This window comes from Haliotis cracherodii, unplaced genomic scaffold (assembly GCF_022045235.1).
Source record: "Haliotis cracherodii isolate W230 unplaced genomic scaffold, xgHalCrac1.p SCAF_10, whole genome shotgun sequence".
NCBI classification, from domain to species: Eukaryota; Metazoa; Mollusca; class Gastropoda; order Lepetellida; family Haliotidae; genus Haliotis; species Haliotis cracherodii.
In genome coordinates this window covers 644,031-932,388 of record NW_027266265.1, presented here as the reverse complement: position 1 = coordinate 932,388, position 288,358 = coordinate 644,031, and the positions used below count along the sequence as shown (strand labels likewise).

Below are 288,358 nucleotides of genomic sequence, written 5' to 3'. Positions count from 1 at the left end.
CTTGTCACGTGTATCCAGCATTGTTGGTTGTCTAGAGCTTGCCACGTGTATCCAGCCTTGTTGGTTGTCTAGAGCTTGTCACGTGTATCCAGCATTGTTGGTTGTCTAGAGCTTGCCACGTGTATCCAGCATTGTTGGTTGTCTAGAGCTTGTCACGTGTATCCAGCTTTGTTGGTTGTCTAGAGCTTGCCACGTGTATCCAGCCTTCATTCTTGTCTACTGTTTGCCACGTATATCCAGCCTTCATTCTTGTCTACTGTTTGTCACGTGTATCCAGCCTTCATTCTTGTCTACTGTTTGCCACGTATATCCAGCCTTCATTCTTGTCTACTGTTTGCCACGTATATCCAGCCTTCATTCTTGTCTACTGTTTGTCACGTGTATCCAGCCTTCATTCTTGTCTACTGTTTGTCACGTATATCCAGCCTTCATTCTTGTCTACTGTTTGTCACGTGTATCCAGCCTTCATTCTTGTCTACTGTTTGCCACGTGTATCAAGATGTTGTGTGGATATCGGTTGTTCTGACCACCGTCCCTAAAACCACACCAGGTCTAGTTGATCAAGTTCGTGGAGTGTGTATTCACGTAGCAAGATGTTGTGTAGGTATCGGTTGTTCTTGGCTTTGATGTTGTTTTCAATTTCCAGTTAACCTTTTTAGAATATTACTGATATGTTTTTGATTCTTTTATCAAATAAATTTATGTCATCACTGTATCTTAGTGAATCTTAAACACATGCTCATGATGTAGTCTGAATCTTACAATCGACTCTGCTTTATGCAGAGATTTCTATTGGCTATGGAACGGTTTTTTCCGCTTTTATTTTTTTGACAGGGACCAGAAACTTTGATAATTTCTGGATCTTACATATAATGTTAATATAGATGTTATTATTCAGACTTAATTTGGAGAAATAACTTTGTAATCCATTTTTTATCAGAACAGCAGTAAAATATGATGATGGACAAAAAAGTATTATAATGAAATGTGAAAGATTATCAATGAAAAACCCATTGTATAAAGTGTGGTGAAAGGGTTCTGTCACCCCACCAGCTTGTTATCATCAACACAAGTGCCCCTTGTTTAATAAATTAAATGCTGCTTGTTTTTTCTGTGGTTGGAAGAAAGTTTATTAAGGTAAAAGAAGGCCAACAATAATAACTAAGCATGCAACAAAGTCTGGACATCTATGCGACTGTTTCATGCAGATATCGAGATTCCAAATGATGCTGACGTTGGTCACCGTTGTTGTCTTGGCAACCATCCTACGTGGAGCTAGCGCTGCTCAGTGCGCATGCGCTACTGGGAATGTCCATGTCCGGTCAGGTGTGGGAACGAGTCATGCAATCCTCGGTACTCTGAACACCGGAAGTTGCGTCACTTATAAAGGTGACGAGACCAGTGGCTGGGTGCACGTGGACTTCAACGGCCAGGTAGGTACAATGTAGTTGACCTCCAACTGACAGGCAGTGTGATATAACGAAAACAAGGTTAAAATCGGCGTTGAAGCTCAATCACTCAATACATGTAAGGAAACCGATTCCTCAACCCCTTTAACCTCCTTTATGCCCTCAAACTCCTTTACCCCTTAACCCATTTTGCCTCTTTTTTTACCTCCTTAGCCGCCTTAATCCCCTTACCCTCTTTTTAACCCACTTAACTCCCTGAGCCTCCTTAAACCCCTTAGCCTCCTGAGCCCCCTTATCCTCTTTAACCCCCTTAGCCTCCTTAACCCCCTTAGCCTCCTGAGTCCCTTAATCCCCTTAACCTCCTTTACCCCCTTAACCTACTTAACCCCCTAACCTCTTTTTTAACCCCCTAAGCCTCCTTAACCTCGTTTTTACACCCTTAGCCTCCTTTATGCCCTTCGCCTCCTTAACCCCCTTAGTCTCCTGAGCCTCCTTAACCCCCTTAGCCTCATTAACCCCTTCGCCTCCTTAATCCATTAGCCTCCTTCACCCCTTAACCCCCTTAGCCTCCTTAGCCTCCTCACCTCCTTAGCCTCCTTAACCCCTTCGCCTCCTTAACCCATTAGCATCCTTAACCCCCTTCGCTTCCTGAGCCTCCTTAACCCCCTTAGCATCCTTAACTCTTAGTCTCCTTAACCCCCTTATCCCCTTAGCCTCCTGAGCCTTCTCAGCCCCTTAACCTCCTTAACCCCCATAGCCTCCTTAACCTCTTAACCCCTGAGCCCCCTTAACCCCTTTGCCTCCTTATCCCCTTAGCCTCCTTAACCCCCTTAGCCTCTGAGCCCCCTTAATCCCTTAGCCTCCTTATCCCCTTAGCCTCCTTAACCCCTTAGCCTCCTTAGCCTCCTTATACCCCTTAGCCTCCTTATCCCCTTAGTCTCCTGAGAGACACGTCTTCATGTTACCTGCTACAAATTGGTACATTTACCCTTGGTGAGTTGATGTTGATCTAATACATCTGATTGGCTGGTACTTGTTTCAGAGCGGATGGATCGCGGGAAATTACGTCAACATTCAGACTTGCTCGGGGGGTTCCGTCACTTCAGGTAAACATCACTGTCCCAAGGAAGGCAACATAATTTGCCAATGCACTACCAAACTCCTGGCGCTTCCTCATCGTCTACTTGGATATCATAAACTAATAATTAATCATACCGTTCAGGTTTGTAAGTAGCATCTACAGTATATACTACAAATATACATCTGTCGTAAGAGGCGACTAATATATTACTTACAACGGGGCACGGGTGGCCCAGTTGTCTAACGCGCCGCGATTTGTCTCCTGGGCACACCAGAAACCTAGGATTATGGGTTCGAATCCCGGTTCGCCCCGATTATGTTTCTAGGTTTGTCAGCACAGAGCACTGTGGAGTTAAGTGTATCATCTGTTGGGGGATATCATCACTGGAGACATTGTGTGATGCAGATCAAAGAGTGTGTATGTGCAGATGTACTAAGTGAAACTTGACGCCATCTTGTTTTGAAGGCGGAGGCAGCCTCGACTGTTCAGGGGGACACCGGTACTCCGCACGTGGCACGGCCTACTATCCCGCCAACAACGCCCTGGAGGGGGGCTTTGTGGACATGAGGGGGGCAAGACTTCGGACGCTACAGGTAAGCATGGCCCCGCCCCTCACGCCCGCCAAGTAACACATGCTCACTACCAGTATTACTTGAACATAAAGAAACGCAACACTTACGTTATGTGAGAACATGGGGGAATATGGGTTTGAAATGTCACAGAGTGACTTAACTGCACTCTGGACAACGCAATGTTAAAGAATTGTAGCTTCTGAACAACAACCCTTTTTGTACAGTATCGTTTAGGAAATCTGAACTATTTTAACATGATGTAATCCATGCGTAACGGCGGTCAGTTGAACCATTGTCTAACACAGCATTTCACATTATGACATTTATAGCCTTAATTCATTTTCCCCGGGCCGTGTCTGTAATCACATCCATAAGCCCCATGTCAAGGGCAACGCTATTGTCTCTTTGTCTGTCTATTGTTGTCCAATAGTGTATATATATGTTTTCATCTTTACTGTTAGTCAGTCTGGTATTCCGACAGCACCTGTATGTACAGCCGCGAGTAGGATACGCCTGCTTGCTGGATTTCACTTGTACTTGTTGAGTTGGAATCTCCGCTCGACATATTTCTATCAGTAATTGTATTTTGTTTTATTGCCAACTAAAGAAGTTTGGACTCAACGTATTCTTCGTCTTCAATCTGAGCTAATTTCCCCGTCAACACATGCGCGTTGACAACTGGTGTTAGAATCCGGCTGGAGTAACTTTTGAGCTTACTCCCGATCCCGTAACCTCTCCACTTGCCTACCATCTACTTACGTGTATAAATCGAGGATGAATCCCCAAGTCCTGTGTCTACCCCATGAAATCGCTAGCGTCCTGATCAACATGGATCTCCAGCACCTTCATCTTGAATGGACCATCCAAGAAAGTATGGACAACCTTCAAGTGAACCTAAAATGGAGAAAACAGCCAGCAGCCACAGTGAGTAATGTCATAATAAAGTCGTCAACCATGAAGTCGCGGGCCAAAATGGAGCGAGATAGGAAACGCCATAACAGTTATATGAAGAGAAAGTGTGCCCAACTCCATGCTGATGAATGTCCCTCGCTGAGCACCCCAAACGTAAATAGTGTCAGTACAGTTGCCAAGTGTATCAACAAGAAGGCAACAGCTACGTACAGTGATGTGTCATGTCAATCTGAGAAGTCCCCATCAGTTAACACTGGGACCATGACGAACCCGGTCTCGTTTGCCAGTGTTGGTTCTCAGACCTCAACTAAAATAGAAACTGCAACGTCAGTGCTGAAAACTAAAACAACTACACAGTCGCCACCTAACCAACCCAGATCTACCCGAATTACAGAAAGAGTTCTTAAGCGGCGAGTAAAAAACAACAAACCCGAATTTCTCATCAAATGGCAGAATCTACCCAACAACAAAAACACCTGGATCCCTAAGGCTAAGCTTGATAGTGTCGCCGTAGCATACCTGGACACTAATGAAAAATGTGTACCTGGGCCTAAACCATATGAAGAATCCCCATATGATGCCCACGTTGCCTACATGCAGGAACACCGGGCCAGAGTGCAACAGATCGTTCGCATTCGGGATAATTATTTTTAATATTATGATAACTGACAATTTCACGTTTATATTTGAACATTTGAATAGCGACTTATCTCGACATGAGGACATGTCTTTCTCGAGAGGGCGGCAATTGTCACAGAGTGACTTAACTGCACTCTGGACAACGCAATGTTAAAGAATTGTAGCTTCTGAACAACAACCCTTTTTGTACAGTATCGTTTAGGAAATCTGAACTATTTTAACATGATGTAATCCATGCGTAACGGCGGTCAGTTGAACCATTGTCTAACACAGCATTTCACATTATGACATTTATAGCCTTAATTCATTTTCCCCGGGCCGTGTCTGTAATCACATCCATAAGCCCCATGTCAAGGGCAACGCTATTGTCTCTTTGTCTGTCTATTGTTGTCCAATAGTGTATATATATGTTTTCATCTTTACTGTTAGTCAGTCTGGTATTCCGACAGCACCTGTATGTACAGCCGCGAGTAGGATACGCCTGCTTGCTGGATTTCACTTGTACTTGTTGAGTTGGAATCTCCGCTTGACATATTTCTATCAGTAATTGTATTTTGTTTTATTGCCAACTAAAGAAGTTTGGACTCAACGTATTCTTCGTCTTCAATCTGAGCTAATTTCCCCGTCAACACATGCGCGTTCTGTAACACATGTATTGTTTTTTGCATTGTATTACCATGTCTGTATCAACGTTACCTAATTATGTCAATTCTATTTTTGCTTTTGAGGACAAAAGCTTCCTGTCGCAGAGGGGTATTGTCATAGCTTTCTTCTAACACCAAATTCCTATTAGAAAATATATATCAATCAATCTATATCGGTAAACTAATCTGACTATTCTTAAAGTAAATTCAGTATAGCGAATGCACTAACTGACCGTCGCATACAAGATATTTTATGTTTCACATATGCGGCTAAACTCACGGTCACTCCAGCTGTGAGACAGTGGCTCATTATGCAAGTCTGCCCAGCCAGGCTGACACAAAGGGTCACTCTCTCTGAGAACCAGTGATTAGTGAGTTAACTTCACGTCACAGGGCCGGCACACATGGTCAGTCCGACTGTGATATAAGGGTCAGTTAGGCAATATAACAACCTACTTGAATAAATCCGTAATTAATGACACACCCACCCATGGTTACAGCCGATCAACCGCTGCCACCTGGGATGTTGTGATCATTAGTTATGTAACATAATGAAGGCCTGAGTTGTATATATACGGCGGTCGGTGGTAGCAAACTTCACTCTGCTTCCACCAATAAACGTCACCAACTCAACAGCCTTCTCTGTCATTCAAGGTAAGTCACTATTTACTTAACTGTTAACTTATTTTGTCAGCTACGATCTTAATACGTTAGAGGTAGGTTAGATCTATTTCGACTATATCGTAGCGTTGTGAAAATTATCATGGACTTAATATCCAGACAATACTTCCTCTCGCGAACATATATTAGTATTTTAGTATACTAGTTGCACGGCAACATCCCAATATGAGTATGTGTACCAATGTCAATAACTTGTACGTTCCTACATTCAGTGACACATACTCATAGCAATGATTTGCCTGCAACTTAGTAACATTGAAAACTGAGTCGGCCGACATGTATTTATATTGTCTATCCATGCGTTACTGTTTTTCTACTGTTTTCTACCAGACATATTTTCACGTAATTAATGCCTTTTAATAACCATCCGTTAAACAAATATATTGTACATCTTTACAGTCATGTTATTATCGGTTGTATGCCGATTGTATTATTATGATCGTACGTGTTGTACACGTATTGAATTGTTTTAATCATATGTATGCAATTAGATGAATATGACTCAACCTCTTATATATATTATCATGCCATTACAATTAAATGTACTTCTATGTAAATTCACTCTGCTTCCACCAATAAACGTCACCAACTCAACAGCCTTCTCTGTCATTCAAGGTGATAGCCAGTCGTGACCGCTGCTACCGACTAATTCCCCCAATTAAGTAGTACACCCAAAAGACAAGCTACGTCACCCCAAAAAGACCGCTACGTCAGAAACAACAAAGAAATGGTATACGATTAACAATTTTATTATAAAATGAACTGGTTTTACAAATAAATGCAAATTAATGCACACCAATTACAGCGGCAGTACTTAAGAGAGAGGCAGTTCACAATAGAGCGGCAGTACACAATAGAGTGGCAGTTCACAATAGAGTGGCAGTACACAATAGAGTGGCAGTACACAATAGAGTGGCAGTTCACAATAGAGCGGCAGTACACAATAGAGTGGCAGTACACAATAGAGCGGCAGTACACAATAGAGTGGCAGTACACAATAGAGTGGCAGTACACAATAGAGTGGCAGTACACAATAGAGTGGCAGTACACAATAGAGTGGCAGTACACAATAGAGTGGCAGTACACAATAGAGAGGCAGTACACAATAGAGCGGCAGTACACAATAGAGCGGCAGTACACAATAGAGTGGCAGTACACAATAGAGTGGCAGTACACAATAGAGCGGCAGTACACAATAGAGTGGCAGTACACAACAGAGTGGCAGTACACAACAGAGTGGCAGTACACAATAGAGCGGCAGTTCACAATAGAGCGGCAGTACACAATAGAGCGGCAGTACACAATAGAGTGGCAGTACACAATAGAGCGGCAGTACACGATAGGGTGGCAGTACACAATAGAGTGGCAGTACACAATAGAGTGGCAGTACACAATAGAGTGGCAGTACACAATAGAGTGGCAGTACACAATAGAGCGGCAGTACACAATAGAGTGGCAGTACACAATAGAGTGGCAGTACACAATAGAGTGGCAGTACACAATAGAGCGGCAGTACACAACAGAGCGGCAGTACACAATAGAGTGGCAGTACACAATAGAGCGGCAGTACACAACAGAGTGGCAGTACACAATAGAGCGGCAGTACACAATAGAGTGGCAGTACACAACAGAGCGGCAGTACACAATAGAGTGGCAGTACACAATAGAGCGGCAGTACACAATAGAGTGGCAGTACACAATAGAGTGGCAGTACACAATAGAGCGGCAGTACACAATAGAGTGGCAGTACACAATAGAGTGGCAGTACACAATAGAGCGGCAGTACACAATAGAGTGGCAGTACAAGTGGCAGTACACAATAGAGTGGCAGTACAAGTGGCAGTACACAATAGAGTGGCAGTACACAATAGAGTGGCAGTACAAGTGGCAGTACACAATAGAGTGGCAGTACAAGTGGCAGTACACAATAGAGTGGCAGTACACAATAGAGCGGCAGTACACAATAGAGCGGCAGTACACAATAGAGCGGCAGTACACAATAGAGCGGCAGTACACAATAGAGTGGCAGTACACAATAGAGCGGCAGTACACAATAGAGTGGCAGTACACAATAGAGTGGCAGTACACAATAGAGCGGCAGTACACAATAGAGCGGCAGTACACAATAGAGTGGCAGTACACAATAGAGCGGCAGTACACAATAGAGTGGCAGTACACAATAGAGTGGCAGTACACAATAGAGCGGCAGTACACAATAGAGTGGCAGTACAAGTGGCAGTACACAATAGAGTGGCAGTACAAGTGGCAGTACACAATAGAGCGGCAGTACACAATAGAGTGGCAGTACAAGTGGCAGTACACAATAGAGTGGCAGTACAAGTGGCAGTACACAATAGAGTGGCAGTACAAGTGGCAGTACACAATAGAGTGGCAGTACACAATAGAGCGGCAGTACACAATAGAGTGGCAGTACACAATAGAGCGGCAGTACACAATAGAGTGGCAGTACACAATAGAGCGGCAGTACACAATAGAGTGGCAGTACACAATAGAGCGGCAGTACACAATAGGGTGGCAGTACAAGTGGCAGTACACAATAGAGTGGCAGTACACAATAGAGTGGCAGTACACAATAGAGTGGCAGTACAAGTGGCAGTACACAATAGAGTGGCAGTACACAATAGAGTGGCAGTACACAATAGAGTGGCAGTACAAGTGGCAGTACACAATAGAGTGGCAGTACACAATAGAGTGGCAGTACACAATAGAGTGGCAGTACAAGTGGCAGTACACAATAGAGTGGCAGTACACAATAGAGTGGCAGTACACAATAGAGTGGCAGTACACAATAGAGTGGCAGTACACAATAGAGTGGCAGTACAAGTGGCAGTACACAATAGAGTGGCAGTACACAATAGAGTGGCAGTACACAATAGAGTGGCAGTACAAGTGGCAGTACACAATAGAGTGGCAGTACACAATAGAGTGGCAGTACACAATAGAGTGGCAGTACAAGTGGCAGTACACAATAGAGTGGCAGTACACAATAGAGTGGCAGTACACAATAGAGTGGCAGTACAAGTGGCAGTACACAATAGAGTGGCAGTACACAATAGAGTGGCAGTACACAATAGAGTGGCAGTACACAATAGAGTGGCAGTACAAGTGGCAGTACACAATAGAGTGGCAGTACACAATAGAGTGGCAGTACACAATAGAGTGGCAGTACAAGTGGCAGTACACAATAGAGTGGCAGTACACAATAGAGCGGCAGTACACAATAGAGCGGCAGTACACAATAGAGTGGCAGTTCACAATAGAGTGGCAGTACACAATAGAGTGGCAGTACACAATAGAGTGGCAGTTCACAATAGAGCGGCAGTACACAATAGAGTGGCAGTACACAATAGAGCGGCAGTACACAATAGAGTGGCAGTACACAATAGAGTGGCAGTACACAATAGAGTGGCAGTACACAATAGAGCGGCAGTACACAATAGAGTGGCAGTACACAATAGAGCGGCAGTACACAATAGAGTGGCAGTACACAATAGAGCGGCAGTACACAATAGGGTGGCAGTACACAATAGAGCGGCAGTACACAATAGAGTGGCAGTACACAATAGAGTGGCAGTACAAGTGGCAGTACACAATAGAGTGGCAGTACACAATAGAGTGGCAGTACACAATAGAGTGGCAGTACACAATAGAGTGGCAGTACAAGTGGCAGTACACAATAGAGTGGCAGTACACAATAGAGTGGCAGTACACAATAGAGTGGCAGTACAAGTGGCAGTACACAATAGAGTGGCAGTACACAATAGAGTGGCAGTACACAATAGAGTGGCAGTACAAGTGGCAGTACACAATAGAGTGGCAGTACACAATAGAGTGGCAGTACACAATAGAGTGGCAGTACAAGTGGCAGTACACAATAGAGTGGCAGTACACAATAGAGTGGCAGTACACAATAGAGTGGCAGTACACAATAGAGTGGCAGTACAAGTGGCAGTACACAATAGAGTGGCAGTACACAATAGAGCGGCAGTACACAATAGAGCGGCAGTACACAATAGAGTGGCAGTTCACAATAGAGTGGCAGTACACAATAGAGTGGCAGTACACAATAGAGTGGCAGTTCACAATAGAGCGGCAGTACACAATAGAGTGGCAGTACACAATAGAGCGGCAGTACACAATAGAGTGGCAGTACACAATAGAGTGGCAGTACACAATAGAGTGGCAGTACACAATAGAGCGGCAGTACACAATAGAGTGGCAGTACACAATAGAGCGGCAGTACACAATAGAGTGGCAGTACACAATAGAGCGGCAGTACACAATAGGGTGGCAGTACAAGTGGCAGTACACAATAGAGTGGCAGTACACAATAGAGCGGCAGTACACAATAGAGTGGCAGTACAAGTGGCAGTACACAATAGAGTGGCAGTACACAATAGAGTGGCAGTACACAATAGAGTGGCAGTACACAATAGAGCGGCAGTACACAATAGAGTGGCAGTACACAATAGAGTGGCAGTACACAATAGAGCGGCAGTACACAATAGAGTGGCAGTACAAGTGGCAGTACACAATAGAGCGGCAGTACACAATAGAGTGGCAGTACACAATAGAGTGGCAGTTCACAATAGAGTGGCAGTACACAATAGAGTGGCAGTACAAGTGGCAGTACACAATAGAGTGGCAGTACACAATAGAGTGGCAGTACACAATAGAGTGGCAGTACACAATAGAGTGGCAGTACAAGTGGCAGTACACAATAGAGTGGCAGTACACAATAGAGCGGCAGTACACAATAGAGCGGCAGTACACAATAGAGTGGCAGTACACAATAGAGCGGCAGTACACAATAGAGCGGCAGTACACAATAGAGCGGCAGTACACAATAGAGTGGCAGTACACAATAGAGTGGCAGTACACAATAGAGTGGCAGTACACAATAGAGTGGCAGTACACAATAGAGTGGCAGTACACAATAGAGTGGCAGTACACAATAGAGTGGCAGTACACAATAGAGTGGCAGTACACAATAGAGTGGTGGTACACAATAGAGTGGCAGTACACAATAGAGTGGCAGTACACAATAGAGTGGCAGTACACAATAGAGTGGCAGTACACAATAGAGCGGCAGTACACAATAGGGTGGCAGTACACAATAGAGCGGCAGTACACAATAGAGAGGCAGTACACAATAGAGTGGCAGTACACAATAGAGCGGCAGTACACAATAGAGTGGCAGTACACAATAGGGTGGCAGTACACAATAGAGCGGCAGTACACAATAGAGAGGCAGTACACGATAGGGTGGCAGTACACAAGAGAGCGGCAGTACAAAATTCAAGCAGCAAGAGTGGTCAAGCTTCTAAAATAGGTACAATGTGTGAAGCTCATTTCTGGTGTCCCCCGCCGTGATATTGCTGGTATATTGCTAAAAATGGCGTAAAACCATACTCACTCACTCACTCACTCTGAAATAGGACTAGGCTGGATATCAAGGGTGAAAACAAAGTTCTTAGCACAACCGCTGGTCTAGATGTAATGTGAGATGAGAGAGACACGCTCTTGTCACCTTATATAGTCTAAATCCCTTCCAGAAAGTCCTTTACAGTGCTGGATTAGTTGAGTGTTATAGAAGGTTCCAGATACCCTTCACTTCACAAGCATCTACACATAGTATCTTCCACACAGCTGCTTACATTATTTAGTACTACTTTCTTGACAACTAACCATTGTCAAACACAATGCTAAGAACTTCCATTGAATCTCAACAGGAACATGATTGTTTTGTTTCAGCAATATTTGGCTGGTAGTGCGAGCTATGTCAGCGTTGCCATGGACAACCATGCGGGCATTGCCTACGGTACCGCCATCTGCATCCCCGAGATGAACCACAGATACAACAAACACATTGTCTTTAAGGTGAGTCAGGTAACTTGGCCTACCTGTATTACAGGTGGGATGTACACGGCGTCTCAGGTAGCAATGTACATCAGTAGAGGCATCACAGACACAACAAACACTTTGTCTTTAAGGTGAGCCAGGTAACTTGGCCTACCTGTATTACAGGTGGGATGTACACGGCATCTCAGGTAGCAATGTACATGTGCCTCAGTATTGTGCTGAATTGAATGAGATTGACCACAGAAGGGTGTGGCTCTTCAACATTCCCAATCAAATATTGATGTTGAGCTTAAATGGCTTCAAAGCCACCTACAGTCTAACCCCACTATCACATTATTTTTAACTTAAAACCTAGTACCCTTAAACGTTGAAATCAAAATGATTGAAACCCACATTTAGAATGTGTATCCAGTAGAATGCCCTGAACACCATATGGTGTGAAACATCAACGACAGGAAGTTTTACATGAGTCGGATATGTCCAGACCTGGGTAAGTCGATATCAATGTTTTTCAGCAATTTTTTTTAAACATTTTTTCCCGAATTATCGTGCAATTTACGGGTATAAATTACGCACGGATCTGTTCCCTATCGTTTGTTGCGATGATTAACACCAACGAACTTGCCAAGACTGACCCCTGTCCAGAGGGAGAGAGCCATAGGTATGCTGCAGATGGGAGCGACACAGAGAGCGGTTGCCATCAACATGAACTGCTCCAAGATGACCATTACCAGACTGGTCGCACGTCTCCGACAGACTGGCAGAAGCGCAGACAGACCACGGAGTGGCAGACCAAAGGTCACGACCCCGCAGGATGACCGCATTTTACGAGTACTTCATCTGAGGAACAGATTTCTTACTGTGACGTCATCAGCTGCCAACAGCTTAGGACATCCGGTTAGCAGACAAACAGTGACCAGACGACTACGAAATTAGGGTCTCCGGGCTTATCGCCCTTTCAAGGGCATGACCTTGACCCGTCAACATCGACTTGCCAGATTGAGGCAGGCAAACTCAGCGATGGCAACAAAGGGAATGGCGGCGAGTGCTGTTCGGTTCGAGAGCAGGTTCGAACCCTTCAAACCTGATGGGCGGACGCGAGTTTATCGACGACGTGGGGAACGTACGGCTCCTTGTTGTGTCCAGGAGGTGGAACCTTAAGTGTGATGGTCTGGGGCGGAATTTGCGACGACGAGAAGACGGAACTTGTCATCATCGAAGGCAATCTTGTGCTACATTGACAATATCTTACGGCCAGTGGTTCTTCCTTTCATCCAGCGTCAACAACGGACGGTGTTCCAACAAGATAACGCCACATCCCATAAAGCCCGTATTACTGGAGACTTCCTCGACGCCAACAACGTGACTGTCCTGCCGTGGCCAGCTCTATCACCAGATCTGTCACCTATAGAACATCTCTGGGACCAGCTGGGGCGTCGTCTTCGGAAACGTCAACATCCTCCCTTCACGAGACAAGCGTTGATCGTTGCCCCCCGTGAGGAATGGAATAGGATACCTGCAGTCGATGTGAGGACGCTTGTCTACTCAGTTCGACGCCGCATTCGAAGATGCATTGCCAATCATGGAGGTCATATCCCGTTTTGAACGGTCTGGGCCGTCGTCACCTTAAAGTTGCAACCAATGTTGTTGATCGAATACTGGACGAATGACCCCTTGTCAAGTAATGTCCCTGATGGAGGTCAAGGACTTTGTTGTTGATTTAGTAAATTCGCATTTTACTGTTCTGAATGATGAATTTTTACAATACAATTGTTATATCTGCTTCAAATTGTGTTGGTCATATTTTATCCCAGAAATATCGTTGGTAACGTTTCTTTTAGCCGTCAGTTTATATATCTGGATAATCTGGTCCCCAGGGGCCGAGACAATAGGGCTCGACTGTATATGATTATTTTATGTATTGTTGCTGTTGATGCTTTAAATGCTATGCATGTCGATGAAGTATCGATATATTTGCTACATATATGTAGGGAGTATCGATCTCCTAGTTACACATATGTTGGCAATATCGATCTCTAAGTTACAAACATGTAGGAAATATCGATGTCTTAGTTACACACTTGTAGGAAATATCGATGTCTTAGTTACAGATATGTAGGAAATATCGACCTCTTAGTTACACATATGTAGGAATTATCGATCTCTTAGTTACAGATATATAGGAAATATCGATGTCTTAGTTACACTTATGTAGGAAATATCGATCTCTTAGTTACAGATATGTAGGAAATATCGATGTCTTAGTTACACAAATGTAGGAAATATCGACCTCTTAGTTACAGATATGTAGGAAATATCGATGTCTTAGTTACACTTATGTAGGAAATATCGATCTCTTAGTTACAGATATGTAGGAAATATCGATGTCTTAGTTACGCTTGTTTAGGATTTCTCCTTATCTGCAGGTTGTGGACACAGGGTCGGCGTTCTCTGGTAAAGGTCACGGCCGTATTGACATCTGCGTCAGCTCACAGGCCAACTCGTACGACTCCACCATCAACGGCCATCTCACCCTTGTCTTCCCCTGACCGCCACGTCACATCCGGTCAGCCCAGTAACATGTATATCTACCACCGTGATAAAGGCGCCGTTGTTTTGTGTGGTTTATCTCGTGTTCTTCCAGTTTGTCTTATGTGGGGCAGCCTAGAGGTTCAACAGGGCGGGTTCAGTACCTCAACATGAAAAGCCCTTTTCACACACAGACCCTGACTCCAGAAGACACAGACCCTGACTCCAGACACAGACCCTGACTCCACACACAGACCCTGACTCCAGACACAGACCCTGACTCCAGACGCCGGCCCCGGCTCCAGACACAAACCCTGGCTCCAGACTCAAGATACAGACCCTGACTCCAGACACAAATCCTGACTCCAGAGACAGACCCTGACTCTAGACACAGACCCTGACTCCAGACTCCAGCCACAGACCCTGGCTCCAGACGCAGACCCTGACTCCAGACTCCAGACACAGACCCTGACTCCAGACATAAACCCTGACTCCAGACGCAGACCCTGACTCCACACGCAGACCCAGACTCCAGACACAGACCCTGATTCCAGACACAGACCCTGACTCCACACACAGACCCTGACTCCACACACAGACCCTGACTCCATACACAGACCCTGACCCCAGACACAAACCCTGACTCCACACACAGACCCTGACTCCACACACAGACCCTGACTCCACACACAGACCCTGACTCCAGACACAAACCCAGACTCCAGCCACAGACCCTGACTCCAGACTCCAGACACAGACCCTGACTCCAGACATAAACCCTGACTCCGGACATAAACCCTGACTGCAGACACAGACCCTGACTGCAGACACAGACCCTGACTGCAGACATAAACCCTGACTCCAGACACAGACCCTGACTCCAGACACAGACCCTGACTCCAGACACCGTCCCCCAGTACCCGATACATTTCTGAGACCAGCATAGCTTGCCATGGACGGCCAGGTCTACTTTCGCCCACAGAGCAGTTCGCCTACAGGTTCGCCAGGTCTACTTTCACCCACTGGGAGTTCGCCTACAGGTTCGCCAGGTCTACTTTCGCCAACAGGGAGTTCGCCTACAGGTTCGCCAGGTCTACTTTTGCCCACAGGGAGTTCGCCTACAGGTTCGCCAGGTCTCCGGGGAACTATTCTAACGCATTGTATATCTTTCCCTTCTTAATGACGTAATCATTTAACCACGGGATGACATCAAGATGCTCTAACCTTTACAACAACCTTTCGAATATTCATATCAGCTTTTATTTCGGTCACAATGCATCACGGGAACACCAGAGTCAGCGGTCCATTGATCGTCTTGTCGTACGTTTCAGCGCGGGTGCGCACGCAGATATCTATGCGACTGTGGTTCTTGCCGACGAAGGCACTTCCGGTGTCAACCATCTGAAGAAAACAACGAGCCCATATAATGACACATCGACAAAACGGAACCTCGACAAAGCGGGACCTGAGGATACAATTGAAGCTGAAGCATACTTAAGAGTCCGAAGTTCGAGTCGGTGTCGATCGAGTCAAACATCACACCTCACCTTGAACAGAATGTCCTTCTTGTACTTCTTGTTCATCTCGGGGATACAAATGGGGGTTCCGTAGAGGATTCCCGCACGGTTGTCCATGGCAACGCTAACATTCAAGGCGCGGCCTTCCAAGAAATCCTGACAAGAAATACATCCATATATATACAATGAGTCCTTCAGTCAGTCTTTAACCCTTCGGTAACTCACTCACTCGCACAAACACCACCAGCAACCCTTCGCTAACTCACTCACTCGCACAAACACCACCAGCAACCCTTCACTAACTCACTCACTCGCACAAACATCACCAGCAACCCTTCGGTAACTCACTCACTCGTACAACCACCACCAGCAACCCTTCGCTAACTCACTCACTCGCACAACCACCACCAGCAACCCTTCGCTAACTCACTCACTCGCACAACCACCACCAGCAACCCTTCGCTAACTCACTCACTCGTACAACCACCACCAGCAACCCTTCGCTAACTCACTCACTCGCACAACCACCACCAGCAACCCTTCGCTAACTCACTCACTCGTACAACCACCACCCACCCAGCAACCCTTCGCTTACTCACTCACATAACCACCACCCAACAGCAACACTTCGCTAACTCTCTCACACAGCCAACCCACTAGCAACCCTTTGCTCACTCACTCACACAACCACCCCACCAGCAACCATTCGCTAACTCAATCACTCGAACCACCACCAGCAACTCTTTGCTAACTCACTCACTCGCACAACCACCCACTAGCAACCCTTCGCTATCTCACTCACTCGCACAATCACCATCCAGCAACCCTTCGCTATCTCACTCACTCGTACAATCACCACCCAGCAACCCTTCGCTATCTCACTCACTCGCACAATCACCATCCAGCAACCCTTCCCTAACAAACTCACTCGCACAACCACCCACCCACCAGCAACCCTTCGCTAACTCACTCACTCGCACAATCACCACCCAGCAACCCTTCGCTATCTCACTCACTCGCACAATCACCACCCAGCAACCCTTCGCTATCTCACTCACTCGTACAATCACCACCCAGCAACCCTTCGCTATCTCACTCACTCGTACAACCACCACCAGCAACCCTCCGCTAACTCACTCACTCGTACAACCACCAAACCAGCAACCCTTCGCTAACTCACTCACTCGTACAACCACCACCAGCAACCCTTCGCTAACTCACTCACTCGTACAACCACCCACCCACCAGCAACCCTTCGCTAACTCACTCACTCGTACAACCACCACCAGCAACCCTTCGCTAACTCACTCACTCGTACAACCACCCACCCAGCAACACTCCATCAATTCACTCGCGCAACCATCCACCCAGCAACCCTCCACCAACCCAGCAACCCTCCACCAATTCACTCACGCAACCACCAACCAAGCAACGCTCCACCAACCCAGCAACCCTTCACCAACCCAGCAACCCTCCACCAACCCAGCAACCCTCTACCAACCCAGCAATCCTCAACCAACCCAGCAACCCTCCACCAACCCAGCAACCCAGCGATGTTATACTTGCTTCACCTGTAGAGTGCGGAGTGGTGCACCGCGCATGTCCACGAACCCTCCTTCAATGGGGTCATTGGACGGGAAGTAGGCGGTGCCCCGGGCGTGATACGTGTGGGACCCATGGCAGGCACCTGTAGGTACAAGAACTCGGCCTGCTTCAATGTTCAACATGGTATATAATCACTGGAGCTTACTTTCATAGAGGGCGGTGGGATAGCCTAGTGGTTTAAGCGTTCGCTCGTCACACCGAAGACCCGGGTTCGATTCCCGACATGGGTACAGTGGTGTGTGAACCCATTTCTGGTGTCCCCCGCCGTGATATTGCTGGAATATTGCTAAAAGCGGCGTAAAACCATACTCACTCAATCACTCACTCACTCACAGGCATCCTGTCACAGGAGGTGAAATCCACGTGATGTCAAGTACACTCAGCACAAGTAACTGCAACGACCGGGATCCGGGTTAGCACAGCGTCCCAATCACTCTACTGCCGTAGTGCGTGACTACCGCTGTGACTGTGATTATCTATAGGCAGCTGTGACAGACTCGGTTATCTACAGGCACCTGTGACAGACACAATTATCTACAGGCACCTGTGTCAGACATAATTATCTACGGGATCCTGTGATAGACACAAGTATCTGCAGGCAGCTGTGACAGACACACTTATCAACAGGCATCTGTGACAGACACAATTATCTACAGGCACCTGTGACAGACACAATTATCTACAGGCACCTGTGACAGACACAATTATCTACAGGCACCTGTGACAGACACAATTATCTACAGGCACCTGTGACAGACACAATTATCTACAGGCACCTGTGTCAGACATAATTATCTACGGGATCCTGTGATAGACACAAGTATCTACAGGCACCTGTGACAGACACAATTATCTACAGGCACCTGTGACAGACACAATTATCTACAGGCACCTGTGACAGACACAATTATCTACAGGCACCTGTGTCAGACATAATTATCTACGGGATCCTGTGATAGACACACGTATCTGCAGGCACCTGTGACAGACACAATTATCTACAGGCACCTGTGACAGACACAATTATCTACAGGCACCTGTGTCAGACATAATTATCTACGGGATCCTGTGATAGACACAAGTATCTACAGGCATCTGTGACAGACACAATTATCTACAGGCACCTTTAACAGACACAATTATCTACAGGCACCTGTGACAGACACAATTATCTACAGGCATCTGTGTCAGACATAATTATCTACAGGCATCTGTGACAGACACAATTATTGGAAGCTTTGTTACTTGACTATTTTACTATGAAGCGCATCAATATAAAACCTGAACATTTCATAATATGTTAAAACACACGTACCATCAACAACCGCAAGACAAGCAAGAGCGTAGACCAGGCGAAACATAGTGTCGGGTCGCCAAGTAAGATTTTATTTCAATTCTCGCACAAGTCTGTGTTTCCAGCCCGACCACGCCCACTTGCACGTGACCACCCGCTGCCTTTGTCAAGCAAGGAAGTCGGGTGCTTGAAAATGAATGTAGCTATTTATAGAAACACGTCACCAATCCCATGTTGTTTTGTTATCAACGTCTGGGTTTTTTTCAATGAAGAATTTAAAAGCAGCATCTCCTATTACTGTATAAACAGTTCCGCGACATGACGCCAGCCCGGGTGTCCATACACTGACAAGGAGATCCAGCACCAGTGATACGATCACATGACCATTATGATGATGACAATGGCTGGTGCTTGTTTTCCTTGTTACATCAGGAAGTTCAATTAATTAAGTCATGACAGGGAAGTACCGGCTCCTAGTGGGATCCTTCCTCCTGCGTGAGTGAGTCATATAATTGCCTGTATTATTGCTTCTGCCCAACTCCACACAGATTGTCTCCCTCATCCGTTAAAAATTGAAAAACTTGTTGTAGTTAGTGAATAAATGTAGTTTAACGCCTCCGTCAGCAATTTAAAGGTACACACAACTCACACGCAACCAGCCAAGGTTAACCGTACTGACCACCTGACCCTTTAACACACCTCACTCACACACAACCAGCCACGTCACCGTCACACACCCGACCCTCTAACACACCTTACTCACACACAACCAGTCACGTCACTGTCACACACCTGACCCTCTAACACACCTTACTCACACACAATCAGTCACGTCACCGTCACACACCTGACCCTCTAACACACCTCACTCACACACAACCAGCCACGTCACCATCACACACCTGACCCTGTAACACACCTCACTCACACACAACCAGCCACGTCACCGTCACACACCTGACCCTCTAACACACCTCACTCACACACAACCAGCCACGTCACCGTCACACACCTGACCCTCTAACACACCTCACTCACACACAACCAGCCACGTCAACGAGCCTACACACCCGACCCTCTAACAAACCTTACTCACACACAACCAGCCACGTCACCGTCACACACCCGACCCTCTAACACACCTCACTCACACACAACCAGCCACGTCACCGTCACACACCCGACCCTCTAACACACCTCACTCACACACAACCAGCCACGTCACCGTCACACATCTGACCCTCTAACACACCCCACTCACACACAACCAGCCACGTCACCGTCACACATCTGACCCTCTAACACACCTTACTCACACACAACCAGTCACGTCACCGTCACACACCCGACCCTCTAACACACCTCACTCACACACAACCAGCCACGTCACCGTCACACACCCGACCCTCTAACACACCTCACTCACACACAACCAGCCACGTCACCGTCACACATCTGACCCTCTAACACACCTTACTCACACACAACCAGCCACGTCACCGTCACACACCCGACCCTCTAACACACCTTACTCACACACAACCAGCCACGTCATCGTCACACATCTGACCCTCTAACACACCTCACTCACACACAACCAGCCACGTCACCGTCACACACCTGACCCTCTAACACACCTCACTCACACACAACCAGCCACGTCACCGTCACACATCTGACCCTCTAATACATCTCACTCACACACAACCAGCCACGTCACCGTCACACACCCGACCCTCTAACACACCTTACTCACACACAACCAGCCACGTCATCGTCACACATCTGATCCTCTAACACACCTCACTCACACACAACCAGCCACGTCACCGTCACACATCTGACCCTCTAACACACCTCACTCACACACAACCAGCCACGTCACCGTCACACACCCGACCCTCTAACACACCTTACTCACACACAACCAGCCACGTCATCGTCACACATCTGACCCTCTAACACACCTCACTCACACACAACCAGCCACGTCACCGTCACACACCCGACCCTCTAACACACCTTACTCACACACAACCAGCCACGTCACCATCACACACCTGACCCTGTAACACACCTCACTCACACACAACCAGCCACGTCACTGAGCCTACACACCCGACCCTCTAACACACCTTACTCACACACAACCAGCCACTTCACCGTCACACACCCGACCCTCTAACACACCTCACTCACACACAACCAGCCACGTCACTGAGCCTACACACCCGACCCTCTAACACACCTTACTCACACACAACCAGTCACGTCACTGTCACACACCTGACCCTCTAACACACCTTACTCACACACAACCAGTCACGTCACTGTCACACACCTGACCCTCTAACACACCTCACTCACACACAACCAGCCACGTCACCATCACACACCTGACCCTGTAACACACCTCACTCACACACAACCAGCCACGTCACCGTCACACACCTGACCCTCTAACACACCTCACTCACACACAACCAGCCACGTCACCGTCACACACCTGACCCTCTAACACACCTCACTCACACACAACCAGCCACGTCAACGAGCCTACACACCCGACCCTCTAACACACCTCACTCACACACAACCAGCCACGTCACCGTCACACACCCGACCCTCTAACACACCTCACTCACACACAACCAGCCACGTCACCGTCACACACCCGACCCTCTAACACACCTCACTCACACACAACCAGCCACGTCACCGTCACACATCTGACCCTCTAACACACCTCACTCACACACAACCAGCCACGTCACTGTCACACACCCGACCTTCTAACACACCTCACTCACACACAACCAGCCACGTCACCGTCACACACCCGACCTTCTAACACACCTCACTCACACACAACCAGCCACGTCACCGTCACACACCCGACCTTCTAACACACCTCACTCACACACAACCAGCCACGTCACCGTCACACACCGGACCCTGTAACACACCTCACTCACACACAACCAGCCACGTCACCGTCACACACCCGACCTCTAACACACCTCACTCACACACAACCAGCCACGTCACCGTCACACATCTGACCCTCTAACACACCTCACTCACACACAACCAGCCACGTCATCGTCACACACCTGACCTTCTAACACACCCCACTCACATACAACCAGCCACGTCACCGTCACACACCCGACCCTCTAACACACCTCACTCACACACAACCAGCCACGTCACCGTCACACACCCGACCCTCTAACACACCTCACTCACACACAACCAGCCACGTCACCGTCACACACCCGACCCTCTAACACACCTCACTCACACACAACCAGCCACGTCACCGTCACACATCCGACCCTCTAACACACCTCACTCACACACAACCAGCCACGCCACCGTCACACACCCGACCCTCTAACACACCTCACTCACACACAACCAGCCACGTCACCGTCACACATCTGACCCTCTAACACACCCCACTCACACACAACCAGCCACGTCACCGTCACACATCTGACCCTCTAACACACCTTACTCACACACAACCAGTCACGTCACCGTCACACACCCGACCCTCTAACACACCTCACTCACACACAACCAGCCACGTCACCGTCACACACCCGACCCTCTAACACACCTCACTCACACACAACCAGCCACGTCATCGTCACACATCTGACCCTCTAACACACCTTACTCACACACAACCAGCCACGTCACCGTCACACACCCGACCCTCTAACACACCTTACTCACACACAACCAGCCACGTCATCGTCACACATCTGACCCTCTAACACACCTCACTCACACACAACCAGCCACGTCACCGTCACACACCTGACCCTCTAACACACCTCACTCACACACAACCAGCCACGTCACCGTCACACATCTGACCCTCTAATACATCTCACTCACACACAACCAGCCACGTCACCGTCACACACCCGACCCTCTAACACACCTTACTCACACACAACCAGCCACGTCATCGTCACACATCTGATCCTCTAACACACCTCACTCACACACAACCAGCCACGTCACCGTCACACATCTGACCCTCTAACACACCTCACTCACACACAACCAGCCACGTCACCGTCACACACCCGACCCTCTAACACACCTTACTCACACACAACCAGCCACGTCATCGTCACACATCTGACCCTCTAACACACCTCACTCACACACAACCAGCCACGTCACCGTCACACACCCGACCCTCTAACACACCTTACTCACACACAACCAGCCACGTCACCATCACACACCTGACCCTGTAACACACCTCACTCACACACAACCAGCCACGTCACTGAGCCTACACACCCGACCCTCTAACACACCTTACTCACACACAACCAGCCACTTCACCGTCACACACCCGACCCTCTAACACACCTCACTCACACACAACCAGCCACGTCACTGAGCCTACACACCCGACCCTCTAACACACCTTACTCACACACAACCAGCCACGTCACTGAGCCTACACACCTGACCCTTTAACACACCCCACTCACACACAACCAGCCACGTCACCGTCACACACCCGACCCTCTAACACACCTCACTCACACACAACCAGCCACATCACCGTCACACATCTGACCCTCTAACACACCTCACTCACACACAACCAGCCACGTCACTGAGCCAACATGAATTTGTCTTTAGTTTCAAAGACACTCCATTGAGTCACGTGACAATACCGTTGTAGACAATGTTTAGCACTTGTTGTTTTTCATTAATGTCAACTGCAGTCGGAAGTTATAAGTAACTCTTGTATCTGATGATATTGCAAAGTAGAAGTGTATCTATCCTGTGACCATGAACCTGGTATACCCATGTGGCTGGTGAGACAAAAATGTTTTTTATCGACGGCAGTTATCAGAAGTGTGCGCTCAGTCCAGGGAATCTCACACAACTTGGAGAACGAAGTAATATTGAACTTGTTGATAATGTTTCACGTAATTTACATTAATCAAGCTTGACTAATATGTTTAACATGGATTCTGTCGTGTAAGTGTCGGGATTGAATGCGTAGGTGCGGTGTATATGCCCTACAGCTCTGAATAGCAACATACATGGATGTAAAGGGGAATTCCCTACAATATTATTATAGGGAATTCCCCTCTACATCCCTCTCATGTCACGTGACATATGCTCTCATATTGCTCTTTTATTTGTAGCTGGAGTCATGAATTGGTCAGATTTTGGGGGGGGGGGGGGGGGGGGGGGGGGGGGGCTTTGAGGGACCGGGCATGCCGTGATATATCAGAATGCTGTTAAAAGCGGCGTTAAACCCAACTCACTCACTCACTCACTCACTCACTCACTCACTCACTCAATCACTCACTCAATCACTCAATCAGATGTAAGTGACAGTACCATGACAACAGGGGAAACTTCCTTTGTTGAAACTAATGTTTTACACTCTCGTCGGGATTCACACTTAAATACATAAATAGTTGTCAACCAATCTCTATGGTCGAGGGGCATATGGTGCGATGTAGCCTGTGTGAGAGCCTGTGTCCCCCGAGTTAGCAAAACTCGTGAACGAAATGAGTTACTTCCCTTTACCCTATGCATTCGGATAAAAATCGGTTCAATTCAGAAACTCAAAGATACATTTGCGAGATAATAGAATAATGTTATTAAAAAAGAAAAACGGGTTTCGCCGGCTCGGCTTGGGTCGGGGAAAAATGGAGTGAGTGAGTGATTTAAAATTTAACCTTGCATGCAACGGCATTATCAGGCCAAAAAAAGATCCCACCTTTGGTTATGTTATTACTGTTGTTTTTCTTACATGTATATATATATATATATATATATATATATATATATATATATATATATATATATATATATATATATATATATATGCTCTCTGCCTCATGACATTCATCACGTGATGAAGGAGTAAGCGTATACTCCGAAACGTTGTGTTCCTCACAATTAAGAGGTTGACATCCATCAGTTGTCTCCCCTATATGAATCACTTCCAAATGCCTTTCAAAGACTTAAAAAGATGACTGTTTAGGTTAAATTGCCCGATATTATGTGTCATACTGGATTGGTTAAATGGTTAAATGGGGTGTAATTAAGACAGTTTATAAGAAGGGTAAGCCTTAGTTACCAAACAAGTTACAAACCACTTCCATGAACACTTGTAAGATGCTTGGGTAAAGTTCTTACTTCTGTTGTTAACAATATCACCACTACTTTCATTGAAGGAATGGATATTATATTATAAACAGGTTTGAGCAAGACTGAGGGTGCTGGCGCCAGCCTATAGGATTTCTGCTACTACACCAAATCCGAATCAGTCGTTCGGCCAGCAGCTTTCGAAGAGAAAGACTGAATGTAGATTGAGAGATCTGCATGGCAGCTGTGATTGGATAATCTCGTGTGAGATTTGTTGATGTTTTCAAACATCATTTGTCATATCAATACTATGATTAAGAATTATTGGGATTAAGCAATCACAGGTTTTACAGGATAACGCATCATAAAAGATCACGTGATTAAGAAATCATCGGATAAAAAAAGGATTTACGAATCCTGGTATTCAGCAATTCTTGGATTGAGTGATACTTGAGTTTAACGCCGCTGTGAACAGTATTCCAGTCATATCGCGGCGTGCCATCTTAATGTGTGAGGAAAGCCCGAAGTGATGCAGGTCTTAGACGTTTACCACTTCGGTGATACCCACAAGCAGGGCTATGAAGCTGACAAATCTAGAAACATAATCAGGGCTATCAGGGATTCAAACCCACAATCATAGGTTTCTCGAGTCCCAAAGGACGCAACTCTGCACGTGGAATTGCTGCGCCCTTGACGACTGTGTATTGTCTGGCCTTGTGGAAGATAGCCCACCAAGTTGACACCATCCCAGAACGCAGAGGCTATACCCTCTCCAGCTGACGGGGGCGGTCGAGTAGTGGTTAAAGCGTTCACTTGTCACGCTTCAGATACGGGTTCGATTACAGACATGGTTACAATGTGTGAAGCCCATTTCTGGTGTCCCCCGCCGAGATATCGCTGGAATATTGCCAAAAGCGGCGTAAAACCATACTCACTCTACAGCTGCCGGGACAGTCTTTGCCGTCTTTGGTGGTGGTGATGTTTATGATCAGGTGAACCCAGGTATTATCCTGTCAAAAATCATTGCAATAACCTTTCTGAATCAGCTTCAAACAGAGCTAGATTATTACGAGACCCGGTGTGTTGTGTTGTGCCTGGTGTGTTGTTGATCATATGTCATAGGCTTTAGGGATGATCCTTCCTTCTTTGCTAAAGTGTCTGAGATAATGAAATGTACTCTCTCCTGGGAAATGCACACGGAACTAGCATTTGGAGGCTCATTCATTCGCCAGTCTGCCATCCTCATGATCTCTGGATCATCCTTGTTCTTGCTCAAGCGACAGAGTCGTCTTCAACACTCTCCCCGCTCACGCTTGGTGCCCACCTCGTGACGATAGCATAGGAAAGGGAAGCATTTTCTAGTCTTGTACTGTGGAATATTCATATTTTCTAGTGTTGTACTGTGGAATATTCATATTTTCTAGTATGGTACCCCCTTGGTGCTGCACTGTTACCCCTTGGTGCTGCATTGTTGTGTACCCCCTTGGTGCTGCACTGTTGTGTACCCCTTGGTGCTGCACTGGTGTGTACCCCTTGGTGCTACACTGGTGTGTACGCCCTTGGTGTTGCACTGTTGTGTACCCCCTTGGTGCTGCACTGTTGTGTACCGCCTTGGTGCTGCACTGTTGTGTACCCCCTTGGTGCTGCACTGTTGTGTACCCCTTGGTGCTGCACTGGTGTGTACCCCTTGGTGCTACACTGGTGTGTACGCCCTTGGTGTTGCACTGTTGTGTACCCCCTTGGTGCTGCACTGTTGTGTACCGCCTTGGTGCTGCACTGTTGTGTCCCCTTGGTGCTATACTGTTGTGTACCCCCTTGGTGCTGCACTGTTGTGTACCTCCTTGGTGCTTAACTGTTGTGTACCCGTGGTGCTGCACTGTTGTGTACTCTTGGTGCTGCACTGTTGTGTACCCCCTTAGTGCTGCACTGTTGTGTACCCTATTGGTGCTGCACTGTTGTGTACCCTATTGGTGCTGCACTGTTGTGTACCCTATTGGTGCTGCACTGTTGTGTACCCTTGGTGCTGCACTATTGTGTACCCTATTGGTGCTGCACTGTTGTGTACTCCCTTGGTGCTGCACTGATGTGTACCCCCTTGGTGCTGCACTGTACCCCTTGGTGCTGCACTGTTGTGTACCCTTGGTGCTGCACTGTTGTGTACCCTATTGGTGCTGCACTGTTGTGTACCCTATTGGTGCTGCACTGTTGTGTATCCTATTGGTGCTGCACTGTTGTGTACCCTTGGTGCTGCACTGTTGTGTACCCTTGGTGCTGCACTGTTGTGTACCCTCTTGGTGCTGCATTGTTACCCCCTTGGTGCTGCATTGTTACCCCCTTGGTGCTGCATTGTTACCCCCTTGGTGCTGCATTGTTACCCTTTGGTGCTGCACTGTTGTGTCCCCTTGGTGCTGCACTGTTGTGTACCCCCTTGGTGCTGCACTGTTGTGTACCCCCTTGGTGCTGCACTGTTGTGTACCCCCTTGGTGCTGCACTGTTGTGTACCGCCTTGGTGCTGCACTGTTGTGTACCCTTGGTGCTGCACTGTTGTGTACCCTATTGGTGCTGCACTGTTGTGTACCCCCTTGGTGCTGCACTGTTGTGTACCCTTGGTCCTGCACTGTTGTGTACCCTCTTGGTGCTGCACTGTTGTGTACTCTTGGTGCTACACTGTTGTGTACCCTTGGTACTGCACTGTTGTGTACCCTCTTGGTGCTGCACTGTTGTGTACCCTTGGTGCTACACTGTTGTGTACCCTCTTGGTGCTGCACTGTTGTGTACCCTCTTGGTGCTGCACTGTTGTGTACCCTTGGTGCTGCACTGTTGTGTACCCTCTTGGTGCTGCACTGTTGTGTACCCCCTTGGTGCTGCACTGATGTGTACCCCCTTGGTGCTGCACTGTTGTGTACCCCCTTGGTGCTGCACTGTTGTGTACCCTCTTGGTGCTGCACTGTTGTGTACCCCCTTGGTGCTGCACTGATGTGTACCCCCTTGGTGCTGCACTGTTGTGTACCCCCTTGGTGCTGCACTGTTGTGTACCCTCTTGGTGCTGCACTGTTGTGTACCCCTTGGTGCTGCACTGTTACCCCTTGGTGCTGCACTGTTTCCCTTGGTGCTGCACTGTTGTGTACCCCCTTGGTGCTGCACTGTTGTGTACCCCTTGGTGCTGCACTGTTTCCCTTGGTGCTGCACTGTTGTGTACCCCCTTGGTGCTGCACTGTTGTGTACCCCCTTGGTGCTGCACTGTTGTGTACCCCCTTGGTGCTGCACTGTTACCCCTTGGTGCTGCACTGTTGTGTACCCCCTTGGTGCTGCACTGTTGTGTACCCCCTTGGTGCTGCACTGATGTGTACCCCCTTGGTGCTGCACTGTTGTGTACCCCCTTGGTGCTGCACTGTTGTGTACCCTCTTGGTGCTGCACTGTTGTGTACCCCTTGGTGCTGCACTGTTACCCCTTGGTGCTGCACTGTTTCCCTTGGTGCTGCACTGTTGTGTACCCCCTTGGTGCTGCACTGTTGTGTACCCCTTGGTGCTGCACTGTTACCCCTTGGTGCTGCACTGTTTCCCTTGGTGCTGCACTGTTGTGTACCCCCTTGGTGCTGCACTGTTGTGTACCCCCTTGGTGCTGCACTGTTACCCCTTGGTGCTGCACTGTTGTGTACCCCCTTGGTGCTGCACTGTTGTGTACCCCCTTGGTGCTGCACTGATGTGTACCCCCTTGGTGCTGCACTGTTGTGTACCCCCTTGGTGCTGCACTGTTGTGTACCCTCTTGGTGCTGCACTGTTGTGTACCCCTTGGTGCTGCACTGTTACCCCTTGGTGCTGCACTGTTTCCCTTGGTGCTGCACTGTTGTGTACCCCCTTGGTGCTGCACTGTTGTGTACCCCTTGGTGCTGCACTGTTACCCCTTGGTGCTGCACTGTTTCCCTTGGTGCTGCACTGTTGTGTACCCCCTTGGTGCTGCACTGATGTGTACCCCCTTGGTGCTGCACTGTTGTGTACCCCCTTGGTGCTGCACTGTTGTGTACCCTCTTGGTGCTGCACTGTTGTGTACCCCTTGGTGCTGCACTGTTACCCCTTGGTGCTGCACTGTTTCCCTTGGTGCTGCACTGTTGTGTACCCCCTTGGTGCTGCACTGTTGTGTACCCCTTGGTGCTGCACTGTTTCCCTTGGTGCTGCACTGTTGTGTACCCCCTTGGTGCTGCACTGTTGTGTACCCCCTTGGTGCTGCACTGTTACCCCTTGGTGCTGCACTGTTACCCCTTGGTGCTGCACTGTTACCCCTTGGTGCTGCACTGTTACCCCTTGGTGCTGCACTGTTACCCCTTGGTGCTGCACTGTTGTGTACCCTCTTGGTGCTACACTGTTGTGTACCCTTGGTGCTGCACTGATGTGTACCCCCTTGGTGCTGCACTGTTGTGTACCCCCTTGGTGCTGCACTGTTGTGTACCCTCTTGGTGCTGCACTGTTGTGTACCCCTTGGTGCTGCACTGTTACCCCTTGGTGCTGCACTGTTTCCCTTGGTGCTGCACTGTTGTGTACCCCCTTGGTGCTGCACTGTTGTGTACCCCTTGGTGCTGCACTGTTTCCCTTGGTGCTGCACTGTTGTGTACCCCCTTGGTGCTGCACTGTTGTGTACCCCCTTGGTGCTGCACTGTTACCCCTTGGTGCTGCACTGTACCCCTTGGTGCTGCACTGTTACCCCTTGGTGCTGCACTGTTACCCCTTGGTGCTGCACTGTACCCCTTGGTGCTGCACTGTTACCCCTTGGTGCTGCACTGTTACCCCTTGGTGCTGCAGTGTTGTGTACCCTCTTGGTGCTGCACTGTTACCCCTTGGTGCTGCACTGTTACCCCTTGGTGCTGCACTGTACCCCTTGGTGCTGCACTGTACCCCTTGGTGCTGCACTGTTACCCCTTGGTGCTGCACTGTTACCCCTTGGTGCTGCACTGTACCCCTTGGTGCTGCACTGTTGTGTATCCCCTTGGTGCTGTGCTCTTGTGTATCCCCGCGGTGAGGCGCCGTTGTATATCACCTGGTGCTGTGATGATGTATATTTCGTAGTGGAGTGCTGTTGTTTATTCCTTCTGTTGTACTGCTGTTTATTCCCGAGTGTTGCACTGTGCTGCTGTTTATTCCCGAGTGTTGCACTGTACTGTTGTTTATTCCCGAGTGTTGCACTGTACTGCTGTTTATTCCCGAGTGTTGCACTGTACTGTTGTTTATTCCCGAGTGTTGCACTGTACTGTTGTTTATTCCCGAGTGTTGCACTGTACTGCTGTTTATTCCCGAGTGTTGCACTTTACTGCTGTTTATTCCCGAGTGTTTCACTGTACTGTTGTTTATTCCCGAGTGTTGCACTGTACTGCTGTTTATTCCCGAGTGTTGCACTGTACTGTTGTTTATTCCCGAGTGTTGCACTGTACTGTTGTTTATTCCCGAGTGTTGCACTGTACTGCTGTTTATTCCCGAGTGTTGCACTGTACTGCTGTTTATTCCCGAGTGTTGCAGTGTACTGTTGTTTATTCCCGAGTGTTGCACTGTACTGTTGTTTATTCCCGAGTGTTGCACTGTACTGCTGTTTATTCCCTAGAGTTGCAGGTACCTGATCACGGCGAGTTTCTCACGTTTGTCCATTTTCTAAGGATCACACACCACTGCGCATTTCTGACTTGTCACAGAAAAACAATTTGCTCAATTGACTTAAGTGTTTGTGGATTTAACTACATGACATCATGTAAAGTCCACAATTCTCAATTTGTCTACCATATGCCTCCGTGGTTGTTCAGGTGAGTAATCACCTTGCCTTTGCGTGTGTTTGTGATGAGTGCCAGGCTCACCCGTTACCTCACTTACATCACTATTTCATTTGTGGTTCATACACACATGGTCTTGCTCTAGTCGGAATCGTACTATGGACTCTGGTTTATGCAGAACTCCCTCACGGTTATGGAAAGTTTCCATATATTTAAAATGAGATCGGCATATCACGTGCCTCTGCGTGCGTATTAAGCAGTGTGTTACGAAATAAATGAAGAAGTTATGTCCTTAGTGTTAGCAGACCAGCGAAGACGTCAAACAATTGGACTGGATTCACTTGCTTCGATCATTGATTGAGACGATTCAACCCTCACATTTCTACAATTGTACATGTTTGTTTGTTTGTTGTTTAACGCCGACTCCAGCAATATTCCAGGTATATGGCGGCGGTCTGTGTAATTAATCGAGTCTGGACCAGACAATCCAGTGATTGATCCCAAGCAAGTGGGATACGATGACATGCATCAACCAAGTCAGCGAGCCTGACCACCTGATCCGGTTAGTCGCCTCTTACGACAAGCATAGTCTCCTTTTAGGGCAAGGTTGCTGAAGACCTATTGTACATGTAGGGTATTGTGTGACTTCAAACGAGTCAAAACAATGATTCTTGTTATCATTGTAAATGATAAATTCATTTTGTATGTAAATTTTTATTCTTATCAACCCTAAATTGTTAGATAGGCATTACTAACAAGAGTTTGACAGTAACGTGGCTATATCCCCCGCCCCCGTTGCAGAATTTATCACATAATTAAATCTAAACAAACCCTGACCTTATTTAACCGAGGTGAAAATTGTAAAACAAAAGAAGAGTTTGGAACCTAAGTTCATCTTGCTGCCATTGAAACGTAAAATATAAAAACTTCTAAAATTTCTTTATAGCAAAAGGCACCAGTTCAGCATGTACCTGACAAACCTGCAAAGTTTGATGAAAAAATATTGAACGGTTTATGAGTTATGTTCCGGAAACGAACCCTACCCTCACAGAACCTAAGTCCATCTTGTTGCCATGGAAACGTAAAAAAATAAAAATTCTAAAATTTCTAAATAGCAAAAGGCACCAGTTCAGCATGTACCTGACAAACCTGCAAAATTTGATGAAAAAATATTGAACGGTTTATGAGTTATGCTCCGGAAACGAAACGTGACGGACGGATAGACGTACGGGCGGACGTAAGGATGGACAGACGGACGGACGGACGGAGCCCGTTTCTATATCCCCGCCAAATTTGTTGGGCGGGGCATAATAAGTTGACGAATGACAAGGTAGACACAATTGTATTGATAACAACTTCTTAAAAAGCGACGTTTCAGTATAGATCCTTATAAATACTGTTGTCAAGCAAGGCTGAATGAGGGACATAGTACAGAATATATAGAGGCTATTTAATGTGTTTTTTCAAATACCACTTTTATCTCATCGAGTGAAGTGGGGAGAGTCTAATATTTTCACGAGTGACGCAGTTATAGAACCCCGAACATTTTAACTGAAACATTGTTGCTTGCTCTCATGAATTAAATTAGGAAAGTTCTGTTCTCGGAAAATTCAAGCGGGCGCTTCTCGCCTCGGCAGTACGTCTCGCTGTCGCCAGTTGTGCCTAATGTCTGGCGAAGCATGTCCGGCGCAAGAGTGATATTAACATTGCCATAGATGTTATTTCCAGACATCAGACACGTCAAACAGTTCCTGTGGTCAGTTGAAGAGAAGTTATGCACCTGCTGTTGAGACAGTCGGCATCTGACGTAAACGCAATGTTTTGATTCAGGAGAAAGTAGTTCCGGCACCTCGTTTATCACCAGTGACTGATATCTTGATCTATCGTCAGTGATAAATTCCCGTATTTCATTCATATGTATATAATATATATAGTAGGTGGAGGATTGACAGTAGAGGATTAACAGTAACATTAATAGCATACATGAGTGGGATAACATAGGTAGGTGTGACAACAAAGGGATAATACTGTCACAACATGATGGACTGATAACACACAGGTGGAAGCCAATAGGGACATGAAGCCAATTAAACAGGATAAGTGATTATTGCTTGATGAGTTGGTGATTGATGGCTTTTGGCGGCGAATGTGGACTGCTTCTGTTAGTATTCTTTTACTGAAATCATGGAGGTTGTTGGAGAGGAGTTGGACGTTGTCCGAGTTGATGTTGTGATTAGGACTGTTGCTGATATGGTCCGAGATGGCTGATTTACTATCGGATTTAATGATGGAGGTTTTGTGCTCTTTCATTCTGGTGTTGATTGGGCGGGATCACGTTGATGAAACATCTCACTGAGTGGAAACCTGGTCACACAAGTAACAAATATCGCGGGAAGGTACTGACGGCAGGTACTTGCTTCCTTGTTATAAGGGACGTCAGTCTGAATTTTCTATCTTAAAAGCGAGAATTTGAAGTTTCTATCTTAAAAGCGAGAATTTGAAGTTTCTATCTTAAAAGAGAGAATTTGAAGTTTCTATCTTAAATTTGAGTTCAAGTTGAGATCGGTCTTCAGGGAAAGTAACGGCAGATGAGGGTTGTCTTAGTCTTTGCCTCTGATCTCCACCACAGCGATGGCGCAGATCATCACCTTTCCGTCCTGATTCTTGATATTCACTTTGGCTTTGTACACCCCCTGGAACAGAACACGTTCCACTTTAACCAATCACAGATGTCAGTATCGAGTGGGCTTACGTTCTGGGTGAATCCATTTATCGCCAACGAAGTTCCAATGAATGAACACAATCTCGGAACGACTCCTATGCTACACTACAATGTGTAATATATGGCGGGGGTCAATTGTTAGTCAATTGTTCAATTGTTATTGAAGTGTTATTAAGTTCAATTGTTATTAAATTTTATGTCAGACAATTGTTATATCGACTTCAACCCTTTGTTTCCAGGTCAGCTGATCCTGACACTTTAAGTGGAGTGAGTGAGTGAGAGTATGGTTTTACGCTGCATTAAGCAATATTCCCGCAATATACCACGGCAGGGGAACCAGACATGGGCTTCACACAGTATACTCATGTGGGGAATCGAACCCGGGTCTTCGGCGTGACGAGCGAACGCTTTAACCACTCGGCTACCCGATCGCCCCACTTTAAGTGGACAACCAGGATAAAATCGTTTATACTCGCCCGTCGTTCATTATTCAAGTGGTTTCCTCAGACTAAAGGCAATGAAACCACGATCTAACAAGCATCATCTTTGGACATTGGCAGAAGAATCGAGACATGCAATGAGATGATGGGTTGTCCATATTAATGGTAAATGTGGTTTTAGGGTTCAATCATTGTTAAATGATAGAATTGTTCTTCAGCAACCATGCTTGTCGTAAGAGGCCACTGACGGGATCGGGTGGTCAGGCTCGCTGACTTGGTTGATGCATGTCATTGTATCTCGATTGTGATGATCATGATGTCAATCACTAATTGTCTGGTCCAGACTTGATTATTTACTCACTTCTGTCATATAGCTAGAACACTGATGAGTTAGGGCGTTAAACAACAATCTCACTCACTCACCCTAGAAGTTCTGTGTAGCAGCATGATTTGAATGACTGAGCTTTATAAGGGAATTCATCCCCTAATTAATATGACCGCAAACATGCTGATGCGACAATACGCCGCCTTCAGTAACAAATATACGTACATCATAACCTTTGAGGATGAGCAGGTTAGAGTAGGGGTAGCTTCCATGGATAGTCGCTGTAAAATCAAGAACTGAACATTATAGAATCACAAATGCATAGTAAATGCATTTAAATACTTAATGAAACATCAGGAGAAAGTCGCTAGTTGGGTAGCCTAGTGGGTATCGATTCGCACAGAAGATCTGGGTTCGTTTCCATACATGGGCACTGTGGTAGATGCCTTGTGGGCCCCGGTCGTGATATTTCTGAATATTACTATAATGTGTATCAATCAATCACTCGCCCATCCACAAACCCACACTCAATCACTCACTCTCACACTAATTTACCTACCCACCCTCATTCAATCACTCATTTACCCACCCACCCACCCTCATTCAATCACTCATTTACCCACCACCCTCATTCAATCACTCATTTACCCACCCACCCTCATTCAATCACTCATTTACCCACCCATCCTCATTCAATCACTCATTTACCCACCTGCCCTCATTCAATCACTCATTTACCCACCCACTCTCATTCAATCACTCATTTACCAACCATCCTCATTCAATCACTCATTTACCCACCCACCCTCATTCAATCACTCATTTACCCACCCATCCTCATTCAATCACTCATTTACCCACCTGCCCTCATTCAATCACTCATTTACCCACCCACTCTCATTCAATCACTCATTTACCAACCATCCTCATTCAATCACTCATTTACCCACCCACCCTCATTCAATCACTCATTTACCCACCCATCCTCATTCAATCACTCATTTACCCACCTGCCCTCATTCAATCACTCATTTACCCACCCACTCTCATTCAATCACTCATTTACCCACCTGTCCTCATTCAATCACTCATTTACCCACCCACCCTCATTCAATCACTCATTTACCCACCCATCCTCATTCAATCACTCATCTACCCACCTGCCCTCATTCAATCACTCATTTACCCACCTGCCCTCATTCAATCACTCATTTACCCACCTGCCCTCATTCAATCACTCATTTACCCACCCACCCTCATTCAATCACTCATTTACCCACCCATCCTCATTCAATCACTCATCTACCCACCTGCCCTCATTCAATCACTCATTTACCCACCCACCCACCCTCATTCAATCACTCATTTACCCACCCACCCTCATTCAATCGTTCATTTACCCACCATCCTCATTCAATCACTCATTTACCCACCCACCCTCATTCAATCACTCATTTACCCACCCACCTTCATTCAATCACTCATTTACCCACCCACCCTCATACAATCACTCATTTACCCACCATCCTCATTCAATCATTAATTTACCCACCACCCTCATTCAATCACTCATTTACCCACCCACCCTCATTCAATCTCTCATTTACCCACCCACCCTCATCCAATCACTCATTTACCCACCACCCTCATACAATCACTAATTCACCCACCCACCCTCATTCAATAACTCATTTACCAACCATCCTCATTCAATCACTCATTTACCCACCCACCCTCATTCAATCACTTTTTTACCCACCCATCCTCATTCAATCACTCATTTACCCACCCACCCTCATACAATCACTCATTTACCCACCCACCCTCATTCAATCACTAATTCACCCACCCACCCTCATTCAATCACTCATTTACCCACCCACCCTCATACAATCACTCATTTACCCACCCACCCTCATTCAATAACTCATTTACCAACCATCCTCATTCAATCACTCATTTACCCACCCACCCTCATTCAATCACTCATTTACCCACCCACCCTCATACAATCACTCATTTACCCACCCATCCTCATTCAATCACTCATTTACCCACCCAACCTCATACAATCACTCATTTACCCATCCATCCTCATTCAATCACTCATTTACCCACCCAACCTCATACAATCACTCATTTACCCACCCACCCTCATTCAATCACTTTTTTACCCACCCATCCTCATACAATCACTCATTTACCCACCCACCCTCATTCTATCACTTTTTTACCCACCCACCCTCATTCAATCACTCATTTACCCACCACCCTCATCCAATCACTCATTTACCCACCCACCCTCATACAATCACTAATTCACCCACCCACCCTCATTCAATAACTCATTTACCCACCCACCCTCATACAATCACTAATTCACCCACCCACCCTCATTCAATCACTCATTTACCCACCCATCCTCATTCAATCACTAATTCACCCACCCACCCTCATTCAATCACTAATTCACCCACCCACCCTCATTCAATCACTCATTTACCCACCCACCCTCATACAATCACTAATTCACCCACCCACCCTCATTCAATAACTCATTTACCAACCATCCTCATTCAATCACTCATTTACCCACCCACCCTCATTCAATCACTTTTTTACCCACCCATCCTCATTCAATCACTCATTTACCCACCATCCTCATTCAATCACTCATTTACCCACCCACCCTCATTCTATCACTTTTTTACCCACCCACCCTCATTCAAACATTAATTTACCCACCCACCCTCATTCATTTACCCACCCACCCTCATTCAATCACTCATTTACCCACCATCCTCATTCAATCACTCATTTACCCACCCCTGCTGCCTTCACACTTCGTGGTTTCAAAACCCAAACACAGGACCTCTGAAAGGCGCTCAATAACGTATGTATAGAGAGGATTACCGCCCTCTTGTAAAAGATACATATTCAAGATACATACGCATTTGATAAATTTAAACTAAGTTGATGACATTCATTAATATGCAAATAGTCATTTTTTTACAAAAGATTCGAAATTTAGAACTCTCATTTTGAGTAACGAAAAAAAGTGATATTAATGAATACTTACGTCCGGCCATGAAAGGGCAGTGGAAGTATTTTTTTATGTCCTTACAGGAGAGAGGGAATGTGTCGTCAAAGATAGGGTTTTTTATCTTGTTGAAGTACAGTGCCACGTCAGCTGTTCCCTGTTTGAAGTCGTGAGCTTAAACATAATGGGTATACAAACATGAATTAATGGGATGGTGCTGACAAACCTTGAAACAACATAAAAACGAACCTGGATACGAATATGAAGGCAGTTTCCTTTGCCCTGATACGTTACCAACGTCTGGCGTTAACCCTGCATGGAAATGATTGACATCAAATCACATGAACAAGAGTCTTACTTGGGCGTTGCGGATGGTACTTACGGACTTTATAGGTGTAGTTGACAACGATGCTGCCCTCGGGGTCGAGAATCTTGGGCTCCCACGACACAGAGAAATTAGCATCAGGTGGGCCTGGAATGTAACGGGATAGTGTCCTAGAATGAGTGAGTGAGTGAGATGGGTTTAAAGCCGCTTTTAACAGTATTCCAGTTATATCACGGTGTATCAGCTGAATGTGGGAGGAAAGCCCGAAGTGATGCAGGTCTCAGACGTTTACCACTTCGGTGAAACCCACGGGCACGGGTATGCTGCTGACAAACCTAGAAACATAATCGGGGCGAACCGGGATTCGAACTCATGATCGTAGGTTTCTGGCGTGCCCAAGAGACGCAACTCTGCACAGCGAATCGCGGCGCGTTAGACGACTGGGCCACCCGTGCCCCCCTGTCCTAGAGTGACTTGTTTGAATCAATACTGGACGTCTTCTGATCCCTAACCCTAGTCGTTTTTATACTCCTGAAACCTCTTTATCTTCCAGTACCCAACCCTGTTCGTGTTTATCCTCCTGAAACCTCTATGTCATCTTGTTCCTAACTTAGTCGTGTTTATCCCCCTGAAACCTCTATGTCATCTTGTTCCTTAGTTGTGTTTATCCTCCTGAAACCTCCATGTCATCTTGTTCCTAACTTAGTTGTGTTTATCCTCCTGAAACCTCTATGTCATCTTGTTCCTAACTTAGTCGTCTTTATCCCCCTGAAACCTCTATGTCATCTTGTTCCTTAGTTGTGTTTATCCTCCTGAAACCTCTATGTCATCTTGTTCCTAACTTAGTTGTGTTTATCCTCCTGAAACCTCTATGTCATCTTGTTCCTAACTTAGTCGTCTTTATCCCCCTGAAACCTCTATGTCATCTTGTTCCTTAGTTGTGTTTATCCTCCTGAAACCTCCATGTCATCTTGTTCCTAACTTAGTTGTGTTTATCCTCCTGAAACCTCTATGTCATCTTGTTCCTAACTTAGTCGTCTTTATCCCCCTGAAACCTCTATGTCATCTTGTTCCTTAGTTGTGTTTATCCTCCTGAAACCTCCATGTCATCTTGTTCCTAACTTAGTTGTGTTTATCCTCCTGAAACCTCTATGTCATCTTGTTCCTAACTTAGTCGTCTTTATCCCCCTGAAACCTCTATGTCATCTTGTTCCTTAGTTGTGTTTATCCTCCTGAAACCTCCATGTCATCTTGTTCCTAACTTAGTTGTGTTTATCCTCCTGAAACCTCTATGTCATCTTGTTCCTAACTTAGTCGTCTTTATCCCCCTGAAACCTCTATGTCATCTTGTTCCTTAGTTGTGTTTATCCTCCTGAAACCTCCATGTCATCTTGTTCCTAACTTAGTTGTGTTTATCCTCCTGAAACCTCTATGTCATCTTGTTCCTAACTTAGTCGTCTTTATCCCCCTGAAACCTCTATGTCATCTTGTTCCTTAGTTGTGTTTATCCTCCTGAAACCTCCATGTCATCTTGTTCCTAACTTAGTTGTGTTTATCCTCCTGAAACCTCTATGTCATCTTGTTCCTAACTTAGTCGTCTTTATCCCCCTGAAACCTCTATGTCATCTTGTTCCTTAGTTGTGTTTATCCTCCTGAAACCTCCATGTCATCTTGTTCCTAACTTAGTTGTGTTTATCCTCCTGAAACCTCTATGTCATCTTGTTCCTAACTTAGTCGTCTTTATCCCCCTGAAACCTCTATGTCATCTTGTTCCTTAGTTGTGTTTATCCTCCTGAAACCTCCATGTCATCTTGTTCCTAACTTAGTTGTGTTTATCCTCCTGAAACCTCCATGTCATCTTGTTCCTAACTTAGTTGTGTTTATCCTCCTGAAACCTCTATGTCATCTTGTTCCTTAGTTGTGTTTATCCTCCTGAAACCTCTATGTCATCTTGTTCCTAACTTAGTTGTGTTTATCCTCCTGAAACCTCTATGTCATCTTGTTCCTAACTTAGTCGTGTTTATCCCCCTGAAACCTCTATGTCATCTTGTTCCTAACTTAGTTGTGTTTATCCTCCTGAAACCTCTATGTCATCTTGTTCCTAACTTAGTCGTGTTTATCCCCCTGAAACCTCTATGTCATCTTGTTCCTAACTTAGTCGTGTTTATCCCCCTGAAACCTCTATGTCATCTTGTTCCTAACTTAGTTGTGTTTATCCCCCTGAAACCTCTATGTCATCTTGTTCCTAACTTAGTCGTGTTTATCCCCCTGAAACCTCTATGTCATCTTGTTCCTAACTTAGTTGTGTTTATCCTCCTGAAACCTCTATGTCATCTTGTTCCTAACTTAGTCGTGTTTATCCTCCTGAAACCTCTATGTCATCTTGTTCCTTAGTTGTGTTTATCCTCCTGAAACCTCCATGTCATCTTGTTCCTAACTTAGTCGTCTTTATCCTCCTGAAACCTCTATGTCATCTTGTTCCTTAGTTGTGTTTATCCTCCTGAAACCTCCATGTCATCTTGTTCCTAACTTAGTCGTGTTTATCCCCCTGAAACCTCTATGTCATCTTGTTCCTAACTTAGTCGTGTTTATCCTCCTGAAACCTCTATGTCATCTTGTTCCTAACTTAGTCGTGTTTATCCCCCTGAAACCTCTATGTCATCTTGTTCCTAACTTAGTTGTGTTTATCCTCCTGAAACCTTAAAGCTTGCAGTATCTTCTTTAAAAAATTTATTTTCATATCTGCCAGTCTCAACGACAAGTTTGAAATTGCAACAGCTAAATCTAGAATAGAAAGTTCTCAAATGTTGAGAGTGAGTGAGTGAGTGAGTATGGTTTTACGCCGTTTTAAGCAATATTCCAGCAACATCACGGCGGGGGACACCAGAGTGAGTGAGTGAGTGAGTATGGTTTTACGCCGTTTTTAGCAATATTCCAGCAATATCACGGCGGGGGTCACCAGAAATGGGCTTCACACATTGTACCCATGTCGGGAATCGAACCCGGGTCTTCGGCGTGACGAGCGAACGCTTTAACCACTAGGCTACCCGACCGCCCCGGGGGACACCAGAAGTGGGCTTCACACATTGAGAAAGATCACCTATGCTTCAATACTTTTAAATATATAAAGGTCGGAGCTTTGCTCCAGAGTAACTTACGGGTGAATGCAAGTCCCAGGTACTTATATAAAGATACTGATTCTATAGGTGCACCATCAAAAAGCCATTTTTCATACGACCTTAAGGGACGACCATTTCTAAACACAACAATCTTAGTTTTATTCAGATTTACTTTCATGCCAGTATGGACTTTGCTGAGACATCTTCAGCAAACAGTAGGGAGCACAGATCATTCATAGACGGGGTAACAGTGATACCTTGCCCACCCTATCTTAGGGGAGATAACTTGTTTATTGATATAATAAATACTTGTGGACTTAAAACACATCCTTGACGGGTGCCAATGTTAAACGTAAAACACTTAGATATACCTTTGGGGGTTCTAACATAAGCAGATACATTATTATGCATTGATGCGACTGTATTCAAACATTTACCCTCAATACCAGCTTCACACAAAGAGTGCAGGAGAATATCAAGTCTTCGAGTGTCAAATGCCGTGGAAAAGTCAAAGAAGAGGCAGTAAAATCTGACTTTTCTTACAAATGTATTTTTTAGCCACAGCTTGTAATGAAAACATAGGGGAGTAATGAGCCCTTAAAGGACACCGGCTTGTTGTCCATTAATCATATTATGGTTGGTTGATTAATTTCTCCAGTGGGTCGTTCTGTAGAAGGAAGCAAATCATCATCAATATCGGAGGGGGGGGGGGGGGGGGGGGGGATGTTGACTGGTTCCACAGACAGGAGTGACATGAAGTAATCCATCCACTGCTGACGAGATACTGACTGTGAGATGACACGACACATATTACACTGTTGAAGTGTTCTCCAGAATAGTTTAGAGTCCTTACTAGCTGTTACTATTTTAGGATGAGATTGCCACTATTTCAGGATGGGGTTGCAACTATATTAGGATTAGGTTACCACTATTTCAGGATGAGGTTGCCACTATATTAGGATGAGGTTGCCACTATATTAGGATGAGGTTGCCACTATTTCAGGATGGGGTTGCCACTATTTTAGGATGAGGTTGCCACTATTTCAGGATGAGGTTGCCACTATATTAGGATGAGGTTGCCACTATATTAGGATGAGATTGCCACTATATTAAGATAAGGTTGCCACTATATTAGGATGAGGTTGCCACTATTTTAGGATGAGGTTGCCACTGTTTTAGGATAAGGTTGCTGCTATTTTAGGATAAGTTTTCCACTATTTTAGGATGAGGTTGCCACTATATTAGGATAAGATTGCTAGTATTTTAGGAATAGATTGCCACTATATTAGGATGAGGTTGCCACTATATTAGGATGAGGTTGCCACTATATTAGGATGAGGTTGTCACTATGTTAGGTTGAGGTTGCCTCCATATTAGGATGAGGTTGCCAGTTGCCACTATATTAGGATGAGGTTGCCACTATATAAGGATAAGGTTGTCACTATATTAGGATCAGGTTGCCACTATATTAGGATCAGGTTGCCACGATATTAGGATCAGGTTGTCACTATATTAGGTTGAGGTTGCCACTATATTAGGATGAGGTTGCCAGTTGCCACTATATTAGGATGAATTTGCCACTATATTAGGTTGAGGTTGCCAGTTGCCACTATATTAGGATGAGGTTGCCACTATATTAGGATGAGGTTGCCAGTTGCCACTATATTAGGATGAGGTTGCCACTATATTAGGATCAGGTTGCCAGTTGCCACTATATTAGGTTGCGGTTGCCACTATATTAGGATGAGGTTGCCACTATATTAGGATGAGGTTGCCACTATATTAGTATGAGGTTGCCACTATATAAGGATAAGGTTGCCACTATATTAGGATGAGGTTGCCACTATATTAGGATGAGGTTGCCACTATATTAGGATAAGGTTGCCACTATATAAGGATGAGGTTGCCACTATATTAGGATGAGGTTGCCACTATATTAGGATGAGGTTGCCACTATATTAGTATGAGGTTGCCACTATATTAGGATGAGGTTGCCACTATATTAGGATGAGGTTGCCAGTTGCCACTATATCAGGTTGAGGTGGCCACTATGTAATCCAGGGCACTTATTATGTGCAGCACATGTGAAGCGACCGGACTTATCAGGCATGCACCTCATGCAACCTACGACTGAGTGTATGGATACCAAGGCTTACAATGCCATGCTAGTCAATCGTGGACGTCACCACATCCGTTGTGAGTGACATGGCAGTGTCATATCCTCCGATCAGCCTTAAGCACTGTCTTCAATAACTAGGACAGGCTTCAAATCACGATGTTGATTTTGCTTCATGATCAAATGTAAAGATGGAGATGAATGGATAATCAAAAATCAAGCTAAGTTGTATTTATTTGAACACAAAATCTATACCGTCACATGCATGCAAAAGAATGCGCATACGCAAAGGCACTCACACGCGCACGCGCACACGCATCCGTATATCACCCATCGATCTTACCGCAGCTCTGCACATGGCCGGCATCAGTGACCTGTGTCCTGACGTCACGGCCATTGAACAAGCCGTAGAACGCGTTCCGAACAGCCTCCTTCAGTAACAGGTTGCCTTGCGCCGACGTCAGGAACGCAAGGAAAAACACCAACGTCAGCGTGATCAGCGACTTCATCTGCAAAAATAAATGCTAACAGATAAGAATCATCAGGGGAATTAATGGCGTGCCCTATGTTCTTTGGCGTTCGATATATATATACTCTGCAAAACACCCTGCAAAAGTGATTTTAAATGTATATGTTATATATCATATAAATAAACAACAGATGGTAATCGATTGTTCAAAATTGACACGCAACATTGTCTTGGACCCAGGTTCTATATGGAGCACGTGGATCAGTAGATTTTCAGGGTGAAGGTCATCGGCTCTCAATATCTTGTATGGCCACCAGGGTCCGAAACTGGCTGGCATCGTCGTCCCATGGAAGCAATCAGATCCCGAATTGTGGCCTGGGGAATGTTCACCCACTGTGCCTGCTTGTGCCAACTGTCGTAGGTTCTGTGGTTGTTGCTGACTTGCTCGCAGTCGTTGATCCAGTACATCCCATAAACGTTCGCTGGGTTTAAATCTGGAGACCCGGAGAGTCATGGCAGGACCTGGATATTGTGAATCCTGAAAAAGGCTGTTGTCAGTCTTGTCGTGTGAGGTCGGGCGTTGTCTCGTTGGAAAATGACGTTCGTTTGTTGCATAATGGGAAGGACATGTAGGCTAAGAATATCATCCGTGTAACGTTGTGCCGTTAAATTCCCCAGAACTTGCACCAAGTCTGTTCTACCATTGTAGGAGATGGCTACCCACATAATCACACTACCACCACCAAATTTGTCCACTTCATGTATGCAGTTTCGTGCCTAACGTTCCCTGCGACGCCTGTAAACGCGACATCTACCATCCGCATAGCGAAGTATAAAACATGACTCGTCACGAAACCAAACTTGTCTCCATCGCAGTTGTGGCCACACTCTCTGACCTTGACACCACTGACGTCTAAAACGACGATGCAGGTCTGTCAAAATGACACCTCGAACTGATCGTCTTGCGCCGTAGCGGTTCTTCCACATAAGTGACTTAGCTGTATGAATCTGTCCCGTTCTTCTAGTAGTGATACGTGGTCGACCGGATCTGGGAAGGTCACGTGTTGCCCCGTGTGTCTGATAAATGTTCCACAGTCTTGTAATGGTGTTTGGTGCTACGCTGAAAAAACTGGCTACAGCTGAAGATGATTCTCCTGTTTGCAGTCGGCCGATGGCGTTGTTGCGTTGGGCTTCCGTCAGTCGTGGCATGTCTTCGCTGTTCCCTGGGTGTACGATTGTGATGACATGCAAATGAAAACCCAACGTTTTTATAGCCCAACAAGTGATGTTGCACGTGCATGTCATGTTGGTGTGTTTCGGCGCCAGGCTCTCACGTGGTTTTTGTTTTTTTGCAATGTTTCCATCTTTTCACCAAATGTCTGCAGTACCCCATTCATCCCAGACAAATCAACCCCAATCCATGCAAAATCACCAAATCATTTTTGGTGGTTTTTTTTATGGATGTCGGTAACACTGTCAGATATTTACGATTTTAGTACTTTTGCGGGATTATTTTGAGAGTATAGATGTATAGAGTATAGATTATGTTAATTGTGGTTTATTATCATAACTTTCCATCGTAACTGTTTTTTGTTTTGTTTTTATATGTTTTGTAAATATTTGTTCATCGTCTTGCATTTTAACATGACAGGAAATCTACATAAGAAGTTACAATAAAAGGGCTTATCGTTCTCCAACTTGTCCATCTATTTTAAGGTGGACCGAATGCTTGGCTTGTACATCGTCTCTCCAGTACAGGTCCTACAAACTAAACAATCGGCACAAGGATATAGTTCCCTGAACTGTGGACCAGGTCGTCAACCCATGTAATCTGCGCCTTATTAGCTCTATCATATACCCTCGCAGTCATGTCCGTGTCGAAACGCATCCTGGTAACGTAAGACAAGATAACAGTCTGGGTGTTGTTGTACGCCGCAGACAGCAATGTTCCCGCTGTATCACGACTGACTGTACTGACAGCGTCACGCCTTGACCGTGCAGACCGGCGGGCGACAGCACGAGCACCTGTCCACATGGGCTCAACTGGGTCACACGGTGCGGCTCATCAATCGGCAGCTGGAAGATGTGGTTCTGGGGATGTGGCCCGGAATCACCAGGAAGCAAGACAAGCTTCAACAACACATATCAAACACATAAACCTGCCTTACATGTTGAAGCCCCATGAAGATCCGGGGTAGAGTAGGTCTTTAGCAACCCATGCTTGCCGAGAAATGTGACTATACTTGTCGTAAGAGGAGACTAACGGGATCGGGAGGTCAGGCTCGCTGACTTGATTGACGCATGACTTCGTGTCCAAGTGTGTGGAGTTGATTACCAACCAACACTCCACTATACCCAGATTGACATAGCTGAGCGTTGAAGGGTGATAAACTTCGACTAAACGCAGTAGCCCAGTCTTTGTAGAAACTGATCATTATGTGTACTGGAAGCTTGTGGTTATATTGGAATGTCATCGTACAATAGGGTAACACATCACTGCTGACATATACAGTTTATAACCTGGAAGTGTATCAGCGTAAGTACGGTAATACTGTGACAACAAAACGACTAATTTACTTCCTTCTCTGAATATGTGTACATGACACAGAATGAATACCGGGTGTGTGAGTCATAGCGAGCCATACATACCCTTACCCTATCCCCATAAATGTACCCTTTACCATACATTACCCCTTACCCTTATCCCAACAACAACAATATACCCCTGGAGCCGTTGAGGCAAGAACCACATGTAACCCTAGTAACGGCCCCCAGGTCACACCCTTTACACTATGATCACGTGACAGGGTGTGGGTAGCCGCTGGAACAGTGATGGGTGTGATTACATCTCGGGTGGCGTGAGATCATTCCGTGTATAACTCTCAGTATACTAAACACGGCCAAATAGGACCCGTTATGTCTCGACTTGTACCCATGTAATGGCGTGTCCTTACCGTGGTAGGTGGTGTCGTGCAGGGCGCCCGTCCAGAAGTGATCTAGCTGCCTGTGTGCGTCAAGTGGTATGCGAGCTTATGCAGGAAGTAGATGCAAATTCTGGGTTTCCCCATTTCAACATACTTCCTGGTTGGAATGTCATGTGATATGCGATAGACTGGGGTCTTTTGTAAATCGTTGTCAGTCGGGTGTTGTGGGGACAAAGGCATGGGTGAACACTGGCATTGCATTGGGGGACGCGTTAAGATCCGGGCTAGAATAGGGGTGTGTTTCTCAGTCTGGTAGACCTCCATTCACTGCTGTGTTATATGTCCGTGTCTTCATTTGGAACACAAAAAGAACAAGTGACCAACTATATATATTAAGCTCCACTTGATTGTATGGGGGGGGGGGGGGGGGGGCGGGTGGCCCAGTCGCCCAGTCGCCTAAGGCTCTCTTGAAAGACATGTCGATTCGGGGAACTGACTAAACCTACTACAATAAACCTGTTCGAAGGCCACGTCAATTTTCGAAAACTAAAAACTCGACCAAATGACCAAATCTGCTAATGATATTATTTATCATATAAGGGTAAGACAAAGCCAACGGTCAAGTTGAAAACGATATCCATTGGGGGCATGTACGGATAAATATGCAAATACAGAAGGTCAGGTAGGTTGGTTACTGCTTTCAGTGTTTACAAACAAGTATGGCGGAGGCTATGTCTGTCGACGATCGGGTGCCTGGACAAAATATTTTACTAGAATAATTGTTATAATCATCAAATAATGGTCTATACCAAAAATTGGTGTTCAAAAGGTGCGAAGCTAAGGCCTTTCATAAGTGTTGATAATCTTGGAGATCAATTCCCGTACTTGAGTTTGTTGGCTGTTTAAATCTGGGATTTGGCCAATAAGGTAAAGCAAACGTGGCAAATGTGACATTTCAGACATTTGTTTGCCCTTTATCAACTCTCGCTAAGGGAAGAATACTGATAGTCGCGATAGGTGATCAAAGACAAACTTCCTATGTTATCTGCTGGCAATTGTCTTTTTTCCTATACGGTCAATTACACCACTGTCTAAAAACAAGTTTTATTTGGAACTTTGTGGTAGGTGGTTGATTGTTGTCACTGTCCGAAGGAGTAATCACTGACACTGTGACGTCATATATTAATGCGCACATTCAAGGAAAACTTACAATGTTTAGATACTGTTTTTGAGAGATGACATTATTTATTTTGATGATGGTGAATAACATTGATTCAGGAAAGTTAATCCTGTGTGTGTTTTTTGGGAATTTAAATATCCTGTTTAAACATTGTATTTAGCGAGTTTTCCTCATACAAAGTTAGACGCAATAATCAAACATTACAAGGTCATGTGGTCAGGATGAAACGGCGCAGAAGAAAGACATGAGAATTTGATACAAATTTGTAGACTTCCACCAATTTAAAGACAGGACATATTCTCCAATCAGAAGAATATACCAGAACTAGTAAAGACGGCTAGGTGGCATTGTCGGTGAGGATTGCTACGTAACACATACCTTTATAGGAACAGGCGTCTTCTGTAGATGAGATATACCCTGTATAGGAACAGGGGTCTTCTGTAGATGAAATATACCCTGTATAGGAACAGGCGTCTTTTGTAGATGCCATATACCCTGTACATGAACAAGCCTCTTCTGTAGATGACATACCCCCTGTATAGGAATAGGCGTCTTCTGTACATGAAATATACCCTGTATAGGAACAGTTGTATTTTGGAGATGACATAAGCCCGGTGCATGAACAAGCGTCTTCTGTAGATGACATATCCCCTGCACGTGAACAGGCCTCTTCTGTAGATGACATATTCCCTGTACATGAACAAGCGTCTTCTGTAGATGACATATCCCCTGCACGTGAACAGGCCTCTTCTGTAGATGACATATTCCCTGTACATGAACAAGCGTCTTCTGTAGATGACATATCCCCTGCACGTGAACAGGCCTCTTCTGTAGATGACATATTCCCTGTACATGAACAAGGGTCTTCTGTAGATGGCATATCCCCTGCACGTGAACAGGCCTCTTCTGTAGATGACATATCCCCTGTACATGAACAGGCCTCTTCTGTAGATGACATATCCCCTGTACATGAACAGGCCTCTTCTGTAGATGACATATTCCCTGTACATGAACAAGCGTCTTCTGTAGATGACATATCCCCTGCACGTGAACAGGCCTCTTCTGTAGATGACATGTTCCCTGTTAGTGAACAGGCCTCTTCTGTAGATGACATATCCCCTGCACGTGAACAGGCCTCTTCTGTAGATGACATATCCCCTGCACGTGAACAGGCCTCTTCTGTAGATGACATATTCCCTGTATATGAACAAGCGTCTTCCGCACATGAACAAGCGTCTTCTGTAGATGACGTATTCCCTGTACATGAACAGGCGTCTTCTGTAGATGACGTATTCCCTGTTAGTGAACAAGCGTCTTCTGTAGATGACATATTCCCTGTTAGTGAACAAGCGTCTTCTGTAGATGACATATTCCCTGTACATGAACAAGCCTCTTCTGTAGATGACATATTCCCTGTACATGAACAGGCGTCTTCTGTAGATGACGTATTCCCTGTTAGTGAACAAGCGTCTTCTGTAGATGGCATATTCCCTGTACATGAACAGGCGTCTTCTGTAGATGACATATTCCCTGTACATGAACAAGCGTCTTCTGTAGATGACATGTTCCCTGTAAGTGAACAAGCGTCTTCTGTAGATGACATATTCCCTGTACATGAACAGGCGTCTTCTGTAGATGACATATTCCCTGTACATGAACAAGCGTCTTCTGTAGATGACATATTCCCTGTACATGAACAAGCGTCTTCTGTAGATGACATGTTCCCTGTAAGCGAACAAGCGTCTTCTGTAGATGACATATTCCCTGTTAGTGTACACACGTCTTCTGTAGATGACATATTCCCTGTTCATGAACGTGCAAACTGTGAATCACGACCTTAAAATCGAGATGTCTTTATGAATATAATTTGAAAGATGCATTATTTATTTTGAATGAACTTAACATGAAGCACCGTTAGTTTTATTCCGTTAGTATATACACACACAAATGATGATGACACTTAATCAGGTGTAGTGTTGGGGATGCGGTTCTCCTTGAACACACGTATAACCCAACTGCAGACAAAGTACATTATATGCAATTAAAATTGGAATAGTATGTACCGGAACAAGAGTGTTTTAGACTTGACTGAACGCTGCTTAGTGTTGAAGATTCCTTGATGGTGAGAGGCAGATTGTCCCGAAAAGAAGCTGGAGGAAACAACATTTGTGGATGAACGTATTTAATCTGACTGCTGGTGTGATGAGCAATGGGATTCTGGCTGATCTGAGGCATTCAACTGGTACATATGCTCTCGTCAAACTTCTATGTATGATGGAGCTGACCCTGTGAGACATCGATAGGTGATGATCAGGATCTTACAGTCGATCCTTGCTGGGGCGGGTTAACCGGTTAACATACAGTAACTGTAGACGAGGCAAAAACGCGACACAGCATGACTTTGGAAAAAAGTCGCTTTGTCGCCCTTTGGTGAAAAAAAACCCCTCTGAATTTCACTGTCCACTCAGACACCAACATGTTACTAGACTTTACTAACCAGTTAGTAACTGTTTGCTAGTTAGACTACTATATAAGTAAATTTACTAGAGAGTTTGTAGAGACTACTATGCATCTCTCAAAGAAGTAAGTCGTTCATTATACTAAAGTAATAGTTAACTAAATTTCTCATAACTACAATTGTATATTTACTAAGCTTGTAGTAAATTTTACTAGATTTTAATAAAAGCTCGTTCCTGCGTTCCCTGTTGACAGCTGATGAATACAATTTGTGAAAAACAAGTGAATAGCAAATGTCATATACAACACAGGTGAAAGATAACATAAAATGCTTTGCCGTGGCGTTTTAAGTTTTGATACACAATACTACCACAAGTAATTGACGGGTAAATATAATATACAAATCTTGTTTTACACTGGCAAACTTAATAAACCTCCCTTTTTCATTGAGTACGTGCTATAAGCTCCATAATTTTCTTTGTCATCAAAAAGACCATTACCAACGTTAAAAAAACAATAACCTGCCTGTTGCCTCAAAATGGCGAGGTGACTCTGATCAAGGCGGAAGTAAGCAATATCTTGGCGCCGAACCTGAAACTGCAGTGTGCAATCTCCGGGCAGTATAGTATAGTCTTCATGATGTCTTCCCTTCAGTGTCTGTACTCCAGGTCTTCATGATGACTTCCCTTCAGTGTCTGTACTCCAGGTCTTCATGATGTCTTCACTTCAGTGTCTGTACTCCAGGTCTTCATGATGACTTCACTTCAGTGTCTGTACTCCAGGTCTTCATGATGTCTTCACTTCAGTGTCTGTACTCCAGGTCTTCATGATGTCTTCACTTCAGTGTCTGTACTCCAGGTCTTCATGATATCTCCCCTTCATTGTCTGTACTCTAGGTCTTCATGATGACTTCCCTTCAGTGTCTGTACTCTAGGTCTTCATGATGACTTCCCTTCAGTGTCTGTACTCTAGGTCTTCATGATGTCTTTCCTTCCTTGTCTGTACTCCAGGTCTTCATGACACCTTCCCTCCATTGTCTGTACTCCAGGTCTTCATGATATCTTCCCTCCATTGTCTTCATGATATCTTCGCTCCATTGTCTGTACTCTAGGTCTTCATGATGACTTCCCTTCATTGTCTGTACTCCAGGTCTTCATGATGTCTTCCCTTCAGTGTCTGTACTCCAGGTCTTCATGATGACTTCCCTTCATTGTCTGTACTCCAGGTCTTCATGATGACTTCCCTTCAGTGTCTGTACTCCAGGTCTTCATGATGTCTTCCATTCATTGTCTGTACTCCAGGTCTTCATGATGTCTTTCCTTAATTATCTGTACTCCAGGTCTTCGAAGACTATTGATGTTATGTTTGAGAATATATGTAACATAGTTAAAGGCGATTATCGATCATTTGGTTATTCGTGTCGGCAATCTACTCTAAACACCATGTTCAACCGATGCCACATCACTGCACTGGACAGAGGCACGCCGTCAGGTATAGCAGCACCACACGCCCACCACAACGATCTTCTGAGAACAAAATCCAGTCTGGGGGAACATGATCCACGGCACACAATAACAGGCTCGCAACTAATTTTTTAGGCTGATTGTAACTACAGTAAACTACGGTTATAACGGTTATAACGAACTTACGGATATTAGGAACTTACTTTTTGGTCCAGACTAGTTGCTGTAGTTATGCTGTATATATGCTTATAACGAACTACGGTTATAACGAACTAAAATTAGTAGTCCCTTTGAGTTCGTTATAACCGTACTTTACTTTGTATAAGCAAAACCAATTTTCGGAAGGACGGCTCGAGGGGGTTGGGGTCATGCTCCCCGAGAACTTAAAGAAAATAGATGCTCTTAAACGCTATTTCCTGCATTTTGAAACCGTTTATGTTAGATTGTATTTGTAACAAATATTGGTTATCTATTTTTCATAACTTGTGTTATTAGTGTTATATATATACGTGTTTCACCAACACATTTTGGACTTTCATTCAAGCAACATCTATGATTACAAAAGAAAATTGAACATTAAAATCAATCGATAATATTACTTGATGTGTTATGTATGACATGTTCAGTCGTAGTAAATGATGATGGTTATTATTCATATTTTAACACGAGCCGACCCATCATCACAATGAAACTACTTGGGAGAGCGCGGTTTGCTTGCGTCACACACCATCTACCACTGACATCCTAATAAGCGTGAAGATTCCGATTTACAAGTTAGACAGTACATAAAATTTAAATTAATAATTTACTGCATAGATGGTTAATTCAGGTTTACTTATTTCAAAAGTTGAGCTTTTTTTAGATAATAAGATAATTCCTAAAAAAATAAATTCTATTAAGTTGACCAACAGCTATAATATGATAGTAATGTGTTTTTATTTATTCAAAAATGAAATGGTAATATTTTACATATGGATGTCCTGTGCAGTTAGTGATATGTGGCTTTGCAGGGTTTGAGGGATTATTTTCAAACGGGATGTCTTCGTTGGTATCTTCCTGTACATATTAGCGCCAAAAGAGATTACAATGCCACAAGCAGAAGACGCCATTTTTTGAAAATAGAATAGTCTTCGAGTAAGTTATGGCTCTATATTTCTCTAAAACAATTTGGCTAAAATAATCTACTACACATCGAAAAACACCTCGTTGTTTCAGATATAACACAGCCATGTGAAATATATTGGAGCTCTTACGGTTATGAAATATTCTCCGAGAATGTAATGGATTATAATTGGGTAAAACAATTTGGGTTAAATATTATCATCACTAATACAATTTCCATAAAAATTACGTGTCTCAGTGTCGACTCGAGTAATCCATGGAGATAATAGATGACACTCCACTGACTTCTTTGATAGGCATTTAGAAGTTGGAGTACTAAGTAAGGATAAGAATTTATGGATGAACAACATCTTTATTACAATTAGGGGCGACGTTTCGGTGTATTAAGGTTCTAACACCGTTATCAAGCTAGTGAATTTTGTTTACAGTGATCAATACCAAACAATATTTCAATTGAAAAATATACCATAAAATAGATCACATTTTAAAGATGTGACCACAGTGAAGAGAAATATTTTGGAGTATTTAAATAGATACCGCCGGTAGTACACCCACTGAAACCTTCGAAGCGTCAGCCGCCATTTGTCAGTCAGCAACAACCACGCCCACTTGCCTCTGAACCCGGAAGTGAAAACTGTGCGGCGTGCCGGGTCACGAATGGTCGAGTCAGTATACGTCCCTTTCCCAGACCAGGCCTCAGCGCTACTTTTATCGAGTGGTATACATCTTGCAAGGGACGCGACTCTTCCCATTAATTACTTGCGCTCAGTGCTACTGTCATGGCGGATCATTTGTTTTCTGTCGAAGGTCGGCTTGTTGTTATAATAACGTACAGATCGCTTACTATAACTGCCAGGAAGTCTCTTAGGTGGGTTATGGTCGGTTTTATTGTGGTTGTGTTAACAGTGCGAATGCAAAAATTTGTTTGCCACCAAGTATGATTAAAATCGATATGGCTCAAGACATATCTTTTAGCATATTATGTTATCCACGCGTGCCTCTTAGATCCTTTGGGTTAGTTGTGTCAGATTTGTTTATTTGTTGTTGTTTAACGAAGCACTCACCAATATTTCAACTAAATGACGGCGGTCTGTAAATAATCGAGTTGGATCATGTATTGTCGTTTTAGCCATTAACAATAAGCGGCACTGAACTTTTCAACCAAACCTTGTGAAATCATTTCATACCACCCGTTATTATTTTTTGTGTATCATGCACAATTTTAGACAAAAGGACGTGTTGAAAGTCTCTATGTTCTAACAATCATATGTTGAGTTTGTGTTCTGTTTCCAAAATAGAAAACACTACCATTTAACACTGCAATTAAATCCAATCTGACATTTTGTTACCTACTCTTGAGACTTGCAGTGGGTACCCGGGTAATAGGGGATCGGCTAACCGGGTAGTAAATTTGAACTCGTCCAAGCCCTACTGCAAATATATCTCAAATTAAATGCCTTAATAACTGCAAACTGTGAAAAGTTTTATTGTGGTATGGTACTTAGTTTTAAGGCTTAATTTCATTTCATCTGTGCTTTAAACTTAAATTTATAAATAAAGCGTGTGTGACAGTGTTAATGCACTTTTTACACTTCCAAATACAAGGAATAAAATCTGGTATTCAAGTTTCAGTGAATGTTACTTTTGTTTGAAATACAGTCAAACTCAATTGGGTTTCTGTCACTTGCAGAACTTCAACAATGGATCATAACAAGCATGACAAATTTTACAGAACATCCTTAATATCAGAACTCGGGTATTTATCATATCTAGCTTGTGACAATTTTAACATGATATTCTCGTTTCATATTTGTCAACTGAATAATGTGTTATAGTTCACAAGAAAATTAAGTTAGCCAGTCAGGCAACCTTAATGTTATTTTCATGAGCCCTACTTGAAATTAATGGTTTCTTTACCATAAAAGGTCGGGGATTTAATCTTTCCGAGGACATTTTCTAGCGTGACTTATAACTTGAAAACTACAGCATAGATTCTCCTCAAACTTTGTGTATCAATAGGACAGGTGCTGTGTGAGGTTCGATTTCAATTTTTGGATTTTCTGAAAAAATACAACTGTTTTTCATTGGGTTACTTATATTTTTTCTACTTAAACATTTTAAGCACTGCATGCATTCTTTTGAATTTTAGGGAACAGTTACCATACTAAAATAGAGGAGGTGCAGTGCAAAGTTTGATAAGTGGAATATCTCAGAAAATATACCGGTATCTTGTTTCATGTTTTGAACTTAGAAATATTTTTATACCCCTGACCTAAAAGCTTCAAAAGGGCAGCGCATCATATTTAGGACATAAACATACTGTGTTTTCAATGTAGAGCTAGGTTACCTGTAGATTTAACCATGCTAAATTGAATTTGGAACCAAAAGGGCAGCATGAGGTTTCAAATATTAAATCTCCATTCTACCACGACTAAATGAAAATGACTAAACTCTTTTGTATTACAAAAATATATTGAGTGAAGTGTCGTGGGTTGAGTCCAGTATTTTGAGTGGGTTGTTGATCTGAATTTACGGAATCCCTGACAACAGCCTGTAAACACAATATGGTGCTCTATATGTCCAGCAGTTCCTTTACACTGTAATACTTCACACAAACTTATCATACCCGTGAAGACCCCCCGGGGTAGATTAGGTCTTCAACAACCTATTCTTGTCACTGATATCATGAGCATCAATCCACACAATTGGGATCGATGACATGCTTCAACCAAGTCAGCGAGCCTGACCACCCGATCCCATTGGTCGCCTCTTATGACAAGCATAGTCGTCTTTTAGGGCAAGAATGGGTTGCCCAAGACCTATTCTACCCTGGATAATCACGGGTCAATCATGTCATATTGCTCACTGTGATGCAAAACATATCCAACGTCGTACAAAAGTGCCAAAATACATTCTCTTTGCAGATTTCTGTCATGTTCTCTGCATGAAAATATTTGCCACACGTCCTTTGAATCATCGTACAACCGCATCGTTTATGACTCCTACTAGAACGTTTAAAAATTATTATATAAAAGAAACATCCCTGTGTGTTTTCCAATATAAATTACAGAGGAGACGAACACTGGTCGCGAAAAAGGGACAACTACAGACTTTTCATATTGCTTGGATATAGCCCGTGGGTAAATAATGGTCGCTACCCCCACAACTGTCGTAAGATATTTATTATTTTTACTATGTATGACTCCTACTGGACCTTCTACACATTATTATATAAAATAAACATCCCTGTGCGTTTTCCAATAACAATTAAATGGGAGACGAACACTGGTTGCGGGAAGGGACAACTACAGACTTTTCATATTGCTTGGATATAGCGCGTGGGTAAATAGTGGTCACTACCTCCACAGATGTTGTAATATATATATTAATTTTACTATGCATGACCCCTACTGGTCACTCTACACATTATTATATCAAAGAAACATCCCTGTGCGTTTTCCAATATCAATTAACTGGTCGCGGAAAGGGACATCTACAGACTTTTCATATTGCTTGGATATAGCCCGTGGGTAAATAGTGGTCACTACCTGCACAACTGTTGAAATATAATGATTATTTTTACTGTTTATGACTCCTACTGGTCAGTATACACATTTTTATATAAAAGAAACATCGCTTTGTGTTTTCCAATATCAATTAAAGGGAAGACGAACACTGGTCGCGGAAAGGGACATCTACAGACTTTTCATATTGCTTGGATATAGCGCGTGGGTAAATAGTGGTTACTACCTCCACAGATCTTGTAATATATATATATTAGTTTTACTATGCATGACTCCTACTGGTCACTCTACACATTAGTATATCAAAGAAACATCCCTGTGCGTTTTCCAATATCAATTAAATGGGACACGAACACTGGTCGCGGAAAGGGACAACTACAGACTTTTCATATTGCTTGGATATAGCGCGTGGGTAAAAAGTGGTCACTACCTGCACAACTGTTGAAATATAATGATTATTTTTACTGTTTATGACTCCTACTGGACAGTATACAAATTATTATAGAAAAGAAACATCCTTGTGCGTTTTCCAATATCAATTAAAGGGAAGACGAACACTGGTCGCGGAAAGGGACATCTACAGACTTTTCATATTGCTTGGATATAGCGCGTGGGTAAAAAGTGGTCACTACCTCTACAGCTGTTGAAATATAATGATTATTTTTACTATTTATGACTCCTACTGGTCACACTTCCCATTATCATATCAAAGAAACATCGCTTTGTGTTTTCCAATATCAATTAAACGGGAGACGAACACTGGTCGCGGAAAGGGACATCTACAGACTTTTCATATTGCTTGCATATAGCGCGTGGGTAAATCGTGGTCACTACCTGCACAACTGTTGAAATATAATGATTATGTTTTCTATTTATGACTCCTACTGGTCACACTTCACATTATTATATCAAAGAAACATCCCTTTGTGTTTTCCAATATTAATTAAACGGGAGACCAGCACTGGTCGCGGAAAGGGACATCTACAGACTTTTCATATTGCTTGGATATAGCGTGTGGGTAAATAGTGGTCACTACCTCCACAGCTGTTGAAATATAATGATTATTTTTTCTATTTATGACTCCTACTGGTCAGTCTACACATTATTATATAAAAGACATCCCTTTGCGTTTTCCAATATCAATTAAATGGGAGACGAACACTGGTCGCGGAAAGGGACATCTACAGACTTCTCATATTGCTTAGATATAGCGCGTGGGTAAATAGTGGTCACTACCTCCACAGATGTTGTCATATATATATTAGTTTTACTATGCATGACCCCTACTGGTCACTCTATACATTATTATATCAAAGAAACATCCCTGTGCGTTTTCCAATATCAATTAACTGGTCGCGGAAAGGGACATCTACAGACTTTTCATATTGCTTGCATATAGCGCGTGGGTAAATAGTGGTCGCTACCTGCACAACTGTTGAAATATAATGAACGGGAGACGAACACTGGTCGCGGAAAGGGACAACTACAGACTTTTCATATTGCTTGCATATAGCGTGTGGGTAAATAGTGGTCACTACCTCCACAACTGTTGAAATATGATGATTATTATTACTGTTTATGACTCCTACTGGTCAGTATACACATTATTATATAAAAGAAACATCCCTATGTGTTTTCCAATATCAATTAAACGGAAGACGAACACTGGTCGCGGAAAGGGACATCTACAGACTTTTCATATTGCTTGCATATAGCGCGTGGGTAAATAGTGGTCACTACCTCCACAGATGTTGTAATATATATATTAGTTTTACTATGCATGACTCCTACTGGTCACTGTACACATTAGTATATCAAAAAAACATCCCTGTGCGTTTTCCAATATCAATGAAATGGGAGACGAACACTGGTCGCGGAAAGGGACATCTACAGACTTTTCATATTGCTTGGATATAGCGTGTGGGTAAATAGTGGTCACCACCTCCACAGCTGTTGAAATATAATGATAATTTCTATTATTTATGACTCCTACTGGTCACACTTCACATTATTATATAAAAGAAACATCCCTGTGCGTTTTCCAATATCAATTAAACGGAAGACGAACACTGGTCGCGGAAAGGGACATCTACAGACTTTTCATATTGCTTGGATATAGTGTGTGGGTAAATAGTGGTCACTACCTCTACAGCTGTTGAAATATAATGATTATTTTTACTATTTATGACTCCTACTGGTCACACTTCCCATTATCATATCAAAGAAACATCGCTTTGTGTTTTCCAATATCAATTAAACGGGAGACGAACACTGGTCGCGGAAAGGGACATCTACAGACTTTTCATATTGCTTGCATATAGCGCGTGGGTAAAAAGTGGTCAGTACCTGCACAACTGTTGAAATATAATGATTATTTTTACTGTTTATGACTCCTACTGGTCAGTATACACATTATTATATAAAAGAAACATCCCTATGTGTTTTCCAATATCAATTAAACGGAAGACGAACACTGGTCGCGGAAAGGGACATCTACAGACTTTTCATATTGCTTGCATATAGCGCGTGGGTAAATAGTGGTCACTACCTCCACAGATGTTGTAATATATATATTAGTTTTACTATGCATGACTCCTACTGGTCACTGTACACATTAGTATATCAAAAAAACATCCCTGTGCGTTTTCCAATATCAATTAAATGGGAGACGAACACTGGTCGCGGAAAGGGACATCTACAGACTTTTCATATTGCTTGGATATAGCGTGTGGGTAAATAGTGGTCACTGCCTCCACAGCTGTTGAAAAATAATGATAATTTCTATTATTTATGACTCCTACTGGTCACACTTCACATTATTATATAAAAGAAACATCCCTGTGCGTTTTCCAATATCAATTAAACGGAAGACGAACACTGGTCGCGGAAAGGGACATCTACAGACTTTTCATATTGCTTGCATATAGCGCGTGGGTAAATAGTGGTCACTACCTCTACAGCTGTTGAAATATAATGATTATTTTTACTATTTATGACTCCTACTGGTCACACTTCACATTATTATATCAAAGAAACATCCCTATGTGTTTTCCAATATCAATTAAACGGGAGACGAACACTGGTCGCGGAAAGGGACATCTACAGACTTTTCATATTTTTTGGATATAGCGCGTGGGTAAATAGTGGTCACTACCTCTACAGCTGTTGAAATATAATGATTATTTTTACTATGTATGACTCCTACTGGACCATTTACACATTATTATATAAAAGAAACATCCTTGTGTGATTTCCAATATCAATTAAACGGGAGACCAGCATGGGTCGCGGAAAGGGACATCTACAGACTTTTCATATTTTTTGGATATAGCGCGTGGGTAAATAGTGGTCACTACCTCCACAACTATTGAAATATAATGGTTATTTTTACTGTTTATGACTCCTACTGGTCAGTATACACATTATTATATAAAAGAAACATCCCTATGTGTTTTCCAATATCAATTAAACGGGAGACGAACACTGGTCGCGGAAAGGGACAACTACAGACTTTTCATATTGCTTGGATATAGCGTGTGGGTAAATAGTGGTAACTAACTCCACAGATGTTGTCATATATATATTAGTTTTACTATGCATGACCCCTACTGGTCACTCTATACATTATTATATAAAATAAACATCCCTGTGCGTTTTCCAATAACAATTAAATGGGAGACGAACACTGGTTGCGGGAAGGGACAACTACAGACTTTTCATATTGCTTGGATATAGCGTGTGGGTAAATAGTGGTCACTACCTCCACAGATGTTGTAATATATATATTAATTTTACTATGCATGACCCCTACTGGTCACTCTACACATTATTATATCAAAGAAACATCCCTGTGCGTTTTCCAATATCAATTAACTGGTCGCGGAAAGGGACATCTACAGACTTTTCATATTGCTTGGATATAGCCCGTGGGTAAATAGTGGTCACTACCTGCACAACTGTTGAAATATAATGATTATTTTTACTGTTTATGACTCCTACTGGTCAGTATACACATTTTTATATAAAAGAAACATCGCTTTGTGTTTTCCAATATCAATTAAACGGGAGACGAACACTGGTCGCGGAAAGGGACATCTACAGACTTTTCATATTGCTTGGATATAGCGCGTGGGTAAATAGTGGTTACTACCTCCACAGATGTTGTAATATATATATATTAGTTTTACTATGCATGACTCCTACTGGTCACTCTACACATTAGTATATCAAAGAAACATCCCTGTGCGTTTTCCAATATCAATTAAATGGGAGACGAACACTGGTCGCGGAAAGGGACAACTACAGACTTTTCATATTGCTTGGATATAGCGCGTGGGTAAAAAGTGGTCACTACCTGCACAACTGTTGAAATATAATGATTATTTTTACTGTTTATGACTCCTACTGGACAGTATACAAATTATTATAGAAAAGAAACATCCTTGTGCGTTTTCCAATATCAATTAAAGGGAAGACGAACACTGGTCGCGGAAAGGGACATCTACAGACTTTTCATATTGCTTGGATATAGCGCGTGGGTAAAAAGTGGTCACTACCTCTAAAGCTGTTGAAATATAATGATTATTTTTACTATTTATGACTCCTACTGGTCACACTTCCCATTATCATATCAAAGAAACATCGCTTTGTGTTTTCCAATATCAATTAAACGGGAGACGAACACTGGTCGCGGAAAGGGACATCTACAGACTTTTCATATTGCTTGCATATAGCGTGTGGGTAAATAGTGGTCACTACCTCCACAACTGTTGAAATATAATGATTATTTTTACTGTTTATGACTCCTACTGGTCAGTATACACATTATTATATAAAAGAAACATCCCTATGTGTTTTCCAATATCAATTAAACGGAAGACGAACACTGGTCGCGGAAAGGGACATCTACAGACTTTTCATATTGCTTGCATATAGCGCATGGGTAAATAGTGGTCACTGCCTCCACAGATGTTGTAATATATATATTAGTTTTACTATGCATGACTCCTACTGGTCACTGTACACATTAGTATATCAAAAAAACATCCCTGTGCGTTTTCCAATATCAATGAAATGGGACACGAACACTGGTCGCGGAAAGGGACATCTACAGACTTTTCATATTGCTGGGATATAGCGTGTGGGTAAATAGTGGTCACCACCTCCACAGCTGTTGAAATATAATGATTATTTCTATTATTTATGACTCCTACTGGTCACACTTCACATTATTATATAAAAGAAACATCCCTGTGCGTTTTCCAATATCAATTAAACGGAAGACGAACACTGGTCGCGGAAAGGGACATCTACAGACTTTTCATATTGCTTGGATATAGTGCGTGGGTAAATAGTGGTCACTACCTCTATAGCTGTTGAAATATAATGATTATTTTTACTATTTATGACTCCTACTGGTCACACTTCCCATTATCATATCAAAGAAACATCGCTTTGTGTTTTCCAATATCAATTAAACGGGAGACGAACACTGGTCGCGGAAAGGGACATCTACAGACTTTTCATATTGCTTGCATATAGCGCGTGGGTAAATAGTGGTCAGTACCTGCACAACTGTTGAAATATATTGATTATTTTTACTGTTTATGACTCCTACTGGTCAGTATACACATTATTATATAAAAGAAACATCCCTATGTGTTTTCCAATATCAATTAAACGGAAGACGAACACTGGTCGCGGAAAGGGACATCTACAGACTTTTCATATTGCTTGCATATAGCGCGTGGGTAAATAGTGGTCACTACCTCCACAGATGTTGTAATATATATATTAGTTTTACTATGCATGACTCCTACTGGTCACTGTACACATTAGTATATCAAAAAAACATCCCTGTGCGTTTTCCAATATCAATTAAATGGGAGACGAACACTGGTCGCGGAAATGGACATCTACAGACTTTTCATATTGCTTGGATATAGCGTGTGGGTAAATAGTGGTCACTGCCTCCACAGCTGTTGAAAAATAATGATAATTTCTATTATTTATGACTCCTACTGGTCACACTTCACATTATTATATAAAAGAAACATCCCTGTGCGTTTTCCAATATCAATTAAACGGAAGACGAACACTGGTCGCGGAAAGGGACATCTACAGACTTTTCATATTGCTTGCATATAGCGCGTGGGTAAATAGTGGTCACTACCTCTACAGCTGTTGAAATATAATGATTATTTTTACTATTTATGACTCCTACTGGTCACACTTCACATTATTATATCAAAGAAACATCCCTATGTGTTTTCCAATATCAATTAAACGGGAGACGAACACTGGTCGCGGAAAGGGACATCTACAGACTTTTCATATTTTTTGGATATAGCGCGTGGGTAAATAGTGGTCACTACCTCTACAGCTGTTGAAATATAATGATTATTTTTACTATGTATGACTCCTACTGGACCATTTACACATTATTATATAAAAGAAACATCCTTGTGTGATTTCCAATATCAATTAAACGGGAGACGAACACTGGTCGCGGAAAGGGACATCTACAGACTTTTCATATTGCTTGGATATAGCGTGTGGGTAAATAGTGGTCACTAACTCCACAGATGTTGTCATATATATATTAGTTTTACTATGCATGACCCCTACTGGTCACTCTATACATTATTATATAAAAGAAACATCCCTGTGCGTTTTCCAATATCAATTAAATGGGAGACGAACGCTGGTCGCGGAAAGGGACATCTACAGACTTTTCATATTGCTTGGATATAGCGCGTGGGTAAATAGTGGTTACTACCTGCACAACTGTTGAAATATAATGATTATTTTTTCTATTTATGACTCCTACTGGTCACACTTCACATTATTATATCAAAGAAACATCCCTATGTGTTTTCCAATATCAATTAAACGGGAGACGAACACTGGTCGCGGAAAGGGACATCTACAGACTTTTCATATTTTTTGGATATAGCGCGTGGGTAAATAGTGGTCACTACCTGCACAACTGTTGAAATATAATGATTATTTTTACTGTTTATGACTCCTACTGGTCAGTATACACATTATTATATAAAAGAAACATTGCTTTGTGTTTTCCAATATCAATTAAACGGGACACGAACACTGGTCGCGGAAAGGGACAACTACAGACTTTTCATATTGCTTGGATATAGCGTGTGGGTAAATAGTGGTCACTACCTCCACAGATGTTGTCATATATATATTAGTTTTACTATGCATGACCCCTACTGGTCACACTTCACATTATTATATCAAAGAAACATCCCTATGTGTTTTCCAATATCAATTAAACGGGAGACGAACACTGGTCGCGGAAAGGGACATCTACAGACTTTTCATATTTTTTGGATATAGCGCGTGGGTAAATAGTGGTCACCACCTCCACAGATGTTGTCATATATATATTAGTTTTACTATGCATGACCCCTACTGGTCACTCTATACATTATTATATCAAAGAAACATCCCTGTGCGTTTTCCAATATCAATTAACTGGTCGCGGAAAGGGACATCTACAGACTTTTCATATTGCTTGGATATAGCCCGTAGGTAAATAGTGGTCACTACCTGCACAACTGTTGAAATATAATGATTATTTTTACTGTTTATTACTCCTACTGGTCACTCTACACATTATTATATAACAGAAACATTCCTGTGCGTTTTCCAATATCAATTAAACGGGAGACGAACACTGGTCGCGGAAAGGAACATCTACAGACTTTTCATATTGCTTGGATATAGCCCGTGGGTAAATAGTGGTCACTACCTCCACAGATTTTGTAATATATATATTAGTTTTACTATGCATGACCCCTACTGGTCACTCTACACATTATTATATAAAAGAAACATCCCTGTGCGTTTTCCAATATCAATTAAACGGGAGACGAACACTGGTCGCGGAAAGGGACATCTACAGACTTTTCATATTGCTTGCATATAGCGCGTGGGTAAATCGTGGTCACTACCTGCACAACTGTTGAAATATAATGAGTATGTTTTCTATTTATGACTCCTACTGGTCACACTTCACATTATTATATCAAAGACATCCCTTTGCGTTTTCCAATATCAATTAAATGGGAGACGAACACTGGTCGCGGAAAGGGACATCTACAGACTTCTCATATTGCTTAGATATAGCGCGTGGGTAAATAGTGGTCACTACCTCCACAATTGTTGTGATATATATATATTAGTTTTACTATGCATGACCCCTACTGGTCACTCTACACATTATTATATAAAAGAAACATCCCTGTGCGTTTTCCAATATCAATTAAACGGGAGACGAACACTGGTCGCGGAAAGGGACATCTACAGACTTTTTATATCGCTTGTATATAGCGCGTGGGTAAATAGTGGTCACTCCCTGCACAACTGCTGAAATATAATGATTATTTTTACTGTTTATTACTCCTACTGGTCAGTATACACATTATTATATAAAAGAAACATCGCTGTGCGTTTTCCAATATCAATTAAACGGAAGACGAACACTGGTCGCGGAAAGGGACATCTACAGACTTTTCATATTGCTTGGATATAGCGTGTGGGTAAATAGTGGTCACTACCTCCACAGATGTTGTCATATATATATTAGTTTTACTATGCATGACCCCTACTGGTCACTCTACACATTATTATATCAAAGAAACAGCCTTGTGTGATTTCCAATACAATTTAAAAGGGAGACGAACACTGGTCGCGGAAAGGGACAACTACAGACTTTTCATATTGCTTGGATATAGCGTGTGGGTAAATAGTGGTCACTACCTCCACAGATGTTGTCATATATATATTAGTTTTACTATGCATGACCCCTACTGGTCACTCTATACATTATTATATCAAAGAAACATCCCTGTGCGTTTTCCAATATCAATTAACTGGTCGCGGAAAGGGACATCTACAGACTTTTCATATTGCTTGGATATAGCCCGTGGGTAAATAGTGGTCACTACCTGCACAACTGTTGAAATATAATGATTGTTTTTACTGTTTATGACTCCTACTGGTCACTCTACACATTATTATATAACAAAAACATTCCTGTGCGTTTTCCAATATCAATTAAACGGTAGACGAACACTGGTCGCGGAAAGGGACATCTACAGACTTTTCATATTTTTTGGACATAGCGCGTGGGTAAATAGTGGTCACTACCTGCACAACTGTTGAAATATAATGATTATTTTTTCTATTTATGACTCCTACTGGTCACACTTCACATTATTATATCAAAGAAACATCCCTATGTGTTTTCCAATATCAATTAAACGGGAGACGAACACTGGTCGCGGAAAGGGACATCTACAGACTTTTCATATTGCTTGCATATAGCGCGTGGGTAAATAGTGGTTACTACCTGCACAACTGTTGAAATATAATGATTATTTTTTCTATTTATGACTCTTACTGGTCACACTTCACATTATTATATCAAAGAAACATCCCTATGTGTTTTCCAATATCAATTAAACGGGAGACGAACACTGGTCGCGGAAAGGGACATCTACAGACTTTTCATATTTTTTGGATATAGCCCGTGGGTAAATAGTGGTCACTACCTCTACAGCTGTTGAAATATAATGATTATTTTTACTATGTATGACTCCTACTGGACCATCTACACATAATTATATAAAAGAAACATCCTTGTGTGATTTCCAATACAATTTAAACGGGAGACAAACACTTGTCGCGGAAATGGACAACTACAGACTTTTCATATTGCTTGGATATAGCGTGTGGGTAAATAGTGGTCACTACCTCCACAGATGTTGTCATATATATATTAGTTTTACTATGCATGACCCCTACTGGTCACTCTATACATTATTATATAAAAGAAACATCCCTGTGCGTTTTCCAATATCAATTAAATGGGAGACGAACACTGGTCGCGGAAAGGGACAACTACAGACTTTTCATATTGCTTGCATATAGCGCGTGGGTAAATAGTGGTTACTACCTCCACAACTGTTGAAATATAATGATTATTTTTACTGTTTATGACTCCTACTGGTCAGTATACACATTATTATATAAAAGAAACATCCCTATGTGTTTTCCAATATCAATTAAACAGGAGACGAACACTGGTCGCGGAAAGGGACAACTACAGACTTTTCATATTGCTTGGATATAGCGTGTGGGTAAATAGTGGTCACTACCTCTACAGATGTTGTCATATATATATTAGTTTTACTATGCATGACCCCTACTGGTCACTCTATACATTATTATATAAAAGAAACATCCCTGTGCGTTTTCCAATATCAATTAAATGGGAGACGAACACTGGTCGCGGAAAGGGACATCTACAGACTTTTCATATTGCTTGCATATAGCGCGTGGGTAAATAGTGGTTACTACCTGCACAACTGTTGAAATATAATGATTATTTTTTCTATTTATGACTCCTACTGGTCACACTTCACATTATTATATCAAAGAAACATCCCTATGTGTTTTCCAATATCAATTAAACGGGAGACGAACACTGGTCGCGGAAAGGGACATCTACAGACTTTTCATATTGCTTGGATATAGCGCGTGGGTAAATAGTGGTCACTACCTGCACAACTGTTGAAATATATATATTAGTTTTACTATGCATGACCCCTACTGGTCACTCTACACATTATTATATAAAAGAAACATCCCTGTGCGTTTTCCAATATCAATTAAACGGGAGACGAACACTGGTCGCGGAAAGGGACATCTACAGACTTTTCATATTGCTTGGATATAGCGCGTGGGTAAATAGTGGTCACTACCTGCACAACTGTTGAAATATAATGATTATTTTTTCTATTTATGACTCCTACTGGTCACACTTCGCATTATTATATCAAAGAAACATCCCTGTGTGTTTTCCAATATCAATTAAACGGGAGACGAACACTGGTCGCGGAAAGGGACATCTACAGACTTTTCATATTGCTTGGATATAGTGCGTGGGTAAATAGTGGTCACTACCTCTACAGCTGTTGAAATATAATGATTATTTTTACTATGTATGACTCCTACTGGACCATCTACACATAATTATATAAAAGAAACATCCTTGTGTGATTTCCAATACAATTTAAACGGGAGACGAACACTGGTCGCGGAAAGGGACAACTACAGACTTTTCATATTGCTTGGATATAGCGTGTGGGTAAATAGTGGTCACTACCTCCACAGATGTTGTCATATATATACTAGTTTTACTATGCATGACCCCTACTGGTCACTCTACACATTATTATATAAAAGAAACATCCCTGTGCGTTTTCCAATATCAATGAAATGGGAGACGAACACTGGTCGCGGAAAGGGACATCTACAGACTTTTCATATTGCTTGCATATAGGGCGTGGGTAAATAGTGGTTACTACCTGCACAACTGTTGAAATATAATGATTATTTTTTCTATTTATGACTCCTACTGGTCACACTTCACATTATTATATCAAAGAAACATCACTGTGTGTTTTCCAATAGCAATTAAACGGGAGACGAACACTGGTCGCGGAAAGGGACATCTACAGACTTTTCATATTGCTTGGATATAGTGCGTGGGTAAATAGTGGTCACTACCTCTACAGCTGTTGAAATATAATGATTATTTTTACTATGTATGACTCCTACTGGACCATCTACACATTATTATATAAAAGAAACATCCTTGTGTGATTTCCAATACAATTTAAACGGGAGACAAACACTGGTCGCGGAAAGGGACAACTACAGACTTTTCATATTGCTTGGATATAGCGTGTGGGTAAATAGTGGTCACTACCTCCACAGATTTTGTCATATATATATTAGTTTTACTATGCATGACCCCTACTGGTCACTGTATACATTATTATATAAAAGAAACATCCCTGTGCGTTTTTCCAATATCAATTAAACGGGAGACGAACACTGGTTGTGGAAAGGGACATCTACAGACTTTTCATATTGCTTGCATATAGCGCGTGGGTAAATAGTGGTTACTACCTCCAAAACTGTTGAAATATAATGATTATTTTTTCTATTTATGACTCCTACTGGTCAGTATACACATTATTATATAAAAGAAACATCGCTTTGTGTTTTCCAATATCAATTAAACGGGAGACGAGCACAGGTCGCGGAAAGGGACATCTACAGACCTTTCATATTGCTTGGAAATAGCGTGTGGGTAAATAGTGGTCACTACCTCCACAGATGTTGTCATATATATATTAGTTTTACTATGCATGACCCCTACTGGTCACTCTATACATTATTATATAAAAGAAACATCCTTGTGTGATTTCCAATATCAATTAAACGGGAGACCAGCTTTGGTCGCGGAAAGGGACATCTACAGACTTTTCATATTGCTTGGATATAGCGCGTAGGTAAATAGTGGTCACTACCTCCACAACTGTTGAAATATAATGATTATTTTTACTGTTTATGACTCCTACTGGTCAGTATACACATTATTATATAAAAGAAACATCCCTATGTGTTTTCCAATATCAATTAAACAGAAGACGAACACTGGTCGCGGAAAGGGACAACTACAGACTTTTCATATTGCTTGGATATAGCGTGTGGGTAAATAGTGGTCACTACCTCCACAGATGTTGTCATATATATATTAGTTTTACTATGCATGACCCCTACTGGTCACTCTATACATTATTATATCAAAGAAACATCCCTGTGTGATTTCCAATATCAATTAAATGGGAGACGAACACTGGTCGCGGAAAGAAACATCTACAGACTTTTCATATTGCTTGCATATAGCGCGTGGGTAAATAGTGGTTACTACCTGCACAACTGTTGAAATATAATGATTATTTTTTCTATTTATGACTCCTACTGGACCATCTACACATTATTATATCAAAGAAACATCCCTATGTGTTTTCCAATATCAATTAAACGGGAGACGAACACTGGTCGCGGAAAGGGACATCTACAGACTTTTCATATTGCTTGCATATAGCGCGTGGGTAAATAGTGGTTACTACCTGCACAACTGTTGAAATATAATGATTATTTTTTCTATTTATGACTCTTACTGGTCACACTTCACATTATTATATCAAAGAAACATCCCTATGTGTTTTCCAATATCAATTAAACGGGAGACGAACACTGGTCGCGGAAAGGGACATCTACAGACTTTTCATATTGCTTGCATATAGCGCGTGGGTAAATAGTGGTTACTACCTGCACAACTGTTGAAATATAATGATTATTTTTTCTATTTATGACTCCTACTGGTCACACTTCACATTATTATATCAAAGAAACATCCCTATGTGTTTTCCAATATCAATTAAACGGGAGACGAACACTGGTCGCGGAAAGGGACATCTACAGACTTTTCATATTGCTTGGATATAGCGTGTGGGTAAATAGTGGTCACTACCTGCACAACTGTTGAAATATATATATTAGTTTTACTATGCATGACCCCTACTGGTCACTCTACACATTATTATATAAAAGAAACATCCCTGTGTGTTTTCCAATATCAATTAAACGGGAGATGAACACTGGTCGCGGAAAGGGACATCTACAGACTTTTCATATTGCTTGGATATAGTGCGTGGGTAAATAGTGGTCACTACCTCTACAGCTGTTGAAATATAATGATTATTTTTACTATGTATGACTCCTACTGGACCATCTACACATAATTATATAAAAGAAACATCCTTGTGTGATTTCCAATACAATTTAAACGGGAGACGAACACTGGTCGCGGAAAGGGACAACTACAGACTTTTCATATTGCTTGGATATAGCGTGTGGGTAAATAGTGGTCACTACCTCCACAGATGTTGTCATATATATACTAGTTTTACTATGCATGACCCCTACTGGTCACTCTACACATTATTATATAAAAGAAACATCCCTGTGCGTTTTCCAATATCAATGAAATGGGAGACGAACACTGGTCGCGGAAAGGGACATCTACAGACTTTTCATATTGCTTGCATATAGGGCGTGGGTAAATAGTGGTTACTACCTGCACAACTGTTGAAATATAATGATTATTTTTTCTATTTATGACTCCTACTGGTCACACTTCACATTATTATATCAAAGAAACATCACTGTATGTTTTCCAATAGCAATTAAACGGGAGACGAACACTGGTCGCGGAAAGGGACATCTACAGACTTTTCATATTGCTTGCATATAGTGCGTGGGTAAATAGTGGTCACTACCTCTACAGCTGTTGAAATATAATGATTATTTTTACTATGTATGACTCCTACTGGACCATCTACACATTATTATATAAAAGAAACATCCTTGTGTGAATTCCAATACAATTTAAACGGGAGACAAACACTGGTCGCGGAAAGGGACAACTACAGACTTTTCATATTGCTTGGATATAGCGTGTGGGTAAATAGTGGTCACTACCTCCACAGATTTTGTCATATATATATTAGTTTTACTATGCATGACCCCTACTGGTCACTCTATACATTATTATATAAAAGAAACATCCCTGTGCGTTTTTCCAATATCAATTAAACGGGAGACGAACACTGGTTGTGGAAAGGGACATCTACAGACTTTTCATATTGCTTGCATATAGCGCGTGGGTAAATAGTGGTTACTACCTGCACAACTGTTGAAATATAATGATTATTTTTTCTATTTATGACTCCTACTGGTCACACTTCACATTATTATATCAAAGAAACATCCCTGTGTGTTTTCCAATATCAATTAAACGGGAGACGAACACTGGTCGCGGAAAGGGACATCTACAGACTTTTCATATTTTTTGGATATAGCCCGTGGGTAAATAGTGGTCACTACCTGCACAACTGTTGAAATATAATGATTATTTTTACTGTTTATGACTCCTACTGGTCAGTATACACATTATTATATAAAAGAAACATCGCTTTGTGTTTTCCAATATCAATTAAACGGGAGACGAGCACTGGTCGCGGAAAGGGACATCTACAGACCTTTCATATTGCTTGGAAATAGCGTGTGGGTAAATAGTGGTCACTACCTCCACAGATGTTGTCATATATATATTAGTTTTACTATGCATGACCCCTACTGGTCACTCTATACATTATTATATAAAAGAAACATCCTTGTGTGATTTCCAATATCAATTAAACGGGAGACCAGCTTTGGTCGCGGAAAGGGACATCTACAGACTTTTCATATTGCTTGGATATAGCGCGTAGGTAAATAGTGGTCACTACCTCCACAACTGTTGAAATATAATGATTATTTTTACTGTTTATGACTCCTACTGGTCAGTATACACATTATTATATAAAAGAAACATCCCTATGTGTTTTCCAATATCAATTAAACAGAAGACGAACACTGGTCGCGGAAAGGGACAACTACAGACTTTTCATATTGCTTGGATATAGCGTGTGGGTAAATAGTGGTCACTACCTCCACAGATGTTGTCATATATATATTAGTTTTACTATGCATGACCCCTACTGGTCACTCTATACATTATTATATAAAAGAAACATCCCTGTGTGATTTCCAATATCAATTAAATGGGAGACGAACACTGGTCGCGGAAAGGGACATCTACAGACTTTTCATATTGCTTGCATATAGCGCGTGGGTAAATAGTGGTTACTACCTGCACAACTGTTGAAATATAATGATTATTTTTTCTATTTATGACTCTTACTGGACCATCTACACATTATTATATCAAAGAAACATCCCTATGTCTTTTCCAATATCAATTAAACGGGAGACGAACACTGGTCGCGGAAAGGGACATCTACAGACTTTTCATATTACTTGCATATAGCGCGTGGGTAAATAGTGGTCACTACCTGCACAACTGTTGAAATATAATGATTATTTTTACTGTTTATGACTCCTACTGGTCAGTATACACATTTTTATATAAAAGAAACATCGCTTTGTGTTTTCCAATATCAATTAAACGGGAGACGAGCACTGGTCGCGGAAAGGGACATCTACAGACTTTTCATATTGCTTGGATATAGTGCGTGGGTAAATAGTGGTCACTACCTCTACAGCTGTTGAAATATAATGATTATTTTTTCTATTTATGACTCCTACTGGTCACACTTCACATTATTATATCAAAGAAACATCCCTGTGTGTTTTCCAATATCAATTAAACGGGAGACGAACACTGGTCGCGGAAAGGGACATCTACAGACTTTTCATATTGCTTGGATATAGTGCGTGGGTAAATAGTGGTCACTACCTCTACAGCTGTTGAAATATAATGATTATTTTTACTATGTATGACTCCTACTGGACCATCTACACATTATTATATAAAAGAAACATCCTTGTGTGATTTCCAATACAATTTAAACTGGAGACAAACACTTGTCGCGGAAATGGACAACTACAGACTTTTCATATTGCTTGGATATAGCGCGTGGGTAAATAGTGGTCACTACCTCCACAGATGTTGTCATATATATATTAGTTTTACTATGCATGACCCCTACTGGTCACTCTATACATTATTATATAAAAGAAACATCCCTGTGCGTTTTCCAATATCAATTAAATGGGAGAACAACACTGGTCGCGGAAAGGGACATCTACAGACTTTTCATATTGCTTGCATATAGCTCGTGGGTAAATAGTGGTTACTACCTGCACAACTGTTGAAATATAATGATTATTTTTTCTATTTATGACTCCTACTGGTCACACTTCACATTATTATATCAAAGAAACATCCCTATGTGTTTTCCAATATCAATTAAACGGGAGACGAACACTGGTCGTAGAAAGGGACATCTACAGACTTTTCATATTTTTTGGATATAGCCCGTGGGTAAATAGTGGTCACTACCTGCACAACTTTTGAAATATAATGATTATTTTTACTGTTTATGACTCCTACTGGTCAGTATACACATTATTATATAAAAGAAACATCGCTTTGTGTTTTCCAATATCAATTAAACGGGAGACGAGCACTGTTCGCGGAAAGGGACATCTACAGACTTTTCATATTGCTTGCATATAGCGCGTGGGTAAATAGTGGTCACTACCTCCACAGATGTTGTAATATATATATTAGTTTTTCTATGCATGACCCCTACTGGTCACTCTACACATTATTATGTAAAAGAAACATCCCTGTGCGTTTTCCAATATCAATTAAACGGGAGACGAACACTGGTCGCAGAAAGGGACATCTACAGACTCTTCATATTGCTTGGATATAGCGCGTGGGTAAATAGTGGTCACTACCTCCACAACTGTTGAAATATTATGATTATTTTTTCTATTTATCACTCCTACTGGTCACACTTCACATTATTATATCAAAGAAACATCCGTATGTGTTTTCCAATATCAATTAACCGGGAGACGAACACTGGTTGCGGAAAGGGACATCTACAGACTTTTCATATTTTTTGGATATAGCACGTGGATAAATAGTGGTCACTACCTCTACAGCTGTTGAAATATAATGATTATTTTTACTATGTATGACTCCTACTGGACTATCTACACACTATTATATAAAAGAAACATCCTTGTGTGATTTCTAATACAATTTAAACGGGAGACAAACACTTGTCCCGGAAAGGGACAACTACAGACTTTTCATATTGCTTGGATATAGCGTGTGGGTAAATAGTGGTCACTACCTCCACAGATCTTGTCATATATATATTAGTTTTACTATACATGACCCCTACTGGTCACTCTATACATTATTATAAAAAGAAACATCCCTGTGCGTTTTCCAATATTAATTAAACGGGAGAGAAACACTGGTCGCGGAAAGGGACATCTACAGACTTTTCATATTTCTTGCATATAGCGCGTGGGTAAATAGTGGTCACTACCTCTACAGGTGTTGAAATATAATGATTATTTTTACTATGTATGACTCCTACTGGACCATCTACACATTATTATATAAAAGAAACATCCTTGTGTGATTTCCAATACAATTTAAACTGGAGACAAACACTTGTCGCGGAAATGGACAACTACAGACTTTTCATATTGCTTGGATATAGCGTGTGGGTAAATAGTGGTCACTACCTCCACAGATGTTGTCATATATATATTAGTTTTACTATGCATGACCCCTACTGGTCACTCTATACATTATTATATAAAAGAAACATCCCTGTGCGTTTTCCAATATCAATTAAATGGGAGAACAACACTGGTCGCGGAAAGGGACATCTACAGACTTTTCATATTGCTTCCATATAGCTCGTGGGTAAATAGTGGTTACTACCTGCACAACTGTTGAAATATAATGATTATTTTTTCTATTTATGACTCCTACTGGTCACACTTCACATTATTATATCAAAGAAACATCCCTATGTGTTTTCCAATATCAATTAAACGGGAGACAAACACTGGTCGCGGAAAGGGACATCTACAGACTTTTCATATTTTTTGGATATAGCGTGTGGGTAAATAGTGGTCACTACCTGCACAACTGTTGAAATATAATGATTATTTTTACTGTTTATGACTCCTACTGGTCAGTATACACATAATTATATAAAAGAAACATCCTTGTGTGATTTCCAATACAATTTAAACTGGAGACAAACACTTGTCGCGGAAATGGACAACTACAGACTTTTCATATTGCTTGGATATAGCGTGTGGGTAAATAGTGGTCACTACCTCCACAGATGTTGTCATATATATATTAGTTTTACTATGCATGACCCCTACTGGTCACTCTATACATTATTATATAAAAGAAACATCCCTGTGCGTTTTCCAATATCAATTAAATGGGAGAACAACACTGGTCGCGGAAAGGGACATCTACAGACTTTTCATATTGCTTGCATATAGCTCGTGGGTAAATAGTGGTTACTACCTGCACAACTGTTGAAATATAATGATTATTTTTTCTATTTATGACTCCTACTGGTCACACTTCACATTATTATATCAAAGAAACATCCCTATGTGTTTTCCAATATCAATTAAACGGGAGACAAACACTGGTCGCGGAAAGGGACATCTACAGACTTTTCATATTTTTTGGATATAGCGTGTGGGTAAATAGTGGTCACTACCTGCACAACTGTTGAAATATAATGATTATTTTTACTGTTTATGACTCCTACTGGTCAGTATACACATTATTATATAAAAGAAACATCGCTTTGTGTTTTCCAATATCAATTAAACGGGAGACGAGCACTGGTCGCGGAAAGGGACATCTACAGACCTTTCATATTGCTTGCATATAGCGCGTGGGTAAATAGTGGTCACTAACTCCACAGATGTTGTAATATATATTAGTTTTACTATGCATGACCCCTACTGGTCACTCTACACATTATTATATCAAAGAAACATCCCTGTGCGTTTTCCAATATCAATTAAACGGGAGACGAACACTGGTCGCAGAAAGGGACATCTACAGACTCTTCATATTGCTTGGATATAGCGCGTGGGTAAATAGTGGTCACTACCTGCACAACTGTTGAAATATAATGATTATTTTTTTCTATTTATGACTCCTACTGGTCACACTTCACATTATTATATCAAAGAAACATCCCTGTGTGTTTTCCAATATCAGTTAAACGGGAGACGAACACTGGTCGCGGAAAGGGACATCTACAGACTTTTCATATTTTTTGGATATAGCACGTAGATAAATAGTGGTCACTACCTCTACAGCTGTTGAAATATAATGATTATTTTTACTATGTATGACTCCTACTGGACCATCTACACACTATTATATAAAAGAAACATCCTTGTGTGATTTCCAATACAATTTAAACTGGAGACAAACACTTGTCGCGGAAAGGGACAACTACAGACTTTTCATATTGCTTGGATATAGCGTGTGGGTAAATAGTGGTCACTACCTCCACAGATGTTGTCATATATATATTAGTTTTACTATACATGACCCCTACTGGTCACTCTATACATTATTATAAAAAGAAACATCCCTGTGCGTTTTCCAATATTAATTAAACGGGAGACGAACACTGGTCGCGGAAAGGGACATCTACAGACTTTTCATATTTCTTGCATATAGCGCGTGGGTAAATAGTGGTCACTACCTCTACAGCTGTTGAAATATAATGATTATTTTTACTATGTATGACTCCTACTGGACTATCTACACACTATTATATAAAAGAAACATCCTTGTGTGATTTCCAATACAATTTAAACGGGAGACAAACACTTGTCGCGGAAAGGGACAACTACAGACTTTTCATATTGCTTGCATATAGCGCGTGGGTAAATAGTGGTTATTACCTGCACAACTGTTGAAATATAATGATTATATTTTCTACTTATGACTCCTACTGGTCACACTTCACATTATTATATCAAAGAAACATCCCTGTGCGTTTTCCAATATCAATGAAATGGAAGACGAACACTGGTCGCGGAAAGGGACATCTACAGACTTTTCATATTGCTTGCATATAGAGCGTGGGTAAATAGTGGTCACTACCTCCACAGATGTTGTCATATATATATTAGTTTTACTATGCATGACCCCTACTGGTCACTCTACACATTATTATATCAAAGAAACATCCTTGTGCGTTTTCCAATATCAATTAAACGGGAGACGAAGTCTGGTCGCGGAAAGGGACATCTACAGACTTTTCATATTGCTTGGATATAGCGCGTGGGTAAATAGTGGTCACTACCTGCACAACTGTTGAAATATAATGAATATTTTTTCTATTTATGACTCCTACTGGTCACACTTCACATTATTATATCAAAGAAACATCCCTGTGTGTTTTCCAATATCAATTAAACGGGAGACGAACACTGGTCGCAGAAAGGGACATCTACAGACTTTTCATATTGCTTGGATATAGCGCGTGGGTAAATAGTGGTCACTACCTCTACAGCTGTTGAAATATAATGATTATTTTTACTATGTATGACTCCTACTGGACCATCTACACATTATTATATAAAAGAAACATCCTTGTGTGATTTCCAATATCAATTAAACGGGAGACCAGCATTGGTCGCGGAAAGGGACATCTACAGACTTTTCATATTGCTTGCATATAGCGCGTGGGTAAATAGTGGTCACTACCTCTACAGCTGTTGAAATATAATGATTATTTTTACTATGTATGACTCCTACTGGACCATCTACACATTATTATATAAAAGAAACATCCTTGTGTGATTTCCAATGCAATTTAAACGGGAGACAAACACTGGTCGCGGAAAGGGACATCTACAGACTTTTCATATTGCTTCCATATAGCGCGTGGGTAAATAGTGGTTATTACCTGCACAACTGTTGAAATATAATGATTATATTTTCTATTTATGACTCCTACTGGTCACACTTCACATTATTATATCAAAGAAACATCCCTGTGTGTTTTCCAATATCAATTAAACGGGAGACGAACACTGGTCGCGGAAAGGGACATCTACAGACTTTTCATATTTTTTGGATATAGCGCGTGGGTAAATAGTGTTCACTACCTCTACAGCTGTTGAAATATAATGATTATTTTTACTATGTATGACTCCTACTGGACCATCTACACATTATTATAAAAGAAACATCCCTGTGTGTTTTCCAATATCAATTAAATGGGAGACGAACAATGATCGCGGAAAGGGACAACTACAGACTTTTCAAAATGCTTTGATATAGCATGTGGGTAAATAGTGGTCACTATCTCCACAGCTGTTGTAATATATCTATTATTTTTACTATGTATGACTCCTACTGGCCCATCTACACGTTATTATATAAAAGAAACATCCTTGTGTGATTTCCAATACAATTTAAACGGGAGACAAACACTGGTCGCGGAAAGGGACAACTACAGACTTTTCATATTGCTTGGATATAGCATGTGGGTAAATAGTGGTCACTACCTCCACATATGTTGTCATATATATATTAGTTTTACTATGCATGACCCCTACTGGTCACTCTTCACATTATTATATCAAAGAAACATCCCTGTGCGTTTTCCAATATCAATTAAACGGGAGACGAACACTGGTCGCGGAAAGGGACATCTACAGACTTTTCATATTTTTTGGATATAGCGCGTGGGTAAATAGTGGTCACTACCTCTACAGCTGTTGAAATATAATGACTATTTTTACTATGTATGACTCCTACTGGACCATCTACACATTATTATATAAAAGAAACATCCTTGTGTGATTTCCAATATCAATTAAACGGGAGACCAGCATTGGTCGCGGAAAGGGACATCTACAGACTTTTCATATTGCTTGGATATAGCGCGTGGGTAAATAGTGGTCACTACCTCTACAGCTGTTGAAATATAATGATTATTTTTACTATGTATGACTCCTACTGGACCATCTACACATTATTATATAAAAGAAACATCCTTGTGTGATTTCCAATACAATTTAAACGGGAGACAAACACTGGTCGCGGAAAGGGACATCTACAGACTTTTCATATTGCTTGGATATAGCGTGTGGGTAAATAGTGGTCACTACCTCCACAGATGTTGTCATATATATATATTAGTTTTACTATGCATGACCCCTACTGGTCACTCTTCACATTATTATATCAAAGAAACATCCCTGTGCGTTTTCCAATATCAATTAAATGGGAGACGAACACTATATTGCTTGGATATAGCGCGTGGGTAAATAGTGGTCACTACCTCCACAACTGTTGAAATATAATGATTATTTTTACTATTTATGACTCCTACTGGTCAGTATACACATTATTATATAAAAGAAACATCCCTGTGCGTTTTCCATTATCAATTAAACGGGAGACGAACACTGGTCGCGGAAAGGGACATCTACAGACTTTTCATATTGCTTGCATATAGCGCGTTGGTAAATAGTGGTCACTACCTGCACAACTGTTGAAATATAATGATTATTTTTACTGTTTATGACTCCTACTGGTCACTCTACACATTATCATATAAAAGAAACATCCCTGTGTGTTTTCCAATATCAATTAAACGGGAGATGAACACTGGTCGCGGAAAGGGACATCTACAGACTTTTCATATTGCTTGGATATAGCGCGTGGGTAAATAGTGGTCACTACCTCAACACCTGTTGAAACATAATGATTATTTTTACTATGCATGACTCCTACTGGTCAGTATTCACATTATCATATAGAAGAAACATCCCTGTGCGTTTTCCAATATCAATTAAACGGGAGACGAACACTGGTCGCGGAAAGGGACATCTACAGACTTGGATATAGCGCTTGGATATAGCTTGGATATAGCTCGTGGGTAAATAGTGGACGCTACCTCAACAGCTGTTGTAATATATTTATTATTTTTACTATGTATGACTCCTACTGGTCAGTATACACATTATTATATAAAAAAACAACATCCCTGAGTGTTTTCCAATATCAATTAAACGGGAGACGAACACTGGTCGCTGAAAGGGGCAACTACAGACTTTTCATATTGCTTGCATATAGCGCGTAGGTAAATAGTGGTCACTACCTCAACAGCTGTTGTAATATATATATATTATTTTTTACTGTGCATGACCCCTACTGGTCACTTTACACATTATTATATAACAGAAACATCCCTGAGTGTTTTCCAATGTCAGTAACATGTGAGACGAACATTTTTCATATTACTTGTATATAGCGAGACGGTAAATAAACGTCATTACCTCCACATGCAACTGTTGTAATCTATTTATTATTTTTGATGTGTATATCTGATGGGAATCTACACAGTATTATGTGTTATTGTGACATGCCAGTAGACTAAATATATATGAAAGATCATTTTATTATTCTGATTGTGTGGGTAGCGATGAGGATTTTCACACTTCTAGCTTGGTTATTCTTGTCTATTATGCTGTGAAGAATGATCTTTCCGTGGCTTAACTATGTAAAAAAATATATTATGCCATGTGTGGGAGTAGCGGCGATAATTTTCCTACACCTTATAGTAGACTAGACAATCAGTCCGTACTTGTCCCTTTCCCAGACCCAGGGAGCCGTCATTACAACGTCCGTGTCTACACTAGTATTTAGACACAGGACCGTGTGCAGTCTGCAATTGTCCCTTTCCCAGACCAGTGTTCGCCTCCCATTTAATTGTGTAGAAATAAGCCAGGTTATTCTTGCATATGATACTCTGTAGAATGGCCTGTCCGTGGCTTAAAGATGTAAAAATAATTTATTATACCACTTGTGGGGGTCGCTACACTATCAGTCTGTAACTGTCCCTTTCCCAGACCAATGTTCGCCTCCCATTTAATTGTGTAGAAATAAGCCAGGCTATTCTTGTGTATTATACTGTGTAGAATGGCCTGTCCGTGGCTTAAAAATGTAAAAATAATTTATTATACCACTTGTGGGGGTCGCTACACTATCAATCTGTACTTGTCCCTTTCCCAGACCCAGCCAGCCTTAATCACTGCGTCCGTGTCTATATTTAGACACAGGACCGTGTGCAGTCTGCAGTTGTCCCTTTCCCAGACCAGTGTTCGCCTCTCGTTTTGTTAATATGGAAACACACACAAGGAGGCTACTTTTATATAATAATATGTAGAGAGACCATTCAGTGTCGTAAATATAAAAATAATAATTGTATTATTCTAGTTGTGGGGTATCGGCGATGATTTCCCGACACCCCATACAAAGCAATATGAACAGTCTGTACTTGTCCCTTTCCCAGACCAATGTTCGCCTCCCGTTTAATTGATATGGAAATAAGCCAGGTTATTTTTGTGTATTATACTGTGTAGAACGGCATGTCTGTGGCGTAAAGATGTAAAAATAATAGTATTATACCACTTGTACGGGTCGCTACACGATCAGTCTGAACTTGTCCCTTTCTCAGACCCAGCCAGCCTTCATCACTGCGTCCGTGTCTATATTTAGACACAGGACCGTGTGCAGTCTGCAGTTGTCCCTTTCCCTGACCAGTGTTCGCCTCCCATTTAGTGAATATGGAAAACACATTTCCTCTTATATAATGTGAAATGTGACATGCCATTGGACTAACTATATAATAAATCATTGAAATATACCACTTGTGGGGGTAGCGATGAGGATTTTCAAACCACCTTATCAAGGCAATATGAAAAGTCTGTTGTTGTCCCTTTCCGCGACCAGGGTTCGTCTCCCGTTTAATTGATACTGGAAAACGCACAGGGATGTTTCTTTGATATAATAATGTGTAGAGTGACCAGTAGGGGTCATGCATAGTAAAACTAATATATATATTACAACATCTGTGGAGTTAGTGACCACTATTTACCCACGCACTATATCCAAAAAATATGAAAAGTCTGTAGTTGTCCCTTTCCGCGACCAGTGTTCGTCCCCCATTTAATTGATATTGGAAAACACACAGGGATGTTTCTTTTATATAATAATGTAAAGACGGTGAAATAGGTGTCATATATAGTAAAAATAATATATATATTACGACAGCTGTGGAGGTAGTGACCACTATTACACAAACGCTATATCCAAGCAATATGAAAAGTCTGTAGATGTCCCTTTCCGCGACCAGTGTTCGTCTGCTGGTTAAATTATATTGGAAAACACATAGGGAAGTTTCTTTGATATAATAATGTATAGATGGTCCAGTAGGATCCATATATAGTAAAAATAATCAATATATTACAACAGCTGTGGGGATAGCAACGATTATTTACCCACACGCTATATACAAGTAATATGAAAAGTCTGTAGTTGTCCCTTTCCGCGACCAGTGTTCCTCCCGTTTAATTGATATTGGAAATCATACAGGGATGTTTCTCTTATATAATAACGTGTAGACGGTCCAGTAGGAGTCATATATAGTAAAAATAATATATGTATTACGACAGCTGTGGAGGTAGTGACCACTATTACCCAAACGCTATATCCAAGCAATATGAAAAGTCTGTAGTTGTCCCTCTCCGCGACCAGTGTTTGTCTCCCGTTTAAATTGTATTGGAAATCACACAAGGATGTTTCTTTTATATAATAATGTATAGATGGTCCGGTAGGAGTCATACATAGTAAACATAATCAATATATTAAAACAGCTGTGGGGTTAGCAACGATTATTTACCCACATGCTATATACAAGTAATATGAAAAGTCTGTAGTTGTCCCTTTCCGCGACCAGTGTTCGTCCCCCATTTAATTGATATTGGAAAACACACAGGGATGTTTCTTTTATATAATAATGTGTAGACGGTCCAGTAGGAGTCATACATAGTAAAAATAAAAGATATATTAAAACAGCTGTAGAGGTAGTGACCACTATTACCCAAACGCTATATCCAAGCAATATGAAAAGTCTGTAGATGTCCCTTTCCGCGACCAGTAGTTAAAATTATATTGGAAAACAGATAGGGATGTTTCTTTTATATAATGATGTGTAGATGGTCCAGTAGGAGTCATACATAGTAAAAATAATCAATATATTACAACAGCTGTGGGGTTAGCAACGATTATTTACCAACATGCTATATACAAGTAATATGAAAAGTCTGCAGTTGTCCCTTTGCGCGACCAGTGTTCGTCTCCCATTTAATTGATATTGGAAATCACACTAGGATGTTTCTTTTATATAATAACGTGTAGATGGGCCAGTAGGAGTCATACATAGTAAAAATAATAGATATATTACAACAGCTGTGGAGATAGTGACCACTATTTACCCACATGCTATATCAAAGCATTTTGAAAAGTCTGTAGTTGTCCCTTTCCGCGACCAGTGTTCGTCTCCCATTTAATTGATATTGGAAAACACACAGGGATGTTTCTTTTATAATAATGTGAAGAGTGACCAGTACGAGACATAAATAGAAGAAATTGTCATTATATTTCAACACCTGTAGAGGTAGTGACCACTATTTACCCATGCACTATATCCGAGCAATATGAATAGTCTGTAGTTGTCCCTTTCCGCGACCAGTGTTCGTCTCTCATTTAATTGATATTGGAAAACACACAGGGATGTCTCTTTTATATAAAAATGTGTAGATGGTCCAGTAGGAGTCATACATAGTAAAAATAATAACTATATTAAAACAGCTGTAGAGGTAGTGACCACTATTACCCAAACGCTATATGCAAGCAATATGAAAAGTCTGTAGTTGTCCCTTTCCGCGACCAGTGTTCGTCTGCTGGTTAAATTATATTGGAAAACACATAGCGATGTTTCTTCTATGTAACAATGTGAAGAGTGACCAGTAGGAGTCATACATAGTAAAAATAATAGATATATTACAACAGCTGTGGAGGTAAAGACCACTATTTACCCACACGCTATATGCAAGCAATATGAAAAGTCTGTAGATGTCCCTTTCCGCGACCAGTGTTCGTCTCCCATTTAATTGATATTGGAAATCACACAGGGAAGTTTCTTTTATATAATAATGTGTAGACGGTCCAGTAGGAGTCATACATAGTTAGAATAATAAATATATTATGACAGCTGTGGAGGTAGTTACCACTATTTACCCACAAGCTATATGCAAACAATATGAAAAGTCTGTAGTTGTCCCTTTCCGCGACCAGTGTTCGTCTCCTGGTAAAATTATATTGGAAAACACATAGCGATGTTTCTTCTATGTAACAATGTGAAGAGTGACCAGTAGGAGTCATACATAGTAAAAAAAAATAAATATATATTTCAACAGTTGTGGAGGTAGTGACCACTATTTACCCACACGCTATATGCAAACAATATGAAAAGTCTGTAGTTGTCCCTTTCCGCGACCAGTGTTCGTCTCCTGGTTAAATTACATTGGAAAACACATAGGGATGTTTCTTTGATATAATAATGTGAAGAGTGACCAGTAGGAGTCGTAAATAGAAGAATTATCATTATATTTCAACACCTGTAGAGGTAGTGACCACTATTTACCCACGCGCTATATCCAAGCAATATGAAAAGTCTGTAGATGTCCCTTTCCGCGACCAGTGTTCGTCCCTCATTTAATTGATATTGGAAAACACACAGGGATGTTTCTTTTATATAATAATGTGTAGACTGTCCAGTAGGAGTCATACATAGTAAAAAAAAATCAATATATTTCAACAGCTCTGGAGGTAGTGACCACTATTTACCCACACGCTATATGCAAACAATATGAAAAGTCTGTAGTTGTCCCTTTCCGCGACCAGTGTTCGTCTCCCGTTTAAATTGTATTGGAAATCACACAAGGATGTTTCTTTTATATAATAATGTGTAGATGGTCCAGTAAGGGTCATACATAGTAAAAATAATAAATATATTACAACAGCAGTAGAGGTAGTGACCACTATTACCCAAACGCTATATGGAAGCAATATGAAAAGTCTGTAGTTGTCCCTTTCCGCGACCAGTGTTCGTCTCCTGGTTAAATTACATTGGAAAACACATAGGGATGTTTCTTTGATATAATAATGTGAAGAGTGACCAGTAGGAGTCGTAAATAGAAGAAATTATCATTATGTTTCAACACCTGTAGAGGTAGTGACCACTATGTACCCACGCGCTATATCCAAGCAATATGAAAAATCTGTAGATGTCCCTTTCCGCGACCAGTGTTCGTCTCTCATTTAATTGATATTGGAAAACACACAGGGATGTTTCTTTTATATAATAATATGTAGACTGTCCAGTAGGAGTCATACATAGTAAAAATAATAGATATATTACAACAGCTGTAGAGGTAGTGACCACTATTACCCAAACGCTATATGCAAGCATTATGAAAAGTCTGTAGTTGTCCCTCTCCGTGACCAGTGTTCGTCTCCTGGTTAAATTATATTGGAAAACACATAGCGATGTTTCTTCTATGTAACAATGTGAAGAGTGACCAGTAGGAGTTATGCATAGTAAAAATAATCAATATATTTCAACAGTTGTGGAGGTAGTGACCACTATTTATCCACACGGTATATGCAAGCAATATGAAAAGTCTGTAGTTGTCAGTTTTCGCGACCAGTGTTCGTCTCTCATTTAGTTGATATTGGAAATCACACAGGGATGTTTCTTTTATATAATAATGTGTAGATGGTCCAGTAGGAGTCATACATAGTGAAGATAATAGATATATTACAACATTTGTGGAGGTAGTGACCACTATTTACCCACACGCTATATGTAAGCAATAAGAAAAGTCTGTAGTTGTCCCTTTCCGCGACAAGTGTTCTTCTCCCATTTAATTGATATTGGAAATCACACAGGGATGTTTCTTTTATATAACAATGTGTAGACGGTCAAGTAGGAGTCATACATAGTTAAAATAATAATAATATTATGACAGCTGTGGAGGTAGTTACCACTATTTACCCACAAGCTATATGCAAACAATATGAAAAGTCTGTAGTTGTCCCTTTCCGCGACCAGTGTTCGTCTCCCATTTAATTGATATTGGAAAACACATAGCAATGTTTCTTCTGTGTAACAATGTGAAGAGTGACCAGTATCAGTCATACATCGAAAAAATTATCAATATATTACAACATCTGTGGGGATAGCAACGATTATTTACCCACACGCTATATACAAGTAATATGAAAAGTCTGTAGTTGTCCCTTTCCGCGACCAGTGTTCGTCTCCCGTTTAATTGATATTGGAAAACGCACAGGGATGTTTCTTTGATATAATAATGTGTAGAGTGACCAGTAGGGGTCATGCATAGTAAAACTAATATATATTTTACAACATCTGTGGAGTTAGTGACCACTATTTACCCACGCGCTATATCCAAAAAATATGAAAAGTCTGTAGTTGTCCCTTTCCGCGACCAGTGTTCGTCTCCTGGTTAAATTATATTGGAAAACACATAGGGAAGTTTCTTTGATATAATAATGTATAGATGGTCCAGTAGGATCCATATATAGTAAAAATAATCAATATATTACAACAGCTGTGGGGATAGCAACGATTATCTACCCACGCGCTATATCCAAGTAATATGAAAAGTCTGTAGATGTCCCTTTCCGCGACCAGTGTTCGTCTCCTGGTTAAATTACATTGGAAAACACATAGGGATGTTTCTTTGATATAATAATGTGAAGAGTGACCAGTAGGAGTCGTAAATAGAAGAAATTATCATTATATTTCAACACCTGTAGAGATAGTGACCACTATGTACCCACGCGCTATATCCAAGCAATATGAAAAGTCTGTAGATGTCCCTTTCCGCGACCAGTGTTCGTCCCTCATTTAATTGATATTGGAAAACACACAGGGATGTTTCTTTTATATAATAATATGTAGACTGTCCAGTAGGAGTCATACATAGTAAAAATAATAGATATATTACAACAGCTGTAGAGGTAGTGACCACTATTACCCAAACGCTATATGCAAGCATTATGAAAAGTCTGTAGTTGTCCCTCTCCGTGACCAGTGTTCGTCTCCTCGTTAAATTATATTGGAAAACACATAGCGATGTTTCTTCTATGTAACAATGTGAAGAGTGACCAGTAGGAGTCATGCATAGTAAAAATAATCAATATATTTCAACAGTTGTGGAGGTAGTGACCACTATTTATCCACACGGTATATGCAAGCAATAAGAAAAGTCTGTAGTTGTCCCTTTCCGCGACCAGTGTTCGTCTCCCATTTAATTGATATTGGAAATCACACAGGGATGTTTCTTTTATATAATAATGTGTAGACGGTCCAGTAGGAGTCATATATAGTTAAAATAATAAATATATTATGACAGCTGTGGAGGTAGTTACCACTATTTACCCACAAGCTATATGCAAACAATATGAAAAGTCTGTAGTTGTTCCTTTCAGCGACCAGTGTTCGTCTCCCATTTAATTGATATTGGAAAACACATAGCGATGTTTCTTTTATATAATGATGTGTAGATGGTCCAGTAGGAGTCATACATAGTATAAATAATAAATATATTAAAACAGCTGTGGGGTTAGCAACGATTATTTACCAACATGCTATATACAAGTAATATCAAAAGTCTGTAGTTGTCCCTTTCCACGACCAGTGTTCGTCCCCCATTTAATTGATATTGGAAAACACACAGGGATGTTTCTTTTATATAATATTGTGTAGACGGTCCAGTAGGAGTCATACATAGTAAAAATAATCATTATCCTTCAACAGTTGTGCAGGTAGTGACCACTATTTACCCACGCGCTATATGCAAGCAATATGAAAAGTCTGTAGTTGTCCTTTCCGCGACCAGTGTTCGTCTCCTGGTTAAATTTTATTGGAAAACACATAGCGATGTTTCTTCTATGTAACAATGTGAAGAGTGACCAGTAGCAGTCATACATCGAAAAAATTATCAATATATTACAACATCTGTGGGGATAGCAACGATTATTTACCCACACGCTATATACAAGTAATATGAAAAGTCTGTAGTTGTCCCTTTCCGCGACCAGTGTTCATCTCTCATTTAATTGATATTGGAAATAACACAGGGATGTTTCTTTTATATAACAACTTGTAGATTGTCCAGTAGGAGTCATACATAGTAAAAATAATCAATATATTACAACAGCTGTGGAGGTAGTGACCACTATTTACCCACATGCTATATCCAAGCAATATGAAAAGTCTGTAGTTGTCCCTTTCCGCGACCAGTGTTTGTCTCCCGTTTAAATTGTTTTGGAAATCACACAAGGGATGTTTATTTGATATAATAATGTATAGATGGTCCAGTAGGAGTCATACATCGTAAAAATAATCAATATATTAAAACAGCTGTGGGGTTAGCAACGATTATTTACCCACATACTATATACAAGTAATATGAAAAGTCTGTAGTTGTCCCTTTCCGCGACCAGTGTTTGTCCCCCATTTAATTGATATTGGAAAACACACAGGGATGTTTCTTTTATATAATAATGTGTAGACGGTCCAGTAGGAGTCATATATAGTAAAAATAATAGATATATTACGACAGCTGTGGAGGTAATGACCACCACTATTTATCCACAAGGTATATGCAAGCAATAAGAAAAGTCTGTAGTTGTCCCTTTCCGCCACCAGTGTTCGTCTCCCATTTAATTGATATTGGAAATCATACAGGGATGTTTCTTTTATATGATAATATGTAGACGATCCAGTAGGAGTCATATAGAGTAAAAATAATAGATATATTACAACAGCTGTTGAGGTAGTGACCACTATTTACCCACGCGCTATATGCAAGCAATATGAAAAGTCTGTAGTTGTCCTTTCCGCGACCAGTGTTCGTCTCCTGGTTAAATTATATTGGAAAACACATAGCGATGTTTCTTCTATGTAACAATGTGAAGAGTGACTAGTAGGAGTCATACATAGTAAAAATAATCAATATATTACAACAGTTGTGGAGTCAGTGACCACTATTTACCCTTACGCTATATGCAAACAATATGAAAAGTCTGTAGTTGTCCCTTTCCGCCACCAGTGTTCGTCTCCCATTTAATTGATATTGGAAATCACACAGGGATGTTCCTTTTATATAATAACGTGTAGATGGTCCAGTAGGAGTCATACATCGTAAAAATAATCAATATATTACAACAGCTGTGGAGGTAGTGACCACTATTTACCCACGCGCTATATATGCAAGCAATATGAAAAGTCTGTCGTTGTCCCTTTCCGCGACCAGTGTTCGTCTCCCATTTAATTGATATTGGAAATCACACAGGGATCTTTCTTTTATATAATAATGTGTAGACGGTCCTGTAGGAGTCATATATAGTAAAATAATAGATATATTACGACAGCTGTGGAGGTAGTGACCACTATTTACCCACACGCTATATGCAAGCAATATGAAAAGTCTGTAGTTGTCCCTTTCCGCAACCAGTGTTCGTCCCCAATTTAATTGATATTGGAAATCACACAGGGATGTTTCTTTTACATAATAATGTATAGATGGTCCAGTAGGAGTCATACATAGTAAAAATAATCAATATATTACAACAGCTGTGGAGGTAGTGACCACTATTTACCCACACGCTATATGCAAGCAATATGAAAAGTCAGTAGATGTCCCTTTCCGCTATCAGTGTTCGTCTCCCGTTTAAATTGTATTGGAAATCACACAAGGATGTTTCTTTTATATAATAATGTATAGATGGTCAAGTAGGAGTCATACATAGTAAAAATAATCAATATATTACGACAGCTGTGGATGTAGTGACCACTATTTACCCACACGCTATATGCAAGCAATATGAAAAGTCAGTAGTTGTCCCTTTCCGTGACCAGTGTTCGTCTCCCATTTAATTGATATTGGAAATCACACAGGGATGTTTCTTTTATATAATAACGTATAGATGGTCCAGTAGGAGTCATACATAGTAAAAATAATCAATATATTACAACAGCTGTGGGGTTACCAACGACTATTTACCCACATGCTATATACAAGTAATATGAAAACTCTGTAGTTGTCCCTTTCCGTGACCAGTGTTTATCCCCCCTTTAATTGATATTGGAAAACACACAGGGATGTTTCTTTTATATAATAATGTGTAGACGGTCCAGTAGGAGTCATACATAGTAAAAATAATCAATATATTACAACAGCTGTGGAGGTAGTGACCACTATTTACCCACATGCTATATCCAAGCTATATGAAAAGTCTGTAGTTGTCCCTTTCCGCGACCAGTGTTCGTCACCCATTTAATTGATATTGGAAAACACACAGGGATGTCTGTTTTATATAATAATATGTAGACGGTCCAGTAGGAGTCATATAGAGTAAAAATAATAGATATATTACAACAGCTGTTGAGGTAGTGACCACTATTTATCCACATGCTATATGCAAGCAATATGAAAAGTCTGTAGTTGTCCCTTTCCGCGACCAGTGTTTGTCTCCCGTTTAAATTGTTTTGGAAATCACACAAGGGATGTTTATTTGATATAATATTGTATAGATGGTCCAGTAGGAGTCATACATCGTAAATATAATCAATATATTAAAACAGCTGTGGGGTTAGCAACGATTATTTACCCACATGCTATATACAAGTAATATCAAAAGTCTGTAGTTGTCCCTTTCCGCGACCAGTGTTTCTCCCCCATTTAATTGATATTGGAAAACACACAGGGATGTCTGTTTTATATAATAATGTGTAGACGATCCAGTAGGAGTCATATAGAGTAAAAATAATCAATATATTACAACAGCTGTTGAGGTAGTGACCACTATTTACCCACGGGCTATATGCAAGCAATATGAAAAGTCTGTAGTTGTCCTTTCCGCGACCAGTGTTCGTCTCCTGGTTAAATTATATTGGAAAACACATAGCGATGTTTCTTCTATGTAACAATGTGAAGAGTGACTAGTAGGAGTCATACATAGTAAAAATAATCAATATATTACAACAGTTGTGGAGGTAGTGACCACTATTTACCCACGCGCTATATGCAAGCAATATGAAAAGTCTGTAGTTGTCCCTTTCCGCCACCAGTGTTCGTCTCCCATTTAATTGATATTGGAAATCACACAGGGATGTTTCTTTTATATAATAACGTGTAGATGGTCCAGTAGGAGTCATACATCGTAAAAATAATCAATATACTACAACAGCTGTGGAGGTAGTGACCACTATTTACCCACGCGCTATATATGCAAGCAACATGAAAAGTCTGTCGTTGTCCCTTTCCGCGACCAGTGTTCGTCTCCCATTTAATTGATATTGGAAATCACACAGGGATCTTTCTTTTATATAATAATGTGTAGACGGTCCTGTAGGAGTCATATATAGTAAAATAATAGATATATTACGACAGCTGTGGAGGTAGTGACCACTATTTACCCACACGCTATATGCAAGCAATATGAAAAGTCTGTCGTTGTCCCTTTCCGCAACCAGTGTTCGTTCCCCATTTAATTGATATTGGAAATCACACAGGGATGTTTCTTTTATATAATAATGTATAGATGGTCCAGTAGGAGTCATACATAGTAAAAATAATCAATATATTACAACAGCTGTGGAGGTAGTGACCACTATTTACCCACACGCTATATGCAAGCAATATGAAAAGTCTGTAGATGTCTCTTTCCGCTATCAGTGTTTGTCTCCCGTTTAAATTGTATTGGAAATCACACAAGGATGTTTCTTTTATATAATAATGTATAGATGGTCCAGTAGGAGTCATACATAGTAAAAATAATCAATATATTACGACAGCTGTGGATGTAGTGACCACTATTTACCCACACGCTATATGCAAGCAATATGAAAAGTCTGTAGTTGTCCCTTTCCGTGACCAGTGTTCGTCTCCCATTTAATTGATATTGGAAATCACACAGGGATGTTTCTTTTATATAATAATGTATAGATGGTCCAGTAGGAGTCATACATAGTAAAAATAATCAATATATTACGACAGCTGTGGATGTAGTGACCACTATTTACCCACACGCTATATGCAAGCAATATGAAAAGTCTGTAGTTGTCCCTTTCCGTGACCAGTGTTCGTCTCCCATTTAATTGATATTGGAAATCACACAGGGATCTTTCTTTTATATAATAATGTGTAGACGGTCCTGTAGGAGTCATATATAGTAAAATAATAGATATATTACGACAGCTGTGGAGGTAGTGACCACTATTTACCCACACGCTATATGCAAGCAATATGAAAAGTCTGTAGTTGTCCCTTTCCGCAACCAGTGTTCGTCCCCAATTTAATTGATATTGGAAATCACACAGGGATGTTTCTTTTACATAATAATGTATAGATGGTCCAGTAGGAGTCATACATAGTAAAAATAATCAATATATTACAACAGCTGTGGAGGTAGTGACCACTATTTACCCACACGCTATATGCAAGCAATATGAAAAGTCAGTAGATGTCCCTTTCCGCTATCAGTGTTCGTCTCCCGTTTAAATTGTATTGGAAATCACACAAGGATGTTTCTTTTATATAATAATGTATAGATGGTCAAGTAGGAGTCATACATAGTAAAAATAATCAATATATTACGACAGCTGTGGATGTAGTGACCACTATTTACCCACACGCTATATGCAAGCAATATGAAAAGTCAGTAGTTGTCCCTTTCCGTGACCAGTGTTCGTCTCCCATTTAATTGATATTGGAAATCACACAGGGATGTTTCTTTTATATAATAACGTATAGATGGTCCAGTAGGAGTCATACATAGTAAAAATAATCAATATATTACAACAGCTGTGGGGTTACCAACGACTATTTACCCACATGCTATATACAAGTAATATGAAAACTCTGTAGTTGTCCCTTTCCGTGACCAGTGTTTATCCCCCCTTTAATTGATATTGGAAAACACACAGGGATGTTTCTTTTATATAATAATGTGTAGACGGTCCAGTAGGAGTCATACATAGTAAAAATAATCAATATATTACAACAGCTGTGGAGGTAGTGACCACTATTTACCCACATGCTATATCCAAGCAATATGAAAAGTCTGTAGTTGTCCCTTTCCGCGACCAGTGTTCGTCACCCATTTAATTGATATTGGAAAACACACAGGGATGTCTGTTTTATATAATAATATGTAGACGGTCCAGTAGGAGTCATATAGAGTAAAAATAATAGATATATTACAACAGCTGTTGAGGTAGTGACCACTATTTATCCACATGCTATATGCAAGCAATATGAAAAGTCTGTAGTTGTCCCTTTCCGCGACCAGTGTTTGTCTCCCGTTTAAATTGTTTTGGAAATCACACAAGGGATGTTTATTTGATATAATATTGTATAGATGGTCCAGTAGGAGTCATACATCGTAAATATAATCAATATATTAAAACAGCTGTGGGGTTAGCAACGATTATTTACCCACATGCTATATACAAGTAATATCAAAAGTCTGTAGTTGTCCCTTTCCGCGACCAGTGTTTCTCCCCCATTTAATTGATATTGGAAAACACACAGGGATGTCTGTTTTATATAATAATGTGTAGACGATCCAGTAGGAGTCATATAGAGTAAAAATAATCAATATATTACAACAGCTGTTGAGGTAGTGACCACTATTTACCCACGGGCTATATGCAAGCAATATGAAAAGTCTGTAGTTGTCCTTTCCGCGACCAGTGTTCGTCTCCTGGTTAAATTATATTGGAAAACACATAGCGATGTTTCTTCTATGTAACAATGTGAAGAGTGACTAGTAGGAGTCATACATAGTAAAAATAATCAATATATTACAACAGTTGTGGAGGTAGTGACCACTATTTACCCACGCGCTATATGCAAGCAATATGAAAAGTCTGTAGTTGTCCCTTTCCGCCACCAGTGTTCGTCTCCCATTTAATTGATATTGGAAATCACACAGGGATGTTTCTTTTATATAATAACGTGTAGATGGTCCAGTAGGAGTCATACATCGTAAAAATAATCAATATACTACAACAGCTGTGGAGGTAGTGACCACTATTTACCCACGCGCTATATATGCAAGCAACATGAAAAGTCTGTCGTTGTCCCTTTCCGCGACCAGTGTTCGTCTCCCATTTAATTGATATTGGAAATCACACAGGGATCTTTCTTTTATATAATAATGTGTAGACGGTCCTGTAGGAGTCATATATAGTAAAATAATAGATATATTACGACAGCTGTGGAGGTAGTGACCACTATTTACCCACACGCTATATGCAAGCAATATGAAAAGTCTGTCGTTGTCCCTTTCCGCAACCAGTGTTCGTTCCCCATTTAATTGATATTGGAAATCACACAGGGATGTTTCTTTTATATAATAATGTATAGATGGTCCAGTAGGAGTCATACATAGTAAAAATAATCAATATATTACAACAGCTGTGGAGGTAGTGACCACTATTTACCCACACGCTATATGCAAGCAATATGAAAAGTCTGTAGATGTCTCTTTCCGCTATCAGTGTTTGTCTCCCGTTTAAATTGTATTGGAAATCACACAAGGATGTTTCTTTTATATAATAATGTATAGATGGTCCAGTAGGAGTCATACATAGTAAAAATAATCAATATATTACGACAGCTGTGGATGTAGTGACCACTATTTACCCACACGCTATATGCAAGCAATATGAAAAGTCTGTAGTTGTCCCTTTCCGTGACCAGTGTTCGTCTCCCATTTAATTGATATTGGAAATCACACAGGGATGTTTCTTTTATATAATAATGTATAGATGGTCCAGTAGGAGTCATACATAGTAAAAATAATCAATATATTACGACAGCTGTGGATGTAGTGACCACTATTTACCCACACGCTATATGCAAGCAATATGAAAAGTCTGTAGTTGTCCCTTTCCGTGACCAGTGTTCGTCTCCCATTTAATTGATATTGGAAAACACACAGGGATGTTTCTTTTATATAATGATGTGTAGATGGTCCAGTAGGAGTCATACATAGTATAAATAATAAATATATTAAAACAGCTGTGGGGTTAGCAACGATTATTTACCAACATGCTATATACAAGTAATATCAAAAGTCTGTAGTTGTCCCTTTCCACGACCAGTGTTCGTCCCCCATTTAATTGATATTGGAAAACACACAGGGATGTTTCTTTTATATAATATTGTGTAGACGGTCCAGTAGGAGTCATACATAGTAAAAATAATCATTATCCTTCAACAGTTGTGCAGGTAGTGACCACTATTTACCCACGCGCTATATGCAAGCAATATGAAAAGTCTGTAGTTGTCCTTTCCGCGACCAGTGTTCGTCTCCTGGTTAAATTTTATTGGAAAACACATAGCGATGTTTCTTCTATGTAACAATGTGAAGAGTGACCAGTAGCAGTCATACATCGAAAAAATTATCAATATATTACAACATCTGTGGGGATAGCAACGATTATTTACCCACACGCTATATACAAGTAATATGAAAAGTCTGTAGTTGTCCCTTTCCGCGACCAGTGTTCATCTCTCATTTAATTGATATTGGAAATAACACAGGGATGTTTCTTTTATATAACAACTTGTAGATTGTCCAGTAGGAGTCATACATAGTAAAAATAATCAATATATTACAACAGCTGTGGAGGTAGTGACCACTATTTACCCACATGCTATATCCAAGCAATATGAAAAGTCTGTAGTTGTCCCTTTCCGCGACCAGTGTTTGTCTCCCGTTTAAATTGTTTTGGAAATCACACAAGGGATGTTTATTTGATATAATAATGTATAGATGGTCCAGTAGGAGTCATACATCGTAAAAATAATCAATATATTAAAACAGCTGTGGGGTTAGCAACGATTATTTACCCACATACTATATACAAGTAATATGAAAAGTCTGTAGTTGTCCCTTTCCGCGACCAGTGTTTGTCCCCCATTTAATTGATATTGGAAAACACACAGGGATGTTTCTTTTATATAATAATGTGTAGACGGTCCAGTAGGAGTCATATATAGTAAAAATAATAGATATATTACGACAGCTGTGGAGGTAATGACCACCACTATTTATCCACAAGGTATATGCAAGCAATAAGAAAAGTCTGTAGTTGTCCCTTTCCGCCACCAGTGTTCGTCTCCCATTTAATTGATATTGGAAATCATACAGGGATGTTTCTTTTATATGATAATATGTAGACGATCCAGTAGGAGTCATATAGAGTAAAAATAATAGATATATTACAACAGCTGTTGAGGTAGTGACCACTATTTACCCACGCGCTATATGCAAGCAATATGAAAAGTCTGTAGTTGTCCTTTCCGCGACCAGTGTTCGTCTCCTGGTTAAATTATATTGGAAAACACATAGCGATGTTTCTTCTATGTAACAATGTGAAGAGTGACTAGTAGGAGTCATACATAGTAAAAATAATCAATATATTACAACAGTTGTGGAGTCAGTGACCACTATTTACCCTTACGCTATATGCAAACAATATGAAAAGTCTGTAGTTGTCCCTTTCCGCCACCAGTGTTCGTCTCCCATTTAATTGATATTGGAAATCACACAGGGATGTTCCTTTTATATAATAACGTGTAGATGGTCCAGTAGGAGTCATACATCGTAAAAATAATCAATATATTACAACAGCTGTGGAGGTAGTGACCACTATTTACCCACGCGCTATATATGCAAGCAATATGAAAAGTCTGTCGTTGTCCCTTTCCGCGACCAGTGTTCGTCTCCCATTTAATTGATATTGGAAATCACACAGGGATCTTTCTTTTATATAATAATGTGTAGACGGTCCTGTAGGAGTCATATATAGTAAAATAATAGATATATTACGACAGCTGTGGAGGTAGTGACCACTATTTACCCACACGCTATATGCAAGCAATATGAAAAGTCTGTAGTTGTCCCTTTCCGCAACCAGTGTTCGTCCCCAATTTAATTGATATTGGAAATCACACAGGGATGTTTCTTTTACATAATAATGTATAGATGGTCCAGTAGGAGTCATACATAGTAAAAATAATCAATATATTACAACAGCTGTGGAGGTAGTGACCACTATTTACCCACACGCTATATGCAAGCAATATGAAAAGTCAGTAGATGTCCCTTTCCGCTATCAGTGTTCGTCTCCCGTTTAAATTGTATTGGAAATCACACAAGGATGTTTCTTTTATATAATAATGTATAGATGGTCAAGTAGGAGTCATACATAGTAAAAATAATCAATATATTACGACAGCTGTGGATGTAGTGACCACTATTTACCCACACGCTATATGCAAGCAATATGAAAAGTCAGTAGTTGTCCCTTTCCGTGACCAGTGTTCGTCTCCCATTTAATTGATATTGGAAATCACACAGGGATGTTTCTTTTATATAATAACGTATAGATGGTCCAGTAGGAGTCATACATAGTAAAAATAATCAATATATTACAACAGCTGTGGGGTTACCAACGACTATTTACCCACATGCTATATACAAGTAATATGAAAACTCTGTAGTTGTCCCTTTCCGTGACCAGTGTTTATCCCCCCTTTAATTGATATTGGAAAACACACAGGGATGTTTCTTTTATATAATAATGTGTAGACGGTCCAGTAGGAGTCATACATAGTAAAAATAATCAATATATTACAACAGCTGTGGAGGTAGTGACCACTATTTACCCACATGCTATATCCAAGCTATATGAAAAGTCTGTAGTTGTCCCTTTCCGCGACCAGTGTTCGTCACCCATTTAATTGATATTGGAAAACACACAGGGATGTCTGTTTTATATAATAATATGTAGACGGTCCAGTAGGAGTCATATAGAGTAAAAATAATAGATATATTACAACAGCTGTTGAGGTAGTGACCACTATTTATCCACATGCTATATGCAAGCAATATGAAAAGTCTGTAGTTGTCCCTTTCCGCGACCAGTGTTTGTCTCCCGTTTAAATTGTTTTGGAAATCACACAAGGGATGTTTATTTGATATAATATTGTATAGATGGTCCAGTAGGAGTCATACATCGTAAATATAATCAATATATTAAAACAGCTGTGGGGTTAGCAACGATTATTTACCCACATGCTATATACAAGTAATATCAAAAGTCTGTAGTTGTCCCTTTCCGCGACCAGTGTTTCTCCCCCATTTAATTGATATTGGAAAACACACAGGGATGTCTGTTTTATATAATAATGTGTAGACGATCCAGTAGGAGTCATATAGAGTAAAAATAATCAATATATTACAACAGCTGTTGAGGTAGTGACCACTATTTACCCACGGGCTATATGCAAGCAATATGAAAAGTCTGTAGTTGTCCTTTCCGCGACCAGTGTTCGTCTCCTGGTTAAATTATATTGGAAAACACATAGCGATGTTTCTTCTATGTAACAATGTGAAGAGTGACTAGTAGGAGTCATACATAGTAAAAATAATCAATATATTACAACAGTTGTGGAGGTAGTGACCACTATTTACCCACGCGCTATATGCAAGCAATATGAAAAGTCTGTAGTTGTCCCTTTCCGCCACCAGTGTTCGTCTCCCATTTAATTGATATTGGAAATCACACAGGGATGTTTCTTTTATATAATAACGTGTAGATGGTCCAGTAGGAGTCATACATCGTAAAAATAATCAATATACTACAACAGCTGTGGAGGTAGTGACCACTATTTACCCACGCGCTATATATGCAAGCAACATGAAAAGTCTGTCGTTGTCCCTTTCCGCGACCAGTGTTCGTCTCCCATTTAATTGATATTGGAAATCACACAGGGATCTTTCTTTTATATAATAATGTGTAGACGGTCCTGTAGGAGTCATATATAGTAAAATAATAGATATATTACGACAGCTGTGGAGGTAGTGACCACTATTTACCCACACGCTATATGCAAGCAATATGAAAAGTCTGTCGTTGTCCCTTTCCGCAACCAGTGTTCGTTCCCCATTTAATTGATATTGGAAATCACACAGGGATGTTTCTTTTATATAATAATGTATAGATGGTCCAGTAGGAGTCATACATAGTAAAAATAATCAATATATTACAACAGCTGTGGAGGTAGTGACCACTATTTACCCACACGCTATATGCAAGCAATATGAAAAGTCTGTAGATGTCTCTTTCCGCTATCAGTGTTTGTCTCCCGTTTAAATTGTATTGGAAATCACACAAGGATGTTTCTTTTATATAATAATGTATAGATGGTCCAGTAGGAGTCATACATAGTAAAAATAATCAATATATTACGACAGCTGTGGATGTAGTGACCACTATTTACCCACACGCTATATGCAAGCAATATGAAAAGTCTGTAGTTGTCCCTTTCCGTGACCAGTGTTCGTCTCCCATTTAATTGATATTGGAAATCACACAGGGATGTTTCTTTTATATAATAATGTATAGATGGTCCAGTAGGAGTCATACATAGTAAAAATAATCAATATATTACGACAGCTGTGGATGTAGTGACCACTATTTACCCACACGCTATATGCAAGCAATATGAAAAGTCTGTAGTTGTCCCTTTCCGTGACCAGTGTTCGTCTCCCATTTAATTGATATTGGAAATCACACAGGGATCTTTCTTTTATATAATAATGTGTAGACGGTCCTGTAGGAGTCATATATAGTAAAATAATAGATATATTACGACAGCTGTGGAGGTAGTGACCACTATTTACCCACACGCTATATGCAAGCAATATGAAAAGTCTGTAGTTGTCCCTTTCCGCAACCAGTGTTCGTCCCCAATTTAATTGATATTGGAAATCACACAGGGATGTTTCTTTTACATAATAATGTATAGATGGTCCAGTAGGAGTCATACATAGTAAAAATAATCAATATATTACAACAGCTGTGGAGGTAGTGACCACTATTTACCCACACGCTATATGCAAGCAATATGAAAAGTCAGTAGATGTCCCTTTCCGCTATCAGTGTTCGTCTCCCGTTTAAATTGTATTGGAAATCACACAAGGATGTTTCTTTTATATAATAATGTATAGATGGTCAAGTAGGAGTCATACATAGTAAAAATAATCAATATATTACGACAGCTGTGGATGTAGTGACCACTATTTACCCACACGCTATATGCAAGCAATATGAAAAGTCAGTAGTTGTCCCTTTCCGTGACCAGTGTTCGTCTCCCATTTAATTGATATTGGAAATCACACAGGGATGTTTCTTTTATATAATAACGTATAGATGGTCCAGTAGGAGTCATACATAGTAAAAATAATCAATATATTACAACAGCTGTGGGGTTACCAACGACTATTTACCCACATGCTATATACAAGTAATATGAAAACTCTGTAGTTGTCCCTTTCCGTGACCAGTGTTTATCCCCCCTTTAATTGATATTGGAAAACACACAGGGATGTTTCTTTTATATAATAATGTGTAGACGGTCCAGTAGGAGTCATACATAGTAAAAATAATCAATATATTACAACAGCTGTGGAGGTAGTGACCACTATTTACCCACATGCTATATCCAAGCAATATGAAAAGTCTGTAGTTGTCCCTTTCCGCGACCAGTGTTCGTCACCCATTTAATTGATATTGGAAAACACACAGGGATGTCTGTTTTATATAATAATATGTAGACGGTCCAGTAGGAGTCATATAGAGTAAAAATAATAGATATATTACAACAGCTGTTGAGGTAGTGACCACTATTTATCCACATGCTATATGCAAGCAATATGAAAAGTCTGTAGTTGTCCCTTTCCGCGACCAGTGTTTGTCTCCCGTTTAAATTGTTTTGGAAATCACACAAGGGATGTTTATTTGATATAATATTGTATAGATGGTCCAGTAGGAGTCATACATCGTAAATATAATCAATATATTAAAACAGCTGTGGGGTTAGCAACGATTATTTACCCACATGCTATATACAAGTAATATCAAAAGTCTGTAGTTGTCCCTTTCCGCGACCAGTGTTTCTCCCCCATTTAATTGATATTGGAAAACACACAGGGATGTCTGTTTTATATAATAATGTGTAGACGATCCAGTAGGAGTCATATAGAGTAAAAATAATCAATATATTACAACAGCTGTTGAGGTAGTGACCACTATTTACCCACGGGCTATATGCAAGCAATATGAAAAGTCTGTAGTTGTCCTTTCCGCGACCAGTGTTCGTCTCCTGGTTAAATTATATTGGAAAACACATAGCGATGTTTCTTCTATGTAACAATGTGAAGAGTGACTAGTAGGAGTCATACATAGTAAAAATAATCAATATATTACAACAGTTGTGGAGGTAGTGACCACTATTTACCCACGCGCTATATGCAAGCAATATGAAAAGTCTGTAGTTGTCCCTTTCCGCCACCAGTGTTCGTCTCCCATTTAATTGATATTGGAAATCACACAGGGATGTTTCTTTTATATAATAACGTGTAGATGGTCCAGTAGGAGTCATACATCGTAAAAATAATCAATATACTACAACAGCTGTGGAGGTAGTGACCACTATTTACCCACGCGCTATATATGCAAGCAACATGAAAAGTCTGTCGTTGTCCCTTTCCGCGACCAGTGTTCGTCTCCCATTTAATTGATATTGGAAATCACACAGGGATCTTTCTTTTATATAATAATGTGTAGACGGTCCTGTAGGAGTCATATATAGTAAAATAATAGATATATTACGACAGCTGTGGAGGTAGTGACCACTATTTACCCACACGCTATATGCAAGCAATATGAAAAGTCTGTCGTTGTCCCTTTCCGCAACCAGTGTTCGTTCCCCATTTAATTGATATTGGAAATCACACAGGGATGTTTCTTTTATATAATAATGTATAGATGGTCCAGTAGGAGTCATACATAGTAAAAATAATCAATATATTACAACAGCTGTGGAGGTAGTGACCACTATTTACCCACACGCTATATGCAAGCAATATGAAAAGTCTGTAGATGTCTCTTTCCGCTATCAGTGTTTGTCTCCCGTTTAAATTGTATTGGAAATCACACAAGGATGTTTCTTTTATATAATAATGTATAGATGGTCCAGTAGGAGTCATACATAGTAAAAATAATCAATATATTACGACAGCTGTGGATGTAGTGACCACTATTTACCCACACGCTATATGCAAGCAATATGAAAAGTCTGTAGTTGTCCCTTTCCGTGACCAGTGTTCGTCTCCCATTTAATTGATATTGGAAATCACACAGGGATGTTTCTTTTATATAATAATGTATAGATGGTCCAGTAGGAGTCATACATAGTAAAAATAATCAATATATTACGACAGCTGTGGATGTAGTGACCACTATTTACCCACACGCTATATGCAAGCAATATGAAAAGTCTGTAGTTGTCCCTTTCCGTGACCAGTGTTCGTCTCCCATTTAATTGATATTGGAAAACACACAGGGATGTTTCTTTTATATAATAATGTGTAGACGGTCCAGTAGGAGTCATATATAGTAAAAATAATAGATATATTACGACAGCTGTGGAGGTAATGACCACCACTATTTATCCACACGGTATATGCAAGCAATAAGAAAAGTCTGTAGTTGTCCCTTTCCGCGACCAGTGTTCGTCTCCCATTTAATTGATATTGGAAATCACACAGGGATGTTTCTTTTATATAATAATATGTAGACGATCCAGTAGGAGTCATATAGAGTAAAAGTAATAGATATATTACAACAGCTGTTGAGGTAGTGACCACTATTTACCCACGCGCTATATGCAAGCAATATGAAAAGTCTGTAGTTGTCCTTTCCGCGACCAGTGTTCGTCTCCAGGTTAAATTATATTGGAAAACACATAGCGATGTTTCTTCTATGTAACAATGTGAAGAGTGACTAGTAGGAGTCATACATAGTAAAAATAATCAATATATTACAACAGTTGTGGAGGTAGTGACCACTATTTACCCACACGCTATATGCAAGCAATATGAAAAGTCTGTAGTTGTCCCTTTCCGCGACCAGTGTTTGTCTCCCGTTTAAATTGTATTGGAAATCACACAAGGATGTTTCTTTTATATCATAATGTATAGATGGTCCAGTAGGAGTCAAAAATCGTAAAACTAATCAATATACTTCAACAGTTGTGGAAGTAGCAATGATTATTTACCTACATGGTATATGCAAGCAATATGAAAAGTCTGTAGATGTCCCTTTCCGCGACCAGTGTTCGTCTCCCATTTAATTGATATTGGAAATCACACAGGGATGTTTCTTTTATATAATAATGTATAGATGGTCCAGTAGGAGTCAAACATCGTAAAAATAATCAATATATTACAACAGCTGTGGGGTTAGCAACGATTATTTACCCACATGCTATATACAAGTAATATCAAAAGTCTGTAGTTGTCCCTTTCCGCGACCAGTGTTTGTCCCCCATTTAATTGATATTGGAAAACACACAGGGATGTTTCTTTTATATAATAATGTGTAGACGGTCCAGTAGGAGTCATACATAGTAAAACTAATCAATATATTTCAACAGTTGTGGAGGTAGCAACGATTATTTACCTACACGCTATATGCAAGCAATATGAAAAGTCTGTAGATGTCCCTTTCCGCGACCAGTGTTTGTCTCCCGTTTAAATTGTATTGGAAATCACACAAGGATGTTTCTTTTATATAATAATGTATAGATGGTCCAGAAGGAGTCATACATAGTAAAAATAATTAATATATTACAACAGCAGGTGGGTTAGCAACGATTATTTACCAACATGCTATATACAAGTAATATGAAATGTCTGTAGTTGTCCCTTTCCGCGACCAGTGTTTGTCCCCTATTTAATTGATATTGAAATTGACACGGGTATGTTTCTTTTATATAATAACGTGAAGATGGTCCAGTAGGAGTCATACATCGTAAAAATAATAAATACATTACGACAGTTGTGCAGGTAGTGACCACTATTTACCCACACCGTATATCCAAGCAATATGAAAAGTCTGTAGTTGTCCCTTTCCGCGACCAGTGTTCGTCTCTCATTTAATTGATATTGGAAATCACACAGGGATGTTTCTTTTATATAATAATGTATAGATGGTCCAGTAGGAGTCATACATAGTAAAAATAATCAATATATTACGACAGCTGTGGATGTAGTGACCACTATTTACCCACACGCTATATGCAAGCAATATGAAAAGTCTGTAGTTGTCCCTTTCCGTGACCAGTGTTTGTCCCCCATTTAATTGATATTGGAAAACACACAGGGATGTTTCTTTTATATAATAATGTGTAGACGGTCCAGAAGGAGTCATATATAGTAAAAATAATAGATATATTACGACAGCTGTAGAGGTAATGACCACCACTATTTACCCACGCGCTATATCCAAGCAATATGAAAAGTCTGTAGTTGTCCCTTTCCGCGACCAGTGTTTGTCTCCCGTTTAAATTGTATTGGAAACCACACAAGGATGTTTCTTTTATATAATAATGTATAGATGGTCCAGTAGGAGTCAAAAATCGTAAAACTAATCAATATACTTCAACAGTTGTGGAAGTAGCAATGATTATTTACCTACATGGTATATGCAAACAATATGAAAAGTCTGTAGATGTCCCTTTCCGCGACCAGTGTTCGTCTCCCATTTAATTGATATTGGAAAACACACAGGGATGTTTCTTTTATATAATAATGTGTAGACGGTCCAGTATGAGTCATATATAGTAAAAATAATAGATATATTACAACAGCTTTGGAGGTTATGACCACCACTATTTACACACGCGCTATATGCAAGCAATATGAAAAGTCTGTAGTTGTCCCTTTCCGCGACCAGTGTTCCTCTCTCATTTAATTGATATTGGAAATCACACAGGGATGTTTCTTTTATATAATAATGTATAGATGGTCCAGTAGGAGTCATACATAGTAAAAATAATCAATATATTACAACAGCTGTGGGGTTACCAACCACTATTTACCCACATGCTATATACAAGTAATATGAAAACTCTGTAGTTGTCCCTTTCCGTGACCAGTGTTTATCTCCCGTTTAAATTGTATTGGAAATCACACAAGGATCTTTCTTTTATATCATAATGTATAGATGGTCCAGTAGGAGTCAAACATCGTACAAATAATCAATATATTACAACAGCTGTGGGGTTAGCAACGATTATTTACCCACATGCTATATACAAGTAATATCAAAAGTCTGTAGTTGTCCCTTTCCGCGACCAGTGTTCGTCTCTCATTTAATTGATATTGGACAACACACAGGGATGTTTCTTTTATATAATAATGTGTAGATGGTCCAGTAGGAGTCATACATAGTAAAAATGATAAATATATTAAAACAGCTGTGGAGGTAGTGACCACTATTTATCCACACGCTATATCCAAGCAATATGAAAAGTCTGTAGTTGTCCCTTTTCCGCGACCAGTGTTCGTCTCTCATTTAATTGATATTGGAAATCACACAAGGATGTTTCTTTTATATAATAAAGTATAGATGGTCCAGTAGGAGTCATACATAGTAAAAATAATCAATATATTACGACAGCTGTGGATGTAGTGACCACTATTTACCCACACGCTATATGCAAGCAATATGAAAAGTCTGTAGTTGTCCCTTTCCGCGACCAGTGTTTGTCCCCCATTTAATTGATATTGGAAAACACACAGGGATGTTTCTTTTATATAATATTGTGTAGACGGTCCAGTAGGAGTCATATATAGTAAAAATGATAGATATATTACGACAGCTGTGGAGGTAATGACCACCACTATTTACCCACGCGCTATATGCAAGCAATATGAAAAGTCTGTAGTTGTCCCTTTCCGCGACCAGTGTTTGTCTCCCGTTTAAATTGTATTGGAAATCACACAAGGATGTTTCTTTTATATCATAATGTATAGATGGTCCAGTAGGAGTCAAAAATCGTAAAACTAATCAATATACTTCAACAGTTGTGGAAGTAGCAATGATTATTTACCTACATGGTATGTGCAAGCAATATGAAAAGTCTGTAGATGTCCCTTTCCGCGACCAGTGTTCGTCTCCCATTTAATTGATATTGGAAATAACACAGGGATGTTTCTTTTATATAATAATGTATAGATGGTCCAGTAGGAGTCAAATATCGTAAAAATAATCAATATATTACAACAGCTGTGGGGTTAGCAACGATTATTTACCCACATGCTATATACAAGTAATATCAAAAGTCTATAGTTGTCCCTTTCCGCGACCAGTGTTCGTCCCCCATTTAATTGATATTGGACAACACACAGGGATGTTTCTTTTATATAATAATGTGTAGATGGTCCAGTAGGAGTCATACATAGTAAAAATAATCAATATATTTCAACAGTTGTGGAGGTAGTGACCACTATTTACCAACATGCTATATACAAGTAATATGAAAAGTCTGTAGATGTCCCTTTCCGCGACCAGTGTTCGTCTCTCATTTAATTGATATTGGAAATCACACAGGGGTGTTTCTTTTATATAATAACGTGTAGATGGTCCAGTAGGAGTCATACATAGTAAAAATAATCAATATATTACAACAGCTGTGGAGGTAGTGACCACTCTTTACCCACACGCTATATATGCAAGCAATATGAAAAGTCTGTAGTTGTCCCTTTCCGCGACCAGTGTTTGTCTCCCATTAAATTGATATTGGAAATCACACAGGGATGTTTCTTTTATATAATAATGTGTAGATGGTCCAGTAGGAGTGATACATGGTAAAAATAATAGATATATTACGACAGCTGTGGAGGTAGTGACCACTATTTACCCACACGCTATATGCAGGCAATATGAAATGTATGTAGTTGTCCCTTTCCGCGACCAGTGTTCGTCTCCCATTTAATTGATATTGGAAAACACATAGGGATGTTTCTTTTATATAATAATGTGTAGACGGTCCAGTAGGAGTCATACATAGTAAAAATAATCAATATATTACGACAGCTGTGGAGCTAGTGACCACTATTTACTCACACGCTATATCCAAGCAATATGAAAAGTCTGTAGTTGTCCCTTTCCGCGACCAGTGTTCGTCTCCTGGTTATATTATATTGGAAAACACATAGCGATGTTTCTTCTATGTAACAATGTGAAGAGTGACCAGTAGGAGTCATACATAGTAAAAAAATATATATATTTCAACAGTTGTGCAGGTAGCGATGATTATTTACCTCACTAACAGTACAGATAAGAAAATTAATGGCTTTAAATGTTATAAATTTATGTACATTTATAAAACACGTTACAGTACGAATTGTAAGGCTTAGAGCATACAATACTCTCCTTTAACGTTATTTGTCATGAAAATTTTGTCCCAGAATACGGCGTTCGCTTTTGAGTAATATTTATTCAGACAAAAATGTATGGAATTGTTATAATTTGACTGGGATTTGTCTATTATTAGCCGCGCATTTCGTTTTGGCGTGCGGAAGCTTAAATACTGTATAGTTGAACTACACGCGCGTGTACAACAGGCATACCTCTCGATAAAAGTAGCGCTGAGGCCTGGTCTGGGAAAGGGACGTATACTGACAACACATGCCCATCGGCTGCAACTACACAACTGTTGTGTTTACATCTTCCCCGACAACATCATACAGACACACGTGGTGAATGCATTTTATATATCTGAGTCAACACATTTTGTGGCTTTTGAAAATTTAGAAGTATTAGGTTTTCGTGTCTGGACCATGTGAAAATTTCATTCTAAAATCTAGCCTTCGGTCCAGTTTCCACAGTCGGTTATCAAACTTATTTCCCCGTAAGACTCGTCGGCCGATCGTTACGGCTAATATTACTATGGCCATGTAGGATAGGGAGAACCAGATATGTTTCACTGTTAATTTACATGTTATAAAAAATATGAAATCAAACGGACTAGTTTCGTTGTGAACACCGCCACCTGGTTGGTCGAGGCGGCTCTAGCCGACTGATATACTCGTAGTTACTCTAATAAGCACCGGGTATCAAATTAGCGCGCGTCTCTAATAGGCGTCGGTTACAAAGAAGCGTTGTCTCTACAATTACTTTTGTTTGACCTCGTTAATGAGAAAGGTGAAATATCATGATTTATGTCTCGATTGAAATGTTTCTTATCCGAGGTGAACAGGTTATTTGTGTGTGAACTATGAGTAGCTGCGCTATCTGGATGTTAGGTCCTAACTCCAGTCATGTGTTTTCCCTATTTACTTGTAAGATTCAATAGTGCGTCTTCGGCAGTACAAATTAATAGTCTGGTGCAGAAACTTTCAGTCTACCATACCAAACATTTTCAGTAGATTTTGATTTTATTATATGGACTGTTTGCTGAGCTTCCTAGACTGGAGACAAGTTTACTAGACTGGGACTTCGGACTGTTAGTTAAACTTGCAGGCTGGTGAACAGTAATTGGTCTGTTAGTTTTATGGATTTCAGTGTCTTTATTTGTTTCAATGCAGTGTTTTAATAACAAATGCTACCTAAACATCCCGTCAGAGATAATAAACAATCCGTAAGTCGGCTCTGTCGTCATGGATACTTCAGCTTCTAACTGCCAGCGTATTATCAATCTTCTTTCAGGTAAACTTGATGAGAGAACATGGGGTTTTCTCTGACGTGGATTATTGCGATCGCCTTCCTGGCCTACATTGGTCACTCCCTGTGGGTGCTGTACACCCTCTTCCACCCCGCCCCCTGCGTGGAGACGGTCAGGGGGTCCTGTATCCACCCCTACATGAAGCGCAACCCCACACTGGAGGTAAGCACAGGACAGAGACCATAGACCATATCGGTACAGAACAGAACAAGTGGAAATCAACTTTGCAAAGTTATTGTGGAAACTGGTTACTAGTTCAAGACCCTTGAAGAGCTTGGTTAAAATAGGTCTTCAGCAAGCCATGTTTGTCTCACATAGTGAAGATTCGGGTTAGAATAGGTCTTCAGCAACCCAGGCTTGTTGCAAGAGGTGAGGTTGCTGACTTGGTTGATGCATGTCATCATATACCAATTGCAAGGATCGATGCTCATGATGTCAATCACTGGATTGTCTGGTCCAACTCAATTATTTACAGACCGCCGTCATATGGCTGAAATATTGCTGAGTGTGGCGTTAAACAAGAAACAAACTACTTCAAGCTTGATCTCTGAAAAAACAAGCAATGGTTGAGAATTGATCAATCATGAATGAGGCCTCCTTGATTTTCAAGCGTATTAAATTGCCATTCTATAAATACCTAGGACCCATGCACAACCAAGTCTATATTTTGTATCCGTGTTGAATGGCGCGATGCTAACAATACACATCTAATCAAATTACACTGTTTTGTATCTATAGAAAAAGAATAATTCATTTGCTTTGCTTTACTCAATAGCAAAAACATTGGAAAGCGAAAGTGTGCTGGAATGTTTGATGGATTCCAAGTAAGTTGACCAGTACATGAAGTCTGATTGTTTTGTTTCAGCTGAAGGTGTTCACCTCAATGAAGGAACATCGGGTCAGAGAGAGTGACCTTGACCTAGTCTGGAGGTGTGATAACTTCTCCATGGAAGAGAAAGTAGAGACGTAGGTGTAGAACTAGTTCTCCATGGCAACTTTCGTAGAATTGTATCTGAAACAATACCAAACCAGGTAACAAGTGCTTGCCTGGTCATTCTCTTTGTCCTCCAGTACAATGGCTAACACAATGTAGTCCCCGAGTTTGTTGGCGACTTGTGTCCGTGGTTGAATGGCCCCAGTCTGGTGTGGGAGACATATGGCCTCGAGTACAATGGCTAACACAATGTAGTCCCCGAGTTTGTTGGCGACTTGTGTCCGTGGTTGAATGGCCCCAGTCTGGTGTGGGAGACATATGGCCTCCAGTACAATGGCTAACACAATGTAGTCCCCGAGTTTGTTGGCAACTTGTGTCCGTGGTTGAATGGCCCAAGTCTGGTGTGGGAGACATATGGCCTCCAGGAACTGTGATGTTTTCACATTAAACTTTCAAGAATTCAAGGAGATTTTTAGTTCCACAAGTGTGGCGCCATTCAACATTGTCTCAGGGCAGCACAATTGCATCATTTTGTCCTAAAACACTATTAAAAGATGATTCCGCTTACAAATCATGTTCACAATATGATTAGGATTTTGCCGCTATTTGGGATCAGTACGAGGGCCATGGGATGCAATGACTCCATTTTTTTGTAGATATCATATCTGTACTTGTTTTCAGGACTGTAAATGTATCGATTCCATCCAAGACACGCAAGAACGGCACCCTGTTCCTGCATGCGTTCGTCTACCCTGTGGGACACAGTTCACTGTTCGGGAGCTACGCGACGCACCACACGACAAAGATAACAGCATATGCCCTGCCCCAGGCTCAGTTCATCAACCTGCTGGGAGACAGGAAGCAGGAGGTATGCTGGGACATTCCACTTTCCACACAACATCAAGGGCACATGCACTCTATAATGTTTTATATCAGGCATGTCAAGATAGGTCCATCTTTTCGAAAATCTCATTAAAATCAAGTCATTTACTCCAAAACGATACAACAGACTGATCCCAAACTAAATGTACACAATATGTTTACGACAGACATCCTCCTGAGGCAAGGGAGTTTACTGACTGTCTTGTTTCCACCCTTGCCAAACTAGGTTGGAATTTCTAGGCTCAATCGAAGCGCCACCTGTGGCTATTACGACTTATGTCCGTTCTATGTCCATTCTACTGACCAATCAGATTCCACCTCTCATATCACTTGCAATTGCTTCAAACAAAATGGCAGCACCCAGTCAAGATGATCTCATCGATAATCAAGATCTGTATTGTAATAAAACAGTCATCAAATCACATGCACACATTGATTAAAAACATGAAAAGATTTGAAAAATATCTGTTGACACTCAATGGCGGTACACATGCTTTCCAAAACCTTCAGTCGACTAAAATCTGTACGTTGAAATCCAGATTGTTTATGAACCAGATGTTCAAGCCAAAATATAACTCTGGAATTCCAGCCTAGTTCGGCAAGGGTGGAAACCGGACTTTAATGGTCAGATAACTCCCTTGACACAAGAAGATGACAAGAGAAGGATGTGAAATGTTGGCACTACGATAGATCTTGTATTTGTGACAGAGTGGCGATGATGTCAGCAAGACAGTGCCAGACAAGACATTGACTCACTGGAAACAGAAGGTCACCATCAACGTCATGGCGGACCTCATCCCCTTTGATCGGCGCGCCATCCCAGGAGAGGTGTACAAATACCTGAAGTCAGTGGCAGCTTCATTTCTCTGTGTGGAGACATCCAACAACAAGCAAAAATATATGTAGAAAAGTCTGAACCAGAAATAAGTTTACAGATGAATTATGTTATCTTATTTAATTCCCTGTGCATTAATATAATGGAATGTGTGAAATAATTATTCTGTTATCAAAACAAATAAATCTCTAGAATCTAAAGATCGACAACACCTCCTGAGTATTCTATCAGATCATCAGATACACACAGAGCCGGGAGAACTTGTCAGACTCTTTCTGCTGTCTCAAATGTCTGAAAATACTTGGCATTCAAACAAGAATTGAGAGAAATTTTGATCAATTTCTTTTGGCCATTTGGAGTATTTTACTTTGACAGACTAAGAGTAGGTACAGCATCCAATACGATGCTAATAAGATGAACATTGACACTGTGTGCTGACCCCCTGTTTACACATGTACTTTCAGAACATCACCAGAAGGAGATTACCTCCCCATCGTGTTCATCGATGAACTTGGCTTCAGGACGAAGGACCTGCTTGTAAGTCTCTGTTTCTTTTTATCATAATTTGTGTGTCTTGTTTCTCACGTGACTTGTGTAACCATGACAACTGATGGGCCATCCTGTTCTTCTTGTTTGTGTTCAGTATATTGTGCCAAGTCTGGGCACACAAGTACAAACTAGGAATTAAATAGCAGTATTTTGGCATGAGTAAATTGGTTGGGGTGTTTATGACACACAAATGGTTATCTGTGAAAATCTGGGTTAGAATAGGTCTTCAGCAACCCATGCTTGCAGTAAAAGGTGACTATCCTTGTCATAAGAGTCGACTAATAGGATCGGGTGGTCAGGCTCGCTGACTTGATTGATCGTATCTCAATTGCGTGGATCAATGCTCATGATACTGGATTGACTGGTCCAGACTCGATTATTCACAGACTGCTGTTATATAGCTGGAATATTGCAGAGTTTGGCGCTTAACGATAAACAAGCAAGCATTACAACAAAAAAACATACATGGTTGTTGTAAAATAAGTTGGTGTAATATTTTTTTTCCAGCCAATCAACGAGACGTCTACTGAGATGCCGCTCACAATCACCTATTCTTCTATCTCGGTGGGAAAACTGCGAATGTGGACAAATGTCCTTGAGTCTTTCAAGATGCTTCACAACCTGGGTGGGTGTCTACTTTTGCCTGTGTGGTGTGTTTACTGCATCTGGTGTGGTGTGTTTACTGTATCTGGTGTGGTGTGTTTACTGTATCTGGTGTGGTGTGTTTACTGTAACTGGTGTGGTGTGTTTACTGTATCTGGTGTGGTGTGTTTACTGTATCTGGTGTGGTGTGTTTACTGTATCTGATGGGGTGTGTTTACTGTAACTGGTGTTGTGTGTTTACTGTATCTGGTGTGGTGTGTTTACTGCATCTGGTGTGTTGTGTTTACTGTATCTGGTGTGGTGTGTTTACTGTATCTGGTGTGGTGTGTTTACTGTATCTGGTGTGTTGTGTTTACTGTATCCGGTGTGGTGTGTTTACTGTATCTGGTGTGGTGTGTTTACTGTATCTGGTGTAGTGTGTTTACTGTATCTGGTGTGGTGTGTTTACTGTATCTGGTGTTGTGTGTTTACTGTATCTGGTGTTGTGTGTTTACTGTATCTGGTGTGGTGTGTTTACTGTAACTGGTGTTGTGTGTTTACTGTATCTGGTGTGGTGTGTTTACTGTATCTGGTGTGTTGTGTTTACTGTAACTGGTGTGGTGTGTTTACTGTATCTGGTGTGGTGTGTTTACTGTATCTGGTGTGGTGTGTTTACTGTATCTGGTGTGGTGTGTTTACTGTAACTGGTGTTGTGTGTTTACTGTATCTGGTGTGGTGTGTTTACTGTATCTGGTGTGTTGTGTTTACTGTAACTGGTGTGTTGTGTTTACTGTATCTGGTGTGTTGTGTTTACTGTAACTGGTGTGGTGTGTTTACTGTATCTGGTGTGATGTGTTTACTGTATCTGGTGTGTTGTGTTTACTGTATCTGGTGTTGTGTGTTTACTGTATCTGGTGTTGTGTGTTTACTGTATCTGGTGTTGTGTGTTTACTGTATCTGGTGTGGTGTGTTTACTGTATCTGGTGTGGTGTGTTTACTGTATCTGGTGTGTTGTGTTTACTGTATCTGGTGTTGTGTGTTTACTGTATCTGGTGTTGTGTGTTTACTGTATCTGGTGTTGTGTGTTTACTGTATCTGGTGTGGTGTGTTTACTGTATCCGGTGTGGTGTGTTTACTGTATCTGGTGTGGTGTGTTTACTGTATCTGGTGTAGTGTGTTTACTGTATCTGGTGTGGTGTGTTTACTGTATCTGGTGTTGTGTGTTTACTGTATCTGGTGTTGTGTGTTTACTGTATCTGGTGTGGTGTGTTTACTGTAACTGGTGTTGTGTGTTTACTGTATCTGGTGTGGTGTGTTTACTGTATCTGGTGTGTTGTGTTTACTGTAACTGGTGTGGTGTGTTTACTGTATCTGGTGTGGTGTGTTTACTGTATCTGGTGTGGTGTGTTTACTGTATCTGGTGTGGTGTGTTTACTGTAACTGGTGTTGTGTGTTTACTGTATCTGGTGTGGTGTGTTTACTGTATCTGGTGTGTTGTGTTTACTGTAACTGGTGTGTTGTGTTTACTGTATCTGGTGTGTTGTGTTTACTGTAACTGGTGTGGTGTGTTTACTGTATCTGGTGTTGTGTGTTTACTGTATCTGGTGTTGTGTGTTTACTGTATCTGGTGTGGTGTGTTTACTGTATCTGGTGTGGTGTGTTTACTGTATCTGGTGTGTTGTGTTTACTGTATCTGGTGTTGTGTGTTTACTGTATCTGGTGTTGTGTGTTTACTGTATCTGGTGTTGTGTGTTTACTGTATCTGGTGTGGTGTGTTTACTGTATCTGGTGTGGTGTGTTTACTGTATCTGGTGTGGTGTGTTTACTGTATCTGATGTGGTGTGTTTACTGTATCTGGTGTAGTGTGTTTACTGTAACTGGTGTGGTGTGTTTACTGTAACTGGTGTGGTGTGTTTACTGTATCTGGTGTTGTGTGTTTACTGTAACTGGTGTTGTGTGTTTACTGTATCTGGTGTGGTGTGTTTACTGTATCTGGTGTAGTGTGTTTACTGTATCTGGTGTAGTGTGTTAAAAGTATCTGGTGTTGTGTGTTTACTGTAACTGGTGTTGTGTGTTTACTGTATCTGATGTGGTGTGTTTACTGTATCTGGTGTAGTGTGTTTACTGTAACTGGTGTGGTTACTGTATCTGGTGTGGTGTGTTTACTGTATCTGGTGTGGTGTGTTTACTGTATCCGGTGTGGTGTGTTTACTGTATCTGGTGTGGTGTGTTTACTGTATCTGGTGTGGTGTGTTTACTGTATCTGGTGTTGTGTGTTTACTGTATCTGGTGTTGTGTGTTTACTGTATCTGGTGTGGTGTGTTTACTGTATCTGGTGTGGTGTGTTTACTGTAACTGGTGTGTTTACTGTATCTGGTGTTGTGTGTTTACTGTATCTGGTGTGGTGTGTTTACTGTATCTGGTGTTGTGTGTTTACTGTATCTGGTGTGGTGTGTTTACTGTATCTGGTGTTGTGTTTACTGTATCCGGTGTGGTGTGTTTACTGTATCTGGTGTAGTGTGTTTACTGTATCCGGTGTGGTGTGTTTACTGTATCTGGTGTTGTGTGTTTACTGTATCTGGTGTGGTGTGTTTACTGTAACTGGTGTTGTGTGTTTACTGTATCTGGTGTGGTGTGTTTACTGTAACTGGTGTTGTGTGTTTACTGTATCTGGTGTGGTGTGTTTACTGTATCTGGTGTGGTGTGTTTACTGTAACTGGTGTGTTTACTGTATCTGGTGTGGTGTGTTTACTGTAACTGGTGTGGTGTGTTTACTGTATCCGGTGTGGTGTGTTTACTGTATCTGGTGTGGTGTGTTTACTGTATCTGGTGTGGTGTGTTTACTGTATCTGGTGTTGTGTGTTTACTGTAACTGGTGTTGTGTGTTTACTGTATCTGGTGTGGTGTGTTTACTGTATCTGGTGTGGTGTGTTTACTGTAACTGGTGTGTTTACTGTATCTGGTGTGGTGTGTTTACTGTATCTGGTGTAGTGTGTTTACTGTATCCGGTGTTGTGTGTTTACTGCATCTGGTGTTGTGTGTTTACTGTATCTGATGTGGTGTGGTTACTGTATCCGGTGGGGTGTGTTTACTGTATCTGGTGTTGTGTGTTTACTGTATCTGGTGTTGTGTGTTTACTGTATCTGGTGTGGTGTGTTTACTGTATCTGGTGTTGTGTGTTTACTGTATCTGGTGTGGTGTGTTTACTGTATCTGGTGTGGTGTGTTTACTGTATCTGGTGTTGTGTGTTTACTGTATCTGGTGTTGTGTGTTTACTGTATCTGATGTGGTCTGTTTATTGTATCTGGTGTGGTGTGTTTACTGTATCTGGTGTAGTGTGTTTACTGTAACTGGTGTGGTTACTGTATCTGGTGTGGTGTGTTTACTGTATCTGGTGTGGTTTGTGTTTGACACTTGGTGAGTTGATCCTTCATGACCTCTCTGACCTTTGCAGGCTTCACAGACAAGGACACAGATGAGATCAAGGGGATATTTGCTGACACCAACCTGAACTTCCTGCTGCTCACATTCACCGTTGCCGCCTTCCATGTACGTAGACCTCGGTGTACAGTGCTGCCTTCCATGTACGTAGTCCTCGGTGTACAGTGCCGCCTTCCATGTTCATAGACCTCTGTGTACAGTGCCGCCTTCCATGTTCGTAGACCTCTGTGTACAGTGCCGCCTTCCATGTTCGTAGACCTCTGTGTACAGTGCTGCCTTCCATGTACGTAGTCCTCTGTGTACAGTGCCGCCTTCCATGTTCGTAGACCTCTGTGTACAGTGCCGCCTTCCATGTACGTAGACCTCGGTGTACAGTGCTGCCTTCCATGTTCGTAGACCTCTGTGTACAGTGCCGCCTTCCATGTTCGTAGACCTCTGTGTAAAGTGCCGCCTTCCATGTACGTAGACCTCGGTGTACAGTGCCGCCTTCCATGTACGTAGTCCTATGTGTACAGTGCCGCCTTCCATGTACGTAGACCTCTGTGTACAGTGCCGCCTTCCATGTACGTAGACCTCGGTGTACATGCCACCTTCCATGTACGTAGTCCTCTGTGTACAGTGCCGCTTTCCATGTACGTAGACCTCGGTGTACAGTGCCGCCTTCCATGTACGTAGTCCTCGGTGTACAGTGCCACCTTCCATGTACGTAGTCCTCGGTGTACAGTGCCACCTTCCATGTACGTAGTCCTCGGTGTACAGTGCCACCTTCCATGTACGTAGTCCTCGGTGTACAGTGTCACCTTCCATGTACGTAGTCCTCGGTGTACAGTGCCACCTTCCATGTACGTAGTCCTCGGTGTACAGTGCCGCCTTCCATGTATGTAGTCCTCGGTGTACAGTGCCACCTTCCATGTACTTAGACCTCTGTGTACAGTGCCGCCTTCCATGTACGTAGTCCTCGGTGTACAGTGCCGCCTTCCATGTACGTAGACCTCTGTGTACAGTGCCGCCTTCCATGTACGTAGTCCTCTGTGTACAGTGCCGCCTTCCATGTACGTAGTCCTCTGTGTACAGTGCCGCCTTCCATGTACGTAGTCCTCTGTGTACAGTGCCGCCTTCCATGTACTTAGACCTCGGTGTACAGTGCCGCCTTCCATGTTCGTAGACCTCGGTGTACAGTGCCGCCTTCCATGTTCGTAGACCTCTTTGTACTGTGCCGCCTTCCATGTACGTAGTCCTCTGTGTACAGTGCCTCCTTCCATGTACGTAGTCCTCGGTGTACAGTGCCTCCTTCCATGTACGTAGACCTCGGTGTACAGTGCCGCCTTCCATGTACGTAGTCCTCGGTGTACAGTGCCGCCTTCCATGTACGTAGACCTCTGTGTACAGTGCTGCCTTCCATGTACGTAGTCCTCGGTGTACAGTGCCTCCTTCCATGTACGTAGTCCTCGGTGTACAGTGCCTCCTTCCATGTTCATAGACCTCTTTGTACTGTGCCGCCTTCCATGTATCTTGATATGTGAGACTATTCTTTGAGCATTTTAAAATACTTATCTTTGCTACGAATGAAGACAAGGAGCTACCAAACAGACAAATGGCAGGTGACAGAATGCAGCTTTATTGTGGAGTTGCCGTGACAACAGTGTGTCATACATGGAGGCTGAATGATGGGAATGGTGGCTGCAGTGAGTCACTCGGGCCAAGATGACGTAGTCCTGGACATTACTATTAATCACAGTTTAATAACACATCGGGAGTCAATGCTCATGCTTTCAGTCACTGGTTATCCTGGTCCTGACTTTCTCTCTTGAATATGACTGACTGCGGTGTAATCCTACTGTCTCTCACTCACTCACTCACTCACTCACTCACTCACTCACTGTTTCAGCTGCTGTTCGACTTCCTGGCGTTCAAGAATGACATCAGCTACTGGAAGAAGCGGGACACCATGGTGGGGCTGTCCACACGAGTCGGTCAGTTACTGTCCTTGCAGGGAGCAACATCCCCCGTTATAGCTCACATGACTCACTGACGGGGAGGGGCACGGGGAGGGGCACGGGGAGGGGCACGGGGAGGGGCACGGGGTGGGCTGTGCCAGAAACATTGACAGTCAAGTTCCCCCTGATTTTGTTTCTAGGTTTGTCAGCACCATACGATGCTTTTGGGTTTCATCAATATGGTAAATGTCTGCGACCTGCATGACTTTGGGATATCCTCCCACACCAAGCTGACATGCTATGATATGACAATATATGTTGAAAGTGGTGTTAAACCCAACTCACTCACTAAGTCAATTGATGCTGTAGTCTGTGCTGTAATAGCCCAGCGGATGGAGTAGCAGCTCGGTCATAGCGAAGATCTGGGTTCAATCCATGATGTGTAGGATGCTCAGTCTGTGTGTCCCCTGCTGGGATGTGGTGGAATAGTTGGGTAGAAAACATACTTACTACCTTACTGAGCACACATGCAGAGTGTTGGGTGTGTTTGTCTTGTGGTGAAAGTGTTGCTAGTGGTGCTAAGCCCCTTGGTTCCCAACAAGGTGTGTACAGTGTACAGTGCTGTCAGTGTATGTGGACCTCAGTGTACAGTGTACAGTGCTGTCAGTGTATGTGGACCTCAGTGTACAGTGTACAGTGCTGTCAGTGTATGTCGACCTCAGTGTACAGTGCTGTCAGTGTATGTGGACCTCAGTGTACAGTGTAGAGTGCTGTCAGTGTATGTAGACCTCAGTGTACAGTGTACAGTGCTGTCAGTGTATGTCGACCTCAGTGTACAGTGCTGTCAGTGTATGTCGACCTCAGTGTACAGTGCTGTCAGTGTATGTCGACCTCAGTGTACAGTGCTGTCATTGTATGTGGACCTCAGTGTACAGTGTAGAGTGCTGTCAGTGTATGTAGACCTCAGTGTACAGTGTACAGTGCTGTCAGTGTATGTAGACCTCAATGTACAGTGTACAGTGCTGTCAGTGTATGTCGACCTCAGTGTACAGTGCTGTCAGTGTATGTCGACCTCAGTGTACAGTGCTGTCAGTGTATGTCGACCTCAGTGTACAGTGTACAGTGCTGTCAGTGTATGTCGACCTCAGTGTACAGTGTACAGTGCTGTCAGTGTATGTCGACCTCAGTGTACAGTGCTGTCAGTGTATGTCGACCTCAGTGTACAGTGTACAGTGCTGTCAGTGTATGTCGACCTCAGTGTACAGTGCTGTCAGTGTATGTCGACCTCAGTGTACAGTGTTGTCAGTGTATGTCGACCTCAGTGTACAGTGTAGAGTGCTGTCAGTGTATGTAGACCTCAGTGTACAGTGCTGTCAGTGTATGTCAACCACAGTGTACAGTGTACAGTGCTGTCAGTGTATGTCGACCTCAGTGTACAGTGCTGTCAGTGTATGTCGACCTCCTGTTTCAAGTCTTCACGTATCAGGGACGGTCAGGTAGCCTAGTGGTTAAAGTGTTGGCTCCTCACGCCGAAGACCCAGGTTCGATTACCGACATGGGTACAATGTGTGAAGCCCATTTCTGGTGTCCCCCGCCATGATATTGCTGGAATATTGCTAAAAGCGGCGTAAAACCATACTCACTCACTCACTCACTCTTCACGTATCAAGAGATTAAAACAATGTCTACAGGCACACATGAGGGAATTGTGTTACCAAGTCTCCTAGTCTCCTAGTCTCCTAGTGTCCTGGTCTCCTAGAACGACCTGTGACCTGGGTTCCTACAGTATCACATAGAATACTTTCTGAAGGAGAACTTTCTCTACTGTGTTGTGTTTTGTCTGTTGATGTTGTAACATTGTTCCTGTTCCAGTGGTGTGGCGGTGTGTGTCCACCATCATCATCTTCCTCTACCTGCTGGACGAAAACACCAGCCTCCTCGTCCTCATCCCGGCCGGCATTGGCTCCATCATCGAGGTATGTTTCACTCACATCTCCTACTTGCCCTGTTGATCAGTATCTTCCAGGCCAGTGTGTGTCATGGGGTCCTAGATTGATTTACATGAGGGTTAGCGTAGTGGTTAAGGTGGTCACTTGTTACGGTGAAGGTCTGGGTTTGATTCCCTACATGGGTACAATGTGAGATGGATGGTGTTGCCCTCAATTATATAGCTGGTGTAAAGTAGGGTCAAATCAGGGTCAAAGGAATCACACGCTTCATGGAAGCTGCCATTTATTCATCTAAAAATAGGATTTGCAAAAAACTTTGAATCAACAGGAATCGGGTTGACAAAAACGGAATTAGAATCAAAGCACTTGAAACACTTTCTCACAGCTGGAATATTGCTAAAAGTGGCATAAAACCATCCTCACTCACTCACTGCCTGCCACTGTTATACAGCTGGAATATTGCTGTCATGGTGACCAGAGTGTCTCCGGCACCCAAGGACCCGTGAAGATCCAGGGTAGAATAGGTCTTCAGCAACCCATGCTTGTCTCCCCGTCAAGATCCGGGGTAGAATAGATCTTCAGCAACCCATGCTTGTCTCCCCATCAAGATCCGGGGTAGAATAGATCTTCAGCAACCCATGCTTGTCTCCCCATCAAGATCCAGGGTAGAATAGGTCTTCAGCAACCCATGCTTGTCTCCCCGTCAAGATCCAGGGTAGAATAGATCTTCAGCAACCCATGCTTGTCTCCCCATCAAGATCCGGGGTAGAATAGATCTTCAGCAATCCATGCTTGTCTCCCCGTCAAGATCCGGGGTAGAATGGGTCTTCAGCAACCCATGCTTGTCTCCCCATCAAGATCCGGGGTAGAATAGATCTTCAGCAACCCATGCTTGTCTCCCCGTCAAGATCCGGGGTAGAATAGGTCTCCAACAACCCATGCTTGTCGTGAAGATCCGGGGTAGAATAGGTCTCCAACAACCCATGCTTGTCGTGAAGATCCGGGGTAGAATAGGTCTCCAACAACCCATGCTTGTCGTGAAGATCCGGGGTAGAATAGGTCTTCAACAACCCATGCTTGTCGTGAAGATCCGGGGTAGAATAGGTCTCCAACAACCCATGCTTGTCGTGAAGATCCAGGGTAGAATAGGTCTCCAACAACCCAGGCTTGTCGTGAAGATCCAGGGTAGAATAGGTCTCCAACAACCAACGCTTGTCGTGAAGATCCAGGGTAGAATAGGTCTCCAACAACCCATGCTTGTCGTGAGAGGCGACTAACTGCATCGGGGGGTCAAGCTCGCTGACTTGGTTGATGCATGTCATCGTATCCCAATCGTGTGGATCGATGCTCATGATGTGGATCACTGGATTGTCTGGTCTAGACTTGATCATTTACAGACCACCATCATATAGCTGGTATATTGCTGATTGTGGTGTTAAACAACAAACAAGCAAACAAATCCTGCACCTAAGGTAGATGATGGGACCACAAACATATAAATACTGGTGCCCAGGTACAGCGCTTATATAGGCTAAACAACATACTTGTCATGGTAGGGCTCTGTGCTGTCAACATACTTGTCATGGTAGGGCTCTGTGCTGTCAACATACTTGTCATGTTAGGGCTCAGTGCTGTCAACGTACTTGTCATGTTAGGGCTCAGTGCTGTCAACATACTTGTCATGGTAGGGCTCTGTGCTGTCAACATACTTGTCATGTTAGGGCTCTGTGCTGTCAACGTACTTGTCATGTTAGGGCTCAGTGCTGTCAACGTACTTGTCATGGTAGGGCTCTGTGCTGTCAACATACTTGTCATGGTAGGGCTCTGTGCTGTCAACATACTTGTCATGTTAGGGCTCTGTGCTGTCAACATACTTGTCATGGTAGGGCTCTGTGCTGTCAACGTACTTGTCATGTTAGGGCTCAGTGCTGTCAACGTACTTGTCATGGTAGGGCTCTGTGCTGTCAACGTACTTGTCACGTTAGGGCTCTGTGCTGTCAACATACTTGTCACGTTAGGGCTCTGTACTGTCAACATACTTGTCACGTTAGGGCTCTGTGCTGTCAACATACTTGTTATGTTAGGGCTCAGTGCTGTCAACGTACTTGTCATGGTAGGGCTCTGTGCTGTCAACATACTTGTCATGGTAGGGCTCTGTGCTGTCAACATACTTGTCACGTTAGGGCTCTGTACTGTCAACATGCTTGTCATGGTAGGGCTCAGTGCTGTCAACATACTTGACATGTTAGGGCTCAGTGCTGTCAACATACTTGTCATGGTAAGGCTCTGTGCTGTCAACGTACTTGTCATGTTAGGGCTCAGTGCTGTCAACATACTTGTCACGTTAGGGCTCAGTACTGTCAACATACTTGTCATGGTAGGGCTCAGTACTGTCAACATACTTGTCATGGTAGGGCTCAGTACTGTCAACATACTTGTCATGGTAGGACTCTGTGCTGTCAACATACTTGTCATGGTAGGACTCAGTACTGTCAACATACTTGTCATGGTAGGACTCTGTGCTGTCAACATACTTGTCATGGTAAGGCTCTGTGCTGTCAACGTACTTGTCATGTTAGGGCTCTGTGCTGTCAACATACTTGTCACGTTAGGGCTCAGTACTGTCAACATACTTGTCATGTTAGGGCTCAGTACTGTCAACATACTTGTCATGGTAGGGCTCAGTACTGTCAACATACTTGTCATGTTAGGGCTCAGTGCTGTCAACATACTTGTCATGGTAGGGCTCAGTGCTGTCAACATACTTGTCACGTTAGGGCTCAGTACTGTCAACGTACTTGTCATGGTAGGGCACTGTGCTGTCAACATACTTGTCATGTTAGGGCTCAGTGCTGTCAACATACTTGTCATGTTAGGGCTCAGTGCTGTCAACATACTTGTCATGGTAGGGCTCTGTGCTGTCAACATACTTGTCATGTTAGGGCTCAGTGCTGTCAACATACTTGTCATGTTAGGGCTCAGTGCTGTCAACATACTTGTCATGTTAGGGTTCTGTGCTGTCAACATACTTGTCATGGTAGGGCTCAGTGCTGTCAACGTACTTGTCATGGTAGGGCTCAGTGCTGTCAACATACTTGTCATGGTAGGGCTCAGTGCTGTCAACATACTTGTCACGTTAGGGCTCAGTGCTGTCAACGTACTTGTCATGGTAGGGCTCAGTGCTGTCAACGTACTTGTCTTGTTAGGGCTCAGTGCTGTCAACATACTTGTCATGGTAGGGCTCTGTGCTGTCATACAATTGTTGGAGTCGTACTTGACGTGATCATGTGACTTGCTTGTTCCACAGATATGGAAAGTTACAAAAGCATTTAAGCTGAAGGTCACCTGGAATGGACTTAAGCCATCATTTGAGGTAAGCATCCATATGTTTTATGAAGTTTGCTTATATTCTATTCATTATTTGTGTGTGATGACAAGACTGTTAACAGTAGTTTGGACATTTGCAGAATTATATGGTGGATAAGAAAGTAAAATCTTCAAATCAAACTTTTTGCAATACTGGCTATGTCCTAAAGTCACTGTTATGGTCAAACTTGAATTTGATTGGCTTTATTTAAAGTTTTGCTTTCACAACTTTGGGATAAATACGAAGTTTTATGAAGATGCGTTATCATGTGCTTGTGTAGAATAACCTTTGTCCATATTGTGGTCCATGTGATTTCCCATGATTCTTAGTCATGTGACACAGGACAAGCTATCCTCTGAAATGGATTCCACTAGGAGGTTGTCAGTAGGCATTGTCGTCTGTCCTGTCATGTGATCTCTGAGTTGAAAGGAAGCTCCAGTAGTGTGATAACGTTCCTCTCTTCGCAGTTTGGGAAGTCATCAGACAAAGAGAAAGAAACACAGCAATTTGATTCCCAGGTATGGTGTGTTCATTGTGTTAATTACATCATGAGTAAATAACATTGTGTTCATAACATCACAGAATAAATAACATTGTGTTAATAACATAATGAATAAATAACATTATGTTCATTACATCACTGAATAAAAAGAATTGTGTTAATAACATCATGAATAAATAACATTGTGTTCATTACATCATGAATAAATAATATTGTGTTCATTACACTCATGAATAAATAACATTGTGTTAATTACATCATGAATAAATTACATTGTGTTAATTACATCATGAATAAATAACATTGTGTTCATTACATCATTGAATAAATAACATTGTGTTAATTACATCATGAATAAATTACATTGTGTTAATTACATCATGAATAAATAACATTGTGTTCATTACATCATTGAATAAATAACATTGTGTTCATTACACTCATAAGTAAATAATATTGTGTTCATTACACCCATGAATAAGTAATATTGTTCCTTACATCAAAGAATAAATAACATTGTGTTCACTACATAATTTAATAAATAACATTGTGTTCACTACATAATTTAATAAATAACATTGTGTTCATTACATCATAAATAGATAACAGAGGTTGCCAAATGACTACCTTGAAAAATATCTTGTGGCGACTAAATTCAGTTGCTTCACATACGTAGACACAAATATGAATAATTTGATTGACATTTGCGACACCATTTTCTCAATCGCCAGTGTTTTCACGGTCGCAATGGAATGCATATACCTTACTCATCGTCTGTTTCATCAACATTCCCATAGCTCAATGCAGCTTTACAAGGGATTCGGTTACGTAAACTCTTTCAACTGCGTAGACCGGTACACCGGCCAAGAATCCTCGAGTCCCCAGACACTGTAGGCCGGTAGACCTGCCAAGCCATAGTCACGTCAAAATAGGATATAATTTGATGAACCTATTCATTTATTTATTAAATCTAACACATTTCTCAATGTTTGAAATACATATTCCATTTCAATTTATAATTTTTTATCTATAGATTAAAAAATTATTCACTATTTCCCGCAATGTTGATTAGCTGCCTTAGGTCACATGCTCAAACTTGACCAATCACTAATCTTGAAGCAGATTTCAGCTATAAAGCATCATTAGAAACAGTATTGTAACAGATAAGAAAAAAACTCCAGGTGATGTTACGACCGTGTAGATGAAAAAACAAGCTTTCTAGCGGTGTGTCATATGATAGTCTTCATGTTATTCATAAGAAGTTTAGAAAACGGAGGTATTTCTTCATCTTACTGAGCGCCTTTTGCGGGAAATAAATTATTTCATGTTGCTAATTTGAGAAAAGAGTGCACCTGGAACAATATTCATGGCATAATGAAATTGTAACACCATGTACAATACCGGTATTCGCTTTTAATGTCTTATCACTTTGAATATATTTGGTTACGATCACACATTGTCGAAAACCTATAGAAATCTGTTAATGACAACGAAAAGAACAGCAGATCGTGGAAACGTGTGCTAATAATAACTGTACTGGCGAATATTTCCTCCTAAAGTCGACAATGAACAGAAATACATAATTATAATGTTATTACTATTTTATTTTAGTTGACAATGTTCATTGGATAAGCAAGGATATGCCTATGTCATCTACTAAAATAAAGTGCATCATTCGAGGCACAAATAACAAAAACCAAGTAAACTAATATACAATTTCAAGCCTAGTGCTATGACTTGTACATTTTATAATAGTTATTTGATAAAAGATAATTTCAAATGTTTTTGTCTACCTAAAATTTTGGCTTGTCTTGTTGATTATACCACTGGCTACCTGGAAAAACATTGTGTTCATTACATCATTGAATAAATAACATTGTGAACATTACATCATTATCAAATAAGTAACTGTGTTAATGACATGATTATTGAATAAATAACAGGTTTGTAGGATAGAAACACTTTTTCACTCAAACTGATGGAAATCTAAAGTTGAAGTCAAAGAGCTTGAATTTACTTTAGAAATGAATTTGTGATAATACTGTTTAAAGTTCTTATAGACAGATCATGTGTCATGGATAACTCAAGTAAAGTAAATAACTTGTACAGTCATAACTGAACATTAGACTGAAGGTGCTGTTTGCTAGTTTCTGGTGTACATTGTGGAAATGATGAACTGTTGTGTGTGTTCCAGGCTATGAAGTACTTGTCCTACGTCCTGTATCCGCTGTGTATAGCAGGGGCTGGCTACTCTCTGTTCTACGTGCAACATAAAAGGTGGGTGCCGTAGCAAGGTGAATACTTCACACATCGGTCGACAAAATTAGTGGAAAATCTTTTCAAAATTTACGCATTAGCTTCTCTTATTCTTGATCCTGATTGGTCAAGGTCTGTTTTGTTCAAGGCTTGTTGTATGTTCAAGTGACCTTGTGTTCAAGGAACTCTGTTGTATGTTCAAGTGACCTTGTGTTCAAGGGACTCTGTTGTATTTTCAAGGAATGCTGCTGTATGTTCAAGGCTTGTCATATGTTCAAGGGACTCTGTTGTATGTTCAAGAGACTCTGTTGTGTTCAAGGGACCCTGTTGTGTCTTCAAGGGATGCATTGTATGTTCAAGGCTTGTATGTAAAAGGGAGTCTGTTGTATGTTCAAGGGAGTCTGTTGTGTTCAAGGGACTCTGTTGTGTTCAAGGGACCCTGTTGTGTCTTCAAGGGATGCATTGTATGTTCAAGGCTTGTATGTAAAAGGAAGTCTGTTGTTAGTTCAAGGGAGCCTGTTGTTAGTTCAAGGGACCCTGTTGTGTCTTCAAGGGATGCATTGTATGTTCAAGGCTTGTATGTAAAAGGAAGTCTGTTGTTAGTTCAAGGGAGCCTGTTGTTAGTTCAAGGGACCCTGTTGTGTCTTCAAGGGATGCATTGTATGTTCAAGGCTTGTATGTAAAAGGAAGTCTGTTGTATGTTCAAAGGACACTGTTGTTTGTTCAAGGGAATCTGTTGTATGTTTAAGGGACTATATTGTATGTTCAAGCGAGTCTGTTTGTTCAAGCAAGTCTGTTGTATGTTTAAGCAAGTCTGTTGTAAGTTCAAGGGAGCCTGTGGCTTGTTCAAGGGAGTCTGTTGTATGTTCAAGGGACTCTGTTGTATGTTCAAGGGAGTCTGTTGCTTGTTCAAGGGACTCTGTTGTATGTTCAAGGGACTCTGTTGCTTGTTCAAGGGAGTCTGTTGCTTTTTCAAAGGACGCTTTTGTATGTTCAAGGGAGTCTGTTGTTTGTTCAAGGGAGTCTGTTGTATGTTCAAGGGAGTCTGTTGTATGTTCAAGGGAGTCTGTTGTATGTTCAAGGAGTCTGTTGCATGTTCAAGGGAGTCTGTTGCTTGTTTAAGGGAGTCTGTTGCATGTTAAAGGGAGTCTGTTGTATGTTCAAGGGACTCTGTTGCTTGTTCAAGGGAGTCTGTTGCCTTCAAGGATCTCTGTTGTATGTTCAAGGGAGTCTGTTGCTTGTTCAAGGGAGTCTGTTGTATGTTCAAGGTACTCTGTTGCTTGTTCAAGGGAGTCTGTTGTATGTTCATGGGACTCTGTTGTATGTTCAAGGGAATTTGTTGTGTTCAAGGGAGCCTGTTGCCTTCAAGGATCTCTGTTGTATGTTCAAGGGACTAATTTCACACCTTTTGTCCAGCAATTATCACTTCTGTCAGTGGCATGTATAAGTTGGTATGATGAGCAAGGGAGAGAGTTCCATGGATGTACAACTTCTTGTTACTATGAACACAACATTATCACACAGGAACTCGATGAAAGCATGTATAGCATAATATATTCATATAGAAAAAAATTCACACCCCTCTATATACATATAGACAAGTGGTGACACCCGCCATCTTGGTTCTTATTCAAGATTTCGCACTCGGTCGATTGAAATTTGAATGTCACTTATTTCAACCTATTGGAACTTGCTAAACAAACCATAGGCTACACAATTGTGTTCATCTGTGGTCACCTCACCTCGTATTTATTTTAAAACAACCATCAAATCTCAACCATAAGCTTCGCCGCCGAGGTAAACAAGAAAAAGGTGGCCGGAAATTACGGCGCTACTCAGGCTTGAACTCGCCAAACGTTTCTGACTGGCTAAAATATATAATAGTGGATCTCAATATTAGCACACAGTGAAGGGAGGGAAATTCAAAACCGTCAAAGGTAAGCCTGCTTGCACAATGTTGGGGTTGACAAGGAAATCTACAGCATAATTAAACATTTTGAAGCAGATTATCATTGACGGTCTTGAATTTCCCTCCCCTCACTGTGCTGATATTATGATACACATTTTAACCAGTAGGTTATAATAAGTGACATTCATATTTCATGCGATATGGAGCTGTGATTGGAACCAAGTGTGAAATCTTAAATAAGAACCAGGATGGCGGGTGTCACTCCTTGTCTATGTATATAGAGGGGTGTGAATGTTTTCTCTACGAATATATTATGCTTTACACGCTATCATCGAGTTCCCGTGCATTACCACACATGTTGGATGAAGAAAGATTCAGTAGAGACTTGTGAAATATGGAAATGATGGTTCTGACGACAAGCTTTGTCATCAGAAACAGGCCCACTTCATACAAGTCTCTCCTGCAGCTCTGTATCTGACAGACGGATGGATGTTCACAGATTCTGATGTTTATGATGTTGTTATTTTCAGCTGGTATTCCTGGTGTATACACAGTTCTGTTAATGGTAAGTGCCAACCTTTATCGTCACCATTCATGCCTGCTGCACCCAGTCAGCCTGAGTAATGTTAGAGGCAGCCTGTCTAATGGTAGAGGCAGCCTGTCTAATGGTAGAGGCAGCCTGTGTAATGGTAGAGGCAGCCTGTCTAATGGTAGAGGCAGCCTGTGTAATGGTAGAGGCAGCCTGTGTAATGGTAGAGGCAGCCTGAGTAATGGTAGAGGCAGCCTGTGTAATGGTAGAGGCAGCCTGTGTAATGGTAGAGGCAGCCTGTGTAATGGTACTGTGTAATGGTAGAGGCAGCCTGTGTAATGGTAGAGACAGCCTGTGTAATGGTAGAGACAGCCTGTCTAATGGTAGAGGCAGCCTGTGTAATGGTAGAGGCAGCCTGTGTAATGGTAGAGGCAGCCTGTGTATTGGTAGAGGCAGCCTGTGTAATGGTAGAGGCAGCCTTAGTAATGGTAGAGGCAGCCTGTGTAATGGTAGAGGCAGCCTGTGTAATGGTAGAGGCAGCCTGTGTAATGGTAGAGGCAGCCTGTGTAATGGTAGAGGCAGCCTTAGTAATGGTAGAGGCAGCCTGTGTAATGGTAGAGGCAGTCTGTGTAATGGTAGAGGCAGCCTGTGTAGTGGTAGAGGCAGCCTGTGTATTGGTAGAGGCAGCCTGTGTAATGGTAGAGGGAGCCTATGTAATAGTAGAGGCAGCCTTAGTAATGGTAGAGGCAGCCTGTGTAATGGTAGAGGCAGCCTGTGTAATGTGAGTAATGGTAGAGGCAGCCTGTGTAATGGTAGAGGCAGCCTATGTAATGGTAGAGGCAACCTTTCTAATGGTAGAGGCAGCCTTAGTAATGGTAGAGGCAGCCTGTGTAATGGAAGGGGCAACCTGTGTAATGTGAATAATTGTAGAGGCAGCCTTAGTAATGGTAGAGGCAGCCTTAGTAATGGTAGAGGCAGCCTGTGTAATGGTAGAGGCAGCCTTAGTAATGGTAGAGGCAGCCTAAGTAATGGTAGAGGCAGCCTGTGTAATGGTAGAGGCAGCCTGAGTAATGGTAGAGGCAGCCTGTGTAATGGTAGAGGCAGCCTGTCTAATGGTAGAGGCAGCCTGTGTATTGGTAGAGGCAGCCTGTGTAATGGTAGAGGCAGTCTGTGTAATGGTAGAGGCAGCCTTAGTAATGGTAGAGGCAGCCTGTGTAATGGTAGAGGCAGCCTGTGTATTGGTAGAGGCAGCCTGTGTAATGGTAGAAGCAGCCTGTGTAATTGTAGAGGCAGCCTGTGTAATGGTATAGGCAGTCTGAGTAATGGTAGAGGCAGTCTGTGTAATGGTAGAGACAGCCTGTGTAATGGTAGAGGCAACCTGTGTATTGGTAGAGGCAGCCTGTGTAATGGTAGAGGCAGCCTTAGTAATGGTAGAGGCAGCCTTAGTAATGGTAGAGGCAGCCTGTGTAATGGTAGAGGCAGCCTGTGTAATGGTAGAGGCAGCCTGTGTAATAGTAGAGGTAGCCTTAGTAATGGTAGAGGCAGCCTGTGTAATGGTAGAGGCAGTCTGTGTAATGGTAGAGGCAGCCTGTGTAGTGGTAGAGGCAGCCTGTGTAATGGTAGAGGCAGCCTGTCTAATGGTAGAGGCAGCCTGTGTAATGGTAGAGGCAGCCTGTGTAATGGTAGAGGCAGCCTGTGTAGTGGTAGAGGCAGCCTGTGTAATGGTAGAGGCAGCCTGTGTAGTGGTAGAGGCAGCCTGTGTAATGGTAGAGGCAGCCTGTGTAATGGTAGAGGCAGCCTGTGTAGTGGTAGAGGCAGCCTGTGTAATGGTAGAGGCAGCCTGTGTAGTGGTAGAGGCAGCCTGTGTAATGGTATAGGCAGCCTGTGTAATAGTAGAGGCAGCCTGAGGCCTGACAATGTAGACTTTGTTGTCCTCCTTCTTGTCTTTTTGGTAGCAGTACATTACTCTAAACTTAATTTTGCAGAAATATCAATATCATTGATCACTCTGTGTCATTGGTCCCTCCACTGAGCATGTGCTGCAAGTTTCTAAAAAGGAAGACTATATGACAACATCATTTCAACAAATAGTTTGTTCTAATATAGTGTTGTATATTGATCGACAATCTCATTTCAATCGGATCTTTTACTCTGATATGATGCCTCTTTGCATGAAGATCTGAAGACACCTCTGTTGGAGGTCATGTCAGGTGAACTTTCCAACCAGCCAATCAGCATGGAAACTTCTACATTCTCAGTATGTGTGAGCAACCATTCCTACCAGCATGGTTGATTTGTGTATCTTAAGTGAACTAAACCGACCTACTCTAAATGTAGAGGAAGACCACGTTATGATAGTGTTGTAGAAATGTCATACAGCGTCTCTCTCCAAGCACTGTGCCATCTTCACCAAAACAGGAATACCATGGAAGGAATATTACTGTCTTCATTTTTTTCTGTAGTACAAATCAAGATCTCTGTATTGAGGTGGTAGAGAAATAGGACTGAATAGTTTTTGAAAAGCTGACATGTGATTGGTCCGAGAACCCAGTGACAATCCACACATCCGTCAATTAGGCTGAATGGTCAACGTTCACTCAGGGTTCACCTCACACAGCCTTATCTCACACCACCTCACCGATCACACCTCACACAACCTCACCTCACCGATCTCAACTCACACCTCACCTCATATGACCTCACCTCACACAACCTCACCTCACCCACATGACCTCACCTCACATGACCTCACCTCACACAAACTCACCTCACATGACCTCACCTCACCCACATGACCTCACCTCACACCACCTCACCTCACACGACCTCACCTCACATGACCACACCTCATATGACCTCACCACGCACAACCTCACCACACGTGACCACACCTCACATGACCTCACCTCACCCACATGACCTCACCTCACACCACCTCACCTCACATGACCTCACCACACATGACCACACCTCATATGACCTCACCTCACCCACATGACCTCACCTCACACGACCTCACCTCACACGACTTCACCTCATATGACCTCACCACGCACAACCTCACCACATGACCTCACCTCATACGACCTCACCTCATATGACCTCACCACGCACAACCTCACCACACATGACCTCACCTCACACGACTTCACCTCATACGACCTAACCATGCACAACCTCACCACATATGACCTCACCTCATACGACCTCACCTCATATGACCTCACCACGCACAACCTCACCACACATGACCTCACCTCACACGACTTCACCTCATACGACCTAACCATGCACAACCTCACCACATATGACCTCACCTCATACGACCTCACCTCATATGACCTCACCACGCACAACCTCACCACACATGACCTCACCTCACACGACCTCACCTCATACGACCTCACCACGCACAACCTCACCTCACATGACCCAGGGGTAGAAACTAACATTTTTAGCCTACTAGACCCTATAATAATAACGTATAGCAAAATCCTTAAAAATGGCAAATGTCTACTAGTCTTTATGATACCTTAACTATTAGCCAGTTTGGCAAGGACTACAAGACTAGTGCCAATTTCTAAAGCTGAACTGACCTCACCTCACATGACCTCACCACACGTGACCTTACATCACATGATCTCACCAGACATGACCTTACCACACCCAGCCTCCCCACACATGACCTCACCACACATGACCTCACTGCACATGACCTCACTGCACATGACCTCACCACACATGACCTCACCACACATGACCTCACCACACATGACCTCACCGCACATGACCTCACTGCACATGACCTCACCACACATGACCTCACCACACATGACCTCACCACATATGACCTCAACACACATGACCTCACTGCACATGACCTCACCACACATGACCTCACCACACATGACCTCACCACACATGACCTCACCGCACATGATCTCACCACACATGACCTCAGCACGCATGACCTTACCTCAAATGATCTCACCAGACATGACCTTACCACACCCGGCCTTCCCACACATGACCTCACCACACATGACCTCACCACACACCTCACCTCACCTCACACAACCTCACCTATGGAGGTATTGTGTTGGAGTAAAAGTTTTGATTGTAATGAGATTGTATTGAGCGATATCAGTCATGCCAAATGAAATTATTGATTGTGATGTAATGCTCTCTTGTTCATCAAGAACTCAATTGTTTTTTCAGTTGAGATATTTCTGTGTTTCTGTTTTACAGGGGTGTATGCATTTGGCTTCATCTTCATGTTACCACAGTTGTTTGTTAATTATAAGGTGAGTTCAATACTTGTACGTACCGGGGCCCCGGGCAGATTGACAGTAAACCCCCGGGCAGACCAGCAGTAAACCCCCGGGTCACTGGTTTGTTAATTATAAGGTGAGTTCAATACTGGAACATACCGGGGCCCCGGGCAGATCGACAGTAAACCCCCGGGCAGACCAGCAGTAAAGCCCTGGGTCACTTGTTTGCAGGACAGTAACTATTGTGGGTATGTTGTATTGTTAACTATCTTGGTGGCAGTACACCTAGTCTATCATATTGCAGTGTAAAGTGTGGATGTATTCTTATCTGTTACCATTCACTGATGTCAGCACAGTATTTATGTATATTTGTGTCATCATTCACTGATGTCAGCACAGTATTTACGTGTATTTGTGTCATCATTCACTGATGTCAGCACAGTATTTACGTGTATTTGTGTCATCATTCACTGATGTCAGCACAGTATTTACGTGTATTTGTGTCATCATTCACTGATGTCAGCACAGTATTTACGTGTATTTGTGTCATCATTCACTGATGTCAGCACAGTATTTATGTATATTTGTGTCATCATTCACTGATGTCAGCACAGTATTTATGTATATTTGTGTCATCATTCACTGATGTCAGCACAGTATTTATGTATATTTGTGTCATCATTCACTGATGCCAGCACAGTATTTATGTATATTTGTGTCATCATTCACTGATGTCAGCACAGTATTTATGTATATTTGTGTCATCATTCACTGATGTCAGCACAGTATTCACATGTATTTGTGTAATCATTCATCAAGTATTTAAGTAGACATTATAAACTGTTTTTTCTGTTTTCAGCTAAAATCGGTAGCTCATCTTCCCTGGAGGGCTTTCATGTACAAAGTAAGTACCGTTGTCAAGTACCGTTGTCAAGTACCGTTGTCAAGTACCATTGTCAAGTGCTGTTTCAATCTCTTAAAATAGTGAGTGAGTGAGTATGGTTTTACGCCGCTGTTAACAATATTCCATCAATATCACAGCAGGGGACACCAGAAATGGGCTTCCCTTATTGTACCCATGTCGGGAATCAGTGTGACAAGCGAACGCTTTACCACTACATAAACTCTATAATGATGATATGTATTTAATGAAATAAACAATAAATTATATTTTGTATTTGCAATGACACCTCCAACCCCATGACAGAAATGAACGACAACCTGACCTCCTGACCTCACTCCCTGGAGATTTTCAACATGATAATTTGGTCTGTTTTGTAGGCATTCAACACATTTATTGATGATGTATTTGCCTTCATCATCACCATGCCAACTGCTCACAGACTTGCCTGTTTCCGTGATGATGTGGTGTTCTTGATCTACTTATACCAAAGATGGTTTGTATATATTTGTTAGTGCTTGAGTGTTTTGTGTGTAACAAAAATATTTTGCCAGTTCTTGAAAATGACATGTTTTTGGCTATAGACAGTCATACAAGGTCGGTTATTGTCATAATTGCTTGATCTACTTGTGTAAACAACCTGACTTCACTTGACACGGAACATGGCACTAGATCTAGCCTCCATCACATTGTTTATTCAGAGCTTCAGATCATTGTGTCCAGCCATGTGCTGTTGACCTGACATGACAATATTCTCCAGTATGTGTATTTTCTGAGATGGACACACACTTTTCTGCCTCCATTTCCTGACTTCCGTTATTTACAGGCTGTACCCTGTGGACAAGACCCGGGTCAACGAGTTCGGCCAGTCCTTCGAGCAGGAAGACAAAGCCAAGAAGACAAACTGAGGGCATCGTGGAGAAAGCTGGCATGTTTATCCCGACTGATCACACTGGGCCCTATTTACTTCTACTGAAAATCTCATGAGAATATCAAAGTGTCTATTCAGATTTGAAAATATAGAAAAATATTAGGCTTAAAAAAATAAAAGAATTGGCTCTCAGGCAATGTTTTGTGAAAATATAGTCTGGGTGATTGGTGTCATTTTTGTTGTTGTTCAAACTGGTATGTAACCAAATAAACAGTTGTGTAACCAGATAAACCATTGTGTACAATCAGCTTTTGGAAAGGGCCCCCCCTATATCAATGTATTCCTTGATGAGTAAAATACTGCAATACAGTATTTGACTACGTTGGACTTGGAATATTTAAGGATTTTTTTATATTGTTTTAAAAATGGAAATGAAAATGAAACGTGTGGAGAACTTTATGATGATGCGGGCGGTGCCTGAGAACCAAAACTATTTTTTTAGCCTTACTTTCCAAAGCTGTTTAATATATGTAATCAGTGGAGTGGAGAAAACGATAGTTGTTACAGAATATGTGAATGATAGTTGTGTGTCCAGGACAAAAGGGTGTGTCCAGGCATCTGAGGTGGCAGTTTGTTGTGCAGTGTTGCGTCTCAGTCAGGACAGACTCTAGATTCCTGTACCCGTCAAGGTCGGAGACACAGGAGGTCACGATGGCCGCCCTCAGCAAAAAATCACAGCTATGGACTTTCAAGGGGAACATTTATTATTTAGAAATACTTCATTATCAACTGATGGTTTTATATGCGAGGTAGATGTGATGCAAGTCGGTCCTGTCAGCCTTTAGAGGGCTGCGCGTGCCTGGTATGTAGTCAACACAATCAGGTTGTAAATAGTTCATCATCTTTCCAGTTTCCATGTCTTGTTTCCAGCATCAGCTGTCTGTGTTTATGTCTCTCAACTCCTGGAGGTTCTGAATGACTGACCCACTCAAACTACAAAGACTTTATGTCAATCAGCTACCACAGCTGTCTGTGTTTATGTGTCTCTCATCTCCTGGAGGTTCTGAATGACCGACCCACTCAAACTACAAAGATTTTATGTCAATCAGCTACCACCCACCTCAACATTCACCATCTCGAGGTGCGAAACATTTAACATATGTTTTCGTTTTTTATACAATATTTTCCTCAGTAGGACAAAAATAGGATCCCCTGCCTGTGTTTTCAGCACTTTCAACCTCTCCGTAGTCTAAGGCGCCATGATTCAGTGTGCAGAGTTGCGTCACTTGGGCACGCCAGAAATCTATGATTTTGGGTTTGAATCCTAGTTCGCCTCGATTATGTTTCTAGGTTTGTCAGCACCATACCCGTGCTCATGGGTTTCATCAAAGTGGTAAAAGTCTAAGACCTGCATCACTTCGGGCTTTCCTCCCACACTAAGCTGACACACTGCGATATAACTGGAATACTGTTAAAAGCGGCGTTAAACCCAACTCACTCACCCACTCTTCCTGGAACTAAGCTTCAGAGACATGAGCACTGACGAGCACTGCACTGGGGGCACAATCTTGGTGCGCTCAGATCTGGTGCCACAGACAATGTATCACTTGTATTGTCAATTAATTAATCAAAAAATGGGCGTGGAGATGAGAAAACACAAAACATATTTTAAATAAGAATGTCCTTTAAGAATGTTGATTGTTTCTAGTAACTGTATTAATGTGTGAATATCTTCAGGAATTGGCGTATTAGGCTTGAAATCCAGCTTGACATGTTAATGTCGGCCATGGTTTGTGTGGCATTGGAATTTGTTCATGTTTCGGCCTTCTATAAATTAGTCTTAACACCAGCAAAACCGAGTCAGACTATTTCAGGTTTGTTTTTTTATTCTGTATGATGTTGATTGCCCTGACTATCTGGAGTCCTCAGAGGAGACAACACAGGAATCCTCTACACACCGTGAGGGTGTGGGGCAGTAGGGCAGTGGGGTAGCCTAATGGTTGATGGCCCGAGTTCCCGACATGGGTACAATGTGTGAAGCCCATTTCTGGTGTCTCCTGCCGCGATGTTGCTGGAACAATGCTAAAAGCGGCGTAAAACCATACTCACTCACTCACTCTCTGGCGTTCCTCACACACATGCAACTTAGTGTAAACAGAAGCTCCTGACACCACCACATACACTGTAACATTGTAGCATATGGATGAAACTTACCCTGTGTGGAGCTTTCTGTATTAGGTGACGGTTGGTCAGGCTTTCTGACTTGATTGATGCATGTCATTATATCCCAATTGCGTGGATTGATGCTCATAATGTCAATCACTGGATTGTCTGGTCAAGACTCGATTATTAATAGACCACCTTCATACAGCTGGAATATTGCTGACTGCGGCGTTAAACCACGAACAATGACTAGCTGGTTGGTCAAGTGTGCTGTACTCTGTCCATCCCAAGTGTCATGGGTGGCTTAGTCAGGCTCATTGATTGGTCTTCAGTAACAGTGGGTTGAGCACTTCAAAGTATGCAGGTCATGTGGTGTACAACCTTATAAAAGGGAATATGCTCCAATAGTCCTGTTTTTTTGTTATGCTGTACATAGGAACAGTACTCCTCTACGTAGTCATGTCTCTACTGTCTGCACAGTATGAGTGTCAGCTGAAAAAAACCCAATTCCTCACACTAGATTGCAGAGACAAGACATAATAAAGGTGATGCACCACATAGACATCCAGGTACCAGTCTTTGTGAAAAGGTTTCTCTGCAGCATTGGGCATGGTGCTTGGACTTTGATCTCTGGCTAAGATATTTGTCACATATACTAATGTTACTATTGTTTAAACTTAACTTATGTATACTTGGACCTTGTGCGAGTGAACCACACACACTTTGAGCCAAGGCCAGACTTTTTGGGGGGATTGGTATAATTGGCCCCAAACTTCAGGTCACTAGGTCAAAGATTATAAAGAAATAAATATATAATCTCAAATATATTGGTTTAATTTCTTGTTGTGAATTGTCATATTTTGTAGTGTTTTGAACTTTTAAAGATATATGTGAAACAGGCTGTATTATATTATTGTATTGTAAATGATTTAGGTGTGTTGATAGTGGCAGTAAATGAGTGGGGATTTTTAACACTCTACTTGTTTGATGTCGGCAAAATAAGGAAAACACTGCGTGTCATTTATTTAATTTTTTTCACATTTCAATTTTTAGGAGTCAGCAGATTAAACCAAGTTTTACAAAATTTCTAGCCTAAGGTGATCGTGGGTTCAAAATCTTGGTTTGCCCAAATATGTTTCTAGGTTTATCCGTGATCGTGGGTTTCACCCAAGTGGTAACATCTGAAACCTGCATCACTTCGGGCTTTCATTCCACATTAAGACACCCAGTGATATAAGTGGAATACTGTACAATGCGGCGTTTAAACCAAGCAACTCACTGTAAGACCATGACATTGTACACGTACAGCATACATACTGTTGATACAACTGCATATAATTCCATAATTATTTTTGTTTTATTTGTTCATAGACAATCTTTTGTTTAGTGCTTACCGCTTATAATTCCATAATTATGTTTGTGTTTTCATGTTATATGTTGAGAGACAATCTTTTGTTTACAGTAAAACCTTGTTAAGCTCTCTATCTTTATTATTTACTTCAAACAATTTCTCATTTAAAGGTAAAACAACAAATGTGAAAATAATTAGCAATGAGTTTGATGAAGGACCTAAGGTAGTACTTCTTGCTGTGCAGACACTCTTGGATCCAGTTTCCGTCAGATTAGACTCAAATGTATATAAGGTATTTTACCAAATGTTTACATTCTCTGATACAATGCCCATGACACAGGAAGTCATCTGTCGACACATTACATGTATCAAACTAACGCAATCCGTCAATGATCAGACAACAGGCATGTCGTCAATGTGAAGTATGGTAAACAAACATGTTTATGTCAGTTCTTTTAGTAAACAGTCACCCTATCTGTTTGTTTCCTCGACAGAGGAGTCTGTGTTGAAGATTTGGAATATTGTCTCTATTTTGAATCTTAGTGTAAGACATTTACCAGAAAGCAATTTATTTTTATCAATGTCTTGACTTTCATGCCTGAGATGAAATAATGACAAGAGATAACGTTGATCATATACAAGTATGTACATCAATTATTATCACAAGCATGTTGGAGAACATTACATTTTCTACAACTGACATATTGATCATGGTGATGGTCGGAGGGTATTGTAGGAGTGGCGGTGTACATATGTGGTGGTGACTTCAGATCAACAAGGGACATTTATTTTACTTTCAACTTCCATTATAATATTACTGTAGATTGTTTTGTACCTTGATATAAATGGTATTGAACTCAGACCTTGTTGATTTTACCTGATTCTTCCGTGGACGAATACTACGGTGAGTGAGAGACTTGTTTTTTCACTGATTGAAACTCTGTGTCATCTCTTTAATTCAAACTGTGACCAGATCCTGACATTGCACCACATCATACCACTGGATCATCAAGCTAGTGAAAGGGAGGGGGGAGAAGAAGAATTATTTCTTAATGCTTCATCAGCAGTCACTGTCACAGACAAAGAAATGGCTTCACATCAATGTCAGGAATCTGATCACATAAGATTAAGTGCATAGGTATATCGTAATGTTTCAAGCAAGGGTTTACTCATTTCTGTCCAAGTTGATGTAGGTAGTGGAGACTTACTCCTTTGTGAAACCCACAAGCACAGGTGTGGTGTCAACAGACCAAGGATCATAATTAGACCAATTCCACGATTCAAACCATTGCCCGGGAGATCCTGTCATCTAAGGGATGTAACTCAGGTAGTCAACTTTCAGTCATGCTGTCTTTAAAACATCAGGCAGCAGGAAGAGTTGGCATCACATTTATTTTATACAAAAGAAATATTCAAACAATGATCACAATAAATAATAACCCTGTACAGATTCATACATTACATCGTTCATGTACATTCAGTCCACTGATTTCTTTGGCTCTACACAATGGAGGCTGTGGGAAGTAAGAGAGGAAGCACACAAGTTCTTCAATACTGGATATATTCAGCAAACTCAGCATTCTGAGGTTGTCATGAGGTTACATGGGTCTATCCTATCGTCGAGGTTATTGACTGAGGCTGGAATGTGCAGAAACCAGGCACCAGGCACCAGGCACCAGGCGCAGCTAGGAATCCTGGTAGTTGGGCTATAACGGTTTCACAAACATGGAACCCATTAAATTGATTATAAATGGGTGTCCTCAAGTTAGACGGCGTGTTAACAAATGATTTAATTGTAATCAATAAATGAGTAAAACATATTTCATTTTCACTTATTTCAGATAAACTTTTAAGAATGAAGTTTTCTACTGAGATTGGATGATTTCTCAGGAATCTTAGAAATAGGGTACACAAATGTCCATATAGGTCTATGTATACATATATATCAATACCTATCTTGTTGATGGATACGTTATACACACAGGATACAATTACTTTACCCCTGTACCGTGTGTACACTCACATCGGGGTCGGTACAAACAGTGAGGCAGCTGGCGTGAGCTTCTTCACACATCAAACCTGACAGACAACAACCATCTCTCGTAACACCTAATATCATCACTTTCAGGGGTTACGGTCGGTCATCTGCCAAACAGCAACCAAAAGGTTAGTAACGTTCCACTAGCCACCACTCATGTCAGTAAGACGTCACATATGCCCGACTTCAGACATGATGAAAAGGACACTGACCTAAATCATTGGAAATATTTTGTATGATCAATTATTTCATCAAATAAAATTCCCTGATGTTTCTTGTTGGGAATAATGTGGATGTAATCTGTTTAGTTCTCGGCGCTAACATCTGCTGTAGTGCCACAGCTGGAGCCTGCACTGTGTGGTGGTGGTGCGTGGAGTCTCCACACATGCCACTGTGAGGAGTGTTGTCAGTCGTCATCATCAATGGAGATGAGAACAAAAACCTGATGTTAACTAAAGTCAACAGAACAAAGTACACACCATCAGATGCAGCATTGTACAAATAATCCTCCCAGCACACGACAGCCGGCTGATGCAACTTGTATTGTGGCAGAATATGTTGCAAGGAGCGGTGTCAGGTGAATTAGTACAATCCTTGCAGTGCTATTCCGTGCACACCTGTGTGACATCATTGTTAGCATTATGTTTGTGTGTTTGTTTGTTGTTTAATGCTGCACTGCGCAATATTCCAGCTATATGACGGCAGTCTGTAAATAATCGAGGCAGGACCATACAATCCAGTGATTGACATCATGAGCACCGATCTACGTAATTGGGATCGAGACATGCATCAACCATGTCCTTGAGTCTGACCACCCCATCCTGTCAGTCACCTCTTACGGCAAGCATGGATTGCTGAAAACCTGTTCTTACCTAGATCTTCACAGATTTGTAAACAATAAGACTTCTCCTTGAGATTGTCTAGTGAGCAAAACAGTGAATACCCGTCTTCTACAGTTCACAGATACAGTCAACTCTCACTCACACTGTCACTTATAGCAGTTCCACATGGCCAACTCAATGATCCAACCATCCCACGTCTACTATCAATCACACAAGCTTGTGAACATGATCAATGGTGGTACTTCTAAACTCTTCTTCACAATTTCCTCAAAAACCATTAAGCACACGATGAATTGCAACTAGCTTAAAGTGTCGGCAAGGGGTCGTGACACATTGATAAACTGTTTGCTCCAAGTAGAAGCCTTCTTCATTACAGCGAATAACTCCAGCTATCTGATTGGCCCGACACTGTCTTGTAAAAGCCTATACAAGTCGGTCAGCCTTTTCAGACATCATGACGTCATAGAGTTTCATAGGACGTAATCTGCTTGTCTTGTTATAATGGAGCTTGTGCACAATTTGCGTTACCATGCTGAACCCACTGCTGTCTGATCTTCTCGAGGAAAGGGAGTTAACTGACTATAAAAGTCCAGTTTCCACCCTTGCTGAATAAGGCTGGAATTATGGAGTTATTTTGGACTAATGAATTAATGCATAGTCCAATCAAAATCCCTAACGAAATCGATATCCAGTTCATAAACTGCTGTGCAGATTTCGGTCAATTAAAAATACTTGCAACGTCAGTGTTCCGACAACTTAACAGATGTTTTCAAAATTGCCTGCGCGATGCCATTTTATTTGAAACATATGGTATGATATGAGAGGTGGAATCTGATTGGTCAATAGGAGGGGCATAGAAGGGACATAACTCATAATAGCAATTGATGGCGATACAATTGAGCCCAGAAATTCCAGGCTAGTTCAGCAAGGGTGGAAACTAGACTTTCATAGTCAGTTAACTCTCTTGCGGCTGTAAGGCAGATCTGATGTTTTCACACAAACATATTTCACCAAAAGTAAGTCTGTACTATGTACATGTTCATTTTCATCCCACTGCTGCCATCTGCTCTTCATCACCGGATTGTTGACATGTTCTCATCTCGCTACATGATCTAACTGTCTGTTCAGTCAACATGGCACGCAGACAATGTATCTAGCTATCAAGAATTGTACTCAACATGATTCCAGCTGTCAGAAAACAAATGATGATAAACAAAGAATGAAAGACCTGGCCCCAGTGACGGAATGAGAGTTGACTGTATCAATAGGTGGGTAGAGACGCGACCTCGCTTGACACACAGTAAGTACATACATCATGGTTCAGACTTGACTCACCAACATTTAGGCAGTTTCTAGATTGCAGATAGTGTAAGATTTACTGCTAATTGGCGATAGTTACATCTACGTTCAAGCTGACCTTCAGCCCTCTTCCTCCAACTTGAGACAAATCAATCGTCCCTGCTCAACAGCATGAACATCCTCACATTGGGACAGATTGAGTCATTTTATCTAAATGTGTCTGTGTGTTTCAATGTATCACTTTGAAATGGCTGAATTCTTTGTGAAGCCTTTCAGTTGATATTCAAATATAAGCTTTACAAAGTTGACCTTCGCCAGACTTTTCCAGGAAGTAGGAGGTCAGCCAGGTTTGAGGTTCCTCTGTGTCAGAGCACACACGGCCAGTGTCACAGCTCTCACATCTCAGTGTCCGTGTATCGCCCCGCAGACACACTGGAGTTGTTGTGGGAGGGGAGGTAACTCATGGTCTTCTTCAGCTGGTCGTAGCTCCAGTGCAGCTGTTTTACCTCCTCCATGTGTCGATGTCGCGTGTCGCTCATCTCCTTCAGCAGATGGTCGTTGGTCTGCACTAGCGACCTGGCAACATATATTATTGATTGTTAAATAGGAACTATTCCTGTAAGACATGGGCAGGACAGAAGATCCACGGCAGCTGAAAACAATTCCGTATGAACAAACTGGTGAGTATGTCTCCCATATCAACTACTGGTGTAAACCTCAAGTATCGAACATGTGTATCCTTATACGTATCACGTGGTGACTAGGTATCAGGATATGTATCATATCCCAAAAGGTAGCTGAGAACCCCTTGGTAAAGTCACTACAAAAGTCTGGAATTGGCTGCCGAAGGATTTTCTAAATTGTGAAGGACATAGTGATGTATGCAGGCTTCCTGGGAACTAAGCAGGCCTCCTATACAGATGCTATCTTTGTAAATAAGATAATGGATCTCCACTGCGATTTTCTCTTATTTCAATAAATGTGTTTCTTAATTTGTCATGTATTCTTATCAATTCAGTAGTTATTATTTGCCTGATTTCTTCTTAATCTGTTTGTTGGAATAATATCTCTTAAGAGCTAATGTTTGAGTGTTTACTTGAATAGCTGATGTTAAAGATCTTTGCTTGTATCTAGATCTGCATCAGTTCTGGAAATGGTTGTGCCACATGTGGTATTCACAGTGACCTACTACTGACCTGTCACTAACTTATTTCTGTGACCAACTTGTGACCCATGACCTACTTGTGACCCGTGACTTACTTGTGACCGTGACCTAGACCCGTGAAGATACAGGATAGAATAGGTCTTCAACAACCCATGCTCGCCGAAAAAGAAGATTATGCTAGTAAGAGGCGACTAAAGGGATCAAGTGGTCAGGCTCGCTGACTTGGTTGATACATGTCATCGATCCCAATTGCATGGATCGATATTCATGATATCAATCACTGGATTTTCTGGTCCAGACTCGATTATTTACAGACCGTCGTCATATAGCTGGAATATTGCTGAGTGCAGCGTAAAACAATAAATCAAACAACAAATCAACCAACTTACCAACTTGTGACCCGTGACCTATTTGTGACCTACTTGTGACTGTGACCTATTTGTGACCCATGACTTACTTGTGACCCGTGACCTACTTGTGACTGTGACCTACTTGTGACTATCCTGCAGCATGTTCGCCAGCTCCTGCATTTGAGCGAACTGTTTCAGCCGACCCCGCAGGCCTTCAATCTCGCGTTGCAGGGCGTCATTCTGCCGCTGTAGGTCGTCTGAAACATTAGGTGGGCATCACTTTATGGGTGGGCGTCAAGGACAAAGATATATATTATACTTTTAAACTTTTGTCATCATTTTGAATTTGACATAGAAAATAAGAGAAGTTCAAAATGATAATTATTTATTTAAAATTACAGTAAACTATGGTTATAACGAATTCAAAGGGACCACTAGTTTTAGTTTGTTATAACCTTCTGATAACCTTCGTTATAAACATATAAACATCTTTTATACAGCAAATGGCTAGGACCAAAAAAACAGTTCGTTACATCCGCAAGTTTGTTATAAACAAGTTTACTGTATCTGGAACTGGCATAATGTTTGAAGGCTCAAAATCAGTACAGTTTTCCAGAAGAAGACTGTAACAAATATCCACAAACTCCATAGATAAGACATGAGAGTGGCGGCATGTGTGTACCTAGTTGTGTCTGGTTCACAGTTGACATGGAGGAAGCAGCGCCCCCTTGATAGCTCGAGAATGTCTCCTGGCTGTCTAGCTTCTTTGCTAACCGCCGGTTTTCACTGACATACTTGTCAAGCTGGTCCCGCAAAGTCTCCTGGAATATCAACATCAATATCACTATCAGTATCAACATTGGTGTCAACATCAACATCAGTGTCAACATTTACAACAATCTCAACATCAATATCAACATCAGTGTCAACATCATTGTCAACATCAACATCAGTGTCAACATTTACAACAATATAAACAACAATATAAACAACAATATAAACATAAGTGTCAACATCAACATCAACATAAGTGTCAACATCAACATCAACATAAGTGTCAACATCAACATCAACATAAGTGTCAACATCAACATCAACATAAGTGTCAACATCAACATCAACATCAGTGTCAACATAAGTGTCAACATCAACATCAACATAAGTGTCAACATCAACATCAACATCAGTGTCAACATCAGTGTGAACATCAACATCAACATAAGTGTCAACATCAACATCAACATCAGTGTCAACATCAGTGTGAACATCAACATCAGTGTGAACATCATTGTCAACATCAACATCAACATCAACATCAGTGTCAACATTTACAACAAAATCAACAACAATATCAACATCAGTGTCAACATCAATGTGTTGGTGAAGTTTGCACATCAATGCAACCTAGAGAGTGCCAGGCCCTTGTTCCACAAAGGGATTGTAGCACATGGACTATCCTAACTCTACTGCCTCAGAATGTTTTGACTGAAACAAGGACGGGCAACTTGAGGGCATCATGGGGGCAACATGAGGGCAACTTGAGGCCAACTGAGGCTATGTGTCTGCTCCATAGACTGTTGTGCTGCACCACGTACCACATCCTGGTAAGCTTTCTGGAGGGAGTTCTTCAGATGTGTTTCATTGGCTGATGACCCGTCCAAGTTGGCCTTGTTCCGAGCGTCGCGGTCGCGCAGCACGATGTTGTCGTCTTTCAGTCGCTGCAGCTGCTCGTGGAGGTGGTGCACTTCTCTCTGAGTCTGTGCAGGAACAGAGCCACTGCCCATCAGCACCTTCTCCAGCTGGTTCAACGCAAGGCCTGCAAGAGTGAGTGAGTGAGTGGGTGGGTGAGTGAGAGAGAGAGTGAGTGAGTGGGTGGGTGAGTGAGAGAGAGAGTGAGTGAGTGGGTGAGAGAGTGATTGGGTGAGTGAGTGAGTGAGTGAGTGGGTGGGTGAGTGAGAGAGAGAGTGAGTGAGTGAGTGAGTGGGTGGGTGAGAGAGAGAGTGAGTGAGTGAGTGAGTGGGTGAGAGAGTGAGTGGGTGAGAGAGAGTGAGTGAGTGGGTGAGTGAGTGAGTGGGTGAGTGAGTGAGTGAGTGAGAGAGTGAGTGGGTGAGAGAGAGAGTGAGTGAGTGAGTGGGTGGGTGGGTGAGTGAGAGAGAGAGTGAGTGAATGAGCGGGTGGGTGGGTGAGTGAGAGAGAGAGTGAGTGAGTGAGTGGGTGGGTGGGTGAGAGAGAGAGTGAGTGAGTGAGTGAGTGGGTGAGAGAGTGAGTGGGTGAGAGAGAGTGAGTGAGTGGGTGAGTGAGTGAGTGGGTGAGTGAGTGAGTGAGTGAGAGAGTGAGTGGGTGAGAGAGAGAGTGAGTGAGTGAGTGGGTGGGTGGGTGAGTGAGAGAGAGAGTGAGTGAATGAGCGGGTGGGTGGGTGAGTGAGAGAGAGAGTGAGTGAGTGAGTGGGTGGGTGGGTGAGTGAGAGAGAGAGTGAGTGAGTGAGTGGGTGAGAGAGTGAGTGGGTGAGAGAGAGTGAGTGAGTGAATGAGTGGGTGGGTGAGTGAGTGGGTGATTGGGTGGGTGGGTGGGTTTTGAGTGGGTGAGTGGGTTGGAGAGTGGGTGAGTGAGTGGGTTGGTGAGTGACTGGGTTGGTGAGTGAGGGAGTGGGTGGGTGAGTGGATTGGTGAGTGAGTGGTTGGTGAGTGAGTGGGTTGGTGAGTGAGTGAGTGAATGAGAGGGTTGGTGAGTGAGGGAGTGAGTGGGTGAGTGGTTTGGTTAGTGAGGGAGTGAGTGAGAGTGTTGGTGAGTGAGGGAGTGAATGAGTGGGTTGGTGAGTGAGGGAGTGAGTGGGTGAGTGAGTGGGTGAGTGAGTGAGAGGGTTGATGAGTGAGGGAGTGAGTGAGAGGGTTGGTGAGTGAGGGAGTGAGTGAGAGGGTTGGTGAGTGAGGGAGTGAGTGAGTAGGGGAGTGGTTTGGTGAGTGAGTGAGTGAGTGAGTGAGAGGGTTGGTGAGTGAGTGAGTGAGTGAGAGGGTTGGTGAGTGAGGGAGTGAGTGAGTAGGGGAGTGGTTTGGTGAGTGAGTGAGTGAGTGAGTGAGAGGGTTGGTGAGTGAGTGAGTGAATGAGTGAGTGAGTGAGAGGGTTGGTGAGTGAGGGAGTGAGTGAGAGGGTTGGTGAGTGAGTGAGTGAGTGAGTAGGGGAGTGGTTTGGTGAGTGAGAGGGTTGGTGAGTGAGAGGGTTGGTGAGTGAGAGGGTTGGTGAGTGAGGGAGTGAGTGAGAGGGTTGGTGAGTGAGGGAGTGAGTGAGAGGGTTGGTGAGTGAGGGAGTGAGTGAGTAGGGGAGTGGTTTGGTGAGTGAGTGAGGGAGTGAGTGAGAGGGTTGGTGAGTGAGGGAGTGAGTGAGAGGGTTGGTGAGTGAGGGAGTGAGTGAGTAGGGGAGTGGTTTGGTGAGTGAGTGAGGGAGTGAGTGAGAGGGTTGGTGAGTGAGTGAGTGAGTGAGAGGGTTGGTGAGTGAGTAGGGGAGTGGTTTGGTGAGTGAGTGAGTGAGTGAGTGAGAGGGTTGGTGAGTGAGTGAGTGAGTGAGTGAGTGAGTGAGTGAGTGAGTGAGAGGGTTGGTGAGTGAGGGAGTGAGTGAGAGGGTTGGTGAGTGAGGGAGTGAGTGAGTGAGAGGGTTGGTGAGTGAGAGGGTTGGTGAGTGAGTGAGTGAGTGAGAGGGTTGGTGAGTGAGTGAGTGAGTGAGTGAGAGGGTTGGTGAGTGAGTGAGTGAGTGAGAGGGTTGGTGAGTGAGTGAGTGAGTGAGAGGGTTGGTGAGTGAGAGGGTTGGTGAGTGAGGGAGTGAGTGAGAGGGTTGGTGAGTGAGGGAGTGAGTGAGTGGGTGAGTGGTTTGGTGAGTGAGTGAGTGAGTGAGTGAGAGGGTTGGTGAGTGAGTGAGTGAGTGAGTGAGAGGGTTGGTGAGTGAGTGAGTGAGAGGGTTGGTGAGTGAGTGAGTGAGTGAGTAGGGGAGTGGTTTGGTGAGTGAGTGAGTGAGTGAGTGAGTGAGAGGGTTGGTGAGTGAGTGAGTGAGTGAGTGAGTGAGAGGGTTGGTGAGTGAGGAAGTGAGTGAGTGAGTGAGTGAGTGAGTGAGTGAGTGAGAGGGTTGGTGAGTGAGGGAGTGAGTGAGTGAGTGAGTGAGAGGGTTGGTGAGTGAGGGAGTGAGTGAGAGGGTTGGTGAGTGAGTGAGTGAGTGAGGGAGGGATTGAGTGAGAGGGTTGGTTAGTGAGGGAGTGAGTGAGAGGGTTGGTGAGTGAGTGAGTGAGTGAGAGGGTTGGTGAGTGAGGGAGTGAGTGAGTGAGAGGGTTGGTGAGTGAGAGTGTTGGTGAGTGAGTGAGTGAGTGAGAGGGTTGGTGAGTGAGTGAGTGAGTGAGAGGGTTGGTGAGTGAGAGGGTTGGTGAGTGAGTGAGTGAGTGAGAGGGTTGGTGAGTGAGTGAGTGAGTGAGAGGGTTGGTGAGTGAGTGAGTGAGTGAGTAGGGGAGTGGTTTGGTGAGTGAGTGAGTGAGTGAGTGAGAGGGTTGGTGAGTGAGGGAGTGAGTGAGTGAGTGAGTGAGTGAGTGGGTGAGTGAGAGGGTTGGTGAGTGAGGGAGTGAGTGAGTGAGTGAGTGAGTGAGAGGGTTGGTGAGTGAGGGAGTGAGTGAGAGGGTTGGTGAGTGAGTGAGTAAGTGAGGGAGGGATTGAGTGAGAGGGTTGGTTAGTGAGGGAGTGAGTGAGAGGGTTGGTGAGTGAGTGAGTGAGTGAGAGGGTTGGTGAGTGAGTGAGTGAGTGAGAGGGTTGGTGAGTGAGTGAGTGAGTGAGAGGGTTGGTTAGTGAGGGAGTGAGTGAGAGGGTTGGTGAGTGAGTGAGAGGGTTGGTGAGTGAGGGAGTGAGTAGGGGAGTGGTTTGGTGAGTGAGGGAGTGAGTGAGCGGGTTGGTGAGTGAGTGAGTGAGTGAGTGAGTGAGGGTTGGTGAGTGAGGGAGTGAGTGAGAGGGTTGGTGAGTGAGTGAGTGAGTGAGGGAGGGATTGAGTGAGAGGGTTGGTTAGTGAGGGAGTGAGTGAGAGGGTTGGTGAGTGGGCGAGTGAGTGAGTGGGTGAGTGGTTTGGTGAGTGAGGGAGTGAGTGAGAGGGTTGGTGAGTGAGGGAGTGAGTGAGATGGTTGGTGAGTGAGTGAGTGAGTGAGGGAGGGATTGAGTGAGAGGGTTGGTTAGTGAGGGAGTGAGTGAGAGGGTTGGTGAGTGGGCGAGTGAGTGAGTGGGTGAGTGGTTTGGTGAGTGAGGGAGTGAGTGAGAGGGTTGGTGAGTGAGGGAGTGAGTGAGTGGTTTGGTGAGTGAGGGAGTGAGTGAGTGAGAGGGTTGGTGAGTGAGGGAGTGAGTGAGTGGGTTGGTGAGTGAGGGAGTGAGTGAGTAGTTTCGTGAGTGAGTGAGTGAGTGGGTTGGTAAGTGAGTGAGTGAGTGAGTAGTTTCGTGAGTGAGTGAGTGAGTGAGTGAGAGGGTTGGTGAGTGAGTGAGTGAGTGAGTAGTTTCGTGAGTGAGTGAGTGAGAGGGTTGGTGAGTGAGTGAGTGAGTGAGTAGTTTCGTGAGTGAGTGAGTGAGTGAGTGAGTGAGTGAGTGGGTTGGTGAGTGAGTGAGTGAGTGGGTTGGTGAGTGAGGGAGTGAGTGAGTGAGTGGGTGATTGAGAGGGTGAGTGAGTGAGAGGTTGAGTGAGTGAGTGGGTGAGTGAGTGGGTGAGTGAGAGGGTGAGTGAGCCAGTAAGTGAGTGAGTGAGTGGGTGGGTGAGACCTAAACCTAACAATCTGTTATTAACATGCAATTTAAAGTCATTTACCATTCTATAATAGTGAACAGCTGAAAGGTAGCGTTGATAGAGCACACACTCCACCACTCAGACACTCCACCACTCAGACACTCCACCATTCAGACACTCCACCATTCAGACGCTTCACCATTCAGACGCTCCACCTCTCAGACACTCCACCACTCAGACACTCCACCATTCAGACGCTCCACCACTCAGACCCTCCACCACTCAGACGCTCCACCACTCAGACGCTCCACCTCTCAGACGCTCCACCTCTCAGACACTCCACCACTCAGACACTCCACCATTCAGACACTCCACCACTCAGACGCTCCACCTCTCAGACACTCCACCACTCAGACGCTCCACCACTCAGACGCTCCATCACTCAGACACTCCACCACTCAGACACTCTACCTTTGAACTTTGCATTCTTATGTAGAGATTTGGTCCCGTTCCAATATCGGTCTACCAGATCCATCAACCGGAACAAGAGTTCCCTCCCTTGAGGGTTTTGCTCCAGACGAACCTTGATGGCGTTCTCCTCTTGTGTCTGACGAGGGTCTTGTGGCAGGTCTTTAGGAATACCCAGCTCTTGAAGGGTCTCTTCAATCTGCAGACATATGAACACTTGGTTACCATGGTTACCTGGACAGTCAATCATTCTGCACCCATCACAGTAAATATTAATTTAGGGAAGTAAATGCTGACGAAAGATAAGAGGGACCCTTTCCACGTCCATGTTATGAACCCACTGTGAACACAGCATGATGCGGGGACATCAACAGCCACAAATATGTCAAACTCCACCTTGGAGCCGTGTCATGAAGCGCTTACTTCTGCGTTCTGCCTCGGTGCACTGCTGTTCCGATGGTGGTTCTGTCCCGTCTGCTTCAGCCTCTGTTCTGCCTCACTTCCCCTCTCATGTTGCATTCTGGGAGGTTCTGGATATGACTCACGTTCCGTTGGCACTTGACTCACTTCAAGGTCGTCTTCATCTTCAGAAAAAGGTGTCAAAATGTGGCTAATGAAAGATATGTTTCTTGTGTTTCGGAAGATCAGGATGGATGGATGGACAGACAAAGGCAGATAGGTACACAGATAGGCAGATGGATGGACATGGGCAGATACATGGACATAGATAGGCAGATGGACATAGACAGGCAGAAGGATGGACACATACGCAGATAGATGGACACGGATAGGCAGATAGATGGACACAGATAGGCAGATAGATGGACACAGATAGGCAGATAGATGGACACAGATAGGCAGATAGTTTGACACAGATAGGCAGATAGATGGACACAGATAGGCAGATAGATGGACACAGATAGGCAGATAGATGGACACAGATAGGCAGTTAGATGGACACAGATAGGCAGATGGATGGATACAGACTGGCAGATGGACACAGATAGGCAGATGGATGGATACAGACTGGCAGATGGAGACAGACAAGCAGATGGATGAACACGGATACGCAGATAGGTGGCCACAGATAGGCAGATGGATGGACACACAGACAGGCAGATGGATGGACACAGACAGGCAGATGGATGGACACATAGAGGCAGATGGATGGACACAGACAGGCAGATGGATGGACACAGACAGGCAGATGGATGGACACAGAGGCAGATGGACACAGACAGGCAGATGGACACAGATAGGCAGATGGACATACAGGCAGATGGAGACAGACATGCAGATGGATGGACACTAACAGGCAGATGGACACAGATAGGCAGATAGATGGACACAGATACGCAGATAGGTGGCCACAGATAGGCAGATGGATGGAGACAGACAGGCAGATGGATGGACACATAGAGGCAGATGGACACAGATAGGCAGATGGACATACAGGCAGATGGAGACAGACATGCAGATGGACACAGATAGGCAGATGGACACTAACAGGCAGATGGATGGACACTAACAGGCAGATGGACACAGATAGGCAGATGGACATACAGGCAGATGGACACAGATAGGCAGATGGACACAGATAGGCAGATGGACACTAACAGGCAGACAGAGACAGATAGGCAGATGGACACAGACAGGCAGATGGATGGACACTAACAGGCAGATGGACACAGATAGGCAGATGGACATACAGGCAGATGGACACAGACAGGCAGATGGACACAGATAGGCAGATGGACACAGACAGGCAAATGGAGACAGACAGGCAGATGGGCACAGATAGGCAGATGCAGACAGAGAGGCAGATGGATAGACACTAACAGACAGATGGAACCAGACAAGCAGATGGAGACAGACAGGCAGATGGACAGGCAGGTCACAGACATGCAGATGGACACAGACAGGCAGATGGACAAACAGGCAGGTGGATGGACACAGATAGGCAGATGGATGGACAGACAGGCTGATGGACACAGATAGGCAGATGGATGGACACTAACAGGCAGATGGATGGAGACAGACAGGCAGATGGACACAGACAGGCAGATGGATGGACAGACAGATGGAGATATACAGGCAGATGGATGGAGACAGACAGGCAGATGGATGGACACTAACAGGCAGATGGACAGAGACAAGCAGATGGATGGACACTATACTGTTCCACCTACCCAGTCTGTCCATCTAACTGCCTGTCTGTATACATCTGCCTGTCTGTGTCCATCCATCTGCCTGTCTGTGTCCATCCATCTGCCTGTCTGTCTCCATCCATCTGCCTATCACACACACACACACACACACACACACACACACACTGACAAAGCATGTCATACCTGCACCAGGGTGAGGAGTGAAGTAGCCATGACTCCTGAACTTGGTGTAGGCATCCATCTCGTCCGCATACTCCAGATTCGGGTCCACTCTGAAAAAGTTCAACATTCATCATCATCATCATCATCATCATCATCATCCAAACACCATCCCCAGATATAGCGATGCAGGGAACAGTGTCTGTAACCAAGAAAACCAGTTAGACCGACCTCTTCCTCCTGTCTCCTCCTCGGTCTCTGTCTGACGCCGGCACGTTGGGGATGTTGGGATAGCGCTTCCTGTAGGCAGACATCACATCCTCATCCTCATCCTCATCCGGAACAGAGGAGGACCTGGGGCGACGGCCCTCAGCTTTCTGGAATCACAGAGACAGTCTCAGACTTCATGGACTTATTCTCATCATGAGGACCAACTCTTCACCTTGTTTTATAGATGAACCCAATCTCATTAAAATCAGATCTTAGTTGTCGCTACCGATAAACAAAGATCTGAGGACAACCCATTACAGGTCATTTTTGACCATGCAACTTCGAAAAAAACCAAACAGGGTATTCTGAATGACAGTTATGGGCTTCATGTCTGTATTCATACAATCTAGATAATCTATTAGCCATTCCAGAATGTTCTTTTGTTCAGTTCTTAATTTTTTAATCGAGTATATTTCAAAATATGGTTCGAAGCGTAGTCGCCAGTTTGAAACTCATGCCGTGAAGCTCAATTAAGCTGCCTTCTGATTAGCTATTGTCGACTTCTTGTTAGTCATTCCATAAGTATGTCAAAGTTCGCGAAAGGTCAGTCTGACGTGACCCGTAATAGGATGTCCTCAGGCAACAGCGTTAGCCCTAACTCTACCACTCACCTTGTCTGGTCTGGACTCCCTGGGTGGGTCTGTTTGATTCAGCTTATCACTGTCAAGACTCTTCAAGCCTGAAGCAGAAACAGACTGTACACCATACCGGCAGGGTCGACTTTACCCAAAAACAGACTGTACACCATACCGGCAGGGTCGACTTTACCCAGAAACAGACTGTACACAATACCGACAGGGTCGACTTTACCCAGACACTGAACACCATACCAACAGGGTCGACTTTACCCAGACACTGTACACCATACCGGCAGGGTCGACTTTACCCAGAAACAGACTGTACACCATACCGGCAGGGTCGACTTTACCCAGACACTGAACACCATACCGGCAGGGTCGACTTTACCCAGACACTGTACACCATATCGGCAGGGTCGACTTTACCCAGAAACAGACTGTACACCATACCGGCAGGGTCGACTTTACCCAGACACTGAACACCATACCAACAGGGTCGACTTTACCCAGACACTGAACACCATACCGGCAGGGTCGACTTTACCCAGACACTGAACACCATACCAACAGGGTCGACTTTACCCAGACACTGAACACCATACCGGTAGGGTCGCCTTTACCCAGACACTGAACACCATACCGACGGGTCGACTTTACCCAGACACTGTACACCATACCGGCAGGGTCGACTTTACCCAGACACTGAACACCATATCGACAGGGTCGACTTTACCCAGACACTGTACACCATACCGACGGGTCGACATTACCCAGACACTGAACACCATACCGACAGGGTCGACATTACCCAGAAACAGACTGTACACCATAATGGCAGGGTCGACTTTACCCAGACACTGAACACCATATCGACAGGGTCGACTTTACCTAGACACTGTACACCATACCTGCAGGGTCGATTTTACCCAGACACTGAACACCATACCGACAGGGTCGACTTTACCCAGACACTGAACACCATACTGACAGGGTCGACTTTACCCAGACACTGAACACCATACCGACAGGGTCGACTTTACCCAGACACTGAACACCATATCGACAGGGTCGACTTTACCCAGACACTGAACACCATACTGGCAGGGTCGACTTTACCCAGACACAGAACACCATACCAACAGGGTCGACTTTACCCAGACACTGAACACCATACCGGTAGGGTCGACTTTACCCAGACACTGAACACCATACCGACAGGGTCGACATTACCCAGAAACAGACTGTACACCATACCGGCAGGGTCGACTTTACCCAGACACTGTACACCATACCGGCAGGGTCGACTTTACCCAGACACTGAACACCATATCGACAGGGTCAACTTTACCCAGACACTGTACACCATACCGGCAGGGTCGATTTTACCCAGACACTGAACACCATACCGACAGGGTCGACTTTACCCAGACACTGAACACCATACCGACAGGGTCGACTTTACCCAGACACTGAACACCATATCGACAGGGTCGACTTTACCCAGACACTGAACACCATACCGACAGGGTCAACTTTACCCAGACACTGAACACAATACCGACAGGGTCGACTTTACCCAGACACTGAACACCAAGTTGAGATGCTCAGAGATGATGGAGAAGTAATGACGTTCTTACCATGGTTACATTCAGGTATGTGAAGTCTCAATTTTTAGTGGTTAATAGCGTTCGCTTGTCACACGGAAAACCTGAGTTCGATTCCCAACATGGGTACAATGTGGGAAGCCCATTTCTGGTGTCCCCCGCCGTGATATTGCTGGAATATTACTAAAAGCAGCGTAAAACCATACTAACTCCATTTCTCTAATGCCTCTATAGAACCCCAAACCTGTCATTAAACAGACAAAACTAAAATACATTCTTTAAAATAATCGTTAATGTTTCTTTAGTAATACTGCATGATGAAACCTACCATCCAGGGTGTATTCCTCCGCCTTGTCTTGTCGGGCTGCTGAGCCGGTCAGGGGGCGGGGCTGGGCTAGGTCACCTCCCGTGTGGGCGATCAGATCCAACACCGCAACATCGTCATCATCGAGGACTGCAGCCGTGAATAAGAATGATGCCACAACAGTATTTCATCTTGATGTCAAGGCAGATCTGGGATTCAAACCTCATCATGTAAACTAAGGATTTGTCTTTGCCCCCTTGGCTGGGAAGAGAACCTATCTTATACAGACTCTCAGCATAACTCCACATGCATTATTTATCATAGCAGTTCTACAATACATAACAATTTTGGATTAGTTCTAAAATTACACCATTTTGGGTAAATAACATGCCACACATCACTAGGTTACCCTGCTGTATGTGGTCTGATGGACTGTTGGTTTGTTTGTTGTTGTAAGCAGCACTCAGCGGTCTGTAAATAATCAAGTCTGGACCAGACAATCCAGTGACTGACATCATGAACATCATTCCACGCAATTAGGATCGATGACATGGATCAACCAAGTCAGCGAGTCTGGCCACCCAATCCTATTAGTTGCCTTTTATGATAAGCATAGTTGCCTTTTACGGCAAGAATGGGTTGCTGAAGACCTATTCTACCCCGGATCTTCACGGGTCTGATGGACTGAAGATCTCACATGACAGGCAGCATCAACTACTAACCTAACCATGAATGATATGCATAAGAAAACCCATACATTCAGGTGTTTTCCAGTTTTACTGCATGAAATGTCTGTGCAGCATATTTGTGTATATTTTCATTTATTTATTTTAAATCTCAGGTTGTATGTCAATCTTATTATGCAGTTTTTTGTTACTTTCATGCTGCAACTGAACATTCAATACCAAAGGCTTTGCTTGCTCGTACATTATTTGTATGGTATGTCCAGCTACTTGTGTTATCCTTAACGTCTGCTGTACCTGTGGGTCGCTTCTGTAACTTGTTCACAAACTCGGCTCTGGGGTGGGTGGTCTTCTTGGGAGGGTCGTGTTCCGGGGGATGGTGTGTCATCTCTGTTGCCTGACTGGAGCTGAAGTGTACCAAGGCCGCCTGGCGTTCCCGGTCACGGACACCCCGGTCATCTGAACACAGCAACACACTCCACTCACTCAACAAGACCTGTAGTCATTGGTTTGACAACAGTGTTTGAAATAATTTTAAATCCCCCTAAGTCAGTCGGGCAGGTGACTCATAAGTGTTCCCGCCTGCATTCAGACATTAAAAATATTGAAAAGTCGCTAAACTAAGAGACAAATCAGGTCTTGATTCAGTTGAAATAATGCAAGCAATTACTTGAGAATCTACAAGGAGTTGTGATAAAACTGAATCTGTAGCCTTACAATTATCTAACAGTTGGGCAAGTGGAGAAAAATTTCAAGCAGCCAAACAGAAAAGCTACCTGCCACGGGCTAAGTGCTTATTCCCAATACAGGTCATTTACCATTCAAAAATACACAAGCATGATAACCTCATATCATATAATGTTATTCTGAAATTCTGTTGTCGAAAAACCTGATGATTGCAAGTTTCCCTGGAATGTGTGCATCAATACATTACGTCAGCTGGTCAGTCATTAGCCAGGAGGACAGTGACAACAGCAGGGTTAGAAACTAACAGTTTTTGTCCACTAGTCCTTATAATGATAACATATAGCAAAACCCTTAAAATGGGCCAATTTCTACTAGTCCTTAGGATACCTTTACTACTGGGCAGTTTGGTAAGGACTACAGGAATGGTGCCAATTTCTAATGCTGCAACAGTAAATATAGTTCCAACTGAAACTTGTTTTATTAGACAGTGGTGTAAATACATACAGGCACATATTTATTCAACTTGGCTTTCATTGTCTGTTTTCAAAGGGAAGCTACTCTAGTCTATGAAGCATCACGTTTGTTTACAGTCTGCCTAGCCTGTCATAATGTTACAAAATGCAGTCACAAATCCACACAGCAACAAAATGAAACAGTTCAGACATACACATGTATTTTAACTAATTCAACTGTTTGATAAAATACCCTGAATCACAGAGGTCTACACGATATCAATAGGTCTATGAAGATATCACTAGGTCTATGAAGATATCAATAGGTCTATGAAGATATCAATAGGTCTATGAAGATATCTGTAGGACTACAAGATATCACTAGGTCTATGAAGATATCACTAGGTCTATGAAGATATCAATAGGTCTACAAGATATCACTAGGTCTATGAAGATATCACTAGGTCTATGAAGATATCAATAGGTCTACAAGATATCAATAGGTCTATGAAGATATCAATAGATCTATGAAGATATCAATAGGTCTATGAACATATCAATAGGTCTATGAAGATATCAATAGGTCTAAGAAGATATCAATAGGTCTGTGAAGATATCAATAAGTCTACAAGATATCAATAGGTCTGTGAAGATATCAATAAGTCTACAAGATATCAATAGGTCTATGAAGATATCAATAAGTCTACAAGATATCAATAGGTCTATGGAAATATCAATAAGTCTACAAATTATCAACAGGTCTATGAAGATATCAATAAGTCTACAAGATATCAATAGGTCTATGAAGATATCAATAAGTCTACAAGATATCAATAGGTATATGAAGATATCAATAGGTCTATGAACATATCAATAGGTCTATGAAGATATCAATAGGTCTAAGAAGATATCAATAGGTCTACAAGATATCAATAGGTCTGTGAAGATATCAATAAGTCTACAAGATATCAATAGGTCTATGAAGATATCATTTGGTCTATGAAGACATCAGTCGGTTTATTTAGATATCAGTAGGTCTATGAAGATATCAGTTGGTTTATTAACATATCAGTAGGTCTATAAAGATATCAATGAATCTATGAAGATATCATTTGGTCTATGAAGACATCAGTCGGATTATTTAGATAACAGTAGGTCTATGAAGATATCATTTGGTCTATGAAGATATCAGTCGGTTTATTAAGATATCAGTCGGTCTATGAAGATATCAGTAGGGTTATTAAGATATCAGTAGGTCCATAATGTTATCAGTAGGTTTATTCAGATATAATTAGGTCCATGTAGATATCAGTAGGTCTATAAAGACGTTGGTACGTCTATGAAGACGTTTGTATGTCTATGAAGATATCAATAGATCCATGAGGATATCAGTAGATCTATGAAGATATCGGTATGTCTGTGAAGATATCACTAGGTCTATAATGACGTTGGTACCTATTGACGTTGGCGATAGTATGACAATGAAGATATCAGTAGCACAATGAAGATATCAGTATATCCGCAAGGTTATCCAGATACATGAATCGTCACTGGTCTTACCCAGCTTCTGGAGACTGGGCAGCATGTGGATGAGGTAGAGGCGGGAGTCGGGCTCGCTGCGGGTGATGGGGTTGAGGCGGAGGTCCAGCTCCTTCAGGCTGGTGTTCAGCTTCAGCCTCTTCAGCTCCTCCAGGCTGTTGATGTTGTTGTAGTAGCTGGTGCAGTTAAGGCAGCGGGGTGTGATGGGGAAGAGGTTACTTCCTAGTTCAGCAGGCTTCAGTAAACAACAGCTAACTAGGACTTTTTATGAAAATATTCAGTTAAGATTCTTAACACATGTATGAGCATGGTTCAGTTAGGCTGCTTTTAGCAATATTCCAGCAATATCACGGCGGGGGACACCAGAAATGGGCTTCACACATTGTACCCTTGTGGGGATCGAACGTGGGACTTCGGCGTGATTCATCGCTTTAACCACTAGGCTAACCCAACACCCATCTCAACACATGTAACAAGACTTATTAGGCTGCAACAGACAAACATGATAACCTTCTCAACAGTGTGGGGAAACTTCTCCCTACCAAGCTGTCCTTACTGCTAGTGGTCAGCCAGGTCGGGGAGCATTTAATGGATCGGCCTGGTTCATATTCAGCTTTAAATTGCAGGTCTGCATTGGTCATTTTTATCTACACACATAAAGAATAATTAATGTTATTATTAATCGACATAGTGATACATTATGATAATTTGGACTCGATATATTGATACGAAAATTCCAAATCAGTCACAATCTCACTTTATTTTAGTGAGATTGTGACTGATTTGGAATTTTTGTCTAAGTTCTCGTTGCCGCTAAACAAAGATCTGAGGACATCCCATTACGGGTCACATCAGAAACGACCTTTCACGAACTTTGACCGACAACTGAAATGACTAACAAGAAATTGACATCAGCCAGTTAGAAAGAGGCTTTCTTTAGCTTTACGGCACTCGTTTCAACCTGGCGACTTTCATGTAAGACTAGGCTTGAAAAATATGTTGACACAGTTATCGATTAAAATTTTGAAAACTGAACAAACGAACATTCCGGAACGTCTAATATATGGATGAGATTGTATGGCAGTTCTTCCACATACTGCGCAACGCCTCCTCCGTTCAAAGTTTATCCCACGGAAGCGAGAGATAGACGATAACTTTGACGGAATCAGTCTTATGGGCCATTACTGTTGTTCGGAATACCCCATGTTAACATTTTCGAGGTTGCATGATTAGAAACACATTCCGACTGTCACATTCATGATCTGGTAAGCGACGCTTTGATTGGTCGAATGAAAGGTCGTTCTGACATCACCCGTAATGGGATGTCCTCAGAACTTTGTTTAGCGTTAGCGAGAACTAAGATCTGGTCATGCACTCAGAAACTATGTGTTGAACCTTCTCCAGCAAGGATACAGATTCAAATTTTCCAACAGTTTGAGATTCTCTAAACCCTGAAACATATAATCATAATATCTTAAGGACCATGTCGAAATGTTCAATATTGCAGAATATATTCATAAGAATTACATACAACAACACAAAATGTACTGAAGACTTGATTATCTTCCATGATATAATGTTTATTTTCCATGACATAATGCTTATCTTCCATGATATAATGCTTATTTTCCTTGACATAATGCTTATCTTCCATGACATAATGCTTTTCCACCATGGCATAACGCTTATCTTCCATGGCATAATGCTTATCTTCAATGATATAATGCTTATCTTCCATGACATAATGCTTATCTTCCATGACATAATGCTTATCTTCCATGGCATAATGCTTATCTTCCATGACATAATGCTTATCTTCCATGGCATAATCCTTATCTTCCATGACATAATGCTTATCTTCCATGAAATAATGCTTATCTTCCATGGCAAAATGCTTATCTTCCATGACGTAATGCTTATCTTCCATGACATAATGCTTATCTTCCATGGACATAATGCTTATCTTCCATGACATAATGCTTATCTTCAATGATATAATGCTTATCTTCCATGGACATAATGCTTATCTTCCATGACATAATGCTTATCTTCCATGGACATAATGCTTATCTTCCATGACATAATGCTTATCTTCCATGGCATAATGTTTATTTACCATGACATAATGATTATCTACCGTGGCATAATGCTTATCGTCCATGACATAATGCTTATCTTCCATGGACATAATGCTTATCTTCCATGACATAATGCTTATCGTCCATGACATAATGCTTATCTTCCATGACATAATGCTTATCTTCCATGACATAATGCTTATCTTCCATGGACATAATGCTTATCGTCCATGACATAATGCTTATCTTCCATGGACATAATGCTTATCTACCATGACATAATGCTTATCTTCCATGACATAATGCTTATCTATATGGACATAATGCTTATCTTCCATGACATAATGCTTATCTTCCATGACATAATGCTTATCTTCCATGGACATAATGCTTATCTTCCATGGACATAATGCTTATCTACCATGACATAATGCTTATCTTCCATGACATAATGCTTATCTTCCATGATACAATGCTTATCTTCCATGGACATAATGCTTATCTTCCATGACATAATGCTTATCTTCCATGGCATAATGTTTATCTACCATGACATAATGATTATCTACCGTGGCATAATGATTATCTACCATGGCATAATGCTTATCTTCCTTGACATAATGCTTATCTTCCATGGACATAATGCTTATCTTCCATAACATAATGCTTATCTTCCATGGACATAATGCTTATCTTCCATGGACATAATGCTTATCTACCATGACATAATGCTTATCTTCCATGACATAATGCTTATCTTCCATGGACATAATGCTTATCTTCCATGGACATAATGCTTATCTTCCATGGACATAATGCTTATCTTCCATGACATAATGCTTATCTACCATGACATAATCTATCTACCGTGGCATAATGCTTATCTTCCATGACATAATGCTTATCTTCCATGGACATAATGCTTATCTTCCATGGACATAATGCTTATCTTCCATGGACATAATGCTTATCTTCCATGACATAATGCTTATCTTCCATGGACATAATGCTTATCTTCCATGGACATAATGCTTATCTTCCATGACATAATGCTTATCTTCCATGATACAATGCTTATCTTCCATGGACATAATGCTTATCTTCCATGATACAATGCTTATCTTCCATAATACAATGTACAGTGCCAGGGCTTGTACAAAACATGCTCTGTATCATCCAGAACAGTTTCCCTGCTGACTCGTCACTCGGTACCTCTAAGTTATCCAGGGCATTCCGGGACAGATCCAAGGACTTAAGGCGGCTGAATTTCCGTAATGAATTGCCGATGCTGACAATTTTCTCATGGTACGTCCCAGGTAGAGAGATTGACTTGACATCCTCTGAAACACAAACACACTTGTTCAGTGGAACCCTGCCAGTCTAGGAACCTGCCTTTACTCTGGGCCCATTCTGAATCCAGATTATTCATCGTAATCACGATAACGATAATCACTTGGCCTGTAACAATTCACTGATGACTAAGAAATCATTGATACTTAAGTAAACACAATACTTGAATCGTCAGTTTGTGAGATCACAATACGCTATAAATAACAGGAACCAATAGAGTTACCTCCCATTATGGCAGAAGTAGCATAGCACCACCTGTAAGCAGGGCAGAACACAAGGACATGGTAGCTGAGGACGGACGCGCCAACTACACATGTAACTGTTTCATCTAATAACCTTCCTTTCATTTAAAACTGCTTTGTTCTTGTGCTTTACTTTGTTAAAGTTTTCGAGATAATAAATAAATGTACGAAGAAAGAGGTTTTTGAGCTGTATTTCTGTGACTTCATCATTTGTTACTATTTGATGTGGTGTATCGTGACACTAGTGGTATCATCAGTCTGTGTGTGATGCAAATCATATCGCAAGGCACCAGGCGATACTCAGCTCTATTACCATCTACGACATCAGTGACACGTCCAACATGGATGTCTGAATGGAAGACTAATTTCAGTCAACTCCCAGGATTCTGCTGGGACACAGGACAAGCGGACATGTCAATACGTTTACCCACTTTTTATACGACATTATTCTATATCATTATCACATTTGAAAAAATCTTTAGGACATTTTGGATTACAATAGGACATTATGTGCAACAAAATGGACCGATCTGAAACCCTGATAGTTTCATCAAAATGATATATTTTCATTTGATTTGAGTCTACAGCAAAACCCAATGGGGCCAAGTTCCTCCTGCTCATCTTGCTATAACCATTAACATGATTAAACGGCAAGTAGGCACACACATTATTAATTTTTCACAGATTTATTCCAGCTTTTTCACACAAGGTCGGTCGAAATAAAAATAAAAATAAGTAGCTGCATCAATCACTTATTTATTTATATGAAAGTCATTCTGCTGTGGAGTTAAAACTGCAGCTGGCTTCTTGAATCACTGATAGTGATATTGACATGGAATTTATATATAACATTTTATATTGTTTTAGAGGGTCTATATTTCTAGTTTGAGACATAATGAAATCAAAAATTTATGTTTCATTTATATTGTGGAACAGCTGCTCTTCAGTAGGGGCGGCGGCCATGAATCAAAGAAAAAAAGCATGTGTGGCCTAAAGTGAATCAAATGATTGCGATTTTGCCGCGAATATCAATTTTCTTAGATACATTTAGTCAATTTGGAGAGAGGAAAAGATTGATAATATTCATAGAAAGTATTTAAATGTCCAAGAAAGAGTGCCGAAATCACACGCTCCGTAATCGGCTCCCAAAACAAACCTATTTGGGGGCGGGGCCTAAAGCTACCGCTGCAGCAGTGACAACTGTTTTCAATGGCTGACATCTTTGCCGCATTAATCTCTCCTGTGAATTTTCATCCTGTTTCACATACACTGTTTCTGCTATTTCTGATAATCCAACAAAAATAACAACATTGCACATATTGTTAAATGTGTATATTGACCTTTGATTTTGACATACTTAAGTAACAATAAACAATCAGTAATTAGCATTTTATTACTTACATCCTGTTTGGGTAATAAAACACCAGTTGCCCTCCGCGCCATTCTACACAATAAACTCAGGAATTAATCCCCTGACCCTTGACCTTTTCAGACCTTTTTTGACCTTGTGCTCCATATCAGCTTGATCACCACCAACATTTACAGTAAACAACTGTTATAACAAACTCAAAGGGACCACTAATTTTAGTTTGTTATAACTGCAGTTGGACATAAGCATGTATGCAGCATTTATACAGCAAATAGCTGGGTCCAAGAAAAGTGTTTGTTATACTTGCCAGTTCATTATAAGTGAGTTTGTTATAAACATAAATAATTTCATACTTTAAAGTTTACACTGTGTCTTTCATGCTGATTGGCTGAATGGATAGTCGCGTATTTGGAGTTCACACTCCTGTGAACGGACAGAAAAGTTCACATGATGTGAACAATATTTGGTGAAATTGATTGTGTGAACTTTTGCCGGAACTACTTTCGGGGGTTTCCCCGAATTGTCAATTGGTGTTTACAATCAACTCGCTTATCTATTTTCTTTTTTAATACCTGCATTTATCTGGAATATAATTAAGTATAAATTTCATCCTCATGCTCCTGTTTGACTCGAAATGAACCTCTTTACAAACTTATGTGACGTCATATAGAAACTTTCCTGTAACCTATTTTTAACATTTGATTTATCCCAAATATTGCTTGTTAATTTGTTCAGAGAATCAAATTATGTTGACATATTTCTAGATTATGTTGTATATATTAAAAGAACTATTTTTCTTTGCGTAACTGAGTATGAGTGGGGAAACGTATGTGACCGAGAGCCGACAAAATAACATAGTTGCAATGTTCTTCGGCAAAACCAGAGGACTTCAAATTTAAGCAATAATTGTTACGATATTATTCGGTGAGACCAGTAAACTACAAAGTATGAAATCATAACAATTGAACGTGCAAGCTCGGAGGTGAATCCATCCAAACTGACGTTTAAATTCTTAATTAACCATAGCAATGACTGAACGAACTGTACATCATCCAGTGATTGGCGTTTGGTACAAATGTGTTTCCATGGCAACAAGTTGACATTCAAAAAAGGGTAGGGATAATTTCCAGAGCATAATTCATAAAATGTTTTTTGTTTCTGTTTCAGGCAAGTGCTGAACTGGTGGCTTTTGCTATTGAGATGGGTTTTTTTAGATTTGAACTAAGGTTCAAATGAGGGTTTCTTTTTTGCAATTTAGCCATCTGTCATAATGTGAGATTACTCACAAAGCTGGTAAGGGATAATGGGGTATACCCTCTATACATCGTTTGATCTAGCATACTCCAACAGGAGGGGAGATTGCTGACTTTATCTTCTTGTTCAGTTTACATCTTATAGACGATAGTATACAATAACCATATGCAATGACAACATGGTGTTTCATTTTCTGCCCTAAAATAAATCAAATGTTTACTTTTAATATCATAACTCTGTTGAATTGACATTATTATCCCTATCAATCTTAGTCCTCTCATCATCCACACACTTAGAAATCTCCGAAAATGCTTTCACTGCAGAGATATTTCCAAACAACAGAATCTGATGAGCTGTCACCATTCTTTTTGTCTGTTTGTTTAGGCCAAAGAACTTAATTAACATGCGCCCTTTGTGATATCGAAAACTTCACAGATCCTGGGTAACCATTGAGATATGCATATTAGGGCTGGGACAGGTAACTCGGGTACCATGGTCGGGTGGGTACTGAGTAGGACCCGGGTACCCACAGGACTACCCTGACCCGTGGTTAGTCATGTGATCATATATTGCGTAATGACTAAACTTATCTCAAAATCTATGGTTACACTACAAGTCATTCATGTTTGTTTTTCTTTCTCACTATGCATCCATTCCTTTTGATTTTTCATATGGTTGAATAAAGATATAACTTAAGTCAACTTCAGTGTATGCATGACCAGATTGTTTAATACATGTATCTAACTAAGTTTTGACAGGGCTATGCTAAAAAAGTTCCAAATTACCTGGAGAGGTATTTACATAAGCAGGTTTTGCTTGTTTACCGATCCAGATTTCTTTTGAAATAAAAATATGTTTAAACCATAAAAAATTCCCAATCAGACATTTTGAGACAGCTCCTGAAACCTACAGTGGGTACCCGGGTAGGGTCGGGTAATGGGGGGGGGGGGGGGGGGTAATTTGGACTTGTCCCAGCCCTAATGCATATAGATATTGCCTCAAAGTGTATTTCCTCTGTCTTACAGGCGGTGGCCGAGTCTCTCGACATGGTCAACTGCATTAGCCACTAATTGAGTCACGTCAGTCTAATGTTAGACAGATGGGTAGTAGCCAGAGTCTAGTGCCCCTTTAAAATCTATTCAGAAAAAAACTAAAAACCCTTACAGGCTTTCCAGTATAGACCTAATCCACACCTGGATTTACACTTGATTTATAATTGTGGCCATTCTCTTGGAGTTTGAGTGTTGTGTGCTTGTACATCTGACTGCTGTGTGATTTATGCCCTGAGACCAGCATATAATCCGATTACGAATATCGCCTGTGTGGGCCGGGGTCCCACCGCCTCAGTGGACATGTTATGGCATGTATTTTCAACATATTCAGTGAAAATAGAAAACATGAACTGAAACAATTAACAGGAATGCAATCCTTTCAGATTGTGATCACAACATCATTACTTGACTATCCGAATGTGACAGATGAAACTGTTTGTTGTTGAGTAGCCACGTGCAAAACAAAAACAAACGTATTGAAATTGACAAGACATGACCTACATTGGCGAAGTAGCAAATGTACTGCGTGTTTCAGGGCGCTTGTCACACGGATAGAGACAATAGAATGTCACAATTGCAAATCACAGATATACGCATTAAATATAATTACCGAGATTGTCATGTGACAAACTGACACGGCTTCGTATCAGATCCTCTGTCAAAGTAAGCGCCATGGCTAAACACCAATGTTACTTTTCTTCAGTATTTGTTTACAGCCCGAGACCTAACACGAAACGAACAGAATGACTGCACATTTTAGTCAGTCACTAAACTTTAAGGAATATTACAACACGACATCACAGTGGACAGCAGTCGGCGTCGTTAACAAGAAAAGGTGACTCTTTTCATGTGTTGAAAATGGCACCAATTGGTGTAGACGGCACCGTGATGACATTTTACCAAATAGAGACCATTCCCCACATTTTGACAAAGGACAATTCCCTGGTTCATCTTCACTTGTCAAGTTGACTAAAATTTCTACTAATTTATTCTTAAAAGAAAAAAGTGGGTGATAGGAAATGTCCAACTTTGAGTGTGTTTTTTTTTTGTTAAATGAAACGTTATACAAAAACAGAATAATGAGGTTTTAGTTAACTTGACGAGTGAAGAATCAGTTTCATTAGACGCCCGGGAGGTATAAAATATACGTAGTCAAACTGTATCTACAAATGTGATAAAAATCTATATAATATGCTGATTGTTGTTTTATATCAAATGGAAAGTAATATCGTTACCCTATGCAATAAGCAATGATTTACGCCTTATGAAATATTAACTTAGCTTTCGATGTAAACGACATAAACTACAGTAACGTAATGCATAGGGCGATATTTTATATAACAGGAGAGAACATTTAGAAATCTATAATCCAACGATAATATTATCTTATAAACGAATAAATTCGAAATAGGGTTACGAAGTTTCTTCTTTTTAGGATGACGAATTTTCTTGGGTACGAATTCGTTTGGGTTACGAAATTACCGCAAGTCTTGTCCACGTGTGGAAATGTCCTAAACGTAGGGGAGAGAACTTGGCTCAAGTCACAAAGTGAACAAGAAGAAAGAAAGGGTGGGACGCGATTGATTCTTCGGTGCACAAAACATCGCTGGTAGCAGTAACACTTGTGTAGTGTGCAAGATAGTGAATGCCATTCTTATGTATTAACACGTGTTACCTTTGGTCTTCCAACCTTTGGGTGTCGTTTGATGGCTGCCTTTAACAGAGAGATAATAAATGAAATTAATAGAAACTATATTGGTGTTATTGCCTGCGCACGAGATAAAGACAAAATACATTAGATCTATTTTCCCTTTTTATCAAACCTCATTTAATTTTGTTATTTAAAATAGTTGTGAACACCACGGATTTGTATAACTTGGTTATATAAATTTAGGTACGTGTGAATTCCAATCAATGGTGGGCAATTGTTATTCGTTTGACGTTTATAACGCCACAATCATAATATCTATTGAAAAGTACTAAGAGTACTTGTTTAGACAAAATGGCGGAAGTTTCAGAAATTTACCAAGGCGACACCGGCAACTCAGACAGGTCTGATCAGACCGAAGAAGCTGCACTCACTCCAGCAATGGCTTTGCAGAAAATAGAAGTAAATTATACGTCTTTATGTTGTCATGTCTTTGTTAAATAAATCATCAGTGAATGGTAGGCCTAAAACTTTATGTGTTTGTTTACGTTTTGGCGTGAAGTTGGAGACCCAAAATCTGCACAGTGAATTAAGTAAAAGGTGGAAAAATGAAGGGACCAGAATAAAAGGGGATCATTGGAATTGGTGGAAGAGGTGATTGCCAGCGTTTTCTGTTGAAAGAGGAATAGCATGTAATAGCGATAACCTAACGTGCGATTACGAAATAAAATGTTGAATATCTAACATTCCACACAAGAACTCATGAGGCGTGGTGCATAAAGTTAATGGTTTTCATGGTATATAACACTAGGACATTTAACCAATGTTTAGATTACTGAAACCAGTTTGAATCTGATGTTTTCCATCTGTTTACATGGGGTACAAATCATACATTCTATATCATACGTTTTCGGACGGTCATTTTTATCGCGATTACACGCCCTATAGCGGGGTTGTAACATCACACAGACATTGTAAATACTCAGATGATAGCTTGTTTGCAGCTGGATTTTGCAGAGATGTTTAAACAGGTCATAGACAGACTGTCATAGACACTGTGGGCAGTGTGACAATTCTCACGTCTATAGATTTTGATTTACCTGGGTACAAGTATCTATCACACGACAATGTGTGCTGACAATGATCCTAAAAGCTGTGGTGGTGGAACGTGGTCTTGTGCACCGTGCACAGGTCACAAATCATTTGAAGGTAATTAAGGAAGGCCATGGAGAGTAGTTTGATGGGTGAGCACCTTTAGCAGCTTGACTCTTGAGAGTTGTTAAATAGGGCTTTGGTCATGCCCCACGCTGAAACACAAGTAGCACATGTGGTTTCCTCTGAGGGAAGTGAGTTTGATCAAAATATGCTTCTGTTCACCAAGCAGTAAAAATGGGTATAACATAGGATGAGATGGTAATGGGACTTTTACCATTCTGATACCTGACAAGACAGCTTGGGATTTATAGTCCCCTATAGGAGCTGAAAATGAAATCGAGTGCATACTGATCCATTGACTTGGCTGATAATTTGAGCACTTAGAGCCTACACTGAGTGTATGGAGGCTAGTGTAATATAAGTACACACATTATTATTATTATTATTATTATTATTATTATTATTATTATTATTATTATTATCCCCACTAATCTGTTTGTAAATAAACAGGTAAAACTATATGATCTTAGAGTTTGAATATTGATAACTGTTGTTGTTTACAGGGTGCTGTTAATGCCCTGTTTGAGTATCGAGATCGTTACTTTGAAAACTTTGGAGTGGAAAAATCACATAAAAAGGCTGATGATGTAAAAGCAAAGTTAAAAGAAACGTTGCAGTTGATCAGCAGGATGAAAGGTGAGTGAGTGAAAGTCACTAAAATTTATCATAATTTCATTGTATATATTGTTTGTATTGCATTGAAGGAAGGACCTTCAGTTTTTGTGTCTGGCAGGAAGCTAAACACACTCACCACAAACACGTGTGAAGATTCCTGGCCCAAGAGAGTTAGATGCTTGTCGTAAAAGGCGACTAACGGTATCGGGTGGTCAGGCTCGCTGACTTGGTTGAAAAATGTCATCGATCCAATTGCGTGGATCTATGCTCATGATGTCAAACACTGGATTGTCTGGTCCAGACTCGATTATTTTACAGACCGCCATCATATAGCTGGAATATTGCTGAGTGCAGCGTTAAACAACAAACAAACAAACAAACCAAGAGAGTAAGTGTATCGGGAGGTCAAGCTCCATATCAATGTACCCAAACTACATGGGACATTGCTTATGAAATCAATCAAAAGTCTTTGTGAATTAACTGAAATATATAGTCATGTTTTCTCTTTATTTCAGACAAGATTAACAACAAGGCAATGTTAAATATGTTGCAAGGTAAAGCACTGAATGTGACAGCAGACTTTGACCAAGAGGCCCTGGATCTCTTGTCGAAGGCTGTGAAACTCGACCCAAAGCTGGTGGAGGCCTGGAATCATCTTGGTGAATGTTACTGGAAAAGTGGCAACATCCCGTCAGCGAAGAACTGCTTCACTGGAGCCCTCAACTATGTGAGTGATGTCATTCAGGGGAGACAACCATACAGTGTCAGTATATGTCTCATAGGGCTTGATGGATGGAGTCATTGGATTATTGAGCTGGATCACCTGTCAATTACAAAGTTTTATATCATCAGGTGACACTTAAACCATGCTATACTATGGCTAGTTCCCAAGAAGTGATACAGTGAAGAATTATACATTGTTTATAATCTATTTTCGAATGTGTTACTGTAACCATGGAAACCAGTGTGAATTATCTCACTCCCCAGCAAAAGATGATTTGATGGTCACTGATCAGGTGACTTGGTTGAGAGTGTCATAATCCCTGATGGCCGGGATTGTTGCTCATGATATCAATCACTGGATTATCAGTCCAGGCTCGATTATTTATTGGCCGAGTGCAGTGTTAAACAACATACAAACATTATCAACGACTGGTTTGTTTTTCTGCCCATTACTTACATACTGCCATGATGTAGTTTAAACATTGTGGACAATAATATAACTTCATTCAGTTGCTTATGAACAGACTAAAAAATAAGATGCAAATAATCTCTTTTAACATGTTTAGGGATAATTATATTTCATAGCTTTTTGAATTGACGAGGCAGTAGTAAGTAAACAGGAATTCCGTCTTCTATTATTATTTTCATTTCACACGTGTAGATTCACATATGTTTAAAACTAACAGTTTCATAGTGTTTTGTAATCCTCTTGGCATGCTTGATGGAAGCTTCTTTTCTCTTTATTTTATTGTTCTTTTTTAATGCCAGCTTTATTCCAACTAAATTACAGTCTGAACCAGACAATCCAGTGATTGACATCATGAACATCAATCCATGCATTTGAACTACAATGACATGCGTTCACCCAAATAACCGAGACTGGCCTCTCATCCATTCAGTCGACTATTTTGAGTCAAGTTTGAGTTAAGGTTGAGTTTAGGATTAGTACAGGTTGAGCGTAGGTTGAGTACAGGTTAAGTACAGTACAGGTTGAGTACAGATTGAGTGTAGGTTTAGTGTAGGTTGAGTACAGGTTGTTGAGTACAGGGTCAGTGTAGGTTTCGTACAGGTTGAGTCTAGGTTGGGTACAGTTATTGTACAGGTTAAGTGTAGGTTGAGTGTAGATTGAGTGTAGGTATGGTACAGGTTGAGTACAGGTTGAGTGTAGGCTGAGTGTAGGTATGGTACAGTTTGAGTGCAGGTTGAGTACATGTTTAGTGTAGATTGAATACAGGTTGAGTATAGGTTGGGTATAAGTTGAGTACAGGTTTATTGTAGGTTGAATAGAGGTTGGGTATAGGTTGAGTATAAGTTGGGTATAAGTTGAGTACAGGTTGAGTAAAAGTTGAGTACAGGTTTAGTACAGGATGAGCCTAGGTTGAGTGTAGGTCTGGTACAGGTTGAATGTAGGTTGAGTACAGGTATGGTGTAGGTTGAGTGTAGGTTGAGTATAGGTTGGGTGTAGGTTGAGTACAGGTTTAGTACAGGATGAGCCTAGGTTGAGTATAGGTTTCAGAGTGTCTCTTCTTTACTTCTCTTTTCTCTACTTCCACAGCAAAAGAATAAAGTCTCCCTGCGGAATTTGTCGATGGTTTTGCGACAGCTGAGTGGCCCTCCAGCAGAGAAAGTGAGTTTGATCGAGGAGAGTGTGGAGAAAGCCAAGGAAGCTATCCAGCTGGACATCAAAGATGGAACGTCGTGGTGTATGTGACTCTAAATACACCTCATTGTGTGTGTGGAGACAATTAGCAGTTGTTTCCTTTGTTGTTTGTAAATTGAAGATCCTTATTAGATTGAAATACCCTTCGTTTTCTTGTGAAAAGGGTATCCCAAAATATATCGCATTATTATAATATTGACACATTGTCCTTTATAATTGAATCCACTTTTCAGTACTGGTAGTTGATGATGTTGATCAGAATTACATCACTGTTCATCAGTTTAGTTTGTATTCAATACTTGCAGGTTTGTGGATTATGTATTGGATGATGATGATGATGATGATGATGATGATGATGATGGAGCCGCTGGAGATTGTGAGGATGAAATGATGGGACTGACATGCAGTGTTTGAAAGAAGCGCTGGCCTGTAGGCCCATGGCAGATAGGTCTTGTGTGGGGCCTGCAGTTGCACATTTGTATAGGTCTTAAAGGCCTGCAGTAAATCTATGTGCAATATGTTTGTCTCAATAAGCTGCTGCTTTTTAAATGATGGCCTGTAGGGTTTAGTCAGGGCCTGCAGCCTGTAGAGACTGTGGGTCCTGATGGCAGCCTGGCATATTTTTTTTTAATTTCAAACACTGCTGACATGAAGGTCTGAGATTGTGTTAATTGATTTCAGTGATTCTGGGAAATGCCTACCTGTCTCTGTTCTTCACTGCTGGTCAGAACCCGAAGGTTTTAAAGCAGTGCATGAGTGCATATGCCCAGGCGGTAAGTGTTGCCCACTGTGTACAAATAAGTGAGTAGGGTAGTAGTAGGAAATAAAACAGCACGGACGTCAAGTCTGCGCAAACTGTACCCACCTAGGCCTCATAGCACTAAGCCATCATAGCACTAAGATGATCGTATGCCTATGTTAAAGTATGGAAGTTACCTCCACCCTAGCACTGCGATGATTGTAAGCCTATGTTAATGTATGGGAGTTACAATCACCTTAGTGCTATGATGATCGTACGCCTATGTTAAAGAATGGCAGTTACGATCACCTTAGTGCTATGATGAGTGTACGCCTATGTTAAAGAATGGCAGTTACGATCACCTTAGTGCTATGATGAGTGTACGCCTATGTTAAAGAATGGCAGTTACGATCACCTTAGTGCTATGATGAGTGTACGCCTATGTTAAAGAATGGCAGTTACGATCACCTTAGTGCTATGATGAGTGTACGCCTATGTTAAAGAATGGCAGTTACGATCACCTTAGTGCTATGTTGAACGTAAGCCTATGTTAAAGAATGGCAGTTACGATCCCCTTTAGCAGTACGATGATTGTATGCCTATGTTAAAGTATGGGAGAATCGATCACCTTAGCGCTACGATGATCGTAAGACTATGTTAATGTATGGAAGTCCCGGTCACCTTGGCACTACAATGATTGTAAGCCTGTGTTAAAGTATGGGAGTTATGATCACCTTAGTGCTATGATGATCGTAAGCCTATACTAAAGTATGAGAGTTACGATCCCCTTAGCGCTACGATGATCATAAGCCTGTGTTAAAGTATGGGAGTTACGATAACCTTAGTGCTACGATGATCGTCAACCTATGCTAAAGTATGAGAGTTACGATCCCCTTAGCATTACGATGATCATAAGCCTATGTTTAAGTATGTTTAACAGGATGCTGTTGTACAAAGTGATCTTAGTGCTGAGGTGATCGTAACTCCCATACAGTAACATCGACAGTCATAGCTCTACAATCTCTTTGTGTAAAAATTACAATCCAGAGATGCATCGGTGCATCGTCCCACTACTCGTCAAGAGTAGACATTTGTTTAGTGTATTGGAAGCAATAGTTGGCATCCAGTAAAACCCTGATGGGGCCTGTGGTTATTTCCCTGGTTGTTGAACTGAACTCAGGTACTTGGACTTGTGCAGGTATTCTTCGTACGTGTTTGGAATCTCTTGCCATGTTGCTCATTTGTTTATCAGACCCCGTCTTTACACTGTTGACACTGGTTGCAGGAGAGAGACCCAGTTGCTCAGGGGAACCCCGACCTGCACTTCAACCGTGCTACAGTAAGTGTGGTGATGATGATACAGTCATATCAACAGCTCATATCAACCTTGAAAATATATATATCATATAATGGGTAGGTTTCTCGGCAGGATAAAGCCAACGGATAAAAACGATATCCGTTTGGGTCATATGCAGATAGAGATGCAAGTATCAAAGGTCAAGTAGGGACTACTTGCACTGTTTTTTTAAACAAACATTGCGTGGCCCTAGTCATTCGGCGATCGAGTCATAATTAACCATCGGGAATATGGATAAACTACAGAGATAATTGCTTTCAATATCAAAAGAACAGTGATATACTGAAAATCAGTGTCTAACTGTGATGTAGCTAAGGCATTTTATAAGTTTTGGCAACTTTGGAGATATAAATTTCGACACAATTTTGCGAGGGCACGAGGCCTAGCCAAGCGGGTTCAGTAGCCATATCTGTGCTTGTAGACCTCTGCGGCTTGAACCTTTCTCCACAAATTAAAATAGTTGGATTTGGCCGAAATATGTTTGAATTGTTACCTTGTTTCGTTTTGTCGCTGTGTGTACATCTGACTACACTTCTTAAGGTTATGACAGGACAGGCCGACTGTCAACAACGTCTGACCGTGGCCGTAACGTTTCATAGACTAGGATTAGAGTAGCTTCCCTTTGACAAAGGGCAGTTACTCTAGCGGACAGACCGATGGATTGCCGCGAAAGGCAATTGAAAACAATTGTTTTGCGCATATGTTGCTTCGCCACTATAAGAAACAGATTTCAGTTGGAACTATATTGGCTACTGTCACTGTCCGACTGACACATCACTTACCCTGTGACGTAATAAATATTAATGCGCGCATTCCAGGAAAACTCGCAATGTTTCGGTATTGTTTGTGAGAGAGGGTAAGCGATTTTGAAGCACAGAATTAAAGAATGACATTATAATATTATGATAAAGAGGTTATCACGCTTATGTGTTTGGGGATGGTAAATATCCTGTATTAGGAATAAACACTATGTGTTTAGCTCGCCAAGGCTCGCTAAATACAATGTTTATTCCTAATGCAGGATATTTACCATCCCCAAACACACTCGCGTGATAACCTCTATTTATATGTTTTATTTTTAATTTTTTTTAGTTATTATATAGGACTGAAAAAGTTGATCACTGTTCATGATCTCATGGCTTGCTTGGCCAAGAATTTACTTCTGCCATGATAATGTTTGACTATTGGTGAACTACACACACATTCCCTGTTGTCTGTAGTCTTACCAGTACCAGGAGGAATACCAACAAGCCCTCGCGGGGTTCAACCAGGCAATGCTCCTGGACCCGGGCTGGGACGAGCCTGGCGAGAAGGAGACGCAGCTCTTACAGTTTCTGGGCACGCTCACCGACATGATCAACACCAAGGTGAGGCAGCCACACTCCATGGACTACTTGCACAGAGCGATCTTAGCGCTAGGATGATGGTAACTCCCATACTTTAACATAGGCTTACAATAGCGCTAAGATCGCTTTGTGCAAGTGGGCCCAGGTCTCTGACATTGTGTACCGTTGTAATGTGGTTGTAATTACTGATAGGGAGGTCAGGCACGGTGGCCATCTTGTATTTTAAATGTAAATAATCTAATTTCATCACATTTCAGTTTCATTAACAGAAATAACAAGAAGATACATGCCTATGGGGAATGTCTTAATTATACATTATGCCTATTCTTGTTTTGTTATTTTTGTTATTTCACCATGAATAGAATGTTCATTCAAGTATGCAAATATTATTGTTGAATCACATTAGGAATCTTAAAATGCTAGTGAAATGTCGGTGCACTTCTGAGACCATTCAGTGTGTGGTATTTTTGGCAATTATCCCCAAATAAATTGTTAACTTAATGGTGGCCATCTTGGAATCCAAAATGGCCGCTTTTTATACTCCTTAAAACAGCGATATCTCAAAAAGTTTTTGACATGAATTAAAAAGGAAAACAGTTTTTTATTCATTTTTACATGAACTAAAAGAAAATGAATAAACCTGAATAAAATAATGTATGTAGAAGGTTAGCCTGACCTCCCTGTAACTAACATCGTGCCTTAACATTGGTACATGTATGGCAAGGCAAAGGATGTTCAATCCTAACGATACATGTACCAGTATTTCAGGGCAAGATCAAAGATATTCAATCATAACAATGCACTGGGGCAGTCGGGTAGCCTAGTGGTTTCGATTCCCGACATGGGTACAATGTGTCCCCCGCCATGATATTGCTGGAATATTGCTTAAAGCGGCGTAAAACCATATTCACTCACTCACTTAACATTGGTACATGTATGGCAAGGCAAATGATGTTCAATCATAACGATACATGTACCAATATTCCAGGGCAAGATCAAGGATATTCAATCATACTTCACTGGGGCGGTGGGGTAGCCTTGTGGTAAAGCGTTCGCTCGTCACGCGAAGGCACGGGTTTGATTCCCCACAGGAGTGCATTATGTGAAGTCCATTTCTGGTGTCCCCTGCTGTGATATTGCTGAAAGCGGCGTACAACCATGCTCACTCACTCATAACAATACATGCACCAATATTTCAGGGCAAGATGAAGGGGAAGAAGTTAGAGTCTCTGGTCCTGTCGATGAACGAGGAGAAGGACCTGGGTCCATATCGTGGGGGGTCCTACACGGGATCCAAGGGAAAGTCTGTCACATTGAAGAAAGTCAAACTGTCAGATCTACAGCCCGAGATTAACCATGAGCGAGTTGTGACGGGGAAAGTTGTGTGTACCATCAGTTCCCAGGAAGCCCTTACATTGTAAGTCTCAGTGAAGAACCGTCAGTTCCCAGGAAGCCCTCACATTGTAAGTCTCAGACAAGTACCGCCAGTTCCCAGGAAGCCCTTACATTGTAAGTCTCAGACAAGTACCGCCAGTTCCCAGGAAGCCCTCACATTGTAAGTCTCAGACAAGTACCGCCAGTTCCCAGGAAGCCCTCACATTGTAAGTCTCAGACAAGTACCGCCAGTTCCCAGGAAGCTTTCACATTGTAAGTCTCAGACAAGTACCATCAGTTCCCTGGAAGCCCTTACATAGTAAGTCTCAGAGAAGAACCGCCAGTTCCCAGGAAGCCCTCACATTGTAAGTCTCAGACAAGTACTGCCAGTTCCCAGGAAGCCCTTACATTGTAAGTCTCAGAGAAGTACTGCCAGTTCCCAGGAAGCCCTTACATTGTAAGTCTCAGACAAGTACCATCAGTTCCCAGTAAGCCCTCACATTGTAAGTCTCAGAGAAGAACCGTCAGTTCCCAGGAAGCCCTAACATTGTAAGTCTCAGAGAAGAACCGTTAGTTCCCAGGAAGCCCTTACATTGTAAGTCTCAGAGAAGAACCGCCGGTTCCCAGGAAGCCCTCACATTGTAAGTCTCAGACAAGTACCGCCAGTTCCCAGGAAGCCCTTACATTGTAAGTCTCAGACAAGTACCGCCAGTTCCAAGGAAGCCCTTACATTGTAAGTCTCAGACAAGTACCATCAGTTCCCAGGAAGCCCTTACATTGTAAGTCTCAGAGAAGAACTGTCAGTTCCCAGGAAGCCCTAACATTGTAAGTCTCAGAGAAGAACCGTCAGTTCCCAGGAAGCCCTTACATTGTAAGTCTCAGACAACTACCATCAGTTCCCAGTAAGCCCTCACATTGTAAGTCTCAGAGAAGAACCGTCAGTTCCCAGGAAGCCCTAACATTGTAAGTCTCAGAGAAGTACCATCAGTTCCCAGGAAGCCCTTACATTGTAAGTCTCAGAGAAGAACCGTCAGTTCCCAGGAAGCCCTTACATTGTAAGTCTCAGAGAAGAACCGTCAGTTCCCAGGAAGCCCTCACATTGTAAGTCTCAGACAAGTACCGCCAGTTCCCAGGAAGCCCTAACATTGTAAGTCTCAGAGAAGTACCATCAGTTCCCAGGAAGCCCTCACATTGTAAGTCTCAGAGAAGTACCATCAGTTCCCAGGAAGCCCTTACATTGTAAGTCTCAGACAAGTACTTTTGAGAGCTTGCTGAACCATGTGGTATTCGGGGTTTGGGGGCTGGTATTTTCTTTTCTCGTAGAAAAGAATTGTCCAGAAAAACTAATTGTTGTCATTTACATGCTGGATGTCCTGAAAAACATGTCTGGGTGCAGTGAGTGAAAACAATATTCAGTCTCTTCCCTCCAATAGAGACTGCCGCCGTGGTCTAGTGGTAGAGCGTCCACCCGGAGAATGGAAGACCCGGGGTTCGATCCCCGTCCCTGTTCACGTCATACTGAAAGTCGTTAAAAGATGGTACTTGTTGTTACCCTGCCTGGCGCTCGGCCTTAAGGGGGCTTAAAGAAGGACTGGTCTGCTCAGAGTCAGTATACAGTGTTGGAGTGGGGTATTCATGTTGAACTTCAGCATGGTATCTCAGTGGGCTAGCACTATAAATCGTCATCAGTCCGGACTAGTACAAGCAGACACACACAGACACAGAGACACAGACACACACTCTCACAGACACAGACTCTCACACAGACACAGACTCTCACACAGACACAGACACACTCTCAAAGACACAGACACAGACTCTCACACAGACACAGACACAAACTCTCACAGACACACACTCTCACACAGACACAGACACACTCTCACAGACACAGACACACTCTCACAGACACACACTCTCACAGACACACACTCTCACACACACACACACTCTCACAGACACACACTCTCACACAGACACAGACTCTCACAGACACAGACTCTCACACAGACACAGACACACTCTCACAGACACACTCTCACAGACACACACTCTCACACACACACACTCTCACAGACACACACTCTCACACAGACACAGACTCTCACACAGACACAGACACTCACAGACACAGACTCTCACACAGACAGACTCTCACAGACACAGACTCTCACACAGACACAGACACACACTCTCACACACACACACTCTCACAGACACAGACACACTCTCACAGACACACTCTCACAGACACACACTCTCACACAAACACACTCTCACAGACACACACTCTCACACAGACACAGACTCTCACAGACACAGACACAGACTCTCACAGACACAGACACACACTCTCACTCTCACAGACACAGACTCTCACACAGACACACACTCTCTCACAGACACAGACACACACTCTCACAGACACAGACACAGACTCTCACACAGACACACACTCTCACAGACACAGACTCTCACAGACACACACTCTCACACAGACACACTCTCACAGACACAGACACACACTCTCACAGACACAGACTCTCACAGACAGACACAGACTCTCACACAGACACACACTCTCACACAGACACACACACACACTCACAGACACACACTCACAGACACATACACAGACTCTCACACAGACACACACTCTCACAGACACACACTCTCACAGACACAGACTCTCACAGACACACACTCTCACAGACACACTCTCACAGACACAGACTCTCACACAGACACAGACTCTCACACAGACAGACTCTCACACAGACACACACTCTCACACAGACACAGACTCTCACAGACACACACTCTCACAGACACAGACTCTCACAGACACACACTCTCACAGACACACATTCTCACAGACACAGACTCTCATACAGACACAGACACACGCTCTCACAGACAGACACAGACTCTCACACAGACACAGACACACACTCACACTATTTCAGAGCAATTACCTTGGACCCATTTCACCCCACCTTCCTTAATTGAATACACAATGGTTAGTCCAAAATGATGGTCATGTTGTTTCAGTACTTTCTGCATGGTTGATGAAGACCAGACCTGCTTCCCCGTGAATGTCTACAACATTGCCAAAGGATCTGGGGTGAAGATTGGGGACTCGGTGGCCATACCAGACCCATATGTTCAGTTGGTCAAAGTCCACCACAAAGGAAAGGTCAGTCCTGGGTGCGAGGAAGTAAAGGAGTGCTTGATAGCATGAGCAACGTGGTAGGATGATATAACTACCAGCTAGGTCACACATTGTTGTCGTAATAATCTGACCATAAACAAGTGTGGATGGCTTGGATTTCTTCAATCCTGGAAGTGGAATCCTAACACTTGACTGTTTTTTGTGAACCCTTAAGATTAATATCACCAAATTCATGAGCTTATTTCTTCTCTCTATTTTAGCATGATTTGTTTGTTGTTTAATGCCGCACTCGGCAATATTCCAGTTCTATGATGGCGGTCTGTAATTAACCGAGTCTGGACCAGACAGTCCAGTGATTGATATCATGAGCATTGATGTGTGCAATTAGGATACAATGACATGCATCAATCCTGTAAGTCACATCTTAAGCCAGCATGGGTTGCTGAAGATCAATTCTAACCCAGATCTTCGTCTTCATGTCTTCGTGCGTGCGTGCGTGCTTAACAACTTCATGGTCTTGTATACACTAAAACAATTAACAAAACCCCTCGTTAATGAGGGAAGGGTATTTTCAGCTTAACAAGTTTCAATTTGCATTGAAAGAGATTTTATGATCTGAAAGAATGAACTCTTGTTTGTGGTCTGCAGGTGTTTGAGTTTTCGAGTATCCGGGTCGACCTGCCGGTCATGCTGGTTGTGAACGGGAGGAAGCTGGGCCTGGACAAACAAGCAATGTCAGTGCTGTCGGTCAGCGCCATGTCAGAGTAGTGCTCACCCTACCTGGATCTTTACTTTACATATATTTATACAATAAATATTTATTTTTACAGCATATAGCATTTTATTATTTTATCAAGAAGAGTGATTTATTATACCCCCCAACATGTTTTGTTTCTGTAGCAGAACTAAAAAAACGAGATATCTTAACCAAACTTGGCATGTAGAAAGGTCTAGTGGTGAATTGGTGCCTTTTGATAGTTTGGGATTTAAAAAAAAGAATTGAGTTTCCATGGCAACGACTTTGACTGAAAATGGCAGTAGTTTTGGCGGGGGATATAAGTATTTCATGCTTCTTTTTTTTTGGAATCTGTCAGCAATACTACATGAATGTTGTCAGCTAGTGAGTCCATGCAGTCTGTGCTCCATGTCTGCAGGGCTAAATGAGTCAACCACCACAGTTCATCTCTATAAATCATGAGTGAATATTGTGTTCAAATTGATTGTGTTGCCGCTATATGCCGCCATTGTACACATCAGGGATGAGAATGGATATTTTCCCTTTCAGCTGAAACTTCATGGCAATGGAGTGTGGACCATTATTTGTTGGTACTTATGGGGGCAAGCCATCAGATTTCAACAAATTTGTGGTCACTAAATTTCGCAGATCTGCGGAAGATTCTCCCCTGACACACATCAACAGGTTGTTCACACGAGTGTCTTGACAGTACACAGTATGTCAGCAACACCTATCAAGAGTGTACACAGTAAACACTGGCTGAATTTGTGTTCCGTCTTTTCAGCAGCCATCTCTCTTTTTTAGGTGATTTTGATGCAAGATTTTTAATTACCACTGAAGATGGATGTAAATGATGGATAATAATGATATTTATTTCATATTTTGTCTCCTTCACCTCTGCAAAGAAATGAATGTTGGCCTATTGGGAGACATGGATGTAGAGAGATGCATGTGTGAAAAGCTGGTACCACACTTGCTGGAGATGAGCCAGAATACTTGGCCGTTGTAGTTTGGCTTTGCACGCACGTGTGCAGTATATATATCCTTTTGGCAGCTTTGGTGCCATTACCATGGTTACTTGTGACAGGTATATTATCAGCAAATATTTAAGAATTTGAATTGTGATTAGTTTGATGCTAAATCTGAGGAAGGTCTCTGAACAGGAGGAGCTCAGTTGACAATTAACCACCAAAACTGGACAGTTTCACACTTTATTCACTCAGTTACAGAACTATCCCTTTCGTATCCTGAAACAATAAATGCATGTGCCTTCCTCCATATGTACTCTGCACAGGGGCAGAATCCCACTGATCAACATTGCTGGAGTACTACTGGTAGGTGGACCCAGCTCAGATTGTAACTGCCGAGAGTGAAGTCCAAAGATCTTGTGTGCTCAAAGAATTGTTCTTTGCTGACAGACAACTGCAATAATGATCCCACAAAAATTTACAATATAACCACCATGGACAATGTTGCATCACAAATATGCAGCTAACGACCCAATCATCCATGTCGCTCTCGATCACGCCCACACACACTTACATGGTCATGCATACATTCATTGCCATAACAAGGATTAAAACACTCTCATCAAGGACCAGTACCAGGTTCTCACCATTCACAATCCAAGTAATAATTATTTTCAGGCATAAATATCTTTTCTTGACTTGAGTCAAAAAAACCTATACAATCTTCAAAGTGGTACATGCAACAACTAGGTCATGTTCCACACAGTTGGAGGCCACCAAATTAACTAAGTCACCGAACATTTCTTCCAAATTGGCTGACTATTAAATGGAGTTCTGGTGACCTATATTAACCTGGGTGGATAAGTAAGGGTGGTGAAGTGACAAACTGCAGACAAAGTACAGACTATAACATCAGCAGCTGTGCTGCCCATGCACTCTGCCCTCATCGTGTTCTGGTGCCATATCAATGTAAACTTTGTTCGGGAACCAAGAATTTAGAATTTGTTTAATAAGGTTCCGTATCTCGTCAGTGAGAAGAGGGTGCTACTTCAAGATAGGCCCACTTTGTAGAGAGACATGATACTGTATCCATCAGTCGTTGGTACACTCTGTCGGGCATCACAAGCACTTGCACACTCCAGGGATCCACAAACAGACAGTGATGAACAGACTCGTGATATCATCTTCACTACATGATCGTCATTTACAACAGGTTTATAAGTTATCACAAATTAATCTAAAAAAACATTCATCACTTAGGCTTTGCTTGGACTGTCTTGTTTACATTGGATATTTTGGATGGTTTAATGGTCTGTATCTTGGTGGGGTTGTAGCTGTAGGTCTTCACCATGGGGCCTTCTCCCGCTTTCTTGAATCTTACTGCATCCAGTCTCTGTCGTTCCTCAAACTGCGAGGCGCGGCCAGCGTTGTCCATGGCTGAAGAGAGGGGAACCATTGAGAACAGAGTAATACTACATCAGCAGCATATTGGCCAGAAAGAACAGGGACTAAAGTTGCCCTACATTACAACAGAGCCTAAAGTTGTCACACAAGTGACGCACCCTCTACACAAGTGACGCACCCTCTACACAAGTGACACACCCTCTACACAAGTGACACAACCACTACACAAGTGACGCACCCTCTACACAAGTGACATACCCGCTACACAAGTGACGCACCCTCTACACAAGTGACACACCCTCTACACATGTGACACACCCTCTACACAAGTGACACACCCTCTACACAAGTGACATACCCTCTAAACAAGTGACTCACCCTCTACACAAGTGACACACCCGCTACACAAGTGACACACCCTCTACACAAGTGACACACCCTCTACACAAGTGACGCACCCTCTACACAAGTGACGCACCCACTACACAAGTGACGCACCCTCTACACAAGTGACACACCCTCTACACAAGTGACGCACCCTCTACACAAGTGACGCACTCTCTACACAAGTGACATACCCTCTTTGAATCCTTGAACAAATCCTTTCTTCTTTGGCATTGCTGAAACTTCATGCTTCACCATCTGTTCAATACCAAACTTAGTTCGCACAGCTGGGATCCTAAGAAACAGAACTTGTAGAAGCGAGAAGGCGTTAGTTGTGCACCAGTACGTGAGGAGGGCCTGAAACAGTCAACAGTCAAACACTCACCCACACTGTCATTGCCTCCTGGTCATCACTGAAGTGAGCCAGACTTTACCTCTCACTGTACATTAAGTCAGCATGGAAGCTTCAGCACCAGAGGCCTTGTACTTCACTGCCAACATTGAGCAACAGTTTATTTGAGAATTAAGAACTATATGCGCAATACGTCCAGCAATGTATGGAACATAAAGATAGGTAATTATTATCAATATTATATTGCAGGTATCCAAGTACTATTAATATTATATGGCAGGTATCCAAGTACTATTAATATTATATGGCAGGTATCCAAGTACTATTAATATTATATGGCAGGTATCAAAGTACTATTAATATTATATGGCAGGTATCCAAGTACTATTAATATTATATGGCAGGTATCCAAGTACTATTAATATTACAGTCGTGCCTCGTTTATACGGACACTAGCGTCATTTCACAATTCGTCCGTATAAACGAATTTCCGTATAACTGAAACCAGCTTCTTACTGGAAGAGTTACTTCCCTTCAATTATGCAACTCATGACAAAATTCCTTATACATATTGTTTTTATTAATTTCGGCGAAATCGTGTGTGAAGCGATCGGAAGATCGCACAACTCACCGTTATTAACAGCAACCACGGTCAGAATACCGCTATTGACAACTTGAAACAAACTTTAGTTGACAGAGAATGGATACATATATCATAGATGACATACTTTGACTCGTTAAAAGTCATATTTGTTTTTGTTTGACGATTCTATGTCAACATGAAATTCTCGCGATCACGCGATCACATGCGCGTGAGCCTTGACGGTGACTGGTCAGACTGGTTCCATGTAAAAAAAATACCCGAGAATAGCGATCAGCTGCTTCGCTTAGGGTTATTATTATTTTAAATATGTTTAGTAAAGGCTGCATTTAATTAAGAAAATAATGGAATATATTATTCCTGATAAAAAAAAATAGTTTCAGATGCAATTGTTGTCGATCCTTGCATTAAAAATCCTATAAAGTTATATCATTGGGTGTGTCTTTACCGAATCACCGGTCGATTCTAAGAAAACGTGTGTACAGCTGACTGCTGTTTCCGGCTTAGTTTACGAGAAAATACACAAGGTAATCTTAATCCCTAGATATAAAACAATGCCTCGTAATGTTCTCGTAATACGTAATGAAGTTCAACATGTACATGTACAATAAACAAGCTCGTCTCAAACGTAACTCAGTGTCACTGGTTAATTGACTTCTCACGAATCAAAGATATTACCACCAGCGGAAGTGTACTGTCCGGATAAGTGAGACAATTTTGAGTGCATTTCAGTGTTTTGTGTATGAAAATGACCGTCCGGTTCCGGAAACTGAATTTCCGGATATACGGGTAAATTTATATAGTAATTATTTCGTTATGAATGAAAATCGTCCGGGAACCGAGGTTTCCGGATATCTGAAGTCCGTATAAGCGGGGCACGACTGTATATGGCAGGTATCCAAGTACTATTAATATTATATGGCAGGTATCCAAGTACTATTAATATTATATGGCAAGTATCCAAGTACTAGTATCTGCTCAAATGTGGTTTTATTTGTTCCCCGACCAGTGGACCTGTTTGCATTCCAGTTGTCATTCTCCACTTTCCTAAGACTGATCCTGTAAACAGCCCAGTGTCCTGGCCTCCGGCGTGACTTACAGCGGGGAAGTTGGAGATGAAGGGCAGCATGATGAAGGGCATGGCTCTCATCCCGTATCGCATGAACGGACTCATCATATCTGCACGCACGCCATCCACACCAACCTTGCATTTAAGAAAAAGATGTGAATTTCATGTCTACTGGTAAATGTTTGTTGTTTAACACCACACTCAATAACTTTCAAGCTATATGAGGGCGACCTGTAGATAATAATAACTGAGTTGAGCTTCAAGCAGTATGACTGGGAATATGACAGGGTGTCTGACGGGGAATATGACTGAATATGACTGTGAATATGACGGGGAATATGACTGTGAATATGTCGGGGAATACATGACGGGGAATATGACTGTGAATATGACTGTGAATATGACTGAATATGATTGTGAATATGACGGGGAATATGACGGGGAATATGACGGGGAATATGACAGGGAATACATGCCGGGGAATATAACTGTGAATATGACAGGGAATACATGCCGGGGAATATAATTGGGAATATGACTGAATATGACTGTAAATATGACTGTGAATATGACTGTGAATATGATGGGGAATATGCCGGGGAATATATCTGGGAATATGTCGGGGATTATATGACTGGGAATATGATTAGGAATATGTCGGGGATAATATGACTGGGAATATGACTGGGAATATGTCGGGGATTATATGACGGGGAATATGACGGGGATTATATGAAGGGGAATATGAATGGGAATATGATGGGAAATAAGACAGGAAATATGACAGGGAAATAAGACAGGTATTATGATGGAATATATTACAGGGAAAATGACAGGAAATATGAAATTGTGTACTACTCATGCTACAACAGATCATAATATACGATTGCTCAGGATAGAAAATTTATAATTAGAAGTTAGAAAAAGTACCTCTTGACTTTCATGCTTAATTTCAAACACTGCTATGTGGTTACCAGCTGCAGAATGACATTCTGATTATTGTGTGCTATTTGCCAACAACTATTCTAGTGCAGTGATAGAACCACCGTCTACATGGGAGGAAACAGCAACAACATACCTGGACGATCAACAAAAATGTTGCAGCTGTAAAAATTGGCAGAGCATAGAAAGGGTCCGGCACAGTGAGATCCGTGAACCAGTACAGCCCTCCCAGCTTCATACTTTCTACTGGCAGGTTGGCCATACCTCGTAACCCAAAAAACACAGACACAAACACAGGGAGCTGGAAGACAGAAAAATTCCTTCAATTAGTCGATGACCATACACAATGTCACCATATGCCAACAGTCAGCAATTTGTTTGTTTGCTGTTTAACGCCGCACTCAGCAATATTCAAGCTATATGGTGCTGGTCTGTAAATAATCGAGTCTTGACCAGACAATCCAGTGATTGACATCATGAGCATTGATATACTCAACCGAGTCAGCAAGCCTGACCACCCGTCCCCCTTAGTTGCCTCTTGCGATAAGCATAGATGCCTGGGTTGCTGATGACCTATTCTGACCCGGATCTTCACTGGTCCAGTAGTCAGTAAAATTCCAGTCATGGCTGCCTGTAATAACCTGGACCAGTGCAACCAGGGGTCATCTACCTGAGGCAAGGGAGGTAACTATATTTCATGGCTTGATCCTAGCGCCACCAGTGGCTATTGTGACTTATGTCCGACCAATGGTACTCCACCTTTCATATCACTCGAATTCCAGTGATCCAGATCTATATTGTAATGAAACGGATCTTAACTCACGATGTGCATTAAATGACTTGAGCATGTTGATTAAAAGCATGATTGATTTGGAAAAATTTTGTTGATGCCCAGTTAACGATACACATTTTTTGCAAATCCTAAATCAACGGACATCTGCACTGCAGTCGCCATGTGGTTTACAAACCAAATGTCAATTGACCCATAAGGTCAGCCAAAATATAACTCTGAAATTCCAACCTAGTTCAGCAAGGATGGAAACTGGACTTCTGTAGTCAGTTACCTCAATTGCCTTGGGGAGATGCCAGTTATTGAAGGATGAGCAATGATTCGGCCATAACACACAATCAACCAACTGACACAATGTCATCACATGACATTTGTAAAGCAAGTACTTGGAACCAGTTCTCTGCCAGAATCTATACAGGTGATAACTGATAACTAGAACTAAGAGACTGTCAGTAAGGACTAATCAAGCAAACTCTAAACACTAACACACGTAAACCGTTGGTGGGAACTTATCTGAACAAGCTGTCATTAAGAACTGACCTGAGCAAATGGGACGAGCATGCTTTTGAACATCTTGATTCCATTCTTTTGCATATAGGCCAAATATTCCACAGTTGCCCTTTGCACTGAAAAACATGAAGTTGTACATCAATATGTAATATTTACAGTTTTTACCATTGTTAACCGTATCAGATATTTTGTGGAAAGGCATGTCCAAGTAACTCTTGATTCGTTAAAAATAATGGAGCTGAGGCCCTTTTACTTTTAAGGAATGGAGAGTTACAAGGATATTCCTGTACTTAAAACACATCCCTACTTTTACACTTTGACAAAACTTTCTCTTGTGGAAAATATTGGAAAAATAAACCAGAACTCTTTGTATCCTGTATTTATACTGTGTGAGGCGCCCTTGCTTGATGCATGAGGAATACGTTCTCTGCTGCTGCTGATCATGCACCAAGCTGTGCCACGAGCTGATATTCACAATGCATGCAATATGTTCTCTGCTGCTTATCAACATGAAAAAAAGTTCCATCAATTCCTAGTGTAAATTAATTTAAATGTTAGTTCTAAATGATGTATGCTTGACAAACAACCTTCCATTCCTGAAAAATAATGCAGCATTTAAACAATAGAGTGACATCACAGATGTGTTTTCATCTGAAGGAAACCCCTCAGGGTTAAACCAGTAAAATTTCTTAACTTTTGAGCATTTGTAGAGCCATGGTGCAATGATACAAATAAATTGTTGAACAATATCTACTTGACACCCTGCGGGCCTGAAGTGATACAGGTCTTACTTGTTTACCACTGGTAAAACACACAAGCATTAGCCAATTTGGGATTTTAACCCACAATCAATGATTTCTGCCATTTTCTGGCATGCCTTAGGGAAGCAATTCTGCCTCAGGGATGAACCAATGCAGCATCTTCCCTCTATCTGCCAATATGACAAGACGTGGTGCTCACGTGCTATAGCATCTCCACTGGCACGGGCGTCTGTCATCCGCTCCTGCAGCCGAGTCATGACGGGTGCATGGTTGTGCATCAGTGCTGCATTCTGCTGCGACTTGATCACCAGTGGGAACACCAGCATCCTCAAGCACACGGTTCCTGTAAGCAGAGTGAGAATCAATCATTGCTCTAAATATCAACTAGCAATAGTTAGAAGAGGCATACATGTGTTCTGTACATGAGACGATTTTACTAACACAGCCTAGCCTCTTTGTCAAGCAAGTAATTTGCATGATTATAACAAAAACGTAGGCTTACCATTGTTAACCAATATTCCTACTAGATAATCATAATTATACATTTTCTATTTAGCCACTAGGATGGTTTATTTAAAGAGCAATCCTATCAATATTATTTCAAGACACAACTACCAATTCTTTCCTGCACACAATCTATGTAAACTGTAGCCTCACCGATCATGATGGCTCCCCACCAGGGCAAGTCGAGGCCCACATGGAGGAAGTCCAACCCCTGCTGGACCATGCCACTGGGGGTCCATCCTCCCAGCCCCAGGCTCTGTATGGTCGGCTCTCCAAGTGCATTCAAGGTGTCGACCAATTCTGGGGCTTGTGGAAGTGGTGGTGGTTCTGGGATGTAGTCTGTGGTAGATGGAGGAGCAGCCTACAGGAAGTACAGGTGTGTTGTTAACACCCAGCAATTATCCAACTGTACGATTATGAAGGCTACTTATAAATAATCAAGTCAAATCAACATCCAATCCTGCTGGGGTATGCAATCAACCAAGTCACTAAGCCTGACCACCCATTTCATTAATCACCTGTACAACCAGCATAGGTTGCTGGGGTCCAGTGCAAACCTGAGGTCCAGTCCAAACCCGGGTCCTGTCCAAACCCAGGGTCCAGTCCAAACCCGGACTCCCCATTGAATCTTTCATCAGTGTATTGTATTAATTTGCGAGTGTTTGTTGTCTTATGCCACACTCCAGCTATATCAGAATATGACAGCAGCCTGTAAATAATTGAATCTGCACCTGTGATCCATATTGTGAGCAACAATTGATCTGCTTAAGTTGCTGGGGAGCTTAATTCTAACCCAGAATCGACATGGGGCTAATTGTGAGTGAGTGAATGCGGTTTATGCTGCAGTCAGCAATATTCATCTTCCCGAGGCAAGAGAGTTAACTGACTTTAAAAGTCCAGTTTCCACCCTTGCCGAACTAGGCTGGAATTCCTTCGCTCAATCGTAGCGCCACCAGTGGCTACTACGAGTTATGTCCTTTCTATGCCTCTCTTACTGACCAATCAGATTCAACCTCTCGTATCACTTGCATTTGCTTCAAACAAAACGGTGGCGCCCAGTCAAGACGATCTGATTGATAATCAAGATCTATATTGTGATAAAACGAGTCTTACATAGCGAAGTGCATCAAATCACGTAAGCACCTTGATTAAAAACATGAAAAGATTTACAAAATATCTGTTGACAACGAGTTAGCGGTGCACATGTTTTGCAAATCCTGCAGTCGATCAAAATCTGCATGACGGATTTTGATGCGTGATTTTGATTGGACTATGCATAGTCTCGTTAGTCCAACCAAAATGTAACTCCATAATACCAGCCTAGTTCGGCAAGGGTGGAAACTGGACTTTTATAGTCCGTTAACTCACTTGCCTCGGGAAGATGGCAATATTTGATTCTTGGGGAAGAGGAAGACAAGCCATTGTTTATACTGATAGCATGATGTCAGGCTATGATGAAACAATCAGACAGGTTATACAGTATTACTATCAGTCATGCAGTGTTACCATTTTTTATCTTCATTTTCATCCACAACTGGGACTTTTTCTACAGAGTAGAAATTGGAAAATGTGTACCCAATAAAGTGCAGTACTCCCATATCATATTCAAGCAACTTTGTTAAAAATCTATGGCGGCAGTGTTAGCATGAAATATAAAAATGAATGATGAATCTCCAGATTTACAGTTGGCCTTACAACCAGCATTGGGTACTGCATGTACCGTGGAGCTATTCCCTGTGGTTAGCTGTCTTCATGATATTATGATTGGTGACTCACATTTTCTGCTGCTGTTGTACTCTTGCCTCGGGTTATCGGAAGAACACAAACAACAGCAGGCCTGTTCAAATGATGTCTGGAATTGCTTCGAAACTGACACAGAAAACTGTGTGATCTGATGCTTGTGTGCAGTCTTTTAGTCTGAAAAGTGTGAACACATTAATAACAGTAAACTCGACATATCCTGTTAAGGATGAGAAATGTAACCATGCACAAATGATTGTTGTGCCTTAGACACACACACAAAGAAAGAATGGTTTGGTAACTAGCCACCAAAATGGATTCAAGTGACCTTCAAACTCTGATTTTCTGAGTTTAATGCACATTTGTTATAGCAAAGAATTGGAGTTTACTCTCAAGTAAAAGCGTTCACACAACTCATGAGTTGAATATGCCTGATGGAAGAGTTTGTTTTTTACTTTTAACATGTACACAGTAGATTCGAGGTAAACATATGAATGTGAACTGTCACTATTTTCGCTTCCAACATTTGGGGGCTTAGTTCAAACTGCAGACTTTGGTGACACGCTGTTAAAGAAAACACTGATTAACAGTGAAGCGCTAAGTTGTATATTAGTTTCACAAACTACATAACCTACATCAATCCATGTGTTCGTTTTCAGAGGTGCAAAAGTCTTCAGTTTGTGAAGGTCTCTCGCACAAAGTCGCACATGCTTCCAACAGGCAGCCATTTTTGAACTCTTGGACCAAATATGCTACCAATTAATATCGGTATGAGATGGGTATCGATATAAAACAAATACCGTGTACTGTTTTTAACGCATTTATATTACTATATAGAAATACTGTCTATCAAATAATGGTAAATAAGGACACAATATGTCTTTTTGTGACTATATTTGTGGTTTAAGAGTATTTAGTGCAGATAGCATATTTTAACAACTTATGTTATATTATATATTATAAGTAATATAAAATGTTGCATATTTTTCACTCTACAAACTTCTAAACAACATATTACTGTTATAAAGACAAAAAAAATATTAATATGTTACTTATTGTTGTATTGGCTATTAATATTTAAACAATAATAATTAAGCGTTGATTGTTGTTAAACAGCAAGCAGGGCAATAGTATGTCTAAGAAACATGGCGGCGATTGTCAGAGTTAAGCGACGTAGAAGCGTAGAACCTGTCGAATCCCTGGTATTTTCCAGTAAAAAACTGAAAGAAAATGACATCCAAGAAGGGACGAGCAACAAAGAAATTACTGGTTTACTTAAGTTTGCCGGGACAGTACCTTTACAGGTCAGTTGAAATAGCTTCGAAACCATCCAATGGTTGATTTGGGAAATGTTGCTTTGTGCCGCAACATGTGACATGGCCATGACTGATACAAATGGTTTTGATGAATTGATGAACACAGTGATGAATTTCTAAGTTATCATGGGAACTTATGTGTCAATTTTGCAATGAATGTCCAGGTCATTTGTCCATGTTAACCTTTGTTAATGTTTTCAAAGGTAAGACTTCCGCCCGTACCTCTTCAATGTGTTTTCTTGTGAACCCGTGAGTTTCATTTATTGCTTGTATTTACAAACCTACAAACTAAAGTAAAAACAAAATAGTAACGTGCTGTTTTCGCCTCGCAATAGTAGCCGTTTTCTCTTTGGACGGATACCGTTTAGTTTTTGCTGGTCGGTGCTGTTTTGCATAGGTGCCATTTTAGCGATAAAATGCATTTGGGAGGCAACTGAATTTTAGGCACTATTCACACTCATGGCCATGAAAATGTGTAAATTTTCCATTATTTTAAACAGCATATATACACAAACTGTCACCAAAGTTGACACAGAATTGCAGCATAGGGATTCAATAGAATCAACTCGTAAACCTAACAAATGAAAAATGAAAAAAAAACATTTTATGCCAAGTAAAACTGATTATCTACTGTTCAACAAAGGTCAACAGCATTTGAAATTGGCGCTAGTCCTGTAGACCTGCTAAACTGCTTAATACATGTAATAGTTAAGGTATTGGAAGGACTAGTAGAAATTTTGCAAATTTTAAGGGTTTTGCAATATGTTATTATAAGGACTAGTGGACTAAAAATGTTAAGATTCTACAGCTGATTATCATATCAGTTTCGAGATGTTCATGAATTCCACGAAAATATTGCTGATTGGTGTGAGTTTCTGTTGGATTGTCGCTCAATGAAATAGGGAGAATACTTGAATATATTTGGTTGTTAACATAACAAGATGCCCATAGATCCAATTACAGATTTGGGGAGATATTTGTCTCTGATGTGACAATGTATAGATCTCTTTTCGAGTGAGTTAACATTAACATCACATCGGCAATATTTCAGCCTTATCTTGATTAGAGAAGGTACTACATTAAAATAGATATGCTTAGATTGTATGAAAACCTGTCGTCGAAGGACAGTAAAATCACTGGACTTATCACAGATTTTATTTAAAACTAGTATGGAACCATAAATATGTATCACCATACATAACAATACATGATCAAAAACATGATGATAAAAAACAAGCTATAGATCGCCAGCCACCGAAGTAGATCACTATACTAGGGACCATGGGTACTTAGGGAGCGACCATTTGATTTCTATGGGGGGGGGGGGGGGGGGGGGGAGGGGGGGGGCGGAAGTATTTACAAATGAATAGTTTGTTGGAGATAATCAGTAAAATAAATAGAATGTTTACTACTGTGAGAAAAATGAATAGTTTGTTTCAAGATATAATTTTGCATGTCATTGCAACATTTATCTATTAAATTAAAGAATTATTCCAGCATTATAAACGTAAAAGATTTCCGCCGCCTTCGGCGCAACATCACTATTACTTTAATCTTATTTGTTGCTATTTCTGTATATGAAGTTAATGGCTTCAGTTCAGCACATTTTGCTATTTAAATGCATGTACAAATATTCAGGCGTCCAATTTAACAATTTCCAAAAAGAATTAACCAAGCTACAATGTTGTAAAAGAACACATTTATTCACTGATAAATGTTGAACATATTTATATTGTGGTTTGTTTGAGGAATGGTTTGAAATACAAATAAACCATATGTATTAAATGAAAAGGTATCGGTATGAACAATTTTCACCAAAATCCTTCAAATAAAACTATATTATATGATCTTTGGATATGACCTGGTCATAAGTGTTTCTGTTGTGATGAAACATCTATTTGAACACGTCAGTGCACACCATCATCCTTTGCTGGAGAGACACGTCTTGCTCTGTTTTTGCTGTATACATTGTCTGATTACAGTGTTCGTATGTTTCAGTTCTACTGTTCCGACATTTGTGTCTAGTGACAAAGCCTGTCCGAACATTCTCTTCAAGACTGTTCACCATTGATTCCCCACCAGTAGTGTATATAGAGATAGACAATTGTCCTCTCACCAGATACCCCAATGTTATTCAGATGAATGAACGAGTATATACACTATTTGCTTTAGTGTATGGCAATGGGGGTCATTTCGTGGGATGTGTGTGTGTGCCAGGCAAAGGTTGGTACAGTTACGATGGCTTGGAAGTATACCACCGATACGGGCCGGGACTAAAGAAACAGCTATTACCGCGTCCTCCACCAGGCTACAAACAGGACTACTGTATTTATGTCAGGGAATGAAAAAGACTATTATAACGGGTGTTCTATAGCTGTTCATGTTATAATACACCACAGGCTGCATTTGCTGAAATATGATTGCATATTTTACTCTATAATAAAATTGAAAAATTACCATCTGAAATGAATAGTTTGTTCAGCTGTATGTTACAAAAAAATAGTTTGTTAGAAATGGCTTCAGAAAAAAATAGTTTGCTGAGAAAACAACTTCCGGCCCCCCCCATAGAAATCAAATGGTCGCTCCCTTAAAGTAATACAGTATCTTTGCTACCTGCATGGACCCCAGAAGAATTTACACCTTCCCTTCAGTCGCTGGCGATTGTACGTAATTTTAGCCAGAAATATTTCTGAAGTCGGCATCCTCTATATCTCTAGGGCTCGCATTTCGGTACACCTACATAAATGCCTGGATCCAAATGAGAGGTTTTCACAGTCTTAAATTACCTGCCCGACTGCCCTTGGATTTCAATAACATTTTACCGACAAGTCAAACATCGAGACGAGGATAAATAAAATGGGTAAGGGGGGTAATTGGTGTTGCCTAGAAAGCAAAGCCACTGCTATCATAAGATTTTTTAGGGAATTCGTTTGCGTGTCAGTCAGTTTTTCAATGTTGAATTTCTTGCAAACTCTATTATAATCAATGGGACTGGCTGCGGTATCGTTGATATCGTCAACCTCACATTGAGGCTTGTTTGTAACTCACTTTCTGATTGGTGCATTAGACTAAGTAGTGTAGCCATTCAACTTTGCTGAAGGAAATCATGGGCGGGTAATCATGGTAATTTTAGATTGCGAGAACCACAAGAATGGAACCAGGGGTTAGTGTAGGTTTACCAAAATGAGGGCCCTGGAGATGCAAAGTAGGGGGCAAGAATATAGTTAATCATTTGTCAAATTGGACGTTTCTGATATATTTGTCATAAAAATGTCATATGATGTGAGACATACTAGTTTGGGGATTTATATCTACTATCTTGAGACATTTGGATGGACTGTGTTCCTATCTATTTAAACACTACAAATATACAAATATATATAATCTGGGCCCTAATACGTATTGCGATATCGCAATACAGCTCTCCATACTGGGATATATTGCAATAGGATTTATGTGCCAATACGCCAACCCTAATACTGGTATATATCGCTGACACTGATGACAGGTTTATTCAGAAAAATAGAACGAGAGAATAGTGGTCCATGAACATGTTCAAGTCACAGGAAGCCGCTACACGTGCTAAAATGTTTTACACTGGGACCTCTCGGTTTTATCCCGGTCTGTACATACTGTTAGCTCAGAATCAGGAAGATGATAATTGATATTCAGTTGTGTGATGCCTTCTTCATTGTTTTCAGGAAACTAATGTTTCAACATTTATCCGAGAAGCCATAAAAAAAGACAAATTGCGGAAAGAGTACAAAAGCCACACCCAAAGCCATGACAGCTGGACAGTGCGGCAGCGAAACCACCGGAGACAGCAGTCCACGTCCAACAGGTACAAGGTGGTGTCCAGTTTGAGATCCCCTCAGCTGGACAGGCTTGACTTGGTGGAGACTGGGGAAACAGGGGGGAGCAACCAACAGAGGGAACAGCCAAGTGAGAGTACTGAGAACAGGGTTACCTCCCCTAGTACAAGTCAAGCCAGTAATGGTGTTTTGACAGACAATGGTGTGAATGTTCCAGAGAAGATGTTCTGTTTATTTGATGTGGAAGAGGAAGCAGTGAACCACATCAGGGTAAGTAGCCTGTCATGACATTTATTATTACCCACCATGAAGTGGAAGGGGGATATAGCAATGGGTGCTGTCAGTCCATCCTTCCGTTCGTCCGTCAAGTTTCGTTTCTGGAGCAGAACTGAAAAAACATGAGAGAGCCAAACATGGTACATACAGGTCTAGTGGTGAACTGGTGCCTCTTGATAATTTGTGATTTTTAAATTATTTTTCGAGTTTCCAGAGTAACGACTTAGACTTGACTGAAAATGGCAATAGTGCTCCCTTCTAGAGCAGATCTTGAAAACCATCCAATATTTCTTGCCTTCCACACAACCGGACATAGTCATATTGGCTGGGATATGAGTATTTCATGCTTGTTTACCTGTGTTGTCAACTCCGTGACATGTTACCGCTGCCTGGAGATTCCTTGTCATGGACATGGTTACATTATGTTCGTGGTGCCTCAACAGTCCATTTGTAGTCAACTTGTTGTATCCTATGATCACATGTAAACCTGTACAGGAAATGTATGGAGAAGCAGAGCGCCAGATAAGCTATTGGTGTTGTGGGTATTTTACCCATGCATTTTAAAATCATTGGGCATCAGTAATTCTATCTGGGTATTCAAATTTCTGTTACCCACTAGTTTTTACAGATGTGGGTATTTAAGTTAAATATCTAAAAACACTATTCATCTAGTCCCTACAAACTGGTGTTGTGTGGGTTTAAGAGCTTTATAGGACTCACAAATACCACGGTACTTCCACAAGAAAGTGTGATGGCAAATGATCATGATGTAACTGTCATCGTGGAGTTTGGCAAGGTTGACGGAATGCCCGTTTATAATTTCAAAATAAGTGTCTGATTTCCTAATCGAATACGCAGGGTTACTTCACAATATTTTGATGATACACACAATATTTATTTTTGTAGCATATCTGTAATATTCGTTGTGTATTTGATTCGCTTGGATTTTATTTTACTGCATATCTATACATTTCTGATGCGTATTTTACGCAGATACGCAGCTTATCTGGAGCTCTGAGAAGTTATCACAGTCCCTTGGACCAATGTTGATCACAAGCCTGAATCTTCTGTTGGGCTGGTGTTTGAGCACACACTGTATTTGGCATGATTTATATTTAAAAGATATTTAAAAGAAAACACATTTGTTTATTTGAACCCCCCAAACTAGAGCAAGCCCAAGTTAATGTTCATCAGGGCTGGTCTATGTTGTGATAACTGTTGGTCAATAATAACTTGAGTGATAGTTTGGGATGTTTCCTAGTTAATATTTGCAATGGAGACCACACTTGATCATTAGAGTTTGGAACAGTACCAGCACATACATTGAAGACTGTTGCCATCACATTGCTCGGATATTGTTACACTCAATGCACTCGAGCTAGTCCCAAGCTGAGCTGATTAAATCCGATCTTAAACTTCTGTACAACACCTCTCTTCATGAAGATCTGACAATGATAGAGGTCGCATCCCATGAACCCCGGGTGAACCTGACTAAATGAAGGATCTGTGAGTTCTAAAACAATCTGGCTTCATTTCTTTCCCACCTCAATTCAGTAATTTTGATCTTTAACAAATCATATAGTACCCCATTCTAGGTGTAGATGCTATGGTGCCCAAAATAGAAAAATCAGATATACCGCTCTGAATGCTTCGTTCACTAATACTGAGAATTGCCAAGCCTCTTCGTTGATTGGTATAAGAGTAATTGCGTCAACCACCTGTTAAGAGTTCGTGAGGTCTTTGGCATAGATGTATCAGAGTGAAAGATGCGACCATAGCAGTGACCAAAATAATTTTAAAACCCAACAAGACAGTTGGGCAGGTGACCCATAAATGTTGCCTCCCCATCTTCAAAGTTACATGCCTGCATTCGGACAATATTAATAATGAAAAATCACAGAAACTAAGAGACAAATCATGTCTTGATTCAGTTGAAATAATGCAAACAATTACTTGAGAATCTACAAGGAGTTATGATAAAACTGAATATATATGTAGTCTTAAAATTATCTGACAGTCGTACATGTGGACGAATATATCATGCAACCCGACAGAAAATTTACCAGCCACAGGCAGGCAGGCTGACAGTTATTTCGGACACTGGTCTTTAGTGAGAATGAAATGAAGTGAGATGTTATGAATGTCAGTGACTGTTTTCAGAATGCATCTGTCAGCACAGCACCTGCCCCCTTGTCTACGTACAGCAACATCACCTGCAACTCTGTGCCCATGATCCGCGAGGCTGTCGCCAGGCCCAGTGAGAGTGAGTATGTGTACGACCTGTACTACACAAACAGCCAACAGCTCGACTTCCGACAGTTGCAGGACTTCCTCACCATCCAGGCATTTGGGGATGAACTCGTGTTTGCGGACTGTCGTGCAGATGAAGAAGAGTTTGTTGAGGTGTACGATGATGAGGACGACAGTAATGATGAGGGGAACTGGAGAAATGATTACCCCGAGGAAGACCCTCACTTCATCGAGAACCATGAGCAGGAGTACAGCTATGGAGATGGTAGGAATCTTGTCATTTTTCCACCCCCCCCCCCCCCTTGCAGACCCCCGAGTTGTCCCCCCCTGCAGACCTCTGAGTTGTTCCCCCCCTGCAGACCCCCCTGAGTTGTTCTCCCTGCAGACCCCCGAGTTGTCCCCCCCTGCAGACCCCCGAGTTGTTCTCCCTGCAGACCCCCGAGTTGTTCTCCCTGCAGACCCCCGAGTTGTTCTCCCTGCAGACCCCCGAGTTGTTCTCCCTGCAGACCCCCGAGTTGTTCTCCCCCTGCAGACCCCCGAGTTGTCAGCATGGCCGTAAACACTCATACCAACACTGACAGCATGGCCGTAAACACTCATACCAACACTGACAGCATGGCCGTAAACACTCATACCAACACTGACAGCATGGCCGTAAACACTCATACCAACACTGACAGCATGGCCGTAAACACTCATACCAACACTGACAGCATGGCCGTAAACACTCATACCAACACTGACAGCATGGCCGTAAACACTCATACCAACACTGACAGCATGGCCGTAAACACTCATACCAACACTGACAGCATGGCCGTAAACACTCATACCAACACTGACAGCATGGCCGTAAACACTCATACCAACACTGACAGCATGGCCGTAAACACTCATACCAACACTGACAGCATGGCCGTGAACACTCATACCAACACTGACAGCATGGCCGTAAACACTCATACCAACACTGACAGCATGGCCGTAAACACTCATACCAACACTGACAGCATGGCCGTAAACACTCATACCAACACTGACAGCATGGCCGTGAACACTCATAACAACACTGACAGCATGGCCTACTGATGCTGGTGGGTCCATCAGTAGATTACCTCTGATTATGATGCTATGTGTGTCCTACTGATGCTGGAGGGTCTGTCAGTAGATGACCTCTGATTATGATGCTAGGTGTGTCCTACTGATGCTGTAGGGTTCGTCAGTAGATGACCTCTGATTGTGATGCTATGTGTGTCCTACTGAAGCTGTAGGGTCCATCAGTAGATGACCTCTGATTGTGATGCTAGGTGTGTCCTACTGATGCTAGGTGTGTCCTACTGATGCTAGGTGTGTCCTACTGATGCTGTAGGGTCCGTCAGTAGATGACCTCTGATTGTGATGCTATGTGTGTCCTACTGATGCTGTAGGGTCCATCAGTAGATGACCTCTGATTGTGATGCTAGGTGTGTCCTACTGATGCTAGGTGTGTCCTACTGATGCTAGGTGTGTCCTACTGATGCTGTAGGGTCCGTCAGTAGATGACCTCTGATTGTGATGCTATGTGTGTCCTACTGATGCTGTAGGGTCCATCAGTAGATGACCTCTGATTGTGATGCTAGGTGTGTCCTACTGATGCTAGGTGTGTCCTACTGATGCTGTAGGGTCCGTCAGTAGATGACCTCTGATTGTGATGCTAGGTGTGGCCTACTGATGCTGTAGGGTCCATCTGTAGATGACCTCTGATTGTGATGCTAGGTGTGTCCTACTGATGCTAGGTGTCCACCAGTAGATGACCTGTGTCGGGCTCCAACATTAAGTTACCTGAATTCCTTTTCCAGATGATGTCGGTCACCATAGATACGACACCGGCGACCCACTGGCATCGTTCATGGCAGCTAGCTGTAACATTCGTAAGTGTTCAGTAGCAGAATGCTGGATGCCATGCTCATTATTATAGTTGAGCAGCATCACTTTAAGTTTAATCATATTATCATCTATTAAGCCAAATTGTGTAAACATCTGTACATTATTTTGGGGGCAAAGTTTTATGAATAGGACTTGTGGAATAACAAATTTACAGTCATGTCAATGTTTACCAACATCATTTTTATTCAAATAACAAGCAAAACAGAAGAATGTCAGCTAGTCAACCATACATGTTTCCAGTCAACAGTTAGGGGATTCAACTACAGTTATAATGAACCCAAGTTTAGTTTGTTATAACCGTAGTTCGTTATAAGCATATATACAACATATGGCCAGGATCAAAGACTGTTATGAGCGTGTTCGTTATAAACATAGTGTACTGTAATAATGGACGTTTGGTTTCAGCCCTGTATTCCTGTACATTGCTATGAGCGGCACATCTGTCACTGAGACATGTCTGTTTTTCTGCAGGTACCGGTGAGGCACCAAGGGACGATGTCTTGGAGTATGACGTCCTGTCAGGTCCACAGAGATCCTACAAGTCCTACTACCGGTCCATGCTGCAGGACCTTGGGGATGATATGGTGGAGGACGGTGATGACGAAGATGAAGATGACAACTATGATGTCAGATGAATCCACAGCATAAAACCCCAAGGGTGTCATTGGTGTACAAGTGCAATGAATTGTCTTCAGTCCTCAGTGAGAAGACATGCAGTAGTCTTTATTTCAACAGGGAAATCACAGTTATTGTGTTCAAACACCAACTTGCTGAAAGAACATTCATTTGAACAGTAAAATGAATAAGCCTCATGTATTATTTTGGATGCAACATGGTAGTCCGCGAGACTAGTTTTATGACAAACCACCTGTAAGTTGCCTGTAGTCTGATCCTGCCTGACCACACTTACTTGTGCTGTAGATGAGGAAGACTGAAAAGTTCCAAGTTGTCTGAACACGTGTTTCAAGCCACTCATGGATCCTCTGAAATTTGATTTCTGTTTGAAATAACGTAACCAAATGACTGTACATGGATGTGGCAGGAAGCATTTGAATCAAGACGATCCAGGAACGGTGAAGCGTGTCTCATGGAGGCCGTGTATGGTATGTGACATTGCGTTGATGATTGTAAGGGAGGTCGTGTGTTACGGGAATATGGCCTGAATCTCGGGAATACAGAGGACGGGAATCGTGCCACACTGTCCTGCCCAGAGCCTGGTAATCATGACACTGTGTCGCTTTCTATGAGGTTAGAATCTCTTTGCCTGGGTCACAGAGGTCCTGTCATCCAAGGTGCTGCAGTTCACTGCACAGAGTTGCTTCCCTTAACAGTGCCAGGATCCGCTGGTTGTGGGTCTAATAATTGATTTGTCATGATAATGATCATTGATCTGTCAATATGATGCCCTGCTCCTTGCTTTCACAGAAGTTGTAAGTGTGGATAATTTGTGTCACTCTGACTTCTCACACATTAAGCTGAGAAGCTGAAACATCATTGAAATACAGCTTAGAGTGGACTAAAATCAAATTCATTCATTCTTTCAGTGTATAAAAAACAGGGGCCTTGGACAGTAATATTATTGCCATGTTCAAACAGAGACGAGGCTTTGGAAATATTGTATTGTGAGCAAGTTTTAATGAGATTGTTCAATGAACACAACACTTGTCAAGTATTAGGATGCGGGTGACAACAATCTGATACACTAACTTCTGTGTGACGTCTCCACAGCTCCTAAACGTGGAGTGTCGTTTAGAATTGTTCTTGTGGATGTATGTAGTTGTTGAATCACCTTAAGCCAGATGAGGAACCGTGTGTAGGACATGTCACCTTGACCTTGGATTCAAATAGTCGTCCTTTATGAACTCAGTCTGTGATTGTCGTTGTCTTATTCATGCTAACATGCCAAGTCTTGAAAGTTGTTTTTTACAAGAATAGGAATAAATATGCTGTAACAACTGATGAAGGTGGGCCTCTGATGAGAGGTCATTCGGAGGTCAGCATGGGCGTCGTTAGCATGAGATTTGGTTCCTTGTGTCCGATGTGGAGTATATGTACAGTTAACACCCTGAAGAGACTCGGTTCCTGGTGTCCGATGTGGAGTATATGTTTTTGGGCTTCAGTGTGTGATATATGAACAGTTAACACCTTGGCAATGAACAGATACACAGAGTACAAAAACTAACACATCATTTTGAAATACAGTCATTGAAAGTTGTCTGAAGGTACAGCCAGTTCTGACATTTCTATGGTCATGATTGCTTCAGATCTATAGAAGCTGCCAGATGTTATTTTTAGGGGAACTTTCTTGAATGTTGTGACATTCATCAAGAAAGCTGATCTTATGCATTAAGTTAACTGTCATAACAGATGTGTGGTAGGAAGATCGTGTTCATTCTTTTGTTTAACTATTTCTTGCTGCGAATCATAGCTGAAAGATTGCTGCAGTGGTATTAACTGACTGTTCAGGAGCAATAACCAATGTATACATGCTGAGAGAACATTTTGATATCTTTTTATTATATATTTCAGTATGCAAATAAAAGCTTCATATAGTATGAACATGTTGTATTGTTGCACACATTGCTAGACACCAGGACACCCCCTCACAAAGTAGGTACAGGGATGTAGTACAATTGTTATGTTTTGAACCAAGGGGAATTCCAGGTAGGAAGATATGTTAAACTACTTGGATGGTCATTACCTTATCTGGAGTAGTATAGGTCCCGAGCACCCTGTGCTTGTCGTAAAGTGCAACTCAATTCATCAGGTGGCCAGTCTTAGTGACTTGGTTCATGCATGTCATCCTATCCAAAAAGTGGTTATGATTTCAATCACTGGATTGTCTGGTCCAGGCTTGAGTATTTACAGACCGCTGTCATAAGGCAGCCTTTGTTACACTTCAAAGGAAAACTAGACAGATATAGATGACAGGAGAGACAAACCAGTCACTCAGCTGCACCTTGTATCAGTGTCCTCCGACCCAGATACTGGACAACCACTATAAACACAAGATCAACCCAACTAAACTCACCGCCAACAGATACGCAAACTATAGAAACACAGGGAGAAGTATGTCAATATAGAAGAGATATTCCAATGTGTACCATTTAAGGACAAAACTAACAATCAGTCAAGTGTTCCCACAGAGTGTGTTTATTCTTTTCACGACATGCTGCACCTGATTTCCAAACTTTACACGCTAATCCTGCTCGAGGCAAATGACGCAATTCAGGTCATGGATCTATGACATCATATGTGATCGAGCATCGGTTCACACAAAAAAACAGTATGTTCGTTAGTGCATCAAACCAACCTAATATCCCTTGAATAGGAGTAATTCTTCATGCTTGGTATTTGCGTTACTTTTGTTGGTGAGTATAGTTTGGATGATGGATCAAGCCTCTTCGCTGGCCTGCCTCGAAGTCAGGTGAGCTTGTTCCGTGGCATGTGTCCGCCATCTGCTGTAAACATCTCAGAAACCCGGAACAAGGAGGCTGAAAACTGTACATACTTGTCCCCACCATTGATGACACCCCAATTTGTAGGAGAGGTTTAAATGGTCGTCATAGTGACATTTTTTTAGAAACCTTTTCGGCTATTGCTTGGACATCTTTGTGAAGAATGTAATGAAATTTGGTCTAGGTGTAGTTAGTAGAGGGACTTAACATATATGTTCCATTTTTCACAATATTTCAAGTTTGATCTTTATTTGACCTTTGCACTCTTTCCACCCTCCTAAATTCTCTGAAACTGCATTTCCTCCCTCTGTAGAAATCTCAGAAACAACTGGACCTATGTAGATGAAACTTAATGTATTTGTTCTCCAGCAATGGGGATAAGCCAGTCTGCTCAAACTTATGGCCATTAGACAGCCAGTTTGTGAAATTAGGTCTGTTTCCTGTTTTATGAAATTTAGTAAGTGTTTAAATAGTTGCCATCTTCCCGAGGCAAGTGAGTTAACTGACTATAAAAGTGCAGTTTCCACTCTTGCCGGACGAGGCTGGTATTATGGAGTTACAATTTGGCATAGTCTATGCATAGTCAAATCAAAATCGCACAATGAAATCAAAATCCTGTTCGTAAACTGTCATGCAGATTTTGGTTGATTGCAGGATTTTCAAAGCATGTGCACCATCAACTCATTTTCAAAATCTTTTCATGTTTTTAATCAAGGTGCTCTCGATGTAAAACCCGTTTTATCACAATATAGATCTTGATTATCGAGCAGATCGTCCTGACTTTGCGCCACCATTTTGTTTGAAGCAAATACAAGTGATACAAGAGGTGGATACTGATTGGTCCATAGGAGAGGCTTAGAACATAACTGGTAATAGCCACTGGTCAGTCAACTTCCAGTGGATGCAAGTTGGGTGTTCTGATTAATGTCCCCATTTCAATACGACCACGAATATCTCAAATCAACCTGAAAAGAATTTTTTTTATGTTAGTAGATAGATCTCAATCATTTCTTGTAGTTCTTAAATGAATCTTTGATTCCCAAACATTCGTACCGTACATGGGAGTTTGTTGAATCGGCGAGAAAGTTTTTGTTTGTCAAAAACTTTTTGGAAGGGTCCCTGAATTGCAATTTATGTGTGCATATTGACACACAAGGTAAGCATATTGTATTCAAGTATCATGGTATATATTTAAAACAACAAGGTAAGCATATCATACTCAAGTTTCACAGTGTATATTGACAGACGAGGTAAGCATATCCTAATCAAGTATCGAGGCGTATATTGACCCACAAGGTTAGCATATTGTAATCAAGTATCATGTTATATATTTAAAAAACGAGGTAAGCATATCATACTCAAGTATCACAGTGTATATTGACACGCAAGGTAAGCATATCGTAATCAAGTATCATGGTGTATATTGACACACAAGGTTAGCATATCGTAATCAAGTATCGAGGTGTATATTGACACATGAGGTAAGCATATCGTAATCAAGTATCGAGGTGTATATTGACACATGAGGTAAGCATATCATAATCAAGTATGGTGTATATTGACACACAAGTCAGCATATCGTAATCAAGTATCGAGGTGTATATTGACACACGAGGTAAGCATATCGTAATCAAGTATCACGGTGTGTATTGACACACGAGGTAAGCATGTTGTAATCAAGCATCACGGTGTATATTGACATAAGGTTAGCATATCGTAATCAAGAATCGAGGTGTATATTGACACACAAGTCAGCATATCGTAATCAAGCATCACGGTGTATATTGACACACAAGGTTAGCATATTATAATCAAGTATCACAGTGTTTATTGACACACAAGTCAGCATATCGTAATCAAGTATCGAGGTGTATATTGACACACGAGGTAAGCATATCATACTCAAGTATCGAGGTGTATATTGACACAAGGTAAGCATATTATAATCAAGTATCACGGTGTATATTGACACACAAGGTAAGCATATCATAATCAAGTATCGAGGTGTATATTGACACATGAGGTAAGCATATCGTACTCAAGTATCACGGTGTATATTGACACACAAGGTAAGCATATCATACTCAAGTATCACGGTGTATATTGACACACAAGTCAGCATATCGTACTCAAGTATCACGGTGTATATTGACACACAAGTCAGCATATCGTACTCAAGTATCACGGTGTATATTGACACACAAGGTAAGCATATCGTAATCAAGTATCACGGTGTGGCTGTATCGTAATCCATAATTAATTCTTATGTTCCGTAACAGCTTCATAATCAATTCTTTTGCATTCTTGGCTATTCTTAGCAATTTGTGGGTTGGCCAGTCTTTCAGGACCCTAGAAATGTCGAAGTGTCAGGAAAGTACCGATTTTCGCAAACTATTCAAAAATATGTTGTATTAGTTGTATCTTATTCGTTGCGATCGTCCTGCATTTGAACATGCATTTGGCATATTCGTAACTTAGTCGTAGGTGATTCTCACAATTCGTGCATGATCCGTACATGAATCTTGTAATTCGTACATGTTTCTTAACCTATTCCTGCCATTCTTCATATTTTTCAACCCGATTAGCCACAAGTTTTCGTAACTCCATCATACGTTTGTCGAAACTGCTTCGTACCTCCTACCCATTCTACTCAAAAGTTTGCATTATTGGCCGAATCATCACAAATTCGAAAGTTTCCGATTCAGGGTGATTTGGGATATTCGTGGTTGTAGTGAAAGGCGGTAATAATAGTGTGTAATTCAATGCAAATCGGAGTGAGTAAATTTTTATTCATGTTTTTCCATTTACGGCATTGAATTGTATTTGATAATATCAGCTAGTGAGTCGTCCTGGTGTTTCTTTGCATTCAGTCATATTATAATTGAATCTTAATTTAGGGATGGAGTGGAATCAAATTTGGCAATGTAATTATACCATACTATACTTTTTTAGGAGCTGAATGAACACCTTGCTTTGAGAGTTCCATCATGCCACCCTTCTCCTATATCCCAAATACCATGTAATTTTTCACTCCAAGTCTCCTTGCTCACCCCAGTGTTTCTTACCACAAATCCCAAAAGCATTGAGAAAAGGGTGCAATTTAAAGTTAAATTACTAAAAGAATAGTGAAAAAATATAAAGAAAATCTTCACGTACACCATTAAACATGATACATGTTCTTAATGTTGAATCATACCAAATATGATTTTATTTGCGTCCTGCCTACAAAATGCTGAGTCCCGAATACCCTCTAAATAGACCCCAAATCCCGCATACAACAAGGGCATTAGCAGCCTCATGACTGCCCACACATAGCTCCACGTGGTAGGTTGATAGTTGTGATGGGGCGGGCCGTGGTCCGGGGGTTGCTCTTGAACAAAAGGAGGACGCACGAGTCAAGGACAAAAATACCTGAAAGCAGAAAAAGGCAGTATCACACCATTGCCACGCCATGTACAGTACCATGCTTTCATGTTGGGCACACACAGTGTAGGCCCTTAGTCATGCCTCAGACAGGGTCCCATCCCAGTCTAGGTTGGTGAGGATGATGTTGGGCACACACAATGTAGGGCCTTAGTCTTGCCTCAGACAGGGTCCCATCCCAGTCTAGGTTGGTGAGGATGATGTTGGGCACACACAGTGTAGGGCCTTAGTCTTGCCTCAGACAGGGTCCCATCCCAGTCTAGGTTGGTGAGGATGATGTTGGGCACACACAGTGTAGGGCCTTAGTCTTGCCTCAGACAGGGTCCCATCCCAGTCTAGGTTGGTGAGGATGATGTTGGGCACACACAGTGTAGGGCCTTAGTCTTGCCTCAGACAGGGTCCCATCCCAGAGTCTAGGTTGGTGAGGATGATGTTGGGCACACACAGTGTAGGGCCTTAGTCTTGGTTGGTGAGGATGATGTTGGGCACACACAGTGTAGGGCCTTAGTCTTGGTTGGTGAGGATGATGTTGGGCACACACAGTGTAGGCCCTTAGTCTAGGTTGGTGAGGATGATGTTGGGCACACACAGTGTAGGGCCTTAGTCTTGGTTGGTGAGGATGATGTTGGGCACACACAGTGTAGGGCCTTAATCTTGGTTGGTGAGGATGATGTTGGGCACACACAGTGTAGGGCCTTAGTCTTGGTTGGTGAGGATGATGTTGGGCACACACAGTGTAGGCCCTTAGTCTAGGTTGGTGAGGATGATGTTGGGCACACACAGTGTAGGGCCTTAGTCTAGGTTGGTGAGGATGATGTTGGGCACACACAGTGTAGGCCCTTAGTCTTGGTTGGTGAGGATGATGTTGGGCACACACAGTGTAGGGCCTTAGTCTAGGTTGGTGAGGATGATGTTGGGCACACACAGTGTAGGGCCTTAGTCTAGGTTGGTGAGGATGATGTTGGGCACACACAGTGTAGGGCCTTAGTCTAGGTTGGTGAGGATGATGTTGGGCACACACAGTGTAGGCCCTTAGTCTAGGTTGGTGAGGATGATGTTGGGCACACACAGTGTAGGGCCTTCGTCTAGGTTGGTGAGGATGAGGCATATCATCATGGGTTTCACCTACGTACCGAATGTCTAGGACCAGTATCTGTGGGGGATTTCCTATCACAGTATAAGCACACAGGCTGCAATACTACTGAAATATAGTTCAAACCGGTGTAAAACCCAGCTTACTCACTGCGACATCACCTACATCTACTTAACTATTGCTGATTGAAGTAGGGTTGTCATAATTCATCGATGCATCACAATGTTATTCTGACGATACAATATAATTCATGATGCATCTTCCCATGTATTGATGGATTCTGCATCAATTTTCAAAAAGTAATACATTCAGCAATAAATACTACTACTAATGTCTACTTGAACTCACATTACCCCGTATAAGGCGGACGACTGCAATAAGACTATGAGACCTAGCCAATTCAAGTATCAGCTATGTGTGGACACGCGAGGTAAGCAAATCCTAATCAAGTATCATAAGGTGTATCAATACATGTCTGGGCTTTCTCTGGACCTGATTAGAGGCTGATATTCGGCCCTAAGTCTGTAGCAAATGACAGAAAATTCCTAATTTGAATTAATAACTTAACCAATTTCTAAGAATTTACAAAAATAAAGTAAAGAAAATAATCAAACTTGAAACAATAAAACGATTTTGTCCTAATTCACTTGCCAATAGCAAATAATTTGGAATCCTTTTATAAATCCCTGCAAGCAGTCAGCATATTGTAATCAAGTATCACGGTGTATATTGATACACAAGGTAAGCATATCGTAATCAAGTATCACGGTGTATATTGATACACAAGGTAAGCATATCGTAATCAAGTATCACGGTGTATATTGCCACACGAGGTAAGCATAGCGTAATCAAGTATCACGGTGTATATTGATACACAAGGTAAGCATATCGTAATCAAGTATCATGGTTTAATTGATACACAAGGTAAGCATAGCGTAATCAAGTATCACGGTGTATGTTGATACACAAGGTAAGCATATCATAATCAAGTATCACGGTGTATATTGCCACACGAGGTAAGCATAGAGTAATCAAGTATCACGGTGTATATTGATACACAAGGTAAGCATAGCGTAATCAAGTATCATGGTTTAATTGATACACAAGGTAAGCATAGCGTAATCAAGTATCACAGTGTATATTGATCCACAAGGTAAGCATAGCGTAATCAAGTATCACGGTGTATATTGATACACAAGGTAAGCATAGCGTAATCAAGTATCACGGTGTATATTGATACACAAGGTAAGCATAGTGTAATCAAGTATCACGGTGTATATTGATACACAAGGTAAGCATATCGTAATCAAGTATCACGGTGTATATTGGTACACAAGGTAAGCATAGCGTAATCGAGCATGACAGTAATCGATTCACGAGTTGGACGTGGCGTGACTGTCACGCAGTATGTAACACACGTGTGTGCCTTGTATCAGACTTGCGTTGGTGTGGGAAGTAAGACACACACAAGTACCTGTGGCAATGGTGGCTTCTTCGTCTGAGGGCCGGGGAGTGCGGTAGATGGGATACTGACTGTCACCTTGATCTCCCAGAATCACTGTCACACCGACAACATCAGCTGGTGGTGGGAGCTGATTGGCTCGTGCCTTCCTGTGCTGTGAGCTGACAATATCCTTCGGGATCTGCGTGACGTTCGTGTGTTCATACCTGAATTTAGGAAAGTGAAGTCAACTCAGAAAGTGTTCGCATTACCTGCACATACATAGCCACAAGGCTCTGTACAAGATCTTCCGGGAACATTTGCATTAGATTAAATATTGCAGAGTAATGACCAACTAACATTTTCAATATAGCCGCCATGGCGACCATGTTTGATATTGAATCAGAATTCTCTGAGCAATGCTAGCAACATGTAATATACACTAAATTTCATTTTCAATGTCTCTTAGATATGTAAAAAATGCAGTAAAACTAGATAATTTGTATGTTATTAAGACACATTATATAGTAGTCAGGATACCATATTAATGCACATCATATTTCAAAATAATACATGCAGAAAGGGCTGACGATTGATTGAAAATTATATTTAAGAAAATATTGATCAGGATTCTAGGAGCAGAAGTATCTATTCATCCTTGCAGTTTCAGCTTCTTTAAACATGGTTGCAGAAGTTGGTAAATTCATGTAATGACACAATATGCCCTAAGCTTGGATACTTCAGAACATAAACTTGGAAACAAGAACCAAACCCATTTATATGCATCACGCCATGCTATCCTCTCAAGTCACTCATACAGACATACGACCGCCTCCGTGGTCTAGTGGTAGAGCGTCTGCCCGGAGCGCGGAAGATCCGGAGTTTGATCCCCGGTCGCGTCATACCAAAAGACGTTAAAAGATGGACTTGTTGTTACCCTTTCTGGCGCTCGGCATTAAGGGGCTAAAACAAGGACTGGTCAGCTCGGAGCCACTATACTGTGTCTGAGTGGGGTATTCATGTTAAACTGCGGCATGGTATCTCACTATAAATCCGCATCAGTCCGGACTAGTAAAGCAGCCACACATACACACACACACACACGACGCTATAGAAGTACAATAATTTTGGAAGCAAAGTTAAACCCCATTTCACCTCACCTCATCTCACCTCATACAGACATACAGTACTGATAAACCCTCCACCTCTATGTAGGACACCCTGCACCCCCTAAATGGATGGAGCCCCCATATAATCCATGCCAGGATCCCCGACAATCGCTGCAAGGTCACACTCACATGTTGAAGTGATAATAGTGTCCTGTTGTATCCACTCCCTGGCCTGACTGCCTGGCAACTGTTGCCTTGGTTACAAGATTCTGAGAAACTCCCTTCATCGGTGAGACCTCATAGTTTGTGAGAATACCGGAGCTGTTTCTGATGTCTGCATAGTTCACACTGAAAACAAATATATATGATGATTCCATGTTAGCCTCCCTCACAGAACACCATACACCACACAAACATTGACAGCGTGCTTTGCATGACAGATGCCGGAGTTATCTCCACCTACTTGAAGCCATACGCCACCCCGACACCGAGTCCATGCAGTAGGTGTTCCAGGTCTCCTTGTGACTTCACACCCAACAGAGCTCTGTTCATGAAGTATCGAGCTGAAACAAAGTATATAATACAACTTGCGTCATGTGCTTCAAAGCATTACAAACTTTATTCTAAAATACAAGAAATGTACGTAATTTGTCTTAAGAATAAAACACGGAAAACAACTCGTACAAAGTGCTTCATTTCCACAAAACAATCCTTACTTCACTACCCAATATTCATGTACGACTGGCACCAGGCACCAGGTATCAGGTGATGGGTGTATTAACAATCATGTTAACAAAACTCTTATTGTATTTCATACTCAAACAATAAAAACAGAAAATAACCAATCGAATCACATGACAAGATGTCTGCCATGGTTGTGTTCAAGGATATTTGTGCATCTCGTGCTACCGCATTCCCACGGTGTTCTAGTTGGTGATTGTCTGTGCTCTCACAGAGTGCTCACAGCGTGCTACGTGTTGTCACTGCGTGTCCACAGCGCGTACACTGCATTGACAGTGTGCCCAAAAGGTTTGTATTGCGAGCGCGAGGTGTATACAAACACCATCATCAGTTGCTATCAGGCATGAGCCGATGATAGTGACCATACTGCAACCTCCTGCCGACGTCCAGCCACTGCCGTACCCAGGGCCTACTACGCCTCGGGGCCCTCCTCGTCTCCATCCCTGAATGAGGTGTACAGCGTTTTCCATCATCCTGGAGTGAGTGAGTAAGTAAGTATGGCTTTACGCCACTTTTAGCAATTTTCCAGCAATATCACGGTGGAGGACACTGGAAATGGGCTTCACACATTGTACCCATGTCGGGAATCAAACTGGGTCTTCAGCGTGACAAGCGAACACTTTTACCACGAGCAGAATCCTGGACCTGCTGTACATGCATATAGGCAAGGAGTAGCCCGGCTTGCTGGCGTACAACAGTCATGGTGAAATGAAGGTGACAAAGATGAGAATGCATTTATACCATTTTTATGGGGTTGGCTCTTAAGGCACTGGCAGTGCCCTACAAACGTCATGCTAACGCTAATGGACACGGTAGAAGCGCTGTGGGAGCGCAATGATCACCTTGGCAGCTCTGTGTTGTCGCTGCAAGAGCGCACTAAAATAAATAACACTCCGCGTAAGCGCTGTAGACGCGCCACAAGGACGCCGTAGAGACGCAGTGACAACACTAAGAACTCTGTGAGGTCTCCGTGCAAGCGCCACTGACAACCACTGCGTCCATACTACATTCATGTGGATCCTTGATGCGCGCCCACAGAGCTCCTGTGGTGCTGTAGGAGACCTTACTGTGCTGCTACGGCGCGCATGTCAGAACGCAGGGCAACAGCATTCTCAAAGTGCGTTCTAGGCGACCGCACCGAGATGACACCGCGTTGCTGCGGCACTGTAGGAATACCTACTGGGCGCTCCTCGGCGTTCTGCATCTTTCATGGTCGCCGCGGGATCGCAGTGAGGACAGCCCAGGTGTGACAGCTGTTTCACCCTGGATCCAGTCCACTGCAAGAGATGGCATTACACAGAGGGCACTACAACGGGGGTCGCCTAGAGGACAGCCCAGGTGTGACAGCTGTTTCACCCTGGATCCAGTCCACTGCAAGAGATGGCATTACACAGAGGGCACTACAACGGGGGTCGCCTAGAGGACAGCCCAGGTGTGACAGCTGTTTCACCCTGGATCCAGTCCACTGCAAGAGATGGCATTACACAGAGGGCACTACAACGGGGGTCGCCGTGAGGACAGCCCAGGTGTGACAGCTGTTTCACCCTGGATCCAGTCCACTGCAAGTGATGGCATTACACAGAGGGCACTACAATGGGGGTCGCCGTGAGGACGCAGCCCAGGTGGGACAGCTGTTTCACCCTCGATCCAGTCCACTGCAAGAGATGGCATTACACAGAGGGCACTACAACGGGGGTCTTCCACATGGTGCACTACGGCAGTGACACTACACAGTCAGTGAGGATTACAACTGCCAGGCTGCTTACGTATTTTGTTTGCTTCCACTATATTAGGATAAAGGGCGTTGACGGTGAACACTTTCCCATCTCCGTTGAAGCTGAATGCATTTCCAGACAGTGCTCCTGAAACACCACCAATATACTGTCAGGTTTACAGCCGTACCTCCTAGTGTGTCATTCTGATTCAACACATACTGTCAGGTTTACAGCCGTACCTCCTAGTGTCATTCTGATTCAACACATACTGTCATACACTAGACACAACTTGATACATAGTGAAATATATTGAACATGACTTGAGTTACCAAGCAATGGTAGTGTTTCTTATAATGATCTACCAGGGCCAGTCAGCGATAGCTGCTAATCGCCACTGGTAATGGTAACATTTCGTATACCCAATAGTACCTGCACACCCTTGGCCATTTAGTCCCCTCACATCTCGTGTCTGTATTACAGGCACAGGCATCCCACGGGCTTCCACAGTTTAGTGGCACGTGCCTCTTGCCCTGGATGTGTTGTCAATAGCTTCAATGTCAACAAAGACTAACATCTACTGATGCCGTAGTTGGCTGCCTCAGTGTGGCAGGTTCATAGGAGAAGACCTTGACACAAACAAATACATCTTTGGGATAAATCAAGAGCACGGTCAAAGCTAGTTCCATATAGGAAATATGGCCAACCAATGGAGCATTTGGAGTTCACAGGGTAATGGCCATAATAAGATTTTTCAAAATGGCTACTGTGGCATTGAAATTAAAACAAGAGGTCCATAGGCATGATAGGGCCTGTAGTGCTCACCTGGATATTTACGCAATTATGACAAAATATACATTTGCATTGTACATGTACCCCATATAATACTGCAAATATTTCGTAATTTTGAATCTGACAGCATTTAAAGGGATGGATGGCACATCTGACAGCATGAATGTGTACTTCTCTCAATACAAATGTAGCATCAAGATCTGAACCGTTTCCATGTTATGATCCAGGATCTAAGTTTCCAGAGGCAAGGCTGGACCCCACGGCGAATCCTATTGGCATAAATGTATTATTCTCTTCATAACAAACAAATGTATACAACATATCTGTTTATTATAGGGTGGGGATAACATCAGTTTGCATGTTATGGTCAAAGTTCTAACTCCTTTGGGAGTGCCGGACAGATGAACAGAAGGGCCAGACCTGGTAGCGTATGTGTATTTGTCTTGTTATACTAAGCAATTACATGTATACATGTATATGGTAATAGTGTGGGGATCTCAACTGTTTCCTGGTTTTCACCCAAGAACTTAATCCCTAGGGGTGTGGCAAGACCCCAGGCTCAATTCTAATATCATGATTGTGTTTGTCTCTTTATGCCAGGCAATTGTATATATGGTCATGGGGTGGGGATCTCAACTGTTTCAACTGTTTCCAAGTTATGACCCAGAGGTTAAGTCTCTCCCCCCCACCCCTGGCCATCCTGGTAGCGTATGTGCATTCCTCTCATTATACTCAGTAATTGTACATATGGTTATACGGTGGGGACCTTAACTGTGTCCAAGTTATAAACTCTTTTTGGCCCTGCCCCTCAGCCCTTCCATTTGCACAATTTAGAATCCGCACCACTGGAGAATGCTTCCAACCAAATATGAAATATGGTTGATATCTATCTCTTAGTTTCACAGAAGAACTCACTTAAAGCAATAACGCCAAAATAGCCCCTTGGGGGGTGGGGTGGGGGATCAACCCCACCATTTGTACAATTTTGAATCCTCACCACTGGAGAATGTTTTCAATTATATATGGCTGATATCTATCCTTAGCTCCAGAGAAGTAGTCGTTTAAAGCAATAAAGCCAAATTACCACTATTTCGCCACGCCCCGCCCCGGGGGGGGGGGGCAGCACTAGCAATTGTACAATTTTTAATCCCCACCGCCTAGGGATGCTTCCAGTCAAATTTAATTAATTTCCAGTGGTTCAGAAGAAGACGTTGTGTGAAAACATTGTTGACGTACGACAGACGGACGAATGACGCCACGGTGTGGCATAAGCTCACATTGGTCCTTCGGACCCGGTGAGCTAAAAACAAAAAGGATTCTTATAAGATTGGTAGGTATAAGAATGCGAATTTTCTGCTGCATTGGTCAAGTGGTTCCAAGGAGATGATGTTTACAGTGAGAAGAAATGCATTTTGAGTGAATCAGGTCAAAAGCTGAAATAAAGGGCAAAAGAGGCCGCAAAAGGCGACTATGCTTGTTGTAAGAGGCGACTAATGAGATCGGGTGGTCAGACTCTCTGACTTGGTTGATGCATGTCATCGTATCCCAATTGCGTGGATTGATGCTCATGATGTCAATGACTGGATTGTCTGGTCCAGACTTGATTATTTACAGATTGCCGTCATATAGCTGGAATGTTGCTGAGTGCGGCATTAAACAACAAATAAACAAACAAACAAACACTGGTCTGGATGACAGTGTATACAGAGCCTATCTAGAAACATTTTGAGAGAATAAAAAGCATGGTTGTCGTTAAGTCAAAATATAAAATATTGACATTTGCTGTGCCCCAATACATACCACATGTGTACAAATTTCAGTCCTTTTTGATAAAAAGTGGCTGAGGAAAGTCCATAAATATGGCTGCTATATTGTACTAACTCATTACCCTGAAGGGAGATATGGAGTATTACGGTATGGTAGTCACAGGGTTTTATCACCTGCGTAGGTGTAGGCTGTGAAGTTCTCCACGTCACCAGCTCCACCAACAACAGTTGCATGGACGAGGAAGGACCTTTCCTTCAGCAGTGGATCTGCATCCTCATTGTGACCGATGGCCATCTGAAGACGACCACTTCATACTGAAGAACATATCGAAACATTTTACACGATTTCAGCTTATGTTTGGAGTTCACTGTTACAGGTATATTACAAGGGCACATTTTAATGCAAAAAATGGAATTATGAAAACACTTATGTGAACGAAATTGTTCGTGGGTATTTTTGAAGTTACATTTGTACATCTATTTCCAAGTTCGTATGTTGACCAAAATTCCAAAGACTTCAGCAAATCCTCCATGATTACAGGATACTGAAGGTACTGTTGGACTAGCGTCCACCGTCCACCCCCCTACATGGTCCACAGTCCACTTCCTACATGGTCCACCACCCTACATGGTCCACAGTCCACCCCTCTACATGGTCCACCCCCTACATGGTCCACAGTCCACCCCTACATGGTCCACAGTCGACTCCTACATGGTCCACAGTCGACTCCTACATGGTCCACCCCCTACATGGTCTACAGTCCACCCCTACATGGTCCACAGTCGACTCCCTACACTGTTCACCCCCTACATGGTCTACAGTCCACCCCTACATGGTCCACAGTCCACCCCTACATGGTCCACAGTCGACTCCCTACACAGTCCACCCCTACACAGTCCACCCCTCTACATGGTCCACAGTCCTACATGATCCACAGTCCACCCCTCTACATGGTCTACCCCCTACATTGTCCACAGTCCACCCCTCTACATGGTCCACCCCCTACATGATCCACAGTCCACCCCTCTACATGGTCCACCCCCTACATGATCCACAGTCCACCCCTCTACATGGTCTACCCCCTACATGGTCCACAGTCCACCCCTCTACATGGTCCACCCCCTACATGGTCCACAGTCCACCCCTCTACATGGTCCACCCCCTACATGGTCCACAGTCCACCCCTACATGGTCCACAGTCCACTCCCTACACTGTTCACCCCCTACATGGTCCACAGTCCACTCCCTACACAGCCCATCCCCTACATGGTCCACAGTCCACTCCCTACACAGCCCATCCCCTACATGGTCCACAGTCCTCTCCCTACACAGCCCATCCCCTACATGGTCCACAGTCCACTCCCTACACGGCCCATCCCCTACATGGTCCACATTCCACTCCCTACACTGTCCATCCCCTACATGGTCCACAGTCCACTCCCTACACAGCCCATCCCCTACATGGTCCACAGTCCACTCCCTACACTGTCCATCCCCTACATGGTCCACAGTCCACTCCCTACACAGCCCATCCCCTACATGGTCCACATTCCACTCCCTACACTGTCCATCCCCTACATGGTCCAGAGTCCACTCCCTACACAGCCCATCCCCTACATGGTCCACATTCCACTCCCTACACTGTCCATCCCCTACATGGTCCACAGTCCACTCCCTACACAGCCCATCCTGTACATGGTCCACAGTCCACTCCCTACACTGTCCATCCCCTACATGGTCCACAGTCCACTCCCTACACTGCCCATCCCCTACATGGTCCACAGTCCTCTCCCTACACAGCCCATCCCCTACATGGTCCACAGTCCACTCCCTACATTGTCCATCCCCTACATGGTCCACAGTCCACTCCCTACACAGCCCATCCCCTACATGGTCCACAGTCCACTCCCTACACTGTCCATCCCCTACATGGTCCACAGTCCACTCCCTACACAGCCCATCCCCTACATGGTCCACAGTCCTCTCCCTACACTGTCCATCCCCTACATGGTCCACAGTCCACTCCCTACACAGCCCATCCCCTACATGGTCCACAGTCCTCTCCCTACACTGTCCATCCCCTACATGGTCCACAGTCCACTCCCTACACAGCCCATCCCCTACATGGTCCACAGTCCTCTCCCTACACTGTCCATCCCCTACATGGTCCACAGTCCTCTCCCTTCACAGCCCATCCCGAACATGGTCTACCCCCTACATGGTCCACAGTCCACTCCCTACACTGTCCATCCCCTACATGGTCCACAGTTCTCTACCTACACTGTCCACCCCTACATGGTCCACAGTCCACTCCCTACACGGCCCATCCCCTACATGGTCCACAGTCAACTCCCTACACTGTCCATCCCCTACATGGTCCACAGTCCACTCCCTACACAGCCCATCCCCTACATGGTCCACAGTCCACTCCCTACACTGTCCATCCCCTACATGGTCCACAGTCCACTCCCTACACAGCCCATCCCCCTACATGGTCCACAGTCCACTCCCTACACAGCCCATCCCCTACATGGTCCACATTCCACTCCCTACACTGTCCATCCCCTACATGGTCCACAGTCCACTCCCTACACAGCCCATCCCCTACATGGTCCACATTCCACTCCCTACACTGTCCATCCCCTACATGGTCCACAGTCCACTCCCTACACAGCCCATCCCCTACATGGTCCACAGTCCACTCCCTACACAGCCCATCCCCTACATGGTCCACAGTCCTCTCCCTACACTGTCCATCCCCTACATGGTCCACAGTCCACTCCCTACACAGCCCATCCCCTACATGGTCCACAGTCCACTCCTTACACAGCCCATCCCCTACATGGTCCACATTCCACTCTCTACACTGTCCATCCCCTACATGGTCCACAGTCCACTCCCTACACAGCCCATCCCCTACATGGTCCACAGTCCACTCCCTACACAGCCCATCCCCTACATGGTCCACAGTCCTCTCCCTACACTGTCCATCCCCTACATGGTCCACAGTCCACTCCCTACACAGCCCATCCCCTACATGGTCCACAGTCCTCTCCCTTCACAGCCCATCCCGAACATGGTCTACCCCCTACATGGTCCACAGTCCACTCCCTACACTGTCCACCCCTACATGGTCTACCCCCTACATGGTCCACAGTCCACTCCCTACACGGCCCATCCCCTACATGGTCCACAGTCCACTCCCTACACAGCCCATCCCCTACATGGTCTACCCCCTACATGGTCCACAGTCCACCCCTCTACATGGTCTACCCCCTACATTGTCCACAGTCCACCCCTCTACATGGTCTACCCCCTACATGGTCCACAGTCCACCCCTCTACATGGTCCACCCCCTACATGGTCCACAGTCCACCCCTCTACATGGTCTACCCCCTACATTGTCCACAGTCGACTCCCTACACTGTTCACCCCCTACATGGTCTACCCCTACATGGTCCACACTCCTACATGATCCACAGTCCACCCCTCTACATGGTCCACAGTCCACTCCCTACACAGCCCATCCCCTACATGGTCTACCCCCTACATGGTCCACCCTAACCCAACATGGGTCAAAATCCACCTCTTACATGGTCCACAGTCCACCCCTACAAGGTCCTGCCCTACACTGTCCACCCCTACATGGTCCACAGTCCACCCCTACATGGTCCACAGTCCACCCCTATAAGGTCCACCCCTACACTGTCCCCCCTTACATGGTCCACAGTCCACCCCTACAAGATCCATCCCTACACTGTCCACCCCCTACATGGCCCACCCCTACATGGTCCACCCCTACAAGGTCCACCCCTACACTGTCCACCCCTACACTGTCCACCCCTACACTGTCTACCCCCTACATGGTCTGTGGTCCACCCCCAACATGGTCCACCCCCTACATGGTCCACCCTTTTCATGGTCCACAGTCCACCCCTACATGGGCTATGGTCCACCCCCAACATGGTCCACCCCCTACATGGTCCACCCTTTTCATGGTCCACAGTCCACCCCCTACATGGGCTATGGTCCACCCCCTACATGGTCCACCCCTACACTGTCTACCTCCTATATGGTCCACCTCCTACATGGTCCATTGACCATCCCCATCATGGTCCATGGTCCATCTCCAACATAGTCCACCTCCTACATGGTCCATGGACCACCCCTACATGGTCCACCCCCAACATGGTCCACTCCCTACATGGTCCATCCTTTTCATGGACCACAGTCACAGACCACACTGTCTACCTCCTTCATGGTCCACCTCCTACATTGTCAATGGTCCACCCCCTTCATGGTCCACCTCCTACATGGTCCATGGTCCACCCCCTACACTGTCCACCTCCTACATGGTCCATGGTCCACCCCCTACATGGTCCATGGTTCACCCCCTACATGGTCCACCTCCTACATGGTTCACCCCCAACATGGTCCACAGTCCACCCCCCACCTGGTCCACAGTCCACAACCTACATGGTCCAGCCCCTACACTGTCCACCTCCTACATGGTCCATGGTCCACCCCTACATGGTCCATGGTCCAACTCCTACATGGTCCACCCCCTATATGGTCCACCTGTTGGTCCGCCAGGTACACGTCGCTACAGGACTCTGCTCCCTTCAGCTTCATGACTGCTTTGATCTCACTGCTGATCATCATGGAAAAAGCCTGTAAAACAAAGTCTGTCTTCAGTCACAACCATCAACTTTGTCATTTCAAAATCCCAACTAATGTTACAATGATTAAGAAAGATGTTATTTGCTATTGTGTTAGCTTCCATGTTAATGCTGCCTTCAAAGGGTGTTTCAATCAGAGGCGGTTATTGAGATTTGATACCTCTGAATCGAGTGGTAGAATTGGGAGATAAACATATAATGTTTTTTCAATGCAAAGCTAGGTTACCGGTAGATTTAACTGTGCAACTGATTTGAAACCAAACATGAAGTTATAAATCAAACAAAATTAAAGTATCATAAATAAATACATGTGTAAGTAACAGACAAACAAACAAATAAATAAATAAATAAATAAATAAATAAATAAATAAATAAATAAATAAATAAATAAATAAATAAATAAATAAATAAATAAATAAATAAATAAATAAAAGGAAGAGAATTAATGGATGTCAACTTCTTTATAATACTACACCTGATGCAGGAGTAAGTATATACCCCAAACGCTGTGTTCCTTGCAATAAAAAAAGTTGACATCTGTTAATTCTCTTCCTTATGTATATCACTTCTAAATGTCATTCAAAGACTTACTAAACAAGCATGAAATATGCATATCCTCTACCAATACCACCATTTTCAGTCTAAGTCAAAGTCATTACCATGGATGCAATATTTTTTTAAAACTCCAGAACTATCAGTTCACCACTTGACCTATCTATGTGCCAAATTTGGTTAAAACATCTCTCAAGGTTTTTGAGTTCTGATGCTGAAACGAAACGTTACGAACTCACACATGGTGTACCCCTACATACACACCTGCATGAAGCTGACCCCTGCTCCATCTGCGAACCCACTCAGCTCCTTGACATACTCAGGGAACACTCACTCACTCACTCACTCACTCACTCTCTCACACATGGTGTACCCCTACATACACACCTGCGTGAAGCTGACCCCTGCTCCATCTGCGAGCCCACTCAGCTCCTTGACATACTCGGGGAACACTAACTCACTCACTTACACATGGTGTGCCCCTACATACACACCTGCGTGAAGCTGACCCCTGCTCCATCTGCGAGCCAACTCAGCTCCTTGACATACTCGGGGAACACTCACTCACTCACTCACTCACTCACACATGGTGTACCCCTACATACACACCTGCGTGAAGCTGACCCCTGCTCCATCTGCGAGCCCACTCAGCTCCTTGACGTACTCAGGGAACACTCTCGTCACAGCCTCAAAGTAGCCACTGTAATACTGAAACACACCTGCATACAGTGTAAAGTGCAAGTGTCAGGAAACACAGTAATAGATTTGTCTGAGATCATTATGTAGCCAGTATGACGTACAACAGAAACACTACCCACAAAGTATTCCAGTGCATATGTTTTCTTTAATCATCAAGTAATGATAATCACGTAGCTTATCTGCACATATGAAAACAATCTACAAATATAATATCATTCATTAGGGGGAGTAGCTATAGAATTCTATAGTACTAGCTTCACTGCAGTGGCATGGACTTCCATCCTTAAACACCCAAGCTTTAATCAGAGCTTTTACTCCGACATGAAACTTCTCTGCATGAAGATCTTAGGACACATATTAAGTTGTGTCAGGAGAACTAGAATCAAACTTGGATCACCTAATCCAAACGAAGGATGTGTGTTCTTGAACCAATCATATGTCAGCTTTCTAATACAATTCGGCTTTATTTCTTTAGCTCCTCGATGAATGAAACCCAACTACTCAAACACAAAGCTACTCTCTTTGAGTACAGACTAAGTTAATAAACAACATGAATATGGCCTTATTCATTTACATTCAGAACTTGCCTGTTTTCGAGATAGAGAAATCAGATATTAGTACTGAGAATTTTGAAGCCTTGATGCTGATTTACTCCAAGAATATTCACCTGACACGATGACAATGGAGGTGTCCGCAGACCACAGGGAGGTAGCATATCAGAGTAAAACATCAGATTTTAATGAGCTTTCTTTACACCATGAAACTTTGTCATAGATTGTAACTTGAAAGGGGCCCACAGAGATGCAACTCTCAATATTAGTGTGATATAAAGCTGCCTCTTCTCCATGGGTACCGACGTAGTTGAAGCGTGGAGGACCCATTGGTAATCAAGGGCTAAGATGCTGCCTGGTACTTGTACTTTCAGTCAGTGGGCTAACAAGGTAACTTCAGTGCATTGGACTTGCATGAAAAAACAACAAGAAATAACATCCATTTTTTCACTCACTGTTTTTCCTGCATCTGTTTGTAAGAATTGTGTCACCTTAGCCAGGGATGAACTCTGATTATAGAACTCCTGAATCATGCCTCTGAATGTCCTGCCCTGGAATACAACAATAGCATTCCTAAATCATGCCTTGGAATGTCCTGCCCTGGAATACAACAGTAGCATTCCTAAATCATGCCTTGGAATGTCCTGCCCTGGAATACAACAGTAGCATTCCTGAATCATGCCTTGGAATGTCCTGCCCTGGAATACAACAATAGCATTCCTGAATCGTATCTCTGAATGTCCTGCCCTGGAATACAACAATAGCATTCCTGAATCATGCCTTGGAATGTCCTGCCCTGGAATACAACAGTAGCATTCCTGAATCGTGTCTCTGAATGTCCTGCCCTGGAATACAACAATAGCATTCCTGAATCATGCCTTGGAATGTCCTGCCCTGGAATACAACAGTAGCATTCCTGAATCGTGTCTCTGAATGTCCTGCCCTGGAATACAACAATAGCATTCCTAAATCATGCCTTGGAATGTCCTGCCCTGGAATACAACAATAGCATTCCTAAATCGTGCCTCTGAATGTCCTGCCTTGGAATACAACAATAGCATTCCTAAATCGTGTCTCGGAATGTCCTGCCCTGGAATACAACAGTATTCCTATAAATTGTGTCTCGGACTGTCCTGCCCTGGAATACAACAGCATTCCTATGAATTGTGTCTCGGAATGTCCTGCCCTGGAATACAACAGCATTCCTATAAATTGTGTCTCGGAATGTCCTGCCCTGGAATACAACAGCATTCCTGAATCGTGCCTCGACAGAAATATTCTGTTTATGTATCACTTGTGTACTACTGGTGATGTATTATAAAGTTGCTTAACATCTCAGCCTATTACGGTACCAGGACAATAAACCCAGAGATTTCTTTTGTCATATGAAGCCAGACCACATATTTTCACGTTTTGTTTATTTTTAGGAATTATTGTGACATCAACTTGACAACACTGTCCTGTGTACATTCTGCCCCCTCCCCTCCCCCATTCTGCCGATAGACGAAGACTGTTAAAACAAAATGAAAGTCGTCGTGTCAGAAGTATACAAACTTACCATGTCCAGGCCTATCTGGTAGTTGGTGCCGATTGTGTGGAGTTCTGGGAAACTGACACCAACTTACCATGTCCAGGCCTATCTGGTAGTTGGTGCCGATTGTGTGGAGTTCTGGGAAACTGACACCAACTTACCATGTCCAGGCCTATCTGGTAGTTAGCGCCGATTGTGTGGAGTTCTGGGAAACTGACACCATCTTACCATGTCCAGGCCTATCTGGTAGTTAGCGCCGATTGTGTGGAGTTCTGGGAAACTGACACCAACTTATCATGTCCAGGCCTATCTGGTAGTTGGTGCCGATTGTGTGGAGTTCTGGGAAACTGACACCAACTTACCATGTCCAGGCCTATCTGGTAGTTGGTGCCGATTGTGTGGAGTTCTGGGAAACTGACACCAACTTACCATGTCCAGGCCTATCTGGTAGTTAGCGCCGATTGTGTGGAGTTCTGGGAAACTGACACCAACTTACCATGTCCAGGCCTATCTGGTAGTTAGCGCCGATTGTGTGGAGTTCTGGGAAACTGACACCAACTTATCATGTCCAGGCCTATCTGGTAGTTGGTGCCGATTGTGTGGAGTTCTGGGAAACTGACACCAACTTACCATGTCCAGGCCTATCTGGTAGTTGGTGCCGATTGTGTGGAGTTCTGGGAAACTGACACCGGAGATGAGTGGACCCCATGCCGTGGCAACGAGGAACATGAATGTCTTCATGGCTGAAAGTACAGGGGACAGATAGACGACACACAACATAAGGCAACAGTTCCCCACTTGCCTCACTTGAAAAGACCTCACTGAAATGACTTACCTACGAACACTCGTCACCATTTGCTTGTATGCTGCTGTGCCTGTCCAGGTGACACAGAATACCACAGTTAATGATGGCTCGTTGTTGGGACTTCTTACACCCTGTGTACTTTGTTTATTCATGGCCTGATACTGACAACAGCTGAAACGTCATCTGTACCCTTGAAACTTGAAATACTGAGAAGAAACAGGTGTATTGACCTTCAAATATACCTCAGGTGTATGGACCTTCAAATAAAACTAAGATGTAAGGACCTTCAAAAAAACCTCAGATGTAAGGCCCTTCAAATAAACCTCAGGTGTATGGACCTTCAAATATACCTCAGGTATAAGGACCTTTAAATAAACCTCAAGTGTATGACCTTCAAATATACCTCAGGTGTATGGACCTTCAAATATACCTCAGGTGTATGGACCTTCAAATAAACCTCAGGTGTATGGACCTTCAAATAAACCTCAAGTGTATTGACCTTCAAATATACCTCAAGTGTATGGACCTTCAAATATACCTCAGGTGTATGGACCTTCAAATATACCTCAAGTGTATGGCCCTTCAAATAAACCTCAGGTGTACTGACCTTCAAATATACCTTAGGTGTATGGACCTTCAAATATACCTTAGGTGTACTGACCTTCAAATATACCTTAGGTGTATGGACCTTCAAATATACCTCAGGTGTACTGACCTTTAAATATACCTCAGGTGTACTGACCTTCAAATAAACCTCAGGTGTATGACCTTCAAATAAACCTCAGATGTATGGACCTTCAAAAATACCTCAGGTGTATGGACCTTCAAATATACAGGTGTAAGGACCTTACCTAAAGCTTAGAGGCCAATATTCAGACTCCCAAGTCTGCAGCAAGAGTCAGTAATAATTTCCAAATTGTAACTAAATATTTCCCAATTCAGGTTGTACTAGATGTAACTGATGTTAAGGTGTTGTTGAGAGTGACTCATATTATACTGTTTGTATTCACAACCTTGGGAATCATGTTTTTCCCTTGCATACATTCATCTCTCTATGCAATTTGATCCCCCACAGCTGGTGATGACATGTATTAATTAGTAGCATTAATGGTCTGTGGGCTGTCTATCAGTGTGTGTGTATGTGAGTGAGTGTGTGTGTGTGTGTGTGTGTGTGAGAGAGAGAGTGTGTGTGAGTGTGTGTGTGTGAGTGTTTCTGTGTCTGTGTGTGAGAGTGTGTGTGTGTGTTTCTGTGTGTGTGTCTGTTTCTGTGTGTGTGTGAGAGTGTGTGTGTCTGTTTCTGAGTGTGTGTGTGTGTGTCTGTTTCTGTGTGTGTGTGTGTGTGTGAGTGCGTGCGAGTGTGCGTGCGTGCGTGTGTGTGCCTGTGTGCGTGCGTGTGTGCGTGTGTGCGTGCGTGTGTGTTCGCATGTACATGACCATACATTGACTCCCCAGTTAAATTTACTGAACAAGGTTCCAGCCCCAGCAAACACAATGACATTCCATTAACGTTGGCCCAGTGTCACACTTAACTCTAGTTAACACTTAACACAAACTGACAGTAACATTTGACCCACATGTACTCTGCCTGCAATTATCTGCCCAGATGTTGATTATTCAAAATCTGAGTCTTTGTCTCGCGTGATATTACATTCTTAGCTGCTATTCAGTCAGCACTTGATGTTGTACACCTAGATACATTGTTTTACATAAGGTTAACGGTGTAAAGGGGACAGGTTGACAGAGACTGGTGTCTTGCACTTGTATCAAAGTAGAGGCATTATTAAAGTTATAAATAACATCAGTTTGTTATATGTTCGTTCATTAGAAATGTTGGTCCTCTGTTAACTGCACAAACAGATTCAATAAAGTGAGCATTATATTTAAACAAACTATGAGCTTCACTGGACTTCTCTCACTACTGTGGCAATGTCCCCCAGCTCTGTACAGACAAACTATGTGCTTCACTGGACTTCTCTCACTAGTGTGGCAATGTCCCCCAGCTCTCTACAGACAAACTATGTGCTTCACTGGACTTCTCTCACTAGTGTGGCAATGTCCCCCAGCTCTGTACAGACAAACTATGTGCTTCACTGGACTTCTCTCACTACTGTGGCAATGTCCCCCAGCTCTGTACAGACAAACTATGTGCTTCACTGGACTTCTCTCACTACTGTGGCAATGTCCCCCAGCTCTGTACAGACAAACTCTGTGCTTCACTGGACTTCTCTCACTACTGTGGCAATGTCCCCCGGCTCTGTACAGACAAACTATGTGCTTCACTGGACTTCTCTCACTACTGTGGCAATGTCCCCCAGCTCTGTACAGACAAACTATGTGCTTCACTGGACTTCTCTCACTACTGTGGCAATGTCCCCCGGCTCTGTACAGACAAACTATGTGCTTCACTGGACTTCTCTCACTACTGTGGCAATGTCCCCCAGCTCTGTACAGACAAACTATGTGCTTCACTGGACTTCTCTCACTAGTGTGGCAATGTCCCCCAGCTCTGTACAGACAAACTATGTGCTTCACTGGACTTCTCTCACTACTATGGCAATGTCCCCCAGCTCTGTACAGACAAACTATGTGCTTCACTGGACTTCTCTCACTACTGTGGCAATGTCCCCCGGCTCTGTACAGACAAACTATGTGCTTCACTGGACTTCTCTCACTACTGTGGCAATGTCCCCCAGCTCTGTACAGACAAACTATGTGCTTCACTGGACTTCTCTCACTACTGTGGCAATGTCCCCCGGCTCTGTACAGACAAACTATGTGCTTCACTGGACTTCTCTCACTACTATGGCAATGTCCCCCAGCTCTGTACAGACAAACTATGTGCTTCACTGGACTTCTCTCACTACTGTGGCAATGTCCCCCGGCTCTGTACAGACAAACTATGTGCTTCACTGGACTTCTCTCACTACTGTGGCAATGTCCCCCGGCTCTGTACAGACAAACTATGTGCTTCACTGGACTTCTCTCACTACTGTGGCAATGTCCCCCGGCTCTGTACAGACAAACTATGTGCTTCACTGGACTTCTCTCACTAGTGTGGCAATGTCCCCCAGCTCTGTACAGACAAACTATGTGCTTCACTGGACTTCTCTCACTACTATGGCAATGTCCCCCAGCTCTGTACAGACAAACTATGTGCTTCACTGGACTTCTCTCACTACTGTGGCAATGTCCCCCGGCTCTGTACAGACAAACTATGTGCTTCACTGGACTTCTCTCACTACTGTGGCAATGTCCCCCGGCTCTGTACAGACAAACTATGTGCTTCACTGGACTTCTCTCACTAGTGTGGCAATGTCCCCCAGCTCTGTACAGACAAACTATGTGCTTCACTGGACTTCTCTCACTAGTGTGGCAATGTCCCCCAGCTCTGTACAGACAAACTATGTGCTTCACTGGACTTCTCTCACTACTGTGGCAATGTCCCCCAGCTCTGTACAGACAAACTCTGTGCTTCACTGGACTTCTCTCACTACTGTGGCAATGTCCCCCAGCTCTCTACAGACAAACTATGTGCTTCACTGGACTTCTCTCACTACTGTGGCAATGTCCCCCAGCTCTGTACAGACAAACTATGTGCTTCACTGGACTTCTCTCACTACTGTGGCAATGTCCCCCCGCTCTGTACAGACAAACTATGTGCTTCACTGGACTTCTCTCACTACTGTGGCAATGTCCCCCAGCTCTGTACAGACAAACTATGTGCTTCACTGGACTTCTCTCACTAGTGTGGCAATGTCCCCCAGCTCTGTACAGACAAACTATGTGCTTCACTGGACTTCTCTCACTACTGTGGCAATGTCCCCCTGCTCTGTACAGACAAACTATGTGCTTCACTGAACTTCTCTCACTAGTGTGGCAATGTCCCCCAGCTCTGTACAGACAAACTATGTGCTTCACTGGACTTCTCTCACTACTGTGGCAATGTCCCCCCGCTCTGTACAGACAAACTATGTGCTTCACTGGACTTCTCTCACTACTGTGGCAATGTCCCCCAGCTCTGTACAGACAAACTATGTGCTTCACTGGACTTCTCTCACTACTGTGGCAATGTCCCCCAGCTCTGTACAGACAAACTATGTGCTTCACTGAACTTCTCTCACTACTGTGGCAATGTCCCCCCCGCTCTGTACAGACAAACTATGTGCTTCACTGGACTTCTCTCACTAGTGTGGCAATGTCCCCCAGCTCTGTACAGACAAACTTCCCTGACTGTAACTAAATTAAGTCAAGTTTTTATTCTCCATCTATATGTTGACTTACATGTTTCGTTATATTTGCAAGTTAATATATTATGTAAATTAGAACACAAATGTGTACATGATATTTATGTGCAGATCACATATCTGTTTTCACACTTCGTCCTTGGGAGTCTAGCTTCTGCATGTTCCCAGTCTGTCCTGGCAGTGTGATGGTTGCCTAAGTTTAACTAAACTACAACATATCTGTGTACTATAGCTACAAGTCACTTGATAATTGTACTGTATGGTACATCAGCCAACAAGTAAAGGAATTTGATAACAGTTGTGTATGGTTCCGCTAACTTGCGCCATTCTGGTTATTGCAGGATGTTATCTAGATACTAGGGCTGGGAGGGGTACTGGTAACACTGGTACTCGGGTCGGATGGATACTGAGTAGGACCCCGGTACTAGGGCTAGGACGGGTACCGGTAACTCAGGTACTTGGGTCAGGTGGGTAATGAGTAGGACCCGGTTACTAGGGCTGGGACGGGTACTGGTAACTTGGGTACTCGGGTTGGAAGGGTACTGAGTAGGACTCGGGTACTAGGGTCAGGTGGGTACTGAGTAAGACTCAGGTACTAGGGTCAGGTGGGTACTGAGTAGGACTCGGGTACTAGGGTCAGGTGGGTACTGAGTAGGACTCGGGTACTAGGGTCAGGTGGGTACTGAGTAAGACCCGGGTACTAGGGTCAGGTGGGTACTGAGTAAGACCCGGGTACTAGGGTTGGGTGGGTACTGAGTAGGACTCGGGTACTAGGGTCAGGTGGGTACTGAGTAGGACTCGGGTACTAGGGTCAGGTGGGTACTGAGTAAGACCCGGGTACTAGGGTCAGGTGGGTACTGAGTAGGACTCGGGTACTCGGGTTGGAAGGGTACTGAGTAAGACCCGGGTACTAGGGTCAGGTGGGTACTGAGTAGGACTCGGGTACTAGGGTCAGCTGGGTACTGAGTAGGACTCGGGTACTAGGGTCAGCTGGGTACTGAGTAGGACTCGGGTACTAGGGTCAGGTGGGTACTGAGTAAGACCCGGGTACTAGGGTCAGGTGGGTACTGAGTAAGACCCGGGTACTAGGGTCAGGTGGGTACTGAGTAGGACTCGGGTACTAGGGTCAGCTGGGTACTGAGTAGGACTCGGGTACTCGGGTCAGGTGGGTACTGAGTAGGACTCGGGTACTAGGGTCAGGTGGGTACTGAGTAAGACCCGGGTACTAGGGTCAGGTGGGTACTGAGTAGGACTCGGGTACTAGGGTCAGGTGGGTACTGAGTAAGACCCGGGTACTAGGGTCAGGTGGGTACTGAGTAAGACCCGGGTACTAGGGTCAGGTGGGTACTGAGTAGGACTCGGGTACTAGGGTCAGCTGGGTACTGAGTAGGACTCGGGTACTAGGGTCAGGTGGGTACTGAGTAGGACCCGGATACTAGGGTCAGGTGGGTACTGAGTAGGACTCGGGTACTCGGGTTGGAAGGGTACTGAGTAGGACTCGGGTACTAGGGTCAGGTGGGTACTGAGTAAGACCCGGGTACTAGGGTCAGGTGGGTACTGAGTAGGACTCGGGTACTAGGGTCAGGTGGGTACTGAGTAAGACCCGGGTACTAGGGTCAGGTGGGTACTGAGTAGGACTCGGGTACTCGGGTTGGAAGGGTACTGAGTAAGACCCGGGTACTAGGGTCAGGTGGGTACTGAGTAGGACTCGGGTACTAGGGTCAGCTGGGTACTGAGTAGGACTCGGGTACTAGGGTCAGCTGGGTACTGAGTAAGACCCGGGTACTAGGGTCAGGTGGGTACTGAGTAAGACCCGGGTACTAGGGTCAGCTGGGTACTGAGTAGGACTCGGGTACTAGGGTCAGCTGGGTACTGAGTAGGACTCGGGTACTAGGGTCAGGTGGGTACTGAGTAGGACTCGTGTACTAGGGTCAGGTGGGTACTGAGTAAGACCCGGGTACTAGGGTCAGGTGGGTACTGAGTAGGACTCAGGTACTAGGGTCAGGTGGGTACTGAGTAGGACTCGGGTACTAGGGTCAGGTGGGTACTGAGTAAGACCCGGGTACTAGGGTCAGGTGGGTACTGAGCAGGACTCAGGTACTAGGGCTGGGATGGGTACTGGTAAATCGGGTACTAGGGTCAGGTGGGTACTGAGTAGGACTCGGGTACTAGGGTCAGGTGGGTACTGAGTAGGACTCAGGTACTAGGGTGGGATGGGTACTGAGTAAGACCCATGTACTAGGGCTGGGATGGGTACCGGTAACTCAGGTACTCGGGTTGGAAGGGTACTGAGTAGGACTCGGGTACTAGGGTCAGGTGGGTACTGAGTAGGACTCAGGTACTAGGGTCGGATGGGTTCTGAGTAGGACCCTGGTAATAGGGCTGGGATGGGTACCGGTAACTCGGGTACTCGGGTTGGAAGGGTACTGAGTAGGACTCGGGTACTAGGGTCAGGTGGGTACTGAGTAGGACTTGGGTACTAGGGTTGGGTGGGTACTGAGTAGGACCCATGTACTAGGGCTGGGATGGGTACCGGTAACTCGGGTACTCGGGTTGGAAGGGTACTGAGTAGGACTCGGGTACTAGGGTCGGATGGGTACTGAGTAGGACCCATGTACTAGGGCTGGGATGGGTACCGGTAACTCGGGTACTCGGGTTGGAAGGGTACTGAGTAGGACTCGGGTACTAGGGTCAGGTGGGTACTGAGTAGGACTCGGGTACTAGGGTCAGGTGGGTACTGAGTAGGACTCAGGTACTAGGGTCGGATGGGTTCTGAGTAGGACCCTGGTAATAGGGCTGGGATGGGTACCGGTAACTCGGGTACTCGGGTTGGAAGGGTACTGAGTAGGACTCGGGTACTCGGGTTGGAAGGGTACTGAGTAGGACTCGGGTACTAGGGTCAGGTGGGTACTGAGTAGGACCCGGGTACTAGGGTCGGGTGGGTACTGAGTAGGACTCAGGTACTAGGGTCAGGTGGGTACTGAGTAGGACTCGGGTACTCGGGTCGGGTGGGTACTGAGTAGGACTCGGGTACTAGGGTCAGGTGGGTACTGAGTAGGACTCGGGTACTAGGGTCAGGTGGGTACTGAGTAGGACTCGGGTACTAGGGTCAGGTGGGTACTGAGTAGGACTCGGGTACTAGGGTCAGCTGGGTACTGAGTAGGACTCGGGTACTAGGGTCAGGTGGGTACTGAGTAGGACTCAGGTACTAGGGTCAGGTGGGTACTGAGTAGGACCCGGGTACTCGGGTCGGGTGGGTACTGAGTAGGACCCGGGTATCCACAGGAGTACCCGGACCCGTGGCTAGCCACATGATATATTGTTTCATGACAAAAAATCACTATAACTACATGGTTACACAAGTCACTGATGTTCGCATTTCTTTATGACTATGAACACATTCCTTCTGACTTATATATGTTTAAATAAAGATATAACTTCAGACAACTTCAGTGTACATGCATGACCAGATCGTTTTATATATGTATCTGACTACATTTTGCTCAAACTATTCCCAATCAGACATTTTGTACCTATCTCGTGAGACTTACAGCATGTACCTGAGTAGGGTCGGGTAATAGGGGTGTGGGTACCTGGGTAGTAAATTTGGACTCGTCCCAGCCCTACTAGATACACTCACGAGTTCGGCCCCAAGTCTGCAGCAAATGACAGGACAACTTCCAACTTTGGAATTAAAGACTGACCCGGTTCATGAGGTTATAGTTAGAACTAGTGCTATAGTTAGAACTAGTGCTATAGTTAGAACTAGTGCTATAGGTAGAACTAGTGTTATAGTTAGAACTAGTGCTATAGGTAGAACTAGTGCTATAGGTAGAACTAGTGCTATAGTTAGAACTGGTGCTATAGTTAGAACTAGTGCTATAGTAAGAACTAGTGCTATAGTTAGAACTAGTGCTATAGGTTGAACTAGTGCTATAGTTAAACCTTGTGCAGGGGACATGTATTTCAGTGAATTTATTTTGCGGACGAGTTTCCACGTGAATGACTTGACTTTAACAATTAAATCTTACAGGGATGAATAAGGAAAAACAGACTTGTTTTTTACCTCAATAGGAAGCGCTTCTTATGTGATGTGTGAGCTGGGCTTGTGTTTGGTCCTGTTCTAAATACAGGCCACTAAGACAGTGGGCTATCTTATCATGAGATAGGACAAAAACATCTGTCTTGATGAATAGACTCTCCTACTCTCTCTCTCTCATACAACTCTCTCTCTCTTTTTCACTCTTCCTCTCTCATACAACCAACTTCTCTCTTTCTTTTCCTCTTTTTCACTCTCATACAACCAACTTCTCTTTCATACAACTTCTCTCTTTCTCTTCCTCTCTCTTTCACTCTCTTATACAACTAACTTCTCTCTCTCATACAACTTCTCTCTTCTTCTCTCTCATACAACCAACTTCTCTCTCATACAACCAACTTCTCTCTCTCATACAACCAACTTCTCTCTTATACAACCAACTTCTCTCTCTTTTTCACTCTTCCTCTCTCATACAACCAACTTCTCTCTTTCTTTTCCTCTCTTTTTCACTCTCTCATACAACCAACTTCTCTTTCATACAACTTCTCTCTTTCCCTTCCTCTCTCTCTTTCACTCTCTCTCTCATACAACCAACTTCTCTTTCTCTCATACAACTTCTCTCTTTCTCTTCCTCTTTCACTCTCTCTCTCATACAACCAACTTCTCTCTCATACAACCAACTTCTCTCTCATACAACCAACTTCTCTCTCTTCCTCTCTCTCTCCCCATACAACCTACTTCATACAACTAATGACAGCCTACTCCTCCCACTCACGGTCACATGTGGAAGTTGTATTAATTGTTGATTACACGACAAGAGGGCAGAAGCTTAACCTGTGTGTCCATAAGAAATAACCAGCGTAACTATAATCTATATATATCGGTACAGCAATGCTACATCTATATTTGGATTGGTGTACCGTGATGACCTGACGATTCGCTGAAACGACAGTTGCAAATTGCTACTTCTTCTGTCAATTGATGGTAACATTAATACTTACCATCTGCTAAAGTACGACTATTTCAGCGACGTAGCATCATACTACATAACCTATAGCAAAAGATCACTTATCGCCCTCGTCGCCTTTCCTCAGGTGACTGAAGGACTCCGCACATCACTTTCAACCTAGTTCATACGAAAAGCGACGCCTATGCACGATGCATTGAGTCGTTGTTGTAATCAACTGCATGGGCGATGGTATTAATTCCTCGTATAACGATCGAGCCATGTTCAGACACAACCGTGTGTGTACATCCATATGACCTTGACGCCAGTTTGAAACTCGAGAGCGTATATATTTGAAACAACTTGTATGTAGGCAGTTGAAGTGAGCGAGTGGCCCACCCGGCCATGCTGTCGTCAGACACTAATGACATTCAGCAGGATTGTTTAGCGAAATCAGAGACGATAAAGTGGATTGTACGGTATCGAGCGAAATTAAAATTAGCATGTTTGAGACACATTGTTGTAGGGGGGCACTGTACAGTACTGACTCGATTGTTTACAGACCGCCGTCATATAGCTGAGTGCGGCGTAAAACAAGAAACCAACCAACTTATTTGAATTAACACTGCACACATAGGGGACAGATCAAGAAGGCGGGAATGGGTGAGTTAGGTTCAAGCCGCTTTGACATTTAGATACTAACTGGCAACAGCTCCAGGGAAATGGAGTCCCCATGCAGTGAATGGATGGCGAGGGACTTCCAACATTCACCAATCTCATTAAAATCAGATCTCAGTTCTCGCTACCGGTAAACAAAGCGGTAGCGAGAACTGAGATCTGATTTTAATGAGATTGAACATTTACTCACGAGGGACAGTTGAACCGTAATTCCGAGTTTCAAGTAGGTTATTCTACATATTACTCATTGAGTTAGTGAGTATGGTTTTACGCCGCTTTTAGCAATATTCCAGCACTATCAAGGCGGGGGACACCAGAAATAGGCTCCACACATTGTACCAATGTCGGGAATCGAACCCGGGTTTTCGGCGTGACGAGCTAACGCTTTAACCACTAGGCTACCCGACCGTCCCTATTACTCATTGACATGTGAGGAGAGAAAATGAAGATATACCTTATACAAACCCGGAAACAAGGCACCATCTCTTATGTCAACCCCTCAGAGAAACTTCACTAAAGCCAGAATCTTGTTCTGGTGACGTAATATAATAAATTTGTTTCGTCAAAAAGAATGGAAGACGCCACATTGTATTTTCTCAACAGTGATGCACTGAGACGTCATATTGCTTCAACTGACCAATCACAATTGAGAATGCATATAAATGCCAATATCGGAAAGTTCTTACACACGGTCGTTTTAGCCTTATGGATAAAGACGCAGTATTTATTTGCCGCGTCATGAAGACAATAGAGGAACAATGGAATCATAGCGTGAACGCCTCCATTGATAATGGAATCATAGCGTGAACGCCTCCATTGACAATGGAATCATAGCGTGAACGCCTCCATTAACAATGGAATCATAGCGTGAACGCCTCCATTGACAATGAGGTTTTCAATTTGGAACAATGGAACAATGAACGTGTCACCTATGGAATGCAATTAGTGAACAATGGATAATAGACACGTCGCCTGAGGTATTCAATACCATAACCATGGAACAATAGACGTTCATAAGCGTGACGGACACTTGACCTTAACCTTGTACTTAATAACCTGACATTGACCTTGACTGCTCGAACAAACATCCTTACAATTCTAACTATGTATGACAGACTAGAAGTTTCATGACTTAGAAAATCCGTATGACAAAAAAAATATTATTCAGCTTCAAAATATTAGAAGGTTGTATTATTTCACGTGAAAAACTACTCGTTTAACCAATACCAAGAATAATTTTCAAGAGAAAAAATAGAGTGAAATAACGCAGTTTCAAGAAATTTTATACCAAATCATTTCACATGTAAAAATATTTGGATGAAAAAATCGTGTTTCATGTTTATTTCATTGGCAAAATATAGTCGTATATATATATATATATGTGTGTGTGTGTGTGTGTGTGTGTGTGTGTGTGTGTGTGTGTGCCGATTTGTCGCGATAAACCAAGCAGAACGATGGTATACGTTATCTCCTCGTTTGTATTGACATATTATCAAGATATGTTTGGGTTGTTGTGGAAGGATACTGTTTTGGAAGGTTTTAAAAACATTTTGGTGTTTCTTTGTAGTCGGTAGATTTCATTGTCTCTCGCCAACACGTGCCTCAGAGAGAGTCTGTCGACCCAATTGCACTTGTCATAAGTCACGTATCCAGAGTCATTAGCAGACAATGAAATCATGAATAATGTACAATAAAAGCTTTCATCCTATGACATTATTTATGTTAGAACTTAGTCATATCATTAAACACATTTAATGTTTATTCATTTAAGATAATTATATGAGTTTTAATATATAACACGATAAAATATATAGAATATAGTAAAAAATACAATAATCAGTAAAGATTTTTAGACAACAAGTTGTATTATCAAATCATTTAAAAAATGATTCTCAATTGAAACCTTAAATTATTCTTCTATCATATTTTTTCATTCTTCAAGTTTTGTTATCCCCGCCAAAAAATATTCAAAAACGAATTTACAAATATTACTATGCAAATGAATGTTTAACATTTGAACTCGCAATTATTTATTTGTTATATCTAATCATGACAAATATACTAAAATATTTGCTCTCTTAACAACATATGAAATCGGTTGTATATGTAAAATCACATACCCTTTTAAACTGTTAGTGAATCAATCATCGAACCAGCTTCTCGAAACGTTCATCTCTTACTCTATGTAACCTTTCATAAAGTAAAGCGATCAACAAAATGTTCTTCACAATTGGAAAAATTCTATCAGATGAAAAAAAAATGGAAGTACTGCAACTAGTAGAACAGGTCAGTTTATTCACACATCTCGGTGTTCTGTATGCTGAGTGAGTGTGTGTGTGTGTGTGTGTGGTGTATGTGTGTCTGTTTGTGTGGTGTGCGTGTGTGTGCGTGTGTGTATGTATCTCTCTCTCTCTCTGTGTCTCTCTGTGTGTGTGTGTAGGTGATGTGTCTTGTGTAAAAAGGTGCCCTTATACAGTATGGCACGTACCAATCTTTGTTGTAAACGAAGCCTTTAGTGAAACCAAGAGCAACACTACACCCCCCCCCCCCCCCCCCCTCTTGTCTCTGTCATCAACAGAATAAACAGAAGGGTTGCTTCTTGCAAGTTTCATTTCCGTTCAAGTATTGCTGCTGGTCGGACATCACTGCAAGAAAACATGAAAACGAATGGGAAAAAATCAGAGACGTTCAGTGGATATCTTTGAGTTCGTCCACTGGTAAAAAAAAGAAAAGGCACCAAATCCAAATCAATCCAAAAGATGAATGTAAAGACAAAAGCCTCTAGTAGTATAGTGTCAGTAGGCAGGAGCTGGTTTTGGTTGATCCGGTTGATCCAGCCGGATGCGAAGGTGATTGGCTGATCCAAGTCACGTGATCGGATAGGATGACTCATGGATCAACAGCGCGTCACAGGTGAGGGGGAATGAAAGGTGTGTGTTTATAAGACAGAAAAGAATTCGTAAGTAAACAAAAGTAAAGGGTATTCAATAGAGCTATGCGTATGGCGTGCTGCCCTGAATAGAAAAGCAGCCCAGTTTGAATTGAGCGCGCTTGACAACTCACGTTATATATTCAAATAACCCGCGCTCGCTAGAGCGTGCGACCTGGTTTGATGAATACAGGGTGTGTGTTGAAAGTACATCATACCACAATAGAGATGGGTTATGTCAACACGATATACGCCGGGTAATGTAGGGAAAAAAATGTACGTCTAGCTGGAACAAATTCATCTTGTACGGTCTACACGTTGTACACCACGAACGTTAGACAACCTGTAAAGAAAAAAATATAGACAAAATAGATAAGACTTCACAATCAGCAAGCTAGCGGTGTCGTTTAATTACATTTAGCGCGCAAGAACGAGGTCGTGACATCACCCTGCATTGACTATAACGCTGAAGGCAGCCGTATTTCGAATCACCCGCGCTGCGTACTATTGTGAACCATTTGTAAAGAATTATTCAGGTCTGTCCCTGACTTGCATAGTTGATGTTTCAACGCTAGCGTTTCCATTTAACGCGATGACAAATAAGCCCTACGGTTTGAGTTTTAACCGTGTAACATGATGTGCACAGTTTTACTTCAGAACGTGCTATTTTGAAAATAAATAGAAAACTGATAAGTACATGTACCAGTGTGACGGCACGAAGCTAGGTTTGTTGGGAAAGTGATGGAAGCAATCTATAGGACATTTTCATGTTTACAATACTCACCCTTTATTCGAAGAGAGAACAGAGTTTATCATGGAAAATTGTTTGACGAGGAAAATGTTTTATTGGAAATATATGTCGAAGTAGGTTTATTCATAGCTAACGTATAGCAGAGAGACTAAGCGACCGACCGCCCATAACAATGTCAACATACCCCGGCCTTACAATTAATGTCAACATACCAGCCTCGCCTGAAGCTTCCCATTCATAAATTGTGTGACCAGTGTCCCGTATTTATGATATGTTAGGGAAGATGTGTTGTACATTTGTTATTTTAAAAGGGAGTTATTTCAGAGAGGATATATATGGGTATTCCCCTCATTAAACCTTTCTTTCGTTGGTGTCTATTAAACGTATCCGGTATTTAATACATTTGAATGATGTAGGAAAGTATGTGCGTGTAGATGTTGTACCTATATCCGAACACGAATGTATGACACCTTTCAATAAATCAATAACGGTTCTAACCACTTCACGCAACATGACTATGAGCGTGGTTAGCAGTTCATATTTATAAACACATCGTAAATGACAGATTTCTGATGAATGAACTCGCCCGCACACATGTCTATAGGGTTATGTTCGCCCGAACTGTAAACAGTGACACATTGATAACAGGAAGGGTGTGTGGAATGCACACGTCCTTGTAATGGTAAAATACGCGTTTAAACTCACCATTTAAATGTTGACATTACTGTTTTTTAGATGTATTGGTATCAGTGAGTGAGTGAATTTAGTTTTACGCCACACTCGGCATTATTCCAGCTCTAGGGTGGTGGTCTGTCAATAAACGAGCTTGGGCCAGACAATCCAGTGATCAACAGCATGAGCATCGATCTGTGCAAATAGGAACCGATGGCACGTGTCATCCGAGTCGGCGAGACTGACCAATGGATCCCCGTCAGTCGCCGATAAGCATGGGTTACTGAAGGTCGATTCTATAACCCGGGACCTGCACGGGTGTAGTATGACGAAGACTATATACTAATATGCAAAAACTGAGAAAAAACAAACAATTCATTCGTATCATTTATTGATTCGAGTCAATCGGTTCCATACAAAACCGTTATATACAAATGGACAATAGTATTCACTCTGGAACATTATTTAGTCACTCATATACACATGCTGTTGCTGCTCGAAGGCCCTATTGTTTAAAAAGCCAGTCCATGTTTTGAAACACATTTCGCACTGTTGAATGTTTTAAGGTTGAATGGTTGTCTATAGTCTATGCTTAATCCATTGCTTGTAACGATTTCCGTCCAGGAGGTCCCAGTTTCACAATTCCTCTCACGTAGAGGGAAATTCGGCGTTTCGTATCGTTCAAACGCCTCAGTTTACGAGGTGTTTTCAAAATATGAATCAAACTAGACGCGTGGCGTTGACTCGGCATTCTCTTCTGACTGTTAGACTGATACATTAGTTGATGGGTATTTATGCCTAATCGTTCTGCTCACGATCATCATCCTCCTCCTGGTCATCACCGTCGTTATCCTCTGCAACGCTATCAGATTCAGTCTCACTTTCTATTTCCGGCATATCCATCAAAGGCAGGATCTCTTTCATCTTGGGTTTTAGGAGGAGTTTGATTTTATTTTTGAGAACGGATTGTTCCGTGGAAGGATTCATGTCTCCCAGGTTGTTTAGCATGTTTTGAAACAGAGGTGCCTCTTTAAAGTACGTGGTATATTCCAACGCATAGTTGAGAGTACTACGCACTAGATCCTCCCACCTCAGTTTCAATCTTCTCTCAATCCATTCTTGCGTTCGTCCCTGTCGCTTGTACTGTTTTTTCTGCAGTTTCATCATGAAACGTATCGTACACCTGCTTCCAGATGCGTTGTAAGCCTACATTTTGCCACTCCTCGGCTTCCACATTAGTGAATGTTGACTTCCCAGGTGAAGGTTTGACGGCAAGACCACTGCCTTTCTGGGAAGAGGCTAGGTCGTCAAAGTCACTGTCATCGTCATCACTCTCGAGTCTGGCACGCTTTCTCTTAGGTTGAAGGCTATTGGCCGGACACCAGTGTTTGATATGTCGCTGTAGATCGTGCATGTTATCTATCAGCATCCGAGCACGCCGTGGCCATAGTCAATGATGTCTCACTACTCGTGTCTGAATCGGTTTCAATTGGAGTGAGCTGATGTTGGGGCAATCTCTCTTCTTGTGTCAGAGGACTATCCAGAGATTCTGTTGTAGTCAACTTCTCCCTACGCAGATCAGGTTCAGACTGTGCTGTTGTTCTCCTGTTTTCCTCATTTATGAGGTTAACATGCAGTCGATCCTTATCTTTGGTGGTAGGTTTTAGATCGATGGTGAGTTGTCCATAGGGTGTTTCAGCAACCTTTTCATACATAGCCATAAAGTGATCCATATGTTCGGGGAAAATTCTACGAGCGAAGAGTTTGATTTGCTGTTTATATATGGGGGAATGAAACAGGGTGACATAATGCGCGTTCAAAGCAATGTCTCTCGATTCCTTACCTCTCGGAAACAGATTTTGTATCAAAAGAAAGATCAATACATTCTTGTGATGTGAGGTTTGAGTAAACAGCCGCGAAATACGCTTGTCGTGCTTTGCTTCGGCCAGGAAATCATCCAGGACCAACACGTTCTGTTGACGAGCATCAAAGTAATCCTCGTCCAAGATATCGTAGGGAATTCCTTTTACAAAGGTCAGCTGAGGCAGCTGCTCACCGAGGTCCTGATATAATGGCTGCCATTGAGTATAACACCAAACGATGCGGGTAGGTTGGGGTTGGATCAGGCCATGCCGGAGTACATGAGAGGTAAACACAGACTTTCCACAACCACTGGGTCCCACAACGAGCGCATTTGAGGGAATCAGGAACTTGAATTGTTCTCGAAGATCAGATATACATGGTAAATGAGGCAGCCACGAGTGGACTTGCGATGGCGGCGGCGGCGGCGGCGGTGGATGTGCTTGTAACGGCGGGTTGGCTTGACGCAGCGGCGGCGGTGGGTGGACTTGCGGCGGCGTTAGCGGGTGGGCTTGTAACGGCGGGTTGGCTTGACGCAGCGGCGGCGGCGGCGTTAGCGGGTGGGCTTGTAACGGCGGGTTGGCTTGACGCAGCGGCGGTGGCGGGTGGACTTGCGGCGGCGGCGGCGTTAGCGGGTGAATTTGCGGCGGCGGCGACGGCGGCGTTATTGACAGACCACCGTCCTAGAGCTGGAATAATGCCGAGTGTGGCGTAAAACTAAATTCACTCACTCACTGATACCAATACATCTAAAAAGTAATGTCATCGTTTAAATGGTGAGTTTAAACGCATATTTTACCCTTACAAGGACGAGTGCATTCCACGCACCCTTCCTGTTATCAATGTGTCACTGTTTACAGTTCTGGCGAACATAACCCTATAGACATGTGTGCGGGCGAGTTCATTCATCAGAAATCTGTCATTTACGATGTGTTTATAAATATGAACTGCTAACCACGCTCATAGTCATGTTGCGTGTCGTGGTTAGAACCGTAATTGATCTATTGAAAGGTGTCATACATTCGTGCTCGGATATAGGTACAACATCTACACGCACATACTTTCCTACATCATTCAAATGTATTAAATACCGGATACGTTTAATAGACACCAACGAAAGAAAGGTTTAATGAGGGGAATACCCATATATATATCCTCTCTGAACTAACTCCCTTTTAAAATAACAAATGTACAACACATCTTCCCTAACATATCATAAATACGGGACACTGGTCACACAATTTATGAATGGGAAGCTTCAGGCGAGGCTGGTATGTTAACATTAATTGTACGGCCGGGGTATGTTGACATTGTTATGGGCGATCGGTCGCTTAGTCTCTCTGCTATACATTAGCTCGTGCTTTTGCGCTAAATGTAATTAAACGACACTGCTAGCTTGCTGATTGCGTAGTCTTATCTATTTTGTCTATATTTTTTTCTATACAGGTTGTCTAACGTTCGTGATGTACAACGTGTAGACCGTACAAGATGAATTTGATCCAGCTAGACGTACATTTTTTATTCCTACATTACCCGGCGTATATCGTGTTGACATAACCCGTCTCTATTGTGGTATGATGTACTTTCAACACACACCCTGTATTCATCAAACCAGGTCGCACGCTCTAGCGAGCGCGGGTTATTTGAATATATAACGTGAGTTGTACACTAATTGTAATTTCTACTAACGCCTGAAATAAACGAAACCATTATGACCAATAAACAATTTGAATCGACGAGGCCACGTGAGTTGTCAAGCGCGCTCAATTCAAACTGGGCTGCTTGTCTATTCAGGGCAGCACGCCATACGCATAGCTCTATTGAATACCCTTTACTTTTGTTTACTTACGAATTCTTTTCTGTCTTATAAACACACACCTTTCATTCCCCGCCCTTTCCCGACGCGCTGTTGATCCATGAGTCATCCTATCCGATCACGTGACTTGGATCAGCCAATCACCTTCGCATCCGCCTGGATCAACCGGATCAACCAAAACCAGCTCCTCCCTACTGACACTATACTACTGCCTCTCAATGTCCGCCTGACAATTGCCTATTGAAAAGACTTGATCCGGTATGTAGGTCAGGCGTGAGATTCCAACCATGGTCACGTGACGCCCAGTCAAGAAACTTCTAGTCTGACATAAATTGATTACATGCCTCTGAAAAGCAGCAGTCTGTGACGATATATTTCTATCCCGTAAATGAATTATATATACATAATGAAAAGAGACATTATATTGAAACCTAAAACATACATATGTAGTTTGTTCGGATAATATTTTAAACAAATAATATTTCGCTCTCACAAGGCTGTTACCTACATATCTCTGACGATGGTTCAATAAGTGTACACCGAGTGTGAAAGAAGACATTGATGATTGAAATGTGTTGAGGGAACAAAGTGTTTTCACGGTACAATATACATGAAATACCGTTTACGTACGTGAAACGAACAGGTCGCGTAAGGTCAGGTCAAGGACAGGTTATTAAGTACAAGGTCATGTGTACGTCATGGTAGATATAACTCAGATCGGCTGAGGTCAATGAGGTCAAGGTCAGGTTATTAAGTACAAGGTTAAGGTCAAGTGTCCGTCACGCTTATGAACGTCTATTGTTCCATTGTTATGGTATTGAATACCTCAGGCGACGTGTCTATTATCCATTGTTCACTAATTGCATTCCATAGGTGACACGTTCATTGTTCCATTGTTCCAAATTGAATACCTCATTGTCAATGGAGGCGTTCACGCTATGATTCCATTGTCAATGTAGGCGTTCACGCTATGATTCCATTGTCAATGGAGGTGTTCACGCTATGATTCCATTGTCAATGGAGGCGTTCACGCTACGATTCCATTGTTCCTCTATTGTTCCTCTATTGTTCATCTATTGTCTTCACGACGCGGCAAATAAACATCTACTGACCCCCGCCGCGGTCTAGTGCTGGAGCGCCCTCCCGGAGAGTGGAATGTCCGGGGCTCGATTACCTCATGGTAATACATGAACATTTACCATACTAGGACCATGGGCATCACACGCACTGACAACTGGAACATTTCAATACTGATAACATTGGTTTGCTCATTCGCAGCTACTGTTTCGATCATTTGGAAAAGGTTGCTTAGCAACTGGAACGTGACGTCAAGTGTCAGGGTTTGAAGATGAGGTTAGTCATTGTTGATGACGCCAAAAAACAACAGAAAAAAATAAATTCCATATCTAATAAATAACTAATCTGCAGTTCTCGAAGGTCGTATGACAAATTGGCGTAATCATGTCACAATGATTGCTTTAAAGCCCGAACCAACCACTTCCTCTGTGAGTTATAAAGTACGCATAAATTGAAGCTTGTGGTTTTTCCCTACAGGTTATCCATGCTATAGATTGTTGTGTGATAGTTCTGCTGACAACTCGCAGACCGATAACTGATAGATACATCACGTGACGTGAAATCCGTGCATATATTACACCGCCGGAGACGATAAGAGTACAACGCATTAGGGAACAAGTATTTCAAACATTTAGATACTATTTCTCATATGTCGATTTTCTAACGGAGGTAACTTAGAAATTTCGGAGGCCTCCCAGAGACGGACCGTCCTCGGGTACCAGGTAGACAAACTTCGTCGTCTCCATTCTTGGAGTACTGGTATATACTGTTTTCCCCGCGACGTGTTTCTTCTTGGCTGAAGTTACTATTTATACAGTTTAGTAAAAGTATAATAATAATTTAACACATGCCTCATTTATACAGTTCTTGTAGAAATCAAGTGTCCCCATTGATCTGACAGTTCTGTATACTATATGACTTGCCGGTGATGGCTATGGAGAGATCATAGGTTTCAGCCGCACCAAACGTCCTCATGTGCATTCAGCAGTGACGAAACTCAGGCAGGCATTTCTATTATTTTTTTTATACGCAATTGATATTTTTTACAGAACGCGTGAATTAATCATGTATATTTATGCGATGATATTATTGTTTGTTCGCAATAACGATCAGAGGGACATTGCATGATATCAATATAAACGTGTTAACTGACTACAGGTGCTATTTCCACCGCATTTGGATTTAATGCAATGTGCCAGAAAGCAACCAGGGCAATCAGAGATTATTCATTATTTCCTGAACAAAGAACAATTGTGATTAACCCCAATACGTCAAAGTTATTCTGTAGACATAAGTTCATGATAAACAAAATACAAAAAAGACAAAATTCACATCAGTTAACACTCCCATCCCCAGCCCCCACTACACCACACCCACAAGAACGTCAACACCTCCAACAAGAGTTACAACACCTCTAACAAACACCCCCACCCCCATTCTTGACTTGAGTTGGACTCCTTATTTAATTCATTATCCACGCTCATGGAGACAGACTTATCTGTTGTATAAACACAGGCGGGCGGTTCAATGATAATTCTATCCATTTTAGTTTTAATATAAGGGAAACGCTATTTTTCAGGGCATTATCATTGGCAGAAGCCCGATGTCTTCCATTAACTGCCCGACGGAGGATGGCAGTTGAAGAGACCGAGAGCTTTTGCAAATGATAATGCCCTGAAAAATAGCGTTACCGTTATTATAGCTAAAATTGATACAATTTGTTATCAAATAAAAATAAACAATAATATCGGTTTTGAAACATTTAGTGCAATCAACATGAATGTCACTGACCCACTTTTACAAATATTTCTCCCATAACAGGGCTTGATCTTCAATCGCCAGCAGTGGTTTATTCGCAGTGGTTTATTTTTTTCACCTAATCTGATTGGCTGCCTGAGAGTGGAGAGATGTGTCATCGTGTTTTGATTGGCTGGCTAAAAATAATTGACGGCACTATTTTCGGATCGGGGATACCCGAGGTCGTCTAGTACAGGAAATCCCCAGCAGGCAAAACATTACCGTAGTGACAATGTTTCCATTGCCGAAAGTTGATGACCGAAGGAAAGTTTGTGGGGGAAGAAGGGGTATGATATATGGAGATATATCAGAGAATTTCGGCTTCCCAATGTACCAGATTCAGTTGCAGAATGAGAAGACGGTAATCGAAGCGAGATACCGCATCGATATTACGGGACCAGGGGAGCAACTCCAGTACATTCTTTACTGGGCGTTTTCAAGGCTAATAACAAAGCTCATGAAACAGTTAATTAATTCATGTAAAAATACGGATGAAATAGTGAAACAAACCATATTGTTTGGTATTTTTAAAAAACAACAACTGTCAACCACATAAGAAATGTCACGTTCCAACAAAGTTTTGATCTAGAGCCGACCGATCAAAAACATATTTCATAGATCTATTAAATTAATCGAGACTTAAATTTCATATTTTAAGAAAATAAACACTCAGATAATTTGGATCTAGAGCAATACTCAGTTTTAATGCAGGAAACGATCAATCTTTGCTGGACGGACCGTACATCTCACGACCAAGATGTTTTGCAACCACAGCAGTTGTTTCCCCTTTCAACAGGTGGAGTTTACCAAGATCAATATAATTAATGTATTTTGGCCTATAATTATTTGGTTTTTTTTAAACATTAAGACTTCAATTATTTAAACATACCATCTCAGGACAATTAAGAAACTCATTATGAAAAAACAACATTACCCCGTTAAAACTTGAATATATTAAGTCATACCTAAATCTAAATAAACTCCAGAAAGTAATATATGTATTTATATTTTTTCTTAACTATTTTGATTTATTATAGGGAGCAGACAAAATGATGAAGATAAAGATGGTGGGCACCAATCAACCTTTTATAGTTTTTTTTTTCAAAAGCAATATTCTTTTTTTTCAACAATGATGTACATTTATGCATCTTAAAATATATTGTGTATTTTAGATAGGATGATATAATCTCAAAATTAATTTCTTATTATAAGTTTTAGGTAGAAACTCAATATCACAGTCAATTATTTTCAGAATTTACAGACAATACAGAGTATTGAGGTTTGTCTCAAGTATATTCTTTAAACCAAAGATTTATTATTTACCATGATTACTGAAAAAACCCACTTCTTTAGAAATGCATTAGGAATGTCTAATTTTAATTTAAATACTTTTTGCCCCCAAAAAATCACATATGAACAGGTCACTCAAATACATATTTATTATTAAGTCTTGTTTTCATGAAGATAAAAAGAATGTTTAAGAACATGTTAATTCTAAACTACCTTATCAGTAAGTCTTAATTCTAATCTGATAAAATAACAAAAGAATAAAGTTTGGAGGTAACTGTTGCAGTAAAATTACAATGTAAAATTACAAGGGTATTAAAATGCAAATATTTGTGGAACTACTGAAATGATAATTTATTGTTTACATACTATCCTATGTATTTATGTTTCACACACAAAAAATTATTGTGCTTGTCAAATTCACATTGTGTCTTGTCATTCACAAATATGGGGAAATTAGATGACTTATTTAGTAACATTTGGTGTCATGATGTTAAATATTATGTTCAAAAGAAAAACTGTCAACTGAAAAGGGTTTTTCTTTATATCATAAAAACACATGGGCTCACAATGTTCAGGAACAAAAAAAATTGTTAAAAAGATGACATGAAATATTCATCATTTTACACATTAAATTATTCACTGTAAAACTAGTTTTAAATAGGTAAATTCGTCCAAACAATTTACAATCCATTGAAGGATTTGAGAAGACGTAATCAGCTGATCAGTTGCATGAGTTGGTAATATTATAAAATCTTGCCTGATCAATCCTGCTGACAGTTCCTTTGGGCACTTGTTTTTCGTTAACAATAGTTCACAATATATAAGACAATCTTTAATTTCCTCTTAATTGGGTTTATAACATTTGTTTCTAGCGAACAAATAAACGAATAACGTATTTACATACACTAAAAAGGTGGGCCTATTTAGTGTTGCGCATTGAAAATGATAGTCACGGCGAGACGAATGCAAATAAAGTTATGGGCCGAGAAATCCAAAACCATTAACAAATATCAAATCACATTACTAATTCTCAAAACGTTACCCCCATCAGCTTTTAATAGTTAACAAAAAACATAACACGAATGCTAACAAGTGGCTTGCCTGTCACGGAAACTTCGTGTGAGTTGTCTTCGCTAGAACCTTTTTACCTGTTACAGTTGTCTTACTGAGCATATTCGAAAACGAGGCTGGGGGGAATCCCGAGTGGTTACTAAACACGGGAAATCTTCAACTACGAGCTCGACTTTTTATGGCATATTGTTATGGGAGAAAAAGGATTAACCACTGTGTTCGGTTGTTACCGAAAAATCTACACACTCGTGATTAATCTGTCACAATTAGAACTCGGCAAAGCCTCGTTCTAATCGTGACAGATTAATCACTCGTGTGTAGATTTTTCGGTAACAACCGAACACAGTGGTTAATCCTCTATGGAAACGTCATAGAACAAAGCTGATGACGTCACTATTGAACGTGACGTCACCTATTGACGTCATCTATCAAGCAATGGCAGGGCATTATCAAGTTACAGTGGCCTGCTCATTTCTGATAACAGGCGGGTGGTTTAATGATACTTCTATCCATTTTAGCTATAATACTATCCATTTTAGCTATAATATCTTATAACAACTGTCAAGTTCAACTCCCTCATAATGGTACAACGCTGACCTGGTCACACGGGCTTCATTTGTACATGTCATGCCACCCCCGCCCTGTCATTCACCCGATGAAGGGGCAAAAGTAGTCAGGAAACGTTGTGTACGTATAATTAAGAAGTTGTTACCTATAACACCCCTTGATCTAATAATAGCCATTTTCTCAATGCCTATAAACACTCCAACCCACACTGATGTTTCACCGTTACACACGTGTGAGTGATCTATCGTTTATAGGGTTAAGGTGTCTCGGAGAGAGCCAAGGTGTGTTAGCTCTCACCTCCTGTGTACACCATGGGAGTGATCAGCCTCCACGTGTTGTTGGTCGTCGTCGTCGTCGTTACCTCTGCTGGGTGTGTTGAGCTGTACACGTCCCGGGGAACGCACTACCAAGTCGGTCTGGATGTGGTGAGTCCAAACTCTAACTGGGGTAACCCATGTACCGCATTTCCCTGTTCGATTGACTATACGCCACTAATACATACAATCCCACACGCGATGAGTTGCTATGTACCAGTCATTTAGTCTTATACAAATCCACAAACGATGAGTTGCTATGTAACAGGCATTTAGCCTTATACAGCCCCACACACGATGAGTTGCTATGTACCAGTCATTTAGTCTTATATAGCCCCATACGCGATGAGTTGCTATGTACCAGTCATTCAGTCTTATACAACACCACACACGATGAGTTGCTATGTACCAGTCATTTAGTCTTATACAGCCCCACACGCGATGAGTTGCTATGTACGAGTCATTTAGTCTTATACAGCCCCACACGCGATGAGTTGCTATGTACGAGTCATTTAGTCTTATAAAACCCCACACACGATGAGTTGCTATGGGTACCAGTCATTGAGTCTTATACAGCCCCACACACGATGAGTTGCTATGTACCAGTCATTTAGTCTTATAAAACCCCACACACGATGAGTTGCTATGGGTACCAGTCATTGAGTCTTATACAGCCCCACACACGATGAGTTGCTATGTACCAGTCATTTAGTCTTATACAACCCCACACAGGATGAGTTGCTATGGGTACCAGTCATTTAGTCTTATACAACCCCACACACGATGAGTTGCTATGTACCAGTCATTTAGTCTTATATAGTCCCATACGCGATGAGTTGCTATGGGTACCAGTCATTCAGTCTTATACAACCCCACACACGATGAGTTGCTAAGTCTTATGCGCTTGTCTCCCATAAACCTCTTTAGTCATACGATGAGCTGATAGAAACATTTAGTCTTATATACTCCCACATATATACTCATGTACGCTCGCACGATGACTTGCTGTGTATGAATCATTTAGTCTCATGCAATATGCACGAGCGATGCCTCGCAACCTTCACACACACCTCTAGGATGTTGACACTAGAAGTCTTCTTTGAGGAAACACGGTAGCTCGGATGTTGGGGGTTAATGTCCGTGAGTATTCTTGTGTTACCGTGTATTTAGGTCTCTGTACGCCGATCAGCTGTCATCTTATCAAGACTGAAAATAGATTCTATATACCGCAGTCACTAGTCACTTACAAACACACGACTGAACCAGATACACATATACACACAGCCAAAGGAAACGCGAATAACAAACTTGTTGGTAAATATTTGAGAATTAATCATATTCAAGCGATGTTATATTGCGAGAACCGACGCTCATGCACGCATCACATGTGACGTCATAGATCCAAGACTCGAGATGCACCATTTGTCTCGTGCAGGATTAGCGTGTACAGTTTTGAAATCACGTGCAGCATATCATGATAAGAATAAAGACACTCTGGTAACACTTGACTGATTGTTAGTTTTAAGTTTCTTTGGTTCGCGTTTCTTTTGGCGATGAGTATATAACTCACCTGTTGGTAGGAATAGTGAGGTCGTCCGTAATGTATTTATATTTTTTGTAGATTTGTTTGTGTGTTGCTTCACTCAGCAATATTCCAGCTATTTGACGGCGGTCTGTAAAAACATCGAGTTTGGACCAGACAATCCAGTGATTGACATCATGATCATCAATCTACGCAATTGGGATACGATGACATGCATCAACCAAGTCAGCGAGCCTGACCACCCGATCCCGTTAGTCGCCTCTTACATAGATTGCTGAAGGCCAATTCTAACCCAGATGTTAACGTGTCCCCGGATGTTCACGTGTCACCGCATGCAGATGTCCCCGGATGTTCTCGTATCACCGCATGCAGATGTCCCCGGATGTTCACGTGTCACCGCATGCAGATGTCCCCGGATGTTCACGTGTCACCGCATGCAGATGTCCCCGGATGTTCACGTGTCACCGCATGCAGATGTCCCCGGATGTTCACGTGTCACCGCATGCAGATGTCCCCGGATGTTCACGTGTCACCGCATGCAGATGACGTAGGACGGTGCACGTAGTATCAGTCACTGGTTTCTCTGGTCGAGACCCGATTGTTTACAGGTCGCCGCCATAGGGGTGGAATAGTGTTGGTGCTGGTTGTAGGTTCAGGTGTTAATAAAGACCGATAATGAAGTCTTTGCCATTATTGTCTACGACCGGCATCACCAGAGCACCTGCACTAACTAAAACGCGGTTAAGCCCGGCTTACTCACTCATCCATCTATTTACTCACACACCCATCTATATACTCACTCACCTAACCTCCCATTTATTTACTCATTCACCCACTCACCAATTTACAGACTCACTCCCCCATCCATTTACTCACTAACCCATCCATTTACTCACTCACTCATCCATTAACTTACTCACTCATCCATCCATTTACTCACTCACTCATCCATTTACTCACTCACCCATCCATTTACTCACTCACTCACCCACCCATTTACTCACTAACTCATCCATTAACTTACTCACTCATCCACCCATTTACTCATTCACCCACCCATTTACTCACTCACTCACCCACCCATTTACTCACTCACCCATCCATTTACTCACTCACTCATCCATTTACTCACTCACCCACCCATTTACTCACTAACCCATCCATTTACTCACTCACTCATCCATTAACTTACTCACTCATCCACCCATTTACTCACTCACTCATCCATTTACTCACTCACCCATCCATTTACTCACTAACCCATCCATTTACTCACTCACCCATCCATTGACTCACTCACCCATCCATTTACTTACTCACTCACCCACAATCTACTCACTCACCCACCACTTAACTTACTCACTCACCCACCCATTTACTCACTAACTCAACCATTTACTCACTCACCCATCCATTTACTCACTCACCCACCCATTTACTCACTAACCCATCCATTTACTCACTCATCCACCCATTTACTCACTCATCCACCCATTTACTCACTCACTCATCCATTTACTCACTCACCCATCCATTTACTCACTAACCCATCCATTTACTCACTCACCCATCCATTTACTCACTCACCCATCCATTTACTTACTCACCCACCCATTTACTCACCCATCCATTTACTCACTAACCCATCCATTTACTCACTCACTCACTCATCCATTAACTTACTCACTCATCCACCCATTTACTCACTCACCCATCCATTTACTCACTCACCCATCCATTTACTCACTCACCCATCCATTTACTCACTCACCCACAATCTACTCACTCACCCATCCATTTACTCACTCACTCATCCATTTACTCACTCACCCACCTACTTATTTACTCACTCACTTACCTATTTACTCACTCACTCACCCGTTTACTCACTCGCTCATCCATCTATTTACTCACTCACTGAGTCACCCATCCATTTACTCACTCACCTACCTACTTATTTACTCGCGCACTCACTCACCTATTTACTCACTCGCTCATCCATCTATTTACTCACTCACCCACCCATGTACTCACTCACAAACTCATTTACTCACTCACCCATCCATTTACTCATTCACCCACCCATTTACTCATTCACTCACCCACCCATTTACTCACCCACCCACCCACCCATTTAATCACTTACCAATCCACTTACTCACTCACTCACTCATTTACTCACTCACTCACTCATTTTCTCACTCATCTATTTACTCACTCACCCATCCACTTACTCACTCACTCATATACTCAATCACCCACCGATTTACTCACTTATCCATTTACTCTCTCATTCAGTCATTCACCCACCCAGCTATTTACTCACCCTCCTATCCATTTACTCACTCACTGAATCACCAACCCATATACTCACTCACTCACCCATCCACTCACTCACTCACTCATTTACTCACTCTCTCACCCATCCACTTACTCACTCACATAATCACTCACTCACCCATCCACTTACTCACTCACCCATTTACTCACTCACTCATATACTCACTCACTCACTCACTCATCCATTTACCCACTCACTCACCCATTTACTCACTCACTCATATACTCACTCACTCACCCATCCATTTTCTCACTCACCCATTTACTCACTCACCCATCCACTTACTCACTCATTTACTCACTCACTCACTATAAAGCCCCGTTTACACGACCACGTTTACTTATATAAGTAAATATACTTAAGTAAGTATATATACTCACATAAGTAAAAGTGGTCGTGTAAACGCATTTGCTTACGTAAGCAAATATACTCCAGGACTAATTTACTTCACCTCAAGAGGTCGTGCAAAAGTATATTTACCTGGAGTATATGTGGTCGTGTAAACGCATAGTTCATTTGCTCACGTAAGTAAACCAACATCTAGAAAAGGGATATCAGCAACCTCTTTCAGCACTGCTATTAATAGCAGTGAAAATTGCTTGCATATTGTCTAGACTACTGTCTGGATTTCTTTTCCATACGCCAAATGCCAAAATGCCTCCAAGCAGGAAGGGCGAAATCTCGCGGCCAATCTTGGACTGATGAAGAGACGGAGTGTCTCTTGTCTGTCTGGAATGCGAAAAATGTTGAGGAACAGTTAGAGGACCCGAAGAAGAACAAAAGTGCAATATATGTTATGTTATCATAGCCCAGGAAATGAAAATGCACGGATTTGAAAAGAATGCTGCACAGTGCAAAATACGAATGCATACTTTGAAGAGGACGTACTGGGATTGTAAAGAGAATCAGAGGATTAGTGGTAAAGGTAGAAAAGTTTGCCGACACTATCATTTGTTGAATGAAATACTTGGACAGAGACCGTCCACATCTCCCGTCAAGGTGGTAGAAAGTATGGAGAGAGCACAAAGTTTGGCAAGTGATGACACTCCAGACAACAGTGAGAGTGATGAAATGGAGGCTGCAGATACCCGTGATGACATGGCTGGTGGTACTACAGGAGGCGGGACTGAGTTTGATGTAAGTGACGAAAATGAAGAAAACATGGATGCAGGAACGAAGAATGAGACAAATGACGAAGGAAGTAAGGAAGAAGGAAAAAAGATGAACAGAAGAGCGAATAAAAGAAGAAATTTAAGAAATTTGAGAAAATACAACGGAAGTCAAAGCTGGAGGTCACTCTTGGTTCGATATATGAAATCTTACTCTGAAAACAACAATAAATTTGAAGCATCTTTGATGTCACTTGAAGAAAAAAAAGTGGATGCCGAACTTAAGAAAATAGAACTAGAAAAGAATAAAATAGAGATTGAAGAAAGGCAGAAACGCGAGGAAAGAGACCACCAGTTTCGAATGATGCAAATGATTCTTGGCCGGGTAAATCCTCCCTCATCTCAAACATCGTCTTCTATGTTTGGTCCATCAACGTGTTGGAATAACCCTACAATCCAGTATGCTGCCTGCTCTACCCCTAACCGGCGACAGTCAACAGACCCTTCTGATGCTTCTTGTGATGAATTGCCTCACTCCTTTTATCAGCTTTGAAGAGTTGTGTTTGTGTTCCCGGATTTGAACAAAGAGCTTGATTTTTTTCATTCGTTAACTTCCTTAGCATAAGAGTGCAGATAAGTTAGGACTTTGTTTGTGTAGGCCCAGTCCGGCCAGAGAAGTCAACCATTGAAAGTTCTTTTACATTTTAAGTTTTGTTCTGAACCTTGCTATGAATGTCATGGTCATGACGAGACTGGCTGATTTTTTACAGAAATAAAAATAAAGAAATTTTGACCTGAATATATTTTATTAATATCTTCACAGAAAGGTACATGTTTACTAAACCCAGTTTTGATACATCAGTCAATGAAAACCTTCCGTAATTAATCGTTTGCTTTCAGTATGCCTAAAAATGTTCAAATTCAAAATCCTGTAAAGTACACTGAAATGTCATCTCTCAGTTGCTTTGCGCATGTCAGATCATCCTCTTGTGCATCATCATCATTTTCTTCATCCTCGGTGTCGTCAACATCCTCTACTTCATGTCCTATGTAGGTCTCACGGAGCATTTCACACAGGTTATGTACAATCACACAAGTCGTCAACACATTGCTAGCAAACTCAACGCCAACATCCATGCACTTCAAGAGACGACGCCATCTTCACTTTAGGCGTCCGAATGTATTTTCAATTGTCATTCTGCCAAGACTCAATCTGTATTTAAAGGTTTTCTGTGAAATTGACAAGTTGGCAATGTGCGTGTACGGCTGCATAAGACAGGGTTTGAGAGGATATGCTGCATCTGCAACGATAACGACAGACATGAACACCTGTTTATGTGGTAATATCAGTGGTTTTGAGCAGCTCGGAAACAAGTCATTTGTCTCCCCTTTATAGTAGACTATAGAACTACCAAAGACTCTCGCGTCGTGAACCCTACCCGGCCACCCGACATTAATGTCTCTGATGATGTATTGGTGATCACACAAAGCCTGTAATATTATAGAGTAATATCCTTTTCTATTTAGGTAATCACCATGAGCTGTGGTAGGGGCTATGATTGGGATGTGTGTGCCGTCCAGAGCCCCAGCACAGTTTGGAAATCCCCAGGTTTGCTCAAAAAACACTGATCACAAATTTCAGGTCTTCACCATTCGGAAACTTGACATACTTCTCTAGCAGGTTCTCGGGGATAACGTTCAGATCTCATGTACACATTTGTGTACGGTGGACTTTGATACACCAAACAGGTTCCCAATCGTTCGAAACTCTGCAGAACTAGCTAGCCAGTAGATAGCAATGGCCAGCTTGTGGTCCAACTCAATAGGGTCTGTGACATAAAACTCTTTAGTTGGCAGATAGTGTTTTATTTCCTCACAGAGAAAATAGAACGTTTCTTTTCTCATACGGAAATTCTTTACCCACAGTGTATCGTCAGGAGACCCTTTCACAATCGTATTCCACCAGTACTGAGAGCGTGGATTCCTCCACACACTCCTCTCCCGACATAATCCCAGGACTAACCCCACACCCAGAAAGTAGGAAACATCTCTCCTGCGTTTTTGTAGGACAAGCCTCATCGATGACATTTTCTCAATGACCAAAACTTCATGAGTGTAACAGGAAACTTTATTTACTCAGGCCTGACATAAAACACGTGCGAACACAATGTAAATATACTTTTACTTACGTGAGCAAATATACACCAGGAGTAAATATGCTTATGTGAGTAACATTTGGCCGTATAAACAGGGCTTTACTCATATACTCACTCACTTACTCATATACTCACTCACTCATTTACTCACTCACTCACTCATTTACTCATTCACTAACCCACGCATTTACTCACAGTGTAAAGCCAGTGCGGGCAGTGGGCTACTTTGACAGATCTGTTTCCTTGTCTGTTTTCACAGGGCCAGCATTTCCAAGGCGCCATACAGGAGTATTACGCCATGATGACAGATCTTCACACCAAGTTACTTCCCTTTGTTGAAACAGCAGGCGGGTCACATGTGAGATTCAACCTCGAATATTGCATACACTACCGTCATTAATATCGATATGGAATTTAAATCGTCATATCTATAGATTACGATCACTATTTTATCAAGTTGACATAGCCTTCTGTATATTGCTTATGGGATGGTCAGTAATATTAAGACAGTCAAGTTAACGGAGTCAGGCTATATATACACTGAACCGCAAAGGAAACGTCACCATTGATAGATATTTGAGAAACCTTATTTGTCCAAACACTGTAAACATACTTTGAGACATACTAAAAAGATGAAACTTAGCAAAACTGATCATCAAGGTTGAAATTAAAGTGTCAAATGTTCCTAATGTGAACACAACACCAGTCTCTGAGAAAATGGCATCACAAGTCAGTATTTCGTGTGTCCGCCATGTGCATTGATGCAACGTCAATACGTGGAATGGATGAGGCGGTTGATGAAGGCCATTGGCACTGGAGCCCACACTCTGGGGTGGGGGGTGGTGGACGTGTGGGTATTTCAATTTGACGGATCTCACGTGCATCAGGTTACCATGGCCGTTGCCGTGATGTGTTTGGGCGATCGGTTTTATTGTCATCTGCTTTGTTTTTTTATCATTAAATATTTTTTTCCGGACAAGGTAATGTTAATTTTTAGAAACTTTGCAAAAAATTACCCAGATATTGAAATGACAACTTTTCATGCAATGTTACTTGGGGTGACGTTTCTTTTGCGGATCAGTATAGTCTCTCCTCACACACGGTCTCCAGTAACAACACAGTCTGTACAGTCCGGTTCACCGCCACAGAGTCCTGCAGAGTTGCGTCCCTCTCACAAAGCGATCTTAATAGACTGACGAATCTCCTATACTATAAACATGGACACTTCATACTATATTTATGGTCCCTGCTTTAACATAGACTTGCGACAGTGATGGCACTAAGGGTATTTTATTGAATACATACATCTCTAGTACTGTACAGATTTTTATGCTCAGCTGATAATCCGCTTGCCTTATTTTCAATCTCCAGATCTATGACACATACTTGAGGATGGCAGAAACCCACTTCCCTCAGTATGTGGATGAGCTTCGTGGAATCGCAGTCGGGGCAAAACTTTCGTTTAAACAGGTTTGAACAATCACTGGTGACTTTACCAAATATATATTATTCGCATTTTATCATGTAGGTTTCATGTTTTAATGATTCTTACATATACTCAACAACAAAAGTTCCTGTGACACCAATATATTAGTGTATTTTTTAAACAAGTAAAGTTTGGTTTTCAATATTGTAGTACATGTATGGAATCAAGTCACAAAAACGCAACTGCTACAGAAAAGCCTGCATTCCATGCGAAAGTTGACTTTTATGCAAGCATTTCACTACCCAAGAATGGGTATAAAAACATGTGCGTTAACGGGATTCCATACGCATTGTTTAGCATCGTGCTGACAACAACCACTCAGAAAAACAACAAAATTACGCAGTTATTCAACATTACGTAATGCCACGCCTGTCCGAAAATGAGCGTCTGCGAGCCATTAGTATGCTTGAAGCAGGATTGAGTCAACGTGATGTTCCAAGACAATTTAACGTCCACAGGAACACCATTTGGTGTTAATGGCAACGTTGGCAACAGACGAATGCAGTCAGACACCATCCTCGGATTGGCAGGCCACGCATAACCAATAATCGACAAGACAACTGGATTCGAACAACACACCTACGAAATCGGTTCTAGCCAGCAACAGTGACTGCAAGAAGCATCCCTGGCCTTCGGCGACTATCTTCACAAACCGTACGTCGTCGCCTCAGACGTGCAGGGATTGTCGCCAGAAGGCCCGTCAGACGTCCCATTTTGACAGGAAACCACCGTGAAGCACGTCAACAGTGGTGCAGACAGCTACTACGCTGGACGGCCATGCAATGGGGACATGTTCAAACCCTGACGAGACCCGTTTTCACCTCAGCCACACCGATGGACGGATTCGAGTGTACCGACGTCGAGGAGAACGTTACGTCAATCATTGTGTCATGGAAGAAGATCAGTTCGGGGACGGCAAAGTTATGGTATGGGTTGGGATTACAACAAGACAGAGGACCCGTTTGATAGTGGTAGGGGGAAATCTCAATGGACAGCGCTACCGCGACGAGATCATCGGCCCTGTTGTTCTACCGTTTTTGTGTCGTCATGGCCCAGGCATTACCTTTCAACATGACAACGCCCGGTATCATATTGCTCGACTTGTTCAGGATTCTCTATAACAAAACAACGTGAATGTCATTCCCTGGCCAACTCGCTCCTCTGAACTTTCACCAATCGAGCACATGAGGGATGAAATGGATCTTCGACGTCAACCACGTGTTCCACAGACACTCCAGGAACTTCGAAACATGCTCCAGCAGATATGAACAGATATCCCACAGGACTTTGTGCGACGCCTGGTCCATTCCATGAGACGAAGATGTGTTGCTTGCATCGCAGCCAAAGGTGGACACACCCGCTATAGATTTGTAAATTGACATTTTGGCATGTTCATGGTTTTTATGAAATCACGCATTTTCTGAAGTCAGTATGGCAAATTAAACCATTTGAACACTTACATGAGTCTGTTATCTGTTGCGAACTGAAATTGTTTCAGATTTGGTAAAAAACATAACTTTGCATTAAATCTTATTCAATGTCGCAGGGACTTTTGTTGTTTAGTATATATATATACATCATATAGTGTCAGCGCCATGTAATCTTCTCAGGTTTTCACAAACCACATCTGGGACGAGTTATCTACCCTGATTGGCGTCAAACAGAAGAAGTCGTGTACAGATGTGTACGTGAATGACGTCGGGGACGAAGGGCCCACCGTGGTGACGCCACAGGTACGTACCCTAGCCCAGCATGCTTCTTACTCTGGTCACGGTGACCTGGTGTACCAGCGATCGAGATATCGAGTGTTTTCAGAGTTACCTCCCTTACATCGTTAACTTTCCTGCTTGTGAACCTTGGATATTAAAGGCAATGGCTGCGCTTTAAGCTTGTGTCGAATTATTTCAAGGGCATATACAATCTAGAAAGTAGAAGGGTTGATAGAATGGTTTGGTTTCAACACCGCTCTGAACAGTATTTAGGTTATATCAGTCAGCGAGAGGAACGGCTAACACCATGCTTGTCAGAGACACATGCCATTGAATAAAGTAAATAACGTTTATCAATAGCTGTGAGACATGTATTGCTCTCCCACGTTTGCATCAATATAAACTGAGGTTTGTAACGTATGTACTTCACTCATTTAGTTTAGTTTGGGCCACAACGAGGATGGGAGCCCCAACGCCAAGACTCGAGCCTACATCCTACACGCCATCATCGTCAACAACGTCACGGGGACGGTGGAAGAGGACTTTACGTCGTTCACCTATCCTGGTACACTGGTCTTCCATACGACCACCCTGCGGGAGATATCAATACCGTTTTTCCTAGAATAAATACACGGATCATTTCTATTAGCTTCCGCCAAATGTTTTTTAGAATTTTTAAGGCCCATTTTTAAGCATATTTATTTTACGGAGTGATCGTGCACACATGTATAAAACAGTAGCTTTTGTGCGCAGATGTACGGATTACGGTTGAAAAGCGGGAGTTAACTTGCAATAAGAAACATGATATGTGTACTGGAATTTATTATATGTATGTATTCGTAACCCAATTGCGTGTATCGATGCATATGATGTGAATCACTAGATTGTCTGGTCCAGACTTCATGATTGACAGACCGACGCATATAGCTGGGATATTGCTGAGTGCGGCGTTAAACAACCAACAACAAGCAAATCAAGCTTTCTGAAGTTGGGAAAAGTGGTATTTTCATTTCAGTGAACATAATACTTGATATTTCATTGCAGTGAACATAACACTTTAACAGAACTATTATCTTACAAGTGTTACCTCCTCGCTAATCCGGGGGCACGGGTGGCCCAGTAGTCTAAGGCACGCCAGAAACCTATGATTTTGGGTTCGAATCCCGGTTTGCCCCAATTATGTTTCTAGGTTTGTCAGCACCATACCCGTGCTCGTGGGTTTCACCGAAGTGGTAAACGTCTGAGACCTGCATCACTTCGGGCTTTCCTCCCACATTAAGCTGACACGCCGCGATATAACTGGAATACTGTGAAAAGCAGCGTTAAACCCAACTCACTCACTCACTCACTTCTCGCTAATCCCCCCCCCCCCCCCCCAAGCCCCTCTCCTTATCGTATATTTGTAATCATATCCACATATATGTAAAGTATTTTATTGACCTCAGATATTTTTGTGTATGTTTTTTTTAAGATTTTTAACACGCTACCCCACTCGTGAAATAACTTTGTTTCCCCTTCACTCGATAACACTTGACATTTCACTGCACTGAACACAACATTTTGACAGAACTATTTTCTTACAAGAGTTACCTCCAAGCAAATTATCTCCCCTATATCGTTAGTGTCTAGCCCGTACACAAACAGTAAACTTTTTTAATAATTTACGTTAGTTTCACTTTGACGAGTCAAAATAATGACCGGTGGTCATTTATGGAGTTTATATCGCTTCTTGCCGTTTGTTATTGTCTGTAAAATGTTTCCTTATAAACTGTAAATTTCGCTTTCGTGGATGAGTTATTTGAGTGAGTGAGTAATATTCCAGCAATATCACGGCGGGGGACACCAGAAATGGGCTCCACACATTGTACCCATGTTGGGAATCGAACCCGGGTCTTCGGCGTGACGAGCGAACGCTTTAACCACAAGGCTACCCGTCCGCCCCTTGAGTTATGTGGTTTGGGGTCCGAGACGCTTTATTCCGTTTTTTGTTAAATAGTGTATGAACTATAAACCTTTATATGCAACTGTGGCCATCGTGTACATATGTTTAGGTGAGCTAATTGGTCGTTGTTGTTGCCAGGTGAGCTAATTGGTCGCTGTTGTTGCCAGGTGAGCTAATTGGTCGCTGTTGGTGCAAGGTGAACTAATTAATCGCTGTTGTTGCCAGGTGAGCTACCCGGAGACGCTTACGGGTTCAACATCCACGGAGTCGTGCTCACCATGAACGCCGTATTGCCGGTGATCGCCGGTATTGGCGCCGTTCGTAAGTTTACATGACTTATAGTCTGAATAATATTGACATTAAAAAGTTTTATTCCTTTTATTCCTAAAATATGTATCATGCTAATCTACGTTTACATGATAGAGTTTTGACCCTAATACTTGTATGTGATATTTCCGACACTAAAACTTACTCGTCTGACAATCTTCTAATCACGTAACGTCACTCTCAAAATTATCGAAGTTTAAGATATTTTCATTAAATTGAATTTAGAAACTGCGAAGGGCACAATGCCCGAGTGAGCGGCCCGTCTACAGATGGTGCCACGGTAAAGGCTGCGATGTGTGTTCGCCCCCGGACACATCCAGTGAACATTTTGACAATGTTATGCAATAGTGTTTTTGAGCAAGTAATGACACACATAATGACCTTACTACAAAGAGTTCCTGCTGAAAGGCCATTGATTACAGTCAAGAATAACTTACCTCGGGCTCGGAATTTAAGGCTCGCCAAAGCCGGCATTTATGTGGCTAACGTGATGTGTGCTCATCTCATCTCCTGGCCAGACAATTAATTAACTCTCTAAATAATATAAATGCATGTTTCAGCTCGCGATTTCGTCCTCCGGGCCACATTTGCCGTGAAGAGTCAAGCAGAGCTGGAGTCACTGATCCTGAGTGAGGGCACGGGTGTGGGGTATGGATACAAGTAAGTGCAGGCTTCTGCCATCTGTATGTCGTATATCTTGTGAGGGCACGGGTGTGGGGTATGGGGTATGGGGTATGGATACAAGTAAGTGCAGTCTTCTGTCATCTGTATGTCGTATATCTTGTGAGGGCACGGGTGTGGGGTATGGATACAAGTAAGTGCAGTCTTCTGCCATCTGTATGTCGTATATCTTGTGAGGGCACGGGTGTGGGGTATGGATACAAGTAAGTGCAGTCTTCTGTCATCTGTATGTCGTATATCTTGTGAGGGCACGGGTGTGGGGTATGGATACAAGTAAGTGCAGGCTTCTGCCATCTGTATGTCGTATATCTTGTGAGGGCACGGGTGTGGGGTATGGATACAAGTAAGTGCAGGCTTCTGCCATCTGTATGTCGTATATCTTGTGAGGGCACGGGTGTGGGGTATGGGGTATGGGGTATGGATACAAGTAGGTGCAGGCTTCTGCCATCTGTATGTCGTATATCTTGTGAGGGCACGGGTGTGGGGTATGGATACAAGTAAGTGCAGGCTTCTGCCATCTGTATGTCGTATATCTTGTGAGGGCACGGGTGTGGGGTATGGGGTATGGGGTATGGATACAAGTAAGTGCAGGCTTCTGCCATCTGTATGTCGTATATCTTGTGAGGGCACGGGTGTGGGGTATGGGGTATGGGGTATGGGGTATGGATACAAGTAAGTGCAGGCTTCTGCCATCTGTATGTCGTATATCTTGTGAGGGCACGGGTGTGGGGTATGGGGTATGGGTACAAGTAGGTGCAGTCTTCTGCCATCTGTCTGTCGTATATCTTGTGAGGGCACGGGTGTGGGGTATGGATACAAGTAAGTGCAGGCTTCTGCCATCTGTATGTCGTATATCTTGTGAGGGCACGGGTATGGGGTATGGATACAAGTAAGTGCAGTCTTCTGCCATCTGTATGTCGTATATCTTGTGAGGGCACGGGTGTGGGGTATGGGGTATGGGGTATGGATACAAGTAGGTGCAGGCTTCTGCCATCTGTATGTCGTATATCTTGTGAGGGCACGGGTATGGGGTATGGATACAAGTAAGTGCAGGCTTCTGACATCTGTATGTCGTATATCTTGTGAGGGCACGGGTGTGGGGTATGGATACAAGTAGGTGCAGGCTTCTGCCATCTGTATGTCGTATATCTTGTGAGGGCACGGGTGTGGGGTATGGATACAAGTAAGTGCAGTCTTCTGCCATCTGTATGTCGTATATCTTGTGAGGGCACGGGTGTGGGGTATGGGTACAAGTAAGTGCAGGCTTCTGCCATCTGTATGTCGTATATCTTGTGAGGGCACGGGTATGGGGTATGGGTACAAGTAGGAGCAGTCTTCTGCCATCTGTATGTCGTATATCTTATGAGGGCACGGATGTGGGGTATGGATACAAGTAAGTGCAGTCTTCTGCCATCTGTATGTCGTATATCTTGTGAGGGCACGGGTGTGGGGTATGGGTACAAGTAAGTGCAGGCTTCTGCCATCTGTATGTCGTATATCTTGTGAGGGCACGGGTATGGGGTATGGATACAAGTAGGAGCAGTCTTCTGCCATCTGTATGTCGTATATCTTGTGAGGGCACAGGTGTGGGGTATGGGTACAAGTAAGTGCAGGCTTCTGCCATCTGTATGTCGTATATCTTGTGAGGGCACGGGTGTTGGGTATGGATACAAGTAGGTGCAGGCTTCTGCCATCTGTATGTCGTATATCTTGTGAGGGCACGGGTGTGGGGTATGGATACAAGTAAGTGCAGGCTTCTGCCATCTGTATGTCGTATATCTTGTGAGGGCACGGGTGTTGGGTATGGATACAAGTAGGTGCAGGCTTCTGCCATCTGTATGTCGTATATCTTGTGAGGGCACGGGTGTGGGGTATGGGGTGTGGGGTATGGATACAAGTAAGTGCAGGCTTCTGCCATCTGTATGTCGTATATCTTGTGAGGGCACGGGTGTGGGGTATGGGTACAAGTAAGTGCAGTATTCTGCCATCTGTATGTCGTATATCTTGTGAGGGCACGGGTGTGGGGTATGGGGTGTGGGGTATGGATACAAGTAAGTGCAGGCTTCTGCCATCTGTATGTCGTATATCTTGTGAGGGCACGGGTGTGGGGTATGGGGTGTGGGGTATGGATACAAGTAAGTGCAGGCTTCTGCCATCTGTATGTCGTATATCTTGTGAGGGCACAGGTGTGGGGTATGGATACAAGTAAGTGCAGTATTCTGCCATCTGTATGTCGTATATCTTGTGAGGGCACGGGTGTGGGGTATGGATACAAGTAAGTGCAGGCTTCTGCCATCTGTATGTCGTATATCTTGTGAGGGCACAGGTGTGGGGTATGGATACAAGTAAGTGCAGGCTTCTGCCATCTGTATGTCGTATATCTTGTGAGGGCACGGGTGTGGGGTATGGATACAAGTAAGTGCAGTCTTCTGCCATCTGTATGTCGTATATCTTGTGAGGGCACGGGTGTGGGGTATGGATACAAGTAAGTGCAGGCTTCTGCCATCTGTATGTCGTATATCTTGTGAGGGCACGGGTGTGGGGTATGGATACAAGTAAGTGCAGGCTTCTGCCATCTGTATGTCGTATATCTTGTGAGGGCACAGGTGTGGGGTATGGATACAAGTAAGTGCAGGCTTCTGCCATCTGTATGTCGTATATCTTGTGAGGGCACGGGTGTGGGGTATGGATACAAGTAAGTGCAGTCTTCTGCCATCTGTATGTCGTATATCTTGTGAGGGCACGGGTGTGGGGTATGGATACAAGTAAGTGCAGGCTTCTGCCATCTGTATGTCGTATATCTTGTGAGGGCACGGGTGTGGGGTGGGGGGTATGGATACAAGTAAGTGCAGTCTTCTGCCATCTGTATGTCGTATATCTTGTGAGGGCACGGGTGTGGGGTATGGATACAAGTAAGTGCAGGCTTCTGCCATCTGTATGTCGTATATCTTGTGAGGGCACGGGTGTGGGGTGGGGGGTATGGATACAAGTAAGTGCAGGCTTCTGCCATCTGTATGTCGTATATCTTGTGAGGGCACGGGTGTGGGGTATGGGTACAAGTAGGTGCAGGCTTCTGCCATCTGTATGTCGTATATCTTGTGAGGGCACGGGTGTGGGGTGTGGGGTATGGATACAAGTAAGTGCAGGCTTCTGCCATCTGTATGTCGTATATCTTGTGAGGGCACGGGTGTGGGGTATGGGTACAAGTAGGTGCAGGCTTCTGCCATCTGTATGTCGTATATCTTGTGAGGGCACGGGTGTGGGGTATGGATACAAGTAAGTGCAGGCTTCTGCCATCTGTATGTCGTATATCTTGTGAGGGCACGGGTGTGGGGTATGGGTACAAGTAAGTGCAGGCTTCTGCCATCTGTATGTCGTATATCTTGTGTAATAATTACGTATTTCCATTATTTGAAACCTTTTCCCACCAGAATCTGCCCAACACTGAGATCTAAATTGTATTTTCCAAAATGTTATCAAGTTGGGGACAAGTGATACTTGTTCAAATATATGCCCCCCTGTCAAAAAAAAGTTAACTACGGCCTTGGTGCTACAGGCGCCATCTCTCTACTGTGTCAAGCAATCACTATAGTTACATCATAATCATAGTCCCCCGGTCGCACCCTTCACCGTGCAATCCACGAGGGTACACTGCGTGTTGTTTACGACAGCCTCAACTACGGCAACACTCAAGACGACGTCCGATCACTGGTCAGCTACGAAGTGGCTCCCTTGGAGAACCAGCCTCGGGCTCTGGTCAGCAAATACACCGTGGGTTGCCATGGCGTCAACGACAACACCAACACCACCGGTCCATACTTCCACTTCAACTTGTATGTATCTTTACTTCTAAAGTCGGCCATCTCATGAGAAACAAGGCACCTCAAGGGTGCAACGTCTTTTGGGAACACTACAAAACATATATAGTCGACGATTAATGTATTTGGCTGTCATATCAGCTTGACGTAATTAAGTGGTATACATCTTGAACATTCTTCTGTTCCTGATGGCCCGGGGCGTCAGTCGTCTATGACTCCGTAATTCGCGTGGCAGAATTGCGTCCCTTGGGTACGCCAGAAACCTATGATCGTGGGTTCGAATCCCGGTTCGCCCCGATTATGTTTCAAGTTTTCTCAGCACAATGCCCGTGCTCGTCAGTTTCAGCCACACAACTCACTCTTCTGTTCGTGCACCTGCAAGTCGAGTTTGTGATTCAGGTACAACCACACGGATGTTGTACAGATGACGTCACAGTTGACCAGCTCCTACCACCGCCAAGCTCGTGTAGCCCAGATACCGGAAGTGCGGAACACACAGGGCGCCCTCTACGTCCTGGGCGACACGCACGACCCCGACTACCCCATCTACAGGACAGCCAGGCCCACTGACGAGTTCTCCACGCTAACCACGGGTACTCGTGACCAACTCGTGTTATTCTGGGACAAGCGACTGGGTTCCGTCTAAGTGCAAACGGGCATAGCTAAAAGAATTGTCCAAACGTTGCGTAATGATTCACGCATAGTTTCCCCCGACATGCCATATATACTGAACCAAATTAAAAACTTCACAATCCTAAAAATTTAACATTTTGACAAGTTATCATTGTGGGCCTTTATTGTGTATTAAAACAGTAATGGCCACGTATTGTCCTCAGATAACACCCGTTTTTGTGCAGGTGAATCGATCAAAATCATGTGCACAGCACTATAGTGGCAAAAGTGTTTTTTCACGTGCAACTGGTCACGTGGCCATAATACCGCACGTGTTTTCAGCCATACTTGTTAGCAGTCATTAACAAAAAAAAGTTGGTTGGTTGGTTGGTTTGTTGTTTAACGCCGCACTCAGCAATATTCCAGCTATATGACGGCGGTCTGTAAATAATCGAGTCTGGACCAGACAATCTAGTAATTAATATCATGAGCATCGATCCACGCAATTGGGATCGATGACATGCATCAACCAAGCCAGCGAGCCTGACCACTCGATCCCGTAACAAAAAAAGAAAAACACAAGAAAACAAAAGTCTTTACGGCAATTTGTCATGCCACGCCTTTCAAATGTGCAACGTGAACGTGCCATCGGCATGTTGCAGACGGGAACGTCCGTAGCTGAAGTCGCAAGGACGATGGGTTGTAGTCGACGGACTGTTTATGATTTACAGACGCGTCTACAGCAAACGGGTACCACCGCTGATCGCCCTCGGCCAGGTCGACCACGCGTGACATCACATGCAGAGGGTCGTCAGATTGTCTTACGTCACCTCCGTAACCGATTTTTGACGGCTACATTAACCAGAAATGAACTGTTTAGGGGTAGACTGAGTGCGCAAACTGTTCGAAACCGTCTAAGAACTGCTCACCTTCAAACACAACGGCCATACTGCGGGCCGATTCTGACTCAATTACACAGACGTCAGCGTCAATTGCGGGCACAGCGACACTTACGATGGACTCAGAGGAATTGGAATCAAGTCCTCTTCAGTGATGAATCCCGATTTAATTTTCGATTTGCTGATGGTAGGGAGAGGGTGTGGAGGCGCCGTCATGAACGTTACGCCCAGTGTTGTGTACAGGAAGTTGACTGATTTCGAGGCGGAAGTGTCATGGTGTGGGGTGCTTTCTGTGGCAATGCACGTTCCAGGCTTCTTGTCATCCGTGGCAACCTTGACGCTGCTGCTTACCGCGACCAGGTACTGGCACCAGAACTTCTGCCTTTAATGGCAGCACATGGATCCGGTTTGATCTTCCAACACGACAATGCCAGACCCCACACAGAAATTTTGACAGGGAATTTCCTTCAGAATGTGGGAGTCAACGTCATGGACTGGCCGTCAAGGTCTCCCGACCTCAATCCCATCGAACACGTCTGGGATGCTCTTGGCAGAAGTCTGCGCACTCTCCAGAACCAACCACAGAATTTGCAAGATCTTGGCACCATTTTGCAGCAACAATGGCGTCGTGCTCCCAATCATGTGTTCACAAGCATCGCAAGGTCCATGCGGAGGCGTTGTGTGGCAGTTGTCAACGCACATGGTGGCCATACACGCTACTGAACTTGTGTGCCATCAGATTCTCGTACTTGGGACTTATGATTTAAACTGTTGATGTTATTACCGAATACCGTAGGTGATGGAACAAATTATGGTTACCACCGTTAATTAAAATCCTTCTTTGGACATTAATGATTAAAAATTACCTTCTCTGATACATTTGTCCGTTGTATATCATATATGGGATTACTTTTAAAAATGTGAAGTTTTTAATTTGACTTAGTATATATTCCAGCTGCTACCGAACACACATCGGGACTTGCGGTGTTATAAAGTATGACTGAACACATTGTACTGTATCTTGGGTATATTTTCACATGCAAAACATTTGTAAAATATAAAATAAAATATTCCTTAGGATTCTTTGACCGAAGTATGTGAAGTCGTACACGCATTCTGATTGGTTTGTCGTATTTTCGCCAGAGACCATAAAATAGACCTATTTTATGGTCTATGTTTTCGCACATAACATTCAATGATAGGGGGGGCCAGTCTTATTGCAGGTTACTGGGTCATAGGTCATGACCTGTAGGTCATAGCTTCGGGACATTGTCGCAATCGCTTAAAATGTCGGATCGTACTGTTGATTTACTTTTCTTCTAAAGTGGAGAATGCGACATTTGGACATCGTAGAAATCTGGAAATCTAAAAAACTAAACCTGTCAAATACTGATACATTGGATTATTACTTCGCTTGAGCAGCTAACACGTCTGTAAGCTGAAATATAAAACACGTGCTGAATGTCAGTTCTTGAGCCGACCCACATCCGGTGAACCAGTGTCACGTGACGAGGGTAATACTGGCAGGTAATTGATGCAGAACTACTTGGACCACCTTTCTACAACGCGCGAGCAGATTTGGGTTTCGGTTGAGCATTACAGTCGATAGTGTGATGCTGTTATAACCAGGTTCCAGTCCATAGTCACGGTATTAGACTAGACGTGAAATTATTATGTATCTACATGTTCCACATTATGGATTTAATATAGTAATTTGTGGCGTACTTTTTATTCCAGCTTTCTTAAACCTAGTGCACTGTCGCCTGTACATCTACGTGGACAACCCCTTTACCGGAAGTCGGCCTTTCATGAACTTGACCCTTCCAGCAGGGCGCCAGTGTCACTGACCTTTGTATCTGTCATATATTGGAGACAATGACATGAGTATATATTAAAGTGTCTAAGGCAACATATTTCCTTTCTAATTGATCTCTGGTGAGTCTCCCTGTCCATGCAGGGCCAGACAACCTGGTGATTGACATCATGAGCCTCGGTTCACGCAGTTGGGATACGATGACATGCATCAACCAAGTCGGCGAGTCTGACCACCCGATCCTGTTAGTCGCCTCTTACGACAAGCATAGTCGCCACAAACAACAAGCATTGTCGCCTTTCACGGCAAGCATGGGTTGATGAAGACCTATTCTACTCTGGATCTTCACGGGTCAGTAATGGTAATGTGATAGTGCTTGACGAAGTATGACATCTCACATTCGGCTATTTCCGTCATGCCCGGGAAAAAAGATGCCAGCGCCGTCTGTTGGCCGATTGGTCAAAGGGACAAGCAGCATGGGATCAAAGCACTGTTGTTGACCCTGTAGGATCCAACTGACATCTCAAATGTTCACAGCCAGTTGAAAGTTAAAGGGGCACTGATCTAACGCCATTCCCCGGACTGGTTGTTGCCTTTGTTATTGTTTTTTCCCCCGTGAGTACCCGGATGATACGCAACGCAACTGAGCGTGACCAGAGACTGGGCTACCGTCTGCAAGGACAGCTAAATAAACTTGGAGGCTGGAGGCAATATTTGTTTTACGCATTTTTGAATAAACACTGATTGGTTAAATGTGATCTATAAAGATTCGACAATGGGCGCATGTTAATTAATTTCTTCAGCCTAAACAAACAGACAAAAAGAACGGCGGAGCTCATCGGAAGTCGTCATTTGGAAATACCCCAGATGGTTATAGTTTAATACTAAAAAAAAGTATCCATGCAGTGAAAGCATTTTCGGATTTCGGATTGCGTCGATAATACGATTACTACTCCCTTGTTGTCATCCACGTTTTCTCGTATAACCCTACACTTGTGTATTTGTCGTCATTCACTTGATGCTCAGTTAATGAATTTATTACAGGTACAATTAGTGGTAGCACCACTTAGATTACCTGACAAAGGTTCTCATTTGGCATTTATTGTGTCTGGGGTAATTATTCAATCTAAATCCAGGTTTGCAGTGAGGTGAAATGTGCGTTATGTAATATGCACGTGGCAGCCCAGCAAGAGATCAATGATCAGTTGATTTACTTTTTTTGGTAAATCAACGGATCGTTCCTAGTCATCAAAGGAAAATACGTTGATTGATTAATCACTGTTATCTTGCACAGTGGATATGTCAAAAGTGAGTGTTTACATGTCTAGGTTTACTAAAACAAAGGGAATACACTCATATCATGGCGTGAAGTGCCGATGTAAAAACAACATACTTTGTTCAAAGGGTTAACTGATAATACGTTGATTGGTTGCTCATTGTTATCAAACTCAGTGGATTTTTTAGGAACCCTGGACGTAATGAAAATAGTTGTCACGTGGCCTTTCTCAGCCAACCCTTGAGACTTGACACCTATGTGAAACACCTGAAACAATCCAAGTGATCAGTTGAGAAACGAACACTGGTTATAATATCCCGAAACGATATATATCTTTTAGAATATTTGATAGTTACAGAGACACGTGACATCGAATAAGTTATTTTGTATAACTGCAGATGAGTGGGATATTATTCCTTTGTGTGGATATTCACGGATACATTCCTCGAACAAGGAAGCTGCCTATTTATACACATAAATTTGGTAAGTTGTAATTATGGTATTTGCATTTTGTTTTCCTTCATTTGAACCGATTCGTTCTTGTTTCTCTACGTCTTGGTTGGGAAATTCTTCAATGCGCGATAGACGTTGTTTTCACAGGTCATTTCCTTTGTAAGCGTGTATAGATTACCGTCAATTTGTAAAATGTGATTCTCTCAGTCATTTTGACTAAAAAATCTGTCCAGATTGATTAAGACGATCAAAAGGGCCTACAAACATCACAACAGATTATTATGTAGGATTAGAAGCCAAACAACATAGAAATGTACTTTCAACGTAACATTTTCAGTCTCTTGGTGATGACATTAAACATCAAAATGTTTGGAATTCGTTATCATAATAATACAGATGGAAATGTTCTTCAGTCACTTGGTAAAATAACTGAATATTTAGACGTTTAATAAATATGTTACACATTTTGACAGTAAAAAAATATACACACTATAAAAAAAGCAATGCTCAGATGAAATATTTACTTTGTGTTGCAAGTCAAAATAGTGTAAACGAAAATCGCAAAATTACCAAGCAAGTGACATCAAAACTTCGTCACCATTACCGATGCTACCCACAAAGATACCTACATTTCCTTATTATCTCGAAAACTGTATTTCATTTTGTTGATCAATGTGACCATACGCTCTTATTACTACCGGTATCCATAAAAGTGACTTATGCGCTTACGAATGGCGCAACAGAGGTCGCGAGCTAGTCTAGATTTCTGCTATACATCCGGGTACTCACTGGGGAAAAACAATAACAAAGGCAACAACCAGTCCCGGGGAATTGCGTTAGATCAGTGCCCCTTTAAGTGCACTGATTCTATGGTGTGTTACATTCAAATGTTGGTGATAATTACTGACAACGAGTTACGACGTCGCTGACGTAACAAGCTGAACTGTTACTGCCATGTGTCACGCGTTAACTACCATGTGTCATGCGTTAACTATCATGTGTCATGCGTTAACTACCACGTGTCATGCGTTAACTGCCATGTGTCATGCGTTAACTACCATGTGTCACGCGTCAACTACCATGTGTCACGCGTTAACTACCATGTGTCACGCGTCAACTACCATGTGTCATGCGTTAACTACCATGTGTCATGCGTCAACTACCATATGTCATGCGTTAACTGCCACGTGTCATGCGTTACCATGTGTCACGCGTTAACTGCCATGTGCCATGCGTTAACTGTCATGTGTCATGCGTTAACTGCCATGTGTCACGCGTCAACTACCATGTGCCATGCGTTAACTGTCATGTGTCACGCGTTAACTACCATGTGTCATGCGTCAACTACCATGTGTCATGCGTCAACTACCATGTGTCATGCGTTAACTGCCATGTGTCATGCGTTAACTGCCATGTGTCACGCGTTAACTACCATGTGTCATGCGTTAACTGTCATGTGTCATGCGTTAACTGCCATGTGTCACGCGTTAACTGCCATATGTCATGCGTTAACTGTCATGTGTCCTGCGTTAACTGACATGTGTCATGCGTTTACTACCATGTGTCATTCGTTAATTATCATGAGTCATGCGTTAACTGACATGTGTCATGCGTTTCTTTACATGAGCCATGCGTTAACTGACATGTGTCATGCGTTAACTGTCATGTGTCATGCGTTAACAGTCATGCGTTAACTGACATGTGTCATGCGTGAACAGTCATGTGTCATGCGTTAACTGACATGTGTCATGCGTTAACTCTCATGTGTCATGCGTTTACTGTCATGTGTCACGCGTGAACTGTCATGTGTCACGCGTGAACTGTCATGTGTCATGCGATTACTGACATGTGTCATGCGTGTAAGAAGTTTAAGGTGTTTTGCGAAGAAATCAAAATGTTAACAGGTGTGAAAGGTGTGCACTTTATTTCAATATGCATTTGCGACTATATACAACGAGTATACAAATATATTCCCCGTGTTAGAAATGAAATATAAAACAAAATGATTCAGTAAATACGATGACAACGAACACAACATTTTTATGGACAATGAGAACGAAATAGTGTCAATGATGGACAAACGTGTTCCCAATCTCCAAACTTAGTTTTTCTATCGCTAATCAAAGATCTGAGGACATCCCATTACGGGTCACGTCAGAACGACCTTTCATTCGACCAATCAAAGCGTCGCTTACCAGATCGTGAAAGTGACAGTCGGAATGTATTTTCTATTCATGCAACCTCGAAAACGTTAACATGGGGTATTCCAAATGATAGTTATGACCCAGGCGTACGACCGATTCCGTCGATCACAACTGCCATGTGTCACGCGTTAACTGTCATGTGTCACGCGTTAACTGTCATGTGTCATGCGTTAACTGCCATGTGTCACGCGTTAACTGCCATATTTCACGCGTTAACTGTCATGTGTCATACGTTAACTGAAATGTGTCATGCGTTAACTGTTATGTGTCATGCGTTAACTGACTTGTGTCATGCGTTATCTGTCATGTGCCATGCGTTAACTGACATGTGTCATGTGTTAACTATCATGTGCCATACGTTAACTGACATGTGTCATGCGTTAACTGTCATGTGTCACGCGTTAACTGTCATGTGTCATGCGTTAACTGACATGTGTCATGTGTTAACTATCATGTGCCATACGTTAACTGACATGTGTCATGCGTTAACTGCCATATGTCATGCGTTAACTGTCATGTGTCATGCGTTAACTGACATGTGTCATGCGTTAACTATCATGTGTCACGCGTTAACTGTCAAGTGTCATGCGTTAACTATCATGTGTCACGCGTTAACTACCATGTTTCACGCGTTAACTGTCATGTGTCATGCGTTAACTGCCACGTGTCACGCGTTAACTGGCATGTGTCATGCGTTAACTGTCATGTGTCATACGTTAACTGTCATGCGTTAACTGACATGTGTCATGCGTTAATTGACATTTGTCATCCGTTAAAGAAGTTTAAGGTGTTTTGCGAAGCAATCGAAATGTTAACAGGTGTGAAAGGTGTGCACTTTATTTCAATGTGCATTTGCGACTATCTACAACCATTTTAACCATGTTCTTAAAAATATGTTCCCCATGTTAGAAACGAAATATAAAAAATGGTTCAGTAAATACGATGAACAACGAAGCATATTTATTGGACAATGATTTAGTGTCAATGATAGACAAATGTGTTCCCAATCTCATTAAAACCAGATCTTAGTTTTTCTATCGCTAATAAAAAATCTGAGGACATCCCATTACGGGTCACGTCAGAACGACCTTTCATTCGACCAATCAAAGCGTCGCTTACCAGATCGTGAAAGTGACAGTCGGAATGTATTTTCTATTCATGCAACCTCGAAAATGTTAACACGGGGTTGCCGAACGACAGTCGTATGGTAAACGTCCGAGACCTGCGTCACTTCAGGCTGCCATGCAGTGATATAACTGAAATAGTGTCTCACTCACTCACTCACTCACTCACTCACTCACTCACTCACTCACACATTAACATGCCTTGTTTAGTTTGATGTAAAGGATGAAGACTGGCTCCGGGGTCTTGACTGAGAATGTTGGCCCAGGGAGGAGGGATACTAGGGAAGGCCGACGGTCGACCTAACATCCCAGTGCCCCGGGCTGACAGTCCTAGTCTAGACGGAGTTTTCATCCAACAAAACAAACGTCTCAATGCAAGAAATGCCAGAAAGAATAAGGTTGGTTGGTTAGTTTGTTGTTTGTGCAGGTTTGATTCACGCCATGAATTTTTTCTGTAAAACATATTGTGACTTTTAACCGATAAAAAATCAACATTTCAATCACATCAAAGGCCAGTAAATATTATGCAACTGTAAAACCTTGGTCTATCAATTAAAGTTGGGACTCCTTCCAGAGCTTCCTGGTCAATGAATACATTTGCAGTTTATCAACGCGTTAAGGAACCTCCCCACACAGTTATGTTACGTCACAAAGGGTTCATAACAACATGTATACACGTGTGTGTGTGTGCGTGTGTGTGTGTGTGTGTGTGTGTGTGTGTGTGTGTGTGTGTGTGTGTGTAGGAATATGGAATCGTTTGGACATGGCAAGAAAGCAGTAGCAATGTAGTAGTGTTATTAACTTAAAGTAGGACTTTAGTTCGACGTCCTAACCACAACATGCACGACTCCTATGTAATAATGTAGTAGTGTTATTAACTTAAAGTAGCACTTTAGTTCGACGTCCTAACCACAACGCACGACACCTATGTAATAATGTAGCGTTGTTATTTACTTAAAGTAGGACTTTAGTTCGACGTCCTAACTACAACATGCACGACACCTATGTAATAATGTAGTAGTGTTATTGACCTAAAGTAGGACTTTAGTTCGACGTCCTAACTACAACAAGCACGACACCTATGTAATAATGTAGCGTTGTTATTTACTTAAAGTAGGACTTTAGTTCGACGTCCTAACCACAACATGCACGACTCCTATGTAATAATGTAGTAGTGTTATTGACCTAAAGTAGGACTTTAGTTCGACGTCCTAACTACAACATGCACGACACCTATGTAATAATGTAGCGTTGTTATTTACTTAAAGTAGGACTTTAGTTCGACGTCCTAACCACAACGCACGACACCTATGTAATAATGTAGCGTTGTTATTTACTTAAAGTAGGACTTTAGTTCGACGTCCTAACTACAACATGCACGACACCTATGTAATAATGTAGTAGTGTTATTAACTTAAAGTAGCACTTTAGTTCGACGTCCTAACCACAACGCACGACACCTATGTAATAATGTAGCGTTGTTATTTACTTAAAGTAGGACTTTAGTTCGACGTCCTAACCACAACGCACGACACCTATGTAATAATGTAGCGTTGTTATTTACTTAAAGTAGGACTTTAGTTCGACGTCCTAACTACAACAAGCACGACACCTATGTAATAATGTAGCGTTGTTATTTACTTAAAGTAGGACTTTAGTTCGACGTCCTAACTACAACATGCACGACTCCTATGTAATAATGTAGCGTTGTTATTGACTTAAAGTAGGACTTTAGTTCGACGTCCTAACTACAACATGCACGACACCTATGTAATAATGTAGTAGTGTTATTTACTTAAAGTAGGACTTTAGTTCGACGTCCTAACCACAACATGCACGACTCCTATGTAATAATGTAGTAGTGTTATTAACTTAAAGTAGGACTTTAGTTCGACGTCCTAACTACAACATGCACGACACCTACGTAATAATGTAGTAGTGTTATTAACTTAAAGTAGCACTTTAGTTCGACGTCCTAACCACAACGCACGACACCTATGTAATAATGTAGCGTTGTTATTTACTTAAAGTAGGACTTTAGTTCGACGTCCTAACCACAACGCACGACACCTATGTAATAATGTAGCGTTGTTATTTACTTAAAGTAGGACTTTAGTTCGACGTCCTAACTACAACATGCACGACTCCTATGTAATAATGTAGTAGTGTTATTTACTTAAAGTAGGACTTTAGTTCGACGTCCTAACTACAACATGCACGACTCCTATGTAATAATGTAGCGTTGTTATTTACTTAAAGTAGGACTTTAGTTCGACGTCCTAACCACAACATGCACGACTCCTATGTAATAATGTAGTAGTGTTATTAACTTAAAGTAGGACTTTAGTTCGACGTCCTAACTACAACATGCACGACACCTATATAATAATGTAGCGTTGTTATTTACTTAAAGTAGGACTTTAGTTCGACGTCCTAACCACAACGCACGACACCTATGTAATAATGTTGCGTTGTTATTTACTTAAAGTAGGACTTTAGTTCGACGTCCTAACTACAACATGCACGACACCTATGTAATAATGTAGTAGTGTTATTGACCTAAAGTAGGACTTTGGTTCGACGTCCTAACTACAACATGCACGACACCTATGTAATAATGTAGCGTTGTTATTTACTTAAAGTAGGACTTTAGTTCGACGTCCTAACTACAACATGCACGACACCTATGTAATAATGTAGTAGTGTTATTGACTTAAAGTAGGACTTTAGTTCGACGTCCTAACTACAACATGCACGACACCTATGTAATAATGTAGTAGTGTTATTGACTTAAAGTAGGACTTTAGTTCGACGTCCTAACTACAACATGCACGACACCTATGTAATAATGTAGTAGTGTTATTGACTTAAAGTAGGACTTTAGTTCGACGTCCTTACTACAACATGCACGACACCTATGTAATAATGTAGTAGTGTTATTAACTTAAAGTAGGACTTTAGTTCGACGTTCTAACTACAACATGCACGACACCTATGTAATAATGTAGTAGTGTTATTGACTTAAAGTAGGACTTTAGTTCGACGTCCTTACTACAACATGCACGACACCTATGTAATAATGTAGTAGTGTTATTAACTTAAAGTAGGACTTTAGTTCGACGTCTTAACCACAACGCACGACACCTATGTAATAATGTAGTAGTGTTATTAACTTAAAGTAGGACTTTAGTTCGACGTCCTTACTACAACATGCACGACACCTATGTAATAATGTAGTAGTGTTATTGACTTAAAGTAGGACTTTAGTTCGACGTCCTAACTACAACATGCACGACACCTATGTAATAATGTAGTAGTGTTATTGACTTAAAGTAGGACTTTAGTTCGACGTCCTTACTACAACATGCACGACACCTATGTAATAATGTAGTAGTGTTATTAACTTAAAGTAGGACTTTAGTTCGACGTCCTAACTACAACATGCACGACACCTATGTAATAATGTAGTAGTGTTATTGACTTAAAGTAGGACTTTAGTTCGACGTCCTTACTACAACATGCACGACACCTATGTAATAATGTAGTAGTGTTATTAACTTAAAGTAGGACTTTAGTTCGACGTCCTAACTACAACATGCACGACACCTATGTAATAATGTAGTAGTGTTATTAACTTAAAGTAGGACTTTAGTTCGACGTCCTTACTACAACATGCACGACACCTATGTAATAATGTAGTAGTGTTATTAACTTAAAGTAGGACTTTAGTTAGACGTCCTAACTACAACATGCACGACTCCTATGTAATAATGTAGTAGTGTTATTGACTTAAAGTAGGACTTTAGTTCGACGTCCTAACTACAACATGCACGACACCTATGTAATAATGTAGTAGTGTTATTAACTTAAAGTAGGACTTTAGTTCGACGTCCTAACTACAACATGCACGACACCTATGTAATAATGTAGTAGTGTTATTGACTTAAAGTAGGACTTTAGTTCGACGTCCTAACTACAACATGCACGACTCCTATGTAATAATGTAGTAGTGTTATTGACTTAAAGTAGCACTTTAGTTCGACGTCCTAACTACAACATGCACGACACCTATGTAATAATGTAGTAGTGTTATTAACTTAAAGTAGGACTTTAGTTCGACGTCCTAACTACAACATGCACGACACCTATGTAATAATGTAGTAGTGTTATTAACTTAAAGTAGGACTTTAGTTCGACGTCCTAACTACAACATGCACGACTCCTATGTAATAATGTAGTAGTGTTATTGACTTAAAGTAGGACTTTAGTTCGACGTCCTAACTACAACATGCACGACACCTACGTAATAATGTAGTAGTGTTATTAACTTAAAGTAGCACTTTAGTTCGACGTCCTAACCACAACGCACGACACCTATGTAATAATGTAGCGTTGTTATTTACTTAAAGTAGGACTTTAGTTCGACGTCCTAACCACAACGCACGACACCTATGTAATAATGTAGCGTTGTTATTTACTTAAAGTAGGACTTTAGTTCGACGTCCTAACTACAACATGCACGACTCCTATGTAATAATGTAGTAGTGTTATTAACTTAAAGTAGGACTTTAGTTCGACGTCCTAACTACAACATGCACGACACCTATATAATAATGTAGCGTTGTTATTTACTTAAAGTAGGACTTTAGTTCGACGTCCTAACTACAACATGCACGACTCCTATGTAATAATGTAGCGTTGTTATTTACTTAAAGTAGGACTTTAGTTCGACGTCCTAACCACAACATGCACGACTCCTATGTAATAATGTAGTAGTGTTATTAACTTAAAGTAGGACTTTAGTTCGACGTCCTAACTACAACATGCACGACACCTATATAATAATGTAGCGTTGTTATTTACTTAAAGTAGGACTTTAGTTCGACGTCCTAACCACAACGCACGACACCTATGTAATAATGTAGCGTTGTTATTTACTTAAAGTAGGACTTTAGTTCGACGTCCTAACTACAACATGTACGACACCTATGTAATAATGTAGTAGTGTTATTGACCTAAAGTAGGACTTTAGTTCGACGTCCTAACTACAACATGCACGACACCTATGTAATAATGTAGCGTTGTTATTTACTTAAAGTAGGACTTTAGTTCGACGTCCTAACTACAACATGCACGACACCTATGTAATAATGTAGTAGTGTTATTGACTTAAAGTAGGACTTTAGTTCGACGTCCTAACTACAACATGCACGACACCTATGTAATAATGTAGTAGTGTTATTGACTTAAAGTAGGACTTTAGTTCGACGTCCTAACTACAACATGCACGACACCTATGTAATAATGTAGTAGTGTTATTGACTTAAAGTAGGACTTTAGTTCGACGTCCTTACTACAACATGCACGACACCTATGTAATAATGTAGTAGTGTTATTAACTTAAAGTAGGACTTTAGTTCGACGTCCTAACTACAACATGCACGACACCTATGTAATAATGTAGTAGTGTTATTGACTTAAAGTAGGACTTTAGTTCGACGTCCTTACTACAACATGCACGACACCTATGTAATAATGTAGTAGTGTTATTAACTTAAAGTAGGACTTTAGTTCGACGTCTTAACCACAACGCACGACACCTATGTAATAATGTAGTAGTGTTATTAACTTAAAGTAGGACTTTAGTTCGACGTCCTTACTACAACATGCACGACACCTATGTAATAATGTAGTAGTGTTATTGACTTAAAGTAGTACTTTAGTTCGACGTCCTAACTACAACATGCACGACACCTATGTAATAATGTAGTAGTGTTATTGACTTAAAGTAGGACTTTAGTTCGACGTCCTTACTACAACATGCACGACACCTATGTAATAATGTAGTAGTGTTATTAACTTAAAGTAGGACTTTAGTTCGACGTCCTAACTACAACATGCACGACACCTATGTAATAATGTAGTAGTGTTATTGACTTAAAGTAGGACTTTAGTTCGACGTCCTTACTACAACATGCACGACACCTATGTAATAATGTAGTAGTGTTATTAACTTAAAGTAGGACTTTAGTTCGACGTCCTAACTACAACATGCACGACACCTATGTAATAATGTAGTAGTGTTATTGACTTAAAGTAGGACTTTAGTTCGACGTCCTTACTACAACATGCACGACACCTATGTAATAATGTAGTAGTGTTATTAACTTAAAGTAGGACTTTAGTTAGACGTCCTAACTACAACATGCACGACTCCTATGTAATAATGTAGTAGTGTTATTGACTTAAAGTAGGACTTTAGTTCGACGTCCTAACTACAACATGCACGACACCTATGTAATAATGTAGTAGTGTTATTAACTTAAAGTAGGACTTTAGTTCGACGTCCTAACTACAACATGCACGACACCTATGTAATAATGTAGTAGTGTTATTGACTTAAAGTAGGACTTTAGTTCGACGTCCTTACTACAACATGCACGACACCTATGTAATAATGTAGTAGTGTTATTAACTTAAAGTAGGACTTTAGTTAGACGTCCTAACTACAACATGCACGACTCCTATGTAATAATGTAGTAGTGTTATTGACTTAAAGTAGGACTTTAGTTCGACGTCCTAACTACAACATGCACGACACCTATGTAATAATGTAGTAGTGTTATTAACTTAAAGTAGGACTTTAGTTCGACGTCCTAACTACAACATGCACGACACCTATGTAATAATGTAGTAGTGTTATTGACTTAAAGTAGGACTTTAGTTCGACGTCCTAACTACAACATGCATGACTCCTATGTAATAATGTAGTAGTGTTATTGACTTAAAGTAGGACTTTAGTTCGACGTCCTAACTACAACATGCACGACACCTATGTAATAATGTAGTAGTGTTATTAACTTAAAGTAGGACTTTAGTTCGACGTCCTAACTACAACATGCACGACACCTATGTAATAATGTAGTAGTGTTATTAACTTAAAGTAGGACTTTAGTTCGACGTCCTAACTACAACATGCACGACTCCTATGTAATAATGTAGTAGTGTTATTGACTTAAAGTAGGACTTTAGTTCAACGTCCTAACTACAACATGCACGACTCCTATGTAATAATGTAGTAGTGTTATTGACTTAAAGTAGGACTTTAGTTCGACGTCCTAACTACAACATGCACGACACCTATGTAATAATGTAGTAGTGTTATTAACTTAAAGTAGGACTTTAGTTCGACGTCCTAACTACAACATGCACGACACCTATGTAATAATGTAGTAGTGTTATTAACTTAAAGTAGGACTTTAGTTCAACGTCCTAACTACAACAAGCACGACACCTATGTAATAATGTAGTAGTGTTATTGACTTAAAGTAGGACTTTAGTTCGACGTCCTAACTACAACATGCACGACACCTATGTAATAATGTAGTAGTGTTATTGACTTAAAGTAGGACTTTAGTTCGACGTCCTAACTACAACATGCACGACACCTATGTAATAATGTAGTAGTGTTATTGACTTAAAGTAGGACTTTAGTTCGACGTCCTTACTACAACATGCACGACACCTATGTAATAATGTAGTAGTGTTATTGTCCTAAAGTAGGACTTTAGTTCGACGTCCTTACTACAACATGCACGACACCTATGTAATAATGTAGTAGTGTTATTAACTTAAAGTAGGACTTTAGTTCGACGTCCTTACTACAACATGCACGACTCCTATGTAATAATGTAGTAGTGTTATTAACTTAAAGTAGGACTTTAGTTCGACGTCCTAACTACAACATGCACGACTCCTATGTAATAATGTAGTAGTGTTATTAACTTAAAGTAGGACTTTAGTTCGACGTCCTAACTACAACATGCACGACACCTATGTAATAATGTAGTAGTGTTATTAACTTAAAGTAGGACTTTAGTTCGACGTCCTAACTACAACATGCACGACACCTATGTAATAATGTAGTAGTGTTATTAACTTAAAGTAGGACTTTAGTTCGACGTCCTTACTACAACATGCACGACTCCTATGTAATAATGTAGTAGTGTTATTAACTTAAAGTAGGACTTTAGTTCGACGTCCTAACTACAACATGCACGACTCCTATGTAATAATGTAGTAGTGTTATTAACTTAAAGTAGGACTTTAGTTCGACGTCCTAACTACAACATGCACGACTCCTATGTAATAATGTAGTAGTGTTATTAACTTAAAGTAGGACTTTAGTTCGACGTCCTTACTACAACATGCACGACTCCTATGTAATAATGTAGTAGTGTTATTAACTTAAAGTAGGACTTTAGTTCGACGTCCTAACTACAACATGCACGACTCCTATGTAATAATGTAGTAGTGTAATTAACTTAAAGTAGGACTTTAGTTCGACGTCCTAACTACAACATGCACGACACCTATGTAATAATGTAGTAGTGTTATTAACTTAAAGTAGGACTTTAGTTCGACGTCCTAACTACAACATGCACGACTCCTATGTAATAATGTAGTAGTGTTATTAACTTAAAGTAGGACTTTAGTTCGACGTCCTAACTACAACATGCACGACTCCTATGTAATAATGTAGTAGTGTTATTAACTTAAAGTAGGACTTTAGTTCGACGTCCTAACTACAACATGCACGACTCCTATGTAATAATGTAGTAGTGTTATTAACTTAAAGTAGAACTTTAGTTCGACGTCCTAACTACAACATGCACGACTCCTATGTAATAATGTAGTAGTGTTATTAACTTAAAGTAGGACTTTAGTTCGACGTCCTAACTACAACAAGCACGACACCTATGTAATAATGTAGTAGTGTTATTAACTTAAAGTAGGACTTTAGTTCGACGTCCTAACTACAACATGCACGACACCTATGTAATAATGTAGTAGTGTTATTAACTTAAAGTAGGACTTTAGTTCGACGTCCTTACCACAACAAGCACGACTCCTATGTAATAATGTAGTAGTGTTATTAACTTAAAGTAGGACTTTAGTTCGACGTCCTAACTACAACATGCACGACTCCTATGTAATAATGTAGTAGTGTTATTAACTTAAAATAGGACTTTAGTTCGACGTCCTAACTACAACATGCACGACTCCTATGTAATAATGTAGTAGTGTTATTAACTTAAAGTAGGACTTTAGTTCGACGTCCTAACTACAACATGCACGACTCCTATGTAATAATGTAGTAGTGTTATTAACTTAAAGTAGGACTTTAGTTCGACGTCCTAACTACAACATGCACGACTCCTATGTAATAATGTAGTAGTGTTATTAACTTAAAGTAGGACTTTAGTTCGACGTCCTAACTACAACATGCACGACTCCTATGTAATAATGTAGTAGTGTTATTAACTTAAAGTAGGACTTTAGTTCGACGTCCTAACTACAACATGCACGACTCCTATGTAATAATGTAGTAGTGTTATTAACTTAAAATAGGACTTTAGTTCGACGTCCTAACTACAACATGCACGACTCCTATGTAATAATGTAGTAGTGTTATTAACTTAAAGTAGGACTTTAGTTCGACGTCCTAACTACAACATGCACGACTCCTATGTAATAATGTAGTAGTGTTATTAACTTAAAGTAGGACTTTAGTTCGACGTCCTAACTACAACATGCACGACTCCTATGTAATAATGTAGTAGTGTTATTAACTTAAAGTAGAACTTTAGTTCGACGTCCTAACTACAACATGCACGACTCCTATGTAATAATGTAGTAGTGTTATTAACTTAAAGTAGGACTTTAGTTCGACGTCCTAACTACAACAAGCACGACACCTATGTAATAATGTAGTAGTGTTATTAACTTAAAGTAGGACTTTAGTTCGACGTCCTAACTACAACATGCACGACACCTATGTAATAATGTAGTAGTGTTATTAACTTAAAGTAGGACTTTAGTTCGACGTCCTTACCACAACAAGCACGACTCCTATGTAATAATGTAGTAGTGTTATTAACTTAAAGTAGGACTTTAGTTCGACGTCCTAACTACAACATGCACGACTCCTATGTAATAATGTAGTAGTGTTATTAACTTAAAATAGGACTTTAGTTCGACGTCCTAACTACAACATGCACGACTCCTATGTAATAATGTAGTAGTGTTATTAACTTAAAGTAGGACTTTAGTTCGACGTCCTAACTACAACATGCACGACTCCTATGTAATAATGTAGTAGTGTTATTAACTTAAAGTAGGACTTTAGTTCGACGTCCTAACTACAACATGCACGACTCCTATGTAATAATGTAGTGGTGTTATTAACTTAAAGTAGGACTTTAGTTCGACGTCCTAACTACAACATGCACGACTCCTATGTAATAATGTAGTAGTGTTATTAACTTAAAGTAGGACTTTAGTTCGACGTCCTAACTACAACATGCACGACTCCTATGTAATAATGTAGTAGTGTTATTAACTTAAAGTAGGACTTTAGTTCGACGTCCTAACTACAACATGCAGTGTTGAAGCAAGGGTGAGGTTGGGTTATGTACCTTTATATAATACATTGACGTAGCTCACATCTGACTGGAGGCGCCATTTGTCGTCGTAATGTTTGGTATGAAACTGGGATCTAAATGTGCGCATTCCCAATTCCTGCATCCTCTTGACACTGGTATAAAACTCGACGTATTTGTTTTTGCTAGGGTAGGTTGTAAACAAGTGCCATTCCACAAATAACTGCCGGACCTTCGGGAAAATGCCCGATTCCACAAAGTCCTTCACAGCCGACCATTCTGTTGTTTCCACGTCAATCTTCAGAATATCGAGGTGTCTCTGGAAACAGAAGAACGTTCAATTTCATATCAGGATGTTGCCATACGCTAGCATACATACGAGCATTTATCTTAGCCGTGTCCATACCCATAAGCAATCACTGATTTATACAGACCATTGCAAGGAGTCCATATATGGTTAGGTTTAGTGTTTTTTTCCTTTTCTACAATATGGTTCTGTGACTTGTCACCATGACAACAGATCCATTTGTGCCACTCTGACGACAAGAATTATCACACGAGACCTAGTCCACCTCGGGACCTAATACTGTACATTCATACCCCTACTCCGGGCGAGGAGAAGCAATACACGAAGCAAAGAGGCATGTTCCCAACACTTGGTACCTTGGTACCTACATGCGTGTGTCCAAGCATCCCCATCACTGTCTTCAGGCGTCGTATCTTCCACGTGGTCGCTTTCTTGACATATATGTCCTTGGTCGGAACAAACGTGTCATTGTCACGCGCCCCGAGGCCGATATCATGGAAGTGTATGTTCTTGCTTCTGTCGAAGGACTTCTTTCCAATGCTGAAACATTGGTCATGGAATATATAGCACTGTGGTACTCAGTCAGTGAGTGAGTATGGTTTTACGCCGCTTTAGCAATATTCCAGCAATAGTCACGGCGGGGGACACCAGAAATGGGTTTCACACAGTTTACCCATGTCGGGAATCAACCATGTCTAAAGAACAAAGCGAGATGTTTTATGTGTTTGTTGTCATCAGTCCAGCTTACCTTGGGTCAAAAGAGTGAACTTCACAGCCAACATTCCCCATTGCCTCATCAAAAGTCCAGTCATTCGAGATACTACAACAGAATGTTACATACTGGTTATTTAGTGTCTAATGGAAGGTGTTATAGATACGATTTTATGACCAAAGCATAATCCTGGTATCACGATCCCACAAATATGCAAATTAGGTCACGTGACATGAGCTACCTCTCATCTCCATAAATCGATGTAATGTATGCTTGCTCATTAAACTGTTAACACTTGTCCATGTGTGGGAGTTTCTGTAGACTTCCCTATGTGAAACTTTGAGAGGCATTATGGATGAACAACTTCTTAATTACAAGTAGGAGCGACGTTTCAGAGTAGGTTCTAACACCGTTATCAAGCAAGTGATGTACAGGGTATGGTTGAAAAGTATATATACATTTATGAGGCAATGTTTATACAGTTGAGTACTAGTAGATTGGGATGTCGTAACAATGGAGTGGAGAAGCCTCTATGTACACGCAAGGGGTGACATAAGGTAAACGTCTTAAAAGGTGAAGCCAGTAGGATAAACAAAAGGATTATGGCTGATTGGGGTCTTTGATGAGTTGTTGGTACGCAGGGGGTATGTAATATCCTTGGTCAAGGTTGATTGATGGTTGGAGTTTTTGTAGTTTTCTGATTTTGAAGTCTTTGAAGGCTTCAATTTTGTCCTACTAGAGGCTGTGGCAGGGCGTGTCACGGACCTGGTCCGATAGAGCCGCCTAGAGTCAGCTTTGGAGACTGAGCTTTTTCAGGGGTCTTGATGTCGCCAATGTATCCTTGTCCACAAGTGATGTCGCTAATGTATCCTTGTCCACAAGTGATGTCGCCAATGTATCCTTGTCCACAAGTGATGTCGCCAGTGTATCCTTGTCCACAAGTGATGTCGCCAGTGTATCCTTGTCCACAAGTGATGTCGCCAATGTATCCTTGTCCACAAGTGATGTCGCCAATGTATCCTTGTCCACAAGTGATGTCGCCAATGTATCCTTGTCCACAAGTGATGTCGCCAATGTATCCTTGTCCACAAGTGATGTCGCCAGTGTATCCTTGTCCACAAGTGATGTCGCCAGTGTATCCTTGTCCACAAGTGATGTCGCCAGTGTATCCTTGTCCACAAGTGATGTCGCCAGTGTATCCTTGTCCACAAGTGATGTCGCCAGTGTATCCTTGTCCACAAGTGATGTCGCCAGTGTATCCTTGTCCACAAGTGATGTCGCCAATGTATCCTTGTCCACAAGTGATGTCGCCAGTGTATCCTTGTCCACAAGTGATGTCGCCAGTGTATCCTTGTCCACAAGTGATGTTGCCAGTGTATCCTTGTCCACAAGTGATGTCGCCAGTGTATCCTTGTCCACAAGTGATGTCGCCAGTGTATCCTTGTCCACAAGTGATGTCGCCAGTGTATCCTTGTCCACAAGTGATGTCGCCAGTGTATCCTTGTCCACAAGTGATGTTGCCAATGTATCCTTGTCCACAAGTGATGTCGCCAATGTATCCTTGTCCACAAGTGATGTCGCTAATGTATCCTTGTCCACAAGTGATGTCGCCAGTGTATCCTTGTCCACAAGTGATGTCGCCAATGTATTCTTGTCCACAAGTGATGTCGCTAATGTATTCTTGTCCACAAGTGATGTCGCCAATGTATCCTTGTCCACAAGTGATGTTGCCAGTGTATCCTTGTCCACAAGTGATGTCGCCAATGTATCCTTGTCCACAAGTGATGTCGCCAATGTATTCTTGTCCACAAGTGATGTCGCCAGTGTATCCTTGTCCACAAGTGATGTCGCCAGTGTATCCTTGTCCACAAGTGATGTCGCCAATGTATCCTTGTCCACAAGTGATGTCGCCAGTGTATCCTTGTCCACAAGTGATGTCGCCAATGTATCCTTGTCCACAAGTGATGTCGCCAATGTATCCTTGTCCACAAGTGATGTCGCCAATGTATCCTTGTCCACAAGTGACGTCGCCAGTGTATCCTTGTCCACAAGTGACGTCGCCAGTGTATCCTTGTCCACAAGTGATGTCGCCAATGTATCCTTGTCCACAAGTGATGTCGCCAATGTATCCTTGTCCACAAGTGATGTCGCCAATGTATTCTTGTCCACAAGTGATGTCGCCAGTGTATCCTTGTCCACAAGTGATGTCGCCAGTGTATCCTTGTCCACAAGTGATGTCGCCAGTGTATCCTTGTCCACAAGTGATGTCGCCAATGTATCCTTGTCCACAAGTGATGTCGCCAGTGTATCCTTGTCCACAAGTGATGTCGCCAGTGTATACTTGTCCACAAGTGATGTCGCCAATGTATCCTTGTCCACAAGTGATGTCGCCAATGTATCCTTGTCCACAAGTGATGTCGCCAATGTATCCTTGTCCACAAGTGACGTCGCCAATGTATCCTTGTCTACAAGTGATGTCGCCAGTGTATCCTTGTCCACAAGTGATGTCGCCAATGTATCCTTGTCCACAAGTGATGTCGCTAATGTATCCTTGTCCACAAGTGATGTCGCCAATGTATCCTTGTCCACAAGTGATGTCGCTAATGTATCCTTGTCCACAAGTGATGTCGCCAATGTATCCTTGTCCACAAGTGATGTCGCTAATGTATCCTTGTCCACAAGTGATGTCGCCAATGTATCCTTGTCCACAAGTGATGTCGCCAATGTATCCTTGTCCACAAGTGATGTCGCCAATGTATCCCTGTCCACAAGTGATGTCGCCAATGTATCCTTGTCCACAAGTGATGTCGCCAGTGTATCCTTGTCCACAAGTGATGTCGCCAATGTATCCTTGTCCACAAGTGATGTCGCCAATGTATCCCTGTCCACAAGTGATGTTGCCAGTGTATCCTTGTCCACAAGTGATGTCGCCAATGTATCCTTGTCCACAAGTACATTGATGGTGGAAGTCTGCTCCTGGTAGTTTTCCTGTGGTTTTAAGCTGTTCTGACTTCTGTCCCTCTCTGTGTTACTACATCTATGTTGGCATTACCAGGTTCTCACACTCACACTTCCAGGGAGCACACACTAACACAGTGGCGCTGTATCTGGACGGGGTCGGGGTCCCTGGACGCTCCGTGGAGACGACATCAAGGCCTATGTCAACTTGTTTGAGGGACATTACACGAGGAGAGGGGATAAAGGCTGTTGCAAGGAAGAACCGAGTTTCAGACAGGCATTGACCTGTTCGTCTTCAATCTCTATTGACGAAATATCTAAACTCAGGCAGCCTCCAACTCGAAGTACAATTAAAGTCAGCTGTCACCACAACACTACACGCCATGTTACTCTGTCAGTTGCCTGCTCTTCTAGAAGTCGAGCAACTACGTAACGTGTTTCTGAAGTAGGAGCATGAACGGAGAACAGCTACAGTGTGTCATAACACAATGATACCATACTCTGGCGGGGCTGAATGCACGCGACACTGTTTCACTATACAGCTATCAAACTTACAGCGTGAATTGGGATGTGTGCACGAGACCCTGTGTCACTATACAGCTACCAAACTTACAGCGTGAATTGGGATGTGTGCACGAGACATTGTGTCACTATACAGCTACCAAACTTACAGCGTGAATTGGGATGTGTGCACGAGACCCTGTGTCACTATACAGCTACCAAACTTACAGCGTGAATTGGGGTGTGTGCACGAGACCCTGTGTCACTATACAGCTACCAAACTTACAGCGTGAATTGGGATGTGTGCACGAGACCCTGTGTCTCTATACATGTACCATACGGACAGCGGGGATGCGGGCGTATGCTTTGTTTGTTTGTTTGTTTGTTGTTTAACGCCGCACTCAGCAATATTCCAGCTATATGACGGCGGTCTGTAAATAATCTAGTCTGGATCAGACAACCCAGTCATTGATATCATGAACATCGATACACGCAATAGGGATCGATGACATGCAGCAATCAAGTCAGCGAGCCTGACCACCCGATCCCGTTGATGGCGGCGTTCAACAACAAAACAACCAATCAACATATGGTTATACGGCGAGGATCTTAACTG

At 42.2% G+C, this 288,358-nt stretch overlaps 11 protein-coding genes across 12 annotated transcripts in view; 5 read left to right on the top strand and 6 right to left on the bottom strand.

Annotated features, from left to right (window-relative positions):
- Positions 1–14,449, top strand: part of LOC139444841 (uncharacterized) — a 15,577-nt gene extending 1,128 nt beyond the window's left edge. For both annotated transcript variants that reach the window (XM_071225834.1, XM_071225824.1), the window contains exons 2-6: positions 1,209–1,433; positions 2,452–2,515; positions 2,956–3,083; positions 11,714–11,839; positions 14,248–14,449. In XM_071225834.1, coding sequence (XP_071081935.1) covers positions 1,224–1,433; positions 2,452–2,515; positions 2,956–3,083; positions 11,714–11,839; positions 14,248–14,370 — 651 coding nt within the window. In that variant the 5' untranslated portion in view covers positions 1,209–1,223 and the 3' untranslated portion in view covers positions 14,371–14,449. The remainder of the gene's footprint in view (positions 1–1,208; positions 1,434–2,451; positions 2,516–2,955; positions 3,084–11,713; positions 11,840–14,247) is intronic.
- A 1,145-nt stretch (positions 14,450–15,594) lies between these two features.
- Positions 15,595–19,194, bottom strand: LOC139444831 (uncharacterized). Its single transcript, XM_071225813.1, has 4 exons — positions 18,788–19,194; positions 17,439–17,554; positions 15,898–16,023; positions 15,595–15,751 (listed from the first exon to the last, which is right to left on the bottom strand). The coding sequence occupies exons 1-4, from the start codon at positions 18,831–18,833 to the stop codon at positions 15,629–15,631; spliced, it is 411 nt and encodes a 136-aa protein (XP_071081914.1). The 5' UTR covers positions 18,834–19,194; the 3' UTR covers positions 15,595–15,628.
- A 12,196-nt stretch (positions 19,195–31,390) lies between these two features.
- LOC139453951 (uncharacterized) lies at positions 31,391–46,302 on the bottom strand. Its single transcript, XM_071235394.1, has 6 exons — positions 46,177–46,302; positions 43,097–43,262; positions 37,576–37,665; positions 37,233–37,367; positions 34,379–34,434; positions 31,391–33,359 (listed from the first exon to the last, which is right to left on the bottom strand). Exons 2-6 carry the CDS (start codon positions 43,260–43,262, stop codon positions 33,267–33,269), a joined length of 540 nt encoding a protein of 179 aa, XP_071091495.1. The 5' UTR covers positions 46,177–46,302; the 3' UTR covers positions 31,391–33,266.
- A 60,477-nt stretch (positions 46,303–106,779) lies between these two features.
- Positions 106,780–137,914, top strand: LOC139453950 (lipid scramblase CLPTM1L-like). The gene is made up of 18 exons (XM_071235393.1): positions 106,780–106,860; positions 107,810–107,987; positions 108,691–108,791; positions 109,441–109,627; positions 110,350–110,486; positions 110,941–111,013; positions 111,533–111,650; positions 115,062–115,156; positions 116,937–117,021; positions 118,858–118,961; positions 122,242–122,307; positions 122,769–122,819; positions 124,998–125,080; positions 127,499–127,533; positions 131,746–131,801; positions 132,628–132,672; positions 133,050–133,165; positions 133,496–137,914. The coding sequence occupies exons 2-18, from the start codon at positions 107,829–107,831 to the stop codon at positions 133,575–133,577; spliced, it is 1,593 nt and encodes a 530-aa protein (XP_071091494.1). The 5' UTR covers positions 106,780–106,860; positions 107,810–107,828; the 3' UTR covers positions 133,578–137,914.
- Positions 137,915–138,439: 525 nt separating this feature from the next.
- On the bottom strand, positions 138,440–165,416 carry LOC139444824 (centrosomal protein of 72 kDa-like). Its single transcript, XM_071225801.1, has 15 exons — positions 165,346–165,416; positions 160,681–160,808; positions 158,804–158,841; positions 157,412–157,566; positions 155,010–155,171; positions 154,054–154,179; positions 152,155–152,222; positions 151,505–151,650; positions 151,298–151,386; positions 149,370–149,530; positions 148,950–149,145; positions 144,344–144,564; positions 143,431–143,569; positions 142,891–143,005; positions 138,440–141,809 (listed from the first exon to the last, which is right to left on the bottom strand). The coding sequence occupies exons 1-15, from the start codon at positions 165,407–165,409 to the stop codon at positions 141,629–141,631; spliced, it is 1,989 nt and encodes a 662-aa protein (XP_071081902.1). The 5' UTR covers positions 165,410–165,416; the 3' UTR covers positions 138,440–141,628.
- Positions 165,417–166,737: 1,321 nt separating this feature from the next.
- On the top strand, positions 166,738–179,406 carry LOC139444817 (tetratricopeptide repeat protein 5-like). The gene is made up of 10 exons (XM_071225787.1): positions 166,738–166,845; positions 168,102–168,234; positions 168,729–168,940; positions 170,492–170,639; positions 171,278–171,369; positions 172,621–172,674; positions 173,913–174,059; positions 175,238–175,455; positions 178,464–178,608; positions 179,233–179,406. Exons 1-10 carry the CDS (start codon positions 166,738–166,740, stop codon positions 179,350–179,352), a joined length of 1,377 nt encoding a protein of 458 aa, XP_071081888.1. The 3' UTR covers positions 179,353–179,406.
- A 1,121-nt stretch (positions 179,407–180,527) lies between these two features.
- Positions 180,528–190,073, bottom strand: LOC139444807 (mitochondrial inner membrane protein OXA1L-like). Its single transcript, XM_071225776.1, has 9 exons — positions 189,981–190,073; positions 189,382–189,522; positions 187,759–187,966; positions 187,301–187,444; positions 186,371–186,456; positions 185,177–185,341; positions 184,129–184,233; positions 182,271–182,433; positions 180,528–181,725 (listed from the first exon to the last, which is right to left on the bottom strand). The coding sequence occupies exons 1-9, from the start codon at positions 190,071–190,073 to the stop codon at positions 181,541–181,543; spliced, it is 1,290 nt and encodes a 429-aa protein (XP_071081877.1). The 3' UTR covers positions 180,528–181,540.
- A 411-nt stretch (positions 190,074–190,484) lies between these two features.
- On the top strand, positions 190,485–201,480 carry LOC139453948 (probable RNA polymerase II nuclear localization protein SLC7A6OS). The gene is made up of 5 exons (XM_071235391.1): positions 190,485–190,649; positions 194,363–194,743; positions 196,910–197,264; positions 198,838–198,909; positions 199,397–201,480. Exons 1-5 carry the CDS (start codon positions 190,491–190,493, stop codon positions 199,558–199,560), a joined length of 1,131 nt encoding a protein of 376 aa, XP_071091492.1. The 5' UTR covers positions 190,485–190,490; the 3' UTR covers positions 199,561–201,480.
- A 2,736-nt stretch (positions 201,481–204,216) lies between these two features.
- On the bottom strand, positions 204,217–232,651 carry LOC139453949 (beta-alanyl-dopamine/carcinine hydrolase-like). Its single transcript, XM_071235392.1, has 11 exons — positions 232,563–232,651; positions 223,104–223,216; positions 221,398–221,493; positions 220,302–220,400; positions 219,040–219,132; positions 214,635–214,755; positions 211,957–212,052; positions 209,913–210,012; positions 209,639–209,797; positions 208,374–208,567; positions 204,217–205,794 (listed from the first exon to the last, which is right to left on the bottom strand). The coding sequence occupies exons 2-11, from the start codon at positions 223,212–223,214 to the stop codon at positions 205,679–205,681; spliced, it is 1,185 nt and encodes a 394-aa protein (XP_071091493.1). The 5' UTR covers positions 223,215–223,216; positions 232,563–232,651; the 3' UTR covers positions 204,217–205,678.
- Positions 232,652–247,301: 14,650 nt separating this feature from the next.
- Positions 247,302–267,853, top strand: LOC139444801 (beta-alanyl-dopamine/carcinine hydrolase-like). The gene is made up of 10 exons (XM_071225763.1): positions 247,302–247,440; positions 254,738–254,836; positions 255,850–255,948; positions 257,575–257,697; positions 258,112–258,238; positions 259,841–259,936; positions 260,503–260,602; positions 264,295–264,456; positions 264,841–265,034; positions 267,690–267,853. Exons 1-10 carry the CDS (start codon positions 247,327–247,329, stop codon positions 267,797–267,799), a joined length of 1,224 nt encoding a protein of 407 aa, XP_071081864.1. The 5' UTR covers positions 247,302–247,326; the 3' UTR covers positions 267,800–267,853.
- A 15,332-nt stretch (positions 267,854–283,185) lies between these two features.
- The window catches only part of LOC139444784 (probable methyltransferase-like protein 24), a 14,060-nt gene continuing 8,887 nt past the window's right edge, over positions 283,186–288,358 (bottom strand). The window contains exons 4-6 of the mRNA XM_071225740.1: positions 284,320–284,391; positions 283,940–284,111; positions 283,186–283,583 (exon numbers count right to left, since the gene is read on the bottom strand). Coding sequence (XP_071081841.1) covers positions 283,293–283,583; positions 283,940–284,111; positions 284,320–284,391 — 535 coding nt within the window. The 3' untranslated portion in view covers positions 283,186–283,292. The remainder of the gene's footprint in view (positions 283,584–283,939; positions 284,112–284,319; positions 284,392–288,358) is intronic.

Coding starts and splice junctions, on each gene's coding strand:
- LOC139444831 (XM_071225813.1), bottom strand. CDS start 18,833: ATGTTTCGCCTGGTCTACGCTCTTGCTTGTCTTGCGGTTGTTGATG. Junction 17,555..18,787: donor TTGTCTTGCGGTTGTTGATG/GTACGTGTGTTT, acceptor TTGTACCTACAG/GTGCCTGCCATGGGTCCCAC. Junction 15,752..15,897: donor AGAAGGACATTCTGTTCAAG/GTGAGGTGTGAT, acceptor TGTTTTCTTCAG/ATGGTTGACACCGGAAGTGC.
- LOC139453951 (XM_071235394.1), bottom strand. CDS start 43,262: ATGAAGTCGCTGATCACGCTGACGTTGGTGTTTTTCCTTGCGTTCCTG. Junction 37,666..43,096: donor CGGCCATGTGCAGAGCTGCG/GTAAGATCGATG, acceptor GTTACATTCCAG/GCCCACCTGATGCTAATTTC. Junction 33,360..34,378: donor TCATCCTCAAAGGTTATGAT/GTACGTATATTT, acceptor GTTCTGTTCCAG/GGGGTGTACAAAGCCAAAGT.
- LOC139453950 (XM_071235393.1), top strand. CDS start 107,829: ATGGGGTTTTCTCTGACGTGGATTATTGCGATCGCCTTCCTGGCCTAC. Junction 110,487..110,940: donor GAGGTGTACAAATACCTGAA/GTCAGTGGCAGC, acceptor ATGTACTTTCAG/AACATCACCAGAAGGAGATT. Junction 127,534..131,745: donor TATACACAGTTCTGTTAATG/GTAAGTGCCAAC, acceptor TCTGTTTTACAG/GGGTGTATGCATTTGGCTTC.
- LOC139444824 (XM_071225801.1), bottom strand. CDS start 165,409: ATGGCGCTTACTTTGACAGAGGATCTGATACGAAGCCGTGTCAGTTTG. Junction 154,180..155,009: donor GTTACAGAAGCGACCCACAG/GTACAGCAGACG, acceptor TCACGGCTGCAG/TCCTCGATGATGACGATGTT. Junction 149,146..149,369: donor CACCGAGGCAGAACGCAGAA/GTAAGCGCTTCA, acceptor ATATGTCTGCAG/ATTGAAGAGACCCTTCAAGA.
- LOC139444817 (XM_071225787.1), top strand. CDS start 166,738: ATGGCGGAAGTTTCAGAAATTTACCAAGGCGACACCGGCAACTCAGAC. Junction 168,235..168,728: donor GTTGATCAGCAGGATGAAAG/GTGAGTGAGTGA, acceptor TCTTTATTTCAG/ACAAGATTAACAACAAGGCA. Junction 170,640..171,277: donor CAAAGATGGAACGTCGTGGT/GTATGTGACTCT, acceptor AATTGATTTCAG/TGATTCTGGGAAATGCCTAC.
- LOC139444807 (XM_071225776.1), bottom strand. CDS start 190,073: ATGGCTGCCTGTTGGAAGCATGTGCGACTTTGTGCGAGAGACCTTCAC. Junction 187,967..189,381: donor GTACAACAGCAGCAGAAAAT/GTGAGTCACCAA, acceptor TACTTCCTGTAG/GCTGCTCCTCCATCTACCAC. Junction 182,434..184,128: donor TCATCTCCAACTTCCCCGCT/GTAAGTCACGCC, acceptor TGACTGTTTCAG/GCCCTCCTCACGTACTGGTG.
- LOC139453948 (XM_071235391.1), top strand. CDS start 190,491: ATGGCGGCGATTGTCAGAGTTAAGCGACGTAGAAGCGTAGAACCTGTC. Junction 197,265..198,837: donor GGAGTACAGCTATGGAGATG/GTAGGAATCTTG, acceptor TTCCTTTTCCAG/ATGATGTCGGTCACCATAGA. Junction 198,910..199,396: donor GGCAGCTAGCTGTAACATTC/GTAAGTGTTCAG, acceptor GTTTTTCTGCAG/GTACCGGTGAGGCACCAAGG.
- LOC139453949 (XM_071235392.1), bottom strand. CDS start 223,214: ATGAAGACATTCATGTTCCTCGTTGCCACGGCATGGGGTCCACTCATC. Junction 214,756..219,039: donor TGTACCTGGCGGACCAACAG/GTGGACCATATA, acceptor GGTCGTCTTCAG/ATGGCCATCGGTCACAATGA. Junction 210,013..211,956: donor AGTGGAAGCAAACAAAATAC/GTAAGCAGCCTG, acceptor ACTTTGTTTCAG/CTCGATACTTCATGAACAGA.
- LOC139444801 (XM_071225763.1), top strand. CDS start 247,327: ATGGGAGTGATCAGCCTCCACGTGTTGTTGGTCGTCGTCGTCGTCGTT. Junction 247,441..254,737: donor ACCAAGTCGGTCTGGATGTG/GTGAGTCCAAAC, acceptor CTGTTTTCACAG/GGCCAGCATTTCCAAGGCGC. Junction 265,035..267,689: donor GTTCTCCACGCTAACCACGG/GTACTCGTGACC, acceptor TTTTTATTCCAG/CTTTCTTAAACCTAGTGCAC.